The sequence below is a fragment of the Panthera leo genome, chromosome C1 (assembly GCF_018350215.1).
Source record: "Panthera leo isolate Ple1 chromosome C1, P.leo_Ple1_pat1.1, whole genome shotgun sequence".
In the NCBI taxonomy this organism is placed as follows: Eukaryota; Metazoa; Chordata; class Mammalia; order Carnivora; family Felidae; genus Panthera; species Panthera leo.
In genome coordinates, this window is record NC_056686.1 from 23,391,896 (window position 1) to 23,676,046 (window position 284,151).

General features: G+C 48.8%; 6 protein-coding genes and 1 long non-coding RNA gene across 12 annotated transcripts; 3 read left to right on the forward strand and 4 right to left on the reverse strand.

Moving 5' to 3' along the window:
* Positions 1-929: 929 nt before the first annotated feature.
* Positions 930-6,493, reverse strand: LOC122227761. The gene is made up of 3 exons (XR_006206214.1): positions 6,345-6,493; positions 5,872-6,072; positions 930-1,530 (listed from the first exon to the last, which is right to left on the reverse strand). It is a non-coding gene; the product is annotated as an uncharacterized LOC122227761 (long non-coding RNA).
* A 17,335-nt stretch (positions 6,494-23,828) lies between these two features.
* On the reverse strand, positions 23,829-63,363 carry NKAIN1 (sodium/potassium transporting ATPase interacting 1). The gene is made up of 7 exons (XM_042951471.1): positions 63,259-63,363; positions 28,711-28,848; positions 27,205-27,285; positions 25,589-25,786; positions 24,858-24,918; positions 24,146-24,227; positions 23,829-23,995 (listed from the first exon to the last, which is right to left on the reverse strand). Exons 1-7 carry the CDS (start codon positions 63,310-63,312, stop codon positions 23,986-23,988), a joined length of 624 nt encoding a protein of 207 aa, XP_042807405.1. The 5' UTR covers positions 63,313-63,363; the 3' UTR covers positions 23,829-23,985.
* Positions 63,364-79,523: 16,160 nt separating this feature from the next.
* SNRNP40 (small nuclear ribonucleoprotein U5 subunit 40) lies at positions 79,524-112,743 on the reverse strand. Its single transcript, XM_042952147.1, has 10 exons — positions 112,541-112,743; positions 110,181-110,310; positions 108,697-108,790; positions 107,342-107,507; positions 93,933-94,055; positions 88,493-88,613; positions 86,669-86,751; positions 85,370-85,431; positions 81,007-81,110; positions 79,524-80,040 (listed from the first exon to the last, which is right to left on the reverse strand). The coding sequence occupies exons 1-10, from the start codon at positions 112,682-112,684 to the stop codon at positions 79,991-79,993; spliced, it is 1,077 nt and encodes a 358-aa protein (XP_042808081.1). The 5' UTR covers positions 112,685-112,743; the 3' UTR covers positions 79,524-79,990.
* Positions 112,744-112,908: 165 nt separating this feature from the next.
* On the forward strand, positions 112,909-173,760 carry ZCCHC17 (zinc finger CCHC-type containing 17). Of its 3 annotated transcripts, none has more exons than XM_042950309.1 (8): positions 112,909-113,004; positions 122,380-122,500; positions 129,374-129,431; positions 143,074-143,174; positions 144,809-144,900; positions 152,831-152,931; positions 154,696-154,841; positions 172,861-173,760. In XM_042950309.1, the coding sequence occupies exons 2-8, from the start codon at positions 122,435-122,437 to the stop codon at positions 173,020-173,022; spliced, it is 726 nt and encodes a 241-aa protein (XP_042806243.1). In that variant the 5' UTR covers positions 112,909-113,004; positions 122,380-122,434; the 3' UTR covers positions 173,023-173,760. The 3 variants fall into 3 exon arrangements, with proteins under 3 accessions (XP_042806243.1, XP_042806244.1, XP_042806245.1); XM_042950310.1 differs by lacking the exon at positions 112,909-113,004 and adding an exon at positions 113,028-113,137; XM_042950311.1 differs by lacking the exons at positions 112,909-113,004; positions 129,374-129,431 and having other exon boundaries at positions 122,416-122,500.
* A 741-nt stretch (positions 173,761-174,501) lies between these two features.
* On the reverse strand, positions 174,502-193,450 carry FABP3 (fatty acid binding protein 3). Of its 3 annotated transcripts, none has more exons than XM_042950315.1 (5): positions 193,340-193,450; positions 181,737-181,835; positions 178,155-178,327; positions 176,103-176,204; positions 174,502-174,790 (listed from the first exon to the last, which is right to left on the reverse strand). In XM_042950315.1, exons 2-5 carry the CDS (start codon positions 181,807-181,809, stop codon positions 174,737-174,739), a joined length of 402 nt encoding a protein of 133 aa, XP_042806249.1. In that variant the 5' UTR covers positions 181,810-181,835; positions 193,340-193,450; the 3' UTR covers positions 174,502-174,736. The 3 variants fall into 3 exon arrangements, with proteins under 3 accessions (XP_042806249.1, XP_042806246.1, XP_042806248.1); XM_042950312.1 differs by lacking the exon at positions 193,340-193,450 and adding an exon at positions 191,634-191,766; XM_042950314.1 differs by lacking the exon at positions 193,340-193,450 and adding an exon at positions 184,587-184,680.
* Positions 193,451-209,252: 15,802 nt separating this feature from the next.
* Positions 209,253-233,294, forward strand: SERINC2 (serine incorporator 2). 2 transcript variants are annotated; one of them, XM_042952600.1, is made up of 10 exons: positions 209,253-209,303; positions 220,772-220,933; positions 221,733-221,923; positions 222,314-222,393; positions 222,860-222,997; positions 224,144-224,313; positions 225,896-225,986; positions 226,298-226,439; positions 230,559-230,774; positions 231,640-233,294. In XM_042952600.1, the coding sequence occupies exons 1-10, from the start codon at positions 209,253-209,255 to the stop codon at positions 231,773-231,775; spliced, it is 1,377 nt and encodes a 458-aa protein (XP_042808534.1). In that variant the 3' UTR covers positions 231,776-233,294. The 2 variants fall into 2 exon arrangements, with proteins under 2 accessions (XP_042808534.1, XP_042808535.1); XM_042952601.1 differs by lacking the exon at positions 209,253-209,303 and adding an exon at positions 211,660-211,727.
* A 31,634-nt stretch (positions 233,295-264,928) lies between these two features.
* Positions 264,929-271,752, forward strand: LOC122225844 (antizyme inhibitor 2-like). Its single transcript, XM_042948547.1, has 8 exons — positions 264,929-265,093; positions 266,118-266,291; positions 266,711-266,883; positions 267,570-267,704; positions 268,596-268,761; positions 269,103-269,250; positions 270,547-270,647; positions 271,444-271,752. Exons 1-8 carry the CDS (start codon positions 264,929-264,931, stop codon positions 271,741-271,743), a joined length of 1,362 nt encoding a protein of 453 aa, XP_042804481.1. The 3' UTR covers positions 271,744-271,752.
* The last annotated feature ends 12,399 nt before the right edge of the window (positions 271,753-284,151 follow it).

A 284,151-nucleotide genomic window follows, 5' to 3' on the forward strand; every position in this document is an offset into this window, starting at 1 on the left:
GACACGCCATCTAATCACAGTATCAATTCCAAGACAGAAAGAGAAGGGAGCTATTTGTAGCTCAGCACCCACCAGGCCCTCGACATCTCTTATGTAAATTGGTCCCTGGTGGCGGGCTTAGTCCCCACCTCCCACATCCATTCCACACCCAGATGATGTATCCAAGCTAATCATGATGATTCCATCCCTTAGACAGCGATGGCTCAAGATTGGTCAGGAGACCCAATTCTGCCCAATCGGACCTGGGCGGGCTCTGCCGGAGAGCTTCGGGGACATGTCTTCTCCTAAGAGACGGTCACAGAATGGTACGGACTCTCCTCTTTCCCTCAACACGGTGGTGCTTGGGTGTGAGCCCTCAGAACTGCAGCTCTTTCAACCGACCTGAGGATAAGAACCAACACTGAGATCGCCAAAGCAGAGAGATGGCCTGAATCCGCGTCCTGCGTGGCATTGTGGAGTCATCATCAGCCAGCCCAGAAGCTCTCCCTGCCCCTACACCTTCTCTGATGTGAGATGATAAACATCCTTTTTGCTTAAGCCAGTTTGAGTTGGGATTCCTGTTCTGTGCTACAGAATGCATTGTGACCGATTCCTGCTGGTGCCATCAACTGCCCCTCGTTCCACGGGCTTCACAGGTACGTTGCTGAATTTGGATCAATGTGTGAAACGCATTTACTATGCTCTCCCTGGGCATACGTGCTGTTATGATGATGTCCAGCAGACAGATGGCTGAGAGGTGTAACGCCCCCAGCTGATGCCCCGGAGAGACTCTGTCTTGACTGTAACATGCACGACCCTGGCCTTCTGAGTATGAAAGAACATGGCGAAGGCAGGAAACTGTTCTCAAACAGAGAAGGCCCTTGACCCACCCTGATACTTACAAGCATTTTGAGCACATCATGCGATGTCAAAATTCTGTGGCCGTCTTGCACTGTGATTACTTCTTTTAATCCTTTCAAGGTTGCTACCCAGAATTTCAAGAATGAATCCCTACATTACAATGCTGGGAGCTAACAACGGAGGTTCAAAGAGCTCAGTGTCAGACCTTGGGCTTGAACTCAGACCTGTCTGCCTCCAAAATCTGGCCTCTTTTCAGCTGGAGGCGCCAATTCTCCGGTTCAACAACATAAAATAATGATAGAATGGTCAGAGTTTTCTAAAGTAGACTGGTTGTACTGGTCTGCCCAGAACTCCTTCCTTATTCTTTTGGGGGATAAAATCCTCCCTTATTTTCATTTTTATTTTTTATAAGGAACTGTTCTTTGTGGTTTGACCAATACTAATTCTAGCCTACCTGTTCTTGGTGACAGGGGTGGGCATGACCGTGTCCTGCCCAACAGGGTATCCTATTTGCCTCATCTCAGTGACTGGATCAGAGAAAGAACAGATACTTTCTCTCTAACTGAGTCAAATAGAGTCCGCCTGAGATATTTTTTTCCCCAGAGCTTTTGGAGAAAATGATCTTTTTTCCTAAAATTGTAAGCGAAGTCTTGGACTGTTGGAGGCCATCACACTTCTCACCCAGAGCACCTGTGACACAAGAGAAATGGAAGACGTGATCTGAGATCCTGGATCCACGATACCTGAAGTCAGTAGTGTTATATTTTGAGCTGCCTAGTGTTTTTCTTCGGCTTCTTTGATCTAGGCTTCTGCCTCTTTTAAGAGAATCAGTCCTATCATACTTCACAGCCTCCCGTACTGACACACGTGCTCTTTGGATCTCTCACACCCATGCAGAACTCAGGGTCAATACTAAACTTGCTTGAGAACTTTAAGATCCCACTCATTTTACACGGTGTAAAGAGGTGAGTGGGATTCTGACCCCTCGAGGGTTCCTTTGGAGCACAAGATCACACACCCAACTATGAAAATAAAAGACCTTTGGTTTTCCTTTAGGGTAGAGCAAAAGGAACCGAGTGCCTAAGATCTAAGACTGGGGTGGATGTGGGGTGGGGGGGGGGGAGTTTACAATCAATGGCCTGTAGGGTTAGTTGCACAGGTTTTGGGGTTAGTGACTTGGTCTGGATCCTATCTCTATCATGTAATCTCCGTGTGGTCCCGGGCAATTCACTTTCCCTGTCTAAGCCTCAGTTTTCCCAACTGCAAAATTGGCTAATAGTGGCAATCCTAAAATTTGTTCTGAGGATTAATAAAATAATACACATAATCCCAAATCAAACTATCTTTAATCATAAAAAAAGAATTTCTTGGCTCATATACCTGAAAAGTCCAGGAAGAACAGCTTCAGGCATAGCTGGATCTAGTGGCTCAAATATTGTCATCAGAAACAATTTTGTAGCTCTGCTTTCTTTTGCTCTGGCTCCATTCCCAAATAAGCCATGCTAAATCGCTCTACTTTTTTTTTTTTTAATGTTTAATTTAATTTATTTATTTATGTATTTATTTTGAGAAAGCACGAGCGGGAGAGGGGCAGAGAGAGAGGGGCAGTGGATCTGAAGCGGGCTCTGTGCTGACAGCACTGAGTCCCATGTGGGGCTTGAACTCACAAACCGTGAGATCGTGACCTGAGCTGAAGTTGGACGTTCAAACGACTGAGTCACCCAGGTGCCCCTAAATCACGCTACTTTTCACCACAGCTATGACCCGAGTCCAAAACAGCACGGTTTCTAGCTTGATGATTGCAACAGCCTCCTAACTGGTCTCCCTTCTTCCCACACCCCTGCCTCTCACTCCAAGCCTCATCTCCACAGAATGATCTTTTAAAAATAGGAAGCCTATGACTCCTCTGCTCGAAACCTTCTACTAGCTTCTCCGAATAAGATCCAAACCCCTCTCCGTGGCCTGCCTGGCCCCTCAAACTCCATCCTCTGACTCCCTGAAGGTTCTTGCTCTTTCACTCCATTGCACTGGGCTTCTCGTTTTTCCTCGGGCTGGGGGTGTTCCTCTGCCAGGACCTCACCCCTACGCCGTGCTGCCTAACTTCGTTGGTAATTCAACTCCCTTGATCTCATCTCTCCTAGGTCTCCACCCCCAGGATTCCAAACCCAGTAGAAGGAAGAGAGCCTGCTTGCCCACCAGTGGGAACCCAAGTCCAGGGCTGGCTTTCATTGGTCAAAGGGCACATCCCTGAACCAATCACTGTGGCCAAGGGGCTGAGATTCTCCGATTGGTTAGGCTCAAGTCACATGCCCACCTGGAGCTCAAGGAAGTGTGGGCTGAGCGGACAAAGACAGTTCCCCGGAGAAAAATTGAGGTCCTGTTACTGGAAGGGTGAAATAATGCTGGGCAGCAAAAATAACACGTGTATTTTTCAGTTTGCTCAGAGCCTGACATGTAAGAAATGTTGGGGGAAAAAAAGAAAGAAAAGAAAAGAAAAAACCGAGTTGGCACTGCCTGCAAGAACACCCAGGGGTCCCCTTCATCAACATTCATTCATTTAACAAAATTTTATTGATATCACTTAATTCCAGAGTCCAAAAGGACTCTGCTACTCTCTTGATTTAAAATGATAATGTAAGGGTGCCTGGGTGCCTCAGTCAGTTGGGGGTCTGACTCTTGATTTTGGCTCAGGTCATGATCCCAGGGTCGTGGGATTGAGTCCCACGGTCGGGTCCCCACTGCGTATGGAGCCTGCTTAAGACTCTCTCTCTTCCTCTCCCCCTCTCCCCCACTCATGCTCTCTCTCTCTCTCACTCTCTCGAAAATAAAAAGAAAATTAGAAATGGGGGGCCCCTGGGTGGCTCAGTCAGTTGAACATCCAACTTTGGTTCAGGTCATGATCTCACGGTTCATGGGTTTGAGCCCCACATGGGGCTCTGTGCTGTCAGTGCAGAGCCCGCTTCCAATCTTCTGTCCCCCTCTCTCTCTGCACCTCCCCCGCTCACGCTCTCTCTCTCTCTCTCTCCCAAAAATAAACATTAAACAAAAATTAAATGGCATAATGTAATTGGTGATACGTCTTTTCTAGAACAGTGCCTGCCATTCATTCAACAATATTGATTGGGCTTTGATTTAGCATTGGAGAGGAGCTCAGCTCACAACTGTGAATACCATAGGTGACCCCTCTCCTCCTGGGGCTTGTACATTCTAGTAGAAAAGAGACAGTCAAAAAGAACAGTTTGAATGGAGACCAAAGCCACTCATAAGGCTGATACCTTAGGGTGAAAAATCGAGTGAAGTGGGCCTCTTCTTTACTGAATAGCCTTTTGTACCTTTGGAATTGTATACTTTTATTAATAATTTTAAACAACATTGATTCATTATCTTTAGAAGTAATGCCATAGAGATACAGTGCATCCATTAAGTGGGTAAAGTAAAAAGTCTGGCAATGCCAAATGACCCGGAGGATGTGGAACAACCGAACCTCTCGTGCACTGACAGTGAGGACGTAAAATGCTACAACCACTTTAGAGGACTATTTGGCAGTTCTTACAAGAATAAATCTACAACTACCCTATGATCCAGCGATTTCACTTTTTTAAAAAAATTATTTTAATGTTTTTTTTTTTTTTTTTTTTTGAGAGACAGAGCGCAAGCAGGGGAGGGGCAGAGAGAGAAGGAGACACAGAATCCGAAGCAGGCTCCAGGCTCCTAGCTGTCAGCACAGAGCCTGATGTAGGGCTCAAACCCACGAACCGTAAGATCATGATTCGAGCTGAAGTCAGCTGCGTAACCAACTTAGCCACCCAGGTGCCCCTATTTTATTTTATTTTATTTTATTTTATTTTATTTTATATTTTATTTATTTTTATTTTTGAGAGAGAGAGAGAGAGACAGAGTGAGAGCAGGGGAGGGTCAGAGAGAGAGGGAGACACAGAATCTGAAGCAGGCTCCAGGCTCTGACCTGTCAGCACAGAGCTCGATGTGGGGCTCGAACTCACAAACTGTGAGATCATGATCTGAGCTGAAGTCAGATGCTTAACTGACTGAGCCACCCAGGCGCCCCTATTTTATTATTTTTTTTAATGTTTATTTATTTTTGAGAGAGAGAGACAGAGTGCAAGAGGGGAAGGGGCAGACAGAGAGGGAGACACAGAATCTGACACAGGGCTCGAACCCACCGACCACAAGATGGTGACCTGAGCCAAAGTAGGACGCTCAACCTACAGAGCCCCCCAGGGGTCCCCAGCAATTCCTTCCACTCTTTTATCCAAGATAAATAAAACCTTGTGTGAGAATATTGATAGGGGCACCTGGGTGGCTCAGTCGGTTGAGCCCCTGACTCTTGATTTCAGCTCAGGTCATGATCTCACAGTTTCATGAGTTCGAGCCTCCAGTTGGGTTCTGTCCTGGCAGCGCAGAGCCTGCTTGGGATTCTCTCTCTTTTCCTCTCTCTCTGCCTCTCCCCTGCTCACACTGTCTCTGTCTCTCTCAAAATAAATAAGTAAACTTAAAAAAATAACAATATTGGGGTGCCTGGATGGCTCAGTTGGTTGAGTGTCTGACTTTTGCTCAGGTCATGATCTTGCCATCTGTGGGTTCCAGCCCTGCCTCAGGCTCTGTGCTGACAGTTCAGAGCCTACATCCTGCTTTGGATTCTGTGTCTCTCTCTGCCCCTCCCCCACTCACACTCTGTCTCTCTCTCTCTCTCTCTCAAAATAATAAATACACATTTAAAAAATTAAAAATAATATTGATAGTTGATATAACCCTATGCTGAAGACAATACAAATGTCCATCAACAGAAAAATGGTTAAACGAGTTATATTATAGTTATATAATGAACTACTACTCATCAGTTTCAATTTTTAAAAATTACTAATACAACAATATGGATGACTCTCAAAAAAAGAAGAAAAAGTGGTATGGGTGAATCTCGAGAAGATTATGCTGAGTGAAAGAAGCTAGACTCAAAAAAACATATTGTATGCTTTAATTTATATTGTTCTAGATAGAACAGGCAAAACTTACCTGTTGTCAGAGAGTCCAGTGGTTGCCTGGGGTGGGGTGTGTGGGATTCATTGGGTAGGAACTCTTAGAACTTTCTCTGGGGCTGGAGATGTTCTGTCTTGATAGAGATGTGGGTTACAGGGGTGTTTTCATTTCTGGAAACTCGTGGAACTGCACGTGTAAGTTCTGTCTGTGCATTTCATCGAACGTAAACGATAACTCCTTAAAAAAAAAGTATTTGAATAGGGAAGTTACCGTATACTAGGGAAATGTACGACAGGGTAACTCCTGGAGGGTATGGGGGTGTGGGCGAACTGGGGGTAGCGTAGAGATCAGGGAAGGTCTGCACCAGAAAGTGAGATTTCAAAGCCCCTAGGGGGACGTCAAATTGTCCCGATGAAGCAGGATAAGGGAGGGGCGATCTCAACACATAAATGTTAGCGTTTGATCTGTGGAGACCTTCCAAAAACAAGTATCTAACGTTCATTCTGTACCTGCCGCTTTATATTGGTGTTTTCGCACTTAATCTCATAGTGACCCTTCCACTGCAGCATTTTGGCTCCCACTTTACAAGTGAGGAAACTGAGATTCGGGGGGGGGTCGTCGAAGGGCTTCCCGAAGACCAACAACCAGGACGCGGTGTCAGGGCTGCTTCCTCGGTGTCAGTTTCCCTGAAACATAAACTGAAACAGTAACCGCGGACGCTCCAGGTCGGGAGGACTGGAGCAAAGGAATGTCCTAGGGAACAAAAGAAGGGCTGGGCTGGCGCGCTCGCACCTCCCACCTCCCCAGGCGCCGGCTCCCAGGTCTCCAGAGAAAGCGGGGTGGGGGCGGGAGCGCGGAAGGCTGGCTCCACTCCGCTGAGTCAGCGGCTCCCGAGACCCAGGCGGGCGGCTCTGGAACAAAGGGAGTCCGCGTGGGGCTGGTGGGGGGTTGGGGGGCCAGTGTGGGGAAGAAGGAGCCGGGCCGGAGCCGGGGGAGAGGGGCGGGGAGCGGCGGGGCCCACGCAGAGTGGGGCGGGGCGTGCCCCTGAGGGTAGGGGCGGAGAGGCGGGGCCCATGCAGAGTGGGGCGGAGCCTGACTCTGAGAGTGGGGCGGAGGGGCGGGCCCATGCAGAGTAGGGCGGGGCCTGATTCTGAGAGTGGGGCGGAGGGGCGGGGCCCATGCAGAAAGAGGCGGGCCTGCGCCTGAGAGTGGGGGCGGAGGGGCGGGGCCCGGGGGGAATGGGGCGGGGCCCAAGCTCGCAGGGGCGGGGAGCCGCGGGGTCCCGCAGGGGCCCCTACCCCAGGAACGCGGCCGTTGGAGAAAGCCGAGCGGTGGGGAACGCGCCGAGGGGCGCCGGATGGGCTCCCAGAACCTGCGCGCCGCCCGCCCCGCAGCCCCGCCCGTCCCCAGTGTGCTCAGGCCCGAGGCTCCACCGCTAGGGGCTGGGTCCTGGACCGAGTCCTTCTCCTGCGTGGTCCTGTTTCCTCTTCTGTGAATTGACGATGACAGGTCTTGTTTTGCCGGGTGTTGGGAGAGTGGGTTGCAAGAACGGAAGTGAGGAGGAGGGCTTGCTGTCATCTCCTTAACAGACGTCTATTTTGTACTTGCTAGGAAGAACTGTCTTAATAACTGTACTAACACTTCACTCACACATTTCCATTTATTGCACGAAACAATCCATAAACTAGGTAATATTATCACCCCCATTTTACAGCTGAGAAAAACGAAGCTCACACGCGCTTATGTGGCATGCCCACATGAAGACAAGTAAGTGGCAAGCAGCAGGACTTAAACCTAGGGTCTCCCTTCACGTTTTTGGAGTCTTTCTCACCCTAAGGTTCATGCTGTTAACTAGCATTCATTCGTTCGTTCATTCATTCATTCAAAGATATTTATCGATCACCTCTGTGCTAGGTCATGTGTTGGGTGTAAGAATACAGGGAACAAGTGACAGTCCCTACAGAAATGAAGATTACAGTATAGTTGGAAGACAGTGAGCAAGTAATGACAACAATAATTACTCAGTTAAAATTGCAATGTGTAATTGCATTTTGGTGGGAAAGTAAGGGAACTACAAGAACAGTGTTTCCTCAACAATGAGTGCCTATCACGTGCCAGGTTCTATCCTAAACCCTTTATGATTTGACTTGGGTTTCCTGCCCACTTAAGATCTTGACCAGACTCCTTTCAACATTCTATTAACCAGATTTCTAGCAGTTTCAAGTGACAGAAACCTACCACAAGCTAAAGCAAAGAAGGAGGTGAGGGGGAGGAGAATTACTGGCACACTCTAGAAGTACAGGAGTTTTGGGTATGGCTGGATCCTAAGGGCTCAAGAGAAGTTTCCAGGGCCCCCCCTCTCTCAGCATCCCTCAATTCTTCTTTCCATGCAGCCAGGCAAGATGGCTACCAACAGCTCTAGGCTTTCATTGACTATAGCTCTCAGTCCTCAACGAGAAAGCATACTTTCCACTGGGGCTTCAGCATAGAAAAGCAGTCTTGGGACTGTTTCCCCCAAACTCCCTGAAGTCGTCCTCAACCCGTGCACAAGCTGAATCCCAAAGCCAAGTCTGTCCGAAGTCCTCCCTATCTGCTAAGATTATAGCATATTTGCTGAGTTTTTCATGTGCTAGGTATAGGCATATTTGCTCAGCATATTTGCTGAGCTTTTCATGTGCTAGGTAAAACCATCTGGTGAGCAGAGCAGACCCCAGTCTTGCCCTCACGGGAACTTACTGTCTGGGTGGAAAAGAGCACGGTATGTTCAAGGACTTGAAGGAAGGTCAGCAGGGTGCGTGCAAACAAGAACAAGCATGAGATGAGGCTGAAGAGGTAGTCACAGTCTGGTGGATTTTCCCCAAGTTCAGTCTGAGAAAAGGGAGTGTGCACAAAGGCTAATCAGCACTGTGCTATGATGTTTTGTGGGTCAATTAAATGAGGTGATGTGTGAAAGGGATTCTGTGTCTCCCCCTCTCTCGGCCCCTCCCCTGTTCACACTCTGTCTCTCAAAAATAAATAAACATAAAAATTGTTTTTAAAAAGAAGAAAAGGAGGAATAGAAAGAGCCCTTCTGGCTAAGTGACGGTCCACGCCAAGGGCAGGAGGCGGGAACAGGCTTAACTGATTTGGGGAAGGGGGAAGAGACTTCAAGGCTGATGGAAAGTGGAGGGGGTTTGCACCATAATGGTCATTGGTTGGATGCCTCCCTAGCAACCTGTTTATTTAGAGCCACTGTTCCCCTGCAACTTAGAGAGTCTGGCGACCTTGGGTTAATACCCTCAGCATCAGGGATGAAGCAAACACCTGACCTGGCTTGTCCCATCCTTGTATCACATTCTCTTGGCTGTGATGATTGGTACGTGCGTGGTCACATGACATACACCAGTCCAATCAGAATGGGTTTCAGAAGTTAGGCCAGCCTCCCAGCGTCTGGCTGGCTCAGTCCATGTTGCTTGCTTGTGACTCTTGAGCTTGGGCTTGTGGCATGGAGCCCCATGTTGGGTGGAGAGATTACTTAAAAAAATAAAAAGGTTCAAAAAAAAGGAAAGAAGTTAGAGTTAGGACAGCCCCGCGAGGATGGGGGCTGTAGCATCCATTCACATGAGGGCCTGAGAGCTGAGCCAGTCCAGAGGCCTTGTCACTGCAGGCTGAAGATAGAAACCAGTCCCTGGTGACGTCCCGCGAGACCCTACAGCCAGGCCTATTCCTGGGTTGTTCAGCTCTGGGGCTGATAACTTTGTGCTTTCGCTGTTGGGCATTAGGCTTTCTGCCACTTGGTTCCCGAGGTTGGGAAGCTGGTGAAACCAATCTAGGAAGGGCCTGGATGTGGGCCCGTCCTGGCTTTTCGATGAGGCGATGACTTAGCTCCTTGCTGTGGAACCAGGAGACAGGCACAGGCATGTGGAGTGGGGAGACGAGTTCACCCGGTGTAGAGTGACCTGGCAGGAAAGGAGCCGGCAGCCAAGGTGTGAGGGCCTTGCAACCGTAGAGAGCTTTTGTGATGACAGTTTTACCAGGACTGGCCCAGGTCCCTGAATAACTACAGGGAGCAGAACCACCCACCCACAGGGACTATTCATATGGGGGCTGCTCTGTGAGAAAGACACTTCCCTGTTCTTGAAGCCCCTGCATTGTTGGGTGTCTCTCTGTAAAAGCAGCCTGGCCTTATACCAATTAATTCACTCTCCCTGAGGCCTAGAGAATTCCTTCTCCACCTCTGACGCTCAGCTCAAAGGTCCCCTCCACCGTGAAGTCCTCTCTGAACTCACCCAGAACTATCAGCTGTCCTTGCAATGTGTGTCGAAAAGAGAACCACGGGCCCAAAACGATGCCACTTGGGCCTGTTCAAGTCACCATACCAGCACTTCATACCTAATCTAATTGCATTTGCACTTGCAACCTCCTTCAGAAATACGAGTCTTAACCGCTCAATCCGGAATTTTTCTGCTAAGCACCAGCGAGGTAATCTGTCACATGGCCCCTCTCCATTCCCCAAAGGCAGATGAGGTGCCTGAATAGACCCCTTGTCCTTCCGCCCAAGGGAAACTGACCGTGCCTGGAACAATCCTTTCTTTTCTTTTGATCATAACTTTCTTGGCCCTCCCTCCTTCCTATAAAAATCTTCCATTTTGTACACCTCGGAGCTGCTCTCTCCTTGCGAGATGAGATGCTGCCCGATTCACAAATCATTTAATAAAGCCGATTAGATCTTCGCATTTGCTTGACTCTTTAAAGTTTACTTACTTACTTAAGTAATCTCTACACCCAATGTGGGGCTCGAACTCATGGCCCCCAAGATCTAGAGTCACATGCTCCTCCAACTGAACCAGCCAGGCACCCCTGAATTTTGTTTCTTGTTTGCGTGCGTGCGTGTGTGTGTGTGTGTGTGTTTTAGCTTATTTATTTTGAGAAAGAGAGGGTGGGGGGAGGGTCAGAAAGAGAGGGGGAGAGAGGATCCCAAGCAGGCTCCACACTGTCTTTACAGAGCCCAATGTGGAGCTCCGATCTCTCGAGAACCGTGAGATCATGACCTGAGCCGAAACCAAGAGTCAGACGCTCAACCGACTGAGCCACCCAGGCGCCCCTGAATTTTGCTTTTGAACATGCCTTTCAAGGTGGTACTCCCAAGTCCCTCCTCTAGGCCTCAGCTACAGGCCACGCTGGACTCCAGTGTGCTCTTGTGAGGGACAGGGCACCTCCCCCATTGGAGCGTGACCCCTCAAGGGAAGTGAAGTCAGGTTGTAATGGATCATTTGACTCCTCCATTCATACTCTGTGGAGGCCCATGGTGCTTGCACTTTGTCTGCAAAGCCCTGGAACATACCGTGGGGGGTGGAATTTGGATTCTTGCCGTCAGCCGGCAGTTTGAGGTCCTGTTCATCCTGAGTTAGTTCGGGTCATGGGGAAACATTTCCATCCTATTCTCCTGGCTCCGGAAGACGTCTTGTTAAACCAGATTGAGAATTCATCCTCTTTCTCTGATAGCCACCAATCCCCGTCACGCAGGTAGCAGACTTTCCTGAAGATTTGGGGTAGGTTGGGGGCCGGGGGGGGGTGGTTTAATATATAAAGCTGATCCCTATTTTATTCTCTTTCTCAGCAACTCGTGAGTTTGCTTCATGGGACTTATCACGATTTGCAATTACTTTACATGTCTTTTAACTTTTTCTTGGTTTGTTTCCTCCGGTAGTGAGTAAGTAGGAACTGATCTTACCATCATGTTGGCAGAGCTCACTAGGTGCTAGGGAGGCAGCTGTTGAATGAATGAATGAATCAATATGGAATCAGACATCCGTCTTGAATGTTCATCCTCCACTGGGAAACCCCCTCAAAGTTTCTCTCAGGCCTTCTGCTTGTCCCCTTTCTCAACTTTTTTTTTTCTTAAATTTTTAATGTTTAATTTTGAGACAGAGAGAGACAGAGAGAGAGAGACGGGGAGGGGCAGAGAGAGAGAGAGGGGGACACAGAATCCGAAGCAGGCTCGAGGATCCGAGCCGTCAGCACAGAGCCCGACATGGGGTTCGAACTCGCGAACCGTGAGATCATGACCTGAGCCGAGGTCGGACGCTTAACCGACTGAGCGCCCCCCTCCCTTTTTTTTTTTAACACCAGTTTGTCCTGGAAGGCCTCCAAAATTCTCAGCCAGTCATGCAGAACATTTGCCGTTCTCTCCAGCCCCTGGTTCCAAACCCGTCTCTGCATCTAATCCCCTCAAGGAATTCAGAAGAAACCAGAGGCCTGTGAAAGGAGGGACTCTCCACTGCCTAGGACACAGCTGGGGGTTTAGATGTCCCCTTTCCTGTGCCTTTACAATGTTATCACTATTGCCCCATGCAGGGCTCGGCACATTAGGAGTTGAGGCTGTATGTGTTATATTAAATTTCAAGGGAATGGAGAACAGTACCTTGAGAGGGGAGACTTCAGGTGGTGGGGCCGGTGACAGTGGTCACAAACTCTGTGCCAGGCTTCCTATCTAAAGGTAGGGCCAGTGAGTGGTTCCTCCTCTTGACTCTGAGCTGGCCTGTGGCTGCTTTGACCAATGGATTGTGGTAGAAGTGATACAGTGCCAGCCACACAGCTTTTTTTTTTTTCTTTTTTCTTTTTTCAGTTTATTTATTTTGAGACAGACACAACTCAAGTGGGGGAGGGGCAGAGAGAGGGAGACAGAGGCTCCTAAGCAGGCTCCATGCTGTCAGTGCAGAGCCCAATGTGGGGCTCGAACTCACAAACCATGAGATCATGACCTGAGTGGAAATCGGGAGTTGGAATCTCAACTGACTGAGCCACCCAGGTGCCCCTTTTCTTTTTCTTCTTTTTTTTTTTTAAGTAGTCTCTAAGCCCAACCTGGGGCTCGAACTCATGACCCCGAGATCCAGGGTCACATACTCCACCAACTGATCCAGCCAGGTGCCCCCCTTGGTCTAGGCAGTACCCTCCTTGGTCTCATGGAGCTCTCAGTCACCATGGAAAACTCCAGCAATCCTGCTGGAGTCACTGTGTGGGAACACTCAAACTCACAGGGAGGGTCCGGCTGGGTTCACTGTCACTGCTGATGTCCCCAAGGCACCAGGCGTGCGAGTGAAGCTTCATGGGCGTCTTGGAACCTCAGATCAAACTAGCCACCCACTAAATAATTGCCAGATGACCCCAGTTGATGCTGTGGGGAGCAGAATAACCCAGCTGAGCCCTGCCTACATTCCTGACCCACAAAACTGTGAGATCTGTTGAAATGTTTGAAGCCACAAAGTTTGGAGCTGATTTGTGATGCAGCAATAGATAATTGGCACCGAGGGAACAAGACCGTTGGGCAGCCAGACCGAGGATGCTGGCTGGGCAGCCACCGGGACTCAGGAGGGCAGGTGAGTGATCTTCTTGTGGGAAGAGGAAAGCAATGAGAGCTTCATTTGCACCCGGGCAGGGCTGCAGCTGGACGGACGGGCAGTCACTGGCCACCCCATCTCTCCCTGGCTGGCCCAAGCTGAGAGAGTTCTTAGTGGTCTATGGCATTGACCTCACACTGGAGGTGTTGACTTACCTCACGCTGATGCCATGGAACAGAAAGGGCTCATATATATTGAGCTCCTCCTGTGTGCCAGGCACAGCGATGCGTGGTGTTTTACCAGCTCAGCACAATCCAGAAAGAGAGCGAGAGACAGAGAGGGAGAGAAAGAAAGAGAGGGAGACGCACACACGCCATGGATCTGCATTTCAAACATGTAAAACTGAGGCTTGTTGGGGGGACAGAGCTGGGACTGGAGCCTGGGTTCCAGCCCTAGAACTGCGGCCTGGCCATGTCAGAGGGGTTAGAAGGCCTTGAAGATGTCACGGCAGTGGGGGACGGCTCCCAGGGGGACGGAGTGGTGGCCCCCAGCACATGTGCACTAACCCTGGAGGAGGGGCTGTGGCGCCCCCTGCCAGGATAGAGGAGGATGGGCAATGTGGGGAGCCCAGGTCCCTTAAAACCCAAGGCATTGGGCAAAGTGTTCCCACCACACCCATGGAGAACACAAAATGCTGCACGAGGCAGGCAGCGGAGACCGGCCTGTCAAGGGAGAGGGCACTTTGCCTCACCATGCCTCGGTTTCCTCATTTGTAAAAGGGGAATAACCATAGCACCTACCCTGCTATTCCTTCCTTCCTTCCCTCCTTCCCTCCTCTCTTCCCTCCCTCCCTCCTTCTTTCTCTCCCTCCCTTTCTTCTTTCTTTCTTTCTTTCCTCTTTTCTGTTTCTTTCTTTCTTTCTTTCCTTCTTTCTTTTTTTCCCTATCCTTCCTTCAACTCTTTCTTTTTCTTCCTCTCTTCCTCCCTCCCTCCTATCCTTCCTTCCTTCCTTCCTTCCTTCCTTCCTTCTTTCCTTCCCTTACTTACTCAAGGAACACCTACTGATTTCTGACAGGCCCAGGCCCAGGACCACACTAAGGTGTGACCCCGGCAGTAGTGTGCCAGTCCTTATAGGCAACGGGATGGAGGTGATCATCCCCAGGGCCTGGAACCGTTTTTTCCCTTCCAGGGGCTCTGCTTTCACCTCTAGGTAATAGGAGTGCTTATCACAGTGGAGGCTTGGAAAGACTTCACAGGGCTTCTGGGCAAGGCTGCAGGGAGGTGAGCAGATCATGGGCTGGAAAGAAGTTGATTGCTTCTCAGGGCCAAGTTCTGGGACAGTGAGACGGGCCCTTTGCCCATCGCCCTCCCAGGGGGCAGCTGGGGTTGCAGAGGCAGGTGGAGGAAGGCTGGGGCTGGCAGGAAAGGCTGAGCAGCCCTGAGAGCTGCCCCCAGGCCAGGGAGGCCTCTGTAAGCCCCACAGGAGGCGGAGCTGAGACTCTGGTCCCTCCAGACTGCTGTGGGTGCGATCCCGCAAGGAGGCCTCGGACCACCCCAAATATAATGAGCTCTTCCCCTGTGGACAGCTCTGACACTTTCCAGAGCCCTTACTCTTACTCTCTATGGCCTGAAGACACACATTATTAGGGCTGTTTTACAGATGGAAATACTGAGGCTCCGAGCGGCAGGCTAACCTGCCTAACGTGACCCATTAAACAGACAGGAACTTGGGGCACCTGGGTGGCTCAGTCAGTTAAGCATCCAACTCTTGGTTTCAGCTCAGGTCTTGATCTCACGGTTCGTGGGATCGAGCCCCGCGTCGGGCTCTGCACCGACCGCTTGGAGCCTGCTTGGGATTCTCTCTTTCCCTCTCTCTCCCTGCCCCTCCTCCATTCGAGCGCCTGTGTGCGTGCGCTCTCTCGCAAAATAAATAAATAAACATTAAAAAGAAGAAGAAGAAGAATCACCATCCGGCCACGCCCACTCCTTCCAGCTCCCAACCGACTTACTCCCAACCCCAGCTCCCCATCTACCCTCTTCTTGGGGCCCCCAAACCTCCCCACCCCCATCCATGGGGATCCCAGGGGCTGCCATCTTTCAGGAAGGGTGAGGTGTCAGGGAAGGGCAAGATTCGGAGGTTCACGGAGTGGGATGCCCCTCTGTCACACTCAGGCTCTAGGCAGGCAGAGAGGACGCATTCCAGGGCCCCAGACTCCGCCCGCCTCCCCCAGCCCCCTGTGTAGCCCCTCAAACACGAACGCCTGCAAGCTAACTAACGGAAAGGAACTCACCCCTCGTATTTTACATTCACCACCACCTGGGATCCTCACAGAACCCTGCCCAGGGAGGCATTTTTCAAGTGAGAGAGGATAAGACTTGGCTGAGTGTACCCAGGTAGCAAATGGCAGAGCTAGACCGCAAACTTCAGAATCCACGATCCTTCCTGGGCCAAGAAAGGAGAGGGAGAGGGAGGGCGCTGACCGGGCAGCAGGATGCCCAGGTATTCGGGGGAGGGGGGGACTTGGGACTCAGGGGTGCCTGGGTGAGGAGGGCCAGCTGACGGGCAGGGAGGGGTGCATTGCCAGCCAGCAGGTGTTGCTGTGACAGACGTGCTCCCAGACACCCCGCCCCACCGCCCCGTGTTCTGATGGGAGGCGTAGAGTGGGCTATTCAAGGGCAAGGCTAAGAGATGCACAGTATCACTTAAGACAAGTGCCCACGAGGCACTTTCCACTTTACCACCTGGGAAATCTTACTGCATTTCTCTATGCCTCAGTTTCCTCATCTACCAAATGGGAATACAGCAGCTGCTTCACAGGGTTGCTATGGGGATTAAGAGAATTATGGAAGTCGGACACATTGTAGGGACGCAGTGAGCGTTTAACGTTGATCCCGTCCCTCCTCCTCGTCAGTAGCAGCCCTCCCTGCTGGGTCCCGGAGGCTTTATTTCCCACTTTGCTCACGAAGCCTCGAGTCACTCCAAGGGTAGGATGCCGAGGGGGGCGACAGAAGTGCATACAGAGTGTTCACCTAGAGGGTGGGAGAGTTTGGAAGTCCGTGTCCCTGGCAGGTGCTCGGAATTTCTGACCCATCGAAACTGTGTGAGATTAATGTCTATGGATTTAAGCTGCTGCATTTGGGGTAGCCTGCTAGGCAGCAATAGAAATCTAACAGGGTCCCCCCAGGTCCTAGAGCAGTGGTTCCCAAACCTAGCTGGGCACCGAAATTCTCCGCAAGGTAATGTGTGTCCATGGCTAGAGAAAGAGCCTGGGGTCAGAGTGGCTGGATTGGAACACCTATCTCACCACTGAGTAGGTGTATAACTTTGGGTATGTGTCTTAACCTCTCCCAGCTTGAGTAGTTCCATCCATAAATGATAGTAATAGAACTTACCTTCTCGGGATTGTTATGAAGACTGAACAAGAAAATGCATGTCAATTCTGCCTAGAGGGTAAGAGAGCTAGGGCCTTGCCTGTCTTCTTCTGTTTTGTTTTGAAGTTTAGCTTTTTATTATTTATTTTGATGGGGAGGTGCAGAGAGACAGAGAGAGAGAGAAAATCCCAAGCAGGCTCCGGGCTGTCAGCCCTGAGCCTGATGCGGGCTGCAAATGCACAAACCATGAGATCATGGCCTAAGCCGAAATCAAGAGTCGGATGCTTAACTGAGCCTCACTGAACCACCCAGGTGCCCCTTTGCTTGTCCTGTTCATTGCCGTAGCCTCAGTGTCCAGAATGGTGGCTGGAACATAGTAGGTGCTCAGTAAACATTTGACAGAGAATGAAATCAGTCAACTGAGACGACTCACTGAGGCTAGTTTGCTGGCTTCCTGACTTCAGCCTTCCCTGGTGGTTCCATCGAATGTTCTCCAACTCCAAATGGGGAAATGCCCCAGAACTCAGGCTGCAACCCTCCTCCCTGTCTGCACTCATTCGTTGGTGGCTTTATCCATTTTCATGACTTGAAACGTCGTCTTAACACTAATGATGCCAAGCTTTCTGTATCAGCCCAGAGCTCTCCTCCTGTACCCAACTACCCCCTGGATATCTCCATGTGCACGTCTCACAGGCATCTCAGACTTTCCTGTGCAAAACCAGAATGCTGAAGTCCACCCCCACACCTTCGCTGTGTGGTCATCCATCTCAAGGGCAATCCCATCCCCTACGCGCTCAGGCCACAATCCTTGAGGTCCTGTTTGACCTTCTCTTTCACTCACATTCCCCATGCAGTCTACAAATAAATGCCCGCTGGCCCTGCCCTCGAGATGTATTGACATGCGGTCATTTCACTGCTGCCACCCTGACTAAACCACCACCGTCTGTCACCTGGATTACCTTGATGGCGTGTGCCTGGTCTCCCTGGTCCAGCCCCTGACTTCCTACCGTCTGTTCATCACACAGTACCCACAGTATCCATTCATTGCTCATCCCCCAGCTCTGTGCTCTATGACCCCGGTGGCTCCCCATCTCACTCAGATTAAATGCTGAGACCCTTACGATGTCCTTCGAGGTCAAGAGCGTCTGACGTGCCACCTCCCACCCCTCCTCCCTCTGTGACTTCATCTCCTACCACTCTCCCTTTCCCTTGCTTTGAACCACACTGGCTTCCTTGCTTCCCTCCAACATTCAGGCACGCTCCCACCTCAGGACCTTTGCACGTGTTGCTCCCTTTGCTTCCTACTTACCCTTCTTCATGTCTTTTACTTGTCTTCCCTGCCACTTTGCTCTGTGACACTTCTCTGATATCCCATATAGTTTACTGGTTTATTTATGTATGCCTCTTCCCAATAGATACCCTCCCCAGAGCAGGGATTGCTTTTCGCTTTGTTCACTGTTGTACCCCCCATTCCCGGCACACTGTAGGTACCGAATAAATATTTGAAGAATGAATTCAGATGCTTGGGTCCCCTTGAATTAGTATGCAAGGTCCCCTTGAACCTGGTGTGCAGGTGGCGCCCAGGAATCGTGTATTTTAAAAAAGCGTCCCGGGTAGGGTTAGGTTGGATAAGCCCTGTTCCAGAATGTCAGCAGTTTGAAGAAGCCCAGGAATATCGTGCAAAGTCCAGCCCTTTGATTTCCCCCACGAAGTCACTGAGGCCAAAGGCGGAGGAGCTGCCCTGCGGCCCAGGTGGATGCGGGGGAGGGGAAGGAACTAGAACTTAGGTACGGGACGCCCGGCACAGGGCTCTCTCTGCAGCTCCAGCTTGCCTGAGCCTGCCCCGTCTGATTCCAGGGAAGGCTCGAGGGGAAGAGGGTGTGGCCCCCAGCTCAGGTGGCAGTGGGGCAACTTGGAACTCCCCTCACGTCCTCCAGGTGACCGTGACGGAGGCTGAGGGAGGGAGAAGGCCGGGCACGGACCTACCTTTGCTCCCACTAACCTAGTGGCGAAGTTATGTCAACGTTTACACTCAGGAGTAGAGCGCAGCCTTTAAAATGACTAAGCCATTAACACACACGCACACGCATCTGCACGCTGATTGTCGGTAACAAGTGAAATTGAGCTCAGGGGAGTCTTAAAGTCCAGCTCTGACGTGAGGAAGCGGGCAGGCGTAATTTGATGGGACGTCCAGGACATTGGCGTTAGGGGGAGCTTCAAAAATGTCTGGACGTCTCTTCACCCAGGTCTAGGATTTCCCAAACCTTGAGCACAGGGGGCACTTGAAAAAAAATGCAGATTCCTGTCACTGCCTAGGAGCTGTTGGGTCTGTGCATTTTGGATCAGGATCAGGAATTTGGATGTTAAGGGGTTCTTATGCTCTGGAAACTTGAGAAACACTGTCCTGGGCCCGCAGCCTGTGGACTAGGGAGTCCTGTAAGGCAGTGAGGCCTTGGTGTCCGGCCCTGTCTCATTCCTAATATGTTTAGAAACTGCAAGGTCTTGGGACACCTGGGTGGCTCAGCCGGTTAAGCTTCCAACTCTTGATTTCAACTTAGGTCATGATCTCACAGTTTGTGAGTTTGAGGCTCACATCGGGCTCTGTGCTGACAGTGTGGAACCTGCTTGGGATTCTGTCTCTTCCTCTCTCTCTGCCCCTCCCATGCTCATGCTCTCTCTCAAAATAAATACATAAACTTAAAAAACAAAAACACTGCAAGATCCAATTCCAATGCATTAAAGAAAACACTAGTGTTGTCTATAAATCCCAGTAGACTATTGCACTTGTCAAATGTACCTTGGGGAATTCGTGTCCTCTTGTTTTAAAGAATGCCTTGGGTACCTTTGGGATTCAGCAGTTACTGGAAGATGGCCCCTCCTACCTGGATTATTCTAATGTGTGGAGGTTGCTGGGCGGGGAATGGCAGAAGCTGGGATCTTCACCGGGTTTGGTAGAAAGACCGGCTTGACTGGTTCCAGAGTAACGAACTTGAACCCAGGCACAGCCTGACTCCTGCAGTTCATGGCGATCGTTGCCCCACTGTACTAGCCCTCCCAAGTTTACACGTAGAGCTCATGGCCACATATGTATCCCCGAGAACACACATCCACACAGGGCTGTGAGAAACCCGAGGTCGGTTCCTGACAAAAAAACCCTGCTTCCCGCTTCCCTGCTCCACTCCAGCCTTCCAGCCCTGCCAGTTCTCGCTAAAGGGCAGCTCTAATGTTTCTTAAATTCCACGTGAGTGAAATCATATGGTGCTTGTCTTTCTTTGACTCGTGTCGCCAGGCAGAATACACTCTAGCTCCACCCACGTCATTGCAAATGGCAAGATTTCATTCTTTTTTTTTTTTTTATGGCTGAGGAGTATTCCATTTATATATAAACACACCCCATCTTCTTTATCCGTTCATCAGCCAACAGACATTTGGGCTCTTTCCGTAATTTGACTATCGTTGTTACCGCTACTGAAAACTTTGAATTAGTACTTTTGTGTCCTTTGGATAAATATCTAGTAGTGCCATTGCTGGATCGTAGGGTGATCCTATTTTTGAGGGACTTCTGTCCTGTTTTGCACAGTGGCTGCACCAGCATGCATTCCCACCAATACTGAAAGAGGGTTCCCCTTTCTCCGCATCCTCACCGACACCCTGGTTTCCTGTGTTGGTAATTTTAGCCATTCTGACCGGTGGGAGGCGGTATCTCATTGTGGTTTCGATTTGTAGTTCCCTGATGAGTGACGTCGAGCATCTTTTTATGTGTCTGTGGGCCATCTGGATGTCTTCTTTTGGAAAAATGTCTATTCACGTCTCCTGCCCATTTTTAAACTGGATGATTTGTTGTTTTTTTTTTGGGTGTTGAGGTTTAAAAGTTCTTTATATATTTTGGTTACTACCCCTTTATCAGATATGTCATTTGCAAATATCTTCTCCTGGAAGGACAGCTCTAAAAGAGTGGCTTCTGCTCAAAATCCTTCAGGACTTCCCATCAGCTAACATGCCCTGATTTGACATCAGCGTGGCTATAGCCTGGATTCAACTCCTACCCCGGAAGGCAGAATGATGGCCCCCAAGGGTGCCTACATTCTAATCCCTGGAACCTGTGAACGTGTTACTGGCAAAAGGGACTTTGAGGTGGGGGAGATAATCTGGTTGGGCCCAACCTGATGACATGAGCCCTTCAAAGTGGAAAGCCTTTCCTGGCGGAGGGAGATTTGAGGATGGAAGGAGGGTGAGAGAGACAGGACCTTGCTGGCTGTGAAGGTGGAGGAAGGGGCCACAAGCCAAGAAATGCAGGTAGCCTCTAGTAGCTGGAAATGGCAAGGACTTGGATTCTCCCCCAGAGCCTCCAGAAAGAAATGCAACCCTCCAGCCATCTTGAGTTGACCCGTGAGACTCATGTCCAACCTCTATAGAACCATAAGATAATAAATTGTATTGTTTTACGACACTAACGTGGCGATCACCTCGGAGAGCACAACTGAGGCTTCCTCCAAGCACGTGGTCCTTCGCTCTTCTTCCCCATGACACCATGTGCTCTGCCCCCTCCACATCTGGCTCAGGCTGCTGACCCTGTTCGGGACACTCAGGTCGCCTCTCGCCTGAGCCTCTTAGTAACAACTGCCTTTCACCCCACCCGGTCCTCAGCCCTGACCCCCTGCCAGCGGCATTCGCCCTTCTGCCCCGCCCATTCTGTCCTGCCCCACTAAACCATAAAGTCCTTGAAGGCGGTGTCTGTGATTTGTTTTCCCCTGAGCTCCACGACCAGGAGTGGCCCACAGAGGTCTGTGTAGTGAACCTGGGGCATCTTGGGTAGTACGTCTCGTTCTCAGCTTCTAGCCGCATCAAGATGACCTGGGAATCTTAACAAGTCCTAATCCTACCAGACTGCCACGGAAGAATGGGAGGCAGCCCCATGTGTATTATTGGGCGGAAGGTCTCCAAGATTCAGAGTTAAGTAGAAGCAGCGGGAGGAAGCTGAAGACTGAGGAGAGCATGTTGCCATTTGCGTGAAAAGGGGAAAATATATTTACATAAGCTAACAACGAATGGTCTACCTTTGGAAAGATATGAAAAATAAGCAAAAGGACATCAGCGCCCGGAACTTTCTGAATTCTGTAGCATCTATACATACGATCTATTCACAAAAGTAAATAAAATTGTAAAAGTTCAAAAATATGGATTCTGGCTGTATTGCCAGAAAGGATCCAGGAAACTGTGTCTAAAGCACTGTCAGCTCATCCTAAGTCAGAAACTGAATTGTCAGGAAGAGGGCAGGGTCGAGATGCAAAGGATATTTGGAAGCATAAACTTAAAATGTACTTCATGAAAAAAAAAAAAAGAACTAGAAAGCTCTCCCAGGGGTCACGAAGCCAGGGTTGGGAACCCACCAACTGAGTCCCACCTCTGCATTTTATGGATGAGGAAAGAGAGGGAGAGCGACTTCTCAAAACTACGCAGCCAATCGGAAGCACAGGCCGGTGCCCCAGGAGTGATAATGACGATGACATTGACTCCCAGCCCCTGCTCACCTTCAAGCAGGGACCCTGCTCACTCACAGGGCAGGAGGACAGAAAGATAGAGAAGCAATCACCATCTTTAATCAACCCACCTGCACAGAAACCAGGGGAGCACTCCCTGCCTTGCAAGGTCCCAGTGAGAAAAGAACTTGGGTCCCCTTGCAAAATCCATCTCATAAAAACAAAAGGCTTCAAAGCACCAGTGGCTAAACCCGTGGAGTAGAAAGGAGGCGGGGCGTGTGGGGGTGGGAGGAGAGGGCTGGAGGCAGGGAAGCAGTCAGGTCTGAAGGGAACTGCTCCCTTCTTGAGCTGTACGCACAGTTACCTAGGCAGACCACCCGGGACTCAGTGCCTGGGGGAACCAGAGGAACTCCTGGGGCCGGTTCCTTGACACAGCACTACAGATGGGATGGTGGGGTGGGGTCCTAGCCCAGGATATTCTGGCCACAGACGGTAGGGAATGCTAGATCAGAGGGTGGAGAGCAAGGATGGAGTGTTCACCACGGACGGGCTCAGGTGTACGAGCCATCTGTGTTTCCCTCCAAGTCCCCCACGCCTCCTGCCCTCCTTCCTAACCCAGGGTATCACAGACTGGGAGCTGAGGCCTGACCCTCCTGCCCTCGGACTCCCGGCCCGTACACAGGAACCAAGGTCCTCAGGGGTGTCTGTGGAAGGAGGTGGGGAGAATGAGCTCTCATCTGTTTGCTCTCAAGGGTGCTGGCCCTCCCGGCCCCACACCACGACCCACTCCCCCAGTCTGCCTCTTCAGAACTCCTTCTGGGCTTCTTAGAGGTTTCTCCTGGACACTGGAGTGGTCACAGACGCTGGTGATCTTTGAAAAGTGTTGACTGGGCCGCGCCGGCCAGCCCTCTTCTATTCCGGAACCACAGGTCTTCCATCTGGAAGGTGGATGGAACCATCAGGGGTCGGTGGGGTTGCTGACGAGGTAGGGATCATGGCTGCAGCAGACCCGGCCTCAGGGACCTGGAAGGGGGTGGCGTGACTGAGGTGTGGCCTCCCCTCTTACTGGAATGAGCTTGAAATGTTTGCCAAGGGTGGGCAGGGGCCGAGCCTAGGAGGGCTTCCCTGTGGGTCAGGCTGAATTCAGGGCTCTGGGCTCTGTTCATCTGGTTCCCAACAGAACAGGTATATTGCTACAAGAGAGGTGGTGTAGATCATGTGGGTTCTAGAGTGTCCCAGATGGATGGGGGCTCAGAAAGGGAATTCAGTGACCAGACCCCGGGGTTCTGGAGCCTGAAACTGCAGAAAGTACACTGTGTTCAAGGCCTGCCTCCACCCAAAGCCTAGCTGTGTGGCCTCAAGCAAACGCTTCATATCTGGGCCTCAGTTTCCATATCTGAAAAATGGGAATTATAATCCCAGCCTCGCCCTGGGGACTTAAGAGTCAAATGAAAAGGCTAGAAAGAGCTCCATCTGCTAAGAGATTATTTTAATTATTTGAGGGAAACTGAGGCCCAGAGAGGGCCAGGGCCTTGCCAGATGTCACACAGAGAGTCAGTGACGGAGCTGCAACTGGAACCCAGGACTCCTGCTTCTAGGTCACAGTAACTCTCCCCAAGGCTGGTGAACCAGTGTGGTAAAATGAGGTGAATGCCATTTCTCTCTGGACACGGGACCGGAAGTTGGGTGAAGGGTTTCAAAAAGAAGAGGCTGGAGAAGGGAGGGAGGCCCCAGCGCACACCAAGGCTGAGATAAAAAAAAAAAAAATACAAACCCCCGCGATCCCCTCCCCCGCCCGGCCCGCCCCACCCTTGGAGTCGGGCTGCGAAGGGCCAGGTCCATGTCCGTGGCGGACCCAGCCAGTGCAGGCTGCAGTCGGTCCGCTAGCCGCCAGGGGGCGCGCCTGCCATTTGGGCCCGACCTGGTGGCCTCAGCTTCAGTCTAGCCAGCAAGCACGCGGCGCCCGGGTGGGAGCGCGGCTACCCCGACCTGCAGAAAACAAAGGCAGGTTAGGGAAGTGGACCCCGAAAATATGGGGGCAGGCAGATCCGGCTGCCCTCCCCGCTCCTCCCTGCCCTTCGTCCCCCAGCAGCCACGCCCTGGTCCCTCCACCCCACCCCACTGGGCGCCAGGACCCACGTGTACAGAGGCTGCAGTTGTAAATGCGACGTCTTCTGGGGCGCCTGGTATCCGTAGGAGTCAAAGCCACCGATGAAGTCAACTGTGGAAGGGGAGGTGGCTCATAGTTAGGGATGGGCCCCTAGGGTGCGAGTTATGGGAGGGTGGGTCCTGAAAAGGAGGAATCTGAGAGCCAGATCCCATACAGGGTTTTAGGGCCAGGCTTTGCTGCCAGATCCCAATAGGTGGACCTATGGGGAATGGGACATGGAGAAGCTCAGCCAGAGTGGCCAAAGCCCCAAGTGGACAGAGAACCTGGAGGGGCGAGGCCGTCCTTTAAGGGAGCAGGGCTTGAGCCACGTAAGAGGGCAAGACCACGGAGGTGCGTGCGTGGTGGTGGTGGTGGTGGGTTAATGGGAGCAGAGACTGGGCATGGGCGGTGTTTGTTAGGGGTGAGCCTCATGGAGCTCCTCCGGGGGGCAGAACCTAAGAGAGGTGGGTAGAGAGCGGCGCTGGAACCATGGGCTGGGCACCTGGATGTCTAGGTCACAGCTCAAAATGTGCTACGTAGACCCCCACTACCCCTGCCGCCTTTTCTTCCCCACCAAGAGGGTCCAGTTGGCCAACCCAGGGCTACCTCCCTGGAGGGAGCTTGGAGGCACTGTCCAGGGTGCTGAAGGAACAGGATGGTGTGCGGCCAGGCTTCCCCATTCCCTAGGGGCTCCCCACTCACAGCTGTCCTCCTCCTCCAGGAACACTTTGCTCACGTAGCAGGCGAACACAAAGCCGAACAGCTGGGGATGGAAGGAAAGAAGACAGAAGCTCTTCCTCCACCCTCTGCCTGGCTGGGCCTTGTCCGACTGGAGGGGCACGGTATGCGAAGATGAAGGCCAACCCATAACAACTTCCAGTTAAATGACTGGGCCTTACTGTCAAACATAGTTGGTTCCATTCTCCATTCTGCGAGTGGACTTTGGACAAGTAATTATTTTACCTCTTTGAGCCTCAGTTTCCCCAGCTGGACCTGGGCAATACTTTACTGACTTGTTTAGAAGAAAGAGGAGTATGTGACTTTGGGCATGTGGAGTGTGGAGGGCAAGACTAGGAACCAGAACTGTCTTGGATCCACTCTCACAACTCTTATGCACTTGATGTGGTCATTCCATTCTGTGAATAAGCAAACAAGTTTAGAGAGGGCAAGTGACTTGTCCAAGGTCACACAGCAGATACACTGGAGATCGGGTTGACTTACAGTCTGATGACTCATCCTAGTCATTAAACCTGCTCACGCCAGGCTGGGGCAGGGGTGAAGGGAGAAGATACAAGATAAGGAGACAGAGCCAGACAGAAGCACAAGAAGGCTGGGAGATCTAGGTTCTTCCCTTCTGAACTAGAGCTAAACAAAGGGGTTAGGGTAGACTCCACCTCCGGGAGTGTGTGGCTCAGGGGGACAGGAGGACTCACAGCCAGGAAGATCTGCAGAGCACTGCTGAGTGCTTCGATGTAGGGATAGTCAAGCAGGCAGCCGGTGACAGAGATGACATGGTGGTCTTCCAGGGCCAGGCGGGAGTTCAGGACAGGTGTCACTAGGCAGCCTGGCCCATTCTCCATCCACCAGGAGCGGTGCAGGGACGTGTTGAAGGTCATGATGAAGTCCCGGTCCTGGGGGCAGAGGGGCCTAGGATACTGAGCTGGGGCCACGAGGTGGCGGGAATCTTCCCCAGGCAGCAGGGAACTTTATATAAAGCCTACTTCACACTTGGACTGTTGAAGCAGCCTCCTCTCCTGACTTGACTTCAAGGGTCTGGAAGGGGATCTGTTTCCACAAGTCTCTATTTGGCCAGTAGGTGGCGCTTGATGACTATGCAGGTCTCACACTTCCCTCAGAGACCGAAAGGGCTGGTGCTGACCCACAGAAAGCCCCAAAATTTCAGGGATGGAAGGGACATTAACAGTGACTGAGTCCAATTTTCCAGCCCTGAGCGGAATTCTCAACACAGACCCCTTCATGGCCCATGCAGCCTCTCCACTGCTCTCTCTGTGTGACCCTGGGCAAACGTTTCCTCTCTTTAGTTCTTGGTCTGCCCATCTGAAATGGAGAAGGGCCTGGCTTAGATCCAAAGTTCTCACCCACGGTGTCTATGTGTTTACCCATCCAGTCACTCGTGCAGCCTGTTAACAGACATTCACCGAGTGCTGACCAGGTGCCAAGCACTGAGATGTGTCATCTCATTCCATCCCTTCCGCAACCACATGAAGGAATTATCTGCACTCATGAGACAGGGAAACTGAAGCTCAGAAGGTAAACCACTTGCCCAGGGTCACATCACTTGGAAATGTTGGAGCTGGGATTTAAATCCAGCAGAACTACAAAGCCAATGTTCCCATTCATGTATTTTGCCTTCTTTTTGTCTAAAATTAGAAGTTGTGCCCTCTGGGCTTGCTCTTCTACAAGCCAAGAACTTCCACTTTCTTCAGTGGTTCCGCACGAGCCCTGGGCCACTCGATTGTCCCCGAAGTCTACCCTCTTTCTCTTTTGAAAATATTGATCAGAACGGGACTCAAATCGGGGTGCCTTGCTGGCTCCGTCGGTGGAACATCTGACCTGATCTTGGGGTCGGGGGTTCAAGCCCCAGGTTGGGTGTGGAGATTACTTAAAAATGAAATCTTGGGGGAAAAAAAAAAAAAAGAGAACTGGACCCAAATCTTTGTGGCCTTAGCCGTACAAAGTGCATGGCATTTTCATCTCCCTTGCACCAAACACCTGTGGGGCCTGAGAGCAGTTTTTAGGGCCACGACGTGAGGCTGGTTTCTACTAAGCTTGGAATCACCTGTGACCCCAGGCCATCTTCATGCAGATGGCCCTTCAGCGTTGTCTGCTCCATCATTCGTTTCTGGCAGGTGCAGGGGCGGCCAAACAAAAATGTGGGGGTAGGGTTTGCAGAGCAGATTATTCGAATGTGTAGAGGGAAGTCTCTTCAAAAGACGATGTCCCAGACCCACACCTAACTTGGAGCCTTTGGGTAGGGGACAGGAAAGGTCCGGCTCTGCCCTCTAGCACTGCCAGGCCCGAGGCTTACCTGGGACAGCTGTCCGACCTCCAGGTAGAAGCAGATGATAAATGCATTCCAGCCAACCCAGAGCACCAGCCAGGCTGCATACTGGGGAGAGGAGAGGTGGGATCAGGGTGGGGCCTGGGAAAGTGGGGACAGGGCATGTCAATGCAGACAGAGCTCAGGGACTGAGGGGACCTTTGCAGGGGGAAATGATGACACCCCACTTAGGCGGCACTTTATAGTTTACAAGTCATTTTTATATCCGTCCGGTTCCTACAACAACAGCCCTGCATGGAAGGCGCCATCCTTTCTTTAAAGATAACTCACGTAAGCCCTAGAGAGGAGGTTTAAGGTTTCCGAGATCACACAGCGAGGAAGAGATAGGGCTGCCACTCAAACTCCAGTCCTCGGGCAGCTAATCCGATGCATTCTGCAGAGAACAGCAGCCACAGCCTGGCTCTGGAGCACTGGAGAGGATCTAGATATTTCCACCCAAGTCCCATGCCTGCAATTTCCGTGCCACCACACAGCAGACAGTGATGCTTAGAGTGGTACCTGGGGCTTTCCTGAGAGCCAGAGAGAAGGAGCCTCCCATCCCAGGTGACACAGAGCTTTGGGAGGGCCCTGTTCACCTGGCTTCCGGGAGCTCAGCCCGTGGGAGGCGGGAGAAGCCCAAGAATGAGCCGGAGGGGGCTCTGGCGGGAGCATGGCGTTGCATGGCACTGTTATCACAAGTGGCTAGCATTTTATGTAATAAACCTACTGAAAAGCCTTTTCCCTCAAAAGAGGCGTGTGAATGGGCCACTGAGGAAGAGCAGGGGAGAAGGGTGAGCCTAGCTGAAAGCAGGGGTTTAACAGAGACCATCAAGGACCAGGGCTTGGAAAGAGGAAGCAGGAGGAGGGAGCCAGGGACACAACACAATCCACGCCTGGGATCGGAGCACAGGGGACACTGACCTCAAGCCACACTAGCCGCTCGAGACCATATTCCTCATGAACAGCAAAGGGCAGGTCTTCCTAAAGCTACCTGAGGAACTAAACCAGATGAAGTCTGTCCCTCCACTGGCTTCCGGAGGCAGCGTGAAGATGTGTCAAGAGCGTTCACTCCGGACCTGACTGCTCTCTAATCCTGCCACTGATTAGCTGCGTGGCCTTAGGAAGCCTCATAACCTTTCTGAGCCTCATTTCCTCATCTGGGAAACGGCGATGGTAAGCCATACCTTGCAGGGCTGTTGTAAAGGTAAGCAAAACGTGCGCAACTCTCAGCACTGTGCTTGGCGGATGGTAGGCACTCCCTAAAATGATGTATCTTGTTAATACCTGGATTTTTCCCTAGGAAATTCTTCAGGGAGAATACCGCTCTTGTCTCTCTGCTGAGCAAAGAAGCATTGGTATTTGGGCATCCGCACCAGCAGCCGGGCTGGAGCTAAGACAGAGCAGGGGTCTGGGTGTCCAGGGTAGGGGGCAGTTCTGGCTGGAGGAGCCAGCGTGGGGGAGGGGGAGGGGAGGGGAGGGGCAAGTGAGCCATACCAGAATGAGGTACCGGGAGCGGTACTGCACGGTGCCGAAGATGCCCAGGATGACGGCCATGATGTGCAGGAAGTTGGCTAAGATAGGAGCCCACTGATAGCCCAGGAAGTCAAAGATCTGCCTCTCCAGTGCAGCCACCTGTGGGAAAGAGCAGGCTGAGGCCACAGGGACAAGGGAAGGCCAGGGACTAAAGGGAAGGGAAGGGATTCCTCCTTGACCTTGTGGAGCGGGTGACGCCACCTACCGTGGTGATGGGGCACCACGGCCTGACTGTACACGAGTCTCAGCATCATCCTAACTCTGCAAGACCACAGGGATACGGGGGGAGTGAGGGCAAGGCTGTGGGGGCCGGCTGAGACTGAGCCCTGATCATCACTTCGGGGAGAGCGAACGGGAGAAGGGAACCACAGTTCAGAACACCTTCAGAGCCAAGAGGCTCTGCCCACTAGTACCTGCCCCTGCCCCATGTGGGGCTCTGAGCAGGTGGAGTCAGGATCCAGACTGCTCCCCGCCCTCCCAGCTCTGGCCAAGGGCTGAGCCATAGCCCTGAAGGGCTAGAAGTCCTGAAGCCCCTTCTTCCAAGGACTCCTGTCTGGAGGTTGCCCTGGCCCGTGGGATCCATGGGATGCAGAGAAAGGGATTTTTTTTTTTTTTTTTTTTTCACTCTCCTTCCCCCAGGGAGCTGTAATGGGTTGCAAAATTGACCTCAAGTTTTTCCTCTCCATGTTTCCATGCTCTTCGACAATGCCGTCCCACACTAACTCTGCATGGTTATGTGACTCGCTTTGCCCAGTGGGACTTTAGCAAGCCCAATGCAAGTTGAAGACCCCCAAAATGCTTGTGCATTGGAGTTTGCCCACTTGCTACACGTGTAACACAGAGAACACCACGAGAAAGAGCCCGGGTGCCCAGCCGGAGCCTGAGAGGAGAACCAAGGCGCCCTAGTTGACAGCCAATCAACCTTCAGACGCGTGAGGCCATTTAGATCATTCCGCTAACCAACCCAGCAACTGACCTAAGACACGTACCTAGACCAGAAAAATCTCCCAGGTGATCCGCAGAATCAAGAGCTCAATAAAATGGTTGTTTTACACTGCTGTCATGGAATGATTTGTTACCCAGCAGAAGTTAACTGATATATAGGACCCCATCAGCACTCCCTTTCCCAGTAGCCCTGGTTCAACCTTGCAGCTGCTATACTTAAGAACAAAGGTGCCGGCGTGCCTGGGTGGCTCATGAGGTTAAGTGTCGGACTCTTGATTTCAGCTCAGGTCATGATCTCACAGTTCATGAGTTCAAGCCCAGCATCAGGCTCTGCACTGATTGGGATTATCTCTCTCCCTCTCTGTTCCTCCCCCAGTTGTTCTTGCTTACGCTCTCTCAAAATAAATAAACAAACAAAAAGAGAAGAAGAACAAAGGTGCCAGGGAAATCCATTGTTATTGATTGCCCAATACCTCTTTTTCTGGTAATAGAAACCATCTCTTTTGTTTTGGGAACCACCGTCCAGACCCTTAGTTCATGTGGTTTGGGTGGGGCTGAGCCCATCTCTAATTTCAGCGGAAGGCTCAGGACCCAGTCCTGACCAAATAATCGGCACATGGGGATCTGTGCAGGGATGGACACTCGTCCCCGTGCCTGCCCCTGGCGGTCACTGTGGATGGTTGCTGGAGTAATTGGGACAGAGATACCCTCTATCTGCCAGGGTATCTGAACGGGCATAGTGTCACCCAGAGCTGTTGGTGGCTGTCTTTGCCATCTCACAGGGACAGCCTGCTTGAGGAAGCAGCCCAAAGCTAAGGGGCAGAGAGGGAAGCAGAGTGGACAAGCGAGGTGAGTGTCCTGGTAACGTCATTTCCGGTCTCAGGATCTAGCCATCGCTGAAAACTAATTCTCCCTCCTTGCACTTGCGATTTCTGTCCCTTGCAACCGAAAGTCCTGACCTAAAAGAGAAGGGGAGCGGAGGGGATCTGGCTGGGAAGGGACAGGGAGGGTTCTGATTGAGAAGATCCTAGAAGCCTTTCTCCTGGCAGGGAGGCAGGAGGAGGTGGGGCTGACGCTACCGCACAGATGGCAGGGCTTGGGCAGAAACCCAGGAAGCCGCGGGCCCAACCCTGGCACCCGCCCACCTGGCGGCAGCCTGCCTCTTGTTGGTGACTCCTCTCCCGGGGCCCTGCAGATTGGAAAGAGCTTTCCAAGTGCACCTCTCATGGATACTCCTTGGCAGAAAGGCACGGCTGAGACCATTATCTCATTCTGAAGAAAGAGACCACGAGGCTCAGAGAAGGGAAGTGACTTGCCCAAGGTAACACAGCAGGTAGGTGGCAGAGCCAGGCAGCCATTCTGCTTTTCTCTGCCACCTGTCCCATCAAAGTCCCTCACTTTGCCCTGTTGCCACTGGCCTGGGAGTTAAGAGGTTGACAGTATGACAGACTCCTGGGTGAATTTGGGCGGGCCACCTTCCCCACTGGGTCTCAAGCTCCTTCCTCCATACATAAGAGGCCACTGGACTACATGACCTCTAAGGGCCCTTCTGGTTTTGACCCCAACGGTCTGCTGACCTTGGGAGAGAAACTCCCCAGATTGCTCCCCCTGCTCCCAAAAGATCCTCCCTCATTTCCGTTTTTCTCCTTTCCACCCTGACTCTGCCGGGCCTGGGAGAGCCCTGGTGGTTTGGGGTTCCCCTGAGGCTCTCAGCTCTGTTGGCATCTGGTCCTGGCAAGGAGGATGCCATCAGAGGACAGAGGAGGTGGCTGAGACAGACTTGCCCAGGCTCATCGTGTAGCTGGGGAGACATCTTGCCTGGGTATGCCTACCTAAAACAGGACATCACCCTGCCCTGACCCTGGCACTTGCTCAAAGCCCTCTTTTGGTTCTTGGGGACCTCGATGACAAAGTAAGCAGTGGGACAGTTACCACAAAAAGCTTTGGAGTCTCTAAAACTTGGGTTGAAACTGCAGCTCTGTGCGACATGGGGCAAGTTACTTTCCCTCTCGGAGCCTATTTCTTCAACTATAAATGGGGAAGACAATCCTTCCCTTGAGAAGTTGTGAGGATATGGAGACATCACATAAACTAACAGACAACTAGACTTAATCAATGGTGGCTAATTAGGAGAAGACTCAACAGTGGAAGCTTCTTAGTTGGGCACCGAAGGTTTCCTGGGAGCTGGCACAAGCCTTTATCCGCAGCCAGCTCCTGCCCCCAAGTGGCTGAAACAATGGTTTAAGTCCCGCCTTCATTTCCCTTTTCCTCCCTCCCTTCCTTCCTTCCTTCCTTCCTTCCTTTTAATTTTTTAACATTTATTTTGAGAGTGAGAGAGAAAGAAAGAAAGAAAGAGAGGCAGAGAAAGGGAGCTGGCTGAAAGCAGCTGAAGCAGGCTCCAGGCTCTGAGCTGTCAGCGCAGAGCCCTCTTCGGATCCTCTGTGCCCCCCTCTCTCTGCCCCACCCCTGTTCATGCGTTCTTTCTCGAAAATGAAGAAACATTGGGAAAAAATGAATCCATGGACATATATATTTTTAATTTTTTTAAACGTAAAAAAATATATTTATCTTGAGAGAGAGGGAGAGCACGCACGGGGGAGGGGCAGAGAGAAGGAGAGAGAGAGAGAGAGAGAGAGAGAGAGAGAGAGAGAGAGAGAGAATCCCAAGCAGGGTCCACGTTGTCAGCGCAGGGCCCAGCGTGAGGCTTGAACTCACGAACCACGAGGTCACGAGCTGACATCGAGTTGGACGCTTGAGCCATTCAGGCGCCTCGAAACCTTATTTTTACTGCGTATTTATTTTTGAGAGAGGGTGCGTGAGCAGGGGAGGGGCCGAGAAAGAGGCGGAGCGAGGATCCGAAGCAGGCTCTGTGCTGACAGCAGCGAGCCCGATGTAGGGCTCGAACTCACAAACTGTGAGATCATGACCTGAGCCAAAGTCTGACACTCAACTGACTTCACCACACAGGCATCCCTGAACCTTTCTTTTTTTTAATTTATTCTTATTTTTTTAAATTAATGTTTACTTACTTTTGACACAGAGAGAGAGAGAGAGAGAGCGTGCGCACGCATGAATTGGGGAGGGTCAGAGAGAGAGGGAGACACAGAATCCGAAGCAGGCTCCAGGCTCCGAGCTGTCAGCACAGAGCCCGACGCGGGGCTCGAACTCACGGACCGTGAGATCATGACCTGAGCCGAAGTCGGACGCTTAAGCGACCGAGCCACCCAGGGGCCCCAATAATCTCAATTCTAAACTTATTATTTTTTATTAGAAAACCAAGTCAAATATTCCAGAACTTCTGCTTGTCCAGCTGTGGTATGTGGCTAATTAACAAATAAAGAGCAAACAGAATTATCTTCCCCCTTTGGGTGCAGCAGCTTAGAACAATAATCTGAGGGCCGCAGTGACTGTAAATGCAACTGACCTTGGTGTGTCTTTTTACTCTCAGGGGAGGGATAGTGTGGAGACGACAGCACCTCCTTTGCAAAAGTTTCTTTTTTTTTTCCTTTTGTTTTGTTTTGTTTTGCAAAAGTTTAAAGTGCACGTGCACTGAGGGAAAAAGTGACTCTTTTTTTTTTTTTTTTTTTTTTTTTTTTAACCTGGTCAGCCCATAAGCTAGGTCTTGAGTCTCTCCTAGGTGGGCCAGAACCAGGACGGAAGCTCCTGTTGGCAACTGATGCAGCCTCCTCCCTGATCTCCAGCAAAGGGAGGTTGGCCACAACCCCCCCCCCCCCCCATCGAGGGCTTTTCCTTTTTCCTTTTTTTAATGTTTATTTATTTTTGAGGGAGGGAGGGAGGGAGAGGGAGAGAGAGAGAGAGAGAGAGAGAGAGCGCAAGCAGGGGAAGGGCAGAAACAGAGGAAGACACAGAATCCAAAGCAGGCTCCAGGCTCTGAGCTGTCAGCACAGAGCCCGACGCGGAGCTCTGACTCAGAAACCGCGAGATCATGTCCTGAGCCGAGGTTGGAAGCTTCATCGACCGAGCCACCCAGGCGCCCCTCGAGTGCTTTTTCTAAAATACAAATCTGGTCCAGTCACTCTGTCATCAGGGCAGCCCACAGAGCTTGGGGTAATCCCTGCGGTCTCTGGGCCTGCCAACTCCCCAGCCACACAGGACCCCAAACCAGGACGAGAGCCCTGACCATCCCAGAGTGACAGATGAGAACGGGTCACCAGATCCCGTCTGCATCGGTCAAGACCCGCATGCCTGCCCCTCAATCCTCTCTACCCTCATCCCCTCAAGGCCCTGTGCTGCTCCCCCTGACCCAGCCCTCCCCCACCCCTTTCAGAAGTCCTCCCAAACCAGCCTGTGCCCCTAAAGGCTCAGCTCCTTCCCTGAGGGGTCCCCCCTCCCCTATGTTTTGCACCCAAGGATGCCGTTTCTCTGTGCTCTTCTCAGTGACCATTTCTCTTCTCACATCCCATGTTTCTTGGGCCCAAGGGTGGGGTAGGATCCTCTGGGGTCCCTAAGTTGCTTACAGAACTGGAAAACCCTGTGCCCCCCGGGGCTCAGGCCCTAGGGCTATACCACTCCCCCCACTGCTGACCTCGTCATCCACTGGCCTCCAGGTCCTGCCTTTTCCTGAAAATGAGTTTCATCCCTGCATCACCCCAGTTGCCTTGGACATCAGGGACCACCCCCTCCAGCACCGTGACTTCTCATCTCTCAAACACCTCTCCTGTGACCTTTCCCTCCATTTCTCCTCCTACACGGCCACCACGTGGACTGTGGCATCACCATAACTGCCCCGCCTCCAAAGTCACCAATTCGACAGCCCCTGCTGGACCACTCCAGCTTGCTTCCCAGCACCTGTGGACGGTGACGGTGACGACCTGGGTCCAGTGCATCAGGTCCCCTGCCCCTCACCCTCCACCCCTTCCATTCTCCATTTCCTCACTCACACCCCAGCTCGGCTTGCTGGGACCGCACGATGCTTCCTTACTTCCGAATGAGCTTCGGCTGTAAGCCAAACTCCCATGCCCTCTGCCTTTCCATCGCACCTGTCAGGAAAGGCCCACACCTGCAAAAACCCAATTAACAGTGTTCTCACTGCCTGCAAAGCAGCCAAGCGCTGATAGAGCATGTCACTCCCCAGGCAGACAAGGTGCATGACAGATCGACAGACCCTGTAATCATCAACTTTGAGAGCACCCCCCCCTCCGCCCCACAACCCACCTGGGCCTCTCTAGGGAACTCACTTTCTCCACTATCTCAGATCTTACTGTCCTCAACCCTCCTGGGCCCCCACCCCCACCCCAGCCTCACTCTCAGAGGACCTGGCCTCTGTCTCCCCCTCCTCCGCCCGGTGCCTCCACCTACACCCTGGACCCCATCTCCTGTCTTCTCGGGAGCTCACACCATCCTCTTCTTGCCTGTAAACTCAACCTCAACCTCTCCCTCTGCCCAGGATCCTTCCCATGGGGTCCTAAACACATTCAAGCCACTTCTATTAAAAAAATGAATGAATGGGGGCGCCTGGGTGGCTCAGTCGGTTAAGCGTCCGACTTCGGCTCAGGTCATGATCTCGCGGTTCATGAGTTCAAGCCCCATGTCGGGCTCTGTGCTTACAGCTCAGAGCCTGGAGCCTGTTTCAGATTCTGTGTCTCCCTCTCTCTCTCTGACCCTCCCCCATTCATGCTCTGTCTCTCTCTGTCTCAAAAATAAACGTTAAAAAAATAAATAAAAAATTAAAAAAAATGAATGAATGAACGAACGAACGAAAGAAAAGCCCCGCATGGTCCTCCAGCTACACCTCCTCTATCTCAATGCTCTCACGCCCAGACTAAGGGTCTCAACGTCCTCCCTATAACTCGTTCCTCTGCCCGCTTGCACGCTGCAGTGTGGTTCAGTGGTTAGGAGCTGGGTCAGAATCCTGGTACCACTGGCCAAGTCACTTAACCTCGCTGCACCTCGGTTTCCTCTCCAGCGGAATGGGTATAATTCACAACACCTCTCTCATACGGTTGTGAAGAGATTCGGAGTTGTTTGTTTAATTTGTGAACACGATGCCCAACGTGGGGCCTGAAACTCACAACTCTGAGATCAAGAGGTGCATGCTCTAGCAACTGAACCAGACGGGCATCCCATTTTTCTTTTCTTTACTATTATTTAAAATTATATTCTGCTGCAGAACTCCCTTGCCTCCCCCCTTGCTTTCCTTTTCCCATGGCACTTATCACACACTAACATACTACCCACTCCCTTTTACTGCCTGACTCCTGCATTAGAAGGTAAACCCCACGGGAGCAGGGATTTCTGCCTGAGGTGCTCCCGGCTGCATTTCCGGCAGGGAGAGCTGTGCCTGGCACGGGGGCAAGTGCCAAGGTTAAGCTGGTTCTCCACCCTTCCTGGCCACTCCTGATTCTGGTGTGTAGCCAGGGCCCTAAATGTCAGAACACCCCAAGGCCATTCCCTGGGCTCTCTTTATGCTCCTTTTGTCCAAGCAAACGCACGCCCACCCAAGCTCCAGGGGCTACTTGCTTGTGTTTCGGCCTCCAGCCCCTTTATAAGTGGCTACTCATTGGATGAACTTCACATGCCCAAACGTGGACTTAATGAACTTACTATGCCCCAAACTGGTCCATTTCCAGTGTTTGGGTCCCATGATGTGCTGCAAAAGCCAGAAAGCTCAACTTCAGGTCCTGGTCTCCCTCCTGCCCTCTACAAGACTACCAGCTGCCCTCCCCACCCTGCCTGCCCCCCGGCCTGCCTCAAGCCTAACCGGCCCCTCTCCTTTCCCAAGTGAAGCCACCACGGGGCTCCCCTGCTGCCCCTCCCCCTGCCCTTAGCTCCCCACCCCCACCCGATTATTTATTTATCGGGTAGCTGCCAGCTGAGGGGGATGCGGTTGCCATGGGAACCATCAGCCCCGGGTCAGGGCTGCTTCTGTTCTCAGTAGGATGCTCTTGTCTGTCTAGACGCCAACCCCAGGAGCCCAACACCAGGTGGGGGGTGGGGGTGGGGGTCAAGGGATAAATGATGCGGATAGGCCCACCCCAGCCCCCAGGAAGCAGGCTGGGGGAAGAGAGGGCGGAGAGGGGGCTGGGCTCCAGCCCCAGAACCCATCACAAGCCTCTCGTGCCCAAGCCCTTGCCGGCCAATTCTGCAAGTCAACTACTTTGCTGGCCAAAATTCCAGCCATGTCGCCGGGGGACACAGAAGTCAGACCATCTGAGGGAGGGGTCCCTGAAGTTTTTGAAGAATGGTTTGGTCCAGCCCGGTACTGTTACTGACTTTAGTTCACAGAAGGCTGACGTGGGAAGAGCTCCCCATTTGGGGACCAGCAAACCTGATTCTGTCCCCAGTGATTTCACTGTGCGACCTTGGGCAAGTTACTCCCCCTCTCTGAGCCGGAGCCTGGGAAAATGTCCCAAAGCGCATGGAAAGCTTTCGGCCCAGCGCCTGGCACACGGTTGGTGCTCTGTATACGGCAACAGCCTTTGCTGCAGCCCCAAACTCAAACCCCCCTTTTCCCAATGGATTTCTGAGGCAGCTGACAAAATTAAACCCGACTTAGGCCCTCATCCATGAAATGAGGGAGTGGGACTGAAGCCAGACAGGAGGACCCCTGGAGATCCACCAGCCCAACCCCCTCATTAGGGAGGTGAGCCAACTGGCTGCAGTGCGTTGTCTGAGAGGAAGGACTTCCCACTCCCCCTGAGCTCTGCCTCCATCGCTGGCTGCAGTGGTCCCAGAGATCAGGTAGTCTTTGGCAGGGTCAGGGAAAAACAGGCCTGGCAGGGACTCAGTTCACCGAAAAAATATTTCTTGAGCACCTATAATGTGCCAGGCTGTGTGCAGAGTACCCAGTGATGAACAAGCTGGTGTGGCACCCTCCTCAGGAGCTCAAGTCTGGAGACAAATCCCATAGTCCTCTGGGAGCTGATGATGGGAGCTTCTCTGCCAGGTTCCCCGCCCGCTGTGTGTAGCGACCTGTGGGGACTCCTTCCTACCCCCAACACACACACACACACACACACACACACACACACACACACACACACACACACACACAAACACGCGCGCGCTCCCTGTCGCTGTCTCTTCTGGGGCTCCTGCGGCCCTTCTGCCTCTCTGCCCTGGTCTGATTCCTGATGGAAAATGGCCAAGGTCGTCACCGGTAAGTGAAAACAAAAAACAAAAACACAACAACCGCAGAGTAATAGGATTCCATTTACATTACAAATAAAAAATAAAAAGAGAGACAAAGCCAAAAAATAAAAATAAATAAAAAGACGCGAAACGTGTTTGACTAAATGCAGAATCAAGAGCTGAGGAGACACACACGACAAATGGTTATGAGAACTTTCCTCTAGGGAGTCGGACTGGGGAGATGGGGAGCCTTACACTTTCACTTAGAAATACTTCTGTATCTTGGATTTTTTACAACGAAGGTATGCTTTTCAACAACGTTAAAAAGACACATCTTTCAGTGTCGATTCGTGTGAAAAAGCAGTGAAGTGGCTCAGACGATCTGAGGTCTCCTTCTCTGATGTGAAGGTGCTGGGGGGCCCCGGGCAAGTGTCCTCCTCTGGGCCTCAGTGTTCTCGTCTGTACAGTGGGGGCCTCGGTCGCTCCAAACCACTGTCTGGGCCTGGTGATGCTGCAGCCTGCCTATGGGCAGGGGGCCTGGCTTTGGGGTCCTGCGACCTCTGCTGAGGGCCTAACGGCCCCTTTTCCCCAGAAGCTGGTTCTGGCAGCCCCCGGTAAGATCGCCGCTTGGGTTCAGCCAGCCGAGGCACAAGGGCTCCCCATAACCCTTGTGGAGCCTCCGGGATACGAAAGGTGGAGGCTCAGAGTGGTCCCGGGTCTCCCAAAGTCACTCAGACAGGAAGTGGTAGAGTTCAGGTTCGAGTCCTTGTCTGTGCGTTCACTGTTCTTCCCACCCACCCTATGTCTCGCCAGAGACGGTCGGGGGCATAGGAAGGGGCAGATCTGAGGCGGGGCGGGCAGAGCCTGGCTTGGATCAAAAGCGGGCAGTGACGTAACAGCTAACATTTATTAATCTCCTATTAATGCCAGACACTATGCTGAGTATTTCACACCTGTTCATTCATTCATTCTACAAACAGCTCTCCAGGGCCTTTTGTGGGCTAAGAGCTGAGAAGTAAGGGGACCCAGATCTTGTCCCCATGGGATGACAGTCCTGCCTGTTCCCTCCTCAGCACTGACACCAGAACATCTGCCTGAGCCCAGAGAGCCCGGAAAGCAGAAGAGGGGTAAGATGGTGGGGAGGGGGGGTGTTCTTTCCCATTAGAAAATAGAAGAAAACAACTCTCAATGGGCTTCAGAATTGTACAATCATTTATTGAGTGCCTAGTGTATATTACCCCTCAAACCCATGTCTCTAAATCCTACCCCCATTGCTGGATGAGGAAACTGTGGCCCAGAGAGGTAAAGGGGCTTGCCCAAGGACACACAGAAGAGCTGAGCCTGCAGCCAGTCTGTTGGGGTCCCAACCCTCACTCTTCCCTACCACATGGCTGAGACCGGGCTGCCAAGCCTGCTTGCATGCCCTGGCAGATGGGGATCTCACCCCTTATAGCCTTGATGGAGTAATCTCCCGCCCTCAGTCCTGCTCCCTCCTCCTAAGGCCAGCTCCCCCAGCCCCCCAGGCTCCAAGACTGCCATCTGTCTATCCTTATGCCCTCCTGCTGTGGCCCAGCCCTGGACCTCAGCTGGGCCTGGGGGAGCGAGGGAGCAGCTGGCCACTGGCTTGTGCGTAATTAGCCCTCAGAGACCAGCCTGGAGCTTAAGGGAGGCCCAGGACTGTCTCAGAGGGCTGGCTGAGGCCAGCCTCGGTCCCTGCAGGAGGCAGTCGCTGGGGCTTGGCCTCTGTCTCCATGGCAACCCCATCCCCTCATCCCAGCGACAGCTGACCCTTCCCAGCTGGGGGACTCCTCAGACCCCTTCTGGGCAAATTCATCCCCGCTACATCTCTGAGCTGGCAGCTCCATTAGAACAGGCCCGGTAGTGGTCTAATTAGCATACATCTACATTAATTTGCATAAACCCAGCCTAGAAGCCCAGGGTTATGCCAAGGTCAGTCTGAAATCAAAGGGTCCCTCCAAGTCACGGGGCCTATCTCTTCATCCACAATCTGGTCCAGCCTACAGGCACCCCAGGGGGAGGCCACTGGGCGTGCAGAGAAGGGCCTTCAGGACAGTGACTCTGACCACGTCCCCTCTTCCGTGGACCGGGGACCAGGATGCCTACTTCGCAGCAGTGAGGGTCTTCCAGGCCCCACCCCACCCCCTTCAAGCGCTAATCTCCACTCCTGGAGCTCCTTACTTTGTGCCAGTGGGGCAGGCCCCTCTTACAGTTCCAGAAAAGCCCACAGGACCCCAGGAGAGCTGCCCCTTGGATCTGGTGGGTCCTATGCCACCTGCCTGCCACCAGGCCATCCCGCCCTAACTTCTGGGGTCTGGCAGCAAAAGGACTAGAAGCTGGCAGCTACCAGCTTCGGCCTTTCCTCAACACCACCTCCTCTGGGCTTTGCCCTCGTGCCCGTTCACAGCCCAGGAGCAGGGGGCATCTGACTTGGCTCCGGCCCCCAGCACCATCCACTTCGGTGCCCTCTTTGGAAAACCACGAGAGGCAGTTTGACGCAGTGGGGCAGAGGGCGTGCTTGGGTTTGTCTTCCATACGAGCCTCAGTCTCCCCGTCTGTAAAATGGGGAGAACAGCCCCCACACTTGCTGGAACTACCGTGAAAATTCAGTAAGACAACGTACGTCAAGTGTCTGACGTAGTAAGCGTTCCATAAGTGTTGACTATTTTTTTTTTTAATGTTTACTTTGAAAGAGAGACAGAGGGTGAGTGGGGGGAGGGGCAGAGAGAGGGAGACACAGAATCCCAAGCAGGCTCCGCACCTGCCCCATGCCTCAACTACCAAGACCCACAGCAGGCTCTGGAGTGGGCAGTGAAAGCCTGGGAGGAGGGCGTCCTCTTTAGAAAACACTTCAGATAGGATGGAGGGGACGACAACCCGGGCGGAGCAAATCCAGCAAAAAACACACTCACCCAGAAGATGCTGGCTGCAGATCAATGGACTTCTGGATAAATAAAAAGGTGATTAATCAGATCTCCATTAAGTACAACGAACGGCACCGTATAATTAAGCCAAAAAACTCGCGGCGGAAAGCACCTTTAAGGGAGCAGGCACTTAGGCAGGGAGAATTAAGGAGGCACTGAGGACAGCAGGAGCTATAAGGCTGGAGGTGAGGCGGAAGAGACCAGAAGGTTGACCCAAACAATCAGGAGTCACAGCATTAGAGGAGGCCAGAGCCCCGTAGTTATCAGCTCAAGCTCCAGAGTCAGGCAGACTTGGGATGGGGTCCTAGCTCTCACTTACAGGCTTGTAGGACCCGGGAAAGTCATTTCCTGGAGCCTCAGTTTCCTCATCGGTAAAATGGGAACACAGCTACCACTGATACCGACCTCCTGGGGTTGTGGCCGACTCGATGAGAATGGGAGTAAAGAAGTTTGCATATAGTAAGTGCTCAATAAATTCTCCTTGATTGGACAAGTCACTTTCCCTCTCTGGATCTTAATTTCTCCTTGGCAAATAGGGGATAATGATGTCCTGTCTTACAGAGAAATTGGTGGACCAAGTGAGATCACAACCAGGAAAGCAGTTTATATACCATAACGTGCTTTTTAAATTGTAAAGTACCGTGTCCCCATCGTCATTATTAGGATAATGAAGTTCTTGATTTCATACCAAGGTCAGATTCCTGTTGCTCGTTTCCTGAGTAGCTGTACGGTGTCGTGGTTAAAAGTGTGGCCTAGGAGCCAGACTGCCTGGGTTTGAATCCTACCTTTACCCTGATTATTAGCTGTGTGACTTTCAGCGACTCACTTAACCTAACCTCTCTGTGCTTTAACTTCTCCGTCTATAAAACGGGGATAATGATAACAGTGCCTATTTCATGGGATTGTCGTGAGGCCTCAGTGAGGGAATATGTGTAAAACGTTCAGAACATTGCCTGGCCCGTACTCACGGGTAAAGCCACGTCAGTTGCAACGAGTCACCCATAGTGAAGACTTTGGACCTGGGTCCCCTACAGGCTCAGAGGACTCAAGTGCTGTGGAAGAGACCACAGTTGTCCTGGTGTGCACGCCCCAGGTAGCGCCCTCTCCCCGACCCACCCCATCCAGTCCAGCAGCTGCCTGACCCAGCCTGGCCCCTTCTCCGCCTGGCTTCTCTTGCACCCCCCAAGCATCCACGAACACTGACCTTGCACTGGGCCCGCCCTGTCAACTGTCAGTTCGGCACAACCCAGAGAAGAGAGCAGGGACTTCCCCGCGGGGACGTGCACGGAGCCCACCCTGCACACACTGCCTCATGTCCGCGCGTTTCGCGTCTTCCTCCCAACGCTTGAGAGCTGTCCTTTTCCATGTGTAAAAACAGAGGCCCAGGGAGGGTGTGGGAGTGGTGGGGGCAGGATTCACATCTAGCTCTGTCAGGGCGATGATATTCCCAAAGTGAGCTAGAGTCAATGCAGTCTCTGTCAAAATTCCAACGACTTGTTTTTGCAGAAATAGAGAAGCTGGTCCTAAAATTCAGAGGAACGCTCAAGGGACCTAGAATAGTCAAATCATCTCAAAAAAGAAGAACGTTGGAGGGTGAGACTTCTTGATCTCAAACCTTACAGTAACATTACAGTAATCAAGACGGTGTGGTATTCACGTAAGGTTAGGCTGACAGGTTGAGATGGAATGGAATTGAGAGTCCGAAAACAAACCCATGCCTTTGATTGATTTTCAACAAGGGTGCCAAGACCATTCAATGGAGAAAGCGTAGTCTCTTCAACAAAGGGTGCTGGGACACCTGGATATCTGCGTGCAGAAGAATGAAGTTGGACCCCTACCTCACACCAGATGCAAAAACTAACTCAAAGTGGATCACAGACCTAAATGTTAAGGGCTGAAACTATGACACTCTTAGGAGGAGCCATACGTGTGACCTCGGAATAGGCATGTGATAATATGACACCAAAAGCACAAGTAGCCAAAGAAAAACCAGATACGCTGGATGTCATCAAAATCAAGACCATTTGAACCTCAAAGGACACCATCAAGAAAGTGAAAGCCAACCCACACAGAATGGAAGAAAATATTTGCAGATCAGAGATGTGATAAAGGTCTAGAATCCAGAATATATAAAGAATTCTTAAAAGAAAAAAGAGGGGAGCACCTGGGTGGCTCAGCCAGTTAAGCATCCGACTTCGGCTCAGGTCATGATCTCGCGGTTCGTGGGTTCGAGCCCCACGTCAGACTCTGTGCTGACAGCTCAGAACCTGGAGCCTGCTTCGGATTCTGTGTCTCCCTCTCTCTGCCCCTCCTCCACTTGCTCTCTCTTTCTCTCTCAAAAACAAATAAAACATTAAAAAGTTTTTAAAAAAAGAATTCTTACCACCCAACAAAATGATAAATAACCCAATTTAAAAAATGAGCAAAAGATTTGAATGGAAATTTTTCCAAAGAAGATACAAAAATGGCCAATAAGCACATGGAAAGATGCTCGCCATCATTACTCGTCAGGGAAATGGAAATCAAAAGCACAATAAGATACTACTTAATACCCATAAGGATATCTAAAATTAAAAAGACAGGGACGCCTGGCTGGCTCAGGGGCAAGAGTGTGCGACTCTTGATCTCAGGGTTGTGAGTTTGAGCCCCACATTGGGTGTAGAGATTACTTAAATATCTAAACTTAAAAAAAAAAAAAAAAACGACAATCACAAGTTTGGGTGACGGCGTGAAGAACTAGAACCTTCGTGGCATTACTGGTGGGAATGTCAAATGGTGCAGCCACTATGGAAAACGGGCTACTTCCCTGTCCCCCAAGTAAGCAGTTAGTACATGGCTCAGCAATTTATTCCTAGGCAGATACCCTGAAATTGAAAACAAAGTTCATATAAAACTTGTACAGAAATGTTCACAGCACCGTTGGTCACAGCAGCCCCAATGGAAACAACCCAAAGGTTGATTGACTGATTAACGGATAAACAAAGTGTGATAGATCCATACATGGAATATAAAGTCTCAAAAAGGAATGATACACGGATACAGGCTACAACAAGCATCAACTTTAAAAATATCATGCTGAGGGGCGCCTGGGTGGCTCAGTCTGTTAAGCATCCGACTTCGGCTCAGGTCATGATCTCGCGGTCCGTGGGTTCGAGCCCCACGTCGGGCTCTGGGCTGACCGCTCAGAGCCTGGAGCCTGTTTCAGATTCTGTGTCTCCCTCTCTCTCTGCCCCTCCCCCATTCATGCTCTGTCTCTGTCTCAAAAATAAATAAACGTTAAAAAAAAAAATTAAAAAAAAAATATCATGCTGAGAGGGGCGCCTGGGTGGCTCAGTCGGTTGAAGAGTCCGACTTCGGCTCAGGGCACGATCCCATCATTTGTGGGTTCGAGCCCCGCATCAGGCTCTGCACTGAGGGTCCAGATGGCCTGCTTGGGATTCTCTCTCTCGGCCCTGCCCCTCCCCCAGGCACTCACTCTCTCTGAAAATAAGTAAACTTAACAAAAAAATTATGCTGAGAGAAGCCAGTCACAGAGGACTGCATACTGTATGATTCCACTTACATGAAGTGTCCAGAGAGACAGAAAGCAGATTAGTGGGATAGCCAAGGGTTGGTGGGAGAGGAAAATGGGGAGTGACCGCTAATAGGCTTGAGGTTTCTTTTTGGGGTGCTGACGGCATTCTGGAATTAGAGTGTGCTGATGGCTACACAAGAGTGTGATGCACTAAGAGCCCTGAATTGTACACTTTAAGGTAGTGATTTTTATTTACTTATTTATATTTATTCATTTTTTAATGTATGTTTGTTTCTGAGAGAGAATGACAGAGCGCAAACGGGAGAGAGGCAGAGAGAGAGGGAGACACAGAATCTGAGGCAGGCTCCAGGCCCTGAGCTGTCAGCGCAGAGCCCGATGCGGGGCTCGAACTCACAAACCGCAAGGTCATGACCTGAGCCAAAGTTGGACGCTTAACTGACTGAGCCCCCACGCGCCCCCTAAGATGGTGAATTTTATGTATATGAATTGTACCTAAAAAAAAAAGAAGACGACAATGAAGAAGATGAAGAAGACGAGGAAGAAAAAAGCCCAGACACAGCTCTGGGCCTCACAGAGCTTACATTCAGTGGGGTGGGGTAGGGAGAGGGAGCCAAACACACACACACACACACACACAAATTACTGTTGTGCTAAGTGTCTGAAGGAGGGGTGACAAGAATGAGAACTATAATGGAAGTGGCCAAGAAAGACTTCCTGGATGGAGTGAACTGAAGGAAGAGGGGTTGGCAAGGGAAGGGAGAGAGGGAAGGACAGGCAGCAGGGAAAGCATGTGCAAAGGTCCGGTGGTGGGAGGGAGCTTGGCAAGTAGAAGGGTCCAGAAACGACCCCTGTGGCTGGAGCACGGGGAATGAGCGGGAGCAGGATGCCAGAGGGAAGGGCTGGGAGGGCTCTCATATCCTGTGGCCTGATGCCAACACGGCAGTGTCAGAGACGAGCAGGAAAGCAGCCTGAAGCCAGAGAGGAGGCACCAAGCCCTTTGGAGGGCTCCTGTGGGTCAAGCATCATATTGGAGGTGTCAGGCACCTACTGCGGAGGGTCAAGTGCTGGAAGGAGCTGACAGGTCATTTCTCCTGACTGAGCCGCTCGTCACGTGACCTGACGGAGGGAGGAAAAAAATCCAATTCCCTGACTTATTTAGCAGCACCTCCCGTACGGACGCTCGCAGGAAGAAAATAATGATGAAAACCAGCCTCACTGCTATGGCAACAGCGGCCACTTCTGACTTCCCCTCCTGACTACAGGCCTGGTGAGGAAGTCTGCCGGGTGGGGGAGCGTGTGTGGGGGGAGGTGTCAGGAACCCCTCCCCCAGGGCTTTGGGGTCCCCCTGCCACTACCGCAACAGTCTTGGGCTCAGATCCCAGCTTCCCCACTTCTTCCAGCAGAGAATCACCACAGCCACCAACATCCGGACAGCCCTTCGCAGCTCAGACTGATTTATGCCCCCACGTGGGTTATTAGCCCCACTGGACAGATGAAGACACTGAGGCTCGGAGCAGCGAGAGGGACGGTGTCTACCAGCCCGGTATCCTTCCGTCTGTACTGCCCTTACTCCCATCAGGCACAGGGCCGCTGACCCGTGCAGGTATCCCACTCTGATTCCTCTGTGGCACAAAGGAATAAATGAGTGGAAGGAATGTCACCCCCACCCCATCCTGCCCCCCTCTTCCTCTCCAGGTAATCTATCCGCTCTTCGGGGTAGGGGGTGCTCTGCTCTGGTCTGGCCCAAGTGGGCCGGACAGGGGTCATGTGGGGCCTGGGGGAGTCTGCACAGTGAGAAGGGTGCCCCCAGGTTCCCCGGGCGGAAGTGTTTCCCTTCAAAATGCCTGGCCCTGAACTTTAGCACTAGTCTTAATGCTAATATTTTGTACACGCTTACTCTGGGCCAGGCTTCGTGCCAGGCACTTTGCATGCACCATCTCCCTTAGCTCTCACAAGCAGGGTGAGGAGTGAGGGATGGGCCATCATCCCTGTGCTATGGTGGGGGAGTGGGGGGGGGGGGAGGGAGAGGAGCCCGAGATCTCAGGGCTGGAGCGAACCCAGGTGGTCTGACCCCAGAGCCCAGAGCTTTTAACAGATACCTGCAGCCCTGGGAGACTGTCTCCTCCTTCTCCCTTCCCCCACACCCAGGCAGGCTAGGAAGATTAAAGGATGGGGGGGGGGGGTGCAGAGGAGCAGAGGGGAGGCTGCTGAGCTGCCGCCTGCAATCATTTCCTGGCCCTGGGCCAGAAGGCTGCAGGCAGAACCTGTTGGAAGAAGAGGTGTTTGCTGTCTGCGGGAAGTGGGGTGCGGGAGGGCCCCCCTGGGAACGGGGCGGGGCCTGTCTCTAGGCCTGGGGTGCACAGGAGGAAGGAAGGGGAGTACCTACTATGTGCGCGTGCTGAGCCCAGCACTTTACAGGTGGCATTTCATCTTATCCCCAAAGTGACACTAAGAGATAATAGCTAACACTTATATGCCGAGTGTCTCTTGAGTGCTTAGCATATGCTTGGATTCATTCAATCTTCACAGAGACATGGCAGGTAGAGACTGAGATCACCCTTGCTTTGCACACAGGGAAACTGAAGCATAAAGAAGGGAAGTAACGAGGTCACAGGCTGATACAGATCTGACCCAGGTCCCCTGGCCCTAGAGTCCATGAGTAAGAGATTCACTATCCCGCCAGGGCAGCGGCATCCCCATTTTCCAGAGGAGGAGAGTGAGGCCCAGGTGTCAGAGTGGGGGTCAAGTCCCATGTTCTGGGACTTTCTGACTTTTTTAGTGGCACATCCTCCACTGATGGGCACCTTTGCCACCGCTCCCCAGTAGCTCCTGCCTGGAAACATCGAGAGCATGGGGAAGGTTCTAGCTGCGACTCTTGGCCCACGGCTGCCCAGACTGAGCAGAGGAGCTTATTTTTGTTCAGGGTATTTTTGTCTGGATTCACACACCTAACCACGATCCTTTCCAGAAATGGCGTCAGCCCACTTCCTAGAATAGTTCACAAATGGGGCTCCACTGCCTTCCTGGGCCTCTGTGTACCCATCTGTACAAAGGGTTGGAGGGTTGTTCTCTGGGAAGCCATCTGGCTTCTGGCCTGGGAGCTTCCCATTTAGCAAGCAGTCATGACTCTGCGCCTTATAGACACGCAGCCCTCCAAAAGGCTTCTGGTGATTTCTATCGGCCGTGTCCTAAGTATTGACTAAATGCCAGGCGCCGTGCTGAGTGCTCTCCCTGGATTCTCTCACGGAGTTTGCTCGGGAGCCCTAAGAGGCAGGTACGATCGTCTCCGTTTACAGAGGAAGAAAACAGCTCAGGCTGAGTAACCTGCCTGTGTTCATGTTCCTGGAGAAGAGCGGAAGCAGGACGTCTCAGCATCCATTGCCTGGTTCGGCTGATCGCGGATGTCCAACATTTGGCCACAGCAGGCCCTGATGAACGGAGCCCCCCCCCCATCCTATCCCATCAGGCCTGGGGAGCCAACCAGCCCAGCCTGTCCCAGCCACAACAGCCACAGTGTGAGCCCCGGGCCAGGCCCCAGACAGTCTCTCACTTTGAGGGGGCGATCCTGTCTCCTCGGTGGCCTATCTTGGGGATGACAGCTAGTGGCAGCTTGGGGACAGCAGTCTGCTCAGAGGGCTCATGGGGCTGCTGACAGCAGACAGGCAGTGACAGGCTGGAGCAGCTGGCACCGCCCGAGGCAGATCAGGCACCTGGGAGCCTCGGCAGGCACCCCACCCCCAAGTCCAGACCCTTGGGGGTGTTCAGGACCAAAGCAAGAATACCCACAGAGCACCGTGTGTCTAAGTATTTAAGTTACGAACCAAGCTAACAAACTCCCAGATAAAATATGTCCTATCTTCCCTTCTAGACATCATGGTCCGGAAGGCCGGGCTGTGAATTTAAATCCCTCTGTCTCCTCAGAATACTGTGCTAGAACATAGTAGTGTCCAGCCAGCCCTGGTCAGCATTCCTACTTCTGTCTCCCTTCTGGGCAGGGGCCTAACACACAGGTCTGGACACCCCCCCGGATACGTGTCGGCAACATCCACACCCGTCCCCCGCCCTTCACAGTTGGCCTTTGTCCTCCGGCCTGGGGGTGCACACACACCAGCCACACACGCTGCCCTCTGGAAAAACCCTGGCAGGTCCTGAAGGTGAGCCTGGGGCTGACGGGACAGGGGACTGGGACCTGCCGGTAAGCACACTGGAGAATCCTCACGGGTGACGCATTCCCAAAGCAGAGCCTCAGGCCACACAGGTGCCGGGGCTCTGGGAGCAGCTCGGGAGGATGAAGAGGGCTTGGAATTTAGCATCGGGAAATCTAGGCAAACCCCAGCTCATGCCTTGCTTACAGACTCCTTGCAAGGCCACACTGACCCACTGACCAGCGTCTCTTAAGAAGTCCTCTGCCTCCAGGGGCGCCTGGGTGGCTCAGTCAGTTAAGCGTCCGACTTCAGCTCAGGTCACGATCTCGCGGTCCGTGAGTTCGAGCCCCGCATCAGGCTCTGGGCTGATGGCTCGGAGCCTGGAGCCTGTTTCCGATTCTGTGTCTCCCTCTCTCTCTGTCCCCCCCCCAAAAAAATAAATAAAAAACGTTGAAAAAAAAAATTAAAAAAAAAAAAGAAGTCCTCTGCCTCCAGGGGCGCCTGGGTGGCTCAGTCGGTTAAGCGTCCGACTTCAGCTCAGGTCACAATCCTGCGGCTCACGAGCTCGAGCCCCGCGTCAGGCTCTGTGCTGACGGCTCAGAGCCCGGAGCCTTCTTCGGATTCTGTGTCTCCTTCTCTCTCTGTCCCTCCCCCGCTCGTACTCTGTCTCTCTCTCTCTTGCGCTCTCAAAAATAAATATCAGAAAAAAATTATAAAAAAAAAAAAAAATAGAAGCCCTCCTGCCTCCCACACTCCTGAATCCACAGTACCTGGCACGGGGTAAGCACCAATAACCACCTGACTGACGGAGTGAGCGAAGCAGGCTTGTGATTATTCACCCAGGCTCTCCGTCTGCTCACAGGGGTCAATCAAGCACCACAGGTTCACGGAGGGCCAGAAAGCTCAGACGCCAGGCTCCCAGTCCAGGGCGTGAAAGTCGAGGTGGAAAAACAAATCTATGTCCAACAGTGTGCAGCAAATGCAAAGGCACTGTGCTGTGAGGCACGTGCAGCTGGGGTGCTTATATCAATGTGGCCTGAGCCCAGCGACCGGAAGTGGTGAGCGTTAGGGTTGGTGGACCTGCCTGGGCATCCTAGTGTCCCACTGGCTAGACCAGAAACTCAGGGCAAGGTCCAGAAATCTGTATTTTAAGAAGCCGCACCCCCCCCACCCAGGTGATTCTGTTGCACGTTCAAGTTTGAGAAGCCCCACGTCAGACTTCTTCTTGAAGGCAACAAGGAGCCATGGACTGCTGTACACAGAGGGAGGCCGGTCCAGAGGGGCACTTCACTACGGTCACTGGGGGAGTCTGATGAGGGGCTGGTAAAAGGCTGACGTCGGAAAGCTGGCCCCATGTGGACCCTCACCTCCACCGGGACAGGGCCGCTGCCTCTGTCCGATGCCCAATCTATCGGCACACGTGAGGGAAGGGGCCACTGGAAAGTCAAGACCCTTGCTGGGCACAGGGCCTGCTTCCAGGGTGACCACCTGTCACTGGGGGAGAGGGGGCAGCGCCCCACGGAGGGTCAACGAAGGAGAGCTGGGTGATCATGGCAACCTCCCCTCAGGTGGGACAGGGTAATGGAAGGAGGCCTGGCTGTCCCACGTACCCCGCTCCCATTCCCAGGAGGGAGCACCACTGACCCCACAGTCCTCCTCTGCCCACATCTAGCTCATCATCCCCTCCTCTGTCCATCTGGGCCCCAGGTGGCAGTGTCTCCCCCCTCCACATCCTGAAGACACAGCTTCCTTGCCATAGCCTAAGGGCTGGGGGGCTCTCTCCTTGGTTACAGCCCTAGCTCCCGTATCCATGGTGATCCTCTCTCATGAGGCCCGAGACCCTCATCTGCCAGGCCTTCACCTTCCTTTGCCGAGACTGGTCCTGGGGACGTGGCCCAGATCAGTAGCAGGGCCCTTACTCTCTTTAGCGGACACGGGGTGAGGAAAGGGGACAAAGGGCATTCAACGTGCTACCTTCAACCAGGAGATGGATGCAAAAGACGCATTCAACGGCTTCCCAAGGCCCAACAGGGAAGCTCAGAACAACTCAGGCCCAACCTGAAGCTCGGGAGAGAGCAAATCACCCCGTCAAACCTGATAGAGCATAAAGCACGGGGAGTCTAGAGACCCACAGGCCAGCACTGTGTTATCTTAGGCAGGCTCTGTGACTTCCCAAGCCTCAGTTTCCACACCTGTACGTCAGAGATATTCGTCTCCACCCTCTAGGGTTCCTGCAAGATGAAGTGAGGAGAAGCATCTGAATCAAGAGGCACGGTGCTCAGGGGCGCCTGGGTGGCTCAGGCGGTTGAGCATCTGACTTCGGCTCAGGTCGCGATCTCGCAGTTCATGAGTTCAAGCCCCGCGTCAGGCTCTCTGCTGTCAGCCCGGAGCCCGCTTTGGATCCTCTGTCCCCCTATCTGCCCCTCCCCTGCTGGTGCTCTCTATCTCAAAAATAAACATTAAAAAAGAAGAAGCAGCAGAAGAGGAGGAGGAGGAGGAGAGGCAGCAGCACAACACCCAGCACCTCCTTTGTCTTCCTGTCCTTCTGGGAGCCAGGGACCGTCTAGCTGGATCATTCCCCCACTGACATACTAAAGTCTGGGTTTTCTGAGAGGAGGCTGTCAGACATTACCTTTGCTCCTGCACCAGACAGCCTGTCCCTGCCTCCTGGGTGACCTCTCTCTGCTGGTGGGACACCTGGTGGGGAAGACAGTGGCTCTGGGACCAGAAAACACTCCATAAACACGGACTTCTGGTACTGGTATCATTACTGCTAGTCATCTGACGGGCGAATGAGTACTGCCTGGTAAATTGCTTCCTGCAGGTAATTTACATTTCCTATTGTCAGTGTAGTCTTCAGTCACTACCATCTGGTACAGGAGTTTTCCAGAAAGCAGGAGCCAGGCTGGGCTTCTGTTTTCCTGCAACCCCCGGCCCAGGCCCTGGCAGGGAGCACCCAAGGAGCCCAGCACAGAAGGGACGAGGCAATCATCTGCTGTAACTTAGCACGCAAAGCAGAAAGCTCTCCTTCCTAGTCTTTACCAAGTGTTTGAACGCCTCCAGGGATGGGCTCCTTAGTCCCTGCTGCACAGCACTCCGGGGAGGCTGAGCTCCATGGGGTGAGCAGGGGCTAAATGGGCGGCCCCAGGACTTGGGGCTGCAGGGAACTCCGGGGCCACCCCCACCCCCGTGGCCTAGCAGCCCCCCTTCCCCTCCCACTGAGAGTTGATAATAGGAGTGGTTCTAATTATGCTCTAATTGCTTTCTTCCAGGCAGTTTCTCTGGAGCCAAGGAGTTCAGAGTTCATGAATAAATGAAGAGGGAGGAAGCGGGAAGGGATGTTTATTGATCCACAAATCTCTACGTGTCAGTGTCTCTGCCCCACAAATGCTTGGGCACGCAGCTGTGTGCAGTTTTGAACACATACACACAAACACACAGACGTGCACACTACAGCCCCAAACCTCTCTCTCCAAAGGACGAGCAGGGGGTAGAAGGAAGGTAACAAGAAATCTCCTAAAGTGGCTTTGGGTCCCAGTCCCAGCGCTGCCACTTGACTTATGGCCTCGGGCAAACCGGGGTCTTCCTGCCTGTATGGTGGAGGAGCAAAGGTAACGTCTGACAGCCTCCTCTCAGAAAACCCAGCTGTTAGGATGCCAATGGGGGAAAGATCCCGCTGGACGGAACCCTGGGCTGGGCCAGATGGGCACTGCTGCCCTCAGACTCCCCCCGCTTTCCTCTAGATGCCTCCTTCCCTAAGAAGAACCCGGCCAAACAGCCGGGTGCTCCAGGGACATGGTGGGAGGGACACTTATATCTCCATGCTGGCGGGTCACCTGGTGGGGGAAGGGCAGGGCTCCGGACCGGATGTCTGCACTGCCACTCACCAGCTCAGTGGCCCTGGCCACGCACTTCTTGAGGCTCAGTGGTTTCATCTATTAGATGGCAATGGTAGACTAGGCAACAGCCTTAGCCGAGTGCCTGGCACAGAGTAGGCATTTCGTAAGTGGCGGCTACTACTGCTAATAATGTTACAAACCTGCACAGTACAGGTTGGTGCCTTCATCACAGGTGAAGAAACTAAGGCACAGAGAGGTCAAGCAACTTGCCCCAAATCACGCCTTAAGTGACAGAATTTGAACCCAGGCCCATCGGACCCCAAAGCCTCTGTGCTCCAGCCTTGGTTCTCCGCTGCGTCTGATTCATCTCGTCCCCAAGAGGTGGCACACAGTAGGTGACCGCAGTAATGTACTGAATGACAGAGAAATGCAGGAGAAAGACGAGCATAAAAAAATCAGGCTCTGTTTCCAGTGACCAGGGTGAGCAGCTTGATGGAGGGAGAGCTAGGACAAGGTTTCTTTCAAGGTCAAAGCGAAGTGCTGGGTCTGAGGGACCCCAGGACGCCGTGCCTCCTCAGCAGCTGGGGCCAGGTGGGGACAAGGGGGATCCTTTGTATGTGCTTGTGGAAGGAGATCTTTCTACTCCTTCACGACTTTTCTCTAAGCTAGGAATCCTGGCTTTTGGCATCAGCCAGCGCCTTGCTGTGTGACTTCGGGCAAGCGACTTCAGTTCTCTGAGCCCTGGAGCCCTGCATCTAGGAGATGGGAGTGACAAGGGTCCACGCCTGGGGCTGCTTGCAGGGGGACAGGAGCACATATGTGAGGCAAGAGTGGAGGCTTGGGGATCCGACTGCCTGGCTTTGAATCCCAGCTCTGCCGCGGCCTGATGGAAGAGCTGCTTCCGTCAGATTCTGCTTCTGTGACACCGGGATGATGCGTCTACCACACCAGGGTGGAGCAGGGGGGTGCGGGGTGCGCTCCCAGGGGTAACGCGGCTACCACGGTAAGCAGTGTGGCAGAAATGTTCGATAAATCTCCCTGCTAGAATACCCACATGCAGAGACCCTGCAGTCCATTTCACATGTGGGGACGCAGCCCCAGAGAGGGGCAGGGACTAGTCCAAGGTCACAGAGCCAGTTCAGGGCAGAGCCGGGCCCCTGTGGGAGCTAGCTGTATGCAGGGCCCCCTGTCCACACCTCAGCTTGAACAGATCACCACGAGACCCTTCCCCGCACCTGGGCCACCCTGCTTAAGGCTTGCTCGGGGCTGGGGGGTGCTGAAGCTCCCTTCTCCCGTCTTCCCGGCTGGCTCCAACCAGCTGGGTGTGTCACAGAGCAGGGAGGGTGACCCACCTTCCTGGCCCACCCCGTCAGCCCCTTCACTCCCGAGGGCTGGCTGCAGAGGCCTCAGAAACAATCCAGGGGCCCAGGACTGGAACACCATTTGTCAGCCCTGCATGGTGGTGGCGGGCTCGTTTCCATGGCAACCGTGCGGTGTGAAGGCATCCTGGCATCATTAGGGAGTGCGCTGAGTAGTATAAACAGAGGCTGCAGTAGATTACACGCCTATTATGAGCAGTCTCGGGCTCTGAGCACTGGTAATTATGCCTAATTGTGCATTTAATTGTGTAATTGAAAACCCACATCTCCGACTCAGGATGGGGCTGCAGAACCTACCCCCACCTTCAAAAAAAAAAAAAAAAAAAAAGAGGCTTAGGAGCCATCACTACCCTGAAAATCCCAGGGCTGCCTCCCTTTCTAGAGCAACGGGGTGGCCAGAGTGGACGTGGTGGTAAAGAGCTCGGCCAGGCTCTGTGACTTGGGATGGGGTGAGGGGGAGCATGCTGAATTAAGGCAAAGCAACTGGCTAGGAGCACAAAAATGCCCACCAGATTTTCATTATTCATAACAGATACCATTTTATGTTATTGCCACTGCCCTCTCAGGACCTAGAACCAGCATCTGGTGGTTTCCAAGGGACCTGGATCATCATCAGATCCATCACACATCCAAGGGGTCATCCAACTTACAAATTCTTCACCCCTGCCAGGGACAGGGAACTCACCACTTGACTGTCGGTCCGCCACTGCAGAGCCTCGATAGATAACCTGAAGACTACTGATGGAGTTCAACAGTCTCCTCTCCAGCTCCCAGTTTCACAGACTGGAGAAAATAAGGCCCCGAGAAGGGCAGGGCCAGCTCAAAGATGCACAGGAAGTGAGTTCCAGAACCCCGGGATTCTGACTTGCAGCAGAGGGCATACTTTGTACCCCAGGGTGACCTCGCACCTAGAATTGTGCCCGGCACTTTGTGGGTGCTTCATAAATATTTGCCGAATGCAACTCCGGGTAGGGTTAGCTGGTGGCAGTTCTTACTCTCTGACCCAACAGGATTTAGTTTTTTTCTGGATTTGAAGAAGTTGACCTGCAGCGGCCCGGGGTTTGGGATAGGTCAGAACCTCCTGCTCTTGAAAGTCTGTGGTCTGAGACTTGAGTTTACAACCAAATATGCCGTGTGGGCATCTGGGATGGGGACAGTATGGACGCTCACCCAGAAGGCAGAGGAAAGGAGAGGTCACGTGAGCCCCTGACTACCTGACAGAGGCAGGAGTGTCCCCCTCCGCTCAGAGCCCGATTCTCACATCCTCGCCACTGCCCTCCAGCGCGACAGGCTGGTGTAGCAGCAAGTCTGGTCTCTACCTGGGACAGGATGGAACTCATTGCTAACTCAGAGCTGGAGGTCCTCTTAGATGATGAGTCCAGCTTCTCCCTTTATAGAGGGGCCGCACCTTCCTGTCTGCTCCCCTCTGATTGAGTGCTGGGCTCTGTGCCCAGAGCTCTCTCTGCGTTATCTCAGGCCGCCCTGTGAGGGGGTGCTCTTATTATTCCCATTTTACGGAAGAGAAGACTGAGGAGCAGTAAGGCCAAAGCCACACAGCTTTAGAACTTCTGCTTCACCTGTGTCTTCTACTCATTCAAAAGGGGACACGCCCCCTCTCCTAGATGCCACAGTATTCAGATTCATAGAACGTGCTATGCCATTTCTGGAGCATTTAAGAGTGTGAACCCTTTGTGAGCTCCACTCAGCACAGTTTATCTCAAAGGAGCCTCCTGGCAACTCTCAGAGGCAGATTATTATCCTGATTTAGAGAACTGCAGGTGCAAGCTCAGAGAGGTTAAGTGTCTTGCCCAAGGTCACCCAGCTACAAAGAGGCAGAGATGTAACTCAAAGCCCAGCCTGACCCCAAAGCTCAAGCTCTTCCCTGTTGACCTCTCTGCCTCTCGTTCACCAGCTGCTTTGAGGGGCAGAGGCCAGGAGGCCAGGTAACACGGTCAAGCCTGCAGCCACATTAACAGCTCTTCTAAAACCTTGGTACTGGGGCGCCTGGGTGGCTCGGTCTGTTAAGCGTCCAACTTAGGCTCAGGTCATGATCTCGCAGGCGGTGAGTTCGAGCCCCGCATCGGGCTCTGTGCTGACCGCTCAGAGCCTGGAGCCTGTTTCAGATTCTGTGTCTCCCTCTCTCTCTGACCCTCCCCCATTCATGCTCTGTCTCTCTCTGTCTCAAAAATAAATAAACGTTAAAAAAAATAAAAAAATAAAAAATAAATAAAAATAAAACCTTGGTACTCACTGGCAGAAGCATCTCTGATTCACCTGCCCTCTCCCTCTCCAGGTCAAGGCCTGGAGGGCCGAGGGCACTGCTATTGGGCTCCCTCTTACCAAAACTGGCTCCGTCCCCTGTGGCTTGGAACTAGCTTTAAAAAAAAATTTTCTTTGATGTTATTTTTCAGAGAGCGTGCGAGTGGGGGAAGGTCAGAGAGGGGGACAGAGGATGTGAAGCAGTCTCTGCACTGTCAGCACAGAGCCCAATGTGGGGCTCAAACCCGCAAACCAGGAGCTCATGACCTGAGCCGAAGTCGGACGCTCAACCGACTGAGCCACCTAGGCGCCCCTGGAACTAGCTTGTAAAAAGCACATCTCGGGGCGCCTGGGGGGCTCAGTCGGTTAAGCGTCCGACTTTGGCTCAGGTCATGATCTCGCCGTTTGTGGGTTCGAGCCCCGCACTGGGCTCTGTGCTGACAGCTCAGAACTTGGAGTCTGCTTCAGATTCTCTCTGCCCCTCCCCTGCTTGTGCTCTCTCTCTCTCAAAAATAAATAAACATTAAAAAAAAAAAAATAAAATAGGAATGCAAGCTGGTGCAGCCACTCTGGAAAACAGTATGGAGGTTCCTCAAAAAACTAAAAATAGAACTACCCTACGACCCAGCAATTGCACTACTAGGCATTTATCCACGGGATACAGGTGTGCTGTTTCGAAGGGACACATGCACCCCCATGTTTATAGCAGCACTATCAACAGTAGCCAAAGTATGGAAAGAGCCCGAAAGTCCATCGATGGATGAATGAATGGATAAAGAAGATGTGGTATATATATACAATGGAGTATTACTCGGCAATCAAAAAGAATGAAATCTTGCCATTTGCAACTACGTGGATGGAACTGGAGGGTATTATGCTAAGTGAAATCAGTTAGAGAAAGACAAATATCGTATGACTTCACTCATATGAGGACTTTAAGAGACAAAACAGATGAACATAAGGGAAGGGAAACAAAAATAATCTAAAAACAGGGAGGGGGACCAAACAGAAGAGACTCATAAATATGGAGAACAAACTGAGGGTTGCTGGAGGGGTTGTGGGAGGGGGGATGGGCTAAATGGGTGAGGGGCACTAAGGAGTCTACTCCTGAAATGATTGTTGCACTATATGCTAACTAATTTGGATGTAAATTATAAAAATAAAATGAAAAAAAGTGGAATGAATATCCTACTCATATCCAAGATATTTTCCATTACATCATACAGACTGTTGTTTTAAAAGGAAAAAAACCCTCAATCCTATCATTCTACAAATAAATTTCTAGTTTAATTTAAAAAATAAAAATAAATAAAATAAATAAGAAGCACATCTCTGGGGCACCTGGATGGCTCAGTAGGTGAAGCATGAGACTCTTGATCTTGGGGTTGTGAGTTCGAGCCCCACATTGAGCATAGAGACTGCTTTAAAAAAGGGATAAAAATAAAAACCCCAAACAAAAACCACCCCAAACAAAAACCACATCTCGGGTCTCAACTTGCTCATCACCCCTATGCCCCTGAAGCCAGAGGACGGAAGAGATGTCAGTCATCACGTTGACCATCCCTGCTTGGTCCAGATTTTACAAGCATTCTCAAATCTTCTTCCCTCGATCACTCATCTGAGGCCCAGACTGTATCTTCTGTTTCCTCGGTGACAAGTCACTTCAATGTCTGGCCTCAGTATGCCCATCAGGAAATGGGTATCAAAACCACACCTGAGCCTGAGGGCTCATGGGTCTTCAATACAGGTTAATTTCTTCCCTGGATAACTTTCCCTCAACCTGCCTCTTAGCAACCTTCCACTCAGCACAGGCCTTGGGGTGCGCAGAAATGGGGGACAAGCAGCTCAGAAGGTCTAGGGTTTAAATGCTCATTCTGTCCCTGCTATCTATGTGGCTGTGGATAATCCAGACGGCAACGAGGGACTAGGTATGTGAAGTGCTGAGCCCAGGGCCTGGCTCATAGGAGAGTAGTTGCTGTCATTATTTCCCTCCAAACCGTCCATTTGCCATGTAAAGAAACTGAGACCTGAAGAGTTTATGGAAATGACTCTGACCGCTAAAATCTCTGACCCCGGCAGAGAGGGGGGCTGCGGTGGCCCGTCCAAGTCTCGAGGCAAATGGCAGGGAGCCATAGGGAGCAATCCCCGTTGGCACGATGCCTATACCGTCTCATGGGGTCCCCCCAAGCTGCCACGGGGTACGAGCTGATGTTCTGACTGCTTCACAGGAGAGAGGCGGAGGCTCAGAGAGGGTAAGGGACCTGCTGGGAGTCACAAAGCGAGGCAGCAATGTCGATCTGACTGACCCCAGAGGTAGGGCTCCTGACCCCTGTGCCAGATCTCAGAGCAGCTGCCAGTGACGGGGCACTTATCTCAAAAACCTGCACCCGCCTACCCCTACAAAGGAGCCAAACTAGGGCCCTCCCGTGCCCCACCCCTCCCCCAGGCTCTCTTTTCTCTTCCACCTTGCTCTACCTGCCTCGTAAGGGTCTTCAGGGCTGTTTGGTCTCAGCCTGTCCATCTGCAGCAGGGAGCGGACTACCCCCGCAGTGGTGCAAAGGGATACGAGGAACAAAAACAGTCAGTGGCCCAGACAATTCTGTGCTCTGTGCTCCTGACTCCAGAGCCCGGCTGGAGAACCCGAGGCACCTAGAGCAGAGCAGACCCTCCCCGGGAAGCCACCAGCTTGCAGACGAAGCTGCTTCAGAGCGCGCTCCCTCCAGTCCTTACCATCACTATTGCTAATAACGACATCAATCAGGTTGACCACGTTTCACACCATTACTCCCAGCTCAGCAGGAAGCTACATATTTTCCCCCTCACGCACCACCTTCCAGAAAGAAGAGCTTTCCAGAAGGGACGAGCAGGCAGCGTTTCTCTAAATACCTACTATGTGCACGGCACCTGGCTAACCCCTTTTCTACAACCCTGCAAGGTGGGGGGGGGGGGGGGACTCTTTCTCTTTGAGGGAGGAAGAAACTAAAGCCCAGAGGAGTGAATGCAGGTGTCCAAGGTCACCCAGGGCTGGGACAGAGAACAACCGTGGCAGTGATGTATCACTGAGCACTCAATGGCTCACCGTGCCAGGCACGTGCACGATCCCACTGAAATATTACCATGTTCAGATGAGGAAACTGAGGCTTGAGGCAGCGAAGAGACCGGTCTGAGGGCACACACTGCATAAACATGAGCGGCCGACGGGCACAGGCGGAGAGGGTGGCTCTCCGCTCGGGCAGGAGAGTGCGCCCATCCTGGTCCTGCCACTGGCTAGCTTAGAGACCTCGGGCGAACTTCGTCACCTTCCTGAGCCTCAGTTTCCTCATCTGAAATAGGGGATAGCGAGAACATCCATCCCACTGTGTGGAATAACGATAAGGATAAAGACAGTAGGCAAAAAAAAAAAAAACAAAAAACTAACGTTTATCGATCATTTAACATGCACCAGGCACTTTGCCAAACACTCTACATATGTAAGCTCATTTGGTTAAATGAGGTAATGCATATAAAGTGCTTAGCACAGGACTCCAGAAATGGGAGCGATAATGATGATGAAGAAGAAACTGATGAGGATTCCCTTGGGCAAATCTCCTTGGTTCATCTTACAGGAAGAACAGAGTGGCCTGTAAGGTCTCAGGAAGGAGGCGGACCTGGAAAGAAGGGCAGGGGTTGGACAGGGGGAAGGAAAGGAGACACACGTAACATTCCGGGAGTGAACGGCATTTAAAAGGTCAAGACGATACACTAAGTAGGAGCACGTGGGTGGCTCAGTCGGTTGAGCATCTGACTCTTGATTTTCGCTCAGGGCATGATCTCAGGGTTCATGGGTTCACCGGGGCTCTGTGCTGACAGCTAGGAGCCTGCTTGAGATTCTCTCTCTCTCCCACTCTCTCTCTCTGCCCTTCCCCCGCTCATGCATGCTTTCTCTCTCTCAAAATAAGTAAATAAACATTAAAAAAAGAGAAAAGATGATACACTGAGTAGAACTCGGGAAAGGAAGGGACCCAAGACATTCTGCAGAATGGCACCGGACGGAGACGCCCTGAAACCTCCAGGGCCAGCTGGACGTGGTCCCACAGTCCCCGATGGATAGAACTGGCAGGACCCCAGAGACACAGACCAGGGGTGCTTCCCATCTTACAGATGGAAGAGACCAAAGCTTGCAGTGGGAAAAAGACTTGTCTGAGTTTACAGGATGTCAGTGGCAGAACTGTACTTGAATCCAAGCCTTCTGTCAGCTCAGCACCCAGCTACCTGCTGCTTCCCACAAAGGAAGACTGCAGGGCGAGGGGGACCTGGATACATTTGGGCCACAATTCCAGGAAAGCGCCCCATGGTATATATCATTATGATGATAGGAAGAAGCTATAGTTGATTGAATGCTCACTCTGTGCCTGGCACAATGCTAAGTTCGTTATACGCATTTACCCCTCACAACGACCCTAAGAATTCAGAACGGTTTATATTATCTCTTTTTCACAGGTGACAACATTGTGGCTCAGAGAGGGTAAGCAACTTGCCTAAGACCACACGGCTAGGAAGTGACAAAGCCAGGACTCGAACTCAGCCCTGTCCTATCAAACTCCCCAGCCCTGTCCCTACACTTGTCCCTCTGAACGGTACAGCTCCCACTTGCCCCTTCTACCCTCCAGTAAACACTCGCCCCTACTCCCTCACCCAAAGCCAGTCTATCCCAACTACAGAAGAGTGTTCAGAGCTAGCCTGTTTCATCATAACGATCAAACCCCGTCCAAAAGAGAAAAGTGACAGCTCGTCTTCTAAAGTTTTCAGCTGAGAAACATTTAACAGCCTTTTCCTTCTTGGCCCCTTTCCACCGGGTGAGAAAACAGGCTCCCTTCTCTCTGGGAAGATGTCAGGCTGGTGGATTCCAGCATCCAGGAGTACATGACAGAAGCTGCTAGGCAGCAGAGACTCCTGGGAGTTAGTGACAGCTGAAGGGACCCGCTCTGCAATCCGCCCAGACAGAACAGAGGCAAGAGATCGATTTCCAAGTCCCTTCTTGGAGCACGCCCTCCCCCCAAATTATCTCACGTAATTCCCATAAGTTGTCCGAAGCCACCCAGCCAAGATGTATTAGAGTCAGAATCCGACCCAGGTCTCGCCTACTTCCAGAATCCCTATGCTGGCAAACTCTCTAAGCAGAAGGGTGGGGTTAGCTTAGCTGGGGAGAGTTCTGGAGGCTGGGAGTAGTAAGGACAAAGAACCCCTGATTGCTCTGGGCCAGAACTACTTATTTTATAATTAAGAAGGCAACAGAGAATGCTGGTCACCTGCCTGGCTTCAAAGCCTGGTGCTTAGCTGTAGAACTCTGGGCAGGTTACTTTACGGGATATGAGGATTAAATTAGTAAATACGTGGAAAAGGGCTTACAAGAGCACCCAACATCCTAGTAAATGCTCCCCAAAGCTAACCGCTGTCGGCAGCAGCAGAGAACGAGCACGGGGCAGACTAACAACAGTGCCTACCTTTGGGGTGTGGGACAGGCATGGAGGCAAATGTACGTTTAAGTTCTGCCGTTTGACTATGGACGGGTTCATTTTTACAATACGTATGTAACTTTTTTTAAGCATGAAAAAAGTCCTAGTTTAAAAATTAAAAATTAACACACAGGAAAAAAAAAACAACAAACCTCCGAAAAGTTTCATCACTCCTTGGCATTTTATATTCCTCCAAGTAGATAAAGAAGGGTGTTTCTACTGTGAGCCAGGCGTTGCCAGATACCTGATTCATTAATTTATTTTACAAATATTAATGGAGTGCCAGGCACGGTTCCAGCTGCTGGGGATTTAGTAGGGAACAAAACAGATAATCTCTGCCCTTCTGGAGTTTCCACTCTACCTGATTTTAATTAATCCCCCCCCCCCCACCCCGCCCCCCGCAACCCTCAAGGATGGGCAATTTCCAGACAGGCGGACCAAAGCAGCCTGGCGAAGGGAAGTCGTTTGCCCTGCATCCCACAGCTGGGAGCAGGGCTACTACCCTCAGGGCCTGGCTGTTTCTACCACTGCCCAAGAGAGCAAGTCTGTGGCTGGCAAGTTTGGGGCTGGCGTCCCCAAGAGGAGAGAAGCAAGATGAATGAGGAGGTCTGCACGTCCAGACTCAACGCGTCCCTCGGAGCTATTGTGTGCACCTGTGCTGGAGGAGGCGCGGTGGGCGCAGGCAACCGTGGAGACGAGGCCGTGGAGTTAGGCACCAGTGAGGCTCAGGTTCCCCCACCTCACACCCAGCCCGGACTCCTGCCCGTGGAGGTCCCCACGCACCTCTGCCTAGAAGCTCAGCACAGCTTCAAAACCCCCCCCCCCCCCCCCCCCCCCCCCGGTCGCCAGGCCTGAGCTCTGGGGTTAGGCGGGAGACCCTGACCTCTCTTTAACCCGCTTCCCAACTTCACCTGCCGGAGCCTGAAGGGAAGAGCAGACCTGGTCCTCGTGAGCCCCCAAATTCACTCCACTGGCCTCCCTCAGAGGAGAAGCAGAGTTGCCTAAGCCGGGGTTGGGCATGGTTTCCCCAGATGCTCCCCTCCCCACCCAGGGCACCCATCCCTCACTGGTGCCGGTCAAGGGCTTGTCTGCGGGTCCCCACCCATGACACTCAGGTATGACTGATGGAGAGCTCCCCCACCCCCCCCCCCCCCAGCCGCAGTGGCCACAGCCAAAGCAAGGAGGGCAGCCAGCACCCAGTTTGTCAGACTGGCCCAGGACCCGGCAGCTCCTGGTGACTCTCTCCAGAGAGGCGGGTCTCCATTCCCACCCAGGCTTGCTCAGTCAGGAGGGGGGAGGCAGGCAGCTACAGCACAAAGGAGGAGTGAACGGTTCTTGGAGTCTAAGATCCCAATACACACAGATGAACGTGGACCAGGAAAGGGTTAGAGATCTAGAGACACAGCAAGGAGAAAGCCGGAGACAAACACACACACAAACACACACGGAGGAGCAGAGACTTTGTGAGCAACACTCGCGCGGGCACAGACCCGGAGGACAGGAGAGCCGCGCACTCGAATAATCTAGAGGAAAACACCCAGCAGGGACCTCAAGGGATCCAGCTCAGCAGCCCGGGACACACCCCCGGCCCCAGCGAGCCACAGTCCCACAGCAGGCCACTCGCACGGTGCCGGGCGGGCGGGGGACCGGCGCACAGGACGCACTCGGGGACCGGGGAGAGCCGGGCGAGAAGCGCACACAAAGAGCCAGCCGGGCCAGCAGGAGCAGGCTCCGCCCGTCCGCCCCGTGACTCCAGCCCACCCCCCACCCGGGACTCGCGGCAGACACACACGGAGACACACACGGGCTGTGTAGCCCACCCGCACGCGCGGGACCCGCCTCGCCGCGCCCCACCCGGCCCCGGCCGCCCGGCGCTCACCAGCTGCAGGCAGCAGAAGGCGACGAGCGTGCAGCGCCCGCTGCACTTGCCCATGGCTCCGGGGGCCGCGCGGGCCGTCCGCCGCGGCGCCCCTCTAGCTCGGCGGCCGCCGCCTCCTCCTCCGCGCCGCACGGGCTCCGCGTCCTCCCCGCTGCGCGCCCCGGGCGGCGGAGCCGGGCGCCTAGGGCCGGGCCCGGGGGCGCCGGGTCCTCAGGGCTGGGGCCGGCCGCTCGCGCCCCGAGTCCATGGTCCGCTGGCCCGCGCCGGCTCCGCCGCGCCGCGCCGCGCCTCCTTTGTCTGGCCGGCCGGCCGCCAGGCGCGCCTCCTGCCCCGGGGCGGCTGGCGGGGAGCGCGGAGCGGGGAGCGCGGGCACCGAGCGCGGCGCACAGCAGCACTGCCCAGCTGGGGCAGCCGCCCGGGCGCTCGGCGGCCGCGGCTTCCCGGCCCCACCACGTGGCTCCGCCGCCGCCACCGGGAGGGAGTAAGGGAGGGGCGGGGCGGGGCGGCCTCGGGAGCAGAGGGGAGGGGAGAAGGGGTAGGGAAGTGGAGGGTGGAGGGAGAGACGGGGAGGGAGTGGAAGAGTGCAGGCTTGGGGGTGGACAGCCCTGGGTCAAAGCCGGACTTCACGGGCTGTGTGACCTTGGGCGAGTCACGTCGCCCCTCTGGGCCTCAGGTTTCTTAGCAAAGTGGGAATAACGTGTGCTTCGGAGTTGCCAAGGTGAAAAGCTGTTGTGTGAATAAAGCACTTAGCCCTGTGCCTGGCCCGCTGAGGGTGCTGGAGCACTCCTCTCTCCACCCTGTCTGTAGGACTCCCCCACCCCGGGGTTCCAGCCTTGGACCTCTCCTGCCACTCTGGTTCCCAGGTCTGCTCCTCACCCCGGCCTCCCTCCTGAGTGTCTGGTCACATTTTCGTTCTTCCCTCTTTCCTTCTACTGGCATTTACTGAGCCGGGACTGCATACACACCCCTGGGGGCGCCCGGGATCCAGAGATGAGCACTGCGGCGCTGTTCCAGAACCCATTGAGCTTCCCAGGGAACAGACAAGCTCCCAGAGGCATGTGGGTGAGCTGCCTGATGGCAGAGACAGAGGTTGGCGCAGGGGGGCTGTGGCCTGCCCCTAACCCCTAACCGAGGCTGCAGTGAGGAGGGAGTCAGCAGAAGACTGCCTTCTTCAAGACACTCTGAAAAGCACTCCAACTTCCAAACACATGCCAAATCCATGTAATCCGCCCCCCCCACCCCCCGCCCCGCCTCACTCCTAACTTCTGAGTCATCTTGGTGGTTAGGATCACTCAGGTGGAAATCCCTGAGGCATCCTCTGGGCTCCTCCATATCCCATCTGACCATTCTGTGAACCGTACCTTCCAGCTAAGGTCTATGAAATACCTACTATGGGCCAGGATCTCCGCTGGGGAGAAGGGGATGCACCAGTCTCTGTGCTCAGTGAGAAAACAGTCCAATGAGGGGTTGTCATTACAAGAAACATACAAATAAATACATAATGATGGATTCTGATGAGTGCTTTAAAGGACAATAAAGAGGAAAAGAGAAGAAGGGGGCACAATCCAGGTGTGGAGACCAGGAAGGGCCTCCTTGGGGAAATGACGTTAATATTGAGAAGACAATAGGAGGGAAGGAGAGGCAGAGGAGTGGTGAACAGTGTTCTGACAGAAGGAACAGAAGGTTGCCAATTCTTCCCATAGTCTCCATTCTGGCCAGCCCTCCTGACCCGGGGGCGGGGGTGGGGGGCAGCGTGATACGGATTCAGACCCATGGTTCTGGACCCGAATAGCCAGAGGCCAGCCCCCTCTCCTCCCTGGACTACTAAAATGGGCTCTTTTCTGGTCCCCCTCCCCCAGCAATTCCTCAGCATGCTGCTTGATATTTTAAAACACACAGGCTACAGGCGGGCCCCTGGGTGGCTCAGTCCGTTCAGAGTTAAGCGTCCGACTTTGGCTCAGGTCATGATCTCACGGTTTGTGAGTTCAAGCCCTGCATTGGGCTCTGTGCTGATGTCTCAGAGCCTGGAGCCTGCTTCAGATTCTGTGTCTCCCTCTCTCTCTGTCTCGCCCCCACTTGTGCACACGCTCTCTCTCAAAAATAAATAAACAGAACACACACACACACAGGATATTCATAGGGTTGAAAGTACATGTGCTGAGGTTTTCACTTGGAAGAATAAAATAAGGTAACAGTGGGAACTTTTTTTCAGTCATGCTTGGCGAGTAACAGCTGTGTCCAACCAGGTTCTATGACTAGACAGGCTTCCAGGAGTCTGTGAAGTCCCTGAAATAATATGCAAAGCTTCGTGCGAGCAGATGTGCCTTTTTCTGGGGAGAGGCCCCGACAGCTTTCATCAGATTCTTCAAAGAGTCTGTTTCCCACAAAAGAATAAGAACGAGACCCACGAAGCCTCGGCCCAGATGTAATGGTTCTCTAGCAGACCCTCTCTGGGGCCTCTTCCAGATAGAGCCTCTGTCAGTTCCCTCCGAGACTCTAACAATGCAAATCGGTAATAATAACAATAATAGCGATAGCTTATTGAGCGCTTCCTCTGAGCCAGGCACTTGGCATATATCATCCCATTCAGTCCTTCTGCTGGGGCTGTGACCAGCCCTTGCCAGGCTCTCGGCTGTATCGCATCATGTTCCCGGGCCTGGCTGACTCGCTTTCAAGTCTGACCCACGGGCCAAGAGATGGCTTGTCTGACCTCAGAATTAGCCTCTGGCCCCCGGTCGTTCCATTTAGCCCAAGTCCTGCCCTGATGAATCCACGCACACACAGGCTTCGCCCATTTTGTGCTGTCTGGAGTACATCTCCCATCCAAATTCCCAGCCCGGAGAACTTCCCATTTCGAATCTTAGCTCCACAGTCACTTCCCCTCAGAGGCCTTCCTTAACTCTCTGTCACCTGGCACAGTGCCTCACCTTTGGGCTGGCAGTGGTCTGTGCGATACCTCCGTTAGCACTTTTACTGGGATTTGCTGTACTTTTCTGACGTCGCTGGTCTCCCCCAATAGACTGTGCGCTCTATGGGGAGCCAGCAACAGTGTCATAAATTACCTTTGCATCCCACGGGGCTGGGATCACGTCGGGAGTCAGCAAACACGTGGTAAATGAATGATCTTCCTGGCCTCAGGCTTCAGCATACTTTGTGCCCTCTTTACCACCTGGAAGTCCAGGGTTCTAAGGGGGAAGGCAATCCAATTGTAGGAACAGCCAGAAACAGCTTTGAAAGACATGGCGGGGGGGGGGGGGGGGGGGAGGGGGTTAGGAGCTGGGGATGACGTCCGGAGGGGCTCGTCATAGCTGGCGGCGTCAAGGATGACTAACCCTTCAAGTAGGGAAAGACTGTGGGGCAAACAAAGCAGGATTTAGAAATAAAGGGCAGAGATGATTCAGAGCATACCCACGCTTCCTGAGTGAGGAGGCAGAGTCATGGTCAGCCCCGGAGAGAGGCACAGGGGGAGCTGTGGAAGGCCTGGGATTTATGAGGTGCTAAGGAGTTCCTCCTTGGCCCTAAACCAAGTGGTCACAGGGTCTGAATCTTCCACCATGGCCCCTGTGAGGGTCGACACGGAAAGCTTCTGAGAAAGTTCGCTCCTAAGATGGCCGAAATGTGAAGCCAATTAATCTCTCCTTCTTCCACGTTAGAGGCCGGGACGTGCTCACCAACGATAGTTTCTGGGGTATTTTCTGACACCAACCAATTCTCCAACACCAGCCGATCGTTCAACAATTCACTTCGGGTCTGACACTAACTACCCAGAATGAGCGCAGACCCGCAGCTGAATTCAGGGTCAGTCCCCACGTGACCGCCTGCGTGTCGGATGCCTGCGGCAAGTCTGTGGTCACCCCTACTTCTGCCTGACCAGCTCTAAGTCGGGGGTGCCCGTGATCTCCTCCTTAGGTTCGATAATGTGCTTGTGAACGGCTCAGAGAACACAGGAAGGTGCTTCACTTACCTTTACTGGTTTCTTAGAAAGGATAGTGAACAGCCGCTCTATGCCAAAAATGGGGACAAAGACCAGATGTATTTTATATCATATCACAACAGCTAACATCTCAAGCATTTCTATACCAGGCACTGTTCTGGGCAATTTCTATGCAATGACTCATTAAACGTCCCAGCGAACCTTTAAGCTAGGTGCTATGATCATCATCCCCTTCTTTTTCCAGATGAGGAAACTGAGGCTCAGAGAGGTTAGATCACTTGCCCAGGATCATGTAACATAGAAATGGCAGAATCAAGATTTGAACCCAGGCAGAACCACTTTACCAACAAATTCCTATTCCATGCCTTACATTTTCCAAACTTTTCTTTCTCTTTTAAAAAAGCTTATTTATTTTGAGAGAGAGAGAAAGAGAGAGCACGAGTGGAGGAAGGGAGGGACAGAGAGAGGGAGAGAGAGAGAATCTTAAGCAGGCTTCACGCTCAGCACAGAGCCCGACAGGAATCCATCTCACAACCTCAAGATCACCACCCGAGTCGGACACTCAACCGACTGAGCCACCCAGACGCCCCCAAACTTGCCTTTTTTAACAGCAGAATCTTTTGCTGTTACGAAACAAATTATACACTTCGTCAACAAAAAAAGTGGAACTGCCCTGGTTTGTTTGGGGAAAGGAGACCGGCAACTTGCTCTCTGTCTGCCTTCACCTCCCGGGACCATTATCGTGCCGGGCACTGAGCTAGGAGCTCTGGAATCAAAGATGAATAGGATAGGGGGCGCCTGGGCGGCTCAGTTGGTTGTGTCCGACTTCAGCTCAGGTCATGATCTCACGGCTCGTGAGTTCGCGCCCCGCATCGGGCTCTGTGCTGCCGCTCGGAGCCTGGATCCCGCTTCGGATTCTGGGTCTCTCTCTCTCTCTGCCCCTCCCCCGCTCGTGCTCTCTCTGCCTCTCAAAAATAAACGTTAAATTTTTTTTTTTTTTTTTTAAATGAATAGGCTATCCCGAGAATCCTCGGGATAATGGCTTGGGGGTTAGCACACTGTTGGCCAGTCGTCTGGCATCGAATGGCATCTTTCTTTCTTCTCCCTTCCTTCCTTTCTTCTAAGTAATCTCTATATACAAAGTGAGGCTCGAACTTACAACCCCAAGATCAAGAGTTGCATGCTCTACCCACTGAGCCAGTCAGGAGCCCCCATTGCTTATTTTCTTGAACCTGGCTGCTTCACCCATTGCCTTCCCTCTCTGGCCCCTGATGGCACCTGAGTTTGGGACTCGTGGGCCTGTGGCCGAGGCAGAACATATAAACATTCAGTTACTACAATGAATAGAGAGGCCTAGCACCTACAAGAATGGTGGAAAGAATGGTTAACTCTGCTTGGGATTAGGTAGTGATGGAAAACTTCAGAGAAAAGGAGATGCTGACTGAAATATAGGTTGCCAGGTCAAAAAGAAATGCAGACACAGAAGCGTCTGCCAGGGGTGTTTCAGGAACTGTGAGCCCTTCCTTTCTTTAACTTCTGCACAAACTTCTTCCTATTGCCTCCTTACTGCCACCTCGCCTCTCCAACCACCTTCCTTTAAAATCCCAGTTTTAGGGCAAATCTTATTTTTTTTTTTGCATTTATTTATTTTTGAGAGACAGAGAGAGAGAGCACAAGCAGGGGATGGGCAGAAAGAGGAGACACAGAATCCGAAGCAGGCTCCAGGCTCCGAGCTGTCAGCACAGAGCCCGACACGGGGCTCGAACTCACAAACCGTGAGATCATGACCCGAGCCGAAGTCTGACGCTCAACCAACTGACCCACCCAGGTGCTCCTAGAGCAAATCTTAAAAGGAAAAAAAAAAAAAAAAGCTCTGATAAGAAGGAATGGTTGAGAGAAAAAGAATAGGATGGAACAGGGCAGGGTTTAGGGTCTAGGTCAGGAAAACCCTAAACAGCTCAGAGAACGTCTCGTCTCCTTGTCTGGGGCTCTGGGGTCCAGAATCCCTAGCACAGCATCTGCTGACAGCCGAGACAAATCTCCCTTTCCACTAGCCCTTGGTGGCCACATGGGCTTCCCGTTAGTTTGCCCTCAGGCCAGCTGAGCTGGGGACATTGTGAGATGGCCCCTCCAATCAGCCCCACACTTCGCTGGGCCTTCATTATACACGGGTTTTTCTAGGGGCCACCTGGGGATAGGAAGACAGGCAGGGTTAGCTCGGGCCTCAGGCCCCCAGGCCCTGACAGGATTCCCAGTCCCCTGCTGGCTCCCCACCCCTTATCATTTTCCATAAGCCATCACCCAGGTGGCCTTTCACAGAAAACAATTCACTGAATCCTAAAATTACCATCTTAGAGTCTGAGGCAAATGGCATCTATAATCATGGGACAGCGGAGCTGGGAAAGGGGTCCTCTAATCGCATGGCTCCTGATGCTAGTGTGCAGACCATCTGTGTCTGGATCGGGGCCCCCACACCAGCCCAGCCCAAACAGCATCTCTGGAGGCAGGACCTGCTTACCGGGATTTTGAAATATACTCCCCGGGGATTCTATGAACAGCCTGCGCCCTCTGAATCAATACAACACAGACACTTCTGTCAAATGGTCACCCAGCTTCCGCTTGCACACCTCCAGAGGGGAGGAACTCTCTGTCCTTCCATCCGTGGGCAGCTCTGATTCAGCTGCTTTCTCTGTTGAGTGCAAATCTGCCTCTTAAATTCCACTTTGCCTTGGCTCTGCACTTTGAAGCTTCCCAGAATGTTTTCTCTTGTCCAGCGTAGCCATTTGCCTTACGAAGACAGTGATCTGTCTCCCCTAGTTCCCACAACCGTTCCTCGCGATGATCTTCTGAGAGGGTACCCAGAACCGAAAGCATCCTCAGGCGTGGTCGTCCTCCTGTGCGGAGTCGCGACCTCCGCTGGCTCCCTTTCCACAGAACGAGCCCCAAATCTGCCACCCTAGCTTTCGAAACCCTTTGCAATCCTGCTCCAGTGCTTCCCGAGGTTCCTCCTCATCTGCCTGCAACTCCCCCAGCATGCTGTTACCACTACCCCGTGCGGTGTGTCATTTTTGAACACACCCGATTTGGTGATCTGTGCTGCTGTCCCTGTTTTTGTTTTTGTTTTTTTTTTTTCCCCATCACCTCAACTATACTTCCCAGCTCCCAGCTCCCGCGCGCTTCTCCCCGGGTTCCAAGGCTCCTTTAAGATTCTTGGGGCGCCTGGGTGGCTCGGTCGGTGAAGCGTCCGACTTCGGCTCAGGTCATGATCTCGCGGTCCGTGAGTTCGAGCCCCCCGTCGGGCTCTGTGCTGACAGCTCAGAGCCTGGAGCCTGTTTCAGATTCTGTGTCTCCCTCTCTCTCTGCCCCTCCCCTGTTCATGCTCTCTCTCTGTCTCAAAAATAAATAAACGTTAAAAAAAAAAAAATTGAAGATTCTTTAAGACTCATTTCCTCGGTAAAACTTGCTCTAACTCCAGAGCCCCTTGGTACTGCCTCTGACAGTATGGATTAGATTATACTCGAATTGCTCATTTGTTATCTGTTTCTAGAACAAGTGCAGGAGAGGACACAAAGCCCAGATAAATGTGGTACATTGTCCTGGAGTGTCAATTTTACTTGGTGCTCAGTCATTGAAAACATTTATTAATGTAAAACAAACAGAGCTATATCATGAAGCAGCACACAAAACCACATACATTTAAATAGTCAATTTCACCAGGAAAAAGGTAGGGGGACTGTTCCGAGGTAAGAGACACTAGAGACACAAAATAGCCAGATACATGAAACCTGATCGATTCCAGATTGGAAAAAATAGCTATAAAAGACATTTTTGATACTGAAGACATTTTAATATGATCATTAGATAGTACTATGGAATTGCTGTTAATTTTCTTAGGTGGGGTAATGGTACTGTGATTATGAAGGAGAATATTCTTGGCAGATGCTTGTCGAAGTATTTAGGAATATTTGGGAGTGAAGAATTATGAGGTCTGTATCTTACTCTCAGTAGTCATTCAAAGTCATATATATGTGTGTGTGACAGATTATTGAATCTAGGTGGAGCATGAAGAGATATTCATTATATTCATCTTTCAATTTTTGTTTGCAATTTTTCAAAATAAAAAGTTAGCGGGGAGGGTCTTATATTTTACAGATACGAAGTAAAATTTCAAGGTTATTAACTTCAATAGTCTCTTTGCCCCAGTTCATTCTCCTCTGCGATTTTTTTTAAATTAAAAAAAAATTTTTTTTAATGTTTATTTATTTTTGAAACAGAGAGAGACAGAACATGAACGGTGGAGGGTCAGAGAGAGAGGGAGACACTGAAGCAGGCTCCAGGTTCCAAGCTGTCAGCACAGAGCTCGATGCGGGGCTCGAACTCACGAGCTGTGAGATTATGACCTGAGCCAAAGTTAAATGCTTAACCGACTGAGCCACCCAGGCGCCCCCATTCTCCTGTGCCATTAAGGACACTTGCCAATTTTTTTTTTAATGTTTATTTTTGAGAGAGAGAGAGAGAGACAGCACAAGTAAGGGAGGGGCAGAGACAGAGGGAGACACAGAATCTGAAGCAGGCTCCAGGCTCTGAGCTAACAGCTGCCGGGCTTGAACCCACAAACCATGAGATCATGCCCTAAGCTGAAGTCGGACACTTACCGGATGCCATGTATCACGTATCAGGCGCCCCATGCCATTAAGGACACTTAAGGGGAAAAGTTTGAGAGGCCCTGATTTTTGTTTTTGTCCTCACCCTCTGCCCTGGGAACTCCCAAAGAATATATGACTCAGTCATTTCTGTATTCTCAGAGGCCAGCACAGGGCTCGTCACAGAGGGATGTTAAATAAATGCTTCCCGAGTGAGCAGAACCCCTAACTTAATAATAGGCACGTAAGCTGTATCTCCCCCGTTTCCCCTTCTGTAAAATGAGGTTGGATTAGATGACTGACCTGAGTAGCTGGGAGGCTCTTTCTAGCTCTAGCACCTTCCGAAGCTATACCTGGAGTTCCAAAGGAAAGCCACAGGTCTTTTTTTCAAAATAAAGCCCCGGAGTCATCAGGCAGAGATGATCACAGTACATCAATCTCTACTCTCTGGCCAAGGTCTAAAGTTTTAGCTCAACCATAGGCTTGGGAGAAGTGGGCGCAAGCTCACGCAGACCATGAGCCAGAGCAGTTTCCCGGAGAGCCAAGGGGTGGCAGGGGAAGTCAATTTGGCTTTGTGCTGCCCTCCTGGCTATAGCTGCAGCCATGTCCTTAACCTTGATTTCATATTGCAATCACCGAACGAAGCTTTAAAAGAATACTCCTGTTCACCCCGGAGATTCTGATTTAACTGGCCTGGGGTAGTGTGATCTAAGCCTCTGGAGTTTTAAAGGCTCCCCAGCTGATTCTAATGTGCATTCAAGGTTAAAAGCCACGAAGGCTACATTGTGGTGATGGGGTTAAGAGCTCCAGCTAGGTTTACATCCCGGCTTTGCCACTTACTGGTTAGGCTTGCGTGTTACTGCTCTATGAACCTGTTGCTTAGTACGTGACAATCAAGTGAGATAATGCATGTACGAAACTGAGCCAGAAAGAACAGCTACGTAGTTAGGGGTAACTATGAATGAGTGAACAGAAGGCTCTGTGGCTCTCCTAGGAAAGATTAGAACTCTCTGAGCCTGTGGAGCAGTGGCTCTCCAAGCTTGCATCAGAATCACTTGCAGGGCTTGTGAAAACAGATTGCTGAAGACTTCCTTCTCCCTAGGTTTCCGATTCAGTAGGTCTCAGGTGGGTCTCTAGCATGTTTTCAGGTGATGCTGCTGCTGCTGTCCCCGAGAGCACACTTGGAACATCACTGCTCTAGAGCAGGGTTTCTCAAGAGCATCACTGATATTTTGGAGCAACTAATTCTTTGAACGTTTCTGGCCTCTACCCACTGGATGTGCACGGCATCCCTCCAGTTGTGACAATCAAAAGTCTCCAGACAGGAGCGCCTGGATGGCTCAGTGGGTTGAGCCTGTCTCTTGACTTTGGCTCAGGTCATGATCTCAGGGTCATGGGATCGAGCCCTGTGTTGGGACCTGGGCTGAGCATGAAACCTGTCTCTCTCTCTCTCCCTATGCCCCTTTCCCCAGCTAGCTCTATCTAAAATTAAAAAACAAAAACAGACACACACACACACACACACACACACACACACACACGTCTCCAGACATTGCCAAATGTCCCTTGGGAGGCAAAATTGCTGAGTTGGGAACTACTGATTTGGAGGATAGAAGTTAAAGAACAATCTAAGGGTCTAGGTGGGTATCAGAACCAAGTGATGAAAAGTTGAAGCCTAAAAGAAAGAAGAGTTGGGGATGGCTCAGGGCTTGATGCACAGGGGGTGGTGCCTATCAGGGCTTTTTTGAAGGATCATTATGGATCTAGAGTACAGAGACAATTGACCAGAGGGCAGAGGGCAGGCTCAGAGCTGTCTTGGCTTTATTTGATCCCACAGGAATAGGGGCTTTAAGTCTGGCCCCTCCTTTTGTTCTGAGACACAGTTATCCAGCCCTGAAGTCTCCTAGAAGGGGCAATTCCGTCCTAACTCAAATGGCTTGATGGCCTTTCCCTAAGGCTCAAGTGCCTGCAGCCCCAAATTGTTCAGATGTCTCTCTCACCTCAGTTTCCCATTCATGCACTTTTCAGATATTAACAAGCAGCAGACTCTAGGTCTACCCATGAGAAACCGGTAACTCTGTAGTTTTGCTGTGAAGAAGCAACTCTGGTAAGATTCCTGACCTGTCCAAATCCACCTCTCTCAGAACTCAGCCCACAAAACTCAACAACCCAGCAAAAAAAGACTTGGCTCTTTAAGTGCCAATGGTACTAAGCGCTAGAGACTGTGGAAGTCATAAAGGGAAATTAACTGAAAACCAGAGATGCCATTACTCATTCGGGAGCAATCTATCTCTCCCAAAGTGAGAATACAATTTGCACCCTCTGGGGATGTTTTATACTCAAATCTTTATTCCCCAGGCAAGGGCCTCTATTCTCTTCAAATTCTAAGTGGTGCTGCTATTTCCTGCTAATGGCTTCTAGCCAGCCTTTGAAGAAGGCACTTGGGAGGAGTGAAGAGGCTGAGGTTGGAGGAAAGCCCTTGTGGTCTCCAGGGCCTTGGTTCCTCCCAATCACAGCCAACTTCTCAAGGGATCGGTAGGCTTTGAAAGTGGTGTTAAGGTTCAAGCCCTGTTCTACCCCAAGCCAAGGGAGATGAGGATGGGTGGAGGGGCCTGGGCGAATGATGGGGTAGGTGGGCCTGGTGTTTAAGAGGGATCAGAGAGTAACCTGTGACAGTGCTAGAGGTGTGAAGAAGAGCCTGCAAACCATTCTTGGCTAAATCTCTCCTGGGTAAAGGCATAATCTTCGATATAATAATTGCTCAGGCCTGAAATCTGAGTCATCATTCCCTTTGAAGATCCAACTAGGTTTTGTGTATTAAAGGCTCTGAGCAGTCCTACAGTAAAGAAACTGTTTTTTTATTGAGCCCAGTTTCCTCCAAACTTATCTGAGCATGGGATCTTCATGCCCCAATGGACCTCACATATCAGGGAAACTGCTCTGTGGAATACACTTTAGGAAACCTCAACCTATAGGATCTAGCACATGAAGGACAAACTCTCTGAGATTTGGCTCCTACTGAATTCTACCACTTTCCTGTCCCTACCACCTCTGACCAAGCTGAAGTTCTTTTGGTTCAGGAAATGTGCTAGGCTTTCAAGCTCATGCCTGCAGCTTCTTGGAATGGATACATTCTTTGTCCACCTGGCAAAGCCCTTGTAAGTCTCAAACTAAGCATAGTTGCACCATCGGTGAGACTTCCTTAATTCTTATAGGCACGATGAATTAAAAAAAAAAAATTTTTTTTTACGTTTATTTTTTAGAGAGAGGGAGACAGAGCACTAACAGGGGAGAGGGGGAAAGAGAGAGAGAGAGAGAGAGTCTCGGAGACACAGAATCTAAAGCAGACTCTAGGCTCCGAGCTGTCAGCACAGAGCCTGATGCGGGGCTTGAACCCGTGAACCACGAGATCATGACCTGAGCCAAAGTCAGACGCTTAACTGACTGAGCCACCCAGGCTCCCCACAATAAATTTGTTTCCAGTGCACTTTATTGAAATTCCATTGACTGTATTAAAAGTACTTGCTTTGTGGGGCGCCTGGGTGGCTCAGTCTGTTAAGCATCAGATTCTTGATCTCAGCTCAGGTCTTGATCTCAGGGTTGTGAGTTCACGCCCTGCATTGAGGGCATGAACTTTTTAAAAATAAATTAATTAAAATAATAAAAGTAATTGGTTTCACAACTTTACTAATTGGCTCCTTCCTTAATGACTTAACTAAATCTTGGACATGTGCTCACTTAAAACTACCCTCTCTCTTACAAAAGAGAAATCTATTTCTTGAGAGAAATAGATGACTGAGGTTTGGGTGCTAAACATATAAAACCAAATTATGTTCCAAACAGGCTGGAGATGTGAAGCCCTCTGTGTTCTGACAGGAGATGCAGAAAAGACACATGAGGACGTCTGTGTGGCTCAGTCAGTTCAGTGTCCAACTCTTGATGTCGGTTCAGGCCATGATCCCAGGGTCATGGGATACAGCCCTGTGTCAGGCTCCCTGCTGAGTGTGGAGTCTGCTTAACATTCTCTCTCTCTCGAGATCACAACCAACACAGCAGGAATAAAAACAATAATAAGAGAATATTATGAGCAATTATATGCCAATAAAATGGGCAATCCGGAAGAAATGGACAAATTCCTACAAACACATACACTACCAAAACTGAAACAGGAACAAATAGAAAATTTGAACAGACCCATAACCAGTAAAGAAATCGAATTAGCAATCAAAACTCTCCCAAAAAACAAGAGTCCAGGGCCAGATGGCTTTCCAGGGAAATTCTACCAAAGATTTAAGGAAAAGTTAACACCTATTCTCTTGAAACTGTTCCAAAAAATAGAAATGGAAGGAAACCTTCCAAACTCTTTCTGTGAAGCTAGCATTACCTTGATTCCAAAACCAGACAGAGACCCTACTAAAAGGAGAATTTCCCAGACCAATTTCCCTGATGAACATGGATGCAAAAATCCTCAATAAGACATTAGCCAATCGGATCTAACAATACATTAAAAAAATTATTCACCACGACCAAGTGGGATTTATACCTGGGATGCAGGGCTGGTTCAATATTCACAAAACAATTAAGGTGATTCATCACATCAGTAAAAGAAAGGACAAGAACCGTATGATCCTCTCAATAGATGCAGAGAAAACATTTGACAAAATACAGCATCCTTTCTTGATAAAAACCTTCAAGAAAGTAGGGATAGAAGGATCATAAAAAGCCATATATGAAAGATCATAAAAAGCCATATATGAATGACCCACCGCTAATATCCTCAATGGGGAAAAACTGAGAGCTTTCCCCCTAAGGTCAGGAACAAGACAAGGATGTCCACTCTCGCCACTGTTATTCAACATAGTATTGGAAGTCTTAGCCTCTGCAATCAGACAACACAAAGAAATAAAAGGCATCCAAATCGGCCGGGAGGAGGTCAATCTTTCACTCTTCGCAGATGACATGATACTCTATAGGGAAAACCCAAAAGATTCCACCAAAAAAACTGCTAGAACTGATTCATGAATTCAGCAAGGTTGCAGGATATAAAATCAATGCACAGTAATCAGTTGCATTCCTATTCACCAACAATGAAGCAACAGAGAAATCAAGGAATCAATTCCATTTACAATTGCACCCAAAACCATAAAATACCTAGCAATAAACCTAACCAAAGAGGTGAAAAATCTATACACTGAAAACTATAGAAAACTTATGAAAGAAATTGAAGAAAACACAAAAAAAATGTAAAAAGATTCCATGCTCCTGGATAGGAAGAACAAATATTGTTAAAATGTCGATACTACCCAAAGCAATCTACATATTGAATGCGATCCCTATCAAAATAACACCAGCATTCTTCACAGAGCTAGAACAAATAATCCCAAAATTTGTATGGAACCAGAAAAGACCCTGAATAACCAAAGCAATCTTGAAAAAGAAAACTAAAGCAGGAGGCATCACAATCCCGGACTTCAAGCTATACTACAAAGCTGTAATCATCAAGACAGTATGGTACTGGCACAAGAACAGACACTCAGATCAATGGAACAGAACAGAGAACCCAGAAATGGACCCACAAACGTACAGCCAACTAATCTTTGACGAAACAGGAAAGAATATCCAATGGAATAAAGACAGTCTCTTCAGCAAGTGGGGCTGGGAAAACTGGACAGCGACATGCAGAAGAATGAACCTGGACCACTTTCTTATACTTTACACAAAAATAAACTCAAAATGGATGAAAGACCTAAATGTGAGACAGGAAGCCATCAAAATGCCCGAGGAGAAAGCAGGCAAAAACCTCTTTGATCTTGCCCACAGCAACTTCTTACTCAACACGTCTCCAGAGGCAAGGGAAACAAAAGCAAAAATGAACTACTGGGACCTCATCAAAATAGAAAGCTGCTGCACAGCGAAGCAAACAATCAGCAAAACTAAAAGGCAACCAACGGAATGGCAGAAGATATTTGTAAACGACATATCGGATATAAAGGGTTAGTATCCAAAATCTATAAAGAACTTATCAAACTCAACACTCAAAGAAAAAAATAATCCAGTGAAGAAATGGGCAAAAGACATGAATAGACACTTCTCCAGAGAGGACATCCAGATGGCCAACCGACACATGAAAAAATGCTCAACATCACTCATCATCAGGGAAATACAAATCAAAACCACAATGAGATACCACCTCACACCTGTCAGAATGGCTAACATGAACAACTCAGGCAACAACAGATGTTGGCAAAGATGCAGAGAAAGAGGATATCTTTTGCATTGTTGGTGAGAATGCAAGCTGGTGCAGCCACTCTGGAAAACAGTATAGAGGTTCCTCAAAAAATTAAAAATAGAACTACCCTATGACCCAGCAATTGCACTACTAGGTATCTGTCCAAGGGATACAGGTATGTTGTTTTGAAGGAGCACATGCACCCCAATGTTTATAGCAGCAGTATCAACAATAGCTAAAGTATGGAAAAAGCCCAAATGTCCATCGATGGATGAATGGATAAAGAAGATGTGATATATATATACAATGGAGTATTACTTGACAATCAAAAAGAATGAAATCTTGCCACTCGCAACTACGTGGATGGAACTGGAGGATATTATGCTAAGCGAAATTAGTCAGAGAAAGACAAATATCCTGTGACTTCACTCGTATGAGGACTTTAAGAGACAAAACAGATGAACACAAGGGAAGGGAAGCAAAAATAATATAAAAACAGGGAGGGGGACAAAAACATAAAAGACTCTTAAATATGGAAGACAAACAGAGGGTTATGGGAGGGGTTGTGGGAGAGGGGATGGCTAAATGGGTAAGGGGCATTAAGGAATCTACTCCTGAAATCACTGTTGCACTATATGCTAATTTGGATGTAAATTTAAAAAAATTAAATTAAAATAAATAAATAAAAATGTAAAAGCCAAAAAAAATTTTTTGAATAACAACATTCTCTCTCTCTGCCCCTCCCCCTCCCACTGCACGCGTGCATCCTCTCTCTCTAAACAAAAATAAAAAAGACACACACTACTCCCCCGTGCCAGATGGGACTCATTAGTGTCAATCTGTGTGCTGGGCGCAGTCATCCAAGGATCCGGGGGGACGGTAACCTGTTCTGAGGATAGAAAGCAACTAACAGCATTTCTTACTGTCCCTGTCAGTTTAGGAAAGACAGGCGAGTAAGCAGAACTACAAAAGGTCTCAGGCAACGTCACGGTCCAGTTACGCCAAAACCTTCACATATTCCTTCTGAGTGGAGACCGGTGCAGTGTTCCAGCCCATCACTGCTGCTGGCTGAGACTGCCCACATCTGTCTGCCCACTTCAGGAGCCCTGACTGTAGGGGCTGCTGCTCAGAACTGTGGCAGGAGGCAGAGTCGAAGTAGATCCTGTTCATTAAAGATCATGTAAAAGTATACAAAAACTAGGTTCTTTCAGACCTTATTACCTTTTGACTGCTAGTCTCTAAGTAGGAGAGAAAGCATTCGTTATGGATACTCTCTGGGAATAAATCTTCATGGGAGCAAATCTAGAAACATGAGAAGGGGGGAGAACCTCTAAACATCCCTGTAAACAGCATCCTGTAAGTTCAAATGGATTGTATCCCTTGGCCACATCATGCCCTGCTCAGATTTACAGCCATCAAGCTTCAAAGAAAAGACAGCAATAAATCCAATCCACATGGCTCTTGTAAAAAGGCATCTATTTGGTTTTTAATACAAAACGACTCAGAGAAACACAGAAAGAAAATATCATACAAGCCAGTTATTGAATTAAGAAAAAAAAAACCCAACAAACAAATTTCAGTCACATTTCCTGTTCTCAGCCTGGATTAGAAGACAGGAAACTGCAAACCAACCAATGTCTGTCTCTTTGAAGAAATCTTATTTAAAAAAAAAAAAAAAAAGGAGGAAAAAACCAAACAGTCCCTGAAATCTGGCAGGTGGTTTTTAGAGGCCACTGTAAGCTTGCCTTAATCATCCTGGTAAAACGGGATACCAGTGGTGGTTGGGATATGGCCACGTCCTCCTTGCCTTTTGCTATGAATGATCTTCGTCTGAAGGTAGGATGCTGGCCTGGGCACTATTCGATGCCGCTTCTGTAGTCTGAGGTCTCAAGGCCAAGCAGCGGTGGAGTCTTCCATTCTGTGTCTTCACTGAATCTCCCCCATATACAGTCTCTTGTCACTGGACGCTGACAGAACTGAGGTGAGAAGAACAGAGAAGATGACGGGAGCTAATGAAGGCTCAAGGAGACTTGGTGCTCAAGGGCTCTTGTGTCAAGAGCCAATTCTGGTAAAAAGAGCAATTGGATTTAGCTTAAATTCCCCTCCTCTCCAACACCATATTCACAGGTCTGTAGCCTGGCTTTTCAGTTCAAGTCCTTTTTTTTTTTTAATGTTTTATTTGCTTTTGAGAGAGAAAGAGAGAGACAGCGTGAACGGGGGAGGGGCAAAGAGAGAGGGAGACACAGAATCCGAAGCAGGCTCCAGGCTCCGAGCTGTCAGCAGAGCCCCACGTGGGGCTCAAACTCGTGAACCACGAGATCATGACCTGGGCCAAAGTCAGACGCTTAACTGACTGAACCACCCAGGTGCCCCAGTTCAAGTCCTCTTGAAACCAACCACAAGGGTGGACTGTGCTATGGGAAATGCATTTATCAGGGTCTAAACCCCGATGTCCCTCTTCAGCCACACCCTATGAAAAGACCTTCTCGGCTACTCTCCAGAAGAATCAACGTCTGTGCCATTCATTTTGTAAATGTGCTTCTGCTGGTTCTATTTAGCCCTGGAGAAAGTTATACTTTCTCCTTTAATTCAAGGCTCATTGTTTAATTAGCTGGCCAATATAACATAAGCTGCAATTTATATCTGAACATTAAGAAACATTATTCTTTTACCCAAACGTGTAACTGAAACAGAGACTTGAAGCAAGTAAACTCAAGAGAACTAGAAATAGGTTAACCAGTCTTCTTTTGAGAGTCACTGGAAAACGGAACATTGCTCTTGACTTCATCACTTAAAACACTGGTGAGGCTGTCAATGGACAGCCATAAAGACAACAAGGAAATTCACATAAAACAGACATCCACTTCTGCCTTTGTATTTGCAGGGCCCCTTGAGGGAGATCTCCCCCAGTTTCCCTTTCCCCAAAGTCAGGACAGACTTACTGATGGGTTCATCGGGGTGGAAAGCCACTTCATTGATGGAGCCAGCGTGTCCAGGCAGCTTATACAAAATCCTCCTGCTTGTGGTATCCCACACATACACAAACCTGCAAGGTATCATGAAGAGCAGTGTTAAAACTTCCCAGAGCTGAGGGTAGGGTAGAGGCACGGCTTTTTAACAGAGATGGAAGCAACAATTTACTCATTCATCCACCCCATATTTACTGAACTGTGTTCTGGTGTTTACAGACTAGAAATACAGATTCTGAATAACGGATGGACCCTTGAGCAATGAATAGAGAAACTGGAACAGCTACAACTATAAGCATTCCTTGTATTTCAAACGTAAGCTTTTGAAATAGGAAAGAACATGGAGGAAGACCGTTTTTCCTACGGTCCCCACACAGAAATCCTCAAAGGGCATCTGATAGGCATCTAGGATGTCTTAAAGCTAACCCAATTCTCAGCAGGCTGGGAGCCTAGGGTGCGGGCCCATGTGAGTCTACCAGGACTGCGTTCAAATCACAGAGCTCAGAGAAGGGACAGGAAATTTCTGCAGTATAACACACACCAAATACAGACTTGACCCAATCTTGCCCTGAATTCATGGGAACTCCATGACCAGCTGGTCAAAACTCAGTTTACAGATAAGAAAACTAAGGTATAGTGACTCTTCCAAGGTGACACAGTTCATCAGAGGCAGAACTAAAATTGGAACTTTTTTTTTTTAAAGCAGGCTCCATGCCTAATATGGGGCTTCAACTCACAACCCTGAGATTAAGAGTCACATGCTCCACTGACTGAGTCAGCCAGGTACCCCTACAATCAGAACTCTTAATATATTCTAGTAATCTCCTTTCTCTTACCACCCTCAAACATCTTCTAATTCCTCTTGCCCCTCGGAAGTTCTTTTGACCTTCAACCTTGCTTGGGTTATTTTGGGGCTGAAGGGTAAAATAAAGAGACATTATCTTCACATGCCCATGCAAAAATAATCTGTGGGTAAATTTAAAGGGCTGGTGGTTTTCAAGCAGGTTATAAACATTACTTGCGTATTTGTTTTGTTCAGTCAACATCTAAAAGGGTAGGTACAGTTACCAGTACTTGATATTAAAATGACTAGTGCTGGGGTGTCTGGGTGGCTCAGTCAGTTGAGTGTTCAACTTCAGCTCAGGTCATGATCTCATGGTCCATGGGTTTGAGCCCCGTGTTGGGCTCTGTGGGACAGCTCAAAGCCTGGAGCCTGCTTCGGATTCTGTCTCTCCCTCTCTCTCCCCTGCTCATGCTCTGTCTCTTATCTATCTCTCAAAAGTAACCAAACATAGGGGCGCCTGGGTGGCTCAGTCCGTTAAGTGTCTGACTTCAGCTCAGGTCATGATCTCACGGTTTGTGGGTTTGAGCCCCGCATCGGGCTCTGTGCTGACAGCTCGGAGCCTGGAGCCTGCTTCAGATTCTGTCTTCCTCTCTCTCTGCCCCTCCCCCACTTGCACTCTGTTTCTCTCTCTCTCTCTCTCTCAAAAATAAATAAACATTTAAAAAAAAAGACAAACATAAAAAAATAAAATAAAATAAAATAAAATGCCTAGTGTTGATGTAACATCACATTTGTGGTCTAAAATACAACTAAACACGAGCTTATTTACACTGTTTAGTTCTCAAGTGCTAGGCTCCATAGGAACTTAATAAAAGTTCCAAGCAAGATGGAAGGGAAGCAGGAAGCCCATCTGTCTCCAGACTTCTTGGCTCCAATGTTCCTGCTCTCCCTACTGTGTTCGTTCTTGCTGTGCACAAATAACGTCCTCATTAACCCAGCCCAGGAAGATATGGCAGAGTAACAAAGTGCATGAGCTCTGGGCTCCAAAAGACCTGGGCTCAAGTCTCATGCAACTGTTTAATCACTACGTAAGGTTAGACAATATTTAACTTCTCTGAGCTTCTGTTTCTTTAGTTGTGATGATGGATACTATACTGATCTCACAGCTTGGTTGAGAGAAAAGAGGAGCTAATATAAGCACAGTGTTTGGCACACACATGACAGCTGTTGTTATGATGAGGACATTTATTATCAAAACAGAAGAACGTGAAGTCAGGAGGCTGACTAACTCACTCATGGCAGACAGACTGACCAGTCTTCCCACAGTCCTGGATAGGAACTGTTGAAGGGTTTCGAGTTTGAATGTGAGGCGGTAGGTGATTTGCGTGTAGAGAGGGGAAATGTGCCAAATCCAGGCCAAGCTAAAAAGCAAATTTCTGAGAAGGATACATTTCCCAGGCACATAAAAGCCAGCAGAACCCCAGATCTCCAAGGGTTTACTTGAAGGCCTCACTCTCCATGGCTGCCAATTAGGTGCTAAATTTAGAGGGGTTCCTTGTCCTCTCCTTACTTTGGCACGGGAACATTCGGCAGGAACCAGGTTCCTTATATAACAGAGTTGTTTGTTGACTTGGGGCTAATTGGCGAGGTGGCCTGTGAAATCTGGCCAACCCCAGCAGGTAGATACACGGGCTGTGCCCAGACCAGAGCCATGCTTCCCGCATGTAAGGTTTAAAGGAACAGTGGGGAGGGAAAGAGGAAGAGAGGACAGTGAAAGTCAGAAAGGGCCGATGTCAGAAACAAACTGCTCAGAAGAAAAGCTAGGCAAATATCATTTAAAAGCTTAACTACATAAAAAAAGAGATCTCTGCTGAGAATTACGTAGAAACACTTCGAATCGTTCTTACTCTTAGAATGCAAGATACCTAAGGCTGTGGACCTGTTTCTTAAGGTCTTCTTTAGTAACATGACTACTGAAAATCCCTTAGATTTCCTCTGCAAGGCAGCTCTCTACACCAATGGGTTACAAACCATCAATGTGGCACTGATGACCTGGACCTTTTACCCCCAGAAAACACAAGTACAGAAAACAGTACTTGTCCTTTTATCTCAGTAAGAAACTTGCTAGGGAAAAAAAGTGGACTCTGGAATCTTCAGGTATGTTCAGCACTGTCCACAAGCAACAAGGTGTAGGACAGACCAACAACATGAGGCTTTTCTATGGCTGTGGGAGGGCCCCAAATAGAGAAGAAAACCCTGGAACATGCTGAAGAGTCCAAGCTATGCCACAAAAGGCTTCATGTTTGTAAGATGGTGCCTGTTTTAGTACGGTAGTAGGAAAATCTCTCAACGGAGAGAAAGATGGGGTTAAGCTAAAAAGGGTTAAGACATCTCTCAGTGGAAGCTAAAGCCAGAGTCGGCCATCAGAGGGCCTTAACATTCTTCACCACTCCACATCTGTGGCCCATTAGTCTGGCATGGGCACCCACACCCCCGCCTCTGACCCCGTCCTAAGTGCAGGTCACCATAGATATACTAAACAGCAGGGTCTGATAGAAGAATTCTCTCCCCTCTCCTTCTAATTCATCACCGAATGGCTGAGCCAGTTTAAAGTGACAGCTAAGAAAGTCTCATGGTCTCTGAATTCAGGGGTGGAAAATACCTAGCTCACATGTTGACACAACCCTCATCTAGCAATCATGGCACTTTTCCTATTGAGCCCACACCCAGCTCTGAATCACCCCCAACACAGGCAGCCATTACCAACAGCTGAGCTGATATGCAGAGTAAAATCTGACTGCCATCCTTGAGTTAGGAATTCATTCATGTAAGATTCACTAAGTCCTTAGAACAGGTCAAATACTGCTCTGGGTTCAGAGACGACTAAGACTCATTTCCTGACCTCTAGGAACAAATAATTAGGTGAGGGTGCCCCACTCTGTTTATCTCACGGTAAGACGTGTTGGATGCTGAGAAAGGTTCGATGTATAAGGTGTGACTACAGTGCAGAGTAAAGAGCAGTTAGTCATACCCCAGAGGAAAGGGAGAGAGGACCAGGGAAGTTTACAGACATAACACAGAGGTGATTCACAGAGAGACACAGAAATCTGGAAAATGGAGAAGAGGGGCTAGGAGAAGCCTGGAGGCACAAGGGATGTAAGAACAGGGAGAGTTCTGTGTGAGTGAAGCACTGTGGCGATGGTGAGGGAGGAGGACACAACATGCATTTGAGCGAACTGGAGCGCCGCGGAAGAATCTGAGGAGGGAAACTGGGGCTAGATTAGGAGCCTAATTTCACTCTGATGGCAAAAGGAATCCAACAGAATTGAAAAAACTGTTTACCTTCCAGGTCAAAAAGGTATCCATAGAGAGCAGAGAAGCTGTGTTTGTCTGACAGGATCCTTAGGCCCTTCTTACTGCGTATGGCTTCATCGGTGAGCACGGCTGTAACTCTACGTCCGTGCTGGCTCGCCATCTGCACTTAATGGACTAGACACAAGCAGGCACCCGCAGAGCTCCATCATTCTTCACCGCACACCCGGTAATCCTTACCTGTCAGCTGAACCAGCTGCTATCTTGCTTCCATCAGGTGACCAAGAACATCTCAGGAGATTCTATAAAGATTGGAATTCAACGAATACAGTGATTAATGCACCACACCCCTCTTTACTGGACTACAGAATCACCAAAAGACTTTAAATTTCTTTAAAAAAAAAAAAATTTTTTTTTAACATTTATTTATTTTTGAGACAGAGAGACAGAGCATGAACGGGGGAGGAGCAGAGAGAGAGGGAGACAGAGAATCTGAAACAGGCTCCAGGCTCCGAGCGGTCAGCACAGAGCCTGACGCGGGGCTCGAACTCACGGACCACGAGATCATGACCTGAGCCGAAGTCGGACGCTTAACCGACTGAGCCACCCAAGCGCCCCAAAAAATAATTTCATTTTGAAGGAAAATAAAAATAAAACCAAATCCAACAAAAAAACAAGATTTGATTTATAAAGTGAAACTGAATGGGCGCCTGGGTGGCCCAGTCAGTTAAAGCGTCCGACTTTGGCTCAGGTCATGATCTCATGGTTCATGAGTTTGAGCCCCACATCGGGCTCTCTGTTGTCAGTGCAGAGCCCGCTTTGGATCCTCTTTCCCTCTCTGTCTCTCTCTCTCAAAAATAAATAAAACATTAATAAATATATTTTTAAATATAAAGTGAAACTGAATCATACAGACTCTCAAAAGAAAAACATTAGTCTTATTATTAACAAAGTATCTGGAGGAAAAGCTGCTATCGAGAGCTGACCTAGGACTTGAGATTTAAGAAAAATTTCTCTCAAAATCTGGGCCATGGTCCTTACTGAGGAAAGGGATGTATTCTCAGGGCTCTAATAGTTGGGTCACTGGGAAGGTGAGGGAAGCCACCTGAGTAACAGGAAGCCTGAGTCCCATATGTAACACTGACCCAAGAGGGTCAAAGTTTCCAAGGAATGAAAAGGAGGTTAAGACTATCTTGTTGAAGTCAGAAGTCTTGAATTTGAAGGCGGTCACACCACCGTCTATCTATGTAACTGCCTTCCTCCCTATGCTTCCATTAGTTTTATTTCTGGCAAGAACGGTTTTGATGGAGAACAGTGTTCACTGGAATATAGCCCCTTCCTAGTAGAGCCACTGCCCTCTATCCTTAGCACCACTTTTTTTTTTTTTTTTTAATTGAGATATAACTGACATATAACACTGTTTTAGTTTTAGATGTACAACATAATGATTTGATATATATAAATATCGGCCTTGGCACCACCTTAAATGTATCTCTGAGTCAAATGGACAGTAAAACTCTTTTGCCATGCAGGACTCACCTTTTCAAAGTTGTGCACATTTCCTTGAAATATCTTCACACACCTCTCTTTGGGAGCAAATGGCCGGACATCCCAGACCCGCACTGCAAACGGAGCAAAACATGTTATCAGCTGGAGGCCTCCTGGGAACCCACCCGAAGTCAGTATCATGTCAATGACAGATGCTGTTTCCTGGACAAAGGAGGGCTATCATGGTAGAAGGTACAAGGGAAGGCTCTCTCTCTCTTTTTTTCTAACAGAAATGAAATGCATACAAATTCCATTAACAGTGACTAAGGGCACAGAGGAAAGCTGAGGAGGCAGGAAGGGGAAATGCCAAACACATAGCTGGGGGTCTGCAACAGAAAGTAGGTGGGTGTGACATTAATTTCACCAAACATTTGCAAAGGATTTCCCTTGCCAACCCAAAAAGTCACATCTAACAAAGCCTGAAACATGACACTCTAAATACCATGGACTACTGTGACAATCATCTACAAAAACCAAACTCAGGACTGACCTTTTCTAACTTTGCTCACAGGGACACCTGACAGTCTGAACTTGAACAAGGAAATATATGCAGAGAGTACCATACTAAGAATTAGAAAAAGTGAACTGTGATTCTCATCCTAGCTCTGTTATATGTATGGGTGATATCAGGTAAAAAGTGAGTTTTTGTGTTGTGTGTTTTGTGTCTGTAAAATGAGAATACCATCTGTTCTTTTACTTTTTTATGAGTATTTTCAGGATACAAGGGACAGGGCTCTAAGAGAGTGGAGGCAATAAACAAAAGGATTTTGTAATTTTATCATACAGCCGTAATAAAAATTCTTATTATTTTACTAACCATTCAGGGAATCTCATCTTTCCTTATACAGGGCGAACACTGCTACAATTAGTCAATGGTAAACACATCATGATCAGGATATAAACATGCGTGGTAAGCAGTGGCTACAGTCGTTAACAAACGTTATAACTATAGTGGAATTCAAGTGACGATGTCATTTTAATTGAGTGTGAAAAACAAAACAGTCCTTGAAATCAGGCACAGAAAGGTGAAGGTATGCATGAAAGTTTGCTACTGATTTGAGGATAGTCAGAAAATAAGGGTGCTCATTCATTCAAGAACCCGCTGAATGCGAGGCTCTGTTTGTATTACAAAATGTCAGTGAAAGCATTTCAGTTCCTGACAAGCCTATGAACTTGTACACCAGAGGGGCATCTCTAAGCTCTCCCAACACAAAGCATATACTCCATCCTCCTTTTTGCTCTAGTAAACCCATCCTCCCACATAGCAACTCAGAAACAAGCAGAGGAGAGTGTTTGCGTGAATGCGGAATGTTGCGATGTCGTAATGAGGACCTCTTGTCACACCAGTCAGTGCTCTGAAGTGGGGAGGGCAGACGCGCTGGCAGAAAGAGCACAGTTCTACCCACAGCTCTGCTGATCAGCCAAGCTTGGTGCTCTCTGAAACGCTTGCGAACTGCTTTGGATGGATCTGCAGACTCACGTTTCTCAACAAACTAACGATCACCAAGAGTTTCTAGTATGCTGCCTACATCCGCAGCACACCAGACGCTGAAATGGGTCTTAAAAGCTTGTGTCAAGTTGCTCAGGGATTAGATGGCAGATCTGGGACTAGAATCCTGGCTTCTTGACCATATCTTTTAAAGCTTTTTCTGTTACAATGTGTTTTCCTAACTGCCCTGGTAGAAACCTGCGAGCCACTTTTGACTCTTTCCTTGGATCCACATTTATCCCAGCACAATTTCTACCACCCAATGCCCGCTTTCTTTAGGGTCCACAGTGACTGGGCACTTGGAGAGCTTTCCTTTCCAATGTTACCTGTATTGTCCATTGCATTGGACAAGAGATAAGAGCCTTCAGAACTTAAACTCAGGCCCGTCACTGAATCTGCATGACCTCTCATGGTGTAGGTGAGCTTGTTCTGGCGCAAGTCCCAGACCTATAAAAACAAAAAAGTTGCTCCCAGAAATCAAATTGAGAATAGCAAAGAAACAGAGTTTTTACTAAAGACTCAATGGCCTGGAGAAACTGGTAACCCTTCTCAATCTGGCTGTGGGCCAAGTATAACTTTAGCACAAAATAGAGGATTTCTGTCAAAGAGGAAAAAAAACTCTTGTCTTTCTAACAAGGGAGTCAAAAGTGCTATGTCTGACCAGAAGGCTAATAAATGTCAAAACTTATGTTTAACAAAAATTAATAAAATTTACAGAGACTGTTCTCAAATCATAACAAAATGTATTAGAAATTAAAAAACTAAGTAGCATTTAAAATGCTTCAACTATGATTCTTAGCAATTTAAACTATTAGAACTATAGAAGGGGCACCTAGGTGGCTCAGCTGAAGCATCTGACCCTTGATTTTGGTTCAGGGCATGATCTCACAGTTCGTGAGAGTGAGACCTGCGTCAGGCTCTGTGCTGAAAGAATGGAGCCTGCTTGGGATTCTCTCTGTACCCCCCTCTCCCCACCTCCCCCAATCATGCGTACGCACGCGCATGCACGCTCTCTGTCAAAATAAATCCACTTAAAAAAAAAAACTATAGAAAAACAAGTGAACATGTCATTTGAAAAGAGCATTATGATTACATGTAAATGTATCTTAAGATAATACACAGAAATATACGCGCTTAACAATTTTCATTTAATGTTATAGGTACACAACACACACACACACACACACACACTACAGAAAAGCATATTTATTAAAAGAAAAATGAACTGCAGATTCACTGTTGCCTGGGTAGGAAACGTAGAAGAAACAGTTCAGCTAAAAATAACCTAACATCAAACAGGGAATATAAATGGTTCATTAAGTTACAGCCCATGAACACATTGCACCACCACGGGACTTTGCTAGAGACAGTACAGCAGAGTGGAAAGACTGAGGATTTAGGGTCAGACTGACCCAGTCCTAAGAGTTCTGTCTTATTGGGCCACTAACCCTCTCTGAGCCTGTTTCTGGTCTGTAAGATGGGGATAACAACATTTACCTCTTATGGCTCAAATAGAATGCTCAGCAGATGCCTGGTATGCAGCAGGCCTTCAATAATTGGTAGCTATTATTAAGCAACCTCTAAAAATAACTCTGAGGACCAAATGGAAAAATGTTCCAATAATAAGCTATTAAGCTAATAAAGAAGATACAAAATAGCATTTATATTTACACAGACTGCAACTATGTGGAAAAAAAATAAAGCCAATAGCAATGGTCTGGAATGTCATATGGAAAAAAGAACAGCAATTTTGGTAAGGTCATTGGTATTACACAGAATTTCCTCCAAATTTGATTTAATACTGCCATGTAGTTTTTCTGAGTGGGAAAAAAAATGTTTTTGCTGCCTATTTAAGCAAGGCACTTCCCTTATCTAGAAATGAGTTTGGTGCTGCATGTCAAAGCAATGCAGAAGGCAGACAACTCCACTTTCCCCATCAATAACTCACTCATGTGTGGAACCCAACACACTTTATATACAATCATTTTTGTGTCAGGTGTTTGCTGCCTCAATAATCAGGAAAGCTTGAAATGGCTGACGTCTTTTGTTCAAGCTACTGTTCCTCCTCTTCAGGGAAGACACTGTTGAAGTCTTCAGCTTGTTAGGAGAGAATGCAAAGCCATCCCTCATAGCACTTGGGTGCCATTTCCAGACCTTCCTTCTTGAGGCATGTACACGTTGTGCACAGCCAACACATATCCAGATTTGCTGTAGAAAGTAGCACTAATTTAAGCAAGACATTTCGCAAATCCCAAATCAATTGTTCAGTGAATGCTTGGGCATCTGATTGGTGGGCAGCAAGACTATGAGTTTTCATACTGGAAACAGTATAACAGGGTAGAAAGCTTTTCTAAGCTTTTGGAATACTGTGTACTTTCTAATAAAAAAATTTCCTGGGGCGCCTGGGTGGCTCAGTCAGTTGAGCATCCGACTTCAGCACAGGTCATGATCTGTTTGTGGGTTCGAGCCCTGCGTTGGGCTCTGTGCTGGCAGCTCAGAGCCTGGAGCCTGCTTCGGATTCTGGGTCTCCCTCTCTCTCTCTGCACTTGCCTCACTTGTTTCTCCCTCCCTCCCTCCCTCCCTCCCTCCCTTTCTCTCTCCAAAATAAATAAATAAACCTAAAAAAAATTTCCTGAAAACAAAGCACTGGCAGAAAAATCTGAATGTCTATACACTAGTTTAAAAGATAAAGACTAGAAAGCTACGATGTAAAAATACGTAGCACTGGGGCACCTGGCTGGCTCAGTGGCAGCAGTATGTGACTCTTGATCTTGGGGCCGTTAGTTCAAGCCCCCTGTTGGGTGTAGAGATTACAAGAAAATAAATAAATAAACTTTACCAAAAAAAGGGGGGAAAAAACCCACATATGATAACCAGGAACTAGTTCATTAAATTATACAAAACCAGAATCAGGGGACTTCTCAAAGAAACATGAAGGACATTCTTTTAGAACAAAGCCAGTGAGGGGCGCCAGGGTGGCTCAGTCGGTTTAAGTGTCTAACTCTTGATTTTGGCTCAGGTCATGATCCCAGGGTCGTGGGATCGAGCCCCGTGTTGGGCTCCGTGTTGAGCATAGAGCCTGCTTAGGATTCTCTCTCTCCCTCTAACCCTCTCCCTTACTGACACTCTCTTTCTCTAAAATATGGGGCGCCTGGGTGGCTCAGTCGGTTAAGCAGTGGACTTCAGCTCAGGTCATGATCTCACCGTTCGTGAGTTCGAGCCCCGCGTCGGGCTCTGTGCTGACAGCTCGGAGCCTGCAGCCTGCTTTGGATTCTGTGTCTCCCTCTCTCTCTCTGCCCCTCCCCCGCTTGCACTCTATCTTTCTCAAAAATAAACATTAAAAAAAAATTAAAAAGTAAGTAAATAAATAAAATAAAGTAAAAAAAATAAATAAGTAAAAGAAAAAAGCTAGTGATATATGTAATTGCTGTACTTATGGGACTTTATTTACACATTCTCTATATAAGATAAGTTCAGCCTTCAGAATAAAACCGGTATGATTGACTAGCTATCTGTAGAAACCACCTACCCTAAGAGAAGGAATAACATATGGTGTGTGTCTGAGAGGACATGGAAAACCTTCAAATCCTAAAAAGGAACCAAGTATCCCTTAAGGATTATAGCATACATTTAAAATATCTGTTTATAGAAGACCCAGGAATAGGCTAGGATAAAGAGTATGGAATAAGTCACACTGTATGTGGTAAGAAGGCCTTACTGGCACAAGAGTATTATTCTTAAACTAGTCTATCTCCTCAGTGTAGATGAGGGCATCAAATTCTCAGACCTTAAGTAAAAGAAGCCAGTCTCAAAAGGTTACATACTGTATGATTCCATTTGTATGATATTCTAGAAAAGAAACTATATGACAAAGAATGGTTGCAAGGACTTAGGAATGGAAAGAGGGTTTGATACAGGAGTGCACTATAAATTTTGGGGGTGATAAAAATTGTTCTGAACCTTGTTTGTGGTAGCTATACAAATCTATGCAAGCATAAACATTCATAGAATTGTACAAAGTTAATTTCACCATGTGTAAACTTTAATAGTAATGTATTTTTTTTTTTAATGGGAATTTTTTCTTTTTTTGATGTAAGCTATATGCTCAACATGGGGGGGCTTGAACCCACGGCTCTGAGATCAAGAGTCGCATGCTCTACTGACTGAGTCAACCAGGCACCCCAATAATAATTTTAAAAGTATGAAAATTACAATACCTTAATGACACAAACCTACTGTCAGGTATAGAAGATGCCCTCTAGTGATTCTAAAGCTAATGGGCTCCCAAACTTCTCTCTGGGAAACAGTGCATTAGCTATTAAGATGATCTAATTAAGTTCCTGTGCCCGGATTCCATATTCTCCATACAAGTTACATGATAGAAAAGGGATGGGAAGTTACATTTTGGAAGTGGTCAATTTTCAAGTATTGTGGGATATCCAAGTGGGGGACTTCTGAGGGGCTGGTCGTATACAGGGGTCTGGAGCTGAAGATCTGGGCCAGGAATATGGAGTCATCAGCACAGAGATGACAATTAAAGTCATGGAAGGGGGGGTGCCTGGGTGGCTCAGTTGGTGAAACGTCTGACTTCAGCTCAGGTCATGATCTCGCGGTTCGTGGGTTTGAGCCCCGCGTCCATCTCTGTGCTGGCAGCTTGGAGCCTGGAGCCTGCTTCACAGTCTGTGCCTCCCTCTTTCTCTACCCCTCCCCTGTTCACACTCTGTCTCTCTCTCTCTCTCAAAAATAAACATTTAAAAAAAAAAAAGAAAGAAAGAAAACACACCATCTGGGAAAACTGATGGCATGAAGGCCCAGACAGGAAAAGGAGATGAAATCCTTCTGCTGAAGGGACTACCTTTAGACAAAAGCAAGCACATGTCATCCACTGTAACAGCGAAGGAGGCAAGGAGGGATGGGAATACAGCACAAGTTTTAGGTGGTTGACAACACAGGAAGCTGAATATTTACTCACCAGTTACCACTCTAACAGTACAACAGAAAGTAAGGTCAAAATCTTCGAAATATTTAAGGAAGCCAACAGGTAAAGACAGACGCAAATTGGGTAGCCCCCCAAAACACTTCCCTTCTACTGGCATTTGCTGTGTCCAGAAACTGCTAGGTGCTCTAATGCATTAGGTTCATTTAATCCCCACAACAACCCTAGAAGGTAGACGTTATTGTTACTGTTGAGAGGCTTATAGAAGTTAAACAACTTGGAGTCATAAAAAACTAGAAAATGATAGAACTGGGATTAGAATCCAAGTCAATTACTCAAAAGCCAGAGCCACACTGTACTGCTGTATGGACTACTGCCACTCTCTATGACATCATCACTTCCCTCTTTCTTAGCTGTGGACTCCCCAAAACTTCCTTTCCATAGTCTCAAAAAGAAAGATATGCTGAGAGATTGGAGCTGAGAATCACAAACTGCTTCAGTGTTATCTCATCAGGCCATCACAGTGGGAAAAAAAAAAAGTTTGCAAATGTCTTTAGGCAGGGAATGCATTCTTCATGTTCACAGAATCCACACACAGGGTTTCACAATTCACATTAACTGTCTGGTCCCTGATGGCATTTACATGAGCTGTAATGCAACCTCTGACTTCTGTCAATGAAGACAGGACAGAAGGAAAACAAGATTTAAGTTACTATCCTCCTTGTAGTTGGTATAAAGTGGAAAGCTACCAAAATCTCAGAAGTTTGAAAACATTACCTCTGAGAGTGAAGAGAGGTGAAAGGGAAATGTAACACAAACATTAAACATACCTTGATATCATTGTCTATTCCCCCAGAAATAATCTGATCACTTGTGTCATTGAAGGTCACAGCTAACACCTGGTAGGTGTTCTGAAATGTCTGGATGGCTGCTTTCTTCCGGATGTCCCAAAGCTGAAGCAGAGGAACAAGAGGGTCTATAGTCAAACATCATTCTAAGAAATAATTGCATAATACATCCCAAAATCCAAGGACTTTGTACAGGTGAATACATTTTTAATAGGGATCCTGTTCAGAAACTTGTCCGGATTTCCTAGTAACACGGTGAGAAGTGACCACAATTTTGCCAATGTATCTGAAGGCTGGGAGAACCAATCACTTTGGTTGTATTTTCAGATTCCTTTGTTAAAGTATGAATAAATATAGTTAATCAACACGCCCTTAGAATGGAAATCCTCTACTTGTTTAGTTTATATTAAAAAAAAAATTTTTTAATGCTTATTTTTTGAGAGAGAGAGAGAGAGAGAGACAGAGCATGAGCATAGGAGAGGCAGAGAGAGAGGGAGACACAGAATCCGAAGCAGGCTCCAGGCTCCGAGCTGTCAGCACAGAGCCTAACACGGGGCTCGAACCCACAAACTGCAAGATCATGACCTCCCCTAAAGTCAGACGCTTAACCGACTGAGCCACCCAGGCACCCCTAGTTCATATATTTTTAACATAGCAAGGATATCAGACCAGTGTTTTTAAACTGGAGATCCTAACTCATTAATGAGCTGTGGCTTACATGAAAAAATACAGAGAAAAAAACTTTTCTCATCAGCAAAAATGGAAGAGCAGGGAATACTAAAAGGCTGTCCCTCTACAAGAGCAGAGAATTATGTGACAAAAAAACTGACAGAACCAACTTTGTCAGAACTCTCGAAACTAATCAGAAGCTTATAGCAGCCAGGCAACTGCTTAATGAGGAACGAACCCTCCTGAATCTTACAGAGTTCTGTAGCGTCTTAACTTACCCTGGCTCCGTCTCTTACGCAGCAATAGCTTTGAAGACAATGGCCCACATCCCCAGGATAGGTTCCTGGGACCAGAGGGAGCAGAAGGGACCTTACTCCTTATTCTCAAAGAACTGTCGTGGTTTTTAACTGTCTGGTGGCTCCCTAAGGATGAGCTTAAAGGGATGGACTTTACTTTGCCTAACTGGGAACGCTTCCAGGGCAGAGACATTTGTCTACAACATTTAAAGGCACATGCATTAGCCTCTGCTATCTGGAGCGAGGGATGGCAGTTGGAGCAAACCACAGACAAACCAAAAAGCTTGTGAGGAAAGCTAGGGAATGAGACAATTTGGAGAAAAGGGGCGTCGAAAAGCTGACATATTCCTAGGACTCTAGAAGGCCATTTGCATGCCCGTGTCTGGGCACATGCTCAGAAAAGCCCTGAGAAGGCCCTAAGCTCTCCTCTTGCTGACTTGCACAGGCTCAAACCTGTGCACAAGCAAGAAGTGAAGCCTAATGCAAAGTTGCAAACGGCCTGGCTGAGAGGCAGAGACAGACCCAACACGCACACAGAGCAAATCCGCAAAGACCAGGAGTTTTTCTTTTAATCACAAGCCATTAAGAAAATCTCTGCCGAAATCATTAGTGAATCGCCAAGCTAACGAAACTGAGATTTCAGTGGCTACGTATGGCAAACTATACAGATTTTACAAAATCAGTTCAGAAAATTCATCAAACAGCTACGACAAGGAGCAACAGCAAACCCCAGGGGGAGAATCTAATTTCTAGAGTTACCACATTATAATATTCAAATGTCCAGTTTTCAACAAGAAATTATGAAGCATGAAAACGAGCAAAAAAGTATGGCTCTTAACAGAAGAAAAAAGAAATTAAATCTTTTAAAAAACGATGGGACAACTGGATAACCATACCTAAAATATGAAGGCAGACCTTTATCTTACACCAGATGCAAAAATTTACTCCACATGGATCAAAGACTCAAATGTAAAAATTAAAACTATGAAATTCTTAGAAGAAAACACAGGGTAAATCTTCATGGCCTTGGATTTGGCAATGAATTATTAGATATGACACCAAAAGCACAAGTGACCAAAGAAAAAATAAACTTCATAAAAATTAGAGACTTTTAGGGGCACCTGGGTGGCTCAGTCAGTTAAGCATCTGACTTCGGCTCAGGTCGTGATGTCACAGTCCTTGAGTTTGAGCCCCGTGTTGGGCTCTTTGCCGACAACTCAGGCCTGGAGCCTGCTTCAGAGTCTGTGTCTCCCTCACTCTCTGTCCCTCCTGTCTCTCTCTCTCTCTCAAAAACAAATAAACATTTAAAAATTTTTAAAAATTAGAAACTTTTGTACATTAGAGGATGGTATCCACACAATGAGAATACAACCAATAGTGAGAGACATTATTTGCAAATCACATACCTGATAAAGATCCAGTATCCAGAAAAAGAAGCTATGGTTCAACAACAAAAACACAAAGAGTCCAATAACTGGGCAAAGGCCCTAAATAAACATTTCTTTTCAGATGATATAAGCGCAAGACAAGATGCTTAGCATCATAAATCATTTGGGAAATGCAAATCAAAACAATTAGATATTGCTTCACACTTACTAGTGGGGAAAAAAAAGAAATCACAGAAAATAAGGGGTGCTGGTGAGGATGTGGAAAAATTGGAACCTTCGAACATCACTGGTGGAAATAAAAAAGGATGTGGCTGCTATGGAAAAGTCTGGATGTTCCCCAAAAGGTTAGAGTTACTCTTTGACCCAGCAATCCTAGATTGCTCCTAGATATATACCCAAGAGAAATGAAAGCAGGTGTTCAAACAAAACCTTGTACACAAATCTTTGTAGTAGTGTTAAAAAAGAATCAAGTATTACTGCATGTTACAAGGATGAAGCCTGAAACATTAAGCTAATCAAAAGAAACTAGACACAAAAGGCCACATATTGTACAATTCTATTCCCAATAGAGACAGTAAGTACATTATGGTTGCCAGGGGCTGGAAAGCAGAGAAAAAGTACTGACTGCTAAATGGGTAGGAAGGTGCTTTTTAGGGGTGCCAAGAATATTCTGGTATTGGATCATGGTGATGATCACACACATTGTGAATGTACTAAAAATCACTGAATTGTACATCTTTTAAAATGGTTAAAATGGTGAATTTTATATTATGTACATTTTACCCTTATCTAAAAAATACATAGAAAAGATAATGTCACATATAGAAGAGGATGATTCATAAACACAGACATACTGAGGGGAGTATATACTGGGTCACAGTTTAAAATGTATTTCTTAATGCAGATTGAGATTAAAAAAAATTTTTTTAATTACTACACTTAGATGATCTAGTTTAACTCCAATTTTTATGGATGAGCAAACTAAAGCTCAAAGAAGGAATTAACTTGATGACAAACACCCAGCAAGTCAATAGCAAAACAAGAATTAGAATTTAGTACTGTCTGATTCTGTTATGTTCATGTTATATTAACTTAAACATACTAAAATATATGCTAATTTCTTATAACTACTAAAGTAATCTACACTTGTTTTATACCGTTAACTTTTTAATGGCTACTTGATTTATTAATAATAGAAGATAGGGGTGCCTGGGTGGCTCAGTTGGTTCGGTGTCTGACTCTTGATTTCAGCTCAGGTCATGATCTTACGGTTCGTGTGATGAGGCCCCGAGTTGGGCTCTGTGCTGGCAGTGGGGCGCCTGCTTGGGATTTTCTCTCTCCCTTTTTCTCTGCCCTTCCCCTACTTGTGCTCTCCCTCCCTCTCTCAAAATAAACACTTAAAAAAAATAGTAATAGTAGATAAAAATTAGGTATAACGAGACACCTGGGTGGCTCAGTTGGTTAAGCATCTGGCTTCAGCTCAGGTAGTGATCTCACAGTTCGTGAGTTTGATGTCCCATCAGGCTCTCTGCTGTTAGCACAAAGGCTACTCCAGATCCTCTGTCTCCCTCTCTCTCTGCCCTTCCCCCGTGCTCTCTCTCTCAAAAATAAAATAAACATTAAAAAAAAAATTAGGTATAACAACTCTAGAATCCCATACCCTAAACAATTAGGCTCTATTTTTAAAAAATAAATTTATATAACACGGATCTACATTTTTTTTTTAAAGACTTTATTTTCGAGTAATCTCTACATCCAACATGGGGCTCAAACTCACAACCCTGGGATCAAGAGTCACATGCTCTACTGACTGAACCAGCCAGGCACCCCAACATGGATCTGCATTTATAGAGTGTGGATAATAGGGAGGGCCTAGAGATGTTTCTTTCCTTTCTTTTATTAAAAAAAAATTTTTTTTTAACATTTATTTATTTTTGAGAGACAGAGAGAGGCAGAGCATGAGCAGGGGAGGGTGAGAGAGAGAGATACAGAATCTGAAGCAGTCTCCAGGCTCTGAGCTGTTTGTTAGCACAGAGCCCAACGTGGGGCTCGAACTCACAAACTGTGAGACCATGACCAGTGCTGAAGTTGGACGCTCAACCGACCGAGCCACCCAGGCGACCCCCCTTCCTTTCTTTTAAAGTTTTTTTATTTACTTGGAGAGACAGGGGGAGAGGGAGAGAGGGAGGGTGGGAGAGGGAGAGAATACACGCGTGTGTGTGTAGGGGAGGGGCAGAGCGGGAGACAGAATCCCAAGCAGGCTCTGCACTGCCAGTGTGGAGCCCAACTTGGGGCTCAAACTCGAGAACCACAGGATCATGACCTGAGCTGAAAACAAGAGTCCGATGCTTAACCTAATGAGCCACCCAGGCACCTTAGAGATGTTGCAACAAATGACTGACAGACTTGGTAAGGTGAACCATGATGTTTTAAGAGTGCGGGTCATTTCATTCAAATGACAAAGACTGGGGTGATGGTGTCCCAAGGTTTACACACATGTCATTAAAAAAAAAAAAAAAAAAAAAAGATGGGTGCCTGGCTGGCTAAAACGGTGGAGCATGTGGCTGTTGATCTTGGGCCCCACACTGGATGTAGAGATTACTTAAAATAAAATCTTTAGGGGCACTTGGGTGGCTCAGTCGGCTGGGCACCTGACACTTGACTGGGGCTCAGGTCGTACTCTCACGGGTCCATAATCTTATGGTTTGGGAGATCAAGCCCCCAGTGGAGCTCTGTGCTGACAGGGCAGAGCCTGTCTGGGATCTTCTCTCTCCATTGCTCTCTGCTCCTCCCCTATTGGTGCATGTGCTCTCACTCGCTAGCTTGTGCTCTCTGTCTCTCAAAACAAATACTTAAAAAAAAGGAACCAGCCATAGAATCTCAGGAAAGGCCTGAAGTTTACATTCAAATCTGCGGTAAACAAGCAGTCTGGGTTGTTATCTCTGTGCCAACAAGGATTCCTCCTTCCAATTCTCATGGTTTGGAATGCAAACTCATGAAAACATAACCTAAAAAGGCTTAGGTTTGGTTACTCAGGTAAATGGTCCAAAAAGAGTGCTTCACCCCTCTTCTGGAGAACCAGTACCTAACCCCTGCTCACTAATTCCTCTGGCTACAGAATCATGTCCAAACCTATTAGTTTGGAATTCAAGGCTTTGATAATCTAGCCTCTCCATATCTCTTCCAGATTTAGTACAATCTTTGTCTTAATAATCTCTACACAGATCAAATCAACCTTTGATTTTATCCTAAAAGCTATGGTAGTCATTTAAAGCTTGATTCAGGGGCGCCTGGGTGGCTTAGTGGGTGAAGCGTCTGACTCTTGATTTCGGCTCAGGTCACGTTCTTGAGGTTCGTGAGATCGAGTCCCACGTTGGGCTGCGCTGACAGCACAGAGCCTGCCTGGAATCCTCTCTCTCTGGTCCTCCCACTCGCATGCGCATATGTGCTCTCTCTCAAAATAAATAAATATTTAAAAAAAAAGTTTGATTCAAATATTTAATTTTTTAAAAGATTTTAAGTAATCTCTATACTCAACGTGGGGCTTGAACTTCACAACCCCGAGATCAAGAGTCAAACGCTCCACTGACTGAGCCAGCCAGGTGCCCCTGATTCAAATGTTTTAGAATATTAGTTCCAGATGACCATCATTTTTAAAAGACTATTTTACTTTGAAATATTCACAAACTTACACAAAAAGTTGGAAGTAAAAGAGAACATTTTTGTTGCCCGAATCATTGGAGAACTGCTGACCTAATGTCCCATCACTCCTAAATACTTGAGTGTATTTGTCCTATAAAAATATATATAATACATATAACATATACAATCCTGTATAATTTCAGCACAATCAATCAAAATGCAGAAATTAACACCAACACATCACTACCAACCGGTTCTCAGATTTCATTCAAGTTTCACCACTTGTTCCAACATGCCTTTTATAGAAAAGATTCAGTTCAGAATCATGTGTTGAATTTAGCAGTTATGTTTCTTTAGTTTCCTTCAGCCTGGAAGAATTTCTCAGACTTTCCTTGACCTTGACACTTCTCAAAATTATAGGACAGTTGTTTTGTAGGATGTCCCGCAATTTGGGTTTGTCTGATGTTTCCTCATGATTAGATTCAAGTTATGCCTCTTTGGCAGGAATATCACTGAAGTGATGCTGCATTTTCATTGTATTTTACTGAGTGGCTCACAATTTTGTTTTGTCCCATCATGAATAATGTTCAGTTTGATCATTTGATTTAAGATGTTCTTGGGGCGCCTGGGTGGCGCAGTCGGTTAAGCGTCCGACTTCAGCCAGGTCACGATCTCGCGGTCCGTGAGTTCGAGCCCCGCGTCAGGCTCTGGGCAGATGGCTCGGAGCCTGGAGCCTGTTTCCGATTCTGTGTCTCCCTCTCTCTCTGCCCCTCCCCCGTTCATGCTCTGTCTCTCTCTGTCCCAAAAATAAATAAATTAAAAAAAAAAAAAAGATGTTCTTTTGACAAGCTTTCTGCACAAGATGTTCCAGGTTCATCTGGTACTTTCCCTGCCCAGTCCTGAAATAGGGAGCCCTGGTTTCTTCAGTGGAAAATGGTGTTTAAAGGCCAAGACCTGCACAGTAGATGTGTTCATTGCTTTTGGACTGTTGTTCCTAAACCCTCTCAGTGGACAGTTGCCAATGTATGCATACACAGGCGCGTGCGCGCACACACCTGTAAATACCCATTTACATCTCCTATTTCTTCTACGCCTGTTTATGCGTTGAATGTTTATCAGTTCACACTGACACTTCCAGTTCAATACCAACAACACAAGATGGCATCTTAGTTTTCCCTCCTGCACTGGTAACTCCTTCCTCCGACAATGAGAAACCTGCCTCCCGTTACTATATTTACTTATCTGATCAAGCTTCCTGAATGTAACCAATCTCCCACATCCTTTTCTACCCTTCTCCTCTTCCTTCCCTGTCTGAACTGTGATTCCCATCCTGGGCTGATCTGATGTGAACCCCTCCTCATCCCATATGGGTCATCCCTTTGTATGAATACCCACTTCACCCTGCTCTGGCTCTAATATCCCTCTCCAGGCTGCCTTTCCTCAGGAATGCTAGCCTCAGCCCCAGACTCCCTACCCAAACTGCTCCCACACTATGTGGACACCCTCAGCTCAGGCTGTGACACCCATACTTCCCCCTACTCCACTAACGTATAGATGACCCTTTTATTCTGCTAGGGTACCAACTCTCCATGCTGGGCTGCTCCCCGCTCCAATTCCCTATTCTGGGCTACCGACACTGTGTTATGTGGTTGCCCTCCTCACCCTTCTCAGTCCCCATCTCCCTACAATGGACTGCCTCCAACTTGCATGGATGCTCTCCTCACCTTACTTGGGCCTCATACTCCACTCTGGGTCACAATGGCCCACACCTCCACCTCTAACCTGAAAACCTTCTGTGTCTTCGTCTACATAATGGCACTAGGACTGAATTGTAACAATTTGTATTTATATGTATGTGTATATATATCACATCTATAGTAATATATATGCCTTAAACATATGATATGATATAAAAATGATTTTCTAAGTACTTTACCAGAAAGAATAGATTGCTAAAAACAATATGAAAAAACTGTGAAAAACAGTATGAAACATTGTTAAAAACAACAGAAAAAACTACTAGTATGGACAATGCTCAGGATGCCATTTCTAGACTGAAAACGTAAGCATTACTGAAAGCTTCGTCTTCTGTTGCGAATCCTGATACGTCAAATGTAACACAAGCTCCCCCCTTAGAGAAACAGAGGTTATTAAATTCCTACACCTACAAACCTAAAACAGAAAATAATCAACAAAGCATTCCAACCTGATAACTAACTAAAAGGCATATGTAAAAGGCTGTTCGACAAAGCATTAATTATAAAAAATATGTTGAAATTAAGAATAAGGAATTGGTTAAAAAACAGTCACCTTTAGTTGATGTGACATATTGCACACTAAGATAAATATTAGCTTGAGTGACAAAGTTAAAACATTTATTTCAAATCATGTTTAATTAGAGGAGAAGAGAAGCAAGAAACTGAAAGGAGGACAGAAAACACAAACATGTACTCACAAAGGAGTAGTTGAAAAAAGAAAAGCCGAGGAGAGACAGAAAGGCAAACATGAGGAAAGAGGTAAAGAAAAGGCAAAATGAAAGAAAGAGAAGAGAAAAGGTGAAGGAAAGCCAAAAATAAACAGGACTAAGTTCCTAGATGTTGATAGAGCAGGCCCTCGGTAAAATTCCTTAGGGCCCTGTCGTCTCTTACCACCTTTTGAAAGGCCCTTTGGCGAATCAGTTTACAAAGCAGACTCTCCAACCATGGCACACGGAGATTAAGAGCTCTGGGCTTTGGAGTCATTCCTAAGCCATACACTCTCTTCCTAGCTAAGCACCAGGCCCCAAGTGACTGGGTTTATCATAAAAATGATTTAGTAGGACAATATCTCCAAGCAGATGATTCAGTATGTCAGTGTCACCACTTTAATTATGAAAAGAAAGCAAATTCATTTTAAAAAGCAACAATCACAAGGTTAGTGTGGTTTCTCGGATATACTCCTTTCAAGTCCCTCCTTGTTTAATCACTAAAATACTTCCCAGAGTACCAAATTAGTGCCAAAGAAAGAATAAAAATGGTTGGTACTAGAGTAGTATGTCCTTGTGTGCTCTTGAAATAAGTAATTATTTTTAGGCCTCATTTTCCTCATTTGATAACGAGGATGCAGTGGTGAACACAGCATAATGTATAAACTTGTTGAATCACTATGTCGTACATCTGAATCTAATGTACCATTATGTATCACCATATTCAAATAAAAACAATAATAAAAAAATAAAATGAGGATGCTGGATGAGATCAATGGCTTCCAAAATGTCAGACCTGCTACATCAAATCATGTTGAGGAACATGTTTAATAATCCTGGTTCGTGGGGCACCTGGGTGGATCAGTCAGTTAAGCATCCGACTTTGGCCTAGGTCATGGTCTCCGATTCGTGAGTTAAGTCCCACACTGGGCTCTCTGCTGTCAGCACAGAGCCCACTTCCGATCTTCTGTCCCCACCCTCATGCTTTCTCTTTCAAAAATAAACATTTTACTTAAGAAAAAATTTTTTTAAACATTTATTCATTTTTGAGAGACAGAAAGGGACACAGCATGAGCAGGGGAGGGGCAGAGAGAGAGGCAGACACAGAATCTGAGGCAAGCTCCAGGCTCTGAGCTACCAGCACAGAGTCCAACATGGGGCTCAAACCCACAAACCATAAGATCATGACCTGAGCCAAAGTCAGACACTCAATTGACTGAGTAATCCAGTGCCCCAATAAACATTAAAAAAAAAAAAATCCTGGTTCTTAAAAAACACGATGTCATTTACATTAGCACCCAAAACAAAAGAGAAATATTTAGGTATAGATTTAACAAAATATGTACAATCCAAATGAAGGAAACTTCAAAACTCTGATGAATGGCGGCACCTGGGTGGCTCAGTCAGTTAAGTGTTCAACTTTTGGTTCGGGTCATGATCTCACCGTTGGTGGGTTTCAGTCCCATATAGGGCTCTGCGCTGGCAGTACGGAGCCTGCTTGGGATTCACTCTCTCCGTCTCTCTCTCTCTGCCTCTCCCCTGCTCACACTGTCTCTCTCAAAATAAATAAGTAAACTTTAAAAAAATAGTTTAAAAAAACAAAACAAAAAACCCCCAAAAAACAAAACTCTGATGAACAAAATCAAAGAACTAAATAAATGGTTTTTCCATGTTCATGGACAGGAAAACTCAATATTGTCATTCTCAACTTTATAAATTCAATGCAATCCCAACCAAAATGTGTTGTGGAAATCAACAAATTGATTCTAATGTTTATGTGGAGAGACAAAGACCCAAGATTTCCAACATGATAGGAAAAGAATGGAGGAGGAGGACTGATACTACCTGACTTCAAGACTTACTATAAAGCTACGGTAATCAAGACAGCGTGGTACTGGGGAAAGAATACATCAGTGGAAGAGAATAGAGAGCCCAGAAGTAGAACCCCATAAATATAGTCAACTGATCTTTGACAAAAGAGCAAAGGCAACACAATGGAGCAAACAGAGTTTCTTCAACAAATGGTACTAGAACAACTGCACATTCGCATGAAAACACATGCATCTAAACACAGACCTTGCACCTTTTACAGAAACCAACTCAAAATGGATCACAGATCTAATATAAAATGTAAAATATAACTCCGAGAAGGTAACAGAAGAAAACATAGACGACCTTGGGTATAGCAAAGACTTTTAGATACAACACCAAAGCACAATCCATAAAACACTGATGAGCTGAACTCCATTAAAATTAAAAACTTCTGGGGGTGCCTGGGTGGCTCAGTCGGTTAAGCATCCCAACTTTAGCCCAGGTCATGATCTCCTGGTTCATGAGTTCGAGCCCTGCATTAGGCTCTCTGCTGTCAGCACGCAGCCTGCTTTGAATCCTCTGTCCCCGCCTCTCTCTGCCCCTTCCCTGCTGGTGTGCTCTCATGCTCTCAAAAATAATCAAACATTTTTTAAAAATTTAAAAAAATTAAAAACTTCTGCCTGCTAAAGACAATGTCAAGACAATGAGAAGACAGGCCACAAGACAGGGAGAAAATATTTGTACATCTGATAAGGGACTATTATCCAAAATGTACAAAGAACTCTTAAAACTCAACAATAAGAAAACATGATAAAAAAAATGAGTTAAAGATAGCAGACATCTCACCAAAGAAGATACACTGATAACAAAATGCATATAAAAAGATGCTCCATATCAAATGTCATCCCGAAAATGCAAATTAAACCAACAATGAGGTACCACTACATACTTATTGGAAGAGCCAAAATCTGAAGCAATGACACCACCAAATGATGATGTGGCGCAATGGAGACTCTCGTTCATTGCTGGTGGGAATGTAAAATGGTATAGACACTTGGGAAGAGAGATTGGTGGTTTCTTTCTTTCTTTCCTTCTTTTTTAAGATTTTATTTTTAAGTAATCTCTACACCCAATGTGGGGCTCAAATTTATAACCCTGAGATCAAGAGTTGCACGCTCCACTGACTAAGCCAGCTAGGTGCCCCAGATTGGTGGTTTCTTAAACACATTCAGAGGTGCCTGGGTGGCTCAGTCGGTTAAGTGTCTGACTTCAGCTCAGGTCAATATCTCACGGCTCGGGAGTTCGAGCCCTGCGTTGGGCTCTGTGCTGACAGCTCAGGGCCTGGAGCCTGCTTCATATTCTGGGTCTCGGTCTCTCTCTGCCCTTCTCCCGCTTGAACACACATGTGCTCTCTCTCAAAAATAAAAAAACATTAAAAAAAAACAAACCTAAACATACTCTTACCATATGATCTAGCAATCACGGTCCTTAGCATTTACCTAAGAGAGTTGAAAAACTTAGGTCCACACAAAAACTTGCACATAGATGTTTCCAGCAGCTTTATTCATCATTACCTACTCTTGGAAGCAACCAAGATATCCTTTAGTAGGTGAATGGATAAACGGTTACATCCAGATGATGGAATATTATTTGGCACTAAAAACAAATGAGCTATCAAGCCATGAAAAGACATGAAAGAATCTTAAATGCATATTACTAAGTAAAAGAAGCCAATTTCAAAAAGGCAAAACTCTGAAGACAGTAAAAAGATCAGTGGTTGCCAGGGGTGGGAGGGATGAATAGAAGGAGCACAGACAATTTTCAAGGCAGGGAAAATACTCCGAAATGTACCACAGTGATAGATACACGTCATTATATGCTTGTCCCAAACCACAAAATGTATAACACTAAATGTGAACCCCAATAAAAACTATGGACTTTGAGTGATTGTAATGTGTCACCGTAGGTTTATCAATTGTAAAAAAATGTACCACTCTGGTGGGGGAAAATGGGGGAGGCTGTGCATGTGGGGGTAGTGGGTATATGGGAAATCTTTGTATCTTCCCCTCAATTTTGCTGCCAACCTAAAGCTCTTCTAAAAAAAATGTCTTAATTTAAAAACAAAAATTCCCTTGGGGCGCCTGGGTGTCTCAGTTGGTTGGGCGTCCAACTTCAGCTCAGGTCATGATCTCACGGTTTGTGAGTTCGAGCCCCGTGTTGGGCTTTGTGCTGACCGCTTAGAGCCTGGAGCCTGCTTTGGATTCTGTGTCTCCCTCTCTCTCTGTTCCTCCCCCACTCGCACTCTTTCTCTCTCTCACTCTCAAAAATAAATAAAGATTAAAAAAAAAAATTTAAGAAAACAAAAACAAAAACCCCCAAAATTCTCACTCCAGACCTACTGAACTAGAATCTGGGTATTTTTAACAGGTTCTTCAGGTGAGTCTGATATGAAGACAGGTTGGAAATCACTGGACTAAATAAATGACACTGTTACTAAACCACATATTGACCTTTTCATATAGTGACTATACTTTTACAACAGCTTTGGAAGACATGTATATTACGGTCACTGTTCTAAAGACTGAGAAACAGGATCAGGAAAGTGAACTACCTGAGATCACATAATTAAGTAAATAGCTGAGTCAAAAATCCAATTCGGGTGATTCATGTCGTTTCATGTCACAATGGTTCAACATGGTTCTAATATTTATTATTCTAGAGGATACTTAAAACGTATTATTTTAGGGGTGCCTCAGTCAGTTAAGCGTCCGACTTTGGCTCAGGTCATGACCTCGCAGTCATGTGAGTTCGAGCCCTGTGTCGGGCTCTGTGCTGACAGCTCAGAGCCTGGAGCCTGTTTCGGATTCTGTGTCTCCCTCTCTCTCTGCCCCTCCTCCCCTGTTCATGCTCTCTCTCTCTCTGTCTCAAAAATAAATAAATGTTAAAAAAAAAAAAATTAAAAAAAAAAAAAACAAAACGTATTATTTTAAAAGGCCTCTGTTTTGAGAAATGACCGCTAAAGCAAAGTTGTGGAGAGGAGTGTATGGCACAGGTACAAAGCAAGATAGGTTCCCATTATGTAACCTTAGAAACTGCAACAGACAGACAGACAACACCCACCTTAACTGTACCATCATCACTGCCAGTGCAGACAAGCTGGGGGCCCCTCCTGGCTGGGTAACAGGAATTCACAAAGGAAGTATGTCCTTTCAGCCTTTTAACCCTCTCGCCTGTCTCACTGTCCCATACTGCCACAGTTTTATCTGTGGATGCGGAGAAGAGCATACTACAAGAAGAACAAAAAAAGAAATAAGAAAAGCAATGGCAACCACTCCCTCCCCCCCCCACACACAACACTTGCCAAAACGTGCCACTCTTTAAGGCCACTGACAGGTTGTGCTCTGACAGTTTGACACATGATGCAGGAATGCTTCACCCTCCCTAACAAAATCCTGTTGGTTTTCTAGACCCAGTTACAAGGTCTACTCTATGAAATGTCAAATAAATTTCCTTCTGTCAGTCCCCATGATGTATTACAACCTAATACCAGTAGTTTTCTCAATCTTTTTCTCCTTTGAGATAGCCAACACTTTAGACGTTTTCCCATCTGGAAATGTTTAATCACTCCCTGCTGCAGAGTGAAGACACGCTGTAGCAATTCCTGACCTGGTGGCTCGGTAAAGTTTTTACTTTGTCTCCGAAAATGATTTCTAAGTTATAATTGATTTCATAAGGCACTCTTTACTCAAATACTAACAGGGAAAATGTATACAAGGTTATGTACCAGTTGATTCCGGGACCCTAAGATTTTAGAGGCCAGAGGTATAAAAGCAATGAATGTTCACTAAAATACCTAATAGGATTAAATGACTTTGTATGATCACATTTTTATATTACCTAGGTTATTGTAAAATTATGCGGTCATTAAAATGTTTATGATAAAATGTCTACTATGATACAGGTACAATAGGTGAATAACAGTAAGGAAAAAAGCAGCAGAAAAGATCACACATGAAGCTCTAACGTATACGAAAAACCAAATGGCTTCGAGTAGGAAAAAAACTTGAGAAAAACATATCATAAGATTAACAGTGATAATCTTTGGAGTCATAGGAATATGGGCTATTTTTTCATTTATGTTTTTGAGTTTCTCAAAAGAAACATTTTATTGTTTTTATTAAAAAAAATAACCGATATCTGCATATGCAAATTACATTTTATTTTGTTTTAAAAAGAAACAAATTTGCCTGAGCTGTTGATGTTAGGTGATAGAGATGTATTCATAAATGCATACACGGAGCAAGAAACACCAAACTTGGCTTAACAGTGATAGGAGAATAAAGTAGCTGCTCCAAACGCAGTAGTTTTTGATGGCACAGTCTCCTGAGAGAGAAAACTCAAGGATGCAATGTGAAAGGATGCCGAGACGAGTTAGTAGGAGAAGCAGCTGTCATTCCACTGTGCGAACTACTCACCTGCCATCGGTATTATAATGCAGCTCCATCACCGCCCCACTGTGTCCCTTCAATGTGGCATAGTTATCACAGTCACCATAGACATTCCACAGCACTGTCAGGGAGACAGGGGTTCTGTGATCATTACTACGCAAAAGAAAAGTCATCATTGGCCACAGAAAAGGTACTTCTAAATTTATCACGACAGTTTTGAAATTATACTCCCTTGGAGTATTCTCCCTATTGGTTCTCCCAGCTGGACCAATTTTCCTGACACTAAAACAAAAGTAATGCCATATTTTCATATTCCATAAGGTTGAAAAAACTAATTTTTTAAATCTGAAAGTTTTCTGCTGTAATGTTAAAAAAGTTGGTACTCACTCCTACATGTCTGCTATGAGTATAAGAGAACTGCAAAATGATGGCACTTACAGAAAACCCAAGAAGCTGCAAACTGACTTGAAGGGCACATGGCAATGACTTTATACTACATTTACTCATTCCACATGTACCATGTACCCGTAACAAGCCAGATGCTGGGGTAAAATGAGATAAGCGAATAGACACAGTTCCTGTCCTCAGGCAGCTTGGTCTAGCAAGGAATGAGGCTTGAGGAGTATTATTAAGGAGCACCTCTATATGTACTAAGGCATGTACATATGGTATTTTTCTGTTGATAAACCATTTTTTTGTTTGATGAAATTAAGCACATCAATTTAAGGGATTGATCTTAATTAATCTGCAAAGATTCCCAACTCTTCCAGATGCTTGGTCACTGTTAAGTTGAAGGATCACAGAACTAGAATACCTACATCAAGACAGCAAAGATAGCTACCATCTACCTTGAGGTACAATCTTATAAGCAAAGAGCTAAAGAACTCACTTAATCTCACAATACAACAAACGATGCCAGAATAAAAGAGTCAGATGTTTCTGGTATTTTCTCTCTTGTTTTTTCTCATGACTCTTCTGAAGTGATTTTTTCTACTTATTTCTGAAAAATGGGTATTCCCAACTAGCAGCTGAGAATCTAAATGCCGTATGATCCTAATGACGTACAGGTAGATTATCCAAGTGAGTTGCCACTTTAGGATCCCCATGTCCCCTCCTTCTTTTCACATGCTAGGATTCTATGAGTGGATCAAGAGGAAGGCCTCACACCTCTGGGAAAAGGAAAAGCTATCTCTCTCATTACTTCCATTAACCTGGTATGCCTAGATCTCTTGTCTGGCTAAATCAGCTCAAGATTTGCCTCCATGAGGAAGATACCCTCAAACTAGGACAACTCACTTTCCAAGTAGTAACATGATTCCTCCTGTACTACATGGACCTTGAGTTCTATACCCAAGATCACTCAACATTTTCATGACACTATTTCAGCATGTTAGCCATGCAGTTTGTGATGTGACCAGCTCAGACTGATACCTTCTGTGGCACTGAAGGTTTTAAAAAAAGAATCACTATTTGGCAAAGAACAATTACTCCAGCTTCAAAAACTCTCTTACATATCAGTCGATCGAATCCTGCAGATGCTAAGGTGGATCCGTTGGGATGAAACTTGCAGCAGTACACTTCCCCTTCATGTCCTGAGAGAAGCATGATTGGAGCTTGAAGGGAGGAACACCTGGGAGGTCCCTAAACAAAAGACAGAAGTACAGGGTAGTCACTGCATACAGGCAAAGGAGGCTGCAAAAGACATGGGGAACAATAATCGAGTGGATTTCTTCTGATTTAGAGAACAGCAACTTTTCTCACGTGAACTTCTGCCTCCAATGCGACGCGGTCCTGCTGAAGTGTCCAGTGTCAACCTGTTATTCTAACTACTCCCTCATTCTGCTCCCGTCCCATAGCCAACTTTTAATCGCTCAAACATGTTAAACTCATTTCTGCTTCAGGATCTTTATCCTTGTTGTTGTCCCTGATCGGATCTTCTTCCCTTAGATCTTCCTGTGTTTAGCTCCTTTCAAATGTTTCCACTTCAGAAAGTGTTTCTTTGATCACTCAAACTCAAGCAGCACCACACCTCCCCTCTGCATTCGATTAGTCCTACTGTATTTCCCCATAGCACTTATCACTACCTGCAATTACCTTCCTTATTTTATCTTATTTTTAACGTATCTTGTCCTTTTTTCCTCACTACAAAAGGTTTGTGAGTGCAGGGACCCTGCTTGCGTCATCCAACACTGTTTTCCCAGTCTCTAGCTCATTTAATGAATGAATGAGTGAACTGACCTTCCCAACAACTCCGCAGGGTACAGATTACTGGGGAAAGTAGTTTTGATTATGGTCTCGACACTAAGCCTAGGCTTGGACAAGTCACTAAAACCTCATACTCTTGTCAGAGAGAAAAACTAGTACACTATCAGTAATCCCCAAACCTCTTCAGTCATTTCCAGTTTATGCATTTATTAAAAAAAAATATATTATGTGCCAGACACTCTCTAGGCATTGGGAAAACAGTACTGAACAAAATAAAAACAAACAATGGAGTTTGTGTTCTAGAGGGGAGGAGGAAGAGGAGGGAGGAAGAGAGAAAACGAATAAAACAGATGGCAGGTGGTAGGTACTATGGAGGAAAAAAAGCAACGTGGGTTAATGCATATGGTGAATTGCAACTTAAAACAGGGTCGTCAGGAAAGCCCTCACTGATAAAGTGGTATCTGAACAAAGATTTGGAAGAGCTGAGTGTGTAAACCATGTGGGTATTTTGAAGAAGAGCACTCCAGTAGAGTGTAGCATATGAAAAGGCTTTGGGGCAAGAACATGGAAGCCAGTGTGACTGGAGCAGGGTGAGCAACGGAAAATTGGCACATCTGAGCGGTAAAGGGAAAGAGGGCAAAAGGCTGTAAGGGTTTGGGTTTAACTTTGGGGGAAGTGGAAAGCCACCGAAAGTCTGCAGCAGAGGGTAACGTGATCTAACGTTTAGCAGGATTCCTCTGGCTGCTGGACTGAGAACAGATTGAACAGACAAGAGCAGAAAACAAGAATACCAGTTAGAACCTCACTGCAATTGTCAGAGGAGATGATCATGGCTTAGACCAGGAGCTAGTGATGGAGTTGGTAGAAGTGGTAGCAATTTGGGATATATTTTGAGGAGGGTGCCAGCACGATTTGTTCATGGACTGGCAGAGAGGTTGAGAGAGGAGACACACACATGTATTTCTTGATCTGAGCCTAATAGTCCAGGAGGAGAGGTGTGATCATTACCTCTATCTCACAAGAAATGCAGTTAGGAGCATGGATTCTGGGCTTAAAATCTGTTTCTATCATTTACCAGATAAGAGTTTACAAAACAGGATACTAACAGTTCCTACCTCTTTAGCTATTACCAAGATTAACAGAGTTTTCATGTACAAAATACTTAATACAAGGACTCGATGAATGTTAGCTATTGTTCGGTTGTTGTTAGTAACAGTACTAGCGCTGAGAGGTAAAGAGGAAAGCAACTTGCCCGAAGTCCCAAAGCGAGGCGGTGTCACTCATTTCCTTTCTCCCCTCATTCACTCATTCATTCATCCATCCATTCTACAAACTTTTCTGAATGTTGACTCTATGTCGGATCCCTGGGAGATTAAGTATGAGAAAGCCCTGGTCCTGGTTTTGAGTTCAAGGTCCTTAAACTCTAATTCTAACGCCACGCCACAGGGTGGTCGAGACGCTGAAAACAGGAGTCCAATGGGCTAACGAACGCAGCATCCGCGGGGGGGTGGGGGGCGGGGGGGTGTCGACGGCTTTTACGGTGTTTTCTGCTTTAACTGCAGGTAGCGATTCTCGTTCCGCCCCCGCAGTGCGGGATCTCCCGGTGCAGGGCTCTCGGAGATGAAGGATGAGCTGAGGGCCGAAGGCCGCCTCCTACTTCACTTACCGCTTGCAGCAAAGCTCCCGGCGCCGTCTGCTGCTGCCCGGCTCCGGGGCCCGACCCCGCCGCTCCCAACAGCAACTCATGCCGCTGCCGTTTGACTGGTACCAGCGGCAACTCTGGGCCCTTGCGCTTCTGCTGTTCTATCATGGCGGCAACCGCTCTTCTCAGCGCCGCCACTGACCGCGCCGACAGGCTCAGGCACCGCGCGATTGGTTCCGACTTAGTTCTTCCCCCAGAACTTCCGGCTTGGAGAAACCAATCGGCTTCCAGTAATCTCCTCTGCACCGCCCCCTGAACGCTCTTCTTTTATTGGTCAGCTCTTCCTGGCGTCACGAGAGTACGATGCCAGGATTGGTGGGTAGAGCTGGAGTCCCACCTAGGCGCGCTGTGTCTTGTGGGTGGAAGCGCTGTCTGGGTTTTGGCGTTTCGCGCAATGCTGCGGCGGGGAGACCCGGAGCTGACACCGAGTAAGTGGAAGGAAGGTCGGGGGTGGGTGGCTGCGGCATTTGGAGGCGGCGCCTCGGTTGTGTGGCCTGAGCCTGGCCCTTGTCAGCTGAAGGTTTGCAGGAGGCATAGGCGGGCCCGGAGTTCGCCGCGCCGGTAGGTAGCAGCGTGGGTTCCGCTTCTAGGCTGGGGCAGAGCGTTGGGGTCTTTGCGGCCGCCTGGGGCTCTCGACGGCTGGCTTGTTTGTCCAGCGCCTGCAGTGTAGAACCCTGTGCCGGACGCTCCCAGGGAGGAAAGGCCTGTCTCCCAGCTCCACCAGGTTCCTCTATGGCTGAGGAGGCCGGCTTGTTTCTACCACTGATGGTGCAGCCTTGTACTAGGGCCTGCTTGTGCCTCAGAGAAACAGAGATGAGGGAAATGTCTGACGCCTGCTTCTCCTGAGTACGGTCTTGTTGAGAGTTTTGGATTCATACGTGGGAACCAGGTCTCCTCCTTAATCGTCCAACTGATACTTATTGTGCAGAGCCTCGGGTACATTGTGAACCAAACATGGTCCCTGACCTCAGGGGCTTGAGTCTGGTGGTGCAAACATGTAAAACAATGATCGCACTAAGAACTGTAAAATAGTGCTGCCTAAGAGAGGGGCCTGATGTTATGCGTGCCTAAAATAAGCAGAAAGGCATCTGTGAACAAAAGGTGCCTGAACTGGTAACCTAAAGGGAGAATTCTAATTACTTAGGTCAAGAGAGGAAGGCAGAATATTCCATCTAGAACAGCATGTGCAGGGGCCCTGTGGCAAATGACTAAAAGGCAAAAAGAGGCCACTGTGGCCAATACAGAGGAGATGAAGGAGAGTCTGGTACAGGATGCAGCCGGAGGGGGGTAGAGGTGCAGAAATCTTACTGTGAGAATGATGGGAAGCCACTGGATGTTTTTTATGGGGGAGGGGGGAGGTGGTCTGGTGGGAGAGTGGCTTGATCCCTCAAGCTCAGTAGCATGAACAGATAGGAGGAGAGATAGGTACAGATAGACTACTTGGGTGAGAGCTATTAGCAATGAAGACTGAGGTATTTGTGCAACTGCAGGAACTGGACAGTTTTCTAGAGATATATAGGAGGTAAAATTAGTAGGATTTAACAATGGATTGGATTTAGGGAGTGAAAGGAGAGAAATCAAACTGCAGGTCCTAGGTTTCTGGCTTATGCAACAGGGTAGTTCTTTTTTTGGAAGAAGAAGAGGGAGGTGGTATGATATCCAGGAGGCAGTTTGAAATATGGCTTTGGAACTCAGAAGCGAGTTTTCGGGAAACATTTACTTGGGAATAATTGCATATAGGTGACAATATGAGCCGTAAGTGTGGGTAAGAGAACCTTGAGTGGTCCCAACTTGTAATGGCCAAGAATGAAAGCATGAGTCCACAAGAGAAACACAAGAGCTATAGAGGAGGACCAGAGGAATGTTGCCTCAGCAGCAGGAAATGGTCTGTGTAGTGGTGCCTGGCTGGTCCAGTCGGTAGAGTGTGCCAACTGTTGATCTTGAGGTTGTGAGTTTGAGCCCCATACTCGGTGTAGAGATTGCATAAAAATAAAATCTTTAAAAAAAAAAAAGATTCTGTGTTAGAAAAAGTTTCTGTGTTAGAAAATCCTGGGATTTGGGGCGCCTGGGTGGCTCAGTTGGTTAAGCGGCCGACTTCGGCTCAGGTCATGATCTCGCAGTCCGTGACTTCGAGCCCTGCGTCAGGCTCTGTGCTGACAGCTCAGAGCCTGGAGCCTGTTTCAGATTCTGTGTCTCCCTCTCTCTGACCCTCCCCCGTTCATGCTCTGTCTCTCTCTGTCTCAAAAATAAATAAAAAACGTTAAAATTTTTTTTTTAGGAAATCCTGGAATTTAAATAACATGAGAATTGAAACATGTCTGTTGGCTTTATCATCATGGAGCTTATGGTGTCCTTTGTGAGAGTTGGTGTGATGAGACCAGAAGCCAGATATGAGGCAGAGATTCAGGAAAGGAAATGGAGGCAGTGAATCTACAGAGTATTTTTCATACATAAGATTGTAAAGGAGAGGAGAGGATGTGGAAGCTGAAAGAGATGAGGGGTCACCAAGGATCCAACTGAGAGGGCGAAGGAGAAAGTGAGAGAGAGAAATTGGGTCATTGATCATGTTGTGAAAACGTGGGAATGGATGGGATCCAAAGTACAGTTAGAGCAACCTTAGGAAGATGGACAGTTTCTCCAGTGAATAGAAAGGAAGAAGGAAATGAAGGCAGTAGGAACAGTCTGTTTGTATATTTGGTACTGATAAAATGAATTCCTTTCTCATGGCTTTTATTTTCTCTGTAAAGTAGGTGATGTGATCATATGCTTAGAGTGAGAGGAGATCAGAGATTTGAGAAGATTGCAGAAGGTGTGAAAGACGTTGTAGATTGTGGGAAAATTGTGTGACCAGAGAAATGTAGAATTGTCTTGCAGATTTAAGGTTGGAGATCATAATTTTTTTCTAGCAACATCAGGCTATTCTGTGCCGGCATGCAGAAAACATACCAAGGTATGGTGGTGAGGACTGTGGGTTTGACTTGCTCAGCGCACGTTTCTACCTCTACCTCTTACAAGGCAGCGCACATTGCCTTCTCTTACTGAAAATTCTGAGATGCCAAAAATGATTTCGTAGACTCCTTTGCACCTAAGGTGAGAATTGAATTTGGAACTGAGTTAGATGTGGAGAGAAAGAGGGTGAGAGCCATCCAATTCTGCTGGCAAATTTCGTAGCAGAGCTGATGTCTCTTTAGTCACCAACTTTCTGGTTTAGTGACTTTCTGCAATGATAGCCATAACTGTCTTGATCATGGCGAAGACTTATTTTGCGGGTTAGGACTTGTTCCTGTAAGTTCTAACAGAGCCTGCTCCCATAGCCCTTCAAGTAATTTTGTAAGCCACATGATCCCTGGCGATAACTCCCTTTTGGCTTATCTTAGCTAGCACGGGTTCTGTTGTCTGCAACCATACTTCACTCATGCCAGACAGGTGAGCTGTAAAGACAAGGGCTGTAAAGCTGTAAAGACAAGGGTCTTTACAAGCTGTAAAGACAAGGGTTAAAGGGCGGTCAGGGTATTATTAAAATGATGGGCTATGGAGTCCAAGCTGGAGAGGGCTAACAGGTTGGAAGAAAGTAGAGGTCAATAGATTAGGGTTCTAATGAGGTCAAAGAACAGTGTTCTCTGCTATAGGACTTCCATTTATCCTTAAAGTCCTCTTCAGTTGTCACCTCTTAAACTTCCCTGTGTCCTCCAAACCCTTGGTCTCTTTCTTGTTTTCTCAGCACTTTGAACCTAGCCACTATTTTAGCACTGATCACATTGCATTGCAAATGGTTACCATTATCCTACCAGACTAGGAAGTCTGTGAGGACAGGGACTGTGTTGAAAGGGGTAGTAACAGTGGCCTGGGCATATGACCCTTGGAATGGCCTAGTATTTGTCTCTTTCTAGCCATGCATTTTGGGCAGCTTACTTCATTTCTGTACACAGGAATACCTACTTTGTAGAGTTGTTTTAAGGCCTGAAGGGAGGTTTATGAAGTGCTTACCACAGAGCCTGGCATAAACATCGGTAAATGTGCTGAACTGATGAGTTAACAGTTTGAAGTAGGATTAAACGAAGTACTTCACTATTTCAGTAGACAGTTCTAAATTTCAGTGTGCTAGACGCTACAGATTTGGGGGGGGGGGCGGGGATGGATATGATACTGTGTAAGACAAGGGCATGCACAGAAGAATTTCACAATCTAGAAAGGGAAGAAAAAATGTCCATATGATTTGAATCCCATCGTTATCATTCATAGCTTTGTAATCTTGAGTAAGTTACTTAGCTTCTCTCATGTCTTAGTTTTTTCATCTATAATGTGGCAATGATAATTGCCTATCTTGTCGAGTGGTCCGAAAGAGAATCAAATTACTTAAGACAAGTAAAGCTCTTAGGTTAACGTACAGCAAATAAATACTCGAACACTAGCTGTTGTTATCAGACGACTTGGAGAGGACCTCCAAGATTATCGACTAAGAACAGTGTGGGGTAGAGCGTAAGTACTGGTCATGGGGTTTCGTGCCAATGGCTAGCTGTAAGCAGCCTCTGTCAAGTCACTTGACCTCTGTTAGCCCTATTTTCAGTTAAGTAAAAGTAATGAGGTGAATGATTCCTTTTCATCTTTCACATTTTATGAGTCCGTTTTTTGTGTTTTTCTTTGCACTTTACTATTCTCTTTCCTGCTTTTGGATATTTTCTCAATCCATGACTGAAGTTCAAAAAGGAAGAAGCATCTGTCTCAGATAGTCATTCTATCAAGTTGGCGGGAAGGAGGAAGTTTGGCTACCATTGTGGCATTTGAAAATCTCCCCCCTTCTAATCTAGCCAACATATTGGGTGGAAGTTATTTCCTCTACATTCTTTAGACCAGAATGCTTTCTCCCTTCTTTCTTTCCCTGTTTGTTTGGCGTATAGTGAGGCCATTCACTCATTCAAAAACAAACAAACAAAAAACCCACAAAATTTTGAGTACCTACTGCATAACCAGATATGAGGAACAGAAGACCAAATAAGAAATGATCCTTGGTTACATGTTTAGATGAATTAATCCAGACCCAGCTCATCATAGCCTCATCCATGAATAATGCCCTTCTGACGATGACTCCTCCTTGGAATCTCTAATGTTGGGACTTAGTTCATGTTAGAAATTCTCACAAGATTTAGATGTACACTGTGAATTCTTTTGAGGCAATGGAGAATAGTGGTTGAGAATGCAGGCTCTGGAGTCATTCTGTCTTTGCTCATATCCCAGTATTTTTACTTATCAACTGATTCTCCTCTCAATTCATATGCACAGGTTAAAGATAAATTAAAATCCCTTTAACTCTTAGGGTTCTATCTAGTTATTATTGTTCTGTTATGACCACAACAAATCTAAATTCAAACAAACTTAACTACAACAACAAAAATCTTGGCCAGATCAGTAAGGTGACACATGAAATGAAGTTCCAAAGATGCCTTAAAATATCTTCCAATTTGGGGCGCCTGGGTGGCTCAGTCGGTTGAACATCTGACTCTTGGTTTCCTTTCAGGTCATGATCTCGCAGTTCATGGGTTTGAGCCTTGCATCGGGGAGGGGGTGGGGTGGAGTGGGGGGGTGGGTTCTGAGCTGACAGTGTGTGGCTTGCTTGGGATTTTCTCTCTCCCTCACTCTCTGGCCCTCCCCTGCTCATGTTGCTTTTTCTCAAAAAACAAAAAACAGTATCTTACCAATTTAATATTGTTCTATGAGCTTCACGTTGCTTGAGAGAAGGGAGAGCAGGATGTTTTTCTTTTTTAATTGCATGCACATTTAAAAAAAAAAGTTTGAAATAGTTACAAAACTGGAGGTACAGTACAAATAACATTTTTTTATGAATCATTTGAGAGGTAAGTTGCTGACCTGATGTCCCATCATCCCTGAATACTTTAGTTTTCCTACAAACAAGGACATTCTCCTGTATAACCACACTGTAACTACTATAATCAGAAAGTTAACATTGCATTACTTCTTCTAGTCTTTTTTTTAAATTTTTTTTTAATGTTTATTTAGTTTTGAGACAGAGGGAGAGAGAGCATGAGTGGGGGAGGGGCAGAGAGAGAGGGAGACGCAGAATCTGAAACAGGCTCCAGGCTCTGAGCTGTCAGCACAGAGCCCGATGCGGGGCTCGAACCCACGAACCGTGAGATCATGACCCGAGCCGAAGTCGGACGCTTAACCGACTGAGCCACCCAGGCGCCCCTACTTCTTCTAGTCTTTAGGCCCTGTCATCATTCTGGACAGCCCAATATGTGGACGCCATCATTACCCTGCTCCTTTTCACACTGGGTTGATCTTCTTTGCAAATTTCCTCCTCACCCAATATAGGTTCTGACCTCACTCTGGGCCATCGTTCCCCTGCCACACCTCCCGTCCCCACACTCTCCTTGCTCTGTCCCTTGCTTTGGGAAGTGGGTGGCTAGTAACTGGGTCCCTGTTGCCTCCCTACACATTACAATGTTTAAAAAATGTTCACTTAAAATGAAGCACTTAAAGAAGATACTCTGTTTCTAGAATTATTGCAAAGCAACTCTAAACGGTATACCTCGATCTTTGTCAATTTACTTGCTCTTTTAAGTCTACAGATGTGGTCCTATTTGACTGGACTGACTATATCTGTGTTTCATAAACTTTCTTAAAACAGCAGGACTCTTTTTTTCAAATGACATCTTATTTAGAAGCTTAATAGGTAAATCGGATCCAAGCAGAATACACTCCTGTACCCTTCACTCCTCCTTGCTCCCATGGTCCAACCCAAGGCGGGGAGGGCAAGTGGGAATTGGCAATAAACAGTCTCTTACTAATTACTGAAGAGAGACTACTGGCTCCCAACTGCTCTGGGCAGGACCTCCAGAAGTTGGTTTCTTTGGGGATGTGTTCCCCCTTCCTTTGAGGACTCTCCTCTGGTTGGTTGGCCTCCAGCCCTACTTCTTTGGCTTTCTTGAACCCTGTGGTCCCTAGATATTTCAGAGTTGACTGTTTACAAATAAACTCAGGTTGAGGAGTTTCTGAACAACCACCATAAAACTCTAGGTTTTTATAGGACATAATTTGAAAGAAAACATCAAGGTCCATTTTTAAAAATGGCAACCTGCTACTTTCCTGAAATTGTAAACCTGTTACTGTCATGTTTCCAGATTTCCCTCATTAATGCATGCCACTCTCCTTCTTGAAGAATCACATAGGGTTTCTCCTATTCTGTGGCAGGAGCCAACAGGAGAGCTTTGAGTTATGTATTCCTACACTGACCACAGCAGAAATCTGTAAGAATCAACTTTAGATTTTTTCTGTTTTGTTTTTTTTTTTTGTTTGTTTGTTTGTTTGTTTTGCTCTTTCCATGACCTTTGTGTAGAGAGGAACAGGCTATAGACTAAGATGTTTGAGCTCAATTTAGGTGTCCTAGCTGCTGATGCCTCTGTGGACTCTATACCTCACTAGTGCTCCAGGAGCTGGAGGAATTAAAGTCTCTTGATGGAGCCACTGGCCTCAGGTCAGTAACCTCTGTTTTAGGATGTGAGATAAGAGGTGCTAGTCAGAGAGAGGGGAAGACTGGAGATGAGCCTGCAGAGCTAGGAAGTGACAGAGGCAGGAGCCAACCAGGCTGTGATACTTGGATTTAACCTGTTTACCAGCCATTTCTCAAGAACTGACAAATCTGCCCTCATTCCATGTGCTATCAGTAGAGTAACAGAAAACCACGTGTGGCTGACCTAAGCAGAAAAGGGCGAGTTTATTATAAGGATACAAAGTTGTCTTATGGAACTCAAGGACAAGGATGTAGGAACCTGGGGATGATACAAGAACCAGGGTTTGGAAAGCTGGTGGGATTTCTTTCAGTTCTGTTTTAAGTGAGGCAGTGCAGTTAATAGACGATGCTATAGATCAGGTAGAGTTTCCAAAACCAGGACCCAGAGCCATCATGTGAAAGTGAGGGGTTGTGCTGGGAATTGAGGAGAAAACAAAGTATTTGGTTATGAAAATCTAGGGAAAATAGAGGTTCAAGTCTTACTGTTGGCAAATGTAAATGGGAAAAACCGAACTGAGGGCAGTACCATTAGATTGATCTTTGTGTAGCACTGATTTTATTCGGCAAAGTGGCATGGTTAAAAGCCACTGGACTGCTAGTTTCCTCTCTGTTTAAAACCAGGAGACTGAGGTCCCTTCCAACTCCAAAGCTGTAAGACTTTCTTTTTTTTTTTTTTTTTTTTTTAATTTTTTTATTATTTTTTTAACATGTATACATTTTTGAGAGACAGAAGACAGAGCACGAGAGGGGGAGGGGCAGAGAGACAGGGAGACACAGAATCCGAAGCAGGCTCCAGGCTCCGAGCTGTCAGCACAGAGCCCGACGCGGGGCTCGAACCCACAAACTGTGAGATCATGACCTGAGCCAAAGTCAGATGCCTAACCGACTGAGCCACCCAGACACACCCAAAGCTGTAAGACTTTCTACTCTGGCAGCATCAGCATCGTCTGGGAGCTTGTGGAAATGCACAGTCTCGGGCACTACCTCGGACTTACTGAATTGCAGTCTGCATTTTAACATGATTCACAAATAAGTAAAATTGGTGCGTACAAGTGTATATGTGTGTGTATAAATTACTGAAATATATCTTTAAATGATTGTTAATTAATGGTTAATAATTTCATGATTCCATTAAAAAACCTATATATGAAGAAATTTTAAAGAATATAAACAGAATTGAATGATGAGTGATTTTTTTCTTTATGACTGTACATATTATCATCTGAACTTTTTTTTTTTAATTTTTTAACGTTTTTTTAATTTATTTTTGAGACAGAGAGAGACAGAGCATGAACGGGGGAGGGGCAAAGAGAGAGGGAGACACAGAATCGGAAGCAGGCTCCAGGCTCCGAGCCATCAGCCCAGGGCCCGATGCGGGGCTCGAACTCACGGACCGCGAGATCGTGACCTGAGCTGAAGTCGGGCGCCTAACCGACTGAGCCACCCAGGCGCCCCTATCATCTGAACTTTTAAAATGAGCATGTGTGTTTTTAGTTTTATAAGGAAAAAAATAAGCTATTGTCTCTTTTGAAAGTCATTTCAGATTAACACCTAGCGTGGTGTTTAAAAGCAGGCGGGGGTAGGGGGGGCACTGGCAGGTTTACTCGGTAGAGAATCCTACACTTGATCCTCGGGGTTGTGAGTTTGAGCCCCGTGTTTGGTGTAGATGTCACGTAAATAAATATAACTACCAGAACAAAACAAAACAAAACAGATGGGGACTCTGGTGTCAGCCAGAATTTGACTTCAGTATTTCCTAGCTTTTTGATGTCAAATAGGCCTAGTAATTTGACCTCTGGAAGCCTGGTTGTTTTTGTCATTTATATAAGAATACAACCTACATCTTGAGAGTTTTGAGGATTAAATGAGATACTGGATGTCCAGTGCTTAGCACAGTACCTGGATATAGTAAGTTCTTGATAACCGTTAGCTCCTATTGCTACTATCATTCCCTTTTTCAAGATTCAGTCTCTCACACGCACATCTCAAAAGCCTTCCCTTGACAAAAGAATAGTAATAATAGCAATTAGAAGACAAAAAAACAGACTGATGCCTTTGGGTAGGTATCAAATTGGAAAAAAAAAAAAAAAAGAGAGAGAGAGAGAGCAAAGTTTCCACAACTTACCGTGATCACAGTGGGCAAGAGAGAGGTGGATGAAAGTACATGGTGTTAAATCTAATGCTGTTACTCTGTAGAGATTAGCTGTGGGTTATGTGCACATTTCTTCTTTAATGCAGATGCCTTTCATAGTGTTGTCTTATTTCTTTGTGATAGGACACTTGAATTAGCTTTACCAGAGGAGAAATGGAGGAGCCATAGAACATTAAGGATGAATTCAGGAAGACCCGAGACCATGGAGAACTTGCCTGCTCTCTACACTATTTTCCAAGGAGAGGTATACTCTTTTGGCTTGAACACCTACTCGTTATGTTAAGCATGGACTGAAGGTGAAAAGCTGCTGGGTCTGGAGCTCCTGTCCACTTGAGAATATGTTAAGCATTGCAGTTCCAACAGGAAGGACTAGAGGAGTATCTGGCTACCACTTGTACCTCCTCTAAGCTCCAGACTCCCTACTGCATACTTGACATCTTCATTTGGATACCTCACAGCATGTCTAATTTATGTTTTAAACTGAATTTTTTCTCTTCTTTCTCCCTTTATTATCTCTTTCTCTCTTTCTAGAAATGTTTTTTTTTTGTTTTAAGTAATCTCAACACCAGACGTGGGGCTCGGACTCAAGACCCTGAGGTCAAGAGTCAGATGCTTCACTGACTGAGCCATCCAGGGGCCCCTTAATTTTTTCCCTTTTCTAGCCAAATCTGTTCTTCTGGTCTTTCTCATCTCAGCAGATGCAGCCACTAGCCTTCCAGGTACCCATGCTAAACGTCTGGGTCTCGCCCTTCATTTCTCCTCTTGATTTGATTTTGATTTTTCCTCTCCCTCCAGTCCGTCAGCAACTCGTGTCACTACTACCTCCCAAATGTATCTCTTATCTGTATACTTCTTTACCTCTATGGCACCTCGTTAGTTCAAGCCCCCCATCTCTTGACCTGGCCTTACTGGGGCCCCAATGTCTATTGTAGTTCCTCTCCAATCTGTTCTTTCCGTTGCAGCCAGAATAACATCTAGAACAGATTTAACATGCTGCTTTCTCGCACTTCTAGGCTTCTCATTGTACTTGAATTCATCCAAACAATTTCATGATCCCTGCATGACTTGGCCTCTGCTTATGTGGACAGTGTGGTTTTGTTTCATTCTACTTACACACCAGCCACACTGGCCTCCTTACAACTCTGAGTATTCTAAGCTTGCTTCCTTCTCAGGACTTTTGCATATGCTGTCTGTAACTACCCCACTCTCCCACCGACTTCTTTTCATGTTTTTGGTCTCAACCCTAGCGCCGTCTCCTCAGAGATCTTTGCCCCACCATAAATAAATAGGCTCACCCTGTATTTGCGTACTTGTTTAATGTCTGTCTTCCTCACAAGATACTCAGCTCCATGAGGACAGAGCCCTGAGTGTTTTGTTCGTGGTCGTGTATCTCAGTCCCAAGTAGGTGGGTAGAAAATAATAGGTGCTCATCACATCTTAGGTGACTGAATGAATGGTCGGCCTTTGAGGAAGAAGGCGTTGTATTTGGAGAGCAGACAAAACCTGGATTCCTGTCCTGGCGCTTTTACTTGAGACTGCCACTTACTCTCTTTGGGGCCTCAGTTTTCTCATTTGTTAAATGGAGATAATAACTCCTTCCAGAGGATTGCCCTGATGGTTCAATAAGCTGTCACCTGTAAAAACAATGCTTGAGATACAGTAGGAATTCATTAATGTTGTCTTGCTCTTCTCAAAGCAAAAGTAGAGCCAAAAAATTGTGTTTACTGCCTTATGAGTGCCCATGGTATTTTTACAGTATCATTCCTGGGGTATTCATACTTGCTTTATGGTTCACAAAAGTTTCATCTTCTAATAACGTAAAGCCTTTGAGGACAGACTTTGTGTCTGTCAGTCGGTTGTAGATAATCGTGGCTTTTGAGTCCTGTTAAGTCAGTCCCGACTTGTAATATGAAGTCAAGATACAAAGGTTAATAACATTCTAGCATATAGGAAACTTCTGCTCTTCAGAGCCTTTATATTTTTCTTTAAGGCCCAAGGTATCTCCAAAGATCAGTGAGGTAGGTACAAGGGCTCAGGAAAATGAAGTAGTAACACTAGAGATGAAATTGATTTTTCTGGCGATGAAGCCTTCATTTGTCACATGTTGCACAAAAGACAGAAGAGTGCTGTTCCCTTTCACAAACTGACTCAGATTTTTAAAGTGGCTGCTGACTGACAGCTTCTTAAATGAGGTGGGACTTGAGTTAGTGTAGGGTTTATATATTTTACTATTAAGGATGGATGGGCTAGGAGAATATTGGGAGAGAACTTAGTAGTTCTAGCTTAGTATTTCAGGAGCACATTTTGAAAAATGATGGTTTAGAAGTGAACAGAATGAGGGAGAGAGAAGTTGCTTGATAAATCAGAAAGAAGAAACTATTTTTCAGAATATTCATCTACAAACATTTTTATTCTTATTTTTTTATTAGAGAGAGCACACGTGAGGGGGGGGGCAGAGAGAGAGAGAATATCTCAAGCAGGCTCCATGCTCAGCATAGAGCCCGTTGCAGGGCTCGATCCCATGACCCTGGGATTATAACCTGAGCTGAAACAGAGTTGGATGCTCAACTGACTGAGCTACCCAGGCGCCCCTTCATCCACAAACAATTAATGAGTGCCTGATATTTAAAAGAAGACCTGGTTACATTAAATTCTATTTATTTATGTATTTATATCTATTTTTGAGAGAGAGCAAGAGAGCACACGTGTGTGCTCAGGCAGGGGAGGGGCAAAGGTGGGGGGACAGAGGATCTACACTGACAGCAGCGAGCCCGATGTAGGACTTGAACTCACGAGACACAAGATCATGACGTAAGCTGAAGTCTGAGGCTCAACCAACTGAGCCACCCAGGCGCCCCAAGACCCTGTTACATTGAAATTCAAAAACTTTTAAGCTTAACATATGTCAGCACTTTGACACACTCTGTCGTTGATTCTCTCCAACAAATTGTTAACTCTGTTTTATGGATAAGGAAACTTCTCTCAAAAGTTAAGTAATTGCCCACTGGTTAATAAATGGCAAAAACTGGGATTTTATTTTAAGTATTTATTTATTTGTTTATTTGTTTATTTATTTATTTATTTATTTATTTTAAATGTTTATTCTTGGAGGAGGGAGGAGCAGAGAGAAGGGAGACACAGAATCCAGAGCAGGCTCCAGGATCCAAGCTGTCAGCACAGAGCCCGACGTGGGGCTTAAACCCACGAACCGTGAGATCATGACCTGAGCCGAAATCAGACACTTAACCGACTGAGCCACCCAGGCGCCCCTGAAGTTTTTTTTTTTTTAATGTTTATTTATTTTTGAGAGAGAGAGAGCATGAGCAGGGGAGGGGCAGAGAAAGAGAAAAAAACAGAATCCAAAGCAGACTCTAAGCTGTCAGCACAGAGCTTGATGTGGGGCTTGAACCCAGGAACCTGAGCCAAAGTCAGACACTGAACCAACTGAGCCACCCAGGTGCCCCTAAAACTGGGATTTTAAATCAAGTCCTCTCTCCGAGTCTGCTTTCTGCTAACTGCACCTGGGGTTGTCCACCTGTGCATAAATGCATGGAGGAACCAAAAGAACCCTAAAAGAACTCTTCCAACTGAATTGAGGTAGAGGAGGAAGGTAGACGGTAAATCTGGTTGTTCCACAATCCTTTGTTTCTTTCTCAGTTATGGCCCCTATCGCAGTGCCTTGTAGGATTGTTACTCGTGTACGTATTTGTCTCCTCCACTAGATTGTGAGTTACTGGAGGGCAAGGGCCAGGGTTGTCTCATATATCTTGGTAACTACTTCAAATTCACTTAAAAATAGGCTGAGAATTTTTTTTAAAGTTTTAATCTCACAGTACCTGACGTGGTATCTCGCCTGTAGGTGCTCAGTAAATGTGTGAATACAATGGAACCCAAGCCTCTCGGGACCAATCATCCTTGAAGAAACTGCTGGTGCAGCCTGTAACCTAGCACTTCTTCTCTGAGCAGGCTCAGCAGGGCTGGGAAGCTTAGCAACCCAACAGCTGAGAAGCCAATATTCGTCCTTCTCCCACCCTCGGAGAGGCATCTTAGTGCCCACGTCAGTGCAGCCTGGTAGTGGGTACAAGCATAGCAGTGGGAGTTGGGATTTGGCTCAGCCCAGCCATAGCCAAAGAAATGCGGACGGGAAATTGGTGTTGGTGAGGTGGAAATAGCATGGGACAAAGTGAAAAGGAAACTTCTGTTCTTGCTACTTTCTACCTTTGTGATTTCGGACGGGCAACTTAGGTCTCTGAGCCTCAAGCTTCTCATTCACATTATGGGGCTAACTAGTTCCAAGGCCAATGCAACCTCCAATCTGAAGATGGCAGATTCATTTGACCTGAGTCCTGACTTCAGCTGAGATAATTACTGAATTTTTCCCCCTGAGCTATTTGACTAATTATTCTTGGGACACCAGGCAGACTGTGTGATCATCTACAGCAGGTGCCATTCTGCTCATTGCAAGACTGACTGCACCCTAGCAGACACAGTGATGGAAACACCTGGCCCTGGAAATAGGCAAGAATGCCTTTGCCTGACTGAACACTTGGCTGCATCCATTCTGGAACACATTAACTTTTCCTTTTGGGAGAAGCCAAATTAAGGTCTGTTAATGATCTTTTCTCAAAAGATCGTAATGTGACACTGGAGTTTCAGGATTGAAAAGTGAGATGGTCTTAATTTACAGCAGCAAAGCGAGTTGGGCTCCAACTTCCAGATGCTTCTTTTAAGTTTGTGAGATAACTATGCCCTTTAATAATGTTGTTATGCAGTATGAAGCACCTCAGCCATCTTTTTAGAACTGTGGAGCAAAAGCCTTTAGTTGGTCCAGAAAGAAGAGATCTGCTTTTATTGTAATTAAAAACTTACAGTCTTGTCTTTATCCATGTGGCTCCATTTTATGGAAAACAACTTGCTCTGTGAGCTTGGGTAAGCACTTTGTGTCTCTGGTCTTCACTTTCTTTATTTGAAACATGATAGGATTGTACCAGCTAATGTCTAAGGTCCCTCCTTCAGTTCCACTTTACTTTGATTTCAAGTACTAGCATCTGCCTGGTTGTACTGCTTCTTTGGGACTGTCTGGTCCCTACCCCAGTGTAGCACATTCATCAGTACAGAAGAGGATTTTAGAACTTCTGGTTCTTAACCCATTAATGCTGTATCTTGGAGAGTTAGTTCAAGTGTCCATTTATAAAATGAGGTGAATGGGGATGCCTCGGTGGTTCATTCAGTTGAATGTCCAACTCTTGATTTCAGGTCATGATCCCAGGGCCATGGGATTGAGCCCCCTGTGGGGTTCCACACTGAGCGTGGAGCCTGCTTGAGATATTCATATTCTCTCTCTCTCTCTCTCTCTCTCCCCCTCCCCCCCTCCCTCTCTCCTTCTCCCTCTCTGCCCCACTTCCCTGCTATCTTTCTCTCTCTCCCAAATAAAATAAAATAAGATAAGATAAGATAGGATAGAATAGAATAAGATAGGATAGGATAGGATAGGATAGGATAGGATAGGATAGGATAGGATAGGATAAAATAAATGAGGCTAATGGAAGTCTTTTTCCATCCTAACTTTGAAGTGAGTAATGGTATTTGGTGGAGTTAGGGGCACTGACTGGACTAGACATCAAGGGATTTAGGTTCTGTGCCTTGTGTTTTGTTTCCACTAGTCACTAACCTTTTTGTGCATCGGTGTCTTGAACTATAAATTATTAAAAAGCTATAATTTATTGAATGTACATTAGGTGTCCAATACAGCTGCGAGGCACTTTATGTACTCATTTGTTATCTGCGGCAGGAAAGTGAATACATTTGGGAACTTAGGCCCCGAAAGGCAAGTGATGTTCAAGATCCCACAAGTCAGGAATGGCAGGGCTGAGATTGGAAGCCAATCGTTTGCTCCAAAGCCCATTCTCTTCCTACACCTGTGTTATTCTACCTCATCTGCGGCATGGAAACCTACCATGTACGCTTCTGAAGATCATTCCCAGGAACAGATGAAATGTCAAATGTCACATTGCTTCTGTGTTAGAACTGTGTAATTAAAAGGAACCCGTGAGTAGCCCTAATGTAGTTAAGACTCACTGGGTTCAAATCCCAGCTGTGCTACCTCCTAGCTTTGAACACTGGGTGAGTCACTTAGTCTGTCCATGCATAAGTATTGTCATCTATCAAGTGAGAATGGTAAGAGCACCAATATCATAGGGTATCACGAGGATTATGTGAAGCACCTTGAACAGCTTTTTACATGTAGCGAGCATTCAGTGTAGATTAGCAAAGAGCAGGGCTGCAGGGTTTGTCCTGTTCCTGCCCCTTCTCTTAGTTACTGTGAGGCTGAAATAGAGAGTACCCAAGATGAAACAACTAATTGAAGTCACTGAAAAAATGAAGTTTATAAGATTGTATTGAATACCTGATAAATAATAATGAATTAGGTGATAAATATGGAGTGTAGTGACAACTTTAATCCCAGTCCACGTGTTGGAGGGTGGGCTAGAGGATGGATGAGAGGTAGAGATAGAGTTTGGGATAATGATTTATCCACAAAAGACTTGGAGACAACTCTTTTTCCCTCTGATTACATCTTTTTAGGTTCTGCCAGATGTGTGTATATTGGCTTTTTCTGTAGTTGTCTTGATAAAACCCAAGGCTGGTTTGGAGTGAAATCGAGCAGGCTATATATAGTCTGGGTTGACTCGAAGTTTAGGAAAAAAGGATGTCCTCCATAATCCATCCCAAGTTATTTAAGTGTTAGGATTGGAGGCCTCAGTCCCAGCTAATGGAAAGTGTGACTAGATTTTTTGCTGTTTGCTCCTTTTCTTGAAATACTCCTTTGGGGATTTCAGTAGGTGTGGGACTTGGGCATCCCTAGATACTGTCATGCCATCTGACAACACTTCCATCTCACCAGCGTTCTTAACGTGTTCGCACATACCTGCCAGTCTGAATTTCATAAAGAACAGAAAGAATATTCGACAGAACATAAGTTTAGGCAGCTTTGCAGCAGTCAGTGGCAAGTAGAAATTCAGGGAGACTAGGTTAAATGCCACAGAAGAGAGATTCTCATTTGCGTGACATTGATTCTTTTTTTGTTTTTTTGTGTTTTTTTTTTTTGTCTCTATAGGTTGCTATGGTGACAGACTATGGAGCCTTTATCAAAATCCCAGGCTGTCGGAAGCAAGGTGGGAGTTTATAACTTGAAATTCAGACCTCCCATTCCACTCTCTTCTGTCACACCCACCACATGCTGATTACAGACGCTCATTTTTCAAACATAGTTTTCTTTTTGTCTTTAGTGTAGAGATAGGAATATAGACAAGTGATGACAGTCCATGTTTTCGTAGGTCTTCACTCAGAAGTGCTCTCTGACTTGGTGGAGGGTGGGTATAGCTACTTGGGTTCACTTCCAGAACCAGCTCTTGCCTAAATTTCTCCTGTGACCCTAGGCAAGTCACTTGACCTCTTTGGTCTTACGATTTGGGGTAGGACAAGCTACTTACACTCTGAGGCTAACATTGTGAGTTTTCTAATATATGGCACATGGAATGAGAATAGTGCCATAACCAATACAAATTTGTTGTATCTATCTATCTATGTATCTATCTATATATATATAGAGAGAGAGAGAGAGAGAGGGAGAGAGTATATATATAGATATATATAGTATATATAGTATATATGTTACATAGATAAATATATATAGATACAGTGGTATAGATATATATAGATGTATCTATATATATCTATATATATCATGCTCTACATTTTTAAAGTGATAGGTCTTTGTTGAACATTTTTTGAGACTCCCCTTCACATCTATAATCTTACTCGTTTCTTAAAATAATTGTGTTAAGTAGGAAGGACAAGTTCCACAAACTGGTGGTCTGCTTAGAGTGATTTAGCTAGGTAGTGGCATAGCCGGGTCTGGAACCCGTACCTCCTGCTTCCTAGCCTAGTTGGCTTTCTACCGTATCACAGTGCTAGTACATCCAAAAACTCAACTTGCTGGTTCCTCATGCTATAATAAATTAAGGATTTATCGAAGATTTTAATGTAAAAAATATAACTATAAGGATATTATTAGAAGAAAATATAGAATGATATTTGACCGGGCACCTGGGTGGCTCAGTTGGTTGAGCGTCTGATTTTGCAGTTCGTGGGTTCGGGCCCCACATCCGGCTCTCTGCTATTAGCACGGACCCCGCTTCGGACCCCTTCTCTCTCTGTCCCTCCCCCCACTCTTGTGTGCACCCTCTTTCTCAAAAATAAATAAACATTTATAAAGAAAAGAAAAGCAGAAATTAAAAACAAAGAATGATATTTGACTACATAAAAGTAAAAAACTTTCTCTCAAAAATCATAAGCAAAGTTAAGTTGGGAAAAAGGATTTGTAGCACACATGGCAAAAGACTAATAAAAAAAGGAGTAGGACAAGGGGCCAAGAATATGGAAAGAATTCACAGGAGAAAGAATAGCAACTAATCAATAAATGTCTTAAAAGATGCTCATTCTCAGGGTTGATTTAAAACTAACTTAGGGGCCTCCTGGGTGGCTCAGTTGAGTTGGTTAAGCGTCCAACTCTTGGTTTCAGCTCAGGTCATGATCTCACAGTTCATGATATCCAGCCCTGCATCAGGCTCTGTGCTGACAGCCTGGAGCCTGCCTGGGATTCTCTTTCTTCCTCCCTCTCTGCACCTCCCCTGCTCACAAGCATTCTCTCTTTCGCTCAAAAATAAACATTAAAAACAACAACAACAACAAAAAACTAACTTAAACTGTGGCACATCCATGCAATGGAACACCACTTGGCAGTAAAAAGGAACAAGAATGAAGTATCTGTGATGCAATCTGAATCAGTCTCTAGGAAATCATGTTGAGGGGGAAAAGCTAATCCCAAAAGGTTGCATACCTTATGATTCCTTTTGTGAAACATTCTTTTTTCTTTCCTACAGTGTTATTGAGATGTAATTCACATACCATACATTTCACCCAAATGTACAGTTCAGTGGTTGTTTGAATATTTACAGTTTTGCAGCTACGATCTAATTTGAGAACATTTTCATCATGCCAGAAAGAAACTCTATACCTGTTAGCAGTCACTCCAGATTACGGTCCCACCTGCCCCAGCCTTAGGCAACCACTAGTCTACCTTCTTTCTTTATATGTTTGCCTAGTCTGGACATTTCTTATAAGTGGAGTCAGACAACACGTGGTCTTTTATGATTGGCTTCTTTCACTTCGCATTTTTTCAAGATTCCTCCATTCTGAAGCATCAGTACCTTAGTTGTTTTTATTGCCGTTCCAAAATGTGGGATGTAATTAATAACCAGTTCTTCAGCTATCTGATTGGTTGATTCTCTGATGCCAACTGGGTATCCTACAGTTCAATTCAGTTCTGACACTGACTACCCAGAGGTAGCGGCAAACTCAACAGTATTTAAGGGCTCGATCCCATAAGACTCCTCTCACTTCAGATGCCAGTTACAATTATTGAGTCCCCAGGTTACCCACACTTCTGTCAGACTTGGCTACATATTTGGATGTTCCCACACCACCTCCCCAGTTTCAGTAATTTGCCAGAACAACCCAGAGAACACCAGAAATGTTATACTTACTGTTATAGTTTATAATAAAGGATACAAATGAATAGCCAAAGGAGGAAGTACATAGGGTAAGATCCAGAAGGGGCCCAAGTGCAAGAGCCCCTGTTTCGGTGGAGTTGAGGTGTATCACCCTCAGCACGTGGATGTATTTGCCAACCCAGAAGCTCTCTAGACCTTATTGTTGAGGGTTTTTTGTAGAGGCTCCAATACATAAGCATAATTGATTAAATTATTGGCTTAACTCCATCTCCAGCCCCTCTCTCCTTCCTGGAAGGTAGAGGGTAGGGCTGAAAGTTCCAGCCCTCTCATCACAGGATTGGTTCTGGTGGTTATCAGTCCCCATCTTGAAGCTTTCTAGGGGCCCACTAATAGTCTCCGTATAGCATAAACTTGGGTAATGCTGAAAGGGGTCTACGAATATAACAAGATGCTCCTATCACTCAGGAAATTCCAAGAGCTTATGAGTTCTGTGCCGGGAACCAGAGATAAAGACCAAATGTATATTTCCTATTACGCTATAGTATCAGTTCTCAAAATCCTGGCTGCAATAGTGTACTGTAGTTTTGCAGAATGTTGCCACTGGAGGAAACCGGGTAAAGGGTACCCAGGATTTTTCTATATTCTCTTCTGACTACATGTGAATCTAAAGTTCTCCAAATAATTAAATTAAATTATTTATTAACGTTTATTCATTTTTGAGAGACAGAGCATGAGTGGGGGAGGAGCAGAGAGAGAGAGGGGGAGACACAGAATCTGAAGCAGGCTCCAGGCTCTGGGCTGTCAGCACAGAGCCCCATGCAGGGCTCGAACCCACGGGCCATGAGATTATGACCCGAGCTGAAGTCAGACACTTCTGAGCCACCCAGGCGCCCCTAAAATTTTCCAAATATTTTTTAAAGTGATTGCATTACACTGTATGTTAACTAACTGGAATTTAAATAAAAACTTTTTTTAAAAGTCTCTGTTAATACCCAGTTTTGGAAATGGCTATTTCCAACAATAGTTTTACTCACTGTTGGGAACATAAATTGTTACAGATTTTGGCAACACTTATTAACAGTTTTTTATATACAATTTTTTTTTAATTGTAGGAAGAGAGCGTGAGTGGGGGAGGGGCGGGGGGGAGAGAGAGAGAGAGAGAGAGAGAGAGAGAGAAAGAAAGAGAAAGAGAATCCTAAGCAGGCTCCATGCTGAGTATGGAGCCAGGAGGGTCAGGGGGTGGGGGGCGTCCCAGGATCCTGGGATCATGACCTGAGCCGAAATCAAGAGTCAGATGCTCAGCCAACCGAGCCACCCAGGCACCGCTCCCGCTAACGTTTTTACTGTGCTTGCCCTTTGATCCAGCAGCCCCTTAGGGGATTTAGTTCGCAGTGTAGACTTAGATACCTGATGTACATCTGTGCAGTGGACTATGCAGATGATCAGAAGATTGATACTTTGATGCTGGTGCCTTCTTCATTTTAGCAGAAAGGATCTGTGAAAAGTGTTGATGGCAACTTCCCGGCACCAGTGCCTGACTGGGAGCTGGTTGTAAGAAGCCCTCTGATTTCAGAGACGCCAAGGTGAGGGCAGGGAAATGCCTCTTAGAATTGGTGAAACGGGTGCATCCACTTTCCTGGGATGGTAAGATGTCCAAGCTAAGATGAAAACGCACGCTGCGGCAGAGTTTCCATGGTGTGCCCCGCCCTGCCGAAATTCTACAGCATGTGTCCACGTGCCGATGTCATTTTTGAACTACTGCATAGGTTTAGAAGGAAGCCTGGAAGCAGCGCCACAAACTGTTGACAGCGGTCACCCCCGGAGGGTTCAGTTTGCTAGGGGAGACATGGACACCGAAGAGGGACTTTTACTTTGTGCAATTTCTTAACCCAGAATTTTTCTTAAAAATAAAAAAAGTCCAACTGCTGATCTTTGGATAATAAAGCCGTGCATCTAGCCTTGGAGACTACTGTGCCATGAATGGCATCGTGGAATTAGAAGGGCTCCCCGATAGTTTCCAAGCTAGCAGTCAGCAGGGGATAATAAAGTTGCTCATTTTGTGTTGTCTGGGATTTAACGAGAGGACTCATCCCCATCTTTGTAGGCATGCCCCTCTTTTGGTCTGAAGACAGATCTTGTCAGTGTACTCACCATCACTGCAATACCTACTCACTTGAGCATTTATGTGGCACCCTGGGGACTGTGTAGAGACGAAAGGCCTGACACCTCCCAGCAGTCAGGCTTCAACTCACTTGTGTCCATGCCCTGTCAGGGGATGCCTCTCATTGTCGCTGCCTGCCTACACGTGGATCTGTCAGTCTGACAGCCGGTGGAGACAAGCCTCAGAGGGAGAGCGTGGGGAGCCAAGTAATTAGGCGGGAAGTCTCTAATCCTGGGCTTTTCTGTGGTTTTGCTGCGTAATTCCAGCAGTTGTATTTTAACTTCCCTGCTCTCAAAAGGAGAAAATCATTAAGTCCCACGCCAAAAGGACTGAGCTACAAGATAATTGTGGTCTCCAGATTTTAATGTTCTGATTCAGGAAGGGAGACTCTAACTCGAGTTTTCTCAGCCTTCTGTTCTCAGAATTTTTGTCCCTACTGAGCTGAAAGACCCCTTCCTCGTACTCAGATCTAAACTAGATTTTCCCCTGGCTCACGGTGTTGCCTGCTAGAATGATCTGTGATGATGGAAATGTTCTATATCTGTTTCGATGTGTTTTTCTGACACCAGCTAATTCTCTGGATTCCAACTGCAGGTGTCTTAATTCTGACACTACCTGCTTGGAGTTAGTTTGTCAGATCTCACAAGTTAAAGGGGCTCAGACTCACAAGACTGCCCCTACTTCAGGTGCCAGTCGTAAGTCCTGAGCCACCTGTACTTCTAATTGGTGGGCTGTGAAGCAAGGGTTCCCACGACCCCCTCTTCAAGTTTGATCATTTGCTAGAACAGCTCTCAGGACTCAGGGAAACACTGTTTCTTATGTTCCCAGGTTTTTGTTTTGTTTTTTTTTTTTTTTTTTTTAATTTTTTTAATGTTTATTTATTTTTGAGACAGAGAGAGACAGAGCATGAATGGGGGAGGGGCAGAGAGAGAGGGAGACACAGAATCGGAAGCAGGCTCCAGGCTCTGAGCCATCAGCCCAGAGCCCGATGTGGGGCTCGAACTCACGAACCGTGAGATCGTGACCTGAGCTGAAGTCGGACGCTCAACCGACTGAGCCACCCAGGCGCCCCTCCCAGGTTTTATTATAAAGGATACAGTCAGGCCCGGCCAAGGTATGGGGGTGGTGGGGGGGCGGGGGTACTCCAAGCTTCTCTGACACAACACCCTCCCAACAAGCTGATATGTTCACTAACCTGGAAGCTCTCTGAGTCTTGTTTTAAGAGTTTTATTGGGCCTCTTCAGCCCCTCTCCCTCTTTCCTGGAGACGAGTGGTCCCAACCCTCTCTCATCATTTAACCTTCTGGAGACTTGCCCCGTTCAGAGCCATCTAGAGCCCTACCCTAAATCACCTCCTTAGCAAAACTCTTCTGTGATCAGAAGGGGCTTATGAATAACAAAAGACTGTCGTATCACTGGAGAAATTCCAAGAGTTATAGGAGTTCTGGGAGGAATCAGGGACATACACCAAATAAATTTTGGTATTCTAGCACATCTGTGCTGGCCAGTAATGTAGCCACTAACTTTTAACTTTGTTTATTTAAAATAATGTTTTAATGTTTATTTTTAAGAGAGAGAGAGACAGTGCGAGCCGGGGGGTGGGGGGGCGGGGTGCAGAGAGAGAGAGGGAGACAGAATCCGAAGTAGGCTCCAGGCTCTGAGCTGTCAGCACAAGAGCCCAACCTGGGGCTCAAACTTCATGAACTGCGGCATCATGACCTGAGCCAAAGTCAGACCCCTAACTGACTGAGCCACCCAGGTACCCTAACCTTGTTTATTTTAATTAATTTAAATTTAAACTTAAAACAGCAACATGATGGGACACCTGGGTGGCTCAGTCAGTTAAGCATTTGACTTCCGCTCAGGTCATGATCTAGAGGTGCATGAGTTCGAGCCCTGCTTCAGGCTCCACGCTGACTGTGCACAGCCTGCTTGGGATTCTTTCTCTCCCATGCCTCCCCCATTGTTCATACGTGTCCGCGCTCTCTCTCTCTCTCAAAATAAGAAATTTTAAAAGGAAAGTGAAATGGAATAAATACTTAAAAAAAAACCAGCAACATGGCTAGCGACTATCATAGTGTCAGTGCAGCTTTTTATGACGTTCTTTTTTTTTCTACTATCCTTTGCCCCACTAGCACATGAGATTTGGGGATCAGATTGTTCAACATTTTTTCCTAATGTTTATTTATTTTTAAAGGGGAGGGGAGGGACAGAGAGAGAATCCCAAGCAGGCTCAGCCTTGTCAGCATGGAGCCTGACCTGGGGCTCGATCTCCTGAACTGCGAGATCATGACCTGAGCTGAAATCAAGAGTCGGATGCTTAACCGACTGAGCCACCCACGCGCCCCCAGCGTTATACTTTTTTTTTGTTTGTTTTTAAGTTTATTTATTGTGTGTGGGAGAGAGGGAGAGAGAATACCAAGCAGGCCCTACACTGTCAGCATGGAGCCCAGCACAGAGCTAAACTCACAAACTGGGAGATCGTAACCTGAGCCAAAACCAGGAGTTGGACACTTAACCAGCTGAGCCACCCAGGTGCTTGCCAGTGTTACACTTTAAAATGTCCTGCTTATGGTAGAAGCTCAAATATTTTTCGCAATGAAATCAGTGTGGCGAATAATTATTGACTTCATTACCTGGCCACTATGTTAGATGTGAACACAGAGATAAGAGATAAGAAAACATAGTCCCTCCTGCCCTACTGTTGGTAGTCTAGAGATACAAACAAATTACAGTGTAGCGCAATGATATAAGTGAGGTTGTGGTTATCCACTGGGCTGTGAGATATCCACCTGAGGAATAGTGGCTGTTCAATACATTTTATTAAATGAATACATTAATTCTAGTTCCAGCCCCACCATTTACTGGCTTTTGACTTCAAGTTGCTTTGGACTTGAGCCTTAGTTTCCTTATCTGTGAAATGGGAATGATGTGCCTGTTTTAGAGTTTCTTATCTGTCAGGATCATGTCTTGTCCTTGAATCCACAGTTGCCTGTAATATTGTGGATGTTTTGTAACTATTTGAATGAATTCATGATCCCAACAAGATAAAGGATATGAAAGCACTTTAATTTATGGGCTTACATTATAATCATAAACCATTGATTGGAGATAAGTTATTTGAAAATTCTAGAAAGGGAATTCATATCCCCCAAAGATAAAGGAGACCTTTTATTTTGACAGATTTTGGCTGCAGCTGTTTTCTAATGGTTTGTACTTTTCACCTCTTTCCTTTATTGCCAGTGGAAGTTGTGAAGGAAATTAAGGTTGAACAATGCATTTGGGAGAATATTTTCAAGGGAACAATAATAGGCTTACTCCTTTTTTTTTTTTTTTTTAATATGGTGATTGAGATGCTAGCTCTTTCCAAGTTGTCAGAATTTTTTTTCCCTTCTTTTACCAGCATCTACTCAGATGGGATTCATTCCGTTCAAGTGTCATGTTGGGTTTACTGAACATGATGATGGACTTGATATGCCCTTTGGGCATTTATGGCTTCATGTCAGAAATCCAGGCACAGACTACTTCCGAACAACTCCCTTCCACGTAGACTGACAAGCAGAGCATACTTGTTTCTATTCATTTCGAAGCATATGCTAAAGCAGAATTAGATGCGTTTCGACTACTTGTAGATGAGACCATCTTTCTTTCTTTTTTTTTAATTGAAAAGATAGCACAGATTATTAATAATAAATGGAGAAATATCAGTATGCTATAGAAGATCTGACAGACTCATAGTTCTTTTATTTTTTAAGCTTATTTATTCATTTTGAAATGAGACAGAGAGAGAAAGAGCACGCGTGCGTGTGCGGGTGAGAGCAGGAGAGGAGCAGAGAGAGGGAGAATCCCCAGCAGGCTCCATGCTCATCGCGGAGCCAGACACGGGGCTCATGACCCGTGAGATCCCATGACCGTGAGATCATGACCTGAGCCAAAATCAAGAGTCGGCTGCTTAACCCACTGAGCTACTACCCAGGTGCCCCACAGATTCATATTTGAATTGCAGTTCTTTCTTTATCAGCTTTGTGACCTTGGCCAATATACTTCTACAGTATCTTCTCATGTGAACCTATGTCACAGGGTTGATCTAAGGAGGAAATGAACAAGTGAATATACTGTATATAGTGAGGTCTCCAGCACAGGGTGAGGGGACCTCAAGTGTGTTATTTGGTGCCCTCTACTATATCACTTAATCCAGCTGTTGGTGGCTTATGTGGTTAGCAGTGAAACACCTCCCAAGAATGTAGACTGGCTTCTGAGAATGAAACCTAGTGATGGATTCCCCCACACAGGATGGGATTAGCCATGGATAGAAATATACCAGGCAATTGGCTATAAATCTGTGACCAGAGAGATGAGAGCACTCAAGACTTTGACAAGATAATTTGGGTGTGATTCCAGGGAAAAAGGATTGGAATGAAATTATAACTCAGGAGACTGAAATCTAATTGACTATCATTCTAGGTAGGGGGAGATTATATGAGTAGGTGGGGGTTGTCAGCCTGGAACATAGTAAAAGAAAGTCCGAGACTCTGAAGATAGCAGTGTTTGTCTTACCTTATTTAGGGCAGAAATGAATCTGATGCCAGGAACTGGAGAGAGATGGATTCTTTTATGAGGAAGTGATAAGTCCATTAAACTTTTGTGGACTGTAAACCTATCTTAAAACATCTCCTTTTTGTTCTGATTCTGTGTTGAAGCAGTTTCTAATCACTTATCTATGTTTTTAGGTATTTGATACTGGAGCAGTGGTGGGTAGTTTATGAGATGAGAACTAGGAATAAACAAAGTATGTCCTCTGTTGTAAATTGATAAACTGGTGAATTGTGTCTATCCCTGTACCAATCACTAAGTTGACAATCTGGTTAATATATTTTAGCATAGCTTTTTATATTCCTCTTTAGTCTGAGTCTATATGAGACATAGTTTTATTTTGGTCATAGTACACATATCATTTTTCATTTTGCTTTTAAGATATTTATGATTAAAAATATTGCACGCTGGGGTGCCTGGTTAGCTCAGTTGGTTCAGCGTCGGACTTGGGCTTGGGTCGTGATCCCATGGTTCGTGAGTTGAAGCCTCACATGAGGCTCCACGCTGACGGTGCAGAGCCTGCTTGAGATTCTCTCTCTCTCTCTCTCTCTCTCTCTCTCTCTCTCTCTCTCTGTCTCTCTCAAAATAAACTTATACTGCATGCTTACTATAGAAAATTAAGGGGGATTTTTTTTAAAGTTTATTTATTTTTATTTTTTAATGTTTATTTGTTTTTGAGAGAGAGAGTGCAAGTGGAGGAGGGGCAGAGAGAGGGGGACAGAGGATCTGAAGCAGGTTCTGTGCTGACAGCAGAGAGCCTGATGTGGGGCTCGAGCTCACAAACGGTGAGATCATGACCTGAGCCAAAGTCATATGCTTAACTGACTGAGCCACCCAGGGGCCTTAAGTTTATTTAGTTAGTTTATTTTATTTATTTATTTTGAGAGAGAGAGAGAGCACGTGCATGTGGGTGGAGGAGGGGCAGAGAAAGAGAGAGAATCACAAGCAGGCCCTGCACCATCACTGTCACCTATCAGCACAGAGCCCGATGCAGGGCTCAGACTCATGGACCGTGAGATCAGGAGCTGAGCTGAAATCAAGAATTGGGTGCTCAACCAGCTGAGCCACCTAGGCGCCCCAAGGGGGAAAACTTTAAAGGAATTATATGATACCATTACCACACAGAGACAGGTGCTATTAACATTTTGGTGTATTTCTTTATTAGTCACACGTACATAAAATTTGACATACTGAGATTAAGATTATAGTGTCTATATATACATTGTAGCTTTTTACACTTAGTGAACCTTAAACATTTCTCCATTGTTTAACATACTTTTGTAAACGTTTAAATGACATTATTCTGTCATTCAGATGTACCACATAATTGTTTTAAGTTGTTTTCAATTTTTCACTACTAATACTTTGAGAAATACCTTATTGAACCAGGAGAGATGCCTGGACCAAAAAATATCCTACTTTGGGATCAGAGGGGAGGACAAATGGTTAGTGCCATTATTTCCTTGTTTGTGGTACAGACCTTCTGTTTTAGGAAAGGGAAAAAAAAAATCTCAAGTATTATTAGGTTCAACATTAATTTCCTTCATAACTTTCATTAACAGAGGAAAGAAGTAAATTTTAACATGAGAGGACAGTTGCAGTCAAAAAATGTCAAAGGGAAAGCTTTCCCTTTCCTTCAGATCATCTGGATTTCCCCTCTAGACTTCCCAGTTAGGCAGCTCTGCCCATTACACCATCATGGGGGAAAAAAACACAGCTTCACAAATTTTATCCAATTTGGAGGTTACGTGATGTGTCTAAAATTAAAAACATAAGAACATATAAGATGTATATAACACATTTTGGAGGCCCCAGAGTTCTTCATAGGCTATCAACCTCCAGAATGAGCCGACATAGGTAGGTGAGACCCAGTGACGGTGGTCAGAGCAAGCAGGGACTTCCAGTAGGAGCTCTAAGCAGAGGCCAGGTGCTTCTAATTACAGGCGTGTGCCTGCCGTGCCGATGACTTTGTGGGCACACACGTGCAAGACAGCTTGAGAGAGAGAATACAGGCTAATAATTCCCCCAGGAAACTTAAGGAAGGGCAGTCATTTTAGACGTAACTCTTTGACTTACCGGTTTTTTCTCTAGGTTACATTCCTGATTTATGTTCATTCAAAATAATTGTATATTGTATCTATTTCCCCCAGAATAGAGACAATTTTCTTTATTGAAACACTTGAAAATAAAGAAAAAAATGAACATGTAATCTTGTACACTAGTATAATCGTTGTTACAGCATTTTGGATCACTCTGACTTTTAAAATCTTTTTGAAGCATTTGTAGTCATACTGTATACAATTTTGTGTTGTATTTTGTTATTTACATGGGAAAATGCTGGTTGTTTTCAGTGCTTGACACAGAGTCGGCAATCAGATGTTTGCTTACTAAAGAATGAATTATGGATATATTTTTACATCATCTTTTGAGCAACATTTTTAATGGACCATTCAATGGCTGTACCACAGTTGACTTAACCATTGCTCTGTTGTTGAATATTAGGTTGTTTCTAATTTTTTTGTCTTAGAAATACATGAGTATTTTTATGTATGTCACTTTTCCTGATGCATATCACTTTTTCTGTGTATATGATTACTTCCTTTGGACAGATTCCCAGAAGTGATTATGGGTCAAATTAATTTAGTCAGAACTCTTGGTTGCAAGGGACAGAAACAGTTGAGAAATGTTTTGACTCTTCCCATTGGGATGTGCAGGATAAATCTGGCTTCCCTAGGGCTCTATCAGGTGCTGAGATTACACCCTGAGGGCTTGGTCTCTTACCTTTGGTCACATCTTGCCACCTGGTGGTTAATATGGGCATTGGTAAATTTTTGTAGTTCGTAATCCCAACATCTTGAAAAGGATGAATTGATTTAGCTAATGTCTCATGTCTATCCCTGAGCCAATCAATTACTGTGGCTAGCTGGGTGAGGCATCTTGATTGACTAAGCTTGTGTCATGTGTCCATAGTTGGGTGTTGTGTCAGCTTCGACCAAATCACATGAACTGACCAGATTTATTTTAGAAAGCAGGGAAGGTGATGTTGATTAATGCTTTAATAACTTTTTCCATAAAAATCTGAGGTTGATCTCAGAGGCATGAGTTCCAGCCCCACATTGGGTGTAGAGATTATAAATAAATAAAAACTTTTTAAAAATCTGAAATTGTCTAACAGAAAAAAAAAAAAGAAAATAGGGAAGGTGGTTCTCCCAGGAAAGGAGTTTGGACAGACAGGAAAAGGATAACTATTACAAATATTTTATTAAATTATTTAATGACTATTGTTTAACTTTTAATTTTTTTTTAATGTTTATTTTTGAGAGAGAGTACGTGCGCACTCGCGTATGAGTGGGGAGAGGGGCAGAGAGAGAGGGAGACAGAGGATCTGAAGCAGGCTCTGCATTAACAGCAGAGAGCCCGATGTAGGGCTTGAACTCACAAACCGTGAGATCAGGACCTGAGCCAAAGTTGGACGCTTAACCACCTGAGCCATCCAGGTGCCCCTAACTTTTAACAAATTTTATTAAATATTTTTACCACTCTTGATAGTGATTGCTAAATGATTTCTAAAATTTTATACTAGCCCTAGCAATATTTCTTACTTGACTATGCTCTCACCAGTGGGTATTGTTATTTTCTAAATATTTTGCTAATTTAATAGGTTAAAAATAGCACCTTGTTTAGATTTTCTTTTTTCACTTATTTCTCATAATTATTTTCCATAATTGTAAATTAAATGGCTGCTTACTTTTCCATTTGGTTGATTTACCACGGTTTACCAAGCTAATCATTTAGGTTGCCTTATAGGTTTTTAAAAACTTTTCTAGATAATAATACTGCAGGTATTTTTCCATACCCATAGGTCTTTTGCCTTTATTGGGTTTTTTCTTTTGGAAAAATTCTAATGATGATATTCGTGCATCAAAGGTAAAAACATCTTGATGCCCTTGCTTTCAGAGACTTTCATTGACTTGTGTTTTTACTAGTGTAAGTGTGGTTATTGTATCACATGTTTGCTAACATTGAGCATTATTTTTTTAATTTATTTTTTAAAATGTATATTTTTGAGAGAGAAAGAGAGTGTGTGTGTGTGTGCGTGTGTGCATGCAAGTCGGGGAGTGTGTGTGTGTGTGTGTGTGTGTGCATGCAAGTCGGAGAGGGGCAGAGAGAGAGAGGACAGAAGATCCAAAGCGGGCTCTGTGCTGACAGCAGACAGCTCAATGTGGGACTCAAACTCCAAAACCTCGAGATCATGACCTGAGCTGAGGTTGGACGCTTAACCGACTGAGCCACTCAAGCGCCCCTGAGCATTATTTTTAAAGAATATTTGTTGATTAGCTACAAAACATGATCCCACATCGTCTTAATTTAAAGTTTTAAATTAACAGACATTTTGCAATGAATTCTCCACTCCCATTTTCTCCTTACCTTGTTAGAGTATAAATACCAGATATACCCTGTGCTTTACTTCATTTCCTCTCGTGCCCAGGTTTGGTCCATCGAACTCACATGTCCTCCTGTCGCGTGGATAAGCCTTCTGAGATAGTAGATGTCGGGGACAAAGTGTGGGTGAAGCTTATTGGCCGAGAGGTAAGGTTCTGTGCAACTTTCATGTGGTGAGAAGGAATGAAGAAAAACTAGGGGCAAGATGGTGAATGTGTATATGTTATTAACTGTGGCTGATGATCTTATTTTTGAATCCTGCCGCTGAATTCTGTCCTGAATTGAAACCTTCTGGCCCGCTGTCCTGTAAACTCAGAAGGAACGTGGTATAACCTGTAATAAGAGTGGTGCAATAAGTACACGTTTATAAGACTTTCCTCCCTGAAGTTTATCCAAATGGCCAGTGGCAAGAAAAAAAAAAGCAGAAGAAAAAAGAACCAAAGAAAGAGAAGGCAGCTTAATTGCTGGGACGAGTCTTTATCAAACTTCAGAGAACAGCTGCCAGGTACACTTCAGTTTGGACCCAAACAAGGGCAGACACAGAGTTGACCATTATTGATCCTAATACCTGGCACCAGGCAGTGTGAGGGAAGTGAGAAAAGTCTGAAGGACCCTGTTAACAGCAACTCCCTTGAGGGCATGTGGGCTGCGGGTGTGGGCAGCCTACAGGAGAAATGTGATCAGACGCTGAGACCCCCACCGGAGAACGGCGGGGCAGATAGGGCTGAAAGAGACGCCATTCAATAATGTTTGAGTGCTTTCATGTACTAGTCTGAGGGATATAAGAGCGAAACAGACCTAGGTGACATCAGCTGTTATGGAGCTTATACAGAATGTAACCGGAAGACACAAACATTAAAATGAGCAAGCATATGTATAAAATAATTGTAAGTTAGGGGTGCCCGGGTGGCTTAGGATCTGAGCCCTCTTCAGATCCTCTGTTCCACTGCCGCCCCTCCCCTGCTTGCATGTGTGTGCTCTCTCTCTCTGTCTCTCAAATAAATATAAACATTTGTTTTAAAATTGGAAGTTCTAATAAGTGCTGTAATGGGCTCAGGCAGCGTCAGAGGTAGATTTAGTGGTCAGGCACAGGCTCTCTGAGGAAATGACACATGAGCTGAGACCTAAAGAAAAAGGCAGTGGCCACATGAGAAGCTGGGATAAGCATGTTCTAGGCCAGGAGAGCAGCTGATGCAAAGACCCTGAAATGGAGAAGGGCTGCAAGGGTTGGAGGGAGCAAAAGAAGACCAATATGGCTAACAATCACCTTCCTGTTTAAAAATGCTCTAAAAATCAATAAATAAAAATTTTTAAACAAGAAAGAAACAAAGAAACAAAGAAAGAAACAAAGAAAGAAAGGAAGAAAAGAAAGATGCTCTAGACCAAGTCCAAAGGAGGATCTAGTCTAGTCTGGAATGTTTCAGAAACCCATTCTGCGCTCATGGATCTCTGAACTAATCATTATGCTGAACCTGAAAAATGGCTTTTATTTTTCTGCCTGGCTACCTCCACAGGCCTTGAATTTCTGAGCAGCCATTTCTGTCTTTCCTCCCCAGAGGAACAAAAATAAGGTAAAAACTATTTCCTACAGTTATTCTGCCACAAGATCTATTTATTCTCATTAGTACTCCCAGTGTTCCTAGTACAGGACCTCAACCATTAGAGGAGCTCAGTGTTTATTATGATGATAAAAGCTTTGATTCTTAGTTAGATAATTGTAGATCAGCAGTCTAAATGATGTACTCTTAACTTTTGGTGACTTTGCTTTTTGTCTTTTACAGATGAAAAATGATAGGATAAAAGTATCCCTCTCCATGAAAGTCGTCAACCAAGGGACTGGGAAAGACCTTGACCCCAACAACGTTATCATTGAGTAGGTAAAAGGTTTGGAAAGGCTAAAATCCTTCTACTTCTCAAACTAAAGAATGCTGTAGTGAATCAGACTGACCTGGGAACTCTACCATACATAGTCTCTGATATTGAGGAGTTAAGTAGCCTTGGTGATATTTGGATTTAGAGGTCTAAAGTGTAGGTCACACTGTGCTGTGTAGAGTTCTAGGATGGAATGCTAACATGCCAAGCTCCTAGCACAGAAGTGCTCCATCAGTGGTTTTGTTTCCTTCCCCTTATTCTTTCTGCATTAGCCCTTTAACCAGTCAGCCAACAAGCATTCATGAAGCACCTGTTCCTTGTCTCCTAGCACTGGGGCTCAAAGAAGACAGAGACCATGTGGGAGGGTAGGGTAATCTAAAAGCAACACATCTTGGGATAACTGTGTTCTGAACACCACATCTTAGTTTTTTTGGCTCTTCGGACCTTTCATTTAGAAATGGAAGATTTGCTATCCATGTAGGCTAATGTCTGGTGATACAAGGGAATTTGCTATCTGTCTCAAAGTCTTTTCTGAATATATGCCAGTGGGATTTCTGATTAGAGGTTCCTAGTTCCCTAAGGTTCCCTGAAGGGTTTATGAACTGTTTCCAGCATTTCAGAAAGCCAGCCAAATCATGCATTTACCTTCAGGTTAACCATACGTTAGAGCACCTGGGTGGTTCAGTTGGTTGAATGTCTGACTCTTGATTTTGGCTCAGGTCCTGATCCTAGGGTTGTGGGATCGAGCCCTGCATCAGGCTCTGTGCTGATCTTGGCGCCTACTTGGGATTCTCTCTCTCTCTTCCTCTGCCCCTCTACCTCACTTGCACACACGCTCTCTCTAAAGAAAAAAAACAAACAAACATTATTTTATTGCTTTTGATATTGTTAAAATAGCAAATTGTTTATCTCAGGCTAATCGGGTGCTCTCAGTGGAATTATGTTATTGATTAATTTAAAAAATAAAAAAATAAATGTTTGTGTGGGATCTTGGTGGGGAAAAGTTTGGAAACCTGTGTTTATAGTTCTAAGCAAAATCAGTTTGATGTTTATTTTGGAGGGAGAGACACACACAGAGCACGAGTGGGGGAGGGGCAGAAAGAGAGGGAGACACAGAATCTGAAGCAGGCTCCACGCTCTAAGCTGTCCGCACAGAGCCCCATGTGGGGCTTGAACTCACGAACTATGAGATCATGACCTGAGCTGAAGTCAGATGCTTAACCAACTGAGCCACCCACCCACACGTCCCATAAGCAAAATCAGTTTGGATACATAAGAATTTTACCTAAAAGGGAAGGAATTGATTTTTATTGGATACATACTATGTGCCGGGCATTATGCAAGGCAGTTTCCATACATTTGTGTATCTGATTCTCATAATAACCTCCAAATGGGTATTATCTTCATTTTACTTTTTATTCCTAGTTGGGGCGGGGGGGAGGTTGTTTTTTTTTTGAAGATTTTATTTTTAAGCAATCTCCACACCTATTGTGGGGCTTGAACTTACAACCCTGAGATCAAGAGTCACATGCTCCATTGACTGAGCCAGCCTGGTGCCCCTGGATTCCTAACTTTGAACTTAATGCTTGGTGATAAATAATTTGCCTGTGGTTAGTAGCAAATTATAGTGGGTCAAGGACCTGAGTCTAGGTTTCCTTGACATTAAGGCTAATGCTTGTTTTTGACACATGATGCTTCTAGCTGTTGCATGTGACTTAAGAGTTTTTCCATATTTCTATCGTTTTGTCTCCAAATATTGACATTTGTAAGTCTGATTATTGACAGAATACTTTTCGGTTACAGTAGAAATGTTTTATAACTCAGAGCTCAGTAAGGTTATTTTAAGTTTGGCATTTACTTGGTTTTGGGGGTGTCCATGTTTCTGTGTGTAGGCTATTTCTAGTAATAACCAAGTGGCTGAACAGTAACTTGTAAACTATTTCTAGAGTTGCATCCAGGAAAGAAGCATGGTATAGTGGAATGATAAGAGGTTTTAGAGTTCTACGTAAAGCAGAAAGAGTCCTAGTTCTGCTACAAGCTGATGTATGGCCTTGAACAGACCACCTTGAGTCTCTGAACCTCAGCTTCTTCACTATCAGTTGGAGAGAATGATACCTACATCTCAGAAATGATGGAATGATCTCGATACAGTCTTGTTTGTTGTAAAGAGCCAGATTAGCATCTAGTTTACAGTAGAAACTTAACGGATGGTGGCTACTTGTAGTTATTGGGGTTTTTTTAAATTTTTTTTTAATGTTTATTTATTTTTGAGAAAGAGAGAGAGATAGAGTGTGAGCAGAGTAAGGGCAGAGAGAGAGGGAGACAGAATCCGAAGCAGGCTCCAGGCTCTGCACCGTCAGCACAGAACCTGATGTGGGGCTCGAACTCATGAAAGAGATCATGACCTGAGCCAAAGTCAGATGCTCAACGGACTGAGCCACCCAGGCACCCCTCTTTAATCTTGTTTAATCTTTATTTTTGAGACAGAGACAGAGTGAGAGCAGGGAAAGGACAGAGAGAGAGGGAGACACAGAATCTAAAGTAGGCTCCAGGCTCTGAGCTGACAGCACAGAGCCCAATGCAGGGCTCGAACTCACAAGCCATGAGATCATGACCTGAGCTGACGTCCGCCACTCAAGTGCCTGAGCCACCCAGGCACCCCATTGTAGTTATTGTTTTCAAAGATCTCATTTTTCTCTGTGGTTAGCACACCTTTTCTTTTGAAAGAATATGTAAGACCCAGGAGAACAGGGGTTGCACCTCTTTCTTATCTCCCATCGTGCCTGATGCGTATCGCTCATTTAGCTGGGGCTTTCTTTTACTCATTTATTCAACAATTATCTTAGAGGTTCGTGTTCTACATTAGGTGCAGTGGCAATACCAAGGTTTCTGCCTAAGGGCCTTAGGGCCTAGTGTAATGATATCATTATGCAAATAACTTTAATAGAAGGCAAGTGGGATAAATGCCAAAAGAATGGATTAAAGGAAGAATTCTAGGAATTAGCTCAAAGAGGACAAGTTAGTTTCAGTCCCTGATGGTTAGAAGAGAGGTTGCATTTGAGCTAGGTCTAGAAGAATGGATACAATTTTGTCAGGCAGCAGGGAAGGGAGTGCTATTCCATATAGAAGAAAGGGGTTAAGGAAAGGCATGAGACAGGAAAACACAGGGCACATTTAGGAGTCTTGTTTAAGAAAAGAGGGGGGTCCAGCCACTCTGGAAGCAGTATGGAGGTTCCTCAAAAAATTAAAAATAGAACTACCCTACGACCCAGCAATTGCACTACTAGGCATTTATCCATGGGATACAGGTGTGCTGTTTCGAAGGGACACGTGCACCCCGATGTTTATAGCAGCACTATCGACAATGGCCAAAGTATGGAAAGAGTCCAAATGTGCATCGATGGATATATGTGGATATATATGGATATATGTGATACACACACACACACACACACACACACACACACACAGACACACAAAATGGAGTATTACTCAGCAATCAAAAAGAATGAAATCTTGCCATTTGCAACTACATGGATGGAACTAGAGTGTATTATGCTAAGCGAAATTAGTCAGAGAAAGACAAATGTCATATGACTTTACTCATATGAGGACTTTAAGACACAGAACAGATGAACATAAGGGAAGGGAAGCAAAAATAATATAGAAGCGGAGGGGGACAAAGAGACTCTCAAATATGGAGAACAAACAGAGGGTTACTGGAGGGATTGTGGGAGGGGGGATGGGCTAAATGGGTGAGAGGCACTAAGGAATCTACTCCTGAAATCATTGTTGCACTATATGCTAACTAATTTGGATGTAAATTAAAAAAAAAGAGGGGGGTGTGGTCAAGGTCTAGAATGTAGGGCTTGAAAGGTATGTTGGGGTCAGATTGTAGAGAGCTTTGACTTGACTATCAGCCAAAGAGTAGTATTAATTTTCTTAAAGCCTTTGAGGAGGAGTAGAGGCACCTGATCAGATTAATCTCCCCTCATGTCCCATTCTCTGACCTTGCCTTCTTATGCTCAGTATCCTCATGCTGTCTGCAGCCACCCAGTCTGTCAGCTGCCTTTTGTTTTTCATCAATATATGTCTTACATTTCGTCCCTTCAGTCCCAGAGTGTTAAAGTGAATCTGTAAATGGAAAGGGTGAAAGACAGTTTCCAGGTAGGTTTAGCCAGTATAGCATAGTCTTTTAGAGGAGTATTTATGGGGGACAGCTGGGTGGGTCAGTCTGTTAAGCATCTGACTCTTGATTTTGGCTCAGGTCGTGATCACACGGTTTGTGAGTTTGAGCTCCGCGTGGGGCTCCGTGCTGACTGTGCAGAACCTACTTAAGATTCTCTCTCTCTCTCTCTCTCTCTCTCTCTCTCTCTCTCTCTCCCTCTCTCCCTCTCTCCCTCTCTCCCCCCCCCTCCCTCCCTCCCTCCCTCTCTCCCTCCCTCCCTCTCTGCCCCTCCGCTCATGCTTTCTCTCTCTCTCAAAATAAATAAATAAACTTAAAAAAAAAAAAAAGAGTATTTATGGTTCACCACTGTAGTTACCCGTGTGTACGTCTCCCTCTGCTGCTAGTCTGTTAGCTCCTTGAGGAGAAGGACCATGTTCTGTCATTTTAACGTACTTACTCATATCCCTAGTACTCGCACCGATGCCTACCACTTAATAGTTGAACTGAAAAAAAGAAAGTTTAATTCAACTATGTGCACTGGATGGATTGGAGGAGGAAACTTGGAGGCAGGGAGACCCGTGAGGGGATTATTGCTATTTAGATGTGATGTAGTTAGAAGCCTAAAGCAGCGCGATGACAGTGAGCACAGAAAGGGAGATGTGGTAAATGACACGTTTGTTGAATGGAGTATTAAGTGGGACTTACGTTTGGCTTGTAGTGTTAGGACCCACAGAATATTGGAATTGATTATAATGAGGATTTGTTTAAGCTGCAGCTCATAATCACTTGAAACTCAGCTCCGCAGATAAGGACATCTGAACGCCATGAAGTGTGTGACTTTCTCAAGTTATGTCCCCAAGATCCTGCCCTGGTTTTTAAGAAAAATGAGTTTTATTGTGGGAAGAATACTTACCATGAGATCTACCCTCTTAACAAAATCTTAAGTGTACTTATGGTATTGTTTACTAGGTACGGTGTTGTACAGCAGGGCTCTAGAACTTAGTTCATCTTGTTTAACTGAAACTTTATGCCTCTTGACAAGTAACTCCCATTTCTCTCTCTACTCACCTCACCTTTTTTTTTTTTTTAAATAAGTGTTTATCCATTTTTGAGACAGAAAGTGTGAGTGGGGAAGGGCAGGGGAGGCAGAGCTTCCAAAGCGGGCTCTGTGCTGAGATCTTGCATGGAGATCTGTGTAGAGATCTTGATGTGGGGCTCGAACTTATGAACCGCGAGATCATGACCGAAGTCATGACACTCAACCAACTGAGCCACCCAGGCACCCGTTTTTGTTTTTTTTTTTTTTAAGATTTTATTTTTTTAAGTAATCCCCACACCCAGCATGGGGCTTGAACTCACAACCCCGAGCTCAAGAGTCACATGCTCCACCCACTAAGCCAGCCAGGTGTCCCCTCACCTTGGTTTCTGTAACTCAAGCTTTACTCTTTGAAAGGACCCTCTCCCATGACCCATGCTAGACAGTGACCCCCTATTCTTTGAGTAAGATTATCCTAGGGCAAAAGCTGGGGATTTGAGCAGACATTTTCAGAACTTATGACGCTTGTCTGCACTGTCCCACTAGGTAGCCACTAAGTTACGTATGGTTATTTAAATGTAAATTAAAATTAAATAAAATTTAGTATCTAATTTGTCAGTTACACTAACCACATTTTAAGTGCTCAGTGGCCACAGATATAAATATTAGTCAGCAGTACAGACATAAACTTGGAGAACTTGCCCATCATTGCATTCTGTGGGACAGCGGTATGCTAGAGAACATGCTTGCTGTTCAGATATCGGGAAAAGTAAGACATGGACTTTATCTTTGAAGTCCTGCTCGGGGTAGGAGGGTGAGCCAAAATGTAAACAAATGTAACAAAATGCTCAGAGAGTAAACCGGTGTGGGAGCACAGAAGAGTCATTAACTCTGCCTGTGGTAGCAGGGAACATGTTAGAGAAGATGTGTGGGAGCTGAACTGAAGAATGACCAGGACAGAATACGGAGTATCTCGGTCTTTTCTGTTTCCTCTCTTGAGCCTGCGTATCCCATGAAACTGTGAACTAAAATATGTGAGGTGGGCAGTTTTGTTCTGCTTTGATATGGTCATCCTGCATTTCTCTGGGTGAGGGGGCGTTTTTGGCAAAATATTTCTGGTTTTGCTGGACTCTCTAGAGACCTGGAGAATAGTTGGAAAAGCTTAGGTGAAGTCAGTGTTCAAAGTTAAAGAGGTTTAGGTAAAGAAAAAACATTTGGGGTCAAGACCACAGAAATTTCAGCATTCACTCATTGATGTGGTCGCTTGCTAAGCCTTGGGCTAAGGTGCTGGGAGAACAAAGACAAGTAAGGTGTTGTAGAGAGGGCTCACAGTCCAGAGAAGAAACGTCAGGGGATCGGGCTATAAAGTGTGATGTGCGCTGGGAGTGAAGTGTGTTTGACTACAGTTTGAGTTTGAAAGAAAGAGTGATTGAGGGTAACACTCTGCGATCGAACATTCCTGAGTGCCCACTCTGTGCAGGTACTGTGTGTTACAGTAAAGGTCAAAGAAAGCCATGGCAGCTGGTAGGAGTGTAATTGGTAAGCGCCACGGAAAACCGGCCGGCAGCGTCTGCTACAGCTGATGCCCTACAGCCCAGTATACTGTTCCTCTGCTCCCTGGAAGTAGGCATTTCCCAACAGAACTGCGTATATATCTGTTCACTGAAAGACGTGCTAGAAAGTTCACAGAAGCACTGTTCCTGATAGAGACTACTCAGATACCTCTCGACAGCTAAATACTTTGCAGCAGCGAGAATTGGTGACGCATAAGTGCACACAGCAATACAGATGAATCTCCCAAACCAGTGAAAGAAGCCAAACAGAGAAGCGTCCGTACTCTAGGATTCCCTTCACATAATTTACAAAAATCCATGAAACTGTGCCGTTAGAAATGAGAGTAGCGGTTACCCTTGGGGGAGGCATGGTGACTAGCGGGGCTTTGGAGGTGCTGGCCACCTTCTGTTTCCTTGTCTGAATCCTGGTTTCCTAGGTGTGTTCAGATCGTGAAAGCCGGTCAAGCTGTATGCTTATGAACGCCTTTTTGCACATATACCTTAGTAGTACCTTTAGAACTTTTAAGAAGCGCTACAGGAATGTGAACAAAGAGATGAATCCTGGCTGAGGGCTCGGGAGAAGACCTGATAGAAGGAGAGATGGTCATTGACTGAGCCTTGAGATGTTTGGGGGTGGTGAGGTGGGAGGAGAGAGGGGAGGCAGCATTCCAGGGGGAGCGAACTGCCCAGGTGAGGGCAGCGAACCATCTGGAGAAGGCAGACTAAACCTGTTTGGCTAGAGCATCTCGTACAAGTAAAGATGGGGCCAGAGAAGCAGGTTAGAGCCAGACTGGGAAAGGCCTCAAGCACCAAAGTAAGGGATTTGGACCTGATTTTTTAGGAAGCCTTTGGAGGTCTTTTAAACCCCAGGAGTGACCTTGTCAGGGTTATAGGGGGCTTAGTGAGGTGAGTAATTACAGCTTTATCCTCTGTGCTTCGGTGAGCTGAAGTTGTCTCGTTCATAATTATTAATTCAGAGCCTGTCCTGAATGAAAAAAATCATCTGTTTCATGGCGCTGCTTTCACTGCTTGTCTCCTCATGCACGACGCTTTTCCTTCTTTTTTCCTTCTACCTGCCAAAAAACAAAACAAAAAACCAGTATACGGCATTACCTTCTAGTATCTCTGGCACATCTCTTAAGAGGGCCGTCAGTCAGTGTCCTTTTCATTACAGGCAGGAAGAGAGGCGGAGGCGGTCCTTCCAGGATTACACTGGGCAGAAGATCACCCTCGAGGCTGTCCTGAACACCACCTGCAAGAAGTGTGGCTGTAAAGGTAAGGTGAAGCCTCTGCCGTGCCAGTCCTCCTCTCCTTGTGATGGCCCCTTGCTGGATGCGGGAGGCCGCCTGGTTTGCGTGTGGCTCACCCTGCTTTTTAGTCTGGCGATGGCCTCACCTGCTCCTGCTCTTATTCCTACTAGACTCTCACCAGAGTTCGTGCTCTTCCTGTTTCCTTTTCGGAATGCTGGCCCCGCTGAATACTGTACTGTCACCCCGCTCCCCCTCTTCACGGCTGATGCCCTGTCCAGGCAAGGTCCCCATGTACTATGCCAAGAGGGGGGAGAGTGTTGGATTATGGTGAGCACCGTAAAGTTTTACCTCCAAGGACCATTATTATTCTGCAGAAACGAAGTGACTTGGAAATACATTCCTCAAGGATCCAAGTCAAACCCTTTCTTGCTCCCCTCTTTATCTCTTTAACTTCAGAGTTCCAAATACAGTACCCTTTGAGTAATAAAGAACACAGGCTGGCCTCTTCCTTGAAGCTGCCTCCTCAGGTTTCTTCTAGTCTTACTCGGGTGTTAAAGAGCTCACTCAGCCTGACTTCCCTCTCCGGAGCTATCATGAGAGGGACTGCCAGCGTCTCATTTCAGAGTGACCTCAATTTGTCACCCCATCTCCCTTGCCTTCCTTTTACCCTTCTCTCTTGAATTTTCTATAGCAGATTTGTGCCCCGATTGTTGTGGTGGGGTTTAAGCCCCTACTTACCATTAATGTAGAGGGAGGAAGGGAAAAATAAAATTGAAAGAATACCTCCTCAGGGGGATTGTGGGAACAGTCCAGATATTTGGAAAACTTAATGCTGTATTCCCCTTGGAGGCACCATCCAGCTTCTGGATTCAGAGTTGCAAAGTAGTTGACACAGAGCTTTTTGATGATCTCATGGGATCATCTGTGCCCCCGAAACAGGGTCTGTAGCAGGCTTGGACAAAACCAGCTCCGTGGCAGCTGTTAAAGGGCCCCCTGACAGCACATTAGGCTCCGGGGGAGTGGGGTTCTCTTACCTTCGGCTTGCGTCCTCCAGGTGTTACGTGGGGCAGAGAATATAACACGCAGAATTGGGCCCAGTCAGCAGAGACCCAAGGTGGTCGGTCTTGGTGCAGCCAGAGGAGCACAGCGCAGGGAGGCAGGAACCTGGGGTAACTTTTAGCTCCGCTGCTCTCTTTGTGACGTTGAGCTACTTCTCTACTCTGGGCCTTTATATCCTCTGCACATGCGGTGTTGGACTTGATGATCTCTAAGGCCCTTGCCAGACCTGACCGTCTGGATGTTGAGTGCCCCCAGGTGACTGCCTGTCTCAGTGTGTTAGCTCGGAGGCAAATGCCACCTTCCTGCCGGCTGCCTAAGAGCTGTCTTCCTGTAGGGCTTGGCCTGCCACTCAGCTCCCTCTGCTAAGCATTCTCTCTGGAGCAGCCTTTGGATGTCAGGAGTAAGTTCCAAATAGATCTTCAAAAATAACTAAGCCCCATTGCTAGTGGAAGGAAGCACAGACCTGCTTCCTCATCTCCTTTGCCACGTCCACAGGAGTGCCAGTGGTTCCCCCGGCTCTAGGACCAGATGCTGGCCTGACTCTGGCTGCGTGAGCGATGCCATCTTGAGGTGCCAGAAAAATCTGCTCTGAACCCAGAAGCCGCTCTGAGCGAATTCAGTCATACCTCCTGGACCAGCTAGCCCCTTTCAGGAGCCTCTGGGGAAGGTCCACATGCTGAGCGGAGAGGCTCCTTCTCCCCTCCTTACCTCTTCTGCCTCTCCTCTGCAGGCCACTTTGCAAAGGATTGTTTTATGCAACCAGGAGGGACCAAATATTCTCTGATACCAGATGAAGAAGAGGAGAAGGAAGAGGCAAAGTCAGCAGAGTTTGAGAAGCCTGACCCCACAAGGAATTCTTCTAGAAAAAGAAAGAAGGTGAGTGCTGTCTTTAATTTTATTTACCATAGGTTTTTGAGTTGTAAAATGAAAATGTACCTTCTGCAGAAATTTTAGAAATCCCGAAAAACAAAGAATATTATGATCTCCTGTAATCTTTTTGCTGGGTAATGATAAATAGATAGCTACATCTACATTTAAACGCAGAATGATGGTCGTACTCAGTCTAGTTTATATTCTACTTTTTTCATTATACTTATCAAAATCATTTTCTCGTATTTTTAAGTGTTCTTCAAAAACTTGATTTGAGAGCCACATATGATGCTCTACCCTATGTCTGTATGATGGCTTATTTAATAATTTTTCTGTGGTTGGATATTTTATTACTTCTAACCTAAACCTTTGGCCACATCTCTTAATGTTTTCTTTGGATGAATTCCTAAATAAGATTGCTGAGTTAAGGCCTTGAGGCTCTTGATACATTGTATCACATTGTCTTTCCAGATCGTACTTAACCTTTCAGTGGTAGGTAAGAGGTCCTGTCTCACTGAGTTCTGTCTCCCATGTACTACTTGTCACAGAACAATTCATAAAACAGACACTATTGTGGTGCAGGAAGAACCAGTTCATTTGTCGCATGCCACACAGAGAGGGAACGAAAAAAAACTATGCTGCAATTTGGTCAGGAAATAGTTGTTCTCATATTGTTTAATAATTTTCTAATTGTGACCAGTTATTGGGTTTTGGTTTTGGTTTTGGTTTTGGTTTTGGTTTTGGTTTTTCACAGCTTCAGCAAGCTTTTGTGGAGTGGTCTTTTTGTTCCAGGTAATACAACCCTAGGAATACAAAAACTGCCTTCAGTGGCATTACTTACAAATTAGGTATTACTTCCTTTTCGTAGATGAGGAAAAGGTCTATTGTACCATTGTAAGAGTTAGTCAAGTGTATGGATAATATAATTCACTGACCTGCATATTTTCTCCATGGGTGATCACATCCCTCCTAAGACTTTAACTGCCTTGATGACTCCTGCATCCCTAACTACTATCCCATGGGTACCTCAAACTTGGGCTCGGAATCCATCCGACCCAGGTTTGAGGCCCTCTGTCCTGCATACCACCTGTTTGGCTTTGGGCTAACTTCACTTCCTTAATTTTCAACGTAGGATTTTTGTGCTCCTTGATGACAGTGTTCTTTGCAAACGGATGCCCCAGCTCTCCAAAATAGATAGATAGCACTGACAGGTGCTCAATTAATGTTGGCTGTCATGACTAACATTCTTCTTCGGCCCTCCTCCCTACACACGCGCGCGCACACACACACACACACACACACACACACACACACACACGACCCACCACTATAGAAAGAACCCAAATCCCTTATTTCTGTCCTTCCATCTTGTATTACTTGTTTTTTTTTTTAATTTTTTTTTTTAACGTTTTTATTTATTTTTGAGACAGAGACAGAGCATGAACAGGGGAGAGTCAGAGAGAGAGGGAGACTCAGAATCTGAAACAGGCTCCAGGCTCTGAGCTGTCAGCACAGAGCCCGACGCGGGGCTCGAACCCACGAACTGCAAGATTGTGACCTGAGCCGAAGTCGGACGCTTAACCGACCAAGCCACCCAAGCGCCCCTGTTTTATTTTATTTTTGAGAGCGAGAGAGAGAGAGAGAGAGAGAGAAAACACAAGTGGGGGATGGGCAGAGAGAGAGGGAGACACAGAATCTGAAACAGGCTCCAGGCTCTGAGCTGTCAGCACAGAGCCCGACGCGGGGCTCGAACCCAGGAACTGCAAGATCGTGACCTGAGCCGAAGTCGGACGCTCAGCCCACTGAGCCACTCAGGCGCCCCTTGTATTACTTGTTTTAATGACAGCAGTAACCTGCCAAAAAGAAACCACTGTGTCATTTAATTTCCTCTCCTTTCCATCCCACATCTAGTCAGTCACCAAGTCCTGTCGGTGGCACCTTCCAAATATTCAGTTCTCCTCCTTTCTCCCGCTGCCTCTGCCACGTGCACATTCCCTCCCGGCTCTCACAGCCTAGGGAGATTTTATTTGCCCTTCACCTCTTAGTTCCAAGTCCCCAGGCTTAGGTCTAGACATCTGATTTTTTTTTTTAAGCATCTCCTTATTTCCCTCACTGCTTGATTCTTTTCATTATTATGCTTTTTTGCCCTGTGCTTTCACTCTCAATAATGGGGTGCTCCAAGGTTGTCTTGTTACTCCCTCTTCTATTCTCTACCTCCTCTCTGGGTAATCTCACCCCATCCTGTGGTTTTGAATCCTATTTATATGCTAATAATCCCCAATTAAGTATTTGTATCCTTATTTTTGTCTAGATCTGTAATTCTGTCCCTGACTTTTTCTTTGAAACTTCACATTTGGAAATCCAGCTGTCTAGGGCCATCTGGGCAGCTCAGTCAATTAAGCGTAGACTCTTAATTTCAGCTCAGGTCATGATCTCATGGTTCATGGGTCCGAGCCCCGCATCAGGCTCTGTGCTGACAGCGGATCCTGCTTGGGATTCTGTCTCTCCATCTCCCTCTGCCCCTCTCCTACCCTCTTCCTCTTTCTCTCAGAATAAATACACTTAAAAAAAATTTAACTGCCCACTTAACATCTCCATCTAATTGTCAAGTTTGCATCAGGCTTAACATACCCCAAAACTCTTTATTTATTTGGGGGGGTGGGGCACAAGTGAGCAAGGGGCAGAGAGAGAGAGACAGTCCCACAAGGGGCAGAGACAGAGAGAGAAGCCGGGCTCACCCAAAGCAGGGCTCAAGCTCATCCAAAACAGGGCTCATACTCACCCGAAGTGGGGCTCGTGCTCACCTGATGTGGGACTCCAACTCAGGAACCGTGAGATTGTGACCTGAGTCGAAGTCAGGTGCTTAACGACTGAGCCGCCCAGGCGCCCCACCCCAAAACTCTTGTATTTTCTACCCAGAGCTGCTCTTTCCACATTCTGCCCTATCTCCGTGAATAGATCACCACTCACCGAGTTTCTCAAGGCAAAATCTGCAGCCTTTGGATTTGGTGTTAATGTTGTTTTCTTTAAATTGTGGTAAAATACCCATTACATAAATTTTACCATCTTCACCATTTAAAAAAACTCTTTTTTTTTTTTTTAAGTTTTATTAAGTAATCTCTACACCCAGTGTGGGGCTCGAACTCAGGACCCCGAGATCAAGAGTCACATGTTCTTGCCACTTTGCCAGCCAGGCGCCCACCGCCTTAGCCATGTTTAAGCGTACAGTTCTTTGGCATTAAGTGCAGATGGTTGTCCTCACCGGCACTGTCTCCAGAACCATTCATTTTGCACAGCTGAGACTCTGTACCCTTAAACGCTAACTCCTCATTCTCCCCGCCCGGCACCTGGGAACCACCATCCTGTTGTCAACTGAGAAGAGGGGCAAAACTGAAAAAGAGCAAAATCCTTTATCTGGGGTCTCAGAATTGCAATCTGGGGAGCACAGATTTTGGAATAACCAGAGAAGTGTCCCACTCATCTAGGGAAAGCAGGGTTTTTTATGAGAGAGATGGAAATGGGGTAACTGCATGATTTAGGTAAAGAAGAGAAGAAAAGAAAGACCCAGCTAGTTTGGGGTTGACCGCTTGAGCCACTTCCGATGACTCTCTTACTGATTATTTTACTTGCGCTATCAAATGAAACTGGCCCTGGTATGTATTAATTAACTTTACTGTCCTCATATGATCCGAACACCAGTTGCCGTGTTGAAATTTTATGAGCAACCGCCTGTAAGACAATTGACGTTCTGTCCCAGTTCGAGCGTTCATCAGTTTGGGAAGGAAAAAAGAGCTTCAAAATGGAGTCTCTTATGTCCAGAAATGTCATACAATTCCATAGCACTTTCTGTCCCTAAGAGTTAGACTACCGTTGGTGCCTCAGGTAAGTGCAGTAACACAGTACCTGTCTTTTTGTGACTGGCTTATTTGACTTAATAAATTTTCCTGAGGGGTCATCCATGTTATAGCATGGGTCACTTTCCTTACGTTTTAAGACTGAATAATATTTCATCGTGTCTATATACTACATTTTGTTTATCTATTCATTTTGTTATTGACTTTGGGTTGCTTCTACTCTTTGGCTATTGTGAATAATGCTGCTATGAACATAGTTGTACGGATATTTCTTCAAGGTCTGCTTTCAGTTCCTTTGGGTATATACCCAGAATTGGAGTTGCAGGATTAGTGGGTAATTCTGTTTAGATTTTTTTTTTTTTTAAGGAACCACCGTACGGTTTTCACAGTGACCGTATCATTTCACATTCCTATCAGTAGTGCACAAGGGTTCCATCAGGGTGTAGCGTTTGGTGATTGTCATTTAGGTAAAAGTAGATGATGGTGTTGTTCACTTCAGTTCTTCTGTGTCTTTTCTCGTTTTTTTCTCATTTTTAAAAAACTTCCAAGAGAGGGTTGTTAAGATATCCAATCAGACCATGTGTCTTCCTACTTAAAATCCTTCAGTGATTTTCCGCTGTACTTAAAATAAAATCCAAACTGCCTCCTTGAAAGCAAACTGTCTAACCCCACAGCTACTGCTTTTAGCAGGCAGTGAATTATATCTAGCTAAAGCATTGTTTCGTCTCTTGATGTATTTTTATTTTGAGAGAGAATGTGCACAAGCAGGCGAAGGGCAGAGAGAAGGAGACAGAATCCCAAGCAGACTCTGCACCACCAGCCCAGAACCAGATGTGGGGCTGGATCTCACGACCCCGTAAGATCATGACCTGAGCTGAAATCAAGAGTCAAGATGCTTAACCGACTGAGCCACCCAGATGCCCCTATGTATTTATTTTTATAGTTCCCTTCTACTTACAGCAAGGGATACAGGCTTTCTATTTATAGTTATTGTTATAAAGTTTCCCTTTTAAGTAAAACTTTTTTGTTGTTGTTTTTAAAGTAAAACGTCTTAAAGTAAAAAGAAAAGTAATAAAATTTTAAAATTTTAAGTAAAAAATTAGCAGTTTGTAAACACATGGAATAAAAATTGTGGTCATATTGTAGGAATGACTGGCACTTGGAAAACACTGATTTAGAACTGTGGAGATATTTTTCTGTTCGGTACTGTTCTCCTGTGAACCAAAGAAATAGAAACTTACAAAAGCCCCTGCTTCCAGCACTGTCTTCTCGGAGCCTCTGCAAACCTTCAGCACTGCCACGTTTAGCCTTGCTCCCTCACAGAGGCAACCCCCGACCCATCCTGTCTGCAGTATTGCTGATTTTTTAACGCAGGGCTTGGCCTTACATACCTTTGTTTTTCATGCTAGTGTTTCTAGAGCCTTCTTCACAGAGGTCTGAGGACTTGATTTAAAGAGGGAAAAGGGCGGGGGCGCCTGGGTGGCTAAGTTGGTTAAGCATCCGACTTCAGTTCAAGTCATGATCTCACAGTCCGTGAGTTCGAGCCCCGCGTCGGGCTCTGTGCTGACAACTCGGAGCCTGGAGCCTGCTTCAGATTCTATGTCTCCCTCTCTCTCTGCCCCTCCCCTGCTCATGTTCTGTCTCTCTCTGTCTCAAAAATAAATAAAAAAAAAATTATAAAAAGAGGGAAAAGGGAAGTTTCCACTATTTTATAACATTATTCTTAATGTTGTAATAAGAATATTACGTGTACAGATAAGAATATGAAATGTACAACAAAAGAAAAGAAAGGCAACCCATAACCACACTCCTTTGCCAGAATTTATATTTAAAAAAAATTTTTTTAAGTTTATTTATTTTGAGAGAAAGGTGTGCATGCATGAGCGGGGGAGGGTCAGAGAGAGGGGGAGAGAATCCCAAGCAGGCTCCACGCTACCAGCACAGAGCCCAACGTGGGGCTCGACCTCACAAATCATGAGGTCGAAATCGAGAGTCAGTCGCTCAATGGACTGAGCCACTGAGGCACCCCCAGAATATGTATTATTGTGGCACACTACTTCTGTTTTCAGATGCCTGTTTCACCTACATGTAATAAACATGTATGTACAGTTTTGTTTCCTGCTCTTTTTACTTTGCCATAAGCACCTTTCCATTTTTGTCACATGGTCTCATGATGCTCGTTTGCAGTGCTATACAATATCAGGTGAATGTGGAGGGATTTGCGGAGGCAGTAAAGAGTGGCACTTTAGAACCTGGGCTGTGAGACAGGTTGCCCAGGTTCCAGTCTTAGCCACGTTCTCACTGTGGAACTTAGACTAATTACTACTAACCTTCTCTGAACCCTGTTTGTTTTTAATGTTTATTTTTGAGAGAGAGAGAGAGAGAGCACGAGCAAGGGAGAGGCAGAGAGAGACGGAGACACAGAATATGAAGCAGACTCCAGGCTCTGGGCTGTCAGCACAGAGCTGGAGGCAGGGCTTGAACTCACAAGCTGTGAGTTCATGACCTGATCCAAAGTCCATGCTTAACCGACTGAGCCACCCATGTGCCCCGCTATGGGAATAATAAGCATCTCCTTCATAAGGTTGTTAGGATGAGGTAATGCATGTAAAACTCTGAGCACAGAGGGCAGCATACAGCACAGCCCAGTGCATGTCAGCCATGAGTAGCTGGTGCTTCAAAATAGAGTCTTTGTGGTCAGAGACTAGGTTCAAGTAGACTAGGTTCAGGGAGTTTGTTACATTTTCTGGATGTCAATCCCTGATTAGTTACAGGACTTCTTACAAATACTTCTTTCATTATCTGAATTGCATTTTCATTCTATTGATAGTGTCCTGTTTTTATTCCATGTTTACGTTTAAAAAAAACTCGTGGTGAAAACACACTTAAAACTTCCCATGTTAGTCACTTTTAAGTGTATGGTTTTTTGTGACAGTGTTAAGTACATTCACATGATTTTGTGTGTGTTTATTTTGAGAGAGAAAGAGGGGCAGAGAGGGGCAGAGAGAGAGGGAGAGAGAGAGAATCTCAAGCAGGTGCGGAGTAAAATCTCACGAACTGAACCAGGAGATCATGACCTGAGCCAAAATCAGAGTTGGACGCTTAACTGACTGAGCCACGCAGGCACCCTGTGATTATGTTTTGATGCACAAAAATTTTTATCTTGATGAAGCCCAGCATACGTATTTTTTCCTTTCGTGTCACGTGCTTTTGGTGTCACACTCAAGAAACCACTGTCATAGCCAGTGTTACGAAGCTTTTCTTCTCCGTTTTCTTCTAAGAGTTTTATAGTTTTAACTCATACATTTATTTAGGTCTTTGATCCATCTTGAGGGTTTTTTGGTATATGGTGTGGCTCCAAATTCATTTTTTTTTTTTTTTTGCATGTGCATCTCCAATTTTCCCAGCACCAGTTTTTGAAAAGACTGTCCTTTCCCCATTGATTTATCTTGGCATCATCGTTGAAAATCATTTAACTGTATATGTGAGGGTTTATTTAGTTCTGGCTCTCTACGCTATCCAATGGGTCTGTATGTCTGTCTTTAGGCTAGTGCCACATGATTTTCATTACTCTAACTTTGTAGTAAGTTTTGGAATCAGGATAGGTCAGTCCCCCAACTTGGTTCTTCTTTTTCAAGATTATTTTGACTATTTGTGATCGCTTGAGATTCCATATGAACATTAGGATGGATTTTTTTATTTCTACGAAAAATGTTACTGGGATTTTGATAGGGTTGCATCAGATCTGTGGATCGCTTTGTGTAGTATTGACATCTTAACCATGTTAAGTCTCCCAATCCATGAACATGGGTGTTTTTCCATTTATTTGTGGTGTTCTTAATTTCTTTCAGCAGCATTTTGTACTTTTCAGGTTATAGGTCTTTTTGCCTCCTTGTAAGTTTATTCTTGTCGATGCTATTGTCAGTGAAATTGTTTTCTTAATTTCCATTTTGGACTGCTCATTGTTAGTGTATAGAAATGCAACTGATTTTTGGGTGTTGATTTTGTATTTCTGCAACTTTGCTGAATTCATTATTAGTTCTAACAGTTGTTTCATGGAATCTTTAGGATTTTCTGCATTTAAGAACATGTCTACAAACAGGTCATTTAACTGCTTTAATAGAGCTTGATATTTGACTGCGATTCTACTTCTGTGTTCCAAGGATTGTTCTTTCTCTTTTAACCTTTTAGTGTGTAAATGATATTGTCAGATTCCTAAAGTGGTTCTGTGGCTGTTTCACTTCTGTGGGTCTTTGGTTAAGTTGTTTTGCATTGCTTAATACATCTGGTACAATTAGTTTTTGCTCTGTTTTTTTTTTTTTTTTTTTTATTTACATCCAAATTAGTTAGCATCTAGTGCAACAATGATTTCAGGAGTAGACTCCTTAGTGCCCCTTACCCATTTAGCCCATCCCCCCTCCCACAACCCCTCCAGCAACCCTCAGTTTGTTCTCCATATTTATGAGTCTCTTCTGTTTGGTCCCCCTCCCTGTTTTTATATTATTTTTGTTTCCCTTCCCTTACGTTCATCTGTTTTGTGTCTTAAAGTCCTCATATGAGTGAAGTCATATGATTTTTGTCTTTCTCTGACTGACGAATTTCACTTAGCATAATACCCTCCAGTTCCATCCACATAGTTGCCAATGGCAACATTTCATTCTTTTTGATTTCCGAGCAATACTCCATTGTATATATATACTATATCTTCTTTATCCACTCATTCATCAATGGACATTCGGGCTCTTTCCATACTTTGGCTACTGTTGATAGTGCTGCTATAAACACGGGGGTGCACGTGTCCCTTCGAAACAGCACACCTGTATCCCGTGGATAAATGCCTAGTAGTGCAATTGTTGGGTCATAGGGTAATTAGTTCTCTTTTTAGTTTTTTTGAGGAACCTCCACACTGGTTTCCAGAGTGGCTGCACCAGCTTGCATTCCCAAGTTTTTGCTTTGTTTCTAAAGCTGCTTCGAAATGTGTATTTCATTTCATCAAAAACAGTTATTAAGGATCAGCTAGGTGTGAGGCTCTTTATGACCTGGTTAGTCAACCCATTATCCTACCCTCCACCTCACTTAGTAGAGAAATGGTCTGATGAACAATGACAGTAATAATCATCATATCTTGCTATTTTTTCAAGTACCTTTGTGTATTTGAACTTCTAACTTCATCAGTCATTTTTGATTAAAAAGTGCTCTAGAGAATTGAAACTGTGAAAACTCCCCCCACCTGTTTCTACCAAGATCTCATCTAGTGTTGTCTTTTCACCTCCTTGTTAATCCCTTCATTATCTTTTATACTTTGTATTTCTTTAGGGATGACAGTTTATAAAATATCCTCATGTTTTTTATTTTGTTTTATCCTTATCACTCCTGTGAAGTGGCCAGAGTAGGTACTATGGTTCCATTTTACATGGAAAATGGAGAGGAAGAGAAGCTGTCTCCCCTAAAGCACACGGCTACCAGAGATGGACCTACAGTAAGAACCAGGCCCTTGGATTGCACACCCTGTGTTCTTTTTTATATCCTGCACGTCAACCACTAATTCAGTTAGCGCTCTCTTTATTTACTCAGCAAATATGTATTGAGTGCCTTATACATGTCATTGTGTGTTGCTAGGAGCTCGACTTAGCAGGACTCGTAAGGTCACTTTTTTGCTAGTTTTGCTCTGTCACCAGCTACTCCTTAGCAACCATTTGACATTATCTATTGATCTGTTTTTTCATGTGGATCTATTTCTTTCTGTTCACAAGCATAAATCAAGATTCTAGGCCTCCTGTCTGTTTCCTTTTACCTTCTAGATCTTTTTTTTTTTTTAATACTTTAAAAAATGTCCTTAAGTAATCTCTAAAACCAATGTGGGGTTCCAACTCACAACCCCAAGATTGGACGTCACAAGCGCCAGCCAGGCTCCCCTACCCTCCAAACCTTTGATTCCAACGGGAGATTGACTTTCCTTACCAGCGAACACTTCTACTTGTGATGCAAGTTTTGGGGGTGTGACAGTGGCAGATTCAGATACCTGTCGCAGACTAGTTGGCTCTGGGAACCAAATGTGGGACCAGGTAGAGTCACCTGAAGGGAAATGCCTTTAGCAGTCCATGCTGCTGAATAAATTAGTGGGTAGCGGGAGTGCCTAGTGTGTGGAAGGCCTAGGCAACGGGCCAGTCACATGATATAAAGGTTATACACAACAGCTACACCCAACGGCTAATAGCAGAAGGAGAAAGATAAGCACCCAAGGTATTTCTGGGGACGAAGGACAGGCACCCACTCCAAGGAGGGGTGATTGTCGGGTCCCATAGAAATCCAGCAACAGGAAATGAAGTGTGGTTGGGCCACTCAGAACTGGAACCGGAAAGTCAGAAATAGGCTATTGGGTTCTCATCTCTGCTTTTTTTCTTTCTTCTTTTTTTTTTTTTTTTTAATTATTTATTTATTTATTTTGAGGGAGGGAGGGAAGGAGAGAGTGAGAGAGAGAGTGCACAAGCAGGGGAGAGGCAGAGAGACAGGGAAGAGAAGAATCCCAAGCAGGTTCCGTGCTGTCAGCATGGAGCCCTAAGCGGGGGGGGGGGGGGGGGGGGTTAACTCACCAACTGTGAGATCATGACCTGAGCCGAAATCAAGGGTTGGACACTTAACTGACAGAGCCACCCAGGCACCCCTCATCTCTGCTTCTTTACTAGACTACTTCATTGTCCCACGTCTTTTTTGCAATCTGGTGAAGAGAATGTCTAACGCAAAGCTTCTCAGACAGGAGAAGGTGCTAGGCATGTTGGGAAACCAGAAAGTGGTCCAGGATAAAGGAAGGATGTCACATGTTCCACATAATGCCTGGCATATAATAGGCATACGCTAGCTACCTTTGAATAGATAGATCCATAATCTCTGCTCTCAGTAGCTCTGTAGGTCCCTTGACTCAGTGAGACCTGCCCTTAGTTTGGAGAGTAGCAAAGACTGACTCCTGTTGCTGTGCCAGTAGGTAATAATGAAGGGAACAGGGATAGGAGTATGAGAGCTTCCTGCCCGGAGGCCCCCACCTCGTTTTATCAAATATACACACATTGGGGGGCGCCTGGGTGTCTCAGTCGGTTAAGCGTCCGACTTCAGCTCAGGTCATGATCTCGTGGTCTGTGGGTTTGAGTCGGGCTCTATGCTGGCAGCTCAGATCCTGGAGCCTGCTCCAATTCTGTGTCTCCCTCTGCTGCTTGCTCTCTGTCTCTCTCTCTCAAATAATAAAAACATTAAAATACACACATACACACACTGAATGCACACATTGTCCAAACATCTAGTATGCACTGGTTTAGTCCTATAAACCCATTCAGTACCATGACAATTTTTGTCCAAGTGTCTGAAAATTGTAAGTCATTTTTGTTGGGCATAATTAGAACAAGAGGAAACTGTGTGTTGAAAATGGAAATGGGATATGAAGCGGTTGGTAAAATAGGAATAGCGGTTTTTGTTGCGAAACCCTGGGTAATGTTTCCATGAACCTGTGGTCTGTACGTTGCTGGCTTCTTTCACTTAACTGTATGCCACCGTGGATCTTTCTGAATCAGTACGATATTATGAGATAGCATGTGCCTTGAGGTAAGGCTGCCCACTAATTATAGTGACATTTAACTATATTTGATCCAGAATATAATTTTCTTTTGATGTGGCTACTGCAATTACTCTCTGCTGAACAGAAATAGCAATGTCATTCCTTGGCTGCAGTGCTGGCTTTGTCCTCTTGTCCAGAGAACGTCCTCTGGTGCTCATCTGCGAGAGAGAGGTGGTTGCCAATCCTGGACCCATTCAGATAGAGCACAGAGAGCTGTCTAGGGTGGTCTACTCAAAAGCCTTGAGTGATTCATCCCCCTTCTATGGAATGAAGTCTGAGTTTGAGACTCTTCACAATCTGTCCAGCCTCCCAGCATCATCCCTGACCAGTTCCTTCCCACACACAACTGTTCTTTAACCTCATTCATTAAAAGAGCTGTGTGCCAAGCTCTGTTCTAGTCACTGCAGGGACAGTAGTGAACAAAACTGTAAGTCCCTGTCTTCACGGCACTTACATTCCAACGGGGGTCACCGCCAATGAACTGGTAAGCAAATGCAGAGTAATACCAATATGCCAGGTAGTGCTAAGTGCTGTGGTGAAAAGTCTATTTGATTCTGAGAGAGAGGGAGTGCTGGAATGGGAGGATGGAGGAGAGGTGGCTCACCATCGCAGGCTGAGTGGTGAGGGCAGGCCTTTCTCAAAGCATCATCAGAGTGGGTATTTGGAGGAAGAGGGGAGGCAGGCCCCTCCGATAAGTGGAAAGAGTATTTCAGCCAGTACAGTAGCCAGATGCTGGGGATGAGCTGGCATGTTTAAAGAACAGTAAGGAGGCCAGAGTAACCAGGGTGAAGCGAGAGAGAAGAGAGGAAGTTTGGGGAACCGGGCCATGGGGGGCCTCGTAGGAGAGCGTGAGGACTGCAGCTGTCCTAGTAGAGGGAGGCGGGTGTCGTCAGAGCTCTGCCTGGAGACACGACGTGATCTGGCTTGCCGTTGAGGAGAGTCATCCTGGCTGCTGTGTGGGGACTGGGCAGCGAGCTCGTTCGTTAGCAGACAGTATTCCCAGTCCCCGTGAGAGGCGGTGGGGGTGGTGAGCAGGGAGTCGAGGTGGGGATGTATTTTGAAGGCAGAGTTGACAGAATTTGTTGACGGATTGGATGTGAGGTAGGGAAGAGACCAGTTGAAGAGCGCTCTAGAGGTTTTGGACTGAGTAACTGGAAGATTCGAGTTGAGAGGAGAAGGAATGCAGAAGTTAGTAGGGGAGTGGGGAGCAGTCGGGGTTTGGTTTGAGTGGCTACATACGACGGTGGGGAGGAAAGCTGGAGGGGGTGGCGTGAGGGCAGGGTGCGGCGGTAGTGACCCCGGCCAGGTATCCACGCGGACCCACCCACGGTAGGCGGTTGCGTGTGTCGTTTGGAGTTCAGAGGAGAGGCCCGGGTAAGAGAGATAAATGTGGGAGTCAGCGCATACAGACGGTGTTTACGTTCATGTGTGAGATCACCTGGAGAATAAATCTAGGAAGGGGGCAGGTCTTTGAACACTGGAGTGTCCCAACTTTTAGGAGCTCTGGAGGTGAGGACGAACTAGCAAAGGAGACTGAAAAGGAACAGCCAGCGAAGTTAGCGGACAAGTAAGAGAATGTGGTGGAAGTTAGTGAGGAGTATGTTCTAAGGAAGATGGAGTGTGTCAGATGCGTCTGGCAGGTCAAGTAAATGAGGACCGTGGATTTGGCCACGTGGAGGTCGTTGGTAGCCCGGACAAGAGCTGTTTCAGTGGAGTGCCAGGATGACAGTGTGGTTAAAGTTGTTCAGGAGGTTTTTGTTTTGTTTTTGTGTTTTTAGAGAGAGCATGAGCAAGTGGGGGAGGGGCAGAGGCGGGGAGAGACAATCCCAAGTAGGCTCCGTGCTGAGCCCCAACTTGAGGCTGGATCTCACGACCGTGAGATAATTGACCTGAGCCGAAATCAAGAGTCGGACGCCCATCTGACTGAGCCACCGGGTGCCCCAGGAGGCTTTTGGTTTTGTTTTGTTTTTTAACTTTATTTATTCGTTTTGAGAGAGAGAGCGCATGTGAGCAGAGGAAGGACAGAGAGAAAGAGAGAGAAAACCCCTGCTGTGGCAGTGCAGCGCCCAATGTGGAGCTCAATCCCAGAAACTGTGAGACCTGAGCCAAAATCAAGAGTTGGATGTTTAACCCACTCAGCTGCTCAAGCACCCCTCCCCCCAGGTTTTGGGTTTTTTTTTTTTCATGGGACTATTATAGCATATTTGTTTATTGGTGGGAATGAGCCAGTAAAGAGGGGGAAATTGATCCAGGAGAGAGGACAATTCCTGTATCGATGACTTTGAGTAGAAGAGAAAGGATGGAATCCAGTGCATAGTAAATAGCTACACAGGAGGTGATCTGTCACCCCCTGAAAGATCTTCCGAGCATTTGCCTTCATCCTGTCTCCCCGCCACTTTCCTTCTTCCATCGGCACCACCACCACCATTCGACCTGCCAAAACCATATTCATGCTTCGGAAGCATAACACATTACATATTATCTCTCATGAAGCCAGCCTCAGATTCCTCAGACATGATCGATTTTTCCCTTGTGTGTTAATGGCATGTTTTTTGTGCTTAACATTACCGCCATGGACTCCCTAGTATCTCCATTAGTTTTTATCTTTGATAATTTGTTCCTTGAAGGCTCATGATCCCTGATTTCCGACCTCACTCGACTATCCTATTTTAAGAGACAAATTAATTAATGGATATTCCTGGCTCTCAGAAGGCACTCAATAAATACTTGTCGGATAAGTTATTCCCTGATTTGACGAGGTTGGCTCAGGTTTGGAGGAATGGTGCCAAGTTCCACTACTCAGTGAAATAGTAGGTACTGTGCCTGAAGTCTATTAAAAATTGGTGTGTTCTCCTTATCTCTTAAGCAACACTGTATGCCCCTGTGGCTCCCTAAAGTGCTTTGTAAGTAAAGTTAAATAAATATTTATGAGTTGATTGATAAACCTTTTTCTTCTGGTCTTACCCATTCCAAGCTATGGTAAACTGGTGCATTATAGGTAAATTCTATCAAGGAATTACACTCTATCTTAGTTCCCGAAAGTTCACCCCAGTGAACTTCTCAGTTTGAGAACTAATCATTTCTCAAGAATAATTCTTAAGAGTAAATAAGAATAAATGCTCACTTGATTGATTTTGGGCCAAAAATCAGTGCCTTTGGTTGGCAGGTACTAAGTTAGGTGCTGCCTTTAATGCAGACAGAGCTAAAAAGAACGTCTCCTCTGGGACCCAACTTGAGTCAAATCCATGTCCTACCATGTGGGCAAGTCCATCTCAGTCATCCCCTTTGAAGTTACCTTTTTCTTTCCTGAAAATATAGGGGTAATTATGCCCACTTAATAGATTTGTTGTGAAGGGCACCTGGGTAGCTCAGTTAAGCGTCTGACTTTGGCTCAGGGCATGATCTCATGATTTGTGAGTTCGAGCCCCGCGTTGGGCTCTGTGCTGACAGCTCAGAGCCTAGAGCCTGCTTTGGATTCTCTGTCTCCCTCTCTGCCTCTCTGTCTCTCTCTCAAAAATAAACATTAAAAAAAACCAACAGATTTGTTGTGAAGGTCAGAGGAGGGAGGTATGTGTATAAAGTACCCAGCTCAGCATCTAGAAAATTAAGTACTTATTAAAAGTTTTTGTTTTTTTTTTCAACGTTTTTTTTTTTTTTTAATTTTTTTTAATTTTTTATTTTTGGGACAGAGAGAGAGACAGAGCATGAACGGGGGAGGGGCAGAGAGAGAGGGAGACACAGAATCGGAAACAGGCTCCAGGCTCCAAGCCATCAGCCCAGAGCCTGACGCGGGGCTCGAACTCACGGACCGCGAGATCGTGACCTGGCTGAAGTCGGACGCTTAACCGACTGCGCCACCCAGGCGCCCCTCGCAGTTTTTGTTTTTGTTTTTGTTTTTGTTTTTTCTCCTGCTGGGCTGCTGCTAACCTGTTGCAGAACTACCGAGAAAATGGGTGGGCTAGCTGCTGTCACTGGATACTGGCTTTTCCTGGAGAGCAGTTCTGAGCAGTGGCTTCTTTCCCATGCACCTCCCGCCCTGTCTGCCAGGGACTCACATCCAGGGTCATTTTTTTACCCTTTCTCTTCCGTTCCACTTGCCCCTTGAATGCAGTCAGGGCACCAGAAGCTGGTGTAGGCTCTGGCTGTGCATCTTCTCCCTAATCCCAACTCCAGACCTTCGTCTTGCACCACACCCCCCCCCCCCCCCAGCTGAAGCAACTGACGCCACCTGCTGGAGGACTAGATTTTCTTTGGTCAGCTTACAAAAGAGTTTTCGCACCAAGAGTGAGGTCTAGAAGGCCGTTCCCCTCCCCGCCCCCCCCCCCCCCCCCCGCCGCCTCCTTTCTAGGTAGAGTCCACATCCCACATGGCCTGTGACTTGTTTTTCTCTTTCCTCCTCTTGAGTTTACATCTTTGAGAGCAAGCACAGTGGACATCACGCCCACCGTGAGTTACAAAGCACACTGTTCTTGTCGCTTGGGCCTCGGTCACCTCGTGGTGATCCTCTTACTTGCAGCCTTCCCATCTGCACGGTGGGGGTGGGGATTCCTGAAGTCTGACCTTACCGGATTACTGTTGTAGCGGGACGGGTGCAGAAAGCTCGATAAACTAAAGTACTGTTTGGATGTAAAACGCTACTGCTCCCCTTCCTCACGTATTTATCCACGCCGTGCCAGGCTTGGAGGGACAGGTGCCAGACTCGCTCCGCCAGGACCCTGCCCTACCTCAGGGGCAGAACGCAGTGAGGCTCCCCGGGCCCCGTACCCCGTGACTGATCTCCATGAGCCTGTCAGCGGAAGGTGCAGCACCGTCCATCTGCTGGCTCTCCGCTCCCCCAGCCGCGGTCCCTACAGCTTGGTGATGTGGCCGGGGCGGCTTTGTTCCCGTCTCCCTACTCCACTGGAGACTTCAAGAAACAGTTTTGGTCTACTCTTCTCTCAAAACTTTGACTCACCTGCCAGAGATGCCTGACTAGACTGTCAGAACATTCCGGGAGTTCTCTGAAATGAGAGAACAGTACTTGTAGCTACCACTGAGCGCCTACCACGTATCAGGTGTTTTGTGCCTGGTAACTAGCGCTTGTCTTGTTTAATCCGCATAGCTCCTTTAACAAAAGAAAAAACCGAGGTTCCAAAAAGTTAAGTCTCTCGTCCCAAGTGACAGAGCTAGTAAGCGGCAGCTGGAATTTGAACTTTACTCTGTCTGATTCCGAAATCGTTGCACTGACCACCATACCACGAGGCCTGCCATTGCTGTACGGGAGGAGAGGCCGTGCGCCCCAGAGGAAAACTCAGGAGATTGCCAGTTGTTTCATGCGCGTGCGGGTCCCAGCCCTGCCCGTGTGGTCTGGGACAAGTGGCTCTCAACCTCTTGAGCCGCGGACACTGTCTCATCACGTCTTCACCACAGACGTGTGACACAGGTGTTGTTCCCAGCTGCACGTCACATTTGAGGAGAGTAGGTCTCGTGAGATAAAATGGCTCGCGCTGAGTTGCAGAGCAGTGATCGTAAGTGGCAAAGCCAGAACTCGAATCTGGGTCTGACACCTGGTCCGGTGTTCCGTCCATCATTTCTCACAGCGGCTCCTAAGACCTGGCGTACCACTCAGGCACTCAACAGCCCTCGGGATGCCGGCCGGGAACCCGTAGAGGGAGCAGGAGCCATGCCTCTTCAGCCCCGTCTCTTTCTTACCCCTAATATCCCCTTCTTAGAAACCTTCCTGAGGCAATACAGACGTTTGAAATTCAAGGAAAAAGCTACTCACTGCTTAAAAACTGCTTGAAGCCCCGCACGGAAGTCTAGAAATCTGCCTCCCATCCTTTGAGTCTGTGCTGTTCCTTTGGCGGCATGGTGTGGTGGTTGTAGTTTGGAGAAAGTTCTTTCTGGGCTCTTCCCTCTCGCAGTAAAATCTCACAGGGCCGTTGCGCAGGTTAGAGAGGACACACGTCAAGGGCGGCAGCGGGAGCCTTTCTAATTGATGGCAGCTCTGCTCCCTGCATCAGGTCTGCTGGAAACCAGCGCGGGACCCCCAGGTCCTGGAGCTCTCACTCTGATTCCACGGACCTCGGGCCCCTGGGGGCGCTGCCTCCAGCTACGCTAGATGACCTCTAAGGACTCCCTTCACCTGTGCTTTTTAAAAATAAAAGTAAGGACACTCGTGTTTTGGTTTTTTGGTTTTTTGAATCTAACTGGACAGGGTTCTATGAAGTAAAAAGTAAAAGACTCCATCTTTCCATCCATTCATTCATTCCTGAGGTCACTCGTCGCCAGTTTGTGTCCTTCCCGTTGTTCTGTGTATTTCATACACCTGTGTATTTTACACGTCTACAGGTATGTGTAAATATACACATTATATGGTATGGTAAACACGCTGGACTCTAGGATACATGCTGTAGCATGACTCGGTCCTTTCACTTGTTTGGGGTATCTTTTCTCGTTGATACTTGAAGATTTAACTTACTCTTCTTAATGCTTTATATGTTAAATGGTCCCCTATTGATTATATGCTGCAGTACTTTCAAGCAAACGCACACACGCAACGCCACTTTTTAAATTTTCTTTTCAGGAAAAGAAGAAAAAGAAACACAGAGACAGGAAGTCATCTGACTCGGACAGCTCAGACTCTGAGAGTGACACAGGCAAGAGGGCAAGGCACACCTCCAAGGACAGCAAGGCAGCAAAGAAGAAGAAGAAGAAGAAGAAGCACAAGAAGAAGCACAAGGAGTGAGAGCGGAGAGAGTAGGGGGGTGGCCGAGAGGAGGAGGAACCAGGAGCCCGGTGCCTTGAAGCCCTGGCTCCCGGAAAGACTCAGTAGTGAGAAAATGGCCTCCCACCCCGCTGGCTTCTCGCCCATGGGAGATGACTTCCCCTCATGCAGCAGGCAGGTTTGGGAGTTAGAAGTCAGAAGCATCTGCCCGAATGAGTTGTCGTTCACTTATCATTCCTGGTCCCTTTGCAAGTGACCCCTGCAGCTCGCCCGTTCGTTCACTCAACTTCCTTCATCCAGCAGGAGGTCCTGTTACCCTCTCCAGCTGCCACTGCCAGAGCCAGATTCCTGCACAGGGGTCCAGGCTCCAGCCACAGGTACCGCTGTGGAGGCGAGTCTGGCTGTAGTTGGAGAACAGAGTGGGTGGCCCCTCCCCGTCGGGTCTGCCCTGGGCTGCTTGGTGAGCATCCAACACGGGGGCCGAGGGAGATCGGCAGGATAAGGGAGAACATGGTAAGAAGTGGTGCTCACTTTTTCCATTCCCCCTGACATGATTCAATCATGCTAGAAGTGACAGCCAGAAAACCATCGTCTGCAGTGACTGAGCTTGCGTGTGACATTCTGCCAGACCACTGAACCAGACAGCTCAAGCCAAGATCATTGCTTTACTTTGTATTCACTACCGTGTGAGTCCCTTGGTCCCACTTCAGGTCTCTGCTTCAATTCCTGGCACTAAACGGAAGTGTGTTTGGTTTTAAACTTACTGAAGGTTCTTATTGCCGTAATCCCTCTTCCTGGGTAATTTACAGCCTTAAAAGTCACCGAGTCTGTATTAGTTGACAGAAAAACATTTAATATGTTACTTCAGACCTTGGAGAGAGGCCCAGCTGAGGTACAGAGCCAGAGGCACCAGCAGGTCACAGCCTTCTTAGGAGATCACTTACAAGCCCTCCCTTCTGTAATGATTAGATGACCTCTCCCCCCAGAGCTGATTAGAGAACCGGTAAGAATTCATAACCCTGAATGGCCGAGGGCATAGAAGGGAGCTTAGCAGTCATCTTGGCCAGCGAGCATTTGCTCCTACTACGAAGGCACAAGCCTGCATCCTGTGTCCTGAGCCTACGTTCTGCAAAGAGAGAGACCACAGCATTTCACAGACAAGAGCGGCTTTCCAAACCCAAGGGCATTCAGCGCAGGATGGGCCTGAGGTGACAGTTTAGTAGCCAAGCCTGGGGAAGCCGGGCCACTGATGGATTATTCCAGGTTGGACTAGCTCATTTGGCCATGGGGTGGGGGGACAGTGTAAAGGCAAGGTGTAGGTGCAGCTCTTGTGCTCTTGTACGCGTTACGTGATCAGCTACCGCTGTCCCTGAGACTGTCCAGTTCAGTCTCTCATCTGTGCTGCTTCTGAGTGACCTTCAGGCAGTATTTCTGCCCACTCTCCGACACACAGGAAACCAAGACTCCCAGAGTCGTGTCACCAAAGGCAAAAAGGCAATCTGGTGACCTTGGCTCTGCTTTATTGACCTTAGAGCACCCTTTGGATGCAGTTGAAAAAACAAACATACACACTGGGAGCCAGAAACGGATCTAGGCTGGTGTCGCCTGACCCCAGAAGAATTTCCCCAACCCAGGTGGATTTATACAAAACGCCAAAGGGAAAAATGAGGCAATTCGGTGCTGAGTCCAGGGCTAGTCGATTGGCAGAGGAGCAGTCGGTGAAGGAGTGGACAGGTCATGCCTCTTTCTCGTAAGTACGAGTGCAAACTACACTGCCATGGGTGAGTGTCTGAAAGGAGAGACAGAGTCAGATTAGGGCAGGGGTGAGGGCACCGAAGGTATTGGGGCACTCCGCATTCTGTTGGGAAGGGCCTCCACCTTCATCCCAATAATCTTCATGTATTGACTGCCTGCTGTGTGCCAGGTACTTTACGTGTCTTTTTTTGTAATACTTAGCACCAAGCTTTTAGTTTCGTTAGGCACTTAATTCCTCTGTTAGCAAGTTGGGGAAATGAGCTATGGGAGAGGAAGTGACTGGTCAAGATCTCAGGGTGTTTTCTCTCCCTTGCACCATTCCCGTAGTGCCTAAGATGGTGCCTGGCACGTAGTAGACAAATAATACAAATGTCCAGAGACTCTTGGGCAGGAACTGTGCTAGGCCACCAACTCTCCGTTCCTTCCCCGACTTAGAGCAGTGCAGGGACCAGAGGCTGGAGCCACCATCATCCAGCCTGGCATCGTAGAGCCAGGCCCGTGGCCTCACCACAGGCCGAACTGCCCAGTGAGTGTTTGGTCCTGCGTATCACATTCCCACCAGACCTAGACACCTCATTCTTAACTCTGCAGGGCCTCCTGGATGCAGCAATGCAGGGAGAGCGTTACAGAGACCACAGGGGCTGCTGTCTCTGCCCGGGGCCTGGGGGTGTTCAGTCACGGCTACATTCTTCCAGCGGAGGCCCCAAGTTTGTCCCCAAACAGACCCACGTGCCAGCCTGGCTGTCCCTTCCTCCCCAGGCTGTTATCAGGTACTCGCAGAGGGCCAGGCATGCAAAGCACTGACCGGCGGTGGGGCTGGAATGAGGTGGAAAGGGCTGGTCTGTCACTGCCCCACTGTCCCTGCCCAGAGGCTTTCTGTGTGGCAGCGCAGTCCCAGGGAGGAGAGCGAAGCCTCTCCTAGGGGCCTGGGATCCAGCTTGGCCCTGCTTTCTACTCCCGGGTGAGGCAAGGTGGCAACAGAGGAGGACACTAAGGCCGTGGGGCACGTGTGGTAGCCCTCTGCCTCGCCCGTGTGATGCTGTGTGCTCTACGTCACGGTCTCCTGATGCTCCAGCGGCCCACGAGTTTGGTGTTGCTCATGCCCCTTTTACAGCGGGACACGGAGAAGGTGACGTGTGTGAAGCCCTGTTTCGTATAAGCTGAGATGTGAATCCAGGCCTGTATGAGTCCAAAGCTACCACACAGAAAACTCCCACCTAAAGCCATCCCAACCCCGCCTCCACCCTCCACTGCTCCCAGGGGAAGACGCTGGCTTTCCCACAGGCTTGACCGAACGGGAAGGGGTGGTAACCGGTTGGGTGAGGCTCCAAAGTTGTCCATCTTACCAGGATGAGTTTCCCATCAACTAGCTCCCGCACCAGTGTTGTCTCTTGCCCGTTCCACTTCTGCAGGTGAACAAGTTTGCCTCCGTCCAGCGTCACGATGGACTGTGAAAGAGGGTAGAGGTCTGAGCTGCAATCTGAGCCAGGACTGAGTGACAGGATGGTGTCTGGTCATTGGGGTCACAGAGGACCCTGCCTCTGTCCCAAACTAACGGAGCTCAGGCGGCCGCCTCCAACCTAGCCCCGCAGGCTGTCTAGTCCTCCTCCAGCCTCTGCTCCACGACTGCCTGGCTGGCGCGGGGGCCTTCAGGTGTTGCGCGGGTAGGGAGACGCCGGCAGCATGGTGGAGCCAGACAGCCTGGTTCTGAGAAGTGCCACCAGCCTTCGGAATGGGCGCTCATCCCCTCCTCTGGGTGATGTCCACAGCCCTAGGGCCCCTTAGATACAGGGGACATGAATCATCCTGTATCCCCAGGAAAGACCGGTGAGGAGGGGTCCTGAGACTCTCCGGCCGAGTGCTGATCACACATAACGTCTAACAGACCGTGGAGATGGGAGGTGCTGGGAAATCAGACGTCCTGCTTTGTATTCCTCTCTCTTCCCGATCCACATCATGTGGCCCCTTCAGCTGACAAGTGGACAGCAACTGCCGGGTCCTGGGACTGGGTGCCCTTGGAGTGTTCCAGACCCTGGTCAAATGCCCACTTAGTCTTCTGGGCTCTGCCAGCCTGCATCAGCTGGTTCTCATTTGGCAGCTCTCCCAGGTCTCTCTTGTTTAGGAATTTGGGGGCTCTAGGTCAGGCTAGGGGACTCTGGCTGAGCAGGGTTCAGTAGGAGAATCTGAGGAGGCTGTGTGTGTGTTCGGGGCCACATGGGGAGTGGCTGTGCATCCTTGCTCCCACCACCTTACTCCTCATTCCCATCCCCCAAGGTGGTGGTTTTTTTCTTTTCTTTTTTCTTTTTTTTTTTTTTTGCCTACTCCAGATTATTTTTAGCCTAGGCATCCCAGAGCACTACTGTTTCATTGGGATTCTTGTTCCTCAAAAAGTGGGCTAGTCAAGGAGGCAGATGCAGGTGATAGGGCAGCTACCTCTCTCCAAGGTAGGATGACATCTTTGGGCACCATCCCAGCTCTGCCGCCAGCTTCCTGTTGACTCTGGCCTGGGCTCCAGCTTCCTTCACAAGGAGAAGACCAGACCCTGTCCTGTCTTTTCTGGGGCAGTTGTGAGGAAGCCGAGAAACAGCTGAGGGGCTGACTGATAGGGTCTGGTGGAGATATTGCTATAGGAACTCCCTTTAGAGATCAAAGCCCCTTAGTTCTCTCTCTGCCATGCCTGGCCAAGAGGGCTGGGAGGCCTGAGGCAAGCAGCAAAGACAAGAGCCACCACACGTGAGAAGCCCTGAGACTAGAGGTAGATGTCCCCTCCCTCCCTGGGAGGAGAGGGGCTAAGGCCTGGTGGGAAGACATACAAACACACCGTAGACCATGCCCCATCCAGAACACAGCTTTTCCTGCCTGTGGGCTGGCAACATTGGAAATAGTTCCTCAGGGTCACTGGCCAAGGCTGGGAGGTGGAGGTTGGAGAAAAGGAAGCCTCTGAGTAGGTCCCCACCTCTTGTTCCCAGCTGCCCCCTGTGCTGCTGGAGGCCAGGATGGTCTGCTCAATCAGGGAAGGGCTCTGAATTCTCCTGGGCATTCTTCCTAAAGCACTTGGAGGTCACAGCCATGGCCACATAACTCTCCCGTCTATGGATTGGAAAGAAATCCAGAACTAGTGCGTGCCATGCATGGTCACTGAGCTGGAGCTGGAGTCAACGCTGAGGTCAGAAGAACATCCTGGCCCTGTGCTGCCCACTCCCAGATAGATGCTCCCCAAGAAGAGAGGGAGGAAGACAGGACTAGTGTGCTTCTAGCACCTGGGGCATCCCAGCACTGCACAGGCTTTATGTACCTTGTTCATTTCAGTCCCCCATAACCACCTGCCCCTCGGGGTGCAACAGTAAGGTGCCACGTCTCCACACCCTCCAACTCCCAGACCCCCTTCCATGACTCACCTTGACCTTCCTGTCATCCGCTGTTGTCTCGTCGAACTCCACCCCTAGCTGGAAGCTGATCTCCGTGTTCTTGAAGGTGCTATGTGTTTTTATGGTGACAGTGTCCCCATTTCTTTCGATGATTGTGGTAGGCTTGGTCATGTTGGCCACCTGCCTGGTAGCAAAACCCACACCTGAGAGCAGGGGGAAGGTTATGAGCATTTGAGTGAAGCGGGAAGGCAGAGCACAGGGACCTCAGTGAACAACTCTCAGGCCCGGACGTGGGACCGAGAGCAGAGGAGTATGAGAGCTTTCAGAGACCCTGGCCATTTTTAAATTCAGTTTTCCTGTTAGCTCTGTGCAGTGAAGAGACACTTGATTGCAATAGACAGAAGAGAACCTTAAGGGACAGGCATGCCACAGCAAGTCGGTGGCCCAGGGGCCTCTGTGTGGTGAGGACTGTCCTCGTGTGCATGTTATCGCCCTTGGCCCTCCCATTCTCCCTGAAGGCTTGATGCTATTAGCTCTGCTTTACAGATGCAAAAAACAGAGCTGAAGCCCAAAGGTCACAGATCTGGAATTCACACCCAGAATTGTTAGACTGAAGAGTGGGCTTATATGGCCTCCCTAGGCTGGAGCAAGGGCTGCCTTCCAGGGCACCTGAGCAGCTTTCAGCCCACAGGCTGAGCAAAGAAGAGAAATGTAGACTTTGCCTTCCAGAGCCTGAGGGACAAGAATTTCCCACCTTGGAAGTGTTTGCCCTGAAATGCACTGCTACCCTTGTCCCCTATGTATAGCAGTAAGATATTTTCTATTTTTCTTTTTAATCTTTTAAAGACATATTTTTATTTATTTATTTATTTATTTATTTATTTATTTATTTATTTATTTATTGGCAAGGTTATTTTCAAAGCCTCTAATCCGTAACCCAGAAGGGAGGCAGAAAGGAGTGTGTGTGTGTGTGTGTGTGTGTGTGTGTGTGTGTGTGTGTGTGTGTGTCAGTATACAGATTTAGGAGATGCCTCAGGTGCTAGTGCAGTCAGGATGCAAGTCCAGGTCTCTTGGCTCCTAGTCTTGAGGCCCTGTGGGAACTCCCTGCTGACCCAAGCCCCGCTTCCTTGGGTGCTGGGCAAAGCCCGAGTGTCCCGCAAGAGTGTGCAACAAAGAGCTCTTGGACAGAGCTTTAAGCCCCTCAGGTCCTAGCTTCCCTGAGATCTGCCCTCTTGCCTCCAACCTCCCATCACGACACCCTGCCCGCCCTTCTGACCCCAGCAGCTGTGGTGAGCCCTCCAGAAGCAGCCCAGCGTGGGGAGGTGGTGTGCCGGGCTACACAGCCCTGGCTGGAAGTGAGGGACTTCGCCCAGACCCTACACAGGTTGTTTCAGTTGATGCTCGTAACAGCCCCGAACAGGTTTTAATATCCCCAATTAACAGATGAGGCTTGGAGAGAGGTGACTTGTGCCAAAGTCAAAGAGTGAGTGGTAGACACCAATCTAGGCTCCAAAACTTGCTCGCCGTTCCTCCCTGGGCCATTCTCCCAGCATGGCCACCAGGTCTGCCTGTGATCACTGGTACTAACTGGGCTGAGTCTGTCTGCCTGGATGTCCTGAGAACCCTGGGTCTAACACTAGAGGGGCGAGGGCGGATTCCGCCCTGCCTGGCCAGTAAGGGCACTGGCCTTAGCCCTGCTGTCAGAGTGAGGCCAATCCCACTCCCCAGCAGAGAGCAGGGCCTTGTCACCATGGAAGGAGCTCTGTTTGCATAGGACCTACCCAGAGGTGTGGTGTGTTTGAGGAAGGAAACCACTGAGAGGTGAGTGAGGGACTGAGCCAAGAGAAACTGAGACCAAAAATGGGGCTGACAATTTTGGAGGCTCAGAAAGAGCTGGGTTCTACTTAGAGATGAAGCTGAAGCTATTTACTGTCAGAGCTGAAGACGGTCTTTTCTCCCCCATGGGCCTCTCATTCTTTACATCTGTATATGGAGAAGAGCAGGCTGGATGGACGCTCAGCCCTGCAGCCCAAATTCGCCCCCTTATTTGGGGCAAAATAAGGGGAGAAGGGTGGTAAGGATGTTGCAGCTCACTTCAGGGACACAGGTTTTGGCTGGAATGTCTACTAAGGGAGGAGGGGCTGGCTCTGGGCATCCCGACTTCCCAGCAGCTGTCCCGGGGCTCGCTTGCTCCAAGTGTGGCTGCTTTCCTGGGGTCTGTGGGCATAGTACCCAGCACACTGTGGTGGGGCAGTTGAGAGCTTTGGTTTCAAGAGCCAACACCTGTGGTCCCTAGTTCAGGAAACGGTTAGGAACAGAGCTAAGAGGTGGGTCCCCCACACCTTATTTGGATATCTGCCAGAATCCAGCCCCCTTTCCCTAGTAGGAAGGCATGGAATGGAGCTCGACTATGAACAATATGCTGGTTTCCCTGTCGCAGCCTGGGGGACTAAGATAATCTCACACCTGGGGATTTGGGTGAAAGGGCATCATCACCTCCATCGAAGCCCATACAAGGAGGGGAAACGAGGAGGCCAATTCTTAGCTAAGCAGTTCCTACCACTCCCACCCCCAGGGTCCATAGGGGAAAATAGTTCTGGGTTGCACATCTAGAAATCTAGGTTTTCTTATCAGCTCTGCTGTGGGGCTGATCTGACCAGTTTCAGTCTCTCTGGGTCTCAGTCTCCCCATCTGTCAAACTAGGCAAGGCATGGGGATCTCCAAGCACCTCACCTGTAAAGAGTCGGAATCTTTATTCTTCCCCAGCCAACACCATGCCCTCGGAGACCAAAGACCCTCCCTGCCTTTAACAGATCTTGGCCTTGTTCCGGGACCCTTGCTGCACTCCAAAAGTCCACTGGTTTTCTCCACCAGACCCCTCCCCAACAAGTGGCTGAGCCAGCTGATAATGGGTCCTCTTGCCCCACCCTACCACGAGGCTCTAAGACCGCGATTAGAGCCTGGTTACACACCACTGCGGGACAAGGTCAGAGACTGGATGGTGAGAAGGAGGGCATCCTCCAGCAGCCATCCTTTCCCTAGTTCAACGTGGAGGGGCAGGGGTTGTTGCTAACTGTGCGGCGCCTCCTCATATCCCATTCACAGGTACTTCCCTCTTCTACCTCCTTCCTCCTCGGGGTTCCCGCTTCTTTACGCCATAGTACACTCCCCATCCGCCCCATTCCCTTTGCGTATTCACACTTTCCAATCCCTAAACCACCCATGCTCCTGGTTTTTTGCTCCTCCCGCTAGCCTCCCACCTTCTAGGTCAATGCTCTCCTTTCATACAAACCCACCTCCTAGCTCCAGATCCTATATATATACGCCTCTTCCTCGAAAGCCCTCCCCGCCCCAACATCGACCTGCACACCTACCTCCTTGCTCCTCGCTACCTGGGAATCCCTCTAGCCGGGTTCAGACCATGAAAACCCCCTTCCAACAGGCCTCGCGTGCCCTAGCCCATGCTGCCACCCCCTCCGCGTTCCCTTACTCCCCAACCTTGAGCAGGAGGGACGCAGCAGGCTCGCGGAGTAGCAGCCAGAGCCAGAACGCTGCGCGGGGCTGCGCACGCGGCCAGGCCTTCCCCCGCCCAGCATCCCGAGTCGCACTCACCAATCGACTTCATGTAGTCATCGAAATTCTTGCTGTCCACTAGCTTCCAGGTGCCCACGAAGGCGTCCACCATGGTGAGGCTGGGCTAGGCCGAGAAAGCTGAGGAGACAGAACACGCGTGCAAGGACTCCGGGACCCGCGGCTCCCGGCCCGCGCTACCGCTTTAAATAGCCCTTGCATCACGTGGTGAGGCGTGGCCCACACCCCCAGCTCCCGAAATAGGAAGCCTCAGGCGGGCGCTCTACCGCCCGGAGCTCGCTGCCCATCCCCCACGACCCGCCCGGCCGGGGGAGGGGGACAGCTAGTGGCTCCCGGCTCTCCTGCGTCAGCGCGGGGGCCCGGCCTCCGAGTCCCTGCCCCGCGCTGGCGGGACCTGCTCTCTTCCCAGGCCTCCAGGCGCTCGTCGCAATCTGAGGAGGAAGCAATTGAGGGCACGGTGCCCGCGAGGTGGGGCGCGCGCTCCGGACATCTTCGTCCCCCAGTGACACCCCGAGCTTGGGGTTAGAGCAGAGGTGAGAGACTAGAGGAGACAGGGCTGATGCCCACGCCGGGAAAGCTCTGGCTGACCCTAAGCGGCGCAGGCATCTTGGTCCTCATTTTGCAGGTGAGGAGCCCAAGGCTCAGAGGGGAACTGACAAGGTCGCAGGAAATAAGGCGAGGCTTAATTGGAGCCCAGATTGCAAGCCTGGTCTTAGCTGGTCCCGGAAGCCGCGCTTTCCCGCCACTGCGCACTCGCCGGTGGCGGGAAGAGACCAGGGGGGCACCGTGAGAGGCTGAGCTGCCCCTGTGCCCTCCACCTTGCCCCTGGCGAAAGCGACCCAAGCCGCCGCGCCCTTCCCGCCCCGCACGTGCTCGCCCCTCCCCGTGGAATGTCACCGGCGCGGGCCTTTCCGCCCTGCAGGGCTGCTCCCCATCCTCCTTGGCCACGCTTCAGGCTTCTCTGACCTGTACGCAGGGCTCAGAGCATTTGATCGGGTCACTTGCCCCCTCACCTCCTTCCGAAGTTCCGTCCCCCAGCCACCTGACAGGCTCAAGGGCAGCTCCCCACCTCCTGACCGCTGCAGCCCCGACCTGCCTGCCGGCCCTTCTCCGACCTCTTTCACAGAATGTCCCTCACCTCCTTTACAGAGCCTGCGGTGTGATGGACACTTTACAAAGCGCTTTTAATAGGAAGATCCACCTTGTATTGATGTTTTTTTTGTTGTTTTTTTTTTTGCTTTAAGTGCATTTTCTCCTTGAACTTCCGGAGCAAAGTCCACCAAGTAGGTTTTATCATTTCCACTGTTTTACAGATGAGCAAACTGAAGCTTGGAGGGGTCCATTCATTTCTTAATCCCCCCCCGTTATTAAAGCGCCTACTTTTCACCAGGCCTTGGGCTGGGCTCTGGAGAGACCACCATGAATAAGACGCACTCGTGTAGCTCCCCTTTGGGCAGGCAGACCTCACCTAGCCTGGTGGCTTTGAGGGGAGACCTGTCCTGACCTAGGGGCTTGGGGGAGACTCCCCAGAAGAAGTGAGGGGTAAGCGAGTGCCGAACAGATAGGAAGCCCTGCAGAAGTAAATGGTGCCCGGGGCACCTGGGTGGCTCAGTCTGTTAAGTGGCCGACTTCGGCTCAGGTCATGGTCTCGGGGTCGGTGAGTTCGAGCCCGGCGTCGGGCTCTGTGCTGGTAGCCCAGAGCCTGGAGCCTGCTTCTGTTCCTGTGTCTCCCTCTCTCTCTGCCTCTCCCCCACATCGCGCTCTGTCTCTCTCTGCCTTTCAAAAATGAATAAATGTTAAAAAAAAAAAAAAAAAAAAAAGAAGTGAATGGTGCTCGACCGAACTGAAGCCAGCAGAGGTCCACCCAGGGGGCTTGCAGGAGCACAGGGCACACTAGCCCTGGGGTCCCAGCAGCTCTGCACATGTGCAGTGTGGCAGACCCTCCTTCCTGGGCCTCTGTTTCTCCGTGTGGAAGTGGACAGCATCTGCCCCTACCTGACTTTCTGGGAAGAAGCCAGGGAGGAAGAGCCCTCGTTTGCCCAAGCTCTTGGTTTGTTTGGACAGGTCCACTTGCCAGAAGGCCTTAGGGCCGGGCACGGAGCCCTGCTGACCTCATTGCCGGAGCAGGTGCAGGGGAGGGTGGGGAGGAGAGTGGGATGGTTTCTAAGTCAAGGTCACAACCTTTAGACACTGGACCTCCTCTCTGAAGGACCAAGCGGCTAGAGACCCCAGAGGCCAGAGCGGTCTCCCTACATGGTCCTTCCGATGCAGCCGTGGAGGGCTGGGGCTAACAGCTGCGGGCAGGTAGATCTGTGAGCCAGTTCTGATTCCCTTGGGTACTGGACGTGTGGCTGTGGGTCTCAGTTTCATCTTGAAAATGGAAGTGATAACAGTATTTACCCCCCTAGAGATGTCTGGGGAGCAAACGAGATAGTGCATTTAAAACGCTGAGCATGGGGGACTTCCATGCTCGATTCCACTGCTGTTATCGTTACTGTCATCCTTGGATAGGGTGGGATTCTCAGGCCCTGTCCCTCACCTGCCGGGCCCCCCACAGCAGATCGCTTGGCTTCTCCAATCCTCAATCTTCTCATTTCTGGGCAGGATTAGAACCTGCTGCAGCCATGGGGAAGCAGCTGCAGAGACTTGGGGGATGGGTTGAGAAGGACACTGCCACAAAGTTCTTTTGTCCCCTGCCTAAGCTGAGCAGCCTGGAGACAAAGCCTAGACCCATTAGCCTTGCTGCCCTACCCCCATCTCCCCAGCACACCCAGACCTGAGTCAGTTGACTCCTCAGGCACGCCCTATCTGCTTTCCACTGGGCTGTCTTCTCCCTTCCAAATACGTACAGCTTCTCATCCCTCCGATTACCTGCATCCTCTCTGCCCCGTGACACTCCCTGCATCTGGGGAACGAGGGGTAAGGGGAGGGAATGTGCGCCCTTCCCTTTTCCTGCCCCTCCTTCTTGCCCTTGGCAGATCCAGCTGTGGATACAACATCTGGCAGGCCGCAGGGCCAGTCCCTGCCAAGAGCGCATCTCCGCAGCCCTCGCCCTATGGTGATGTCACTGTTCTGTGTCTCCACGGCAACCACAGGCTGGGAAGATGGAAAAGAGGAGAGCCGAGTAACCAAGAGAGAGCCAATGAGATGGGCCAGCTGCACCGGATGATCCGTGGGGCCATGGGGCGGGGCTGGGGGGAGAGCAGGGGGCCTACTCAGCATCTTGGGCTGCTTCCTGGACCCTCCCTGCCATCTAGACGCCTCCAATAGGGGATGTGCCACTGGCACGGGGAGAAACACCGGAGGTAGAGGCCAAAGAAGCTGAGCTGGAGCCTCCACTGACCCAGGGACATAGAAACCCCCCCCCCCCCATAACCTCTTCGGGGCCTAATCTGTGCATGTTGACTGCCCCAGTCCACCTCCAGGACCTGCTGGAATTTTTTTTTTTTTTTTATGGTAATGGTGGTGCAGCCCTCTGCCACGGAATCAAGTTCTTAACCCTTCTCTCCACACCCTCCATAGCTTCCCCTGGTGCATGATGTATTCAGAAGCGGCATCTTTGGAAAGAAGCCTGGTTCTAAATCCCAAGCCTGCAACTTACTAGTCAAGAGACTAGGAGCCAGTCCCTTCCCCTTCTGAGTCTCCTTTCCTCCCAAATGGAGGAAGGGCCATCTATTCCCAGGGTTGACAGGAGGATTAAAAGAGATAACATATGGAAGCCTAACACACAGAATACTCAAGGAGTGGTGATTACGTTCTCCCTTCTGGGTCTCCCCGGGGCACTTTTCCCAGAGATGCATGTGAATGAGCCAAGGCCCTTGGAGACATTGAACCAATAGCAAAGAACCAGGTGTGTCTGTCTCCTCACTGGGGCCATTAAGTGCCTTCAGATACTGCAGACAAGTTTTCCAAATCTCTCCCTTTCTCTTTAAGTAACTCATGCATTTCACCGGTCTCCGTGAGTACCTCCTGCGCCCAGACACTGTGCTGGGCTCAGCGGGTTCCAGGGGAAACAGGAGAGCCACAGCCCCCATCCTCCCTGAGCTCACTATGTAGGGGGATTGCAGCGCGGTGGCTGGAATGCAGTGTTCTTTTTGCCACAAGGAAATCGCTTCCTCGTTCCCCAAGAGTTCTAGATACTGTGGGTCTGAGAGAACAAATGATGGCAAAAGGTAGGGATTTACTCAACACCAGTTGCTTCTGAGAAACTGCTGCCTGTGGCACATGCTCCCTGGAAGGAGAACAATGGTTCTCTCTGCCCAGAGAGGAGAGGGGGTAGCTCAGGGTGGTGGGGCGGTCACCTCGGCTTTCCCAGAAACCAGCTGTCCTCCCTGTTGGCAGAATAAAGCCCAAACTCTTCCGCCTTGCTCCGTCTGTTTCATTAGTTAAGTTTATTACTGAAATCCTATTCCGAGAACAGTGCCTGGCAGATGGTTGGCATAAATGAATGAATATTGAACGAATGAATGAAGGAGTGTATGGAATATTGATTGAATGAATGAATGAACGAGTGGGTGCGTGAGTGAATCTGTCTACGTCTCTAGCTTTGGGGGCTCTGGAGTGAGACTCACTTGGCTTCCATTCCTGCCCCTGTTGCTTACAGACCAGCTGTGTGGCCTTGGGCAAAGTCACCACCTCTCTGGGTCTGTATTTCTTTATCTGAGAAAAAGCACATCACAGTTCCCACCAAGCCAGCCTCCCAGGGACTCTGGGGAGATAAGCTTGGGAATGCAGTACAAAGGGTAATTGTTTCTCTTCTCAGCCGCCTTCCAGGGAGGTCCCCAGGCTCTGGCCTCCACCTGCCTCTCCTCACCCTCCACGCTGCAGCCACTCTGTTCTCGTTGTATCTCAAAGGGGTGCCATGTATCTCTTTTGTGTTTGCCTAAGAGGACTCTTCCTCCCTAGCTGCTACTCTCTTAGTTATTCCTTACTTTTCAGCTTGACTGTCCCTCCTCCGGGAAGCCCCATCTTCCCCAGCAAAGCACTCACCCCGCTTTCCATGTGGTCCACTCGACTCAGAGTCTGACTTTTCCTATTGCACCGGCCCTGCCATGTCCACGGAGCCTCTCACAGGGCCTGGCACGGGTCTGCGAAGTAGACAGTCTCTCTGAGAGCAACGGACATCGCTTGTCTTCTTCAGAGTTCTCGGTTTGCAAATTCTGCCCCCACTTGTTCCCCCACTTTCCCATTACTTTCAGCTTTTCTCTTGCCAGAGTATCCTGTCTTGTAGCCTTCTTTCCACTCCATCCCTGAGGGCCCTGAGACTGCGCCCTGTCCTGTGGGTCGTGGGGCTGAGAACTGCCCTTCTGAGCACATAGCTGTAGCCAGAATCTCAACTGTAGCTCTTTATTATTTTTTAATTTATTATCATCCGTGTGTAAGTGAGTTTTATCCTCAGCGCGGGGCTTGAACTCACGACGCCAAGATCAAGAGTTGCCTGCTGTACTGACTGAGCCAGCCAGGTGCCTCTTTAGGGACAGTAGCTCTCTTTAGGGACAGCTCCGGTCCTAGGAAGTAATCAAACCAGATTCCAGACAGCCCCCGGCTCCTTCCCCACCCTGCTCCTCTATCCAATGAAAAATTTGCCTCTGCAAAACTACAAATAATATTAGATTAGACTGAGTGAAGTATAATAAGAAAGGGAAACCTAATGCCTATAAAACTACAAATAATATGAGATTGAGTAAAGTATAATAAGAAAGGGAAACCTATAAACAGCACTTCATACTACCCTGAGGTCCGGGGCGGGTTCATGTGCCATGTGACCTAGCGGCAAACAGACGTTTGGTTCAATGGTCGCTCCCTAGGGCACACTTCATTCAGGAACAGCCCGCTTAAGATTCTGGAAAGAGGCAGGCAGCTCCAGGAGACCTGATGAGCCTAGCTGGTGTGGACAGGTGACCCCTGTGTGTCCTTAGGTGAGGACAGCTGGTTGGCAAGCCCTGGCAAGGGTCTGGCAGAGAAGGGATCTTGGACTCGGGAGTCTGGGACCTGGGATCTTGGGATCGGCTGTTTGGGTGGGGGTGGGGGGGGCAGCATCTCTGGGCCCCGTAGTCACCAAAGACACTAGATAGGAAAGGCAAGGAGCCGTCTACTTGGACTTGAACTGGGTGGACTTGGGTGAAAGAGCTGCCCTCCTAGAGGTGGGAGGTAGGAAGAGATTAGGAGGATGGGACCAGAGTCGGGAGGGTGACGTCAGATGGGCAATGGGGTTGTTCAGTGCAGGGCTCAGAACAGCCCAGGGTGGCGTCAGGAGCTGAGGACTGGCCTGTGCGCGGTCACTCTCTCCATTTGACGAGTCACTGTATGAGCTGTCAGGGGCCAGGAGGAAGAGGGGGAAAGACCCCTGGCAGGGCAGTTGGGAGACCCGATAACCGGCTGTGTGAGCTTGGCCAGTCAATCTCTCTGTGCCTGTCTCCTTTTCTGCATGATGGGGATAGTCATGTCTACCTTCCAGGGTGGGAGGAAGGAGCGCATGAGATCGTGGGGACAGAGAACCTTTACACGCTGTGACGCGCGGTGCGGAAAACGATTGCCCGCAGCCGTGCGGCACTTACGAAGCGCCGGGCCCTGGATTCAGCAGGTTTCAGCCTCGCAGCTCTTGTGATTCTGACAGTAACCCCGTGATGTAGGCACTTTGGTTCCCATCCCCAGGTTACAGATGAGAGCCGGGATTTGGACCCAGGACCCTGGCCCCGAGGCCTTGTATGGCCTGCCACCATTCCACACCGCCTTTCCCAGAGACAGTCTTTGCCCTGCCTCGCTCTGTGACCTTGGGCCAGTCTCTTTCTTTCAGTGTCCCCAACGCCATGGCAGGGGGTTGGGCCAGATGAACCCTTTAATCCTTCAAGCTTTGGCAGTTGGTGTTTCAGGGAGGGTGCTTCCAAGTGGGGGAAGAGGGTGGGGTGGGGCCAGAACCAGGAGAGGACAAACTTTTCCAGTGTCTCTGCTCCAATCCCGTCACCTCCTCAGGGGGTAGGCTGGCAGGCTCCCCTTTGACCTACAAGCCGCGGGGCCAAAGAAGCAGGTGATGCCCAGCCCTGGCCTGAAATACCCACTGGTCACTGAGGGTCACTGAGGTCTGAGTCCCAGAACAGACCACTAACAGTCAGGCAGGGCCCATCTGCCTTGGCTAGCAGACCCCAGAGGGCAATAGAGCCACATTCTGCCTGAGTCATACCTCTTGGTCTCCACCCACCCATCCTGGGCCCCGACACCCTCACTCAGGGTCAGTTAATCAGGGGGCCAGGCCTGGTCTGGACCCAGGGAGGTGGCTATTTCTAGATGTCCTGCCTGTCTCCTTGGCCTGGGCCTCCAGCCAGCTCAGGACATGCACACACACACACACACACACACACACACACACACACACATTCTTGAACTTGACTGCTATTGGCTTGGTGCCTGGACCCGTACTGGCAACCAACCGATGGCCTAAACTTAGGTTCCACCCCTATAGAGAGAGGGGAGAGGTGGATGCCTACAGACTATGGCAATACAGAAAGGCTATCATTATCCCACGTGCGGACCGCACACGGACCGCGGAAGGCCAAGAGCGGGAAGCCACTCACTCTGCCAGGAGAGTCAGGAAAGGCTTCATACCGGACATACCCTTTGGACTAGATCTTAAAGGATGCACAGCAGTTTGCCAGGTGTGGGGTGAGAAATTGGGAAGGCAAAGGAGGAATAGACAGTTAAAGAAAGATGAGATTTTCCTGGTGATTGATCTGGGATGAGGGCAGAGGATAAAAGCGGCAAATGAGGGGCGCCTGGGTAGCTCGGTGGGTTGGGCGTCCGGCTCTTGATTTCGGCTCAGGTCATGGTCTCACGGTTCGCGGGATCGAGCCCCGCGTCCGGCTGTGCACGGGTGGCACTTGGGATTCTCTCTCTCTCCCTCCCTCTCTGTCCTCTCTGCCCCTCCCCGGCTCATGTGCAGGCTCGCTCTCTCTCTCTCTCTCTCTCTCAAATAAATAAATAAACAATAAATAAATAAAAGATAGGAAGATCGTTTAGGTCCGGAGAAAAAAAGGCCTTGCCCACCATCAAGGAGGCTGGCCTTTCTTCCGAAGGCCACGGGGAGTCACTGAGGGCTCAGGTGGGGGAGCACGATGATCTGACTCAGATCATGGTTAAGAGTTCTCTGGCTGTCGTGTGGAGGCTGGACTGGACACTGGTTAGTTAGGAGGCTATGGCAGTCGTCCCAGGCTCTCACCAGCAGCCAGCAGGCAGGGGACAGAGGAGGACACACCTCTCCTAATTAAAGGCGTGACCTGGCAGCTGCACTTATGGCCTCCCTCTTGGCCAGAAATTAGGCACGTGGCCACATCTAGTTGCAAGCGAAACTGGGACACATGGTCATTGTTCTGGACGGCCTGTGAGTCTGGAAAACAGGGAGGGTGGCCATCACGGGACACAAGGTCCCTGACACAGTGGTTAAAAGTCCTCTCTCTGAAACCAGGTTTCCTGAGCTAAAGCCTTACCTTACCATGTCAGCTTTGTGGGCAGATTACGTGCCTTCTCTGCACCTCCGTCACCTCGTCGAGGCACAACGAGCTGATACGCCAAGTCTTAGAGTAGAGCCTGGCACGCAGTGAGGTCCAGGGCTGTCTTTAGTTTCTGAGACAAGGGGAAGTTCTGGGGACAGGTTCTGCCTGAGCGCCCTGGCAGGGCTGAGGTCCCCATAGGGGGGCTGATGAATGGCTGGGACATCTGGAACTATCCAGCCCCCATCCCTTAAACCAATGGTTTAGCTGAGGCAGAAGAGGCTGGGAGAAGATGTTGGGAAAAGAAAGGTTGATTTTGGAGGGGATTCAAGAATAGGAAACCCAACGTCTGACTTCGGCTCAGGCCATGATCTTGCGGTTCAGGAGTTCGAACCCCATATCGGCTCACTGCTGTCAGCCTGTCAGCCCAGATCCTCTGTTCCCCACCCCCCCTCTCTCTGCCCCTCCCCTGCTTGTGCTCTCTCTCTCAAAAGATAAATAAAACTTTTTTTTCTTAATCTTAAAATTAACAACAACAACAACAAAGAATAGGTAGCTCAAGAAAAGATACCCCTGGACTCAGGAGTTTCAGAGGCAGCCCAGCCCTGAGCTCCTTCTCACGGGACTACAGATCCCCCAGAACCAGGAGGAGGTGGTTAGTTTTGAGTCAAGGGCACCTGAAGCGGGGCTCAGGCTCATAGCTGCCGTGTGAGCCCAGGCCTCCAGCCACCATTGCCCCTCTCCGGACCTGGGTTTTCCCACCCAGAAGCTGGAGATCGATTGGCCCAGCCTTCTGGCCACATGGCTGAGAAGATGTTTGTCGTGGCTCTGAAACTGGGCTGCATCCGCAGGGCTAAACACCCGGGAGGGATGGGTCGCCGAAGATGATAGCGTGACCCCTCCCAGGAGGGCGGAGCGTTGCAGCTCTGTCCTGCGGAGCCACTTGCTCTCCTGCCTTCTCCCTCATCTGGCCTGTGTTCCAGTCCCCAGGCTGCGGACTGTAAAACTGGGTGGGACGAGAGAGCTAATGGGGCGGGGGGCGGGGTCAGGTGAGCTACGTTTACACCGGAAAACCCTGTCTTCAAACAAACTCTTAGAAGGCACGTCCAGGAGATAAGGAAGCCAAGCAGGGGCCTGGCCCTTGCTGGTGAAGAGTGCCGGCCAGATCTCTGGGCCTCTGTGGGCCTGGCTAGCACCCCCCCCCACCCCCGCGCCCCTGCTGCCTGCTCTTTCTGCAGCCTGGGATGGAGGCGGGGTGGGGATGGGGGTCCAGGCAGCTGTGACAAACAGCAGGCAGAACCCCCACCCTAGGTTGCCCTTCTATCCCTGGGAGCTGGCAGCAATCACCACCCCCTGAAGACCCCTTGGGTCCCTGGGCTGGGGGGGGGGGGCGGGCAGAGAGAGTCCTCAGACGCCAGGGCCTCTGGGTGCTTACCTGAGTGTAGAGTACTGAGCACAGGAGAAGTGAGAGTACTGAGCACAAGACCACGAGATTGGGAGTTAGGAAGCTCCTGGTGCCACCCTGGGTAAGTGATCTGGAGCAGCCGCTATGCCTCTCTGGGTCTCAGTTTCCCCATCTGACCAATGAGGGATGAACGCGATGATGTCAATGTCCTCAGACCCTTTCTCATTTGTGGCCGGAGGAGGGATGGGGGCTGGTGGGGACTGTGCTATGGGTGCCGTGTTTCCCAAGAGAGATAGAATCCTGCTCGTAGTTCAGAGGCAGTGATGGCAGGCGCAGCCGTCAGAGGCGTGGAGGGGGTCAGAGGCTGGGGCAAGGTTGGCGGGAAGACTCAGTTTGAGCTCGGGCTCTGCTGCTGGGTGGGTGAACGTGGTCCCTTGTCAGGGCCACACTTTCTCCTCTCCTCTCCCAGCCCTTTCCCCAGGACTGATTTTTTTTTTTTTTACTCTTCCCATCTTCCCACAGGGGCAGGACTAGGGGTGCGGTGGGGCGCTGGGATCTTGCAGAGACAGAGGGGTCCCGGTGTGGGTGTGAGGTTGGGCTGGGGGGTGCAGGGCGGAACTGATGCGAGAGGCTTTTCTCTGTGTCTTGGGTGGGGGTGGGGGAGGTAATTCCCACAGAGACCAGCATCCTGGTCCCCTAGTCCAGAGGAAGACCCATCCCAGAGACACACATGCAAGCCCAGACGTGACGCACATACACCTAAAACCGCACGTGACCTCGCACGCACCCCCAGACACATACACACGTACCCCCGACCCTTGACTGGTTAGATAACTGGCGGGCCCACTGCAAAGTGAAAATAGGGGCCCCTGGTTAAAAAAAAAAATGTGTTAAGAATGTCGAGACGGTGACAGCCAAGCATTAGACCAAGAGCAGAGCCCTTCAGAGCAGAAGGCGCTGTTAGACTGCACACCCCTGAGGGTGGTCCCATCCCCAGAGCTTTCAGGCCATTCCTCGGGACCCACAGTCCCACAGACACCTGCCGGAGACACGCTCACCTGCAGACATTCGCACCCCTACACTCACCGCACTGAGGCCATACGCCCCAAACACGCCGCTGTAAGGGCCCCTGTGCTGCTGGAGCCTCCGCTGAGCCCGGGCCTCTCCCCGGGGGGGCCAGATGCAGCCACCCCCAGGGCCCTTACACTCACCCCTTATCAGGACTGCCATCTCTCTCCAGCCCTCTGCCCCACACGGCTCCTCCCCCTACACACACCAGCCTGCCTGCTGGCTTGGAGTGGATGACAGAGGAGACGGCAAATGCTAGCCCCTCCAGCCATTCTGCACACCAGTCTGCAGGGGTGCAGCTGAGAGTGGAATGCTAATACTACTAATAATAATACTTAAGACTTGAACATTGGGGTACCTGGGTGGTACAGTCGGTGGAGCATCCAACTTCAGCTTGGGTCAGGATCTCTCAGTTCGTGGGTTCGAGCCCTGCATCAGGCTTTGTTGCTGATAGCTCGGAGCCTGGAGCCTGCTTCGGATTCTGTGTCTCCCTCTCTCTCTGTCCCTCCCCTGCGCGCGCTCTCTCTCTCTCTCTCTCAAAAATAAATAAATATTAAAAATTAAAAAAAGCAAACTCATTCAGTCCTTACAACCATATGTGGTAGGCACAGTTATTTATCTCGATTTTACAGGTGAGGAAACCGAGGCACAGAATAGTTGTCACTTGCCTGACTCTCACAGCTAGTAGGGAAGTCGGGATTCGAACCCAGGCAGGCCATCCGCCCCCGGAAGAGCCTGCTCTTCAGTACCTGGAGTGTGCCAGGCCCTGTGGACCCTGTGGCTCTGTGGCCCACCCTGGGCAGGGGGGCGGGGAGGTGCTCAGGGAGTATTGTGAAGTAAGGAAACAACATGATTATGACGCAGCATCACCTTGATGGGGACCCACGGGCAACCCTGGGAGCCCCAGGATGGTCACCAGACCGCAGAAACAGATGACTGTCTTCTACTACGACCTCAATATTTAGAAGCTATCTGAGCGCGAGCCATATGTGTTTTTCACCTCTTTACAGACAAAACTATCAAGTGTGTAATTAAGGCATATTCAGCGGCAACTGAATGTGATACCGGACAGTGTACGAGGTGGCCTGTTACCCAGAAGACTTTCTCCCTGGGAATGAAAGGAAATCGGCCCTGCCGGGGAGTCCTGGGCGTCCACCCGGCTGCACTTCACGTGTGACCTCCTTTGATACACGACCTTCCGAGCGTTGGCCCAGCCCTTGCCCCACCCTCCGTCTCCCCGGAGGAGCCCCTCCCGTCCGAGTCGGTGGCGCTGACCTCGAGGCCAGGGCGGTGTGCGTGTGACTCCGCCCCTCCACGCCCATGGCCGCGGCTGATTGGTCCAGGAAAGCCTACCTGATCCAAGCGGGCCAATCAGATCCTTCGGGGGATACGGACTGGCACAACTCGTTCAGGCTGGTCCCTGACCTAAGAAAGGGTCAACCTGTTGACTGTAAAGTAACTGCCTTTCCCCTCATTGCTGTTTGCACCAGAGAAAAGAAGCAGGAAGCTGTGCGCAGGCCGGGGAAGGGTGAGGGAGTGATGAAGGTTTGCAGAGGAGAGTTCTCGCGCTCTGCCCGAATTCATACTTCCGGTAATTCCTGCCTTGTTTCAACGAGCCCGCGAAATTGCTGTTACTTGCGGTCAAATCGGCCTTATTAAAGCACTTCAGTTGGCAAATGTAAATAAAGTACCACAAAGCCCCTGAATGTGTTGCTTTTATTGTCATTGTTGAAAATGACGGAGCTCAAAGGCACAGAGCCACCGAGGTCAGGGGAATGTCCACAATGGAAGCGTGAGGTCATCTGTCTCTTTGTCCTGAAATCACTTCCCTGTGGTGAAAAGGGCTTCCCCCAGAAGAAACGTGCTCTGAAAAGGACTTTATTAAACCTGGATTTAGATTTGTCCAGTGGTGTGCTGGCAAATGTTTGACGACTGGTTCTTCAGAAATCCAAAGACATTCATTATACACGTATGTATGTCTATTATGAATTTCACGGATATAAAGGATGTGTTGCACACAGTTTACAAATAACACAGGGCATGCACCCTTGACTGTAAATTCTGTATAGTCCATTAATTTCACAGAATGCTGTTGTTAATTGTTGCCAAACTTTTGTATCTCTGGTCAGCCTATGGTTGCAACTCAATCAAAATTTGCAGCGGGGTTCCCATTCTGGTCTCCTAACTCTTTTCTCAATAAATTATTGTCATTAGGTCTGATACATGAACTACTGTTATACTATATTTCATCGCTTCGGTATAGTCTGTGCCATTACCATTTTGTCCATCGCTTTCTTTAGAAAGTCAAAACAGCATCGCTTCTCGGCCTTTTGGCTAAGATCAAGTGTAGAAAGTCAAAACAGCAAATCAAGCCTTGATGTGCAGCATTTACCAATTCCCGGGTAGTAAATAATCCCGCCTTGGCCCCAGTTTCAAGTTACCAATGTGATGTCACCAAACACAGAGTTGGGAAGAGATGTGCCGAAGCACATCGTTATGTCAAGTTTCCATTAGACACCATCGACGCGGATGACCTCAAGAGACTCGATGATGGCAAAATGTAAAATCACGAGGAAGTGAAGAGTTTTGAGTCTTGTCTTTATTTTAATAAACTGCATTTGATTGTAAAGATTAGTTGATTGTAAAGTTAGGTTATTTCATTTTTAATGATGACTGCCCAACAACTGGTTTGCAAAACTCCTGAAACTCCGCTAACTCGTGAATTGCTAAGACACCTCCAGAGCACTGCGGACACGTCTCCACCCAAAGGCATCCCGCGGCACACTGGCAACAAGAGACTCCCATGGCGGGAGAGACTTGGTGAGGCCCATTTGCCCTGGGAAAGTCTGAGCTGGTTTGTGCCTTGGAGCAGAGGAAGAAACTTGAAGCGAAGAGATTCAAGGGCAAACTTAAGGGCGGGACACATCCACACAGCTGGTTTGTCATGGCCTTTTTCTTTCCTCCACATCAACAGGTGAGGCGTCTGACCCGTGGCCTCAGCCTACCTCTGCCTCCCACCCTGTGCCTGAAACTCACCCCACTCATCCTGGTCAGTAGTTGCCTGTTCTCACCCCAGACCCCCAGGGGAGCAGCCAGATCTTGTTGGTTAGGTTTTTCCACCCGCATCACAACTCTCTTCCCCAGGGAAAGGCGGAACTCTCACTAAGATCGGTATCTTTGCACAAGCCAGTGTGACAGGAAAAAGCTGTTTAAATTGAAAAGAACGCAGCGTCTGATAGGCTCCTGTCCATTCTTCAAAACCCCACTCACACGCCCCTTCTCTTCTGAAGCCTCATCTTCCAACAGTGCTGTGGCTATGACTTGTCCCTATTCCTCTTGTTACTTGAGACAAGAATGTGAATGTTTGCCCACTAATCACTGCCCTCGACTAGGCTGTCAAGTTTTCCTCAAGGGCAAAGACTGTGTGTGTTGTATGTTACTGTGTGGACAGTGACGATTCGTGCAGGGTCTGGCGCTGAATATTTTCTCATTAAATATGTCAAATTAAAAAACCTGAATATGTAGTCAATGCCAGGTGGACTCCTTTGAGCCCTGGGAGACGATTTGGACTCAGTTCTTCCCTCAAGGAAGTTCCCCCTTGGGGACCCTTGCACCTCTTCTTAAATCTCCCTAAATACATAGTTTCCCCTTGGACCTCTGAATGTCAGAGCCAGAGGGGACCTGAGGCCATTTGGTCTGATCAACTAATAAGGTCCGGAGAAGGGCAGGGAGTTGCCCAAGCTCGCACAGCTCATTCAAACCTTACGCCTCCCAGATCAGGATTCCTGTCTTTTTTTTTTTTTTTTTAAGTTTGTTTATTCATTTTGAGAGAGACAGAGACAGCACAAGAAGGGGAGGGGCAGAGAGAGAGAGAGAGAGAGAGAGACAGAGAATCCCAAGCAGGCTCTGCCTTGTCAGCGAGGAGCGTGATGCGGGGCTCGGACTCCAGAAACCGTGAGAGCATGACCTGAGCCCAAACCGAGAGTCAGACGCCTAACAGACTGTGCCACCCAGGTGCCCCTAGGATTCCCTTCTTAGATGGGGCGCCTGGGTGGCTCAGTCGGTTAAGCGTCCGACTTCAGCTCAGGTCCTGATCTCAAGGTTTGTGGGTTTAAGCCCCGCTCTGTGTTGGGCTCTGTGCTGACAGCTCGGAGCCTGGAGCCTGTTTTGGATTCTGTGTCTCCCCCTCTCTCTGCCCCTCCCCCACTCACACTCTGTCTCTCTCTCAAAAATAAATAAACATTAAAAAAAATTTTTAAAAAAAGGATTCCCTTCTTAACAGTCAGGGAAACAGGCCTAGAGAGAGGCAGGTGAGCACAAAGCCACACAGCAAGTGAAGGACAAAACCAGAGAATTCTCCTGGCCCACCCAGATCTCCTCCGGACCTTCCCCCTCCTCCTGGGGCCTAGAAATGAGACTTGAGGGTGTCTCCTTCATGCATTCAGGGCGAAGAGGAGCGGTTCCAGGGGTCCCAGTCTCAGAGCTGCTAGAAGCATGCGCTCATTTGTCCACCAGGGGGCACTACAGAGCCCAGCTGGGAGAGTGAGCTGCTCACTGAGCCCTGGTTCATCTGTACTGGGGGCCGGCCGCCAAAAGAGAGGTCCTGCGAGGTCCTTGCCAAGGTCACCCTGAGAGCCAGAGACAGAACTGGCACTTGACCCAGGCCTCCTGACACCAGCCGTATGGATGGCTGAAGGGGGCTGGGGGCGGGGCTTTTCCTTTCATTAAGGATCTGCAGCCCTGGGAAGGTGGTCCTGGGCCAGGCTGTGCTGAGCCACACCTCTGCCTGGTCCCTGCTGTGTCCAGTGGCACCCCGTCCCCTCCCCTCCCTTTTATCAGCCCAGATCTGTGGTTTCGGGGACAGGGGCGCTCTCTGCATATCTGCTCTGTCTGCATGGAGGAGAGGGTGGGCCTGGGGTTAGAGCAGGGGGGCTGCCGTCAGACCCACTACTCAACCTCAGAGCAGGTGACTCAGCTCTTTGTGCCTCCGTTTCCTTAACTGTAAAGCGGAGATCATAGTCGTCCTTAGAGTTGTTGAAAGGATTCAGTGAGAGGCACAGAAAGTCCTCGGGAGCTTTTTATCACGACTAAAACCTGTGCTGGCATCCTGGGAGAGGGGTGAAACTCCCTCCACCTTACCGATGACAGAGCTGAGGCTCGGAGAGGTCAGCCAGTGGGCAACACAATGTAACGTTCTAGTTGGGCACCAGGTCCAGTTGCCAGGCCACCGCCCGAGGGTGCAACAAATAGAACTTTCTTTTTCCTCAATGGGTTTTGTCTAAATTAGGGTGGGAGATGAATTCCTATAGAGCTAAGGCTTGGGTGGGCCCATGTGTTTCCCCGTCATCTGTCCATACAGCTCACCTCTGTGACATTGTTGTCCCTTTTGCTCTGAATGGCCCTTCTGTGGCCGACTTCTCTCTCCGCTTCCGGGTTATACCGGAGGGCACAACTCTGCTGAGTTGGGGGTCACACCGAGGCTTGGGATCCTTCTGGCAGGTCCTCCCTTGGGACTCCGGCTGCCCTCTGCAGGGCCACTGATGTCTCCGTCCTCACCACTTCCTCCATCCTTCCTCGCCTTCCAGCCTGGGGAGGCCTCTCGCCTGCCTGTACTGGGAGGATAGCGTAGGAAAAGGGCAAAATACCAGGAGAGAAAGACACAGATCAGTTACATCAGTACCTATTTCCGGAGTGCCTTTGATGTACCAAGCACTGTTCCCGGCCCTGGGGTTGCAGCCTTGGGCAAACAGACACAGTCCCTTCTCTCAAGGGGAGCTGGAGGGGGCAGTCAGTGATGGTCATAATGGCCATTCTTTATGGAATCCCTACTATGTGCCGGACCCTGTGTCCTCTCATTTACTCCTTCCAACAGCACGAGGATGTAAGTGTCGCAAGGATCCCCACTTCATAGGGGAGGAAATGGAGGCACAGAGAGGTCTGGCAAGTCGCCCAAGCTAGGAGATGATAGGGGTAGGATTCTGGGCCAGCAAGCTGAAAGTCAAACAAGGTCACGAGGCGGAGAGGGGCTGGTTATGCGTCCAGCCGGGGAGGACGCTTACAGTTTCCTTTGGTGAGGAGGTGGTGTTTGAGCTGAGACCTGCCTAATGATAGCAGCCATGCTAGAGCTGGGGGACAAGTGTTGCAGGCAGGCAATAGCAAGTGCAAAGGCCCTGAGACAAGAATGAGCGGGATTTATCAAGCTCATTGGAAAGAAAGCTACGGGGGCTAGCAGGGTGGAAATGAAGGAGAGAGGGAGGTAGGAGGTGGGGAGGAGTAGAGGGACCCAGATTGGCGTTATAAACTCCTCCAGGGTTTGTAGCCTTCTGGTCCTTTTCCCTTGCCAGGCAGGGCCAAGCTCTATGCCCACAACCCCCCAGAGGTCATTATTTCTCTGCCCAGCAGCTGGGCACACACTGCCAGGGCCTTTTCGAACTTCTTACTGGTTCTGGGACTCTGGTGACCACCAGTTTCCAGAGGAAGGGGGCCAAGGTGGAGCTTGAGGCCCAGAGAAGACTCTTTGCTCATGGGGTGCCGGGCAGGAGGTGCTGACCCCTGAGTCAGAGGCCCTGAGGTCTGGCCCAGTGGTGGCAAAGGCATTTTGATTGGAGTCATGAAAATCATCCAGCCTTGAAGGCCTGGCCCTGAGCCAAGCTGTCCCATTGGGTCCCCTCAACTTCCTGGACTGACTTCTCCTACCCCCCAATGACAAGAGAGGCCCCTGTGAGGGCACTAATTGGCACATTCTCTTCTGGATTCCAGGACTTTCTGTCTGCCCACAGACAGGGAGACAGCTCCTTCCAGAGGGCAGGCATTGCCTCCATCCTCCCACTTCCCCTAAATCCTGGGGATTCAGCTGAGGGCATTGAAACCACAGGTCCTCCTGGTGCTGCCCTTGGAGAATTTTCACCCATGGGTGCCTTCGTCCACCCTGTTCCCTTAGCATGCTTGGAATACCATTTCGACTTTGTTTGCAGTGCAAATGCCCCTGACTTTATTCTTCAAGGTGCAACAGACTAATTCCTTTCTTTCCACTCTCTCCCTCTCTCTCTCTTTCTCCCCAACCCCCTCCCTCCCTTCCTCCCTCCCTCCTCCCTTCTCCTCCTTCAATTCCTCCCTCCCTGTCCCCCTTCAAATCCTCCCCCCTCCCTTCCCCCCTTCAGTCCTCCCCCTTAACCCCTCCTTCCCCCTTCCTCCCTTCCTTCCGCCCTCCTCTTCCCTCCATTCCTCTTTCCCTCCCCCTCTCCCCTCCTCCCTCAATTTCTCCCTCCCTCCCTTCCCCCTTCTCCCACCCTTCCTTCCTCTCTCTTCCCTCCCTGTCCCCTTCTGCTCCCTCCCTCTCTACCCTGCTCCTTCCTTTCCTTCTTTCCTTCCTTCCTTCCTTCCTTCCTTCCTTCCTTCCTTCCTTCCCCTTTCATCCATTCATTCATTTCATTCATACATTTTGGGCCTTCATTCATCTGGCTTTGCCAAGCACTGGGGGCACAGAGAGTAGAGCCGACCCTGAGGTCAAAGAGTATATTATCTTGGGGTATCTGCCTGGCTCAGTTAGAAGACCATGCAACTCTTGATCTCAAGGTCGTGAGTTCAAGCCCTATGTGGGTGTAGAGATTACTTAAATAAATATTAAAAAAAAAAAAGAGTGAATTACCCTGTGCAAGAGGCAGAAGGCAAACAAGTGGGACCAGCTATATAGCTGGCAGGTTCCAGTGAAAAATAAAAATGCAAGATCTCTTGTTAAAAATTTGTTAAGAACTTCAGGGACACCTGCGTGGCTCAGTCAGCTGAGTGTCCAACTCTTGATTTTGGCTCAGGTCGTGATCTCAAGGTTGTGAGACTACATCAGGCTCCATGCCAGTGTGGAGCCTGCTTAAGATTCTCTCTCTCCTGGGGCGCTGGGTGGCTCAGTCGGTTAAGCGTCTGACTTCGGCTCAAGTCATGATCTCACGGTTTGTGAGTTCAAGCCCAGCATCTGGCTCTGCACTGAGAGTGCAGAGCCTGCTTGGGATTCTCTCTCTCTCCCTCTTTGCCCCTTTCCCGCTCACTCTCTCTCTGTCTCTCAAAAATAAATAAATAAGCTAAAAAAAAAAACCCCACTAATTTTGTGTTATCATCAAAAAGTGTTCCAGCCCCTGGGTAGCTCAGTCACTTGAGCATTCGAGCTTGATTTCAGCTCAGGTCATGATTCCAGGGTCATGGGATTGAGGCTTGCATTGGGCTCTGCTCTGATCATGAAGCCTGCTTGGGATTCTCTCTCTCTCTCTCTCTCTCTGTCCCTCCCTCTGCTCCTTCCCTGTTGCTGCTCTTTCTCAAAAAAAAAAAAAAGTATTGTTTACAATATCAAAACTTTGGAAGTACCTTTATTTATTTTTTATTTATTTATTTAAAAATTTTTTTAACGTTTATTTATTTTTGAGACAGAGAGAGACAGAGCATGAATGGGGGAGGGGCAGAGAGAGGGAGGCACAGAATCCAAAACAGGCTCCAGGCTCTGAGCTGTCAGCACAGAGCCCGACTCGGGGCTCGAACTCACGGACCGCGAGATCGTGACCTGAGCCGAAGTCGGACGCTTAACCGACTGAGCCACCCAGGTGCCCCTGGAAGTACCTTTAAAAAAAAAAAAATGTTTATTTACTTTTTAAGAGTTGGAGAGACAGACTGTGAGTGGGGAAGGGGCAGAGAGAGAGAGGGAGATACAGAATCCGAAGCAGGCTCCAGGCTCTGAGCGGTCAGCTTGAACCCCCCCCAGCCGTGAGATCATGACCTGAGCCAAAGTCAGAGGCTTAACCAACCGGCTGAGCCACCCAGGCGCACAGGAAGTACCTTTCATTGACACACATCAGGCTGGTGGTACCCTTGTCCTCCCAGGTACTGGGAAGTGTGTTGGAGTCCTCTGAGCCACATGATTGACATCAGGCACATTCAAAGGAGATCAATTGTATCTGATGATAAGTAATCTACATCGAAATTTTTACATTGGAGCAACGATGGCCCTTCACACCACAAAGGGGGCCACAATTAAAAATACACACAATGACAAGTTTGGACAAGGGTGTGGAGAAATTAGAGAGCTCACCCCCTGCTGGCCCCGCCTAAGGAGAAGGCAGTAACGTAAAAGGGTGCAGCAACTTCAGAAAACAGTTTGGCTGTTCTCAAATTGCTAAACAGAGTTCCTGTGTGACCCAGCAACTCAACTCGTAGGTCTATACTCAAGAGAAACAGAAGTCCGTGTGCATACAATAACTTCCCCAAAAGTGGAAGCAACCTACAGATCTACCAGCCTGCGAGCGGATAAAGTGTGCTCTATCCGTATAATGGAACGTTATTTGGTAATAAAAGAGAGGAAAATTGCTGTCACAGGCCGCAGCAGGGATGAGCCTTGAAAACAGGATGTTAAGTGAAAGAAGTCAGTTCCAGAAGGCCACGCACTCACACGGTTCCATTATGCGGAATGTCCAGAATAAGCACATCCGCAGAGACAGAAAGTAGCTTGGCGATTGCCAGGGGCTGGGGGAGGAGCAGGAGGGAATGGGGAACGACTGCTCGTGGGCTTGAAGGTTCCTTCTGGGGCACCGAAACATTCTGGAATTCGATGGTGGTTGCGATTGCCCACTTCTGTGAATGTACGAAAACCCACTGAGTCGTACAGTTTTAAAATAGGTGGCGATTATGGTGCGTGGTATGTGTTTCAATAAAGTTGTTGTTTTTTAATGTTTATTTATTTTTGAGAGAGAGAGAAGGAGGGAGGAGCAGAGAGAGAGGGAGACAGAGGATTTGAAGTGGGCTCTGTGCTGACAGCAGAGAGCCCAATGTGGGGCTCGAACTCATGAACCATGAGAACATGACCTGAGCTGCAGTTGGATGCTCAACCTACTGAGCCACCCAGGCGGCCCCCAATAAAGTTGTTTTCTGCAAAATCGTGGCTACAGTACGGTATAGAAGTAGGGTGACCAGCTGTCCCAATCTGCCCAACGCTGGAGGTTTTTTCCGGGGACACAGGCTTTCCGTGCTTAAGGCCAGAACAGCCCCAGGCAAGACAGGAGGAGCTGGTTGCCCCGCATAGAATGCAAGCTTTGCATTCATTTTAATGATAAGATATGAGAATTTAAAGGAATTGCCTGCTGACAGCCCATTAAAGGTACTGCAGGGAAAAGTTTTAAGGAGCCCTCACCTAAATGTCCAACAACAGGAGGTAGTTGAATTCGATCATTAGTTTTCATGTTCGTTCCTTCATTCATTCCTTCCCCCCACTGGAGTGTAAGCTCTATAAGGGTAGGGATTTCTGTCTGTTCTATTCACGGGTTCACTGGACTGTGCCTGGCACCCGCTCTCTAAATGTCTGTCGAGGGGAGCCGCGTGCTGGGGACCAGTGTGCTTTAGTGCCTATGGTCCCTTAGCTCGTACGGCCCCAGGGACAGTGTAACAAGCAGACAGATGATAATGCTAGTGAACAGGCGACGGAGTGAGATATTTTCAGATATGATACTGTCATGATAGAAATCAAGTGAGGTGGTTGGAGAGCTAATTTAGCCTGAGTGGTCCCAGGGGCCTTGCTAAGAAGGTGACTTCTGAGTGGCCAATGAGCACTGATGAGCCACTCTCAGTTAAATATTAAGTATTAAATTAATATTTAATAATATATATTTTTATTTATTTATTTATTTATATATATATTTTTAAGATTTTATTTTTAAATTATCTCTACGCCCAACATGGGTGTAGGTCAAGAGTTGCACTCTCCACTGACTGAGCCAGCCAGGCGCCCCTAGAATAAGACACATTAAAGCAGAGAGAGGGTGGGAATCCATCAACCGTTTCTTTTCACTTTTTCAAGTGTTCCTGTACTTTCCCAATTTCCTAAAATTCACGTATTCCGCCCGTGCAATGCCCCGCCAGATGCAAATGGGGTGAACCGGACAGATGAGGTCCCTGCTCTCAGGGAACAGGCCTGACTTTATAATTGGGAGGAACTAAACCCAGAGGAAAGAAGGAAAGTTATTTTTTAGAAAGATGAATAAAATGAGGTGAACCCAGGAACCGGATGGAAGCTTGGAGTCCAGTTAGGAGGCTGTGTAACAGCTGGGTTAACCAGGGTGTGGGATGGGGCTTCCTTGGGAAGGAGAAGAAAGCCGGGAGGCACCTCCCAACACCCACTGTGTAAGTCCTTTCCCCCCTGTCTTGGCCTCAATTTCCCCAGCGGTTAAATGAGAAGAGACACTACATGTGGTCTTTTTTTGTTGTTTTTTTGTTTTCTTTTATGTGTATTTACTTTTGAGAGAGAGTGAGTGAGCAGGAGAAGGGCAGAGAGAGGGAGACAGAAGATCCGAAGGAGGCTCTGCGCTGGCAGCGGGGAGCTGGATGCGGGGCTCGAACTCAAGAACTGTGAGATCTGGACCTGAGCTGAGGTCAGACGCATAACCCACTGAGGTAGGGGCCCCGTCAGGGGGTTTCTGTTTGTTTTTTATAACTCCCCCTTCCCTTCTCCCCCCAGCCCCTGGCACCCGCCACTCCATGTTCTGTCTCTATTAATGTGACTACTCTGGGTAGTCGTACAAGTCACACGGTGTTTGTCCTGTTGTGACTGGCTGATTTCACTTAGCATAATGTGCTCTAGGTACATGCGTGTTACAGCATGGGTCCCCATTTCCTTCCTTGCAAAGCTTGAACAATATTCCATTGTGTGTGTGTATATATATATATATATATATATATATATATATACACATCAGGTGGGTTTTGAGCTCCCCGAAGCTCCCACAATGTAGGATTCTCAAGGGCAAGTCTCTGTCTTCCTGCAGGGCAGATTGCTGCCTGAAGCGGTGGGGGGGGAGGGGGGGGGCTGCCTTCAGGCAGACTTTCCCTCCCACTTGTGTCACTAGGCACCCTTCCCTGACCCCAGTGGCCCTGAGGAGGGCCCTGGGAATGAAAGGCTCCGGCTAAATACCTGCTGCCTTCTCCCTGGGACTTTGGCAACAGGTCAGGGCCTGGGGCAGGGCAGGGGTGGGGTGGGGGAGCTAATGATGGCCTGCTGGGGGCTTGGTTGTCCAGATGAAACGGACCCTGCTCCAACGCTTGGGCTGATTACAGGGAGCCCTGTGCTTCCCCTCCCCAGGGTCTTGGCCCGGGCCTGGCCCCGAAGTAACCTCTGCTTGCCCAGCTGTTCTGGAACAGCCGCAGAGACAGATGGGCTGAGGAATTTGGGGTAACAGCTGCCACATGCATCGTTTTTGGGGTCCGGAACAACACATGCAACTCATGGTGAGGACAGTGAACTCGTGCGTGGTTCTCCGTTGCAGTCACTGGTAGTAACAGCCACTGTCGCTCGAATTTTAATGTGTTCGTCGTGTACAAGCACCGGAAATGAATCCTTTAATCTTACATAGCCCTAGGAGGGTGGTATCGTTATCCCCATTTTACAGAGGAGTAAACTGAGGCCAGGAGGGCCTTGCCCTCGGTGCTGAGGGACCACGCAGTGAGTTAAGTGGCCCAGCCGGATTTGGCCCCTGCTTCTGTGCTGAAGCCTGATCTTTTATCCACTGGTTCTGCGATTGGGTGGGACTTTCTCTGGCAGGCTTCTTGGGGGAGAGCAGGTGAGGGGCCCCTGGGGGGGGGGGTGGAGACCCACTTCTTCCCTCCTTGACCAGGGCAGCGACTCCTGTAGGGGGCTGGGGGTTCTGCCAGTGCTGTAGTTGACATCTTATGGATGGAGAAACTGAGGCCCTGAGAAGGGCAGGGAGCTGTCCAGGGTCACGCTGACAGGGTCCATAGGAAATCATCAGGTCCTGCCTCCCAGCCGCACACGTTTCTAGTGCCCACATGGCCTCCTGGATCCCGTGTGTGGCCTGCACAGGCAGGAGGGCACTCTGGGGCCTCACCTGCCGTGTCTGCTGGGCCTGGAGGCCTCTCCTGCAGTGACTGAAGAAGGGGGACACAGACATGGCAGGCAGTGGATACAGAGAATAGAGCCCATGGTGGATCTCCATTCTGACTCTGCTGCTGATTTGCTGGGTAGCCTCGGTGGCTCTATTCTCTCCAGGCCTCAGTTTCTCCATCTGTACAATGGGGGAGTGTGCTGACAGTTGGGCTTACAGGCCCTGGGCTGGGGAAGAAGAATGGCTAGACAGGACAGACGCATGGGGGGAGGGAGGGGAGGAGCCGCAAAGCCCCAGGACACCTCCCTACCTGTGCCCCATCTCTTCCGGGGGACACCCCACCCACACTCCCACTGCTGGCTCGAGGACGCTGCTTGGCCTGAGCGTGTCCAAGCCTCAAATGACAGTGTTCTTGGTGCCCAAGGCTGCCCTGGGGCTAGTGGCTGCCCTTCCTCAGCCCCAAGACATCCCTTCACCCCAGGTGTGGTGCTGACCTCATGGGGGCTTAGAGGAGGCTGAGCTCCCGGGCGGGTTCTCACATGGGCATCAGCCTCAGCCACCCTGTTGTGCTCACATCCCTTCTCGTGCACATGGGCACAAACCCACACACCCTCATGCAGCAGGGACTCTCACAGGCCGAGAGAGGCCCAAGCAGTTCTGTTTTCTTGCAAATTCCCATAAGTTTAAAAATGAAGAAACGGGGGCACTTGGGTGGCTCCGTCAGTTAAGCGTCCGACTTTGGCTCAGGTCGTGATCTTAGGGTTGGTGGGTTCGAGCCCCACATCGGGCTCTGTGCTGACCGCTCAGAGCCGGGAGGCTGCTCGGGATCCTGTGTCTCCCTCTCTCTCTGCCCTTCCCCTGCTTGCGCTCTGTCTCTGTCTCTCTTAAAAATGAATAAACAAGTAAATAAATAAACATTAAAAAAATTTTTGAGTGAAGAAATGCCTCAGCAGGCTGCTCCCAATTGTGATGTTTTACATGTTTTTATTTAACACATTAACCTTTTTTTTTTAGCACACACACACACACACATACACACACACTCACCAATGCCGTGCAATTGAGAGATTCGTAAGATAACTGCAGGAATTATGAAAGATACGAGCTCACAGCCCTGCGCATAGTCTAGCAGCGGGCCAGAAGTTTACAACTGCGTGAGGGGCATCCAAATCTTGCCATCTTGTGCATGGTTCTCTGGGACTAGCCATCCAGCCCCCTTTTGCATGTGCATTGTTTTCTAACATTTTATTATGTTAAAACGTGGAGCGTCCAGAAAGCTTGAAAGAGTTGTACAGTGAATACCCATACCCTCCCCGCCTGGAATCTACAATAAACATTTTGCAATATTTGCATCATCACATATACATCCCTCTATCCATCCTGCCATCAGTCCATCTGAATCCATCCTGCCATCTACTCATCTCTCTATCCCTCCATCCATCCTTTTTTTAAAAAAATTATTTATATGTATTTTTGAGAAAGAGAGAGAGAGAGCATGTGTGCACGCAGGGCATAGGGAGAGAGGAGAAAGAGAGAGAGAGAGAGATTGAGAGAATCCCAAGAAAGCTCGATGCTCAGTGTGGAGCCTGACGCAGGGCTTGATCCCATGGCCCCGGGATCATGACCCAAGCCAAAATCGAGTCAGATGCCCAACCAACTGAGTCAGCCAGGTACCCCATATTTTTTGGTGAATTTTTGAGGCTCATGAATGAGAGGCCTGGGCCAAATGACGTTCTTCTCTCCTCCTCCTCCCTGATAGTCACAGGTCCTTCTGCACACACATCACGTATCACACACACTGACATGTAAAGCCCCCATGTGCACACACACACCATGTATGATTCACCCGTGTCCCCTATTCACACTTGTGTACTCCATGTATGCGTCTCCACAAGCAAACACCGCACATAATCACCCGTGCACACACGTGTAAACTCACACACACAGACACACACACAGTGCCCACGTGTGCATTCACGTCACCCCCCTGATGTCTGTGAGGGAAGGATCCAGAGACCTTTATGACTCCTCAGACCTGTGACCCTCATGGAGCCCATGCCAGGTCCTGGCTGGCTCCTCACTCCTCATTTGTGGCAAGTGTCAGGGGCTTCCCGGCAGCTCCTACCCTGCCGTGTCCCACCTTTCCTGCTCTCACCCGCCTTCTCCTTCACCTCCTAGCCCCGTCCCTCCATAGAGCACCTCCCGCAAAGATCCTTTCCGAGTGTTACCGCATGTGGGTGCAAAGCCCACCAGACTGTCCCTCCAGGAGTCCCCAGCACGTGGCACGTGGCAGGCCCCCTCCGAGTGTCGGTTGAAAATGGGACAAACGTGGCAGAGCAGTGCATACACCGAGCAGCCTCGGGGGCACCCTGTCACACGCACGTCCAGGCACGCACGACATTGTGTGCGTTCATCGATACTCGCACATGCATCATGCACACATCTGCACACGTGGGAACATGCACTGCGTGCACACACCTGTCTGCCTGTTTCCCTGTTTCCATACAGATGGAGTCGATTCCAGTACCTGGATCCTTTCCCAAAGCCTTGGCCACCGAAGACCACTATGAGCTCATTTGCTGGGGTGTGAGGTCCAAATGTGACCCCACGACCAGGTAGGTCTCTGGGCTTGGTCCTGTGCATCTGTGTGGCGGGGGTTAGGAGTACCCGACAAAACCTGGGTTCCGTTTTTGCCCTGAGTGTAATCACTGTGTACCTTCTACATATGGCTCACGTGTGCCGTACTTAACTTCTTGGAGCATCAATGTCCTTATCTGTTAAAGGGGGAGAATGGTTTCCACCTTAAAAGCATCTTACAGGAGATGCTCTTAGCAGGGTGCCTGGCGTGTTGTAGGCACTTTAAAATGGTTGCTGTGGATATTATTATGATTATGACTATGATTTCAACCTTTGCCCCAAACTCCCGTGCACCTTGAGGGGGGAGGACAGCCTTGGTAGGGGGCTGGGTAGGGGGAGAGCGGATGGAGGGTGCTTAGTGAACACCACTCCCCACATCCTCCTCCAGTCCCAAGCCCTCATTATCCCACATGCATATTCATGAGAGATAGCCTCAGCCCCACTCTGTTAAATGGGTCAGAAGCAGGAAGTGGAGGCCAGTGGGGAGAGCGAGGCCCAGCAGATAGGAGGATCAAAGGGAGTGCATCTGAGTCCTTATGGACGGGAGAATGGTAAGAAAGGATGGGACAAGAATGGACCAGGGAATGCTGGGGGTCACTGGGAGCTTGATCAGGGGATTATTCTTATATTGAGATTTGAAAATTGAGGCCCGGTGAGATCAGATTGGAGAAGCCTTGGGGTGAGTGGCAAAGAAGGTAGAGACTGTTTCCTTTGGCATCTGGAGAGCTGAGCACCTGCCTGGGTTGGGTGAGAGGCACAGAGGGATGGACCAAAGAACTCTTGTATATTTCTCTCAATGGGCACAATTGACACAGTTTGATGTGGTTGGAAAAGCTATGATGATCCTGAGTCCCCCACCTCCAGTGAGGCTCAGAGAAGCTGCTGACCGTGATCTTGCCTCCGGAGGCGTGAGAGACAGAGTGACTCTGGTCCACGCAGGAGGTTCAAGACTGGGAGAGGGCTGGGCGGGCTGCGCAAGATGCAAGAAACGAAGCCTCTTTGTCTACCTCCTCATTTCACCTCTCAATAATCCCCTGAGATAGCTCAAGCAAAAATGATGGTCTCCATTTTACAGATGAGAAGCATGAGGCTGAAGGAGGAGGGGTCGCCGGGAGAAAGCAGCCCAGTGAGTTATCCACAGCGCGGGCGGCCCCTCCATGCAGGGTGCCGTGGGGGCTGTGGGGGCCGCGCGCCTCGGTCTTGGGGATCTCGGGGAGGGGGGCACCGGGACAATGGCTGTGCATCACTCTGCTCCGGAAAATGACAACCTAAAACCAGACGCGGTTGGGTCTTTGTATTTGGGGTCCTGTCAATCCCTCCCTCCTTTCAGACGACTGCTTCTTGCTTCGAGTGCTTTCTCCATGTCCACAACTGCTCAGTGAAGTTAAGCAGCATGAGCACCCCCATTTCAGGGGAGGTGATGGAGGTGAAGTGACACCCCCCCCCCCAGCTATTGCTTATCTTGGTTTTGGACTCCTCCTCCTGGATCAGGCTGTGGGAGACAGGGAGAGGCTCAGGAAGGAAGCCTTAGGCCCTTGGGGCACAAGTGTCAGAAGAAGCTGACCCAGGGGTGGACAACTGTGAGAAGGGCTCACTTCAGACTGCTTGGTAGCATTCCAGACACAGAGGATGGCTGGAGAGAAGAGGGCCGGGAATGGGCTCTTTGGGGATCAGACCATCAGTCACAACCAAGCTGAGGAAACTAGGCTTACAGTAGAATTCAGACATGCATTCATTCAGCAAACACCAACCACTTGCTGCGTGCCAGGCCTGGTGCTGGCATAGACGCGACTTGGACAAAGTCTCTTGAGGGTCTCAGACTAGGCCAGCACTGAGCCTGTTACTGGAGAGAAAGAGAGGGTATCGTCACCTCTGCTTTCCAAGAGAGGCAGTGAGATGTCAGGGGCAGACCTTGGGTTCTGAGGTCAAGGCCAGGCCTGGTGGTCTTCTGGCCCCGCCCTTCTGACTTGTGTGGCCTTGAGGAACGATAACGAGAACACGCCATAGTCACGACCACTGTTCGTTCCGTGCTCAGCTGCCATATAGCACATCATTTTACCCCCCTGAGCCTCAGTTTCCTCATCTGCAAATTGGTTGGGGTGGGCAATTAGTCTACTTCTCAGCGTTATTGTGGGGCTTGAATGGGACCGTGTGGGTGACAGAATTTGGTACATGCTCGAGCTTTGTGGTAACTTTAGTTATTTGTGAGGCCGTAACAGGGGCCTGCTTGGTAGAAACACATAGAAGCTGGCGGATATTCGTTCCTAATTGGGCCGGGTAGTGGTTTGGAGGTGTTGGTCGTTCTCTTTACTGAGAAGGTAGGTATGGGACGTGAGCAAGGCTTCCAAGGGGGTGGGGGGCAAGGAGAAAAAGTCTTCCAAGAAAGGGGGGCAAGGAGAAAAAAAGACTTTCTGGGAGTGGGGAAGACTTTCCGGTGGCGGCGGGGGAGGCAGTCACGTGGACAAAAGTGTAGAGGAGGGAAACTGTAGGGTGTGATTGTGGAACAGTCCTGGTCACAATTAATAGCCTGACACCCTATGAATCACCCAAGGAGGCAGTCAGGCCGGATCTTTGGCCCCAGGGCCAGCTGTGAGGCACCTAGACCTCCTGCCCTAACATTATCTGTATAGGGTTGGGTGAGGAGAGGGCTGGAGGGTAAACTGAGAGTAATTACAGAGCTCCCCTTCTGGGCCTCTCCCACCTACCCTGCAGTGTGGTCGGCTGGAAATGTGATCCACCCACCCCTTCTGACCTCCTTAGCTGGGGGCCAGAGTTTGGGCATCTCTAGGCAGCAATAAGCCGGCCAGCAGGAATGGCTCAGGGGAGCCGGTGGCCCAAGACAGGAGTCAACAGGTGGATGGAGGGAAGGATGGCTGAAAGAGTGTGAGGCCGGGGTCTTAGGAGCAACAGGGATGATGAAGAGCTCACATTTGTCAGGCATCTATTATGTGTGGTAACAGCCCCATGAGGTGGGCATCCTCACTTTACAGATGGGGAAACTGAGGCTCAGAGAGGCGAAGCTACTTGCCCAACTTTCTTTATCCAACCATGCGCCATTCAACACCTATGTTTTGGGTAGAGGCTCTACACCGAGGGGTTTGGGGTGACCACAACTTGGCCTCAGCGCCTTGGGAGGGGGGCAGTGTTGTAAGGTCGCACCGTGGCCTCGTTCGGACTCGAACCCGGGTCTCGGTATTTCCAAACCCTCGCTTTGGACCAGGACTTGCACCCGGGGCAGAGTCGGGTCGGCGGCACGGCTCGCACGGCCGCGGGGAATCCTGGCCCCCCGCTCACTTTCCCTACCGGTCTCGCCCGGGCGCACCTGCCCCAGGTGAGTTTCGGGAGGCTCCGAGCGCCGCCGGAAAGCGACGAGCGGCTTCGGCAGGTGGGGCTGGGCGGGGCGGGGGCGGGGCCCGGCCGGGGCGGGGCGGGGGCGGGGCCAGGACCGGGCGTCTGGAGCCCCAGCGAACCCGCCGCCGGCGCCCCGCGCCCCGCGCCCCGAGCCGCCGCCATGGGGGCCTGCCTGGGCGCCTGCTCCCTGCTCAGCTGCGTGAGTCCCGAGCCCCGAGCCCGCCCGCGCGCCGCCGGCTCCTTCTTTGGCCCCGCACTTTTGTCCCGTCGTCTTCCTCCAAATAGTTTCTTCTTTTTCCTTCCTCCAAACTTGTCTTTCGGGACCCGCACCCCGCCACCTCGCCCCTCGGGTCCCCGTGTCCCTCGGTCCCCCACCCCCATCCCGGACCCGCGGGCGCCGGGGACAGCTGGTGTCCGGGGCTCGGGTTACCGCCGGGGGGAGGGGTCGGGGCGCGCCGGGGTTGCGGGGGGAGGGGAGGGCCTTGGGCGGGCGCCCCTCCCGGGGACTGGGGACACTGAGTCCCAGAGCCCGGGGTGGGGGTGCGCGCCGCGGCCCCCGCTGGCCCAACTTCCTCGCAGGGCGCCCCTCGTCTCCCTCTCGGACATTATGATTCTTTGTGTGGCCCGCCTGGTCCCTGCCCCTCTCTGCGGTGTGTCTTTCTCTGTCCCTCCGGCAGTCCGTCCGTCAGCCTGTCGCCCTGCCCGCCTGCCTCAGTTTGTCCATGTGTATTTGTCTGACATCTGTTTCTGTCCGTTCATTTATCCGACTGTCTTTGTCCGCCCGTGGCTGCTCCATCGGTTATTGTCTCACGGGTGTCTGTCCGTCTGTCCTACCGTCCAGTTCTGTCTCTCTGCGTCCGTCTCTGTCTCTGCCTCATCCAGCCTGGTTCACGCTAAGTGCCGGGCAGTTCCCCAAGGAACCCCAGCCCCTTCCCACTCTGGGCCCCATAGCCTGAAATGCGGGTGGGGAGGAAGCCCCCATCCGCCTTTCTAAGCCACCCCTGAGTGAGGTCGGTTTGGTTTGTCACCGCCACCGGGCCCAACTCTGGGTTGGAAAACCCAGGAATTGAGAGACTGGGGGAGTACCTGGGCGCCTGGGCCCAGGGACCTGGGGTGGGGGGCAGCCAGCCTCTGCTTTGGGGCCCGCAGCCAGCAAAGGGGAGGAGCTTCAGCCAGACCCCGGCTGGGAGGCCCCTTCTCCTTTCCCTCTTCCCCTCATTAAACCCGAGGTTCATTCAGGCAGCTCCCTCCCCCTCTGCCCTACACAAAGAAGAACAGAGAGGAAGAGGGGGGTCTGGTGGCTGCTGAATCTCAGGACTTGCTTTCCTTTGTCCCTGATTTGTGTGTGCGTCAGGATGGGATGTAAGGGTGGCAACTTAGGGATCTAGCGATTTACTTCACAACCATTTTCTGAGAGTGATATCTGCACAGCAAAGCTGTAGAGTGGGTCTTTGGACAGTCCCTGTCCTCTCTGGGCCTCCATTTACCCACCTGTGAAGTGTGTGGGGGCGCACGTGTGCAGAATCAAGAGCTGGTCCCCGAGATCCCTTTCTGCCCAGTGAATTCTAGGTTTGGGCTGGCTCTCCTGGCCAAGAGGGGTTTGCTTCCTGGTGGGGGAGGGAGAGCTTCCTCCAAGTTGACCAGATTTCCATTTGGCTGCGCTCGCTCGCTTGGGAGTGGCACCCGTTGAGGGGCGACCTGCCAATCCCCTGTGCCTGGTCTCTCCGCCTCCTTCATAATGCCATTTGAGGAAGATTGAAAAGTGCCCCACCCAGTTCGTGGCCAATAGTGAATGGAGCTATTGTTATTATCATCTTGGAAAGGTGGGTGGAGAATTCCCTCTGGAGCCCAAGCCGGTCACTGAGTCACGGAATCCTACAAGGCTGAGACCAGAAGCCACATGACAGGTTTGCTCGAACCCTCAACACGTAGACGAAGAGAACTGCGGCTCAGAGAGGTTAGCTGACTTTCCAAAGGTTGCACAGTGAACGGATAGGGAACCGCACAGTCAAGATTAAAATCTGATTTCCTGGTCCAGGCGCTGTCCGGTGGTGGCACAGACCAGCACTGCAGTGAGCACTATATATGTATCCCGTCATACAGTCCTCACAGTGACCCCAGTGAGGTAGTTAATCATTCTCACAAATGATGAAACTGGATCAGAGAGGGAAGGTGATTTCTCCACAGCCACACAGTATTAAGCGGTGCAGTTAGGTGTGACTGGACACTGATAACAACCTGTTTCAATGGAGATTTGCCCCATAGGAGCAAAGTTCTAATAGGGGGCTCCTGGGCATCTTTGGAACATTCTGGAGTCTGAGGATCCTTGGAGAAGACTTCTAGCCTTGAGGTATTTGCATCTGCCCATCATGCCCTTCGGTCAGCATTTGTATTGGGCCGAGCATGAGTCCTGGCTCAGAGAAGATAAGATGGTCCCACAACGGGATTCTCTCTTTCTCCCTTTGCCCCTCTCCCCTGCTCGTCCTCTCTCTCACTCTCTCTCTAAAATACATAAAATAAAATAAACAAAGATGGGCGCACAACAGGATGGGAGTCACAGGGCAAGGCAGCACACGGCCGAATGTTTCGGGAGGGCCTCCTTGAATATCTGCCTGCCGTAGAATCTAATTCTCTGCCCTCTACGTGTGAGGGAGCAGGAAAGGGTCAAACTATGGGACTCAGATCCTGGTGAGGGCAGTGACTTCGGCCCCTCCATCTCCTCTGCTTGTGTGACCGTGGGCAGTCACTGGTCCCCTCTCCCTAGGGCTGAAAGATTAGGAAGTGGGGAGAACGGTGGGGCCTCTCTCAGTTGGGACGATGAAATGGAACTGAGATGAACACACCAGTATATTTAGCAGGAAGCTGGCCTGCAGTGGCTACTCGAAGCACCCCAGGGTGATAAAATGCTCAAGACCACACTCGAGGAAGTGGTCAAGCCCGTGACATCCCGGCTGTCTGATTGTAGAGCCTGGGCTCTGTCTGAGCCACTTCACTGTCCTGCCCACAGGAGCCCATTTTATGGCAGAGGAAACTGAGTTCCACGGTGGGGAAAAGGCTATTACTCTTAGTGCTGCAGGGGGAAGTGAGCATGCACTGAGTGTTTTGGGGGCTGATCTCTTCTCTCTTGTATTTCGTCTAGTCCTGGGTTGGCTCAGCCAGTAATGGGGCTGTTCATGAAGTCTACAAGGTGCATCCCATCCTTGCTGGGACCAGTTTTTTGTATCATTGTGGCAAAATATCCATAACATAAAATTTACCATTTTAGGGGTGCCCGGCTGGCTCAGTCTGTAGACCATGCAAGTCTTTTTTTTTTTTAATTTATTTATTGTTTAATTTACATCCTCTAGCCACCCTCTGTTTATTCTCTATATTTAAGAGTCTTTTATGTTTTGTCCCCCTCCCTATTTTTATTTTTATTTTTTTAATTTTTTTTTAACATTTATTTATTTTTGAGACAGAGAGAGACAGAGCATGAATGGGGGGAGGGCCAGAGAGAGAGGGAGACACAGAATCCGAAGCAGGCTCCAGGCTCTGAGCTGTCAGCACAGAGCCTGATGCGGGGCTCGAACTCACGGACCATGAGATCGTGACCTGAGCGAAGTCGGATGCTCAACCGACTGAGCCACCCAGGCGCCCCTCCCTCCCTATTTTTATATTATTTTTGCTTCCCTTCCCTTATGTTCATCTGTTTTGTCTCTTAAAGTCCTCATATGAGTGAAGAACATGCAACTCTTGATCTCGGGGTTGTGAGTTTGAGCCCCAGGTTGGGTGTAGAGATTACTTAAGAATAAAATCTTAACGGGGCGCCTGTGCGTAGCTCAGTTAAGTGTCTGACTCCAGCTCAGGTCATGATCTCACAGTCATGTGAGTTCGAGCCCTGCATCGGGCTCTGTGCTGACAGCTCAGAGCCTGGAGCCTGCTTGGGATTCTGTGTCTCCCTCTCTCTGTCTGCCCCTCCCCCACTCCTGCTCTTTTGCTCTCAAAAATAAATAAACATTAAAAAAATTTTTTTTAATCTTAAAAAGATTGCATTTTAACCTTTTATTTTTTGGTTTTCAAGGAGCTGTAATTTATCTTAGGAAACATGGTATATATATTTAAAATGGAGGTCTGTTTTTATGATATCGAAATGATATCATCCCAGATGAACGAGAGGGAGAAATATCGTGAGTTAAAGCACACAACAAAAACTCTGGGATCTGTCTTCCTTCCCTTTTGGAATCTGTTCCACCAGCACTCTCGCCCTGTTCCCAGAGGTACCGCCCACCACCCCCTCCGTCTGTCTTCCGTCTGTGCCCAAAGTGACATTTCTGTAATGCAGATCTGATGCTCTGCTTCCTCCGCACCAGTCTTGCTCATGGCTTTCAGGATAAAGTGCAGACTCCCTGGCACTGCCCGCAGGGACCTTGGCCGTCCCTTCCATCACCCCTGTAGCCTCTCTTGCCAGCTGCCCCGAAGCTACTGTGTTTCTCACAGCTTAGCAGGTGCCAATCCCCTTGTAGGAACACCTTTCCCTTCCCCACCTAGCTAAGTGCTCACTCTTCTTTGAAAACTGCCCCCTCCTTTTTCCTTCTTGTGGTGAAATCCACATCACATGAAACTGACCAGTGTAGCCATTTTTAAGTGTGGGGGTTCAGTGGCAGTGAGCTACATTCACATTGTTGTGCTGCCAGCCCCACCCTCCATCTCCAGGATTTTTTCATCTTCTCAAATTGAAACTCCCTGCCCATTCAGTAATAATCCCCACCTCCCTCTCCCCCAGCCTCTGGTAACCCCCCAGTCTGCTCTCTGTCTTTCTGCTTTGTGTCACTCACTGTAATGTCCTCAAGGTTCTTCTGTGTTGTAGCATGTGTAGAGTTTCCTTCCCTTTTAAGGCTCAGTAATATTCCACTGTATGGATAGACCGCGTTTCGTGGTCCACGGATACTTGGTTGACTCCCACCTTTTGATGTGAATAACGCTATTATAAACTTGAGTGTGCAGATACCTGTTTGAGTCCTTGCTTTTGACTAATACCCAGAAGTGGAGGGCCAGTTTGTTTTAAACAATACAGCTTTATTTATTTTTTTTTTTAATGTTTGTTTTGGAGAGACAGAGCACAAAAGTAGGGGAGGGGCAGAGAGGGAGAGAGAGACACACACACACAGAATCCGAAGTAGACTCCAGGCTCCCAGCTGTCAGCACAGAGCCTGACGTGGGGCTCAAACCCACAAACCATGAGACGATGACTTGAGCTCCTCAAGTAGTGAGGTGAGCTCCTCGTTGTTGGCAGTGTGTGAACGGCAGAGGCTACCTTCCGGGTGATTCTTCATTAGAAAGTCTGGACCAGTTGAATGCCAAGGAGCCCTGCAGCCTGAAAACGCTGAGACACGGGGCTACCTGATTCCCCTTCCCGAGGACCCGGCTGCTGCTAGGACACAGCCAGTGTTCTGGTGCCTCTCTGTTGCTGCGGTTCCCCTGAGTGCATTTGGGGGAGGGGGTTTGTAATCGTAGCACAGGAGCAGCTCCGTGGCTGCCTTGGCTTCTCACATTGCATCATACATGTTAGTCCGTGTTGCTCTGCAGCCCGGTGACTTTTTTCTTTCCTGCCCCTGTTACAGTCCTTGGAGTAAATGGACCACCCCTGGCCCCTGGTGCAGGACATTTAGGTTATTTGCAGTCTTTTGAGATTCTCATAGGCCCGTAAAACCTAAAGCTTCGTGTCCATTTTATTTTTGTCTTAATTTAAAACATTTTTTTTAACGTTTGTTTACTTTTGAGAGCCGGGGAAGGGCAGAGAGAGAGGCAGACACAGAATCCCAAGCAGACTCCAGGCTCTGAGCTGTCAGCACAGAGCCCAACTCCGGGCTTGAACTCACGGACTGCAAGATCATGACCTGAGCTGAAGTTGGACGCTTAACCAGGCGCCCCTTGTCTTCATTTAAAAGTTTTCTTCTTTAGTAATAAAATCAACTTTATTGAGGCATAATTTATATTGACTTCTGTTTAGCTACACGTACCCACTTAAGTATCATCTACGCATCTGCTGCATTCAGCAGAGAATCCCTCTTAGGGGAGGACCACGATGTCTTGATGGGCATTTAGTTCTTTTCAGTTTTCCCCTAGTCCTTTCCTTGTGTGAACAGTGCCGCGATGATCTTGCATGTGCGCGTGTGTATGCACATGTCTGCCCTTGCTCGCGTGAGCTGGTAGTTCTGTAGGAAGAGGTTCTTGTAGCAGCAATGCTGGAGGTAGAGTGACCCGGTCAGAATGTAGGAACGATTGCAAGGTGCTCAAGAACCCACCGGAAAGCAGCTGGTGGTGGCGGCTGGTGTGTGTCTTTCTCTCCCCGGTCTGGTCTGTCTGGCTGCCGGCCCTGGGAAAATTCCGAGGTTTCGAGTGTCAGCAACACCTGGATTTTGATCTCCAAGAATTCGAGTGAATTGAAAGGCCAAGCCCCCTCCCCCTTCCCTGATTGCAGTGGGGAAGCTTTTCTTAGGTCTCAAACGGAGATGGTAACAAGCCAGAGCCAGGCTCTGACTCGGGCACCTCAACTTCTGGCTCCCGAGATCAGTGCTTGTGGGCCCCCGTTGGCTTTTTCTGGCATTGGAGGGACTGTTTTGACATTAAATGAGACTGCCATTGATGAGCTAGTGAGCCCTTGGTACAGACGGACATGAGCTCAAACCCCAGGTCCTCAGCTTACTTGCTATGTGTGACCTTGGTCGTGTCACCTGTCTGAGTCATTTTCCCCATTTGTACGTGGGAGGTTACGACACACTTACTCCATAGTGTCAGCGACACTTAATGTAGGTAAGGTGCTTGCTTACCAGGGTGCCTGGGACGGGATAACTCATAAAGGATAGCTGTCACTATCACTCCTTGGCTCTCAGCACTGCTGTCCACTTGCCGGGTGACTCTGGCACATTCTTAACCTCTCTGATCTCAGTTTCCTCATCTGTAAAATGGGACTAATAGCCAGTCTGTCTGATAGCCAAAATGTTCTTTATGTCTGTAAAACACTTTTCTGGCATTTGCTTGTCCCCTCACCCCCCAGAAGGTGGCCAGGGGTAGGAGGCAGGGCTTGCGGTGAGTGCCGCAAGGTGTAACCTTGAGTTGCTGGACAAGTTATGATTCGGGCCATGAAGAAGAAATTCATTCTGCAAGTATTTCATTTCACTGTACTTGGCTGTGCGGGTGGGAGAGATGGGTAACGGGGCATTTCCAGGGGCGTTTCTATTCTTGGGAAGAAGGGAAGGGGAGACGGGAAGGCAGCTACATTTCAAGCAGACTGTGCTGTGTGTCTGGTGACCAGTCCAGAAAGTAGGGTGCTGGGTCCCTCTCAGCCTGCTCTCCGTAGAGCCAGTCTCGCAGTGTAAGGCTGTTCCTGTCCCCAGCTTTAACCCCTTGATGGATGCCCTCTGCTCTTAGGGTCAACACTACGGTTCTGCACATGGCTGCCGGGCCCCGCCAGCCTGGCCAACCTCGCCACTCCCTGCTCGCCAAAGCTTCCGTCACAGCGGCCTCTTTCTCTTCCTCCATCGTCCAGCTCCTGCCTGCCCCAGAGCAGCCTCCGCCTCTGTTCCCTCTGTCTGGAACACTCTTTCTTCCCCTTGGTCAGGAGAGAGCCTCCTCATTCTCCAGCTCAGCTTAAATGTCACTTGTTCAGGGAGGGGACCCGCTACCCCCAGTCTAAAGTGGGCCCCCCTCAGTGACTCTCAGGGCAGCACCTACCAGGACAGGCGTAATGATCGTTGAGTGTGTTCCTGTAGGAGGCAGAGCTGGTGTCCTTCTTGCTGTTGACTCTTAAATGCCTGGGTGAGGAGCTGGGGCTGTTTGGGGGAAGATAGACGGGTGACCAGGTATATCTGGTGGCGGGCCCGGTTCCCAGGAGGGTCAGCCTTCTTTTGGGGCGCCAGCTGTGAATACTGTGGCATCAGCAGCCCCCAGAGTGATTTCAGCCAGTCCCAGGGAGGCCAGGGGCTGACTGGCGCCAGCTTGGGCAGAGGAGCCGGGAGAGGGAAAGGGTTAGACCGCCCCGGAGCAGGAAATCACAGCCACTCACAATTCTACATTCCATTCATTCAGCAGGCGTTTCTCTGAATGTTTCTTGAGGTCTTAACATATGTCTGGGGCTATGCCAGACACTTTGCCTTTGTTCACTAGGTAGTCACTGAGCTCCTGCTGTGAGCCAGGCACTATCCCCCGCTTTCTGGGACGACCACAACCCCTGCCCTGGTGGAGCTGACGTGCTAGAAACAGGAGGGGGACACACATGAGTAAAATAGAAGGCCAGTCAGATGATAGTAAGTCCTATGGAGAGAAGCTAAGCGGGGAGTGGAGAAAGGAAGCCTGAGCGGGTTACAATTTAAAATTCCTGGGGCGCCTGGGTGGCGCAGTCGGTTAAGCGTCCGACTTCAGCCAGGTCACGATCTCACGGTCCGTGAGTTCGAGCCCCGCGTCAGGCTCTGGGCTGATGGCTCGGAGCCTGGAGCCTGTTTCCGATTCTGTGTCTCCCTCTCTCTCTGTCCCTCCCCCGTTCATGCTCTGTCTCTCTCTGTCCCAAAAATAAATAAACGTTGAAAAAAAAAAAAAAAAAATTAAAAAAAAAAATAAAATAAAATAAAATTCCTGGGGCATGTGGTGACTCAGTTAGTTGAGTGTCCGGACTTCAGCTCAGGTCATGATCTCACAGTTCGTGAGTTCAAGCCCCGCATCGGATTTACTGCTGTCAGCTCAGAGCCCACTTCAGATCCTCTGTCTCCCCTACCCCTTCCCCTCCCTGCTCACTCCCTCTCAAAAATGAATAAAACATTAATAAAATGAAATAAAATTCCTGTGACAAGTAGGTACCGTTATGATTCCCACCTTATAGAAGGGGAAACTGAGGTTCAGAGAGGTTGAGTGAGTTAAAGACGGTCACACAGCTTATCAGGGCCAGAGCTGGTCTTCTAGATGGATCGCTCTATCTATCTATCTGTCTGTCTATCTATCTATCTATCTATCTATCTATCTTTTACCACTCTGCTTCCCCCTGCATCAGAAACAGTGTGACCCAACCTTTTCGAGGCTTGCTTTCCTCTGGGGCTTGTAAGTTAAATGGGATAATATCTGGGGAGGAGGTGTGCCCCTGTCTGGCAGGAGGAGGGCAGGCTCCGCCAGGATTCGGGGACAGGGAAGGGGGGGTGGTCATGGGTGCTCCTGCTCGGATGGGGAAGGGGAGAGGAGGGGGGAGTAAGGGTGCCGTCCTGCCCTCCCCTGCAGGCGTCTTGCCTCTGCGGCTCTGCCCCCTGCATCCTGTGCAGCTGCTGTCCCTCCAGTCCTAACTCCACCGTGACCCGACTCATCTTCACGGCCTTCCTCTTCCTGGGGGTGCTGGTGTCCGTCATCATGCTGAGCCCTGGTGTGGAGAGTCAGCTCTACAAGGTGAGCGGCCCTGAGGGCAGGCAGGGGAGCGAGGTGGCCTGGAGGACTGGCCCGCAGCGAAGGCCCCGCTGCTGCAGGCTGGGGGTGCCCAGCCCTCTGAGGACGCTGGGCAGGAGTGACCCGGCTTGGTGACAGGGGCGTTTCTTCACGTGGGGAGGAGAGTTTGAACCTCACGTGGGAGTTCTGGCTTCTCATAAGTCTCCCTTGGAGAATCTTACTAATCATCGTTGTCCCCTGGACACTGGCCCTGGGGCATGCTGTCCCCTCCTTAGTGCTCAAGCCCCGTTTGGGGTCCTCTCTTCCCTTCCTCTCCGCGTTTCATAGCCTGGCACAGATCCAGGGCGACATTTAGGCCAGTGGCCCTGACATGTGTGCGCGTGTGGGAAGGTACGAATGCCCTGGGGAGTGTGCTAGAAATGCAGACTCTCAGCCCCCGCCTCAGAGACTCCGAGAGGGGCCCTGGAGTCTCACTTTCCCCCAGAATCTCGGGGGGTTCTGATGTGGGTGACGGAGGAGAGCACTAGGGGGAGCCCTGCTTTCGACAGAGCCATGAGGTCCTGAGGCTGCAGGTGCGACAGCAGGGAGACACGCAGAGAGTAACGACCTGTGACTGGACCCTGTGTCCCCATCTGTCCCGGGCTGGGGGGGGGGGGGACGCTCACTCTCAGGAGTTCAGCCCCAGCGGTGGGCAGGGGTGCAGATGGAGGGGAAGGAGGGGGCTTCCCTCGTGGCAGGCCTTGGCAGAGTCGGCCCGGGGTTCCGGGGGCAGGGGCCTTCACGCTGCTCTCTCTCCCCTCAGCTGCCGTGGGTGTGTGAGGAGGGGGCCGGGACCCCCGTCGTCCTGCAGGGCCACATCGACTGTGGCTCCCTGCTCGGCCACCGCGCCGTCTACCGCATGTGCTTTGCGACGGCAGCCTTCTTCTTCCTCTTCACCCTGCTCATGCTCTGCGTGCGCAGCAGCCGGGACCCCAGGGCTGCCATCCAGAACGGGTGAGGGCGCCCCTCCTGCCCGCAGCTAGGACCCCCTGCCCGACTCCAGCCCAGGCCCTGCCCCCACTCAGGAGCCACCAAAGCACAGAGATCAGCTCAGCTAGTTGCTCCCACTTCTCAGATGAGTAAGTCAGAGAGGGCAAGAACATGCTAAGGCCACACAGCACTGTAGTGACACGGTTGGGGCAGGAACCTGGGTGATCACTGTCACTCCAGCTTGGTCCTTCCCTCTGCCCCTCAGGTTTTTCAAGGGCCAGGACAGACTTTCTGTGCCCAGCAGACCACTAGAAAGTCCCTCTTCACCTGTCCCAGTACCTGCTCTTTGGGGGTGGGAGTTCTGGGGCCCACCCCCCACTTAGCCCCCCTGGCTCTCCTCGCCACCCCCAACAGATTTTGGTTCTTTAAGTTCCTGGTCCTCGTGGGCATCACCGTGGGCGCATTCTACATCCCTGACGGCTCCTTCTCCAACGGTAGGCGGCCTTGGTGGGAGGGATGGGGGCTGCCAGGGGGGAGGTGGGGTCTCCAGAGGGAGGAGCACTGGTGGGGGTTGCTCTTTGCCTTGGCACACAGACCCCAGGCTGCTGGCCGGGTCGCTGCCCCCCTCCACCCAGGGAGACAGCACCCTGGTGCTTGGCCACATGGCCTTTAGACAACGTGGGGGGGCCTGCGGAACGTGTCTCAGCCTGACCCTGCCACCTGCCACGCAGCATCTCTGTGCATGGCTAGGGACATCCCTGAGACCAGGGACTCTGCTGTTTCTCAGTGTCGCCATCGCAGGGGCGTGGCATGAACGGTTGTCGACTGGATAAATGGGTGTGAGAGGGAGACAACGGGAGCGTGCCTGCTGCGTAAATCCCAGGAAGCCTGGCGCTCAGGCTGCTCCCCTACGGCCTCGCCTCCTCTCCCCTCACCTCTCCCTCCCCTCTCCCCACCCAGTCTGGTTCTACTGTGGTGTCGTGGGCTCCTTCCTCTTCATCCTCATCCAGCTGGTGCTGTTCATCGACTTCGCGCACTCCTGGAACCAGCGGTGGCTGGGCAAGGCCGAGGAATGTGACTCCCGGGCCTGGTATGCAGGTGAGCACCGCCACTCAGCCTCCAGACCCCGGGGACTGGGACTTCCTGAGCGTCAGGGCGTCCCCGCAGCTACAGGAAAGCCTCGAGGGCATCTGGAACAGCCCCCTGCCCCAGGGCAGCAGTTGAACTGTCCAGGGCAGATGGAGGGACGGGGCAGCTGGCTCTGGGGTCACTTGAGGGGGTGGTCAGAGGAGAGCCGAACTGGAGAGGCCTTGGCGGGGTCTGAGTTCAGCGGTTCCCACAGGATGGGCCACGCACAGCCAGCCCAGACCCAGCCAAATGACACTCGGTCACTGAAGCCCCCGTGGCAGGATGGGTGCCTGTTCAGCTGTCTTTCTGAGCCGATCAAGGAGAAAGGCTCACTCAGGAGCTGGTCTGGTTTCACGCCTCTCTCACGCTGGTCTCTCTGACAGAGAGCAGGGCTTCAGCAGGTCACTATGCATCCAGTTGACTTTTCATTTTTTTTTTGATTGCGAGAGAGAGAGAGAGAGAGAGGGAGGGAGAACAAGCAGGTGAGGGGCAGAGAGAGAGAGAGAGAGAGAGAATCCCAACAGGCTCTGCACTGTCAGCGCAGAGCCCGATGTGGGGCTCTAACTCACAAACCGTGAGATCATGACCTGAGCTGAAGTCGGACGCTTAATTGACTGAGCCACTCAGGTGCCCCTCCAGTTGGCTTTTTTTTTTTTTTTTAAATTTTTTTTTTAATGTTTATTTATTTCTGAGACAGAGAGAGACAGAGCATGAGTGGGGGCGGAACAGAGAGAGGGAGACACAGAATCCGAAGCAGGCTCCAGGCTCTGAGGGTCAGCACAGAACCTGACGCGGGGCTCGAACTCACGAACTGTGAGATCATGACCTGAGCCGAAGTCGGTTGCTCAACCGACCGAGCCACCCAGGCGCCCCTCCAGTTGGCTTTTTAAAAGACTGTTGTGTGTCCGTCATATTTCTTTGCATGGTTAACTTCTTTATGGCAAGGGAGCCGTCTCAGTTCAGGTGTTGGTGAATGACAGACATTCAGGAGACTCCGATGTCATTCCTCCAATGAGGAAGCTGAGGGCTCACACGGGGGACTGCCCGACAAGCCCCCGGAGGGCTCGGGGGTCCCTGCGCCTCCTGACTCTGCTGCTTGCCACCCTTCCTGCCCAGGCCTCTTCTTCTTCACCCTCCTCTTCTACACGCTGTCCATTGCGGCCGTGACGCTATTGTTCATCTACTATACCCACCCCGGGCCCTGCTACGAGGGCAAGGTCTTCATCGGCCTCAACCTCACTCTCTGTGTCTGCGTCTCCATTGTCGCCGTCCTGCCCAAGGTCCAGGTGAGCCCGCCTGTCTTTGCCCATCCTGATGCCAGGCCCCTTGGTGTGTGGGACTTCTGGTGGGAACCTTGGGGTCCTGGGACGGGGCTGTTAGTCACAGAGGCTTGGGCTAAGAGTGTGGACTCCCAAGTCAGCCTCCCTGGGTTGGAGTCCCAGTTTGCACATCTACATGCTGGGTGTCTTTAGGAAAGTGCCTTAACCTCTCTGTGCTTTTCTCTTCTCAAATGTAAAAATGAGGATAATACCTAGTCTTTGGAGTTATTTGCAGGATGGAGATCGAGTTTGTGAGCACACAGAACAGGGTCGGGAGTATAAGTATCCATCAGACATTAACTGTTGTTATCATTGTTGTCTTTATGGAAATCGGGAGACCGTCAGGGAGGACCACTGAGCAACAATTCCTAGACCCCTCAATAAGGGGTGTTGGGAGTTCCACAGTTTCTAGTCCCAGAACATCTAGGGTAATGGGTGGGGCTCCCCAGGTCATCGTGTGCTTTTCAGAAAGCCTCTGAGCCCAGGGGTGCCTCGTGGTTGGGGATCTCGTCCCACCAGGGACTTCACAGCTAGCTTGGGTAGCCTTTGAGGGTCTTTAGCAGAAAGGTGGGGAACCTCCCTTCTGGTCAGAGCCTCATTTCCAGGTGAGAAAACTGAAGCCCACAGAGGGTGATCCCTCTGTCCCAGCTCACACAGCAATCAGTATTCATTCAACAAATACTTCCGGAACACTTACTGTGTACCAGGCCCTCTTGTAGGTGTTGGGGATACAGCTGTGGAGAAGAGGGGGAAGAATAACAATAGCTACCAGTCGATGGCATCTGTCCTGTCATTTAGTTGTGCACCATCATCGTCCCCACTTTCCACTTTCATACTTTCTTGGAGGAGGAAAGACACTCGCCTGAGGTCACCCAGCTGGTAGGGGGCAGAGCTAGGGGTGGAACAGGCAGACTGGCTCCAGACCCTGTGCTTTTTTTTAAAGTTAGTTTCTTTCTTTCTTTCTTTCTTTCTTTCTTTCTTTCTTTCTTTCTTTCTGAGATGGAGAGAGAACAAGCGGGGGGAGGGGCAGAGAGAGAGGGGGGAGAGAGAATCCCAAGCAGGCTCTGCACTCCCAGCGCATAGCCTGATGTGGGGCTTGAACCCATGAACAGTGAGATCGTGACCTGAGCCAAAATCTAGAGTCGGATGCAGGGATAGCAAGTGCAAAGGCCCTGAGTGGGGGAGAGGGTTTGGTGGGTTCTGTGGACAGAGAGGAGGCCACTGTGGCTGCCCTGCGGTGGGAGGTGGGCAGGGAGGAGCTTGAGGGGGCGAGGGGGTGAACCTGGAGGGCTTTAATTCAGAGTGAAGCGTTCTCAGCAGGGGAGAGACTGAGATGATTTGTTAAGAGAGAGAATGGAGACTCCATGTTTGGGCAGCCGGGGTGGGTGGTGGGTGGCCTGGGTACTGTGTTTTCCCGAAGGGTGTGGGGTGGGATGGCCCTAGGGTGCTGGGGCTTTCTGAGGTCCCCTGGTTGGGAGGGAGTGGGCTAGGTGTGGGTGGGGTGTCCCCCACGTCTGACGGGGTCTTCCTGATGGATTGCCTCTGCCAGGACGCCCAGCCCAACTCGGGTCTGCTGCAGGCCTCCGTCATCACGCTCTACACCACATTTGTCACCTGGTTGGCCCTGTCCAGTGTCCCTGGTGAGTACAGGCCTGGATTCGAGGAAGCCTGGGCTCATTCCTGGGTCAGTAGCGACCTTCTGGGGGGGCTGGAGACCCTCACAGGTGTCAGGGACACCTCAGCCCAGCCTGTTCCTCATGCTAGTCCTTCAGGAAGTAGGAGGACCCTCTCTGTTCCAGGATCTATTTCCCTGTCATCTGTCTGCTAAGTTCTGTCTGTCGCTGGGATTTGGATGGTCAGTTGTATGTCTGTCTGTCCATTTGGGTTGGCTGTCTGCCCTACCTCAGACCTGGCCTGCATGGGCTGAGGGTGACTGGTCTCCCATCCCTAGACCAGAAATGCAACCCTCACCTGCTGACCCACTTGAGCAACGGGACGATCCTGGCAGGCCCCGAGGGCTACGAGACTCACTGGTGGGATGCACCGAGCATCGTGGGGCTCATCATCTTTATCCTGTGCACCGTCTTCATCAGGTAGAGTGGGGGGGGTCTGGCTTCTGGGGAGGTGTCACGTTGGCGGGGCCTGATGGCGCGAGCAAGGGGAAGATGTGGGAGCCAAGACACCAGGCCGGGCGGCGCGCTTGACACGTGCATGTCCAGCATTGTGCTAGTGGAGAAACCGAGTCCCTCAGGGGGGCACAGCATGACTGGGCTGCGGAGGCAGGGTTGGACGCTGCCTCCTGGGCCAGGGACGCTTCTTGCACATCCGGCTGGCACGTGCCCAGCTCGGTAGGGGCAGGCGCCTGTGGGGGCAGGGGAGAAGCCTGGACTGGGGTCAGCAGGTACAGGCTCTGTCACTCACCTGCTGTGTGGTCTTTCTGAGCTTCAGTTTCCTCTTCATAAAAGGAAGAGGGTAACCTCCAATGCCCAGGGTGGTCGTGACCCCTACAGTGTCACCTGAGAGGGGGCAGCTCATACTTAAGATCACACAACTTAAAACAAATTTTTTTAATGTCTATTTTTATTTTTGAGAGAGAGAGAGAGAGAGAGAGAGGGAACAAGAGGGGGAGGGGCAGAGAGAGAGGGAGACACAGAGTCCAAAGCAGGCTCCAGGCTCCAAGCACAGAGCTCGATGCAGGGCTCAAACCCACGAACCGTGAGATCATGACCTGAGCCGAACTAGATGCCCAATCGGCTGAGCCACCCAGGCACCCACATAACAACTTTTTTTTTTAATTTATTTTTTAAATTTTATTTTTTACATTTACATCCAAATTAGTTACCATATAGTGCAACAATGATTTCAGGAGTAGATTCCTTAATGCCCCTTACCCATTTAGCCCATCCCCCCTCCCACAACCTCTCCAGTAACCCTCTGTTTGTTCTCCATATTTAAGAGTCTCTTCTGTTTTGTCCCCCTCCTTGTTTTTATATTATTTTTGCTTCCCTTCTCGTCTGTTCGTCTGTTCTGTGTCTTAAAGTCCTCATATGAGTGAAGTCATATGATATTCTTCTTTCTCTAATTCTGCTTAGCATAATACCCTCCAGTTCCATCCATGTAGTTGCAAATGGCAAGATTTTGTTCTCTTTGATTGCCAAGTAATACTCCATTGTATATATATATGTATACACACACATATATATATACCACATCTTCTTTATCCATTCATCCATCGATGGACATTTGGGCTCTTTCCATACTTTGGCTATTGTCGATAGTACGGCTATAAACATGGGGGTGCATGTGTCCCTTCGAAACAGCACCCCTGTATCCCTTGGATAAATACTTAGTAGTGTAATTGCTGGGTCCTAGGGCAGTTCTATTTTTAATTTTTTGAGGAATTTCCATCCTGTTTTCCAGAGTGGCTGCACCAGCTTGCATTCCCGCCAGCAGTGCAAAGAGATCCTCTTTCCCCGCATCCTCGCCAGTATCTGTTGTTGCCTGAGTTGTTCATGTTAGCCATTCTGACAGGTGTGAGGTGGTATCTCGTTGTGGTTTTGATTTGTATTTCCCTGATGATGAGTGATGGTGAGCATTTTTTCATGTGCCGGTTGGCCATCTGGATGTCCTCTCTGGAGAAGTGTCTATTCATGTCTTTTGCCCATTTCTTCACTGGATTATTTTTTTCTTTGAGTGTTGAGTTTGATAAGTTCTTTATAGATTTTGGATACTAACCCTTTATATCTGATATGTCGTTTACAAATATCTTCTGCCATTCCGTTGTTTGCCTTTTAGTTTTGCTGATTGTTTGCTTTGCTGTGCAGCAGCTTTTTATTTTGATGAGGTCCCAGTAGTTCATTTTTGCTTTTGTTTCCCTTGCCTCTGGAGACGTGTTGAGTAAGAAGTTGCTGTGGGCAAGATCAAAGAGGTTTTTGCCTGCTTTCTCCTCGGGCATTTTGATGGCTTCCCCTCTTACATTTAGGTCTTTCCTCCATTTTGAGTTTATTTTTGTGTATGGTGTAAGAAAGTGGTCCAGGTTCATTTTTCTGCATGCCGCTGTCCAGTTTTCCCAGCCCCACTTGCTGAAGAGACTGTCTTTATTCCACTGGATATTCTTTCCTGCTTTGTCAAAGATCAGTTGGCCATACGTTTGTGGGTCCATTTCTGGGTTCTCTATTCTGTTCCATTGATCTGAGTGTCTGTTGTTTGTGCCAATTACAACTTTTTTTAAAGGGGCATCTTAGCAAGTGTTTATCGGTATGCACCCTGGAGCCAAACTGCCTGTGTTTGAACCTGTCACTGCCACTCACCAACAGGGTGATCTCTGGCAGGTCACTTAACCTTTCTTTCTGTGCCTTAGTTTGCTGATCTGTAAAATAAGGATAAAAATAGTACCTACTTCACTGGATTGTTGAAAGATTATAGATGAGTCAGTATGTGTAAGGCACTTAGAAAAGAACTTGGCAGGGAGTGGGAGCCAAGTGTTTGCTTTTATTGCAAATAGCTGTGAACATTTATTTGCACAGCTGGGTGGTGGTGAGTGACTGTTTTGTGAGGGTTACCAGACACTAATACTGAGCAGAACTGCTGTTTACACTCAATCTGGCTGACTCATTACTGCCTCCTCGAGGCCCTACATGGCTCCCAGCGCTGCTTCCCATGTCTCCCCTCATGGCCAGGAGGGAGCCTCTATGCTGCTCCTCTCTTCTCCCCGAGTCGTCCATCCGGTCAGGGCCCGTTCCCCTAAGAGCAGCACACCTGTCTCGGAACATTTTGAGGCCGTTGCACATTTCGTTTTGTTTTGACCTTTTTTTCAAAACCCTTTCTCCAAGCCAAGCCTGGGCAGTTCACAAACGTCTCTCTTCATCACCTCATTTGATCCCTTTTTCAACCTGGAAAGGCCCACATCACCTCCAATTTGGAGAAAAGGAAACTGGAGGCCCAGGAGGAGCAGCCGCCTGTCTGAGGCCGTGAGCATGCAGTGGCCGCAGACCTTGAGGACATGGTCCCCACTGGTGGCGATCCAGGCACCGAGCTGTTGCCCGCTGCTTCCGGAACGCACGCCTCCCCAGCCTGTGGTCACTGGGCAGCGGCTCTGAGAGCCCCGGGGCCTGTCTGTTCTTTTTTTATTTTTATCTTTCTTATTATGTTGATATATTTATTTTTTGAGAGAGAGAGAGAGAGAGAGCGAGCAAGCCGGGGAGGGGCAGAGAGAGAGAGAGAGAGAAGAGAAATCCCAAGTAGGCTGCATGCTGTCAGCACAGAGCCTGGTGTGGGGCTCAAACCCATGAACCATGAGCTCATGACCTGAGCCAAAACCAAACGTCAGGGGCTTAAATGACCGAACCATCCAGGCACCCCAGGGGCCTGTCTGCTCTTAGCATGGTTCTTAGAACCCAGGAAGCAAAGAAGTGTGAACAGCTATGCCCAGCTACGTCCCTGGGACCTGGGCTCCTGTGTATTAGATGTCAGCATGATGTTTTGGTGATCGGGGTCAGCGAAAGCTCAGTCAGTGACTTCTCCACTTGATGGGGTGGGGCTGGGGCCCAGAGCTCCTTCTTGTCACTTTTTTTCTAAATGCAAGTTGGATCCGCGACATTGCCTTGTGTCTCAAACTATTAAATACTGTTAAAAATACCAAGACCTCATTACAGAAAAGAAATGACAAAAAACCATTACTCTTGTATTTTTAAATTATAAACATGAAGAAAGGGGACATAATTGGTAAAACTGCTCACCCAGTAGAAGGAAAACGAACTTAATAGCAAATGAGCGTTCTTAATGATTAACATTATTAGTGAATGTCATACCTGGCATGTCACTGGCGGTACTGGGTACTCAGTACCTGTTTACAGACCTGGTGAATGGACAACCTGAGTAACAGTGCTTGTTTCTTTAGTTTATAGTCTGTGCCGGGCATAGTGCGAGGGGCTTTACCTTATTAATCCTCCTGGCAAGCCTACGAGGGAGGTGCCGTTCTCCCCAATTTTACAGAGGCTCAGAGAGGTCACGTGTCTTGCCTCAGGCCACGGAGGGAGTGGGAGTGGAGTTCAGAGTCAAAGCAGTTAGATAATTTCTGGGCCCAGCGCCTAACCAGCAGGTCACCGGGCCCCGAGGTTCCAGAACCGTTGTGCCCATTGCTGTGACCGACGCCCTGGCTCACGAGGCCGCCTGGAACTGCCCACCTGCCTCCTTCCTCCCTCCCCCCGCAGTCTGCGCTCCTCGGACCACCGGCAGGTTAACAACCTGATGCAGACAGAGGAGTGCCCGTCTGCGCTGGAGGCCACGCAGCAGCAGCAGGTGGCGACCTGCGGGGGCCGGGCCTTCGACAATGAGCACGATGGCGTCACCTACAGCTACTCTTTCTTCCATTTCTGCCTGGTGCTCGCGTCCCTGCACATAATGATGACGCTCACCAACTGGTACAGGTGCGTGCAGCCTGGCCGCGCATGGATGGAACCCGTCGTGCCAGGACGTGTGGGGCACACGTGTCCTCTCCTCTGGCCCCTCCCTGGGTTCTTCCTGATGCTCAAGGCTTGGGTGATGTCCAGGACCCTCCACAGAGCCTGCCCGTCCGTGCCCCAGCTTCCCTGCTCGGCAGCTGGCACCTTCACTAAGCCCCTGAGAAGGAGGCGACCGCGGGCTTGTGCAGGGCACAAGAGGGTGTACAGATCATGGGTGGTGATTTGCATTCTGAGGTCAGAGTTGGGATTCACGGCGGGAGGGTTAGGATTTAGGGTGTGGGGTTAGAATCAAAGTCACAGGGTCAAGAGTAAGAGTCATGAGGTCAAGGGTTGGGATTGGGCACACACAAAGTCACAGATTTGGCCATTGGGTTAAAATTGGGGCTAGCAGGCCGTAAAGCCAGGATTGAAGTTTCCAGGTCAAGGAGCTACGATTTAAAAGTCAAGGGGCAGATTTAAGGTCAGAGATATCAGAACTTGGTCATAAGACCAGGGGCCAGGGATGGAGTTACAGGATTGAGGGTCAGAGGCCAGGTTGGAGGTCAGGACTGGAGCTCCAGGGTCCCCAAGTGAGGTTATAACATAGTCTAGGACGGGGTCAGTGTTGAAATTGAGGTCAGGGTCAGGTCGGTGGTATTTGTCGAAAGCTACATCTGGGGTCAAAGACATAGCTAAGGCCAGGTGTCAAACCTATCAAGAGAGGGGGGCTAGGGTTACAGAGTCAGAGCCAGAGTCGAGGTCAGAGGTCGCACCGGGGTCGTAAGGGCAGGGCCAGATCTGCGGTCACGGCGCCGGGGGCCCGGCTCACTGGGATCATGGTGTGTCGCAGACCCGGCGAGGCCCGGAAGATGATCAGCACGTGGACGGCCGTGTGGGTGAAGATCTGTGCCAGCTGGGCGGGGTTGCTCCTCTACCTGTGGACCCTGGTGGCCCCCCTCCTCCTGCCGAACCGAGACTTCAGCTGAGGCGGCCCCCTGCAGCCAGCCCGCTCGGAGTCTCCGGGCTCAGTGAGTCTGCCACGCTGAGCCCCTACCCCTACCCCCCTCCAGGACTCGCCTCTGAGCTGGGCCCCCTGTTCTTAGTGCCTTCAGGGATGAGATCCGGACCACAGAGCTGCCTCTTCCTTACCTTTGTCCCCTGTCACCTGTACTCCCCCTCTTGGGAAAAAAAGGGCCTCTTATGCTCAGGCTCCCCAGGAGAGGGTCCTGAAGGAGAGAAGCACTCAGAGCCACTCGGAGAGTGGGAGCACTCCCCACGATGGGGTGCCCAGCACTGAGGCCTGGATATTCCTGACCACGTCCCCCAGGGCACCCCGCCCCCTTCCCGGACTCCGTGCCTTACCGAGTCTCCAAGACTTTATGCAATAAACAAGCCAGTGCACGTGCCTCCCCATGTTCTGTGCCCCTCACCCTGGGTGCGGTCCCCACGCCATCTGGGGCCAGTGTGGGGGTGGAAACAGAATGTCAGAGCTGAGGGGGTCAGAGGAGGGACCTGGGCTCTGTTCTGTAGGTCATGGGGAGCCTTGGGGTGGAGGCGGGGCAGGCTACTGGAGAAGGAGAGGCTTTGGAAAAAGGAAGTCTGGGGGCCAGGAAAGGGCCTGGAACAGTGTCTGCATGAGGGGTGGTGAGGCCAGAGTCAGGCTGGAGAGGGGAGTTTGTGCAGGGTGGCTGAGGAGGCCATCTTTGGTGTCCTACCAGTGCCAGCCCTGAGCCCCTGCCCACCTCTGGCCTGCCTCCAGGGTCCTACTCCTTCCTGCTGTAGCCGTAGTCCTTGCCACCTGCTTTGGGTCAGGTGCCTTAGGGAATGCAGAGAAGAATATGACCCATCACCCAGACTCAGTGTGCTGTGGAGAAGAGCGTGCACTTGAGTCAGCCAAGCTGGCTCAGACCCAGTGAATCTTGGAAGCCGTGGGGCTTCTGTGGGATTCCAGGCAAGTCTTTTCCCCTCTGGGCCCTGGCTCTTCATCCATCAGCCGGGAAAACGCCGCCCACTCCCAAGCTGTTGGGAGGCACGGATGAAGCAGCCTCCGTGACGCGCCCGGCAGGTGCTCAAAGAATAAGATCAGTTCCCATCTCCGAAGGTGCACGGTGATGCAGGGAGGGAGAGGGGCTACAGACAGGCTCCTGGTTCGGCCCCAGGGCCTGGTGTGAGCCGACGACTGACCGTAGGCCAGGCATCACTTCCATGTGTGGGTGTGACAGATCGGCATGGACGTGACTGGGTTTGCCGGGTGCTGGGGGTGCTGGGGGTGCAGTGGCCAGGGACACGTCTTCCAGGGAGCTCCTGGATCGTGGGGGGGGGGGTGCAGGGGTGGAGGCAGCACAGGTGCACAGGGGTGCACTGAAGGGACACCTGACACGGGCCAGGAGTCAGGCCAGACATCCTGAAGAATGCGTGGAAGCCAGCCAGGTCAAGAGGAATGGGAGAAGGCAGAGGGGACATCATGTGAGCAAGAGAGAAAGTGGGGGAGGGAGCCTGGGTGGTTCAGTAGCTTGAGCATCCGGCTCTTGATTTTGGCTCAGGTCATGATCCCAGGGTCATGAGATAGAGCCTGCTTGGGATTCCCTCTCTCTGTCTGTCTGTCTGTCTGTCTGTCTCTCTCTCTCTCTTCCTCTGCCTCTCCCCTGACCGCGCATGCTCTCAATCTCTCTAAAACAAAAAATAAATAGGTGAAAAATTCTTAGAGAGAGAGAAGGAGAGAGGCGTTCCAGGATAATGAGGAGTGCGGGGTGGCTGGTGTGCAGGGCATGGGGGTGGGGGGCGGTCAGGAGTCGGTGTGAGCTGGGAGAGATGGGCTGGGCCGGGATCATACAGGCCTTTGGGGGCCGCTGTTGAAGAGATCAGATGTTATCTTCAGTGTAGAGGGGAACCATGGAGGGTTTTGGAGCAGGGTAGGAGCGGTGAAGGTGGGAGGCAATCACGGGGAAGCCCCAGAAGGCTTCGAGCTGAGCAGTGACATGGACGGGTTGTTATCTTAGAAGGATACCCCTGGATGAAATGGAGGGTGTGGTAGCTGGGACAGGTGCCAGGGCCCGGGAAAGAACGCAGGGGGTGGGGGTGTGGTCTGGAGCGGGGCGCAGGAAGGCTTCTCTCAACCCTGGGACAGACCCTGGGGATGCTGTTGGCCCTGGGTGCCTTTCAGCCCAAGGAAACCCTCTCCATGAGGCAGCCTGTTCCTTCCCCCACCCACCCCACCCAACATTTCATTAGTTTCCTCATTTCACCTTCGGGAGAAAAAGCCCACGCTGTGCTCCTGCTAACCTTTCTTACGAGCTTGTAGAAGTGGACCGTTTTGTCCTGCTTTTGTATCCTCTTGCTCTATAGTCTTCAAGTTATTCATTCAACAGACATGCACCGAGCGTGAGTTCTGGGCCAGGGTCCGGGCCAGGGGCGGGCCTGGCAGGGAAGGAGGCAGAGGCCAGGCTGAAGAGTCTGGATCCCTGGCTAAGGAGTTTCAGGTCCCAACTTGGGGGTCACCGCCTCTGAGAAGCCACCTGGGTTTCTCTCAGACAGCCCCCAGTGGTATTTCCCCAGTCCCTGTTCTGCCCTCCAGGAAGGCGATGGCCACACTCGCTCACCTGGCCATGGAATGACTCTCTGGGCCAAGCGAGCGTGAAGCCCGCAGATCATGTGGGGCAACGGGCAGTGCAGTGTACTGGAAAGCTCTGCGGGCTCCGCTCTGGTCCTCTCTGCACGGCTGCCGCACCATGGGACCTTTGGCAGCTCTGTCGCGGCCTCTGAGCCTCAGCTGCAGCTTTGGTACAATGGCAGCCGTAGCGGTTCTGTGAACCATAAAAGCATGGTGCCCCGGTGGGCCACGCGGTGTGGTAACGCAGCAGATGTTCCCAATCCCCTCCTCCCTTTCCTGCCACCCTCGCAGGGGCTGGCGAAGTCAGCCGGTCACTTTGCAGCTTCCCTGAGAGAAGGGGGCATCTGACAACATTGTGGCCGATGACAGCCAAGTGGGATGGTAAGGAGCCATTCTAGGGGAGGGGCTGCTTCTCTTACGAGGCACTGTTCGTCCCCCACCCGCCCCCCCCTCCTGTCTGAACACAAAATGTGATGCCTGGGGCTACAGCAGCCTCCCTTGGGACCGTGAGGCACCGAGCTTGACAATGGGAAACCAACAGAGCGAGAGGACCGTGGGGCGAGAGACAGAAGGAGTCTGGGTCCTCGGTGCGCCCTTGAGCTGCTGCCTGTCCCCACGCTTCTGTGACGCGAGGAAAACCAACGTCAATATATTGGAGCCCCTGTTAATTGGGTATACGGTTCCCTGCAGCTGAATGTATTTCTGGCATAACATGTGACGTGATCGTTAATTTTAGTGATAATAAAAACAATAAACAAGAGAAACTATCCCAGGACTGTTGGGTAGCCATAGTTGTAGCACGCACACTCATAGATACGGATATATTTATAAATAAATGTATATATTATGTATTTATATACCATGCATGTCTGTTTAGTAGCAGGAGAAACTGTGACGAGATCGTTTTTTGAGACACTGATTTTTCTGTACTCTCCCAAACACGCGCGGGAGAAGAAAGTTCTAGATCTCGCTGCCTTGGGGGAGGTTTGAGGGAGAGCGGGAAGCGGGAGGGAGAGGTTACCTGCGAAATAACCCTTCCCCTCCTACCTTTGGTATCCAAAAGCCCAGTCTGTTGAGAAGCTTCTGGGCAGTGGGGGAGGGGCAGTGAGGGGGCAGCACAGGTGCCTCCTGGAGGGAGAGGGGAGAGGAAGAGCCCCTGCAGAAACTCGATGAGAGATGAGGCCATTTCTCCCAGACCCTAAAGAAGTTCTCTGTGACAGAAGAGGGGGTAGGGCGCTGTGGGTTCTGTTAGCAAGGGTGGGGGTCCCGGTTTCCTGCTGAGCTGGGGGAGCTGGGCAGAGCCTGGGGGAGCTGCGGGGACCTGGGGAGGGGTGTGTGTGGAGGGAGTGGAAGCTCAGTTTCCACCTGGCGACTGGTCTCGCCCGCTCTCCCCACTCCCCGCCTCGCTGCTACACGTGACCCCAGGACTTTTGCACTTATCTTGGAGGGGCAAACAAACAGTACAAGAGTGTGAAAAGCATTTATCTGCTTCACTTTTTCAAGCAGCAGCGGAGGATTCTATTGAATGAACATGATTTATTTCACTAAGCCTCAGTTGATGGGCATTTACATTGTCTTCAGTGGTTTTCTTTTTTCTGTTTTCTTTTGCCTTTGCTGCTGTCAGCCATACTGTTTATTCTGGCCGCTTCCTGGGCTGCAGAAAGAGCATGGACTCCAGAGCCGAAACCCTTTAGGTTCTTACCTTGGCTTTGCCCCTAGCTGCTCTGTGGCCTCTCTGGGTCTCAGTGTCCCCATCTGCAGAATGGGGGTTATCGTAGCACCCACCCTATGGGATGTCGCCATGGTCAGCGAAAGCATGTATGTCCACAAAGGGCCTGGCACCATTCCGGGCCCAGGGTGGGAGCAGAAGGAATGGTGGTTTCTTTTTGTCCCTGGTTGTCAGTCCTCAGGAACTGAGCCAAAAGGCTAGACCAACAGATGAGGCCACCTTAGCCTTCCCTCTACCTCCAGGGACAGCAGCCCTTTGCCCCTCCCGAGGTGAGTGTGAATGATGGTGGCAGCAGGTGGGGAGAAAAATGATAATGGGTGCCAATGTGTATTGAATGGTTCCTGTGTATCCAGCCTGGAGCAAGGAGCTTTAATCCCTAAGCAAGCCTGTTAGTGCATGGAGAAAGAAATCCGCTAGGGAAAAGGAAGATGGGGACCCTGACTCCCCAGTCTTCCTTACCCGCTAGTCTAAACCAGCCTCCCCGTTTCTCTCAGTGCCCTGATTCTCTGCATAGCCTTTGTTACTGTGTGTGATTCCGTGTCCGTTTGTGTGATTATCACTAGATTGTCTGACTCTTCCTAAGGTCAATGAGGGCAAGAACCTACCCTCATTGTTTATAGTTTTCCTGGTGCCTAGAACAGAGTGCGATAAAGAGAAAGAACCATGTTAGTTGATTGACTGGTTGACCATCGGAATGATACTATTAGTTGATTCCGGAAAGCCCAGAGGCTGGAGAGTTTGTAGGCAAGTAAGAGGGGGAGGTGTCCTGGGCTGGGTCAAGAGACCTGAGTTCTATTACTGAGATGTGCGGGGGCCAAGGAAAATTCCCGGGCCTGGCTTTGAATCTGAGACCAACAGAGTAGATGAGGTCTACTCACGGCGTGGCTTGGCCGAGGCTGCGCAGTGAGAGGGCAGGCCCGCCCCGGGGCTGAAGGGCTGAAGGGCTGAAGCATCATGGTGAGGGGTGCGTGGCAGACGTGGGAAGGCCCAGGCTTCAGAGATTGCAGACTGGAGACCAGCAAGTGGGTCTGGTTTGGCCCTTGCTGCCTTTAAAACAAGAACCATCGCAAGGATTGTGGTGCCTTTCTGTGGAGCACACCCCCCCTCAACCTGTCCCCTCCTCAGCGTCTGCCTGCTGCCTCATTGTGTCAGTGCCCCGCGCGGCCCACGATGACCTCTGTTTGCAGCCCTGATGCAGGGCCAGGGGACTGTGGCTGGGGCACTGCGGGGGCCTGAGGCCTGTCCTCCCTCCTCTGAAATGCCTCAGGTGCAATGGGCTTGGTTGGCCTCAGCCTTTCCCTGTTCTGTTTCCCAGGGGTCCCAGGCTGGAAGGGCCCTTGGGACGGGCAGTGCCCTGTGGTGGCCAGATCCTGGGTTTGGATTCTGGCAGGCCTGGCTCCCGTCCTGGCCTCTCCTCTCCCCTCAGCTTCCTTTCCAGTCAACGAGAGTCCCTGCCCTGCGGGGTCCTGTTTAACTTCAGCTGCGAGCAGCGCTGGACATCCTGCTCATGTACTCATTCGTTCCACGTGCCCAGGGCGCCAGAACTCCACGCACAAGACCATCCCAGTTCCGACACCAATTGCAAAGTCAAGGGTTCCAAAGTTTGGTTATTCACTAGAAGGACTCACCGAACTCACTGAAAGCTGCTATACTCACGGTTACAGTTTATGATAGGAAAGGGGCAAAGATGAAAATCAGCCAGGGAAGATTCTGTGAAAATCAATCAAGGGAAACCTCATGAAAGTGGAAAGGAGAGGCCAGAAGGGGGGGCTTTCCTGGGCTACCAACTCAGTGTGGATCCCAGGAAGAACTGTCAGTGGCAGACTCCAACGGGAAGAATCATCAGTTACAGGCCCCCCACAGGAAAAGCTGTACATTTAATTTCCTACAAGAAATTGACCACCTCAGCCACTCAGCCAATGAGAAACCACCGTTGCCCTGAGTTCTTGCTTTTTCTCCAGTGGACTTTTGTTCAAAACCATCCCTCCTGACTTCCTTCTTCTCCATAAAACAACATTCCTCTTTTTTGTTTGTTGGCTTAGCCTAGGGTTTGTGCCATAGCTTGCTTGTCCCGAATTATCTGATAACCCCCGAATAAGCCTATTTTTTTGCTGGTAAAATAACTGTTTTGTTTTTAAGGTCAACGACACGCAGGGTGGAATCCGAGGAAGCATCAGATGCTGAGCTTCCATTGCCCCCTTCCCCACGAGGTCAGGATGCATTCATTCCCCTGCGTCCACATGCGACAATGTGCACGGAACACTGCCAGTGAGGCAGCTCACCTGAACTCTGGTGTTCAGAGTTTTGGCTGGCCTCCATTATGCAGGCAGGGTTGACTGAGTGAGGACTGGTTGATCCCGGTCTCCAGGTCAACTGGTAAAACGTGGGACCCAACCTCCCACCCTAAATCATGTGCTTGGTCTTTCCCGGTGTGGCCAGCCCCTACCCTAAATTGCATTGTTACTCCCTGGCTAGTCCCAAACCTCCAGGCGAGCAGAGATTGCTGGCCAGGAGCTGAAGGTTAAAATCTATTTTTTTTCCAGCTTTATTGAGACATAACTGACATATAACATTGTATAAGCTGGAGGTGTACAATGTGTTGATTTGATAACCCTTACAAATTGCAAAATGATTACCATCAGAGTCCTAGCCACCATGCCCATCACATAGTTACCATTTCTTTTTGGTGGTGAGAACTCTTTTGAAGATCTACTCTCTTAACAACATGCAAGCATATGATACAGTACTATTAGCTATAATCACCATGCTGTACGTTACATCCCCAAACCTGTTAATCTTGTACTGGGAGTTATTCCCTTTGACCACTATCACTCCATTTCTCCCGCTCTCAATCCCTGGTAACCATTAAATTCTTTATTACTTACAAGGTCAGTCTGGAAAATGACATGACTTTTGACATGACCTCGGAAGGTCTCAGAGGAGTCGCCCTGCCTCTGCCCACACTTCCAGCCTGAGCAGTCTGGGGCTGGCAGGTTGAGGACTTAGGAGGAAACACAGCTAACGCTTAATGGGGATTTCCTACCGGCTCAGCCCTTCCCATGCACTACATCGTCAAACCCTCTCACCTTCTCCACGAGCAGGAAATATTCCTGGGCTCATTTTGGGTGTGAGAAAACCAAGGCAAGGAGGGGTTTGTAACTCATTCAAGGCACACAGCTAGTAAGGGGAGAGCCTAGGATCTGGACATGTGTGGGTGACACCCAAGTCCAAGCTCTCTTCTGTCATGCCTCCTATATTCTAAAACCACGCATTTGGAGTCAGATATACTGGCTTCAAATTCTGGGCCCAGATACTTACAGGCTGTGTGATCTCGGCCAGGTCAGGGATTCTGAGTCTCAATTCCCTTATTTATTTAAAAAAATTTTTTTTAACGTATTTATTATTGAGAGACAGAGCATGAGCGGGGAAGGGGCAGAGAGAGAGAGGGAGACACAGAATCCGAAGCAGGCTCCAGTCTCTGAGCTGCCAGCACAGAGCCCGACGCGGGGCTCAAACTCACAAACCACGAGATCATGACCTGAGCCGAAGTCGGACGCTTAACCAACTGAGCCACCCAGGCGCCCCATTATGATGGTCTCTTTGATCAATGCTTCCTTCTCTCTGGTCTCCATGGCCTGCTACTCCCCATACAGCCCCCCATCACACAGACGGATGCACACACGTGTGCAAACATGACCCACAAGCACACACAGGCAGACACGTACACAGTACATGTACACAAGTACACAAGCACTGTGTAGCTTGGACACACGTGTGCACACGTACACACACACATGTGCATGCACACAGTGGACTGCCCCTCAATATCCATTCACCCTGCCTCTCTGGGCCCGCCCTGTGGCAGGAGCTAGAAAGCTGCCAACACATTTCCCAGACTGCCTTTCAGTTAGAGCTCCAGTTCTGGGTGACTTCAGTTCAGCCAGTTGGAGACACATGACCTTTGGATGGTGGAAGTGAGTTTCCGCAAACAAGCCGTGTCTGGAGATGTTTGTTATTTTTTGTGGTCGTTTCCAGTACGCGGTCCAGGCAGGTGAGAGGCGGGGCAGAGCGGTGCGTCTGCTAGTCTTACTGATTAATTAATTGATTGATCGTGGCAGGAGCAGGGGCAGCAGCAGAAGCTCCCTGATCCTGGTGGCTTTAGCAGGTATGAGGGTCTAGAGACAGGGGCGGCTCCCTTGGCAGCCGGCTTTCACAGTGTGATTATGGGAGTCGCTCCTCAAACAAAGCTCAGTGTTAAATTTGTATCTTTCAGGTCTGCTGACTGCTTATAACATGTAACCCTCTGTAATAGAGGTCTTCCTGTTTCAACTAGCCAGAGTACTTTCTGTTCTCTGCACCTACATTCTTCAGGTCTTGGCTCAGATGTCCTGATGCCCAAGCTTGACCGAGTCCTTCCCATTCTCCAATGACACCTGACGTTTGACCTTTGACCATTGCCGTATGGCGCCTGCTTGGAAGGCTGCTTTGTACAAGCACACCCTGAGTGCCCCTGGTAATATCACTATCTTAGGAATGTACAGATCTCACCTTCCCTCTACATTCTCATCAAACAGAATATGCAGAAAAACGTGTTGTTCAGCCTTCAAGATCAGGGGCTCCGGGAGGTTGCTAACCTGGGGTGTCTCCTCGGTAACGAAGAATGTCTGCATGGCAGGCCTTGGTCTCCTTGGAACGCCGGCCGTGCAGGGGAGGGAAGGGCTATGGATAGTTGCCAAGGTAGTCTACACTATCAAAGCTTGCTGCACACAGTTACCTGCAGGGGATGCTCTGTCCAGTCTGCTGCTCCCGGACTCCCTCTAGGTAAGTTTCCCCAATAAATCGATGTCTCAACCCCTGCCTCCGGGTCAGGTCATTTCTTCAGTCTTGCCGAGGCTCCACCCACCCTCGGTTTAGAGTCTGCCAGGGGGCAGCTACGCAAATGTCCGTTCTCTCAGAGCCTGGACTATATTCACATCCTCCCAACAAATGTTTAGTGGGCACACGTGGGCTCTGTTCTTGGTGCTGGAGATGACAGCCATCCGCAAGGTGGCACAAAGCAGGGGCTTAGTAAATGGTAAGGAAACACACATTAAAACAACAACAACCCAGAAAAACACACACACACTAAAGAGGTCAACAGATTACTAAATAAGGTGATTTCAGATCACGAGAAGCGTTCTGAAAATAGAACTGAGTAAAGAAATGGGAAGTTGGGGGGCACCTGGGCAGCTCAGTCAGTTAAGCGTTCGACTCTTGATTTTGGCTCAGGTCATGATGCCAGGGTCACGGGATTGCGGCCTGCTTTGGGCTCCGTGCTGAGCGTGGAGCCTGCTTAGGATTCTTTCTCCCTCTGCCCGTCTCCCCTGCTCGCTCGCGCTCTCTCTCTCCAAAAAATTAATTAATTTTTAAAAAAGAAAAAAAAAAAAAAGAAACGGAGAGTTGAAACAGTTTCTACCTAAATAAGGGTAGTTAGGGAAAGCCTCGTTGAGGGGGTGACATTTGAGCTGAGACCAAGAAGGAGACCGCTATGGGAGGGTCTGGGGAAGAAAATTCCAGGCAAGTGCGGAGGCCCTGAGGCCAGAAGGCGTCTGGAGTGTTCGAGGAACAGTGGACAGGACAGTGTGGCTGGAGCGGAGTAAGGCAGAGAGGGGCAGACATGGGCTGGGCCACATCACGTAGGGCCTCGGACACCACGCCTAGGAGTTGGATTTTATTCTAAGTACAACTGTAGCAGGATTCTCGCGGAGTCGTGATACTGCGGCTTTTCTTTCCGGGAGGCAACTTCGTGCCAGCACTGCTCAGTCGGGTTCGTACCCGAAGAACTGAGCCTAGAACTCCACGTGGCGTAGGTTTTTATATATTTTCTCCTTCTTTGTCTCCCATATGAGGTAACACACAGACACACAGTCTGATTAAGTGGTCTTGCGTTACAGGTTGGGAGGGAGGTTGTCACGTACGCATATAGCTAGGTTGCCTTGTGTTTTTTCTTTCCTTAGGGAGGGGACCCTATCACACAACAAGAGGCCATCAGAGGCCCTTAAGCAGGGATAGGACGTGACTGATTTATATTTTAAGAGACCAGTATGGTGTTGGGGGTGGGGTGTGGTAGGGTCCCCTCCCTCAGGAATGAAAAGAAAAAAAAAAAACCTCAAGGCAACCTGGCTATACGCCTATGTGACAACATCCCTCACGGCCTTGTAACATGAGACCACTTAATCAGACTACATGTTTGTGTGTTACCATATATGGGAGACAGAGAAGTGAAAAAAATATAAAAAAAGCTACGCCACGTGGAGTTCAGGGCTCAGTTCTGTCGGTATGAACCCAACTGAGCCGTGCCGGCACGAATAAAGTTGCTTCCTGGAAAGAAAAGCCTCAGGGTCACGACTCTCTGTGCGAGAGTCCTGCTACAGGGGAAGATCAGAATGGGGACAGAGCGGCCATTTGGGAGAGTGACCAGTAGACCAGGAAAGAGTCTAGTTCGGTAGTGGTGGGGATGGTGTGAGGTGAGTGGAGCTGGGGAATATTTTGGAGGCAAAACTGATGGAAATTGCTGGGGGGTTAGACATGAGGGTGGGAATGAAAAGAGAAGAATCAAGGATGACTCCTGGCTTTTGGCCTGAGCAACAGGGCAAATGTCATTATCAAAGTGCAGAAGCCTCGGATTGGTTTCAGGGAGGGGGTTGAAATTTCTCTTGGGATGCCGTTAGAGCATCTGATAAGGGCTACTGGTGAGATCTCTGCAGCCAGACCAGTTGGATTGGATTTTTGGCCAGCTAATAATAACTGGGCAAGTTACTTTAATCTACTTTCAACTAATGTCTTACTTTTACCATCTGTAAAATGAAAATAATAATGGTACTCCTTTCTTAGGATGAATGAGAATAAAAGGAGTTAATTTATGTACAGTGCTTAGAACAGTGCTTGGTCCAAGTATGTATTGTATATGTGGCTTGATGATGATGGTGATGATGGTGATGATGGTGATGGTGATGGTGATGGTGATGATGGTGATGATGGTGATGATGATGGTGATGATGTTGGTGATGATGGTGATGATAATGATGGTGATGATGATGGTGATGATGATGATGATGGTGATGATGATGATGGTGATGATGATGATGGTGATGATGGTGATAGTGATGATGGTGATGGTGATGATGGTGATGATGATGGTGATGATGGTGATGATGGTGATGATGATGATGATGATGGTGATGATGGTGATGATGATGATGATAGTGATGCCAAGCAGGCAATTGGATACAAGACAAGGACAGAGGCCAGGGCTGGAGGCACTGACTTAAGAAGACACATGTACAGTTACCAGATTGGATGAATTCTTCCTGGGAGAGAATATGGAAAGGCATGTGGACATGCATGTTGGCGAATTCACCGCTGTGTCCCCAGTGCCTCACACAGTCTCCATATAGTAGGTGCTCCATGGATGGGTGTTGATGAATTTCCCTCAGCAGAAGGCTCCCCTCTAGTGGCCAGACTGACCTTGTCTGACCTGTTGGTCTCAGATGGCGCTTCCATCTCCCTCGAACACAGCATGTAGACTGTGCAGGGGCTTTGGCCCATTCACTGCTATGTCCCCAAGGCTCAGCACAGGGTATGGCACATAGGAGGCCCTCCATAAATATGAATGTTGGTGGAAAGAAGGAAAGAATACCTACCTGGTTGCCTAACCAAATAGGACTGGCCTTGGAACCTGCGCATGAACTTGGCTGTTGGCATCTGGCAGCCATACTGCCCTCTTCTGTGTTCTTACCGTGTGTGTGGGCTGGAAGTTCAGGAACAACTTTTTCCAGATTTTATGGCAAGGTTATGGATAGAGTTCACAGTGTCCTGAAGAAATATGTTCACATGACACTTGGAAGGGGGAAGGTGGAAGAGGGGTAGAAGACATTCTTCCTCCTTTGTCACCAAAGGTAGATGTGTGGGCTTCTGCATATGGGAGTTTTTGTAGGACAGTGCTGACCACAAAAGGGCCCACAATGTCCTGGAGTTTCTTGACTCCAGGTGGTAGCACATTTACCTGTATGATGACCCTTGACCCTAGAAGCTGGTGGCCTCTCCTGATTTATTTCTGATTCCCTCTTTGCAAATACCTAATTCCCTGTGTTCAGTTCCTTCCTGCTTGAAATCCCTGGAGTGGCTTTTATTGTCTTGATGGAATGCTGGCTGATACAGCAACCTTCAGACAGTGACAGGGTTGTGTTGCAGAAACAGCAGGGTCCCCGGAGCCAGGCAAACTTGAATTTGAATCTAGGCTTGAATTTTCATCCATTTTTTTTTCAGCTGTGTAAGCTTGGGCAAGTCATTCCATGGCTCTTTGCCTCCATTTTTTCCATCTCTAAGATAAGTATAGAACTAAGTCATTAATAGTAGTAACAACCATCTATTGAGTGTATAAAATGGAGTAAACACTTTTCTGAATGCTTTGAATATATGAATTCATTGACTATTCCATAACAATTCCATGGTCAGATTTTAGATATTTATTTTTTAATTTATTTTTTATTTTTTATTTATTTTAATGTTCATTTACTTTTGAGAGAGAGAGAGAGAGAGAGCAAGGGAGGGGCAGAGAGAGAGAGAGAGAGAGAGAGGGAGACACAGAATCTGAAGCAGGTTCCAAGCTCCATGCTGTCTGCATAGAACCCAACACGGGGCTCAAACTCATGAACCGAACCATGAGATGGTGACCTGAGCCAAAGTCAGACACTTAACTGACTGAGTCACCCAGGCACCCCAGATTTTAGCTATTAAAAACAAATTCTTAAAATTGAGGTAAAATTCACATAATGTGAAATTAACAATTTTAAGGTGTACAATTCAGGGGCATGTAATCCATTCACAGTGTTGCACAGCCATCACCTCTCTCTAGCTCTAGAATGTTCTCATTACTCCCAGAGGAAGCCTCATACCCAGCACACAATCACTCCTTACCCCCCTCTCCCCTCGGTCCCTGGCAACCACTAATGTGCTCTCTGATTCTGCGGATTTACCTGTTCCAAACATTTCCTGTACATGGAATGATACATTATGTGACCTTTTGTGTCTGGCTTCTTTCACTTAGCATGATGTTGTTGAGGTTCCGCCATGTGGTAACAGGTGTCAATATTTCACTCCATTTTATGGATAATATTCCATTGTATGGATACACTCCATCTTGCTTAGCCAGTTAATCAGCTGATGAATAGTCAGATTGTCTGCACTTTTAAACTATTATGAATAACGCTGCTATGAACATTCATGTATGAGTGCTTGTTCGAACATATGTTTTCATTTCTCTTGGATATACGTATACCTAGGAATAGGCACTCACGTTATGTGTTTGTGAATTTGTGGGTGTCCTGCAGTGATATGAGGCCACACCATGCTGCTGGCTGCCCAGAGAGAGGCAAGGCAGGATACCACTGCCCACAGAATCCTGCCTCTCCTCGGGGTGGTCAACCAGAATGCGTACACATAGAGCTTTTCTCCGGCAACATCTTAACTGCTGGCTTAACAGCATCTTAACATCTTAACAGCTGGCCTGGAGACAGACCAGCCTGAGCCATGACCTCCTCTTATTGTACTGCTTAGATCTTCTGTTCAGATCACCTATCACAGTCTGAGTAGGATGTCTCTACTCAGCTGGAGGTCTTTAAAACATTTAAAAACCAAGGTAGGACAATTGATCCACTGCCTACTAGGAACCCTGATGTTCATGAACCCTGATGTACATGAACCCTGATGTGCAACAATGGCAACAGGTGAGTAAGGTGACCTTGAACACATTTCTTGAGCAAATGGAGACTCAGTTTCATCCCCTGTCAAGCGGCAATGATAACACCTTCATTCAATGTGTTCACACAATCCAACTATGTGTGGTGCACCTGTCCTATGCTGGGGCTTGTTCTAGGCACTGAGAACATAATGGGCAGGAGCAGACATCGTGCCTGCCACCAGGGGGCTGAAGGTCCGATGGAGGAGATGCACATACACTCAGTAACCAACAGCAACGTGTGCAGTTGTAAATGTGTCAAGGGCGATGACGGAAAGGTAGCCAATGTTATGAGCTTCTGTAACAGGAAGATCCAGCCCTGGACAGGGTTCTATCAACCTTTGTGTACGTCCCACGTTGGTGCTGGTTAAATGTTTGCTGTATGAATTGATTAAACATGTTTTGCTTATGGCCCATGTATCATGTAGGATACCTTTTTAAAAATGTTTATTTATTTATTTATTTATTTATTTATTTATTTATTTATAGTAATCTCTACACCCAACATGGGGCTCGAACTCATGACCCTGAGATCAAGAGTTGCATGTTCTTCCAACTGAGCCAGCCATGTGCCCCCCGCCGCCGCCTTAGGATACTTTTAATTATAGCCAACAGAATTCAACTGGGTTTACAAAACAAAGACAATCTATTGGTTCATGTGACTAACAAGGTTAGAGGTAGGTATGGCTGCAGGTGAGGCTTGATCAAGCTGCCCTACAATGTCACCAAGAGCCTGATTTCTTGTCATCTCTCTGGTCTGACTTCTCTGATGTTGGCCTCATTTTTTTTACTTCTTAATTTTACATCCGGTTTGGTATGATTAATCCTATAGACTACATAACAAACACCATATACCATATATAGTTTTGCATAATAATCGCTACCATTTATTGACTAGCTTCTAAGTCAGGCACTATGATAAGTTCTTTATGTAACTTACCTCATTAAATCCTCACACAACTCTATGTCAAGTAGATGTTACGTAACTTTCTCTTTTATACACCAGGGAACAGAGAGCTTCAAGAATATTTAGAATTCTAAAACTTCACAAGTATTTTATCAGTCCCTAGCTCCTCCTCACTAAGAAAGCTAACCAGGAGAGCTAATAGCAGGTACATTCATTAATTTATTCATTCTTTCAACTAACAAGTACTTATTAAAGACTGACGTGTATCAGGCACTTTTCTAGATCCAAGGGAGGATAGCAGTGAATAAAACAGACCAAAATTCCTGTCCTCATGGGTTTTGTTTTCTAGTGAAGACGAACAGATGATTTTGACTATATAGTGTATGAAAAGGTGAGCCATGCGGGGTGCCTGTGTGGCTCAGTCGGTTGAGCGTCGGACTTCGGCTCAGGTCATGATCTCACAGCTCATGGGTTCGAGCCCCGCGTCGGGCTCTGTGCTGACAGCTCGGAGCCTGGAGCCTGCTTCGGATTCTGTGTCTCCCTCTCTCTCTGCCCCTCCCCTGCTCGCACTCCGTCTTTCTCTCTCTCTCTCAAAAATAAATAAACATTAAAAACAATTTTTTTTTAAAAAAAGAAGTGATGAAGAGCATAGATGATATTTTGAGATGCTTGTAACAACTGTAATCTGATGGGAATATTTGATTTCCTTTGCTGACAATACCACTCATGTTACTGTGCTTTGCTATCGATATGCGTAGTTGAGAAAACAATACGTTTTAGGGGGCTGCTGGTGAAGATAAAGATGTGATTGCCTTCCTATATGAGTTCAGAGACCATTTGAATTCTATCTGTGGCCTCCAAGTCAACGATGTAAGTCATTTATTGCCACCTCACACAGAGGTAAGGTCAATGTTATCCAAATTCTAATGACTGGAAAGTCTCTGTGCTAGGAGAGGTTGGGGGTGGGCGCTGGGGAGGCCACAAAGGAGCGTCCCCTACTTTCCACTTCTGTAGCTCTCTCATGAACGCATCATGATCGGTCATAAATGCTTTCCAGTTTTAGCACTGAAGTCTCATCACCCCCGCAATCCCCCTCAGACTGAAAGTCCCCAGGATCCCCCTCAGATCTGGGCAAACCCGTTCCGCCAGTCTCTCTGGTCAGCCAGCCTTCTCTGTAATCTCTGGGCTTCCGTAAAATCATAAATCACCATCACTGCCACCGTCATGACGGTCATCATCTCTACCCCCCTCCGCCATCGTCATCGCCATCATCCTCCCCACCACCACCGTCCTCATCGCCACCAACATTATCGTCACCGCCACAGTCACGCTCACCTATAATTTATTGGACTCTTACTGTTTGCTGAATGCCTTGCATGCATTATCTCATAACTTCATTATAAGGCAGGGACTCATTCTCAAGACCTCCGGCTTAGGAATGTGATAGTCGTGGGTTCGAATCCCACTTCTGTCACTTACCATTTGCAGGCCACAGCAAGTCATTCTCCCTTTTGAGGCATCATTTTGTTTTCATTCCTCATACCATCCCCTCGCTGCGTGTTGTACATCACTGTCTCTAGCACTGGATTTCAGGATGCCTGAGAGAAGCACCCATTTTATTTTCTTCTGTCCCTCCACCTCACTTAAGAGACTGATATGGATAGAAGAAGCATCTGTAAATAACAATACAGTTGACCCTTGAACAACACAGTTTTGAACTGTGTGGGTCCACTTATGTGTGGATTTTTTTCAATAAATACAGTACAGTACTATAAAGGTGTTTTCCTTATTGTTTTTCAATAATAACATTTTCTTTTCTCTAGTTTCCATTATTGTAAGAATACAGTATGTAATACACATAAGATACAAAATATGTGTTAACTGTTTATGTTATCGGCAAGGCTTCTGGTCAACAGGAGGCTACTAGTAGTTAAGTTTTGGGGGAGTCAAAAGTTGTATGTGGATTTTAAACTGTATGGGAGGGTCAGCTTTCCTAACTGTGTTGTTTAAGGGTCAAGTGTAATTGCTATAGTAGAAGCTCTTTTTTTTTTTTTAAGTAGGTTCCACACCCAGCGTGGAGCCCAATACGGGATTTGGACTTACGAGCCTGAGATCAAGACTTAAGCTGAGACTGAGAGGTGGATGCTTAGCCAACTGAGCCACCCAGCTGCTCCAGAAGCTTCTTTTCTTTTTTTTTTTTTTATTTTTGAACACTTACTTTGTGGTAGACTTTTTCTAAGCGCTTTACATGTATCAAAAGTCCCTTCGGGTTTCACTTATTACATTATATCTAAACAAAAAATATTAAAGAAAAAGGATGGGCAACAAAATGCCAAATACTATGGTATATTTTATTATACAGAGATGATGTGTCAATAAAGTTAACATGTGAAACATAAAATACAACAGTAGAAATAAATGCATGTTTTCAGTAAACGCAACAGGCGCAAAGGATGACACATACCAGTTTCTCGAATAGGATTAAAAATAAAAGATATATTGGGACGTCTGGGTGGCTCGGTCGGTTAAGTATCCGACTCTTGATTTGGGCTCAGGTCATGGTCTCACGGTCGGTGAGTTCTAAGCCCTGCATCGGGCTCTGTGCTGACAGCGTGGAGCCTGCTTGGGATTCTTTCTCTCCCTCCCTCTGTGCCCCTTTCCTGCTTGTGCTCTGTCTCTCTCTGTCTCAGAAATAAATAAACATTAAAAAAATACAAATAAAAGATATATGTACACACCACTTGCAAGGATCACACGTAAAACACAATGACACAAAAGAGAAAAGTAAATTGATAGAAAAAGATACAATGGGCAGATATTGACCTAGAGAAAGCTGGTGTATCAGTATTGATACAAACAAAATAGATTTATAGGCAAGTCTTTATTGCAGGTCTAAGAGAGTCATCATTTAAGGATTAAAAAAAAATTCACCTGGAAGTTATAATGAACCTATAGGGATCCAATAACGTAGCCTTAAATTAAATAAAGCAAAAATCGACAGACATACAAGGAGAAATCTATACTGTACAATTAGAATGGTATTTTTAGATATGCTTCTTCCAGTAAATGGTATGTCAATCAGACAATAAAAAACCAAGAATACAAAAACTTGAATGACATATATAACAACTGATGGAGAGAGAGAGGTAGGCAAATAGATTTCTTTAAAATATTAGTCATGTGTTGGCAAGATGTGGAGAGCCAGAAGTCATATATCTACAGCAAGGGTGCATACGGAGGCCATTGCTTTGGAGAGAAATGAGACAATACTGCATTAACTTGACAATGAACCTGTCTATGACCTAGCAATCTGTTGATGGAGGCTCATCCCAGAGAAGCCTCACCCATAGGCGCAGGGCAATATGTCCAAGGATGTTTATTGCAGTTCTGTTCATAATAGTGAAAAACTTACTAAGCACTCAGTTAAGGATGGGTAAATAACCTAAGGTTTAGTCAGATAATGAACTACTCTATACTATTAGAAACCATTTAAGGAGAGCTGCATGAACCAATAAAGATAACCTAAGAACACGCTACAGATTGAAAAACATCAAGTTGCAAGAAGATAAGGTGTGATACCGTTTCTCTCTAATTTAAAGTTTATTTATTTGTTTTGAGAGAGAGAGAGAGAGAGAAAGCAAGGGAGAGGCAAAGAACAAGAGAGAATCCCAGGCAAGTCAGCATGGAGCCCAACGTGGGACTCGATCCGCTGAACTGGTGAGATCATGACCTGAGCAGAAATCCAGAGCTGGAGGCTTAACCGACTGAGCCACCCAGGCACCCCTGGTATGATACCATTAATGTTATTTTTTTTTAATGCATAAAATAACACTCTGAACTGTCTGTGGATATGTGTATATATAGAAGTACAAAAACACATCTAGTAATGATACTCACCAATGTAAAGATTTCCCTGTGGGGAAGAAGGGAGAAGAGAAGGGGTCCTGGCCACACCTAGCTGCACCTTAACAAGGACTGGGCGCTGAGCATGGGGAAGGGGCCCCTCCTCATTTCTGTTGGGTATGAATCAGACTCCGAGAAGACCCTAGCTCTGCTATCTGTCAGGCATGAATTGGGGCTTGTGATCTTGCCCGAGTCCTCGGATCTCTCTGGACCTTGGTTTTGCCATCTGTGAAATAAACTAAAGGTGTGTGCCATGGAGAACAGAAGACTCAAGCAGACTCAACCTCGACCTTCACATTGTCAGAAGCTTGCCGTGGGCGGGGGCGGGGGGTGGGGCCTGAAAGTCTGGCTGTAAACTCCCATGATTCTACGCGTCTTTGATTTTGAGCACTTGCTTGCCTGTTAGGTCTCTTTTCGTTATCCCTATTTTGAAGATAAGGAACCTGAGAACTATTATAGGAGAGCCCTTACATGTGGCCTGAGATCCCCTGTCACTTCCACTGTCAAGTGACAGTTTTCCTTCTGGGAGGGAACACAGGTGGAATGAAAAGATTGCCAGTGACTATTGTCACCCACCTCATGCAACAGCTGCCCCTTCCCTTCCCTGAGGCCGTTGGAGGATTCATGTTGACAAAGGGAATTATATAGTCTTAAGGCCCTTGATTGACACTATTTTCCTGCTGGGTAATTATGCGCTGTGTAAAGGGCTTTTATCCACTCCTAGTTAAGTCATCTACTTGCTAAGTGTTCTGTCAGTATCCACGTTGCCTTTCAAAGCCTTGCACATCCGTGTTCTGGTTGAGGTAAAAGGCCCTGAACTTCTACCCTGGGGTGAAAGAATGAAAGGTGGGTGGTCCTGTCCCCAATCCACTCCCCGCCCCCTCCTGGTTGCTCCAGCAGGGGTTTGGCTGTGGGTGGTGGGCAAGAACACCTGTTAGCTTCTGTTGCTGCGTGGGCTACACCGGCTCTGGGGATCGGTCACCTTTGGGTGACTAGAGACCGCCTCTTTCAGACAAGGCCCAAGAAAACGGTGGGTCGCAGTTAGCATTGTAACTAACAGGGCCGAAAGAGTTCCTTGCGTCTCATGATACCTGGTTCATTGGAATCAAAAGCCAGGTATGGTCTAGTATCAAGGGGAGTTAGTCCCTGTTTGGTGAACTCTAAAAGGTTAAGAATTTTATTTGCTGGATCTGGGATCTCAGCGGATCTTGAAACATGGGGTGGGAAACCACTGAGCTCAGATTCTTTTTTTTTTTTTAATTTTTTTTTGTAATGTTTATTTATTTTTGAGTCAGAGAGAGACAGAGCATGAACGGGGGAGGGTCAGAGAGAGAGGGAGACACAGAATCCGAAACAGGCTCCAGGCTCTGAGCTGTCAGCACAGAGCCCAAGGCAGGGCTCGAACTCCCAGACCGCGAGATCATGACCTGAGCCGAAGGGACGCCCAACCGACTGAGCCACCCAAGCGCCCCTGTTCAGTTCATTTCATTTCTGACGGTTCTTTCTTGTCTTCCGTTTCTTTCCCATAGCACAGCGTTCTTGCTTTAGGCATCCAATAGCTCTCGTTTGTCTCATGATATTAATTCTTGTGGCCCATTCTTTGCATTTTAAAAATTTCTTCTGAGTTCCTTTTTTGTCATGTGTTGGGCTTGCTCTCGATTTCAACTAAAACTGGAATTGAACATTTGGAGGAGACCCTGAGCATTGCGCGGAAGAATTTAGAAGAAGGGCTCCTGTTGGTGGCCCTTGGCTTCTCACGTCCTGTCCCGAGTGACTTCGATCTGATCCACATTTGTGCACCCTAATTAAGCAAACAAAAGCTGGGGAGTTACGCGGACCCAGTCTCCCAGGAAGGCAGCCTAGCACCTTCTCATTGAGGCATGCCTTTTGGAGAACGCCCGCCCGGAGTAGTTGATCCAATAGGGCTTCCAACATCGTCTTTATTGTCCCAGATGTTAGCCCCTCTTATGAATTGGTATCTCAACAGCCAAAAGATGAATGGGGAGAAGCGTCATCCCAGGGCGCCTGGGTGTCTTGTGGGTCAAGCACCTGACTCTTGATTTCGGCTCAGGTCATGATCTCATGGCTCATGGGTTTGAAGCCCCGAATTGGGCTCTGCGCTCACAGCGTGGAGTCTGCTTGGGATTCTCTCTGTCTCCCCCTCTCTCTCTGCCCCTCCCTGCTCATGCTCTCTCTCTCTCTCAAAACAAACGGGCCGATTTTCAAAAGGAATGGACCATGATCACGTGTACCCTTTGAAGAGGTCCCTCTGACCGCGGTGCAGAGTGGTTTGGAAGGCAGCCCCGGGGAGAAACTACTGATGTGGATGAAAACCACGGAGGGGAGTGGACCCCCCCCCCCGCCACCACACATACACCCACGGGGGTGCAGAGGAGAAAAAAGAGACCAGCCCTGGAACGTGTACACGAGAGTGCAAATACGGCAAAGACCGCCCTGCCTCAGGCCAGATCGAGCTCCGACTTATTCCGTGGTTTCCCTGTGGCTTCCAGAGGTGGATCTTGCCGTGTCCTGTTAGGCCACGGAGGAGACAGGCAGCGTCTCTCTTTTTTTTTTTCCAGAAGGCAACCAGAGGTCTCTTTGCTTTCCAGGAGAGTCAGCCCTTCGTTTGCAAGTGCCAGATGCCTGCTTCGGAATCTGCAGGAGACCTTAGAAATATCAGCCAGAGGCCTCCCAGCCTCATGGATGAAAACCGAAGGTGCTGGGGGCACCTGAGGGGTTCTTCATGTGCAAACCATGATCTTGAGACTTAATTCAGAAGTGTCGTCGGCTTCATTAGCTATGTTTATCAGAGAACTTATCTCCGTAAGACATTTATGAGTGTCGTTAACTTTCAATCCTCAGGAATTTCGGATTCACACGAGCTTGAACAGGTCAAACCCACATGTCACAGCTCAGACACGAGCATCACCGTCATGAGTGAAGGTGCATAAGGCATTTATGATGCGTCCACAGCCATCCCGAGGGTTCTGCGTGTGAGATCTCATTTGACCTTCACGATAACCCACGAAGCAGCTGCTGCTTGGCCCGTGTTGTTCAAACCTGGGTGGGTATGCTTCACCCCAGTGACCTAAGAACACGGGCACTGGAGTCAGGCTTGGGTCCCAATAGGCACTGTATCTGCAATGTGTCTTTTTTTTTTAAGTTCATTTATTTATTTTCAGAGAAAGCGCGTGCGAGCAAACAGGAGAGAGATGGAGAGAGAGGGAGAGAGAGAATCCCAAACAGGCTCTGCCCTGTCAGTGCAAAGCCCTAGGCAGGGCTCAGTCATACAAACCGGGAGGTCCTGACCTGAGCAGAAACTGAGCCAGACACTTAAGTGGAGCCACCCAGGCGCCCCTATCCGCAATGTGTCTTGGGCAAGCCTTTTAGTCTCTTTTTAACTTCAATCTCCTCATCCACAAAGCGGGGACTTCCTTCTTCCCCATTGGCTGTGTTCATGAAAGTGCCTCTTTGCTTATATTGAAATATGTAGGAACATGCCCCAGAAACCTGGACGCAAGTGCTGCTTGGGTGGGGCTGGACCGGCAGGCGCTGCTCCCAGGAGGTGTCCTCAGGCAGGAGTGAGTGTGGGATGGTCCCTCTGGGATGTCTCTCTCTCACCCTGAGGAACTGAGTGACAGCCGAAGGGAACTGCCTGGCCCTGAGGGGGGAGGGAGAGTCCCTATTGTGCTGTCTGCCAAAGGAAACCTAGGCGAGACTCTGGACTGTGACACCTATTATCTTTGTGACTTTGGGCATGTTAGGTAACCTCCCCTGTGGGGGATAAGTTTAGGAATCTCCCAGGCTTACACCAATGGGTTGACAAGGCATAAAGAAATATAAAGTCATAAAATGCTCACACCTGAGTTTGGGTAAACCAGATTGGCACCCCAAGAAGAGGGGGGTGCAAAGACACCCCGAGGATAGGGAGGCACAAAGGTACCAGGAATATGAAGGTGCAAAGGCAACCCAAAATAGAGAGGGGGTGCAGAGCCCCAGAATAGAGAGGGAGAGGCCAAGGTCTGAGATAGAAACAACGCAAAGGTGCCCAAGACACAGGTATATGAAACTAACAAGATTAGATATTCAGGGAGAAAGCACCCTAATTTAGTACTATGGCAGAAAAGCTGCTTTCACAGGAGGATAGGGTCAGTTCAGGTAAATTGGTGAATTGGACTATGGACCGCTGCCAGCAGGCAAAGCAGCCCGGAGTGGCAATGATTAACAAAAGAACAAGTGCCTTGTCACCCTGAGGTTACTCCCCCTACCTGTCTCATCCCCAAGGCTGGGATAAACAGAGGTGCTGCCTCGAGTCTGCTGTAAACAACCCTCCTCCCAATGACTGATCCTCATACAAACGGGGCAAGGACCCTTACTCGGGGCTCTTGTCTTTTCCCGGACATTAGCCATCTCTCGCTTCAATCCTGCGTCCGCTCTTTTGCTGGCCAAAAGAGAACTTTAGACTTAGAGTCTATGACACCCCCCCCTTTGGGAGGAGGAGGAGGAGGGGGAAGAAGGAAAGGAGAAGGAGGAGGATGAGGAGGAGGGGGAAGGGGGAGAAAGGAGGAGCAGGAGGAGGAGGAGGAGGAGGGGGAAGAAGGAAAGGAGAAGGAGGAGGATGAGGAGGAGGGGGAAGGGGGAGAAAGGAGGAGCAGGAGGGGGAGGAGGAGGAAGGGCAGAAGAAGGAGGAGGGGGGAGGAGGGGGGGGAGGAGGCAGGGCCAATGGGAACTGGGGCGTCTGACCTGGGGAAGAGCTAACTGACTGACACAGGCCCTGTCCTGCAGATTGCTGAGTGGCTGCCGTGGGGAAGAAGATTTATGAGGAGAACATAGCTCTGCAAGATATTTGTGATCTTTTTTAACCTTTAAAGTTTCAAGAATTTCAAATTTAAATGATGCTTGGCACCGTCGAGGTTTACCAAAACCAGGCTCCCACTGTGACTCCCCTCCTCCTGGTTTCTGCCCCCCAAGAGGCCATCACTTTGAACTCAGTCAAGCATTTCTTCTGGTCTTCACCTCAATATTTCCAGATGACAGGCTTGTGATATTATTCCTGACTTTACTGCCTTAAATATCACATAGCGACTTTTTTTTTTTAAATTTTTTAATGTTTATTTATCTTTTTGAGACAGAGAGAGACAGAGCATGAATGGGGGAGGGTCAGAGAGAGAGAGGGAGACACAGAATCCAAAACAGGCTCCAGGCTCCGAGCTGTCGGCACAGAGCCCGACGCGGGGCTCGAACTCACAGACAGTGAGATCATGACCTGAGGCGAAGTCGGACGCTCAAAAGACTGAGCCACCCAAGCGCCCCTCACATAGTGACTTTCTATGTGAGGAATGGTCCTTCTTAATTCTCTGCAGTCCCCCAATATATTTTATCACCATCCTAGTGCAATCCCTAATCAGTCTGTACTTTACCATGACTACACAAAATACCGTTTATTGTTGAGGGCCTCTTTTTTGTTTGTTTGTTTTTTAATGATTGGATGTACCTAGAGTTTTCTTTTTTGGGTTAAACAGATCGAATGGGACCTTAGTAGGCTGAACACGTACTTTTGTCCTAGACAGCCTGCAGTCAATTGGCCATGCCTAAGATCCCTGCAGACCTGACCATTCTGATTCCACTTGGCCTTGCTGTCCATCATGGTAACTCTATGGCCTCTGGAGCCAAGTGTTATTGTGCGGCCTCTGCTATACTCTAGGACCCCATTTCTTCTTTCCTTCTGAAATCAGAAAGTCCGTTTCAATCGTAGAATTTTCCTCCCATGTCTCTGGCTTACAGAGTGCTCTTCAAAGATGCTAGGGCTGCCTTGACTGATGGGATTCTCAGTGCATTTCCCAGTCCTTGGAGATGCTGTGTTCTTCTGAACCTCTCCAGAGAACATGCTGGGGTGGTGGATGAGCTGTCTGAATATTCTCCCTAAATCCCTGGATTTCTTCCTCTAGATGAAACCAGAAAGTTCTCGGCATTCAACCTCATTTACCCTGTAGCACCACTGAGTTCAGGTTCAGCTAATCGACTGGGCAAACATTTAGAACCACTCCTGGATTTTCAACTAGCACCTAGCTGGCAGAATATGGATAAGTGAGCACAGATGGATTGGTCTGATGTACACTTATGCTCCTCCCTTCCAGGAGGAACATGTTCAGAGTCCATTCCCACACAGATTCTATAGGCTTTTGTTCGTGTAAATTAGTTAAAGCCTTTAGATTATTTTGGCGTGTCAGTTTCCCCTTAGGGTTTGACTTGGCAACTGGGGACCCTGCGGGGTGTGCTGTTGAGGAGTGGGACGGTAGGTGTAGAGACTGGCTCTCGCCTTACAACCGTGTACAAGTTTATAAGAGGGATCTTTAATTTTAATTTTAGACAGAAAGAGGGAGCACAAGCAGGGGAGAGGGGTAGAGGGAGAGAGAGAAAGAAAGAGAGAGAGACAGACAGACAGAAACGCAAGCAAGTTCCATGCTCAGCATGGAGCCGGACATGGGGCTCAGTCTCGGGACCACAAAATCACAACCTGAGCTGAAATCAAGAGTCAGGTGCTTAACCGACTGAGCCACCCAGGTGCCCTATAACAGGGATATTTAGACAGCAGCAGCCTTCTCAGCCTGGAGGAAAAAGTTCTCATTATGCTAACAAGGGAGGCTTGGCATGTTCTGTCGGCCTGAAGTACTCTGAAATATCTAAATCTTCCCATATCTCCTTATCACAATTCTTAAGATGCACTCTTTCCGAAATAATTCTTTAACAAATAAGAGACCATGGATATAAAATTTTTTATCTTAAATGTAGAGCTGTATAAATGAATATATATACGATACATATATAGACACAGAATATATACAAATTATATATACACACACACATATATATATGCATATATGAAGATACGTACATACAAAAAGATTAGCGTACAGGAGTGTTCCGCTATCTGAAAGTAGAAAGCAGAGCGTTCCTAGGAAAACTTTGCAAGCCAAAGTGGTGTAAAGCAAAAAAGCAATTACCATTCATTTGAGCGGAAAATTTTTTGAACATTCCCAGATCCCCAAAAGAACCTTTCTTAGACTTTTCTGATGCCTGGGGACACATCTTGCTAACAGATGCACAGATTACATTGAGATAAAGCACAAAGGCTCCCAGACACTGTTCAGAGCTGTGGCATCTTGATGCTGAGAGGCTGTGTGTGGTTCCCAGGGAAGGAGCCTGGAGGGGCTGCTCCAAGTGAGTTCTGCCTCTGTAACTAACAGCCCCTGCAAAACAAACACTGAGCACCTTTTTTCTGTAAAAGCAAAAATCCTCTTTGGATTTCTTTTGGTTAGCGAAAACAGGTACTAATGTAGGTCTTTCGCAAAAGCCAAGTGCTGTAAGGCGAACTCTTGAAAAGCAGGGGATATCTGTACCTATATGTGTGTGCATGCGTGTGTGTGTATTCTGGAAAAGCAGGGGATATCTGTACCTATATGTGTGTGCATGCGTGTGTGTGTATTCTGGAAAAGCAGGGGATACCTGTACCTATATGTGTGTGCATGTGTGTGTGTGTATTCTGGAAAAGCAGGGGATATCTGTACCTATATGTGTGTGCATGCGTGTGTGTGTATTCTGGAAAAGCAGGGGATATCTGTACCTATATGTGTGTGCATGCGTGTGTGTGTATTCTGGAAAAGCAGGGGATATCTGTACATATATGTGTGTGTGTGTGTGTGTGTGTGTGTGTGTGTATTCTGGAAAAGCAGGGGATACCTGTACCTATATATGTGTGCATGTGTGTGTGTGCATTCTGGAAAAGCAGGGGATATCTATACATATGTGTGTGCATGTGTGTGTGTGTGTGTGTATTCTGGAAAAGCAGGGGATATCTGTACCTATATGTGTGTGCATGTGTGTGTGTGTGTATTCTGGAAAAGCAGAGGATATCTCTACCTATATGTATGTGCATGTGTGCGTGTGTGTGTGTGTGTGTGTGTATTCTGGAAAAGCAGGGGATATCTGTACGTGTGTGTGTGTATTCTGTACTACTATGGCCCAGAACAAGATCTAAGATAGAACATTTCCAGCACCCCCTAAGGCTTCCTCACGCCCCCTCTCAGGCAACAGTCCCTACCCGAGGTAATGAATCTCCTGACTACTACCAGCATAGATTAATTTTGCTTCTTCTTGAACTTCACGTAAATGGAGTATTATTACCTTGGGTCTGGCTTCTTTTGCTCAACATTACATCTGTGAGATTCATTCGCATGTTTTTGCATTTAGCATTAGTTTGCTCTTTTCCATCGCTGCGTAGTGTTCCACAGAACATATGTGAATTTATTTATCAGTGCTATGGCCGATGGGCTTTTGGAATGTTCCCAGTTTGGACATACTGTGAAAAAATTTGCTATGAACTGTACATTTTTTTAAAGTAAGCTCTGTGGCCAAGGTGAGACTAGAACTTACGACCCCAAAACCAACAGCCGCGTGTTCCACTAACTGAACCAACCAGGCACCCCTTATGTGTCTTTCAGTGGACAGATTTCTGTTGGGTATTTCTCTTCTGTTAGATATATACTCGGGAAGGGAATTGCTGATTCATAAGGTAGACGTACATTGGCTTCAGTAAATACTGCCAAAGCGTTTTTCCGAGTGATTTTACCAATTACACCCCCACCAGAAGGGATGGGAATTCTAGCTGCTCGACGTCCTCAGACACACTTGGCATCCTCAGTCTCTTTAATTTTAGCCACACTAGGGAGGATTGGTAGTATCTCGCGTGGTTTTAATTTTCATTTCTTTTTTTAAATTTTTCTAAATATTTATTATTCTTGAGAGAGACAGAGACAGAGTGTAAACAGGGGAGGGGCAGAGAGAGAGAAGGAGACACAGAATCGGAAACAGGCTCCAGGCTTTTAGCTGCCAGCACAGAGCCTGCCGCAGGGCTCGAACTCACAGATTGTGAGATCGTGACCTGAACCAAAGTCGATGCTTAACCAACTGAGCCACCCAGACACCCCTGCTTTTCATTTCTTTGATGACTAATGGTGTTGAGCACTTTTCATATGCTTGTTGGTCATTTGGATGCCTTTCGGGCATGTCTCTGTGTGTGCGTGCATGTGTGTGCACGCTTGTGTGAAGGCTGTGCGCTTAACCAGCGTTGTATGTGACAATTTGCATTCTCAGACTTCTATTTTGATTATTGGCTCCTTCATCTCTTTGGCTGCAAGAGGTGAGAGATTCTTTATAGCTCAGTCATAGAAGGCTCTGACTGTCTGGCCATGTCTTGGGCCAACAAATTATGACTCTGAGCTTACCATCTTGTTTCTCTAAGTGCTCTAGTACCGTTAGAAGTTACTGCACCTCTGGGGTGCCTGGGTGGCTCAGTTGGTTAAGCATCCGACTTCGGCTCAAGTCATGATTTCATGGTTCGTGAGTTTGAGCCCCGCATTGGGCTCTGATAGCTTGGAGCCTGGAGCCTGCTTTGGATTCTCTCTCTCTGCCCCCCTCCTGCTCACACTCTCTCTCTCTCAAAAATAAATAAACATTAAAAAAAAAAAAAGAAGCCACTCCACTTCTCATACTTGTTTTACTCATGCTTTTGTGTAGTTCCACAGCAGCGAACATTTGGTCCCGAGAGCCTGGCTTTCAATGGGAGCTTCAAACACAGACTTGAAGGTTTCCAAGGTCTATCTGCTTTACTCAGGGCTGGATGGAGGCAGGTAGACCCACTCTGTAGGCTAGTAATAGTTTGGTGTCTCTTTAAATGACTATTCTTTTAAAGAACATATTTTGAGGTATAATTCACATGCCACACATTTCACCCATAGTATCTTCACTGAGTTGTGCAGCCATCAACCACAATCTAAGGTCTGGATGTTTTTGTCACTCATAAAGAAATCCTGCACTTGCTGAGTCTCTCCCCATGCATTTGGTGCTGTATCTAAGAAACCTTGCCTGAGTCAAGCTCATGAATATACTCCCATCTTGTTAGAGTTTTATAGTTTTAGCTCTTACACTAGGTGTTTGGTTCATTTTGAGTTAACTTTTATATATGGCGTGAGGTAGGGGTCCACTTCATTCTTTTACATGTGGATGTCCAGTTGTCCCAACATTAAATAAATATTCCTCAAATATTTCTCAACATTCATTCAGGGGGGATTTTTGTGGATAAGTATGGGCCTGTTAGTGACAGCATCCCACCTCTCCTGTCCTAAGCAGTTCAGCTCCGCCCAAATTTGCAACCTTCCTTTGGCAAAGCAAAAGTCCACAGTTCAGCAGACCCAGCCTGTCCTAAAGCCAGGTTGAATCATAAGAAGTGATTACATGATCATAACCTCACTCCAAGTGATCTACCAAAGTGTGATTTCCAGTCTCATACTGAGATTTGGTAAGACTCAGTTTTCTTCTCTGGCTTTCTTTCTCTTCTCTCATTGTTTCTTGGCGTTTTGGTGCTTCAGTAGCTGAGCTGTTTGAATCTCGAACCTGACGCTGACCGAATGACTCCCATAAGCAGTAGGAAGCATGATTCAAACACCTTCCAGGGTGATAGAAGAGTGTCCCCGGCAAAGAGAGCACTCGTGCCAAGGAAAGCAAACCATTGCAGCTTTGGAGAGAGGGCAGGGACCTTCAGGGTGGTGTATATAGCTGGAGAGACTAGGAACTGGGTAAGGACCGTCCTTCAGGATTGTGTACGTGGAAAGGGAGGCTCGTGAACGAATGTGTAGTGTTCCTTTCCATCTCCAAGCACCTAGTTTGGTCTAGATCAAGTGTGGGTCAGATAATCATCTTATTAGAGAGATTCTCTGGGCTCTGGATGCCACATTCTGCCCCTCCATTTTCACATCTGTAAGACCAATACTTGACATGTATCAGCTTCAAAGCCTGGGAAATTCCTGTCTCCCTTCTTCCATCGGCTACACTCTTTTCTATCCCTCTGGGACCGGGCTTGTTCCCACCTTTGAGTCTTTGCACTAGCTGCCACCTGTGCCTGAAATGTTCTCCCCTAGTGTTTAACCTGGCTGACACCTACTTATCCTTGAGGGCTCAGTTAAATGTCTTTACCCCTAAGAAGCCTCTGACCACCTGTGCTCATCCTGGGTCTCCTTGCCTCCAGATCCTCTTTTTGTCCCTCCCCCTCTCTGTTTTGTCTCCCAGAGGGCTGGCTTCCAGCAGAGGTCAGTCACTGGGGGCACCAGCAGGAGACTGGGAGTCCAAGGGAACAGTCAGGAAATGATTCCCCCTCCCCTCTGTCCCAGGTAGCTTCCTATGGTCAATGGCTCTCTGTGGTTCCAGCTTCCACATAAGTGACCTCATGGTTTGGAGAGCAACCCTTCTCCCGTTGCCCCAGCAGCCCAGGCATGGAAACGACTTCCTGCCAGGATCCAGCTTGCTTGACTCTTTCCTGTCTGGCCCTCAGCTCCCTTCATCACCCACGGAAAATATTCTCTGGTTTTTATGGTTAGACCCTAACTGATATCCCTCCCAAGCTGAAGTGACTCCCAAATTTTTGTTCAATTCAAGGGACACGGAGACTTTCTCCTCAAGCCACCCCTCAGGATTGAGGGTTGCTTCTTCCCAGGTTCTTTCTGATTCTGGCAGGGTTCTGATGGTCAGTCATTAGGAGTCTGGCCTTCACCTGTGTGCTTTTCCTTGCGAGCCGACCTGGGGTAGGTGAGTTACCCTGGCTCGTGGGACATGGAGGGATGTTCCTCACTGGGCTCCCCTGCTTCATGGCGATCTGGGCTGCTCAGCTCTACTCATATGGATTTGCCTAGAGCCAACAAGCTGGGGTCAGGCTTGTGGACCTGCAGCCCCTAAGGGCAGGGCAAGGTGTCAGCTGTCCCTGCCCTAGGCTGGCAGTGTCACTCTACATTGGGCAGGTGACTCACGGAGCTTCTTGCCCACTCTTAATCCAGGTACTGAGCTTGTCTTTGTGCTAAGGTTGCAGTCCCTTGGGGATTGCCTGTCTGATGCAGATTCATGCTGTCCTGTGTCCCCCAGGTAAGTAGCTGGCTCTGGGTAGAAGCCACCTCATGAGTTGCTGGAAGACTAAATTTCCCATAATGCCTGATACTTATTTAGGGCTTCGTCCTGTTGGACGTTCTGGGATTGTCATCAGGTTTCCTAGAATGTGCTGGCCCTTTGCTCAGCTCTTTGCAGATGACATCTCATTTCATCTCATTTAATCCTCACGGCCACCCTGTGGTGCAGACGTGGTTATCACCTCCATCTTGCTGATGATGGAATCGGTTCCCAGGGGGAAACCACCTGCCCAAAGTCTACTAGCATGTAAGAAACTAAGCTAGAAGTAGGTTCTACCTGAACCTGTCTGGGGCGGGAGTAGGTGGGAGTCTCTCCAAAACCAAGGACTTTGCCATCTTGTTTGGAATCACACAGCAGAAGGCCTTGTCTAGCTCTTTCTCCCCTCACCCACCATTTTACAGGTGGGATTCCTGAGGCCTCTAGAAATTACAGGATTAGCCCCATGCCCTCCTCAAATCCAGGCTCTTCCTGTTGCCCCTTCTAGATTTTGTTTTAACGTTTATTTATTTTTGAGAGACAGAGAGAGACAGAGCGTGAGGAAGGGAGGGACAGAGAGAGAGGGAGACACAGAATCCGAATCAGGCTCCAGGCTCTGAGCTGTCAGCACGGAGCCCGACATGGGGCTCGAACCCACGAACCCTAAGATCATGATCTGATCGGGAGTCGGATGCTTAACCGACTGAGCCACCCAGGGACCCCGTGACCCTGCCTAGATTTTTAAGCCCTCGGAGCCTGAGGGAGATGGGACGGGGGTGGGGGCATTGACTCTTGATGGGAGAGGGAAAGGCGGGGAGGCCTCAAGCAAGAAGAATGTGGGGCAGGGCTGGCCAAGAAGCAGCAGCAGCAGACTCCCTGCTGGCCCTCCTTCTTGAAACAGGAAGAGAAGGCTCTGGGTCACAGCACTGAGGTGGGTGTAAGCCCACAGGAGGCCACAGCTGACACCCCAGAGGTGGGGCAGCTGCAAAACGGTGTCAGCAGGTGGGTCAGCAGGTGCCTGGCGAGACCTGGGAAGACCACACAGGGAGGGTAGGGAGAGGGTGGGGATGGGATGTGCCTGGACACCAAGCGAGGGTGACGTAGACAGAGAACCTTCCAGTGAAGCATTTAAATCTCTGGCAGAGAGCAGAGACACAGCCTGAGGAGAGATGAGCCCGTGCTCTGAGGCAGTGGAACTGACTCATAACTGAAGCCTGAGGTCCTGATTGTGTCCCTGCTTCACCTCCAGGTTTGCCGAGTCATCTGGAGACTTTGGACCCCAGGATTCTCCATCCGTGAAGGAGGGAAGGTGGGTGACAGGGTTTCCAGGGCCTCTCAACCCCGATCCTTGCTGATGGTCATTTCTAACAGGAATCTGACTTCTCCCCATGTGTCTGCCATGCGGGTGACCTAGGAGGGCTCATTCTCTGGGCTTGGGAGGCTTAGGCTGAGCAGGCAGGGAGGCTGAGGTGTGGAGGGACAGCCCCTGAGCTCCGGGCTGAGCTCTGATGTTCCTTCAGGGATTTACCAGAAGCTCAGGACACCATAGATCCCAGTGCCCTGGGCTGTGCCTGAGGACGCAGGTTGAGATGGAAACCAGGTGAGTCCGGGTGTGGAGTGGGGACTGTGGGTGTGGCCCTAAGTGCTGAGTCAGGACTCTGGCTGCAGGCTGCCCTCACTTCAGTCTCAGGGATGTGTGGCCAACAGCAGATCCAGTGGCAGCTCTAGGGAGTTAAGGTGCCAGTCCTAGCTCGGCCACCAACTTCTTGGTGACCGTGCGTGAGTCTCCTCCTTTCTCTGAGCCTCTTGTCCCTGTGTGTACAATGGGGTTGTTGGATGAGATCATCTCTTGGGCCCCAGCTCTGAGTCTCATAATCTGAAGATCTTGAACTCCTCGCTTATCTTTCCTGTGCCTCTGTTTTCTCACCTGTGAATGGGGACATGTGTGTGAAGGAGCCCGGGAGAGGACGCCAGCCCTCTATTCCATACACATGGTGTGTGCCTCTTGCTTGGGCTCCCTTTGTCTCTGAAAAGCCCAGGCCAGTGGCCTGTGCTACAGATGGGAAAATTTACCAGGGCGCCATGGGGGTCTTTGTGGAAAAAAGGAGGGCCGAGGACTGGCTGGCTTGGGAACACTGGCCCCTGGGACTTGCAGGGAGCTGGGAGAAGGAAGGAGGCCAGGTTCTTAGAGCAAAATCTTTCCAGGACTCCGGAACTGTGCCTGATGGAGGGATCTGTTGAAGGGTCGGGCACCAGCACCCCCCTTGGGAACCCGAAGGAGAGTCAAGGACCCCCTGGAAGCGTGTGGCCAAAGGAGCTCATCGCACTGGAGCCTGGGGAATCTGCCTGGCAGGTGGCCCTGAAGAAGATCCAGGAGCTATCAGATTCAGTAGGAGGGAGAAGGAGGGAGAGGGAGGGACAGGGAGGGAAGGGGAAGGAGGGGGAGAGAGGGGGAGGGAGGGGTGGAAGAGAGTGAGGAGCAGAGAAGGAGAGTCTCAGTCCCTACTGTGGTGGACAAGAAATAAGACTTTCGATTTCGTGGTTTTATAGGTCAGTTTACTAGGACTTACTCCAAGCCTCAGCTCTGCTGGGGGTCAGTCAGGAAATAGTTTTCTCTGTGCCCTTCTTGCACCTCCCATCATCACGTGGAATTTTATCCAGGGCCAGGCTCCTTAATTGAGGGTTGGAGCCGTTTCGTCCTCACTTTGATCTACAAAGACTATTGCCCTCATGTCTCCCGTTTAATTTTTTTTTAATGTTTATTTATTTTGGGGGGAGAGAGAGAGAGAGAGAGAGACAGAACATGAGCAGGGGAGGGGCAGGCAGAGAGACAGAGACTCAGAATCGGAAGCAGGCTCCAGGCTCTGAGCCGTCAGCACAGAGCCCGACGCGGGGCTCGAACTCACGGACCGTGAGACCATGACCTGAGCCGAAGTCGGACACTTCACTGACTGAGCCACCCAGGAGCCCCTTGTCTCCCTGTTTAAAGAGTTAGAAGATCTGGAGTCAGGGGTCGCCTGGGTGGTTCGGTCGGTGAAGCGTCCAACTCTTAGCTTCGGCTCAGGTCAAGATCTCTCAGTTCATGAGATCGAGCCCTGTGTCGGGCTCTGCGCCGACAGTGCGGAGCCTGATTGGGATTCTCTCTCCCTCTCTCTCTGTTCCTCCCCCACTCATTCTCTCTCTCTCTCTCTCTCAAAATAAATAAATAAACTTAAAAAAAAAAAAAAAAGACCTGGGGTCAAATCCTGTTTGTACTTGCTGCATGACCTTGAACCAGTGACTTTGTGTTTCCGAGCCCGTTTCCCCCTCTCTAAAATGGTGGCGCCACATAGTACTTACCACGTAGAGTCGTCGTGAAAGTGAAGTGAGTGCCTGCTACCCAGCCTCCCTGCCCTCCTTCCCTGCCCTGCCAGGACCACCGAGACCCCTTCATGGTAGCCGACCTGGGTGTGCTGGCCAGCCGTCACCGGGCCTTCTGCCAGGCCCTGCCGCGGGTCTTGCCCTTCTACGCAGTAAAGTGCAACAGCAGTGTGTGGGTGCTGCGTGTTCTGGACACCCTGGGCACCGGCTTCGACTGCGCCAGCCAGGTAAGCCTGTGTCCCCTGCTGCCGTCACAGGCCTGACACTTCCTGGGGGAAAGGCCAGCCGCTAGGGAGCTGGGGCTGGGGACTGCGGCACCTAGAACCCTGGCTGACACCTGTCTTTGAGGGAATCAATGAATGAACCACGGGTAGTCGGCCTTCCACTGGGCCATGCGACCCGGCAGGCAACCAGTGAGTGGAGGGACCACAGGCTGTGGGTTCACGGGCACAACCATGTCACCTGAACCCCAGGTTCTTCCTCTTTAAACTGGGACCAAGTGCGCTTTGCTCGGAGTCGTCTAGGAGCCTCAATAGCACATATGTGCCCAGCGCGGTGCCGGGTGCAGAGGACGGGTTCAGTCAAGGGCAGCCCCTTGCGGGGGGAGGGGCGGCGAGCCAGCTCCTGGCTCAGTCACCCTTGCCAGGTGGAGCTGGATCAAGTGCTGGGCCTGGGCGTGGCCCCCTCACACATCATCTACGCCAACCCCTGCAAGCCTGTCTCCCACATCCAGTATGCTGCCCGCCACGGGGTGCAGCTCCTGACCTTCGACAGCGAGGAGGAGCTGACCAAGGTGGCCCAGCACTACCCTGGGGCCAGGTGAGACCAGCGGGGGGGGGGGGGGGGGGGGTGCAAGCAGGCGGAGACAGGCGGAGCAAGGACCAGCTGGCCTGGGGCCCCTGCCAGGGGAGTTGGGCCTCCTCCGCAACCAGATGAAGGTGGTCCCATGGGGTGACTTGGGAGAGAGACTCAAGCAGCAAAGTCTAAGAATTTGAGTCAGTGGGCCCAATGCCTTCCCTGGTGCACACTGGTGCCACAAAAAAAAAAAAAAAAAAAAAAAAAAAAAAAAGCACTGCTTATGTCTGCGTAGACACTGGGCAAAGCCTGGCATTAGGAGGTCTTTAGGCATTAGGCATTAGGACCTTAATGAAAAAAGCACTCACATCAGAGTCAGGGAGACCTGGGCTCACGTCTCAGCTTCATTTGCACATGCCGTGTGGTCTTGGGAAAGTTATCTAACGTCTCTGATCCTGTAGCATGGAGACCCACAGAAGGTGTATTTATAATTTTATTGCTTTCCTGCTTCTTCTTACCTGAGCAAAAGTCTGTAAGTGGTGAGTGTTTTAGCTCCTTGGCATTTTGTGGCTGGACAGTCCAGAGGAACTAGGCAGGGGCGGGTGGGAACGTGGAGAGAGATTGGGGGGCGGGGGCGGGATGATAAACCATCCAGGCCTCGGGACTCGTGTGTGTAAGAACCCTTGGCATCTCTCACAACCCTCTCCCAGGCTGGTCCTCCGGCTGTTGACCGAGGACAGCGAGAGCATCTTTCCCCTGAGCGCCAAGTTCGGGGCAAGCCTGGAAGCATGTGAACGTCTGCTCAAGTCTGCCAGGGACCTGGGCTTGGCTGTGGTCGGAACCAGGTGAGAGCACTGGTTTTCCCTGCCTGGGAAGCACACTCTAAATCTCCAAGGCACTTGCCTTGGGTGCAAAATTTAAGGGGGCGTCAAAACACCTTTAATACAATATATTTTTTTTAAACATCAAAATTAATGCAAAAAATCCACGATGAGGAAAGTATCAAAATTTAAACTTAAAACTTCTGTATTTCATTCGTTGTGCATGTGTTTGCATCAATCTTGCTTTGATCAGTCGGTCAAGTGTCCAACCTTGGCTCGGGTCATGATCTCACAGGTCCGGAGTTCGAGCCCCGCGCGGGGCGCTGTGCTGACGGCTCAGAGCCTGGAGCCTGCTTCGATTTCTGTGTCTCCCTCTCTCTCTGCCCCTCCCCTGCTCACGCTCTGTCTCCGTCTCTCTCTCAAAAATGAATGACCGTTAAAAAAAATTGAAGAGAAATTGAAAAAAAGATCGCATTCAATGTTATTTATCTTGATGGCTTAGTGTTCAGGCACTGCCTTAAATTTTGCACCTGAGGAGAGGGCCTCGCTCGCCTCACCCTACCTGGCCCTGATTGGTCCCCCAGCCCGCCCTGCGATTTGGGGTTCTGTTCATAGAAGGGGAGCCCCGCAGCGGGGGCTCTGGGAGGCGGCAGCTGAGAGAAGTGACTGCCGCACAACCTCGAGCTCCCCGACTCCGGGCCTGTCGCGTGCAATGCATGTGTCCCTGGGGACACGCACGTGTATGTCCCAGGTTGCACGTTTCTGTGGGCCGGTGTAGTCACACGTGTCTTACTGTGTGTAGATGCGTGCCGGTCTCCACACCTTACCCCCGTTGGTGTTTCTGAACGTCCCTCTTCTTACTGACCCTTGTGTTTCCATGTGTGGTTCCCCACGTGTCATTTGACACGTGTCCAGCTTCCACGTGGGCTCAAAGTGCCAAACACCGCACAACTTCAGGCAGGCCATCGCTGACTGCCGGCGTGTATTTGAGATGGGCCGAGCGTTCGGGCATGACATGAGCCTCCTGGACATCGGAGGGGGCTTCCCCGGAGGGGAAGGCTGTGAGCCTCAGTTTGAGGAGGTCAGAGAGGAGGACGAGAGGGAACCTGGGCTGGGTCCAGGGGACAGTGGGTGTGTGTGTTTGTGTGTAGGGCGATTTCTTGGAACTGAGTCACGTGCATGCATGTGGCTGGGGTTTGTCTTGATTGCCGTGGTTCCAAATTCAGACATCTCAGAGCGCTAGACTTGCTGTGTGTCCTTGGACAAGTCCCTTCCCCTCTCTGGGCCTCCGTTTCTGTTTCCTTGCTGGTCAAGTGGGGACGATAACACTTTCCACAGTGCTGTTATGGGAATGGAGGGGGATGATGCAGGTAAAGCCCCCACATAGGGACTGGTCACATTAGGGTCTCTCTGTCCCTGTAGATGGCGAGAGTGATCAATGCCGCCCTGGCCCAGGACTTCCCCGAGGGGAGTGGTGTTGAGATCATCGCGGAGCCTGGACGCTTCTATGCGGCATCTGTCTGCATGGCTGCCGTCAACATCATTGCCAAGAAGGCTGTGCTGGAGTCTGGTGTGTGGGCCAGCACTGGGTGGGGAGGGCACTGTCCAGATGTTCCCAGGCCCTGGGGGGGAGAGGACGGACAGGGGGTCTGGGCTGCACCCCTGGTGCCTAATGGGAGTAGAAATGAACCTGTTAACATCACTATTGTGCTGTTCTCAAATAGACTGGGAGGTAGAGAACCAAGGCGAAGCCTCTACTCTTCCTGAGCGGTCAGTGAATGCGTATTGTGTTTACGGAGGCAAAGTCACGGGCTACAGCTCGTGAGGTCACAGACACCCCTGTGCTGTTGTGCCTCTGAAATTCTTCGAGCAAGAGCCTTCTAGCAGGTGCAGACTCCTGCAATGAAAAACATACCGAGTAAAGACAAATTCTCGTTTATTTATTTATTTCTGAGAGAGAGAGAGAGAGAGAGGGAGGGAGAGCAAGTGGGGGGAGGGCAGAAAGAGAGGGGAAGAGAGAGTCCCAAGCAGGCTCTGCGCTGACAGGGCGGAGCCTGCTTGGGATTCTCTCTCTCTCTCTCTCTCTCTGGCCCTCCCCCACCTGCTATCTCAAAATAAATAAATAAATTACAAATTAAAAAAAAAAAAAAACAGAGGTCAGTATACAATCCCGAGTTTAGATTCAAGGAAGCAATACTCTGCGGCCAGACTAAGTGGCTGTGAAGAAACTGGCTCAGTAGTGGGTCACAGCTGACAGATCTGGCGGGCCCGGGTGACCCCAGCTCAATACGCACCAGGAGTGTGATGGGGCTACGAGAAAGCCACTACCCGTGCTTGCTTCAGCAACATCAACGGAGGCAGAGTATTTAGGCGGAGGGAGGTGAGAGTCGGGCTCCAGTCTGTGACTGTCAGACTCAGACACTGTTTTCAAGCGTATCTGAGGTTTGTTTTCATCAGGTAACAGAAGACACGCAGGCATGGAGATAACTGTCCCGGAGGAAGAAAGTCTTTAGTCACGGTTCCCTAGAAATAGGAGACCGGGCATGGCTCGCAGGGCCACAGGGGAAGGACCAGGGTGCGTGGGGCAGGAGGAGCAAGCAGAAGTCAGGGGGAGAGCCTCTGGTGTGGTTGTCGAGGGACGGAATGGGGGAGGTGGGTGAGCTGGCTGGGCAGAGGGGGCGGCGGGAGCCCAGAAGACAGGCCCCCACCTTGCTTGGGCTCCAGAAGACCCCTGAGACAGAGAACAGGTGTTACCAGCACGGGGCAGCGGGTCTGGGCCCCTCCCAAGGGCGCTGCGCTCAGGGGTTGAGGGTCAGCGGGGAGACTGGCCAAGCACATCACCGTCCTGCCCTCTTCCCACTCCCAGGAGGCCGCCGGAAACTGCTGTACTATCTGAACGATGGCCACTACGGCATCTTCCGCCTCTGCCTCAGGGAGCCTGTCCCCAGGATGCCCATTGTGGTGAAGGTAAGGGTGTGGCTTTGGCACTCCTGGACTCTAAGGCCCCTAAGTCCGGCCCCCAGTCCTGAGAGGCAGGGGTGCTTGCAGCCAGGTGGGGAGGTAAAGGACCTCAGACCCTCTGTGGTTTGCAGGTGGTCATTCCACGTGCTTGCACAAGGACACACACCAGGGTGCCTACGTGTATCTGCACGTGTGATTCCGTATGTGTGCGTTTCTTTGTGTGGGCCTGCTGATCTGCGCTTGTGCGGGTGGGTGGGAGCAGGTCCGTGAGTCTGCATCGGTGCGCGTGCGTGTCTGTTTGGCGATGCGTGTTTCCACGTACGTCCCTGCATGCACGCACTTGTGTTTCCAGAATCCTTGAGTGCGGCCGGTGCAGGAGGCTTAGGAAGGGGAGAGTCTCACACTCTGATCCACACTAGATCACCTGGAGAGCTTTGAAACACCCCAGTGCCCGGGCGATGCCCTAGACCACTGAAATCAGAATTCCAGATGGGTCGAGACCCTGGCATCGGTCCTTGGTTAAAACTCCCCAGGTGATCCCCACGAGTGATTATTGAATAAAACCCTCTCATTTTGTAGGGGAAAGCCAAGTCCCATCCGTGCCTGCATCTGTGAACTGGCAGAGTTGGAATGTGTTGCTAGAATACGAACTCCGTGAAGGCGGGGCTGGTCTTTATGGGTGGCCAGTAGGGTCCTTGCTGGTGCCTTCCTGCTCGGGCCCTGGGCGCATGCCCTGACAGCCCGGCGAGCGGGCTGGGGGAACCAGGTGGTTCTCTGAGTCCCTGCCCTTTGCTCCCTGCAGGAGCTCTGCTCGGACCCACCCCTCTTCCCCTGCACCCTGTACGGTCCCACATGTGATGCCTTTGACAAGCTCTTCCGAGAGGAGGTACAGCTGCCGGAGCTGGATGTGGGTGACTGGCTTGTCTTCCCCTCCATGGGCGCTTATACGTCCTCTATGAGCTCCACCTTCAACGGCTTCCCGCCTGCCTCCACCTACTACGCCATGGAACCCGAGCTCAGGTGTCTGGAAGGAGAAAGAAGGGACAGGCCACCGAGGGGATCTCCGCAGGGTCTGAGCTTGGCGAGGCGAGCTTGTGGCTAAGCTCTGGGGCCCTAGGCCCAGGAAATACCCTACTCCCCGCCGCTGGCCCCAGCAAAGCTCAAATGGTCTGACTGCTCTTTGACACTGGCCTCTGCCTTTGGCTTTGACCCTGTCACAGCCTCTCCCCACCTGGGTGGCTCCAACAGCTCTGACGTGCACACGCCTTTGAGGGCAAGATCAGGCAGCCCTAGGGCCCCAGCTGACCCTCAGTCCCGTGGTCAAGGCCCCACTCTGCTCCGTTTGCGACGGCTCCCTGGTTTCCTCCCCTAGCAGCTTCCGGGTCCCTCACAGCCTCTGCCCCAGGGTCCCCTCTCTGCCCACCCTAAGGCTCACCCCCTGAGGTGCAGAGCGGACTCTAAAACCTTCCTTTACTGGTGCAATCTTCCCACAGGAGCCTGCTGGGGTCGGCACCTTAGGCTGGGAGGTGGTGGTGGAGATGCTCCAGACACCGTGGTATGTCCACGCGGGGACACGTGGGGTGGGCGTGGGGGGCCGCCACAGGGGTGGGCGAGAGGTTTGGGTGCTTCTGAAAGTGACGAGGCAACTTTCAAGGTTCAAAATTGTTTATCTCCCAAAGTGGACCTGATGTCTAGGCCGGCTCCTCTGGCAGCCACTCCCCCCCCACCCCGCCCCTGACCCCCTCCCCACCCCACCCCCAGACCCTGGTCCTGGGGACGGGGGGCTGAGAACCTTGCGCCTTTACAACAAGTGGCCCCGGAGGCTATGTCCTAGGCTGGGAGGCAGCCTGCACTGACCGGCACCTTGAGATCTTTCCCCCTTCCTTTCATTCAGTTAGTGAGCCCTGTGTGGTTCCAGGAAGGTCTGCATGAGCTACGGGCACCCAGTCTAGTGGTGAGAGCACTGACTTTGGAGTGCTCAGACGGGCCTGGGAGGAAGCCAGGCTCCGCCACAGAGGAACGGTGCTGGCAGTGCCTCGGTTTCCCCATCTGTGAAGAGAGGATAATATTAGTATCCCCCCCACCCAGGGTTGTTGAGAGGAAGAAGTCATATAGTGCAAATCCTCAAGCAAGGTCCGTTCACGCCCAGGGCCCCGCCTCTGGCTGCCCCTGGTCCCGGGCCAGCCCCATGGTCTGGGCATCCTCAGGGAGCCACATAGCATCTGGCCACACGGCTAATGGGCCAAGTGAGTGCCTCGGGCCTGGCCTCAGCCTCAGAAACCCCCAGGCTGCAAGGTTGGATGGACAAGGTATACTACTGTGTGTCCTCTGGGCACGCTAAAACCTTAAAAACAGCATTTGGGGGAGTTCTGAGATCAAAAAGGAAATGAGTGTTACAGGGGAGGAGGTTGGCAGAGGTGAGGGTGGGGACAGGTCAGGATGACTGGCCACATTCCGTCAGCAAGTGAAGGCCCAGAGGCCAAAGCCACCCACCTCCTGTGTCTTGTGTCCCTTTTAAGCTTCTGCTGATGAGACGTTCTCCGATCCCCAGCCTCTGCAATGGTCCTCCCCGTCCGCCGGAGTCAGCCCCCCTCGGCCAACACCAGCGGGATCTCCCAGCATCCCTGGACTAAAGAGAATTGTCCCCCAGATACATGGAAAGGGATGGGCCCCAGACGCCGCCCTAGAAAGCCAGAGGGCTCAGACGGCCTTCAGACAGCCTGTCCCCAATTCATCTCCTGGTGCCTGAGAATTGGGGGTGGAAACATCCACGCCAACCCCTCAGAGGTGTCTGGAGGCAGAGACATGAGTGGGCTTTAGGGAAAACATAAAGTTTTATTCAGATGCAAGACACGTTGGTGTGTTTTCCGTTTTGCCCTCTGATGCTGTGATTGTGGTTATCCATCCACCCATCTATCCATCCACTCAGCAGAAATCTGAGGGCCGAGTGTGTGCCTGGCGCTGTTCCAGGCACAGGTAACACACAACGAAAAGACGGACAAGACCCCACGCTCACGGAGCGAACCTTCCCGTTGGGAAAAGAGGCAGCATGCACAGACATAGAAATACATCACAAACTCCAGAAATGCTGTGAGGAAAAAATAAAGCAGAGCCAGAGGATGGTGAATGAAGGAAGATGTGCTATTTTAGGTGGGAGGACGCGGGGGAGGCCGGCCTGAGGGGTGGCGTGGGAGCGGAGACCCAAGGGCAGCGAGCGAGGGCCCGTGGGGTTGCTGGGTCACAAGAGTCCCGGGCATGGCAACCTGCAAGTTCCAGGCCGGGGATGGAGACTGTTCAAAAAAGAAAAAAGAAAAAAGGCAAGGGGATGAATGTGAGTGGGCAGAGTGAGTGAGGCAGGTGCCGGGAGAGGAGGAAGAGGAGGGCCCAGCGTTGATTGATCAGGCCTCCAGGTAAGGCAGGGCTTTGACTTTGTTCCGAGTTGGAGGGCAGGCCCTGGAGGGGTTGAGCAGGTGCGCGCGGTGGGAGTGCAGAGAGAAAGGGAGGAGGTTCTTGCCAGCTTGGGGAAATGATGGGTGCTCACGGCGGCGTTTGGTAGTGAATCGTGGCCAGTCCAGGGCAGGGTGGAAAGGTCCTGGCAAGAGAATTTGCTGAGGGGCCAGCTGGGGTACCCGGGGCAAGGAGAGGAGTCAAGGACGACTCCCGGGCTCTGGGCCAGAGTTGCTGGTAGGGGAACAGGGACCCTGGGGAGGAGCAGCAGGTCAGGAGGGGTTCAGATCGAGAGCTCAGCTTTGACAAGTCAAGTTGGAGAGGTCTGTCCAGCCTCCAGATGGAGTCACACACGAGTATCTGGTTCCAGGGCCAGGCCTCAGGACAGGGCATACACAGGTGGGTGGCGGGGGGCACTGGGCACACAAGGCACATTTCAAAGAGGGAACGCCTGTCAAATACTGCCCAGCGGTGGGGGAGGGGGAGGGGGACGGGGAGGCCACCTGTGGTCTTTACCAGAGGCTTTCGGTGCGAGAGAATAGGAAGGTGGCGGAGGTGAGGTCCAGAGAGGATGGGTGAGAGGGTGGGCGAGGGCACGGCTTCCAGGGACTTGTGTGGTACTCGGGCTGCGTGCGGACTATGGGAGGGTGGCCGGGAGAAGGACAGGTCCCGTCAGGAGGCTGAGGATGAGCGATATTACAGCTTGTTTGTAGGCTCGGGAGGATGCTGTGCTGGCTGGCGGGGAAAATAACTAAGATGCAGAAGAGAGGAGACGGTTACCAACGCCGGACCTGGGGGGGGGGGAGGGGGGAGGGGACGGTGAGCCTCCAGTGCCCTGGGTGGGAGCTCGGACGACTCATCCCAGCTAACAGAAGGCAGGGCACACAGCGGCGCCCTGAGGGTCCTCGGGAGAGAGTGGGGTTCTCTTCTGATTGTTTCTGTCTTCTCCGTGAAAAACAAGATCCAAGATCCAGGCTGAGAGGGAGGGGGCAGGTGTTTGGAGGAGAGGGGCAGACATGGGGAAGTCACAAGAGGGCGAGAGTGGGCCAGTGACATGGGGCGCGATTGCCTTGCCCACCGAGGTTTGTGGGGGGCAACCCGGAGCGAGGCCGGGCATTCCGTGTGTTTTGTCTTCATCCACATTCGGCTGCCTGGGTGCAGGGGCACAGCGGAGGGCTCTGCGGTCCAGGCTCCACTTATGGCTGGCTACCCCCAAAGCCCCTGCAGTCCTCCAAGCCCTCTCGCCACCCCACATACTGTCCTTCCACAGACACATGTGCTGGAGACTCCTTCGCGATGACCACCCCCCCCCCCCCCCCACTTCGGAGAAGCGAACGGACCCGGGCACCTAGCGATGAGCGGCAGAGCTGGGGTTAGAATTCACATGCAGGGTCAATGTCGGGGCAGCAGGGGCGTGCACGCTATGTTGAAGAAAGTCATGTGTCCCAGATGGTGGGAAAAAACAAAAACAAAAACAAAAACAAAAAAAACCAAGCTGGGCAGCTGGGGGATTAAATCTCAGGTGTTTCGTGCCTTGGGAGGGACCAAGGCTTTGTCCAGTTAAACTGTGGTGACTTGCTGCCACCCACTGGCTATTCGTGGTATTGCATCCGGACGGACAGTGCTCAGGATATGCTTGGCCCACTAAGGATTCACGGCCCGGACCCAACAACGCCTTGTTGCAAGGGTTTGGTGGGAGTTCTCACTCCCCGCTTTTTTTTTTTTTAAACAATTTTTTTCATGTTTTTATTTATTTTTGAGACAGAGACAGAGCATGAATGGGGGAGGGGCAGAGAGAGAGGGAGACACAGAATCGGAAGCAGGCTCCAGGCTCTGAGCCATCAGCCCAGAGCCCGACGCGGGGCTCGAACCCGCGGACCGCGAGATCGTGACCTGAGCCGAAGTCGGACGCTTAACCGACTGAGCCACCCAGGCGCCCCTCACTCCCCGCTTTGACAAGTGAGAAAATGGAAGCCAAGAGAGGTGTCTTCAAAATTCCATCTGTACCTCTGGCCTCCATCCGCTCAGTTCATTCATTCAGTAAGCATTCCTGGAACACCTACTCTGTACCAGACGCGGTTTTAGGCGCTGGGATTCAGCAGGAAATAGGCCAGGAGACAGCATTGCTCCTGCGGGGCTGCCTTTTTGGGGGTTCGGGAGGGGGGGCAGATACTAAACAAGTAAATGGGTGCTGTGGAGGAATTAAGAGGGAGTGGCCGGAGAGGGTGGTTGGGAGATGACATGTGAGGAGAGACCTGATGGCCGAGAGGGTTGGGAAAGACACTCCAGGGGGAGGGAACAGCACTGCAAAGGCCCTGAGGCTCTGCAAGATTTGGGGTTCCAGACTCTGTGGAGCCCAGTGACGCTCCAGCCCATGGCGATCCGTGGAGAAGCACAGCGGCCAGGGCAGACCGTTCTCGGGGGGGTAGTGCCTGTTGACCTTCTCTCTGTGAATCCACAGCTTCTCCCAGCCCCCACCTTACTCACACAGCTGGCCACTCTGCCCTCCAAACTCCTCCTCTCTTGGCTTGGGTGACACCAACCTCCAGCGGCAGGAAGAGCTAGGATCAGTCTCCTGTTACGAACAAGGCTTAACGTTCAAACTTGAGTTGTTTCTGGTCTGAAGGAACTCACTGACCTGTCGAAAGCTAGAGCAGGAAATGCTGGAATGTGGAGTCAAAGGTCAACGTTGACATTTCTGGGAGCTGGGACAGGAGCATGCAGGAGAGGACTGGAGTTATAAGCTGTCGCCGAGCTACAAGTGTGTGTTTGTGACCCTGTCTGCGGCCAGTGGTGAGCCACTCTTGCAAATGTGTGGAAGCGTGTTTAGAATGAATATTTATAAGTTTGTATGCATAGTATGAGTATGCCTTCTTCCACTTCTACGAGTGGTGTTCCAAGAAAGAATACATTTTGGAAGCAAAATAAGTCCCTAAAGTGGCAGTTTCGACATGTAACTTGAACACTGCCCAACTGTGTTAGCTGACATTTCCCGGTGTTTGAATATTTGCCATAGGCTCTAGTTCTTTGTAAAGCAAAATATTTCATCATTAAAAAAAAGGAAAGTTGTATGAAGCAATGTGTACCCTAATACCCGCCTTGAAGATATGTTTGGACACACACTTAATTCGACCAGCCTCAATGCGAAATGAAATAAGCATTTCCACTTCTGAAATATTTATCATAAAAACAAAGCTCAAAGGCAGTTAATACGTTAGGTGTTCTAAAATTTCATTTTAAAGAGGACTTTTAAATAGTAAACATTCATGATATTATCATTCCATCTTAAAAATAATTTCTCTTTGGCATTTGCTTTGAATTAACGTTCTGCTTTTTACTTTATTTTATTGTTTTAGACATTTTTTAATGCTTTTTCATTTTGAGGGAGAGAGAGAGAGAGAACTAGTGGAGGAGGGGCAGAGAGAGAGTGAGAGAGAGGATCCTAAGCAGGTTCTGCACTGTCAGCTCAGAGCTGGATCTCCTGAACCGTGAGATCATGACCAGAGCTGAAATCAAGAGTCAGATGCCCAACCAACAGAGCCACCCAGGTGCCCCAATGTTTCCCATTGTAATGTGTTTTATGATCAAATGTCTGTATAAGGTAGAGATCATTTTTATATCCTGCAACTTTGCTGAATTCATGAATCAGTTCTAGCAGTTTTTAGGTAGAGATCATTTTTACATTTTATTGACATATATCATCTTGTCATATTACATTGTCCCATTATAATAATAAACTATGCATTTATTACTATAATTTTTAAGATAGAAAACCTCTGAAATGTTTGTTATAGCCTTCTTACAGAAAAATGCTCACTGTTTATTATTATGGTCGATCATTATTTTTTCAAAACACATAAAGTGTTAGGAAAAATATGACATACTGTATGATTTAAGGAATGTCAGAAAATTTCCTGAGATTCTGTTATCTCATACCCAAATCCCAAAGAATCGTATCTGTTGGGAATTTGGAAATGTTTTTTGAAGCTCTAACATCTCTTTTTTTTTTTAATTTTTTAATGCTTATTTATTTTTGAGAGAGAAATAGACAGAGTCAAGCAGGGGAGGGGCAGAGAGAGGGGGAGACTCCGAAGCGGGCCCCGGGCTCCAAGCTGTCAGCACAGAGCCCGACGCGGGGCTCGAACTCACAGACCGCGAGATCATGACCTGAGCCGACGTCGGACGCTTAACGGACTGAGCAGCCCAGGTGCCCCTAAGCTCTAACATATCTTGATTTGGCATACCTCCCCATCCCAAAGCCACTGCTCTAATTGCCAGAACTCTGTCATCTTCCTGCCTTATGAGTCAGTCCCCAGGCTCCTCTAACTCACCCTCCACAGTCCTCAGAAGGATCTTTCTAAAGTGAAAACGGACGGTCATTCCTCTGTGAACTCCTTCCCTGGATCCCCAGCACCTTCACCAGCGTTTCTCAAAATGCATCTGCGGATGACTGCATAAAAACATCTGGGAGTTTCTTAAATGTGGTGGTTTGGGGAGCCTCGTTCAGGCAACACCGAATCACAATTTCTGGGAGCCTGGGGAATCTCTGCACATTTATCACATCTTCTGGATGGTTTCTTAATAAGCTTTTTTTTTTTTTTAATGGTTAAATACAACACAAATATAGGAAGCCACAAATGTACGGATTAATGAAACCGTAATAAAGCAAACACCTGTTGGAAGGCAAAACCTTGTCACTCACCCCAGAAACTCTCCACATGCCCCCTCCCAATCATGATCTTCCCCTCCCGCGGCCCCCGACCGTCTATCTGCCAAGAGCAACTAACATCTTGGCTCCCTTTGTCTGCTTTTCTTTCATTTTAATGTGCTGCTGAATTTTGTTTAGTCTTTGGTTCTCTTTCTATAGTTGTTTTCCCTTCCTTTTGTAATTCCCTTGTGAATGAAACCAGATCATTTTGTCTGATGGGAGTTTCCCCGTCATTGCTAATTTCATCCCCATGGTTGCAGGCCACATGTCCCTCTCTCCTCTGAAAGTCCTGTTAATTGGTAGTTGGATCCAGTGGCTTGATGAGATCTATATTTGATTTTTTTTGACAAGCCTACTTTACAGGTGATGAGTGATAAATCTTACCTCAGCCATTCTAGTGATAGGACATGCGATTTCACTGTGGTTTTCATTTGGAGTTTCCTAACAACCAGTGACGTTGAATCCCTTTTCATGGGCTTAGTGGCCAGTGGCATGTCCTCTTTTGTGACATCTCAGTCTAAGCCTTGTTGCAACAATCTGTCACTATGTGACAAACCACCACAAAAATTCGTGGCTTAAGACGAAACCATTTATTTGCTCACTTTCTAGTTGCATTCTGAACTAGGCTCATCTGGGCAGGCGTTTTGATTCGGGCTGCAGTCATCTGAAGCCTCAACTGGGGCTGAAAAATCCGAGATGGCTTAATACATGTCTCAGGTGCCTCAGCTGGGATGGCTGGACCAGGAGGAGGCTGGCCAGGGGTCTCTCTCCATGGGTTCCCCATCTAGGTAGCCAGATCACTTTGCATCAGAGCTCCAAGAAGGAGCATTCAGAGGACAAAACCCAAAGTGCAAGGGCTTATCTTTTTGCATCACACTAGCTAATGAATGCTCCACAGGGCAAGATAAATCACCTCTCCAAACCCAGAGTCAATGTCGAGAGGCTATACGAGGGCATGAATTCAGGGAGCCACAGTTCATCAGGGACCACCAGCGTGAGTCTACCACAAGTCTTGTGCCCTAATTGTTAATTGGATTGCTATAGTACAATTACTGATTTTTGCATGTTAAACCAATCTTCTATTCCAGGGATAAACCCTACTTGGTCATGGCAGTTTTTCTTTTTATATGTTGCTAAGTCAATTTGCTGACATTTTGTTAAGGATTTCTGAGACTGTTTCATGAAGGACAACAGTGTATAGTATTTCTTGTAATGTCTTGATTTGACTTGCGCATTAGGTTTATGCTGGTTTCATCAAATATATTGGGGGGTGGTCCCTCTTCCTCTATTTTTGGAAAGAGTTGGTATAAGATTGGTGTTACTTTCCCTTAAATGTTACACAGAATTTACCAGGCCAGCAATTTGAGCTGACCTGGAGTAATCTTTGTTAGCATGTTTTTAAATTTCAAATCGAATGTGTCTCATTGATACAGGACTATTTCAGTTTTCTATTTCTTTCTGTGTTAGTTTTGCTGAATTGTGTATTTGGAAGAATATGTCCGTTTTATCTCAGTTGTTGAATCTATTGGCATTAAGTAGTTCCTAATACTTCCTTATTGTCTTTTTATGTATAGGATCTGGAGTGATGTTCCCTTTTGCGTCCTGATATTGGTAATATTCGCTATTTTCTCTTTTCATTCTTGCTAGCAGAATGAAGAAAGAACTTTTTAAAAATATTCATTTGTTTAAGTAATCTCTACGCACAACATGGGGCTCAAACTCATGTCCCCAAGACCGAGAGTTGCATGCTTTACGGATTGAGCCAGCCAGGCACCCCAAAGAACCAACTTTGACTTTTTATGGTTCTGTATTATCTGTTTTCCATTTATTATTATTTTTTCCCACTTACTCTGGGTTTAATTTTCTCTTCTTTTTTTAGCCTTTTCATTTATTTTCACCTTTCTTCTTTCTAATATGAGCATTTAAGCCTGTAAATTTCCTTGTAAACACCACTTCAGCTGTATCACATAAATTTTGATGCATTTTGCCTTTTTTGTCCTTATCATTCAACTCAACATTTTCTAATTTCTATTCCTATTTCTTCTTTAATTTATGGCTTATTTAGCTGTCTGTTGTTTAATCTCCAAACGTTTGGTAATTTTTTAAAAGTATCTCTCTTTTATGGTTTTCTAGTTTGATTGAATTTTGATCAGAAACATAATCTGTATGATTTCAATCCTTTGAAATTTGTTGAGATTTATTGTGTGATCCAGAGTAGGGTCATTTTTGGCAAATCATTCCTATGAACTTGAAAATCATGTGTATTCTGCATGTACATTCTATATGTGTCAATTGAATTTAGTTGGTTAACAACTTTGTTTAAATCTTCTATATCCTTACTAAATGTTGTGTGACTTTCTGAGAAAAGTGTGTTAAAATTTTCACTTGTGCTGGTGCACTTGTCTATTTCTGTTTTTGGTTTTTCTGTGTTAGTTGATTAGTGTATGTTTAATTTTGATTTGTGTATTTTTAAGCTGTGTCATTTTGTGCATACAAATTTGGGACCGTTACATTTTCCTGTTAAATTGACCTTTCATTATCATAAAACATCCCTCTTTATTGCTAGTAATGCTTCTTGTCTTAAGCCTATTTTATCTGATATAATATAGTGACACTAGCCTTTTAAAATTGAAATTAAGGGGCGCCTAGGTGGCTCAATCAGTTAAGTGTTTGACTCCTGGTTTTGGCTCAGGTCATGATCTCACAGTTCGTGGGTTTGAGGCCCATGTCAGGCTCTGCACTGACAGCAGGAAGCCTGCTTGGGATTCTTTCTGTCTCTTTCTCTCTGCCCTTCCCCCACTCGTTTTCTCTCTCTCTCTCTCTCTCTCTCTCTCTCTCTCTCTCTCTCTCCCCCCCCCCAACTCTCAAAATAGATAAATAAACTTAAACACTTTTTAATTAAATTAAATTTAAATTAAAATGGTGTATCTTTGGGGGGCACCTAGGTGGCTCAGTTGGTTAGGCTTCTGACTTTTAATTTGGGCTCAGGTCATGATCTCACGGTTTCGTGAGTTTGAGCCCCACTTCAGGCTCTGCGTTGTTAGCTTGGAGGTTCTGGAGATTCTCCCTCTCTCTCTGCCCCTCCCCTGCTCAAACTCTCTCGGTCTCTCTCAAAATAAATAAATAAACTTAAAAGAAAAATTTTAATGGCATATCTTTTTTCAGCCTTTTGTTTCACCTTTCTATGTTTATATATTTAAGAATATTTCTTATAAATGAAATACAATTCAGCTTTTGAAAAATTGATTCTTTTTTTTTAAGATAATCTTTATTTTCCTTCATGTTTATTTATTTTTGAGAGAGAGAGAGAGAGAGAGAGGGAGAAAGCTGGGGAGAAGTAGAGACAGAGGGAGACAGAGGATCCAAAGCAGGCTCTGCACAGAGCCCAATGCGGGGCTCGAACTCACAAACCACAGGATCATGACCTGAGCTTAAGTGGATCTCTTAACTGACTGAGCCACCCACGCACCCCTGAAAGATCAACTCTAATGATATCTGTCTTCTAGTCACTTTGTTTAAACTGTGCACATTTAATATAATTACTGATATAATTGAATTTAGATCTGCTATTTGTTTTCTGTCTCATCTGCTCCTTGTTCATCTATTTTTCCATTACTTTCTTTTTGGGGGTAATTAATTCATTTTTATTATTCCAATCTTTCCCTTTCTTAGGTTCTAGTTATACATTTTTGCAAAATGCTTTTGGTATTTACTCTAGAGATTTAAAAATGCATCTTTGACCCATTACAATATGCTTCATTCAGTTCAGGCTGCTGTTGTAACAAAAACACCATAAACCGGTGGGTTAAAAAACAGAAACTCATTTCTCACGGTGCTGGGGGCTGGGAGTCAAGATCAGGACACTGGCATGTTCGGGTTCCGGTGAGAGCCCTGGTTTGCAGATGGCTGTCTTCTTGCTGTGTTCCCATATGGTGGAGAGAGGAAGCAAACTCATGTCTCTTCTTACAAGGTCACTAATTACACCATGAGGACTCTACCCTTGCAACCTAGTTACATCCTAAAGGCCCCATCTTCAAATACCATCCCACGGGGGACTGGAGTTTCAACATATGAATGGAGGGGGGATACAAACATTCAGTGCATATCACAGAATTACAGACTTCTTACAGTATTAAATTAATACATTAAGCACTGTTTTAAATTGTTAAAGAAACTTAGAATGATTCAACTCTATTTACAGCCTTCTAGCCTTCATGCTATTATTGTATATTTCACTTCTACATATGCTATTAACTCTGTAAGATATTTATATAATTTGTTTTAGAGACAATTATTTTATTTACTTATTTATTTATTTATTTATTTATTTATTAATTTAATATAATTAATTTAATTTATTTATTTTATCTTATTTTATTTTATTTTATTTTATTTTATTTTATTTTATTTTGAGAGAGAGAAAGAGAGCACAAGCAAGGGAGGGGCAGGGAGTGAGAGAGAGACAGAATCCCAAGTAGGCTCTGAACCATCAGTGCAGAGCCCGATGGGGGCTCGAACTCACAAACCGTGAGATCATGACCTGAACTGAGATCAAGAGTCAGACGCTTAACTGAGTCACTCAGGCACCCCTATAGCCAATCATTTTAGATTTACCCACATATTTGTGATTTTTTAGTTTTAGTTTTGTTTTATTTTAAAATAGATCTGTTTATTTTGAGGGAGAAAGAGAGAGAGAAAGCATGAGTGGGGAAGGGACAGAGAGAGAGAGGGAGAGAGAGAATCCCAAGCAGGCTCCACGCCCAGCACTCCATCTCATGACCCTGAGATCATGACCTGAGCTGAAATCAAGAGTTGGACACTTAACCAACTGAGCCACCCAGTTCCCCCACTCCACCCCGCCTTTCTGTTTGTTTTTTTCCCATGTTTCAGCTTAGCTATTTTCTATTGAACTGTCTTCAAGTTTGCTAATCCCATCCTTTGTCTTGCTTTACTCTGTCTTCTGTTAAACATATCTAATAAGTTCTTAATTTCAGGGTTGTATTTCTCAGTGTTAGAATATTTGACTATTTTTAAAAGTATCTTCCACTTCTTTGTTGACAATCTCTATTTTTTATCCACTTTGCCAATCTTTTCTTTTATGCTCTTTGACATATTATCAAAGATATTTTATTAAAAAAATTTTTTTAACATTTATTTCCTTTTGAGAGAGAGAGCGAGACAGATTGTGAATGGGCAAGGGGCAGTGAGAGGGAGACACAGAATACAAAGCAGGCTCCAGGGTCCAAGCTGTCAGCACTGAGCCTGTCGCAGGGCTCGAACCCATGAACTGCGAGATCATGACCTGAGCCAAAGTCAGACGCTCAACCGATTGAGCCACCCAAGCGCTCCTATCAA

Bases quoted from the DNA above. Each gene is read 5' to 3' on its own strand.
- SERINC2 (XM_042952600.1), top strand. From the start codon at position 209,253: ATGAGAAGCATGAGGCTGAAGGAGGAGGGGTCGCCGGGAGAAAGCAGC. The intron at 222,394-222,859 runs GTAGGCGGCCTT...CTCCCCACCCAG, and splicing joins TGACGGCTCCTTCTCCAACG to TCTGGTTCTACTGTGGTGTC. The intron at 230,775-231,639 runs GTGCGTGCAGCC...GGTGTGTCGCAG, and splicing joins ACGCTCACCAACTGGTACAG to ACCCGGCGAGGCCCGGAAGA.
- SNRNP40 (XM_042952147.1), bottom strand. From the start codon at position 112,684: ATGATAGAACAGCAGAAGCGCAAGGGCCCAGAGTTGCCGCTGGTACCA. The intron at 107,508-108,696 runs GTGAGTAGTTCG...TTCTTCTTGTAG, and splicing joins CATTATAATACCGATGGCAG to TATGCTCTTCTCCGCATCCA. The intron at 88,614-93,932 runs GTATGTTTAATG...TTGTTTTTATAG, and splicing joins GAATAGACAATGATATCAAG to GTCTGGGACTTGCGCCAGAA.
- FABP3 (XM_042950315.1), bottom strand. From the start codon at position 181,809: ATGGTGGACGCCTTCGTGGGCACCTGGAAGCTAGTGGACAGCAAGAAT. The intron at 176,205-178,154 runs GTGAGTCATGGA...CCTCTTTCACAG, and splicing joins CGGATGACAGGAAGGTCAAG to TCCATCGTGACGCTGGACGG. The intron at 174,791-176,102 runs GTAAGATGGACA...CTCTCCTTTCAG, and splicing joins TTGATGGGAAACTCATCCTG to ACACTCACCCATGGCAGTGT.
- ZCCHC17 (XM_042950309.1), top strand. From the start codon at position 122,435: ATGAATTCAGGAAGACCCGAGACCATGGAGAACTTGCCTGCTCTCTAC. The intron at 122,501-129,373 runs GTATACTCTTTT...TTGTCTCTATAG, and splicing joins ACACTATTTTCCAAGGAGAG to GTTGCTATGGTGACAGACTA. The intron at 144,901-152,830 runs GTAGGTAAAAGG...TTTTCATTACAG, and splicing joins CCCAACAACGTTATCATTGA to GCAGGAAGAGAGGCGGAGGC.
- LOC122225844 (XM_042948547.1), top strand. From the start codon at position 264,929: ATGGAGGGATCTGTTGAAGGGTCGGGCACCAGCACCCCCCTTGGGAAC. The intron at 267,705-268,595 runs GTGAGAGCACTG...ACACGTGTCCAG, and splicing joins TTGGCTGTGGTCGGAACCAG to CTTCCACGTGGGCTCAAAGT. The intron at 268,762-269,102 runs GTCAGAGAGGAG...CTGTCCCTGTAG, and splicing joins GTGAGCCTCAGTTTGAGGAG to ATGGCGAGAGTGATCAATGC.
- NKAIN1 (XM_042951471.1), bottom strand. From the start codon at position 63,312: ATGGGCAAGTGCAGCGGGCGCTGCACGCTCGTCGCCTTCTGCTGCCTG. The intron at 27,286-28,710 runs GTATGGCTCACT...TCCTCTCCCCAG, and splicing joins GCTCCCGGTACCTCATTCTG to TATGCAGCCTGGCTGGTGCT. The intron at 24,919-25,588 runs GTGAGTCCTCCT...TTCCATCCCCAG, and splicing joins CTCTGCAGATCTTCCTGGCT to CTGTTCGGCTTTGTGTTCGC.